The sequence below is a fragment of the Staurois parvus genome, unplaced genomic scaffold (genome assembly GCF_062004578.1).
Source record: "Staurois parvus isolate SC_StPar_1 unplaced genomic scaffold, SC_StPar_1.0 ptg000988l, whole genome shotgun sequence".
Taxonomy (NCBI): Eukaryota; Metazoa; Chordata; class Amphibia; order Anura; family Ranidae; genus Staurois; species Staurois parvus.
Genome location: NW_028318784.1, coordinates 7606165 through 7894522, shown reverse-complemented (window position 1 = coordinate 7894522; position 288358 = coordinate 7606165). Strand labels below are relative to the sequence as shown.

The 288358-nt window shown below is 42.2% G+C and overlaps 1 protein-coding gene across 3 annotated transcripts; it reads right to left on the bottom strand.

The window, feature by feature from the left end:
- Positions 1-114165: 114165 nt before the first annotated feature.
- On the bottom strand, positions 114166-224357 carry NRIP1 (nuclear receptor interacting protein 1). 3 transcript variants are annotated; one of them, XM_089657389.1, is made up of 2 exons: positions 224176-224357; positions 114166-124907 (listed from the first exon to the last, which is right to left on the bottom strand). In XM_089657389.1, exon 2 carries the CDS (start codon positions 124615-124617, stop codon positions 121192-121194), a length of 3426 nt encoding a protein of 1141 aa, XP_089513515.1. In that variant the 5' UTR covers positions 124618-124907; positions 224176-224357; the 3' UTR covers positions 114166-121191. The 3 variants fall into 3 exon arrangements, with proteins under 3 accessions (XP_089513515.1, XP_089513516.1, XP_089513517.1); XM_089657390.1 differs by lacking the exon at positions 224176-224357 and adding an exon at positions 222419-222782; XM_089657391.1 differs by lacking the exon at positions 224176-224357 and adding an exon at positions 221276-221420.
- Positions 224358-288358: the final 64001 nt, after the last annotated feature.

Genomic DNA, 288358 nt, shown 5'->3' with positions numbered 1-288358 from the left:
GTCACTAGAGATTTGGGTTCCCCTATAGTCCTGCACAGCCAGGCAACATGCATTCCTCACAGACTTGTATCCACAAAACAGTGATCAGTCCTTGAGCTTGTTTTTTTTTGTGATTTTATTAAGGGGTTTAGAACTTGGATGGGGTAAGGGGTGTATGGGGTGCCCAAGGGAACTGCAGCTGAGGATAACTTCCTGGAACTATGTACAAGTTTTTAGACAAAAAAAAATCCTCTTCTTGGAGAGTTAGCCAGCCTCTCCTGGTGTACCACTCCAGACCCCAGACAATCCTCCTCCATCCAGCTGTCTGAGGGAATCCCTGGGCAAGGGATCCAGTACCTGCCACTTCAATGTGAAACAGTCCTAGGTAAAAAAAAAGTCCCCCCCTTAACTTAGCCAGGGGGTGTAGGCCTATTTACTTTCCACTGGGCCGCTCCTTCTCTGCTGCACAAGTAGTCTTCACTCTGGGGGCCGATGAGGTCCAGAGCTTTCTTCCCTTTCCAGTGCCACTGCCTGGAGGTGAGCCCCTTCCCAACTGGGCCCCCTCCCAGGCTCCTGCACCTTAGCCTTCTCACTCCATCTTTCACCTGAACTCTCCTGCTGCTGAGCAGGCTCCACCACATTTAAAGGCTGCCCTGGCCCCATGCCAAGCCTCCTTCTTGGGGATAGACCAAGATCCTGTGAGTGTGGAGGCCAGCCCCACCCCACTGCTTCTAGATTCTAGAGCAGGGGGCGATGTCAAGGAACTGACCTGCAGAGCCTCTCAGCCCTGACCTGAATTAACCCCTTCTAACTCAGCCAAGGCTGCTATTCAGCCTTTATAGCTGAAACCCTAATTTAGCTCCACCTAGCAATCTAGGAGGGTGCTACAGTTTATGTATTTGTGTTCCATACCTGTGGAATCCCTGTGGAAGCTGAAAATCACTGTAGAAGGCACTGCTACTACATTAATTGCCAGGTCCTGTGCTGAGCGGTTGCCCTGCTGTCTACTGAACAAAAGAGACTGCTCACTTAGCATAGATGCCATTCAGAGAGCACTTAGCATTTTTCGATGAATGCAAGGTGTTCTCTGATTGGAAGAGGTGGAGATCGTGACATCACACCCCACGTCTCCACCTCATTCTGTTAACGGTGGTAGTGTCAAGTAAGCAACCTTCTATGGTCAATGTGCAGAAAGCCACTCAGCACAGGACCTGGAAGATCGTGGCTATCACTTTAGTAGCGCCAACTACTACAGTGATTGACAGCTTCCCAAGCCATCCTTCAGGTATGAAAAATGCATACTTATGTTGATCCAAGCTGTAATACAGATCATACCTGAAGTGCAGCTTTAAATCTGAAGAATCAGCTATTGGTACCCATTGAAATCTCAGGAACACTGCACAGTACACGAGGGCACCCTTCTTTATGCTTACAGTCCAGGACACTGCTGAGGATGGGGTATGGTCAGTATCTAAGACCCTATAAGAGCTGTCTCAGTCCAAGCTACCTCTGGCATTTATATCCCAAAAGCACATAGTCACCAGGAATCAGTACAGGGTCATTACCCACATATCCTCAAGACAGCTGCCACCTTCCAGCTTCCTCCAAACACCACCCAGTGATGGAGACTGTTAGGAATGGACTTGCCAGTAATGGTGGGACTCACCTGCCTTGTGGGCTGCAGTACCAGGACTGGCCAGCGGGTGCTCCCAGCAATCAGAGACTCAACCCTGCAGCCAGCCAAACACCTGAAACTGCTTATGCAGGTGTATTTAAGTGATGGCCAGACCTGCAGCCATTGCCTTGGTGTGTGGTTTTCCTGGGCCCTGTATCTTGTTCCTGCATCCCTGTTCCTGTTCCTGTCTCTGTCTGATTCGTTGCTGACCCTGCCCGATCCGGACCTCTGCTGACTTCTCCTGTTTTATCCCTGGCTTGTGACCCCGACAATTCTCTGCCTGACCCCCCTGTACCTACCTGCCCGATTGTTATTGACCCGGCCTGCCTGACGATGCTTGCATTGTATGTATTATCTGTGAGTGGTTTGGTTTGGTTCGTTTGCACTGTGTTATGTTTTAGTATTGCACTGCGTTTATGTTTGTATTGTTAGTCTTTAATAAATTATATTGTTTATAACTTATCTGAAGCCTGCGTTTCCCTGCGTCAGTCACATACCTCTGGTCATACCCTGGAGCCCTGACAGAGACAATCCTTTATCCAGACCAGATCCCTTTGGAAAAGTCCTGTAGTCAGTCACAGATCACACCCGGGTCCCAGCTCTGCCATTGAGACCTCACAAAACAGTAACACAGTCCACAGGCTGCCTTAGAAGCAAGAGGCTTGGAACTCTCCTCCCTGGGAAAGACAATCTCCCCAGAGCTTCAGACTCTTTATTAGCTTCCCAGCCACCATCTGGGCACACTTCCCCAGGTTGATTATTTGAATTCTCACTCCCTAAGTTTTGAAACTGCTTCTAGAGGTAGAGGGACGCAATCAAACTCTCAGCCTGTGAAACCCTGAAAAGACCAGACCTAACAATCACTGCTCCCTTGATTACAGAAGGAGACAAAAACTAAATTTACCTGGCATCCTATGCTAGAAGTGAGCTACCTCTGTTATCACCACCAGAAATGCTGCTCAGAAAAACACAATACAGCCATCACAGGAGCACATGCATGCAGGCAGGGAGTGGCCGCAAATTGACCGCAGGAGATAGGAAACACAGAGATGCAACAAAGGATAAAAATACACAAAGTTAAGTATTTTATTTTTAAAAATGTAAGTTATTTATGGTTTACTGTGATTGACACTGAATGCCATTCATTAGGGTTTCAATCTACTTTACTCTTAACTTGCCTAGTGTTTAACCACTTCCCGTCCGGCCTATGGTCAAATGACGGCCGGGGGCGAACCTCTTTTCTCTCCGAGAGGGCGTCATATGACGTCCTTCCCGGATCGCTCTTTGCATGTGCCCGCATTGCAGCGCTGTGGCGAGATCTGTCACCAGCTGTAACAGATCTGTGTACAGGCCCTGTTGCCAGTACCATGTGACCTGCTGTGACCAATCACAGTAGGTCACATGACAGTTGTATACAATGGATGGCTTCCTTTCATGCCATCCATTGTATACAAGTGTGTCTAGCTGTGAATGGTCATAGTGATCACATGCACAGGCTGGGCCAATCACAGCTCATCTGTGTCATGTGATTAGCTGTGGCCAATCACAGCTAATCACAACAAAAAAACCTGAATGAATCGAGTTCATTCAGTTAAATGCTTGCTTATAGTAAAGAAATTCTTTGCTATAAGCAAATTGTGTAATAAAAAAAAAATACTGATCACTTCCCCAAAGTAGTACAATGTTACTATGGTAACATTATACTACTTTGGTCATAGTGTAGTATGAAAAAAAAACTGAAAAAAAATGTAATAAAAAATAAAAAAATAATAAAAAAAATTGAAAAAAAATGATACTTTTTTTTCCGTACTGTCACCAGTCAGTGTCCCTGATCACCACCATACAAGTTATATGATGACACTGTACTGCACTGGTGACAGTAAGTAAAAATAAATTGTGAAAATATTTTATTTAATTTCTTAATTTTCCATAAAATTATGACAAAAAAATTACAACTTCAAAAAAACTCGCCATGCCTCTTATGAAATACGACGGACTGTCTACTTTGCAAAAAGGGGTCATTTGGGGGATATCTGTACTGTTCTGACATTTTTGGGCCTCATGAAATTAGATTGGCTGTCAGTACTTCAGGATTGATCAATTTTCAGATATATCCCATAGTTTGTGAACTCTATAACTTTCCTACAGACTAAATAATAAATACTGATTTGGGTTATTTTCACCAAAGAAATGTAGCAGAATACATCTTGGCCTAAATTTATGAAGAATAATTATTTATTTGCAAACTTTTATAACAGAAACAAAGAAACGTGTTTTTTTTTCAACTTTATTGGTCTTTTTTTGTTAATTTAGCAAAAAATAAAAAACCCAGAGGTGATTAAATACCACCAAAAGAAAGCTATAGTTGTGTGAACAAAATGATACAATTTTAGTTTGGGTACAGTGTTGCATGACCGTGCAATTGTCATTCAAAGTGTGATTACGCTGAAACCTGAAAATTGGCCTGGGCAGGAAGGGGGTAAAAGTGCTCGGTATTGAAGTGGTTAAACATTTCCTGTGTAGTTCAAACTTAAAAGTCCAGCTTCCAATACTATCCATCTCCCCTATATTGAATTCACTTGACATTCAGTGTCAAGGAAGCTTTATGATTAGATCATGAAGATGTCTGCGTGAAGCTGGTGACCGGTACAATGCCCCCACATGTTCCATACCTTCAGGGGTCCGTCATTTCCACATTTTGCTCTGTAGTCACTGCAAGTTCATATGTGATTACTTGGACTGTGTGACATTCAGAGTTTAAAAGGATATTGCCTGCAGCTTGATATGTTTTAGATGACACAGAAAAGGACGTGACACAATCTGCTAAACCAAAGATATAGAGATGCAAGTTGAAGCAACAACTAAAATACAAGATGTGCAACAGTAAAGCAAGATGATCACAACTCTGAAATTTGACCCAGTTAGGCTTCGATAATACAGGTGGCTGAGAGATGGTAAAATTACAAGGATGAGCCACAATTTTACTGCCTTTTCCGCTCCTTGACCCGCCCAGTTGCAAGTTAACAAGGCTACTGGCAATATTAGTGCACACTGCCACAGGTCGTATTTGGCAGGCCCTCATCAAACGCAACCTATTCAAACGAATGGGGCCAAGTCACAACTGCCCTACAACCTTGTGTAATGCACATGGTCTGCCGTGTGGTGCCGAGGCCTGTCAAGGGTTGACACAGTCATCCTGGAGTTGACTTGTCACCTTCTGTCAAATGCTTCTGAAAAGTAATCCACTTTGAATCAATGTTCAGTTTTCCCAATATACATTTTAAGATAGTGTGGGGGAAGGTTTAGATTAAGCTTTGTCAGGTTTTCATTGCTGTCTGATGCCTCAATAGGATGGACTTCCCTCATTTTCTCTTTTGGGCACAATGCTATCATGATACAGGGAGTTGGGGAAAGTCCACAAACAAAAACATAAAGCCAACAAGGTTCCTAGACTTCACAACCTATAAATTGTTTCGATAGTTGTCTGTGGAGATTTGAATCCTGTGTAATCCTATGCAGAATAAGCAAACCATGGGAGAAGTAATACAAGCACATCCCTTTGGGAATTGGGGGTCCATGTGTACAGGTGTCATCCAAGAAAAGGGACATCCCTGAAACACCATATCCACAGACTTCTGCCCCTCCTACCCATTTGTTGGGTAAAGTAGTTGTAAAGGCTATTTTTTAATAAAATAAAAAAATAAATTAGAGTTATGTAGCCACCCTGCCTGCCTTTGCTTTGCTTTGCTTCAAAAATTATACTACATGCTGATTTCGTGGTACTTCAAAGCATCTTCAAAGCCTCCATAGAAGTTTATGACAAATCTCACTTACAGCACCTGCAGATTTTTAGAGGCTTCTATTCAACTTTCATTCTGCGTTGTTTTGGAGATATTGCAGGTATGGGATGCACTCAGAGACCAACAAGCAAACCACAAAGATATCATCAGCAGTCACTTTTGATTAATGTTTATATGTTCTGGAATAAATCTGATGCAAATATCATATCTGGTGTGCAGCGAGGAGCAGCAGGAAAGTGAACGGGGTCCGGATGGGAGCGAAGCAACTATCAGACGGCACACATGGTGTGCAACATAGGAATGCTACAGCCAAAGGTTAGCGGGGCAGCAAGAGAGAGGAACTGAGCAGCGAAGGATCATCAGAACTGGAGGTTCGGAGCAGGAGAAACCAGCAATGTCACATGTGGTGCGCGGCATGGGAGCAATATAGTGGGCAATGAGCTGAGACTAGAGAGAAAGGAGGATCAGAAACCAGAGGATCAGCAGAGCTGGGGGTTTATACTGAGTGGTGGATCAGTAGAGCAGGGGGTTACTACTGAGTGGGGGATCAGCTAAGCTGGGGGGGTTCTAATGAGCGGGGGATTAGCAGAGCTGGGGCTTAATACTGAGTGGAGGAAAAGCAGAGCAAGGGGTTTGGAGCAGGCCCTCGTTGTTGCTTTCTTCTCTAGGCTGGGTGGGTGTACGGAGCATTGAACACTGGTGGGGTTTTTTGTTTGGATACACTTTTTAGTTAGCCTAGTAGTCCGTTATTTAATTTGGAATGCACGGTGTCAGGTCACCACCCAGAGTAAAATCCTTCCTGTTCAGATGGTGGTGTGTGACATTTTGCATGAGGTGGGGAAGATTTAGGTGCTTGAAAGAGACAAGTGGGGTCAAGGGACTTGGTTGAAGGCATGGAGGGGTTTCAGGCTTCCCTAACTGCCAGGATTCTCTTTCTGGGATGTGGCTGTCTGCTATCACCCTGGTTTTTCTTCTTGATGCCTAATTTCTGAAAAATGTCTGCATACATAGGTGATGGGTTGTATCTCTTAGGCCCTCTCTGTTGCTTTATGTAAATAGTTTTCTATAGTTTGAAAATATTGGTAGTAGACTACATTTATATTGTATATATTCTGAACATAGCTATGTATTCCTTTTGTTTTCTGTTGAAGTATGATTGTACTATGGTTTTGTTTTTTACTTATGTATACATTTTTTTGCTTGACTCTTTTCAATAAAAGATCAGCAGAGCTGGGGGTTACTACTGAGCTGGTGATCAGCAAAGCTGGGGGTACTACTGGGTGGGGCATCAACAGAGCTGAGGGTACTACTGAGTGAGTGGTGCATGCTGGGTAAGGGTATAATTATTTGGGGGAACTGCTGCAAGCTCTCTTCCCCCAGGGCTCTGACCTGGGGAGGGTGCACATGATGTAGGTGTGTGCTTCCGAGCTGGGTTGTGTGTGTGTCCATAGACACAGCACAGCTTGGCCATGTCCCCCACTCTCTCTTCACAGCTCCCAATGCTCAGAGGACTAAGTTTTTAGCCTGACTAGGGCAGGGTGCTACACATATTTTATTTATGGACTGTATGCGTGTACTGTGTAATATCTTACATTATACACAGAACATACACCAATCAGCCATAACATTATGACTGCTGACAGTTAACATGAATAACACTGATTATCTTGTTACAATGGTATCTGAAAGTGGGTGGGGTATATTAGTGTAGCTTTACCCTCTCAACAGTCACTGAGTTTTGCACAGCCAGGCAACACGCATTTTCCTCACTTTCATCCAAAGTCAGTAAAACAGTCGTTGAGCTTGTTTGGTTTTTATTGTTGTTTTGTTTTATAGGGGTTAACATTTTGGATGGGGCCCAATGGAACTGTACAACATTGGAGGACAAACTTTTTAGCAAAAAGGACAAAAATCAGCAGCACACAGTCTTTGCAAGGAGCACTTGGTCCCCTTAGTGAATCTCCTCAGACCCCAGATGAAAAAATTCTCATCCACCTGGCTGTTTTGAGAGTGCCCTGAGCAAGGGATTCCGAGATGTACAAATTACAGTAAGTATTCCCAGAGAGAGCTAGTTGGGTATTGCACCTGACCTTTGTGCTGTCCTAGGCAACACAAAAATCAGGTGCCCCCCCATGGAGAGAGCCTGACATTGACCAACAACACCCCTGCCCATGCCCCACCTGAGAGAGCCTTCCACTAACAACCCCCCCAGCGAGAGAGAGAGAGAGAGAGAGAGAGAGAGAGAGAGACACTCACCTTCACAGCTCCGGACATCCCTGGAAACAAGAGTTGGGCTCTCCATACACCATTAAGCAGCCCGCAACCTCTCTCAGATCCCACCTGGTCCCCGTGCCGCATGTGTCCCTTCTTCCATCCCTTCTTCCGGGGGGCGGTGCTGCCCTCCTAAAAAATGCCGCCCTAGGCAAATGCCTTGTTTGCCTTGTGGTAAATATGCCCCTGCCTGACCACCCTCTCAGCAGGAGGGTACACCTTAGGCCTCATGCACACCGCTGCTACTAAAATCTAATTTTTGGAGCTTTTGCCATTTTTCTGCCAAAGCCTCTGCACTCAACTCAGCAAAAGTCTATATGTCCATGCACATGTCACATTTAGGAGAGGAGTGTTTTAGCAGAAAAATGCCAAATGCAGCAAAAAATGTGTGTACACTGCTAAATAGGCATTAATGCTAGACACGTTTAGCTCTTGGTTATTTTTTCATTTCAATGGCCAGAATAAATTATTTATTCTGGCCAATAAAATGAATAAATGCTCAAGCACTTCATGTTGGTAAATGTGCTAAACACAATACACACTTTTACCAGCATCAAACTTTTTTTGCTGCCAGAAGAAAAACATCCAGGGCAGTTATCAGCATCCAGTCTGCATGTACCCGTAGTTTAGGCATACAGTAAATAACATCTACTTTAGGGATTGTCCACACCAGTTGCTGTGTTATACCCTGGTCACTGGTGTGCACTGTGAAGGGAGCAGTACCAATGTTGCACAGTGGTGTGAACTGAACTCATAGGACTCAAAGAAAATTGCCTTGTCTATGTGTTAGGAATATATTGGCCATGGCTGTCCAGTGCAGCCCAATGCCTCCTGGGTAGCTAGGGGGAGCTATATTCTAATTCTCAGTTAGAAGGGCTGAGTAGTCACCAAGGTGTAATAGTCAAGGTGTCAAATTTTGGTCAGGAGCTGAGAGGCTCTGCAGACTGGCTCTCTGAGGCCTCCCCCTGCACTAGAACTTTGAAGAAAGTTCTAGAAGCAGTGGGCAGAGGTAAGGAGTGGCTAGTCTGCACTCTCAAGGAATCGTGGCCAATCCCCAACAAGAGGCTTGGCAAGGGGCCAGTACACCCTCAAGAGTGACAGAGCCTTCTCAGCATCAGGAGACTTCGGGTGGAAGATGGAGAAGTGAGGAGCCTGGGAGGGGGCTCAGATGGAAAGGGGCTCACGTACAGATAGAGGAGCTGGAAAGGAGGAAAGATCAGGAACCCAAGAGCGAGGAACACCTACAGTATGTAACAGGAAAGGAGCAGCCCAGCAGAAGACCTGAGAGCAACCCCTGACCCAGCAGCTAATAGGAGGAGGACTGAGTGAGTACACCTGCACCCCCTGGGTCAGTAAGGGGTACTGGATTAGCTGCTACCTGGGACTGTCTAACCTTTAAAGTGACAGGCACTAAATCCCCTGCCCAGGGATTCATCCAGAACAGCTAGATAGATGAGTATCTGGGGTCTGGGATGGTACAACAGGAGATGCTGGCTAGCTCTCCAGAAGAGAATTTTGCGCTGTAAAGAGACTTGTATATAGTTCCAGGAAGTCTGTCCTCGGTTGCCAGTTCCCTTGGACATCCCATACACCCCCTTACCCCATCGAAGTTTGAATTCCCCTAATAAAAAAAAAAAAAAAAAAAAGACTGGTTACTGTCTCTTAGATCCAAGTCTGAATGGAAAATGTGTGTTACCTGGCTGTGCAGGACTATAGGTGGACCCAAATCTCGGCAACTCTTACAGGGGTAGTGCTACATTAAGTTCTAGATAGCCAAAGTGCATCTTTAGGGAAAACTTTTTTTTTCTTTAGTTTTGGATGGTGTGGGAACAATAGACACTAAGTCACGTTTCTACTGCTGTCTGAGAGTAGATTCACCCCTCTGTTTCAACTGTCTATTGTCTAGGATGTCCCCAGAGCAAGAAGTAAAGGGACAATTTTTAATGGGAACAAATGTTAAGGGGACAACTGCCTGAGGCAGGGTTTCTCAACTAGGGTTCCTTCGGAGGTTGCTTTCCTTGAGCAATTTCTGTCTCTCAGATAAGTTCCCACTGACACCATTAAACTTTTTAGCTATCTGTAAGGGGGTAATTCTTACCCCTGTCCACAAGTGCAAGGAGCATTCTTCCCACTGACCATTAGTATTGGGCCGAACACCCCCCTGTCCGGTTTGCTGTTGAACTTAACGAAAGTTTGACCGCAAATTTCGAACTTAATGCAAGTCTATGGGGATCGAAATGGTAAATTCAAAAGTGCCCATTTTGAAGGCGTATATGCACGTTATTGGCCATAAAAGGGGTATGGGGACTTGGGTACTGCCCTGAGGGACATGGATCAGTAAAAAACAAAAAATTTCAAAAAGTAACATTTGTAAAGGGGCAGTAATTTTTCATTGCTTAAAGTAAAAAAAAAAATCATGCCTGAGGGTCCCCTTAATCTACCAGCAAAGTTGCACATCTATACAATGTGTAGAACCTGCTGCAGCAGGACTGACATTTTTTTAGGTCTGGTAGGAAGGTTAGGAGAGACCCACAGTAAATCTTTTTTTTTAAAAATGCGTGGGGTTCCCCCTAAAAGCCCTACCAGGACCTTTAGGCCTGGTAGGACTTTGAAGGGGAACCCCACCCCTACAAGATGGGGGGGGAAAGCGTCGGGACCTCCCTAAATTCCTACCAGACCCTCGATCCGAAGCACAGGCCTGGCAGGCCAGAAAAGGTGGGGGAACTGGTGAGCACACTCCCCCTTCTGAATCATACCAGGCCAAATGCCCTCAACATGGGGGGATGCTTCAGAGTAGGGGGGCTCTCCTGCCCCAAAACACCTTGTCTCCCTGCTATTGGGTACAAGGGCCTCTTCCCCACAACCCTGGGCTGTGGTTGTGGGTGTCTGCAGGGGGTGATTTATCACCCTTATGAATGAGTATGAGTACATAGTACCCCTATCCATTCACCCAAAAAGTGTAAAATGTAAATAAAAACACAAGTTTTTGACAAATCATTTATTAACCGCGTCCCCACCGCCCTATAGCAGAAATACTGCTACAGGGCGGCAGGGGTGTGCAAAATCACGTATATAAACATGATTTTGTATTTCCGGGTAGGGGGCGTGCGCAAGCTGCGCACACGCCCTACCCGCACCTCCATTTCGCGGCCGCAGCTCAATCCACAATCACTGGGTCCCGGTGACCTCAATGACCTCAATCACCGGGTCCCGGCCGATGATTAACCACCGGCGCCTAGTGATTACCGAGGATCTCCAACGGTGAGGAGGGCTGCTTTGTTTACTAACAGTCCTCCTCCCTGTCGGCTCAGGCACACTGCTCTGGATTGCTGTGCACAGAGCAGCCATCCAGAGCAGTGTGCTTACAGTAAAGTACCAAAACACGGCCCCCCAGTAAAACACTCCCAGCACACAGTTAACCCTTTGATCACCCCTCATGTTAACCTCTTCCTGGCCAGTGCCATTAGTACAGTGTCAGTGCTTTTTTTTTAGCACTGATCACTGTATAGATGTCACTGGGGCTGTCAGTGACACCAAGTCAGTTCCCCCCAGTGTCAGAATGCCCACTATAAGTCGCTGATCGCTGCCATTACTAGTAGAAAAAAAAAATTCCAGTATTTATACCACCATTATGTAGAGGCTATAACTTTCATGTAAACCAGTTAATTTACAGGTATTGGGATTTTTTTTCTAGCAAAGACATGTAGCAGAATACATTTTGGCCTAAATTTATGACAAAATTAGATTTTTTTAATTTTCTTACTGAACATATTTAATAGAAAAAAAGTCCAAAATATTGTTTTTTTTCTCAAAATTGTTGTTTCTTTTTTTTTCATAGCGCAAAAAATAAAAACCGCACAGGCGATCAAATTCCACCAAAAGAAAGCTCAATTCATGGGTAAAAAGGATGTAAATTTAATTTGGGTGCAGCGTTGCATGACCGCACAATTGTCAGTTAAAGTAAAGCAGCACTGTACTGCAAAAAATGGTCTGGTCAGGAAGAGGGGTAAATCCTCAGGAGGGCAAGTGGTTAAAAAAAAAAGGCAAAAAATGGTTCCATCATGGTAATCCATTATCAATCACGGCATCCAGCGTTATCGTGACAACAGCGACTCGCCAATATTAATAAAAAACTAACACCCGCCGACCTGTCCGCACCAGCCAAGCACTCGCTGCTATCTGATATTTGCTGGTCCGATGTAAACAATTGGCTAGAGGTGATGTCACCGCTAGCTCTGCCTCATTGTAATGTGATTGGCCACAGCATTGCACCTGACCTGTGGTCAGGTGCATTGCTTTGGCCAATCACAATGCACTGTCAGAGCACTGCTGAATGCCCTTACCGTTCATGTGTTCACCGAACTTAAGTTCAACTCAAACATCAAGGACATCACTACTGACCAACACACTAACGTATCATGAGTTGAAAATATAGTGATTTATAGGGGGTTCCCTGAAACCGGAATGTTCATTCAAGGGTTTCTCTGTGTTGAAAAGGTTGAGAAAGACCGGCCTAAGGGCTCATTCCCACCAGAACGAGGTGCAGGAAACCCCCTTTCCATGCACATTTCCAGCACCATGTTAAAAAAGCTCTGGGTGTGCGATCTGTTGTGAGTGTTCTGTATTCCTAACAACACCCCAAATGCGGATCCCAAACAGTGCATTTGCCTGCACTGTATCGCATGGTACTACAGTACTACAGTACCATGCAATTCTGGTGCAGTGACTTTTTAAAAGTAGCGCATGCACTGCTATGGTGAGCTCCAGTGTGAAAATCGCACTGCACTGAATCACACGGAAACGCGGACTGCATTTCTGTGCAATTCAGGTATGAACTTTAGCAGATTTTATCTTCCTGTTGCATCTCTGGGACAGGAAATGAATGGAATGAATTTCCCCAATGGTAACAGACAGCAAAAGCTAATCTGGCTTGGGTTTTAACCCTTCCCTACTTTATCCAAAACCAAAAAAAACAGAAATATCTCTAAAATGAGGGGATTCCGCTTATTAAATAGCTGTCTCTGGAAGGTTTGTCCTCATTGCAAGAATTTCCCATTAGCTTATGTTTTTGGTGACAGTTGTAACATTTTGGATTTCTGAATACTTTCTTTCTCATGTTCTCTAGGACAAATAGAGGAATGAACCTTCCCAGCCAGGAAACAGACAGCAATAGAAATCCAATAGTACCCTACTATAGCCATTAAAAAAATAAAACATTTTAGCTTTAGGTACGCTGTAAAATGTAAACACACAACTGGCATTGCCCCTTTCACACAGGCCATCCAATCAGGTCCATCTGCCAGCTTTTCAGGTGGACCTGATTAGGAGGTCCATGCATTCCTACGGACAGGCGGTTATAAACAGACTTGTGTCCATTTACAGTGGGCACAGTGGGTAAATGGGCAGCACAGTGGCTAAATGGGCAGCACAGTAGCTAAATGGTTAACACTTCCGCCTGGCAGTACTAGCGCCATTGGTTCAAATCCCAACCACAGCACCACCTGCCTGGAGTTTGCATGTTCTCCCTGTACGTGCGTGGGTTTCCTCTTGGGTACTCCGGTTTCCTTCCACACTCCAAAGACATGCTGGTAGGTTAATTGACTCCTGTCTAAATTGGCCCTAGGATGTGTATGAATGAATGTGAGTTAGGGACCTTAGATTGTACGCCCCTTGAGGGTTAGGGACTGATGTGAATGTACTATATATATAAAAAGCGCTGCATAAATTGACGGCGCTATATAAGTAAAGTACCTGGAATAAATAATAAATAAATAAATTTACACCAGCCTACCTCCAGGTCCTATCTGATTAGCTACTTTCTGCAGAGTGTCATTCGCCTCCAATCAGCAGGGGTGCCTCTTACAGTAATTTCCAGCTTCCACAGGGATTCCACAGGTATGGCATATATGTACTTACATTGGATCAAAGTGGACCAATGCAACTAAAGTGATGCTAAACACACACTGTTTAATTTCCATTTTACCATCTCTTTCTGTATGTGTCTGATGCCACTGTAATTATTTTAATTTAAAAAAGCTCTTTCCCAGTCTGTCTGCAGGGAAACTTAAGCAGGAGGAGCTTTTAGTACTCTGCTGCTTGTCGCATATTCAAAATAAAAAAAAAACAAGCCTTTGGGAAAGTAAAAATAAATTATTCATATAAATACACTGTTTCAAATCATTATTCAAATATATATTTGAAATCAAATATTTATTATTTTCTGGCAATAACATGACATGGGCAGATTTCTGCCAGTCACAGGCTGTGTCACACCCCTCCAGCTTGTGTCTTAGAATAACAGGGAGGTAAAGCCTCCATCAATCAAGATGTAATATCCCACCTCCATTGTGTTTAGCTACTTAGTGGGCATGGAGGACGAAAGAGGGAGTGAGCAGTCATTTCCCATTGTGTATATGCCCACATGAGTGACTCTATAATCACATTAGATTCGATGTGACAGGGAGGAAATGCTCAGCATAGAATCTCACTGAAAACTGAGCATGTGCACTGGCTGCCAACACTGCTCTGCTAAATCTCCAACTGCATTGTTGACATGGACAGAAGGGGGGGGATAGAGAACAGCAGGATCAACCAGGTTTTTTGCAGAATACAAAAAACGAATCTTATAGTGAGTGAGTATGAACAACATGTAATACAGCATTTATTGATAGTTTTTTTTATGATGTGGGTTTAGTGACACTGTAAATAAGTATAGTCACAACTACATTTCAGCTTTATTTCTTTTTAACTGAACACCAATGCAAAGCTACATGTTTGCACTGAGCACCAATGCAGTGAGTTTTGCAATGAGTACCAATGTAAGTTCAGTGTTTTTTGTGACTTGGTCATTCAGATATTTAGTATGCAATCCTGTTATAGTTTATTACCGTTTGTTGTATCTATTTATTTATTGCTATATCTACAACTCACTGATCACACTAATGTACCGCGATCTGCATATGAGAACATTATTTCAGGGGCTCACCGAGCTCTGAAAATGTTTTCAAGGTTTCCTCAAGCGTTAAAAAAGCTGCCATAGTTTCTACTAATAAATTAAAAATAAAACCCTATAATAATTACAGAATGGATAAAAAAAAAACTATCATTTTAATCATTCTTATTTTTTTATTTAATAGAACATGCCTATTTTGTTGCATTGCTAATGTCCCACAAAAGAATTCCTAGTTACATTGTGACATGCCAAAAGTAGCTTTGCCAAAAGCTGGCAACAAACTGGTACTGTATAAGCAAACAGATCATAATCATCAATCTTAAGCAACTCATTAAAACTGTATTTTTAAATAGATTCTTCATGGAGAACAAATGCCTCATTAATCCAGAACATTTCAAACCGTGAGCACAAGTAAGGTCAGAGAGAATAATGACTGACAAGACAGGTCCGCCAGGCTAGGCATGTATCTTACCTTCAAGTCTTCCGCTATATAAAGGTCAACAGGTTTGTTAAGGAAAGAGAAAAATGAACAGTTATCTTACCGATTAGAGGCAAATCACTGAATTACCGGTTATTTAAAGGTGCTCTCTCATTCATAAGTGCCGAGTAATGGAAAAGCGAACACATGATGATGACAAGAATCATTTGTCATAAAGAATAATTGTACTGTAAAGTAAATCTGTGGCTATCACGTATCTGAAGCAGGAACATAACCCCTTAATGTTCATCATTTAGTGTAAAATTCTAGTTTTATTCGGAGTTATCTATAAACACTGCAGCAAATTTTGTATCTGCTCCTGTTCTGTAGATATCGAGAGAGGTTATTTCAGAGCTCTCGCTGAAGTCATTTCAAATAAGTGCAAAGCAGAAGATTCTACCTACAATAAAATTGCATGCAGGTTAAAAATCGCAGGCGGCTGCACCCTGCAGCAGTTGTCAATGCCTTTGTTCTGGTTGGGCAAAGCTTCAGCACCTCCTAGGAATGTCAAAGCTTGCCCACCCCCTTATACTTCACGCATTTCTATGGGCCAGTGGAGCTGCCAAACATAGTGTTAGGCCAATAGGAATATATGGGGGTCTGTAGGTAGTCGGAAAGCTCAGACACTACCAGGGGCGGACTGACAACTCATGGGGCCCCCGGGCAATAGGGGATCATGGGCTCCCTGTGTCCTTGCCCAAACTCAAAAAAGCCTATGATAAAGGTACCAGGGGCATCTCATGGGGCCCGCTACTGACCCCAGGCCCTCGGGCAGCGTCCGAGTTTCCAAATGGTCAGTCCGCCCCTGGACACTACCAGAAAGTGTTGGCACCTCTGTCAGTAGCTATTTTTCGTGTAACATTTCACTTTAAGATATGCAGCCTTTCTCCAGTTATGGTGCAGTAAAGGATATAACTATGGATGTCTCTAATATGACCTCCGACTTCTGGGAAAGATAGTGTGTCAAATACAGGAGCGGGGGGTGAGGACTGGGGGGAAACTGTCTAGCAATGTTTACAAGAAAAGATATTTGAACGTTTTGTCAATTTCTGAAAATCATGGCTGCATTTAGATTGAAGCTGAATGGTAATGCATTAAATGAGAGAGTGAAACATGAGCCATAACTTGGAAAAGATTAGAGAGTTTTAGATTCTCTGTCCTTCTCCATACCTCCCAACAGTCCTGGATTGTGCAGGACTGTCCCACATATTCAGCTATGTTTCCATGCACACAGGGACAGTGGGAACATGGCTACGCGTTTCAGAGAATGCCTGCTCCTTTCTCCAAGGGAAGGAGCAATTATGCTCCAAAATGCATAGCCAAGCGCCTGACTTGCGGTCCTCCCTGGTGCGACGTCACATCTGGTCCTACACCCTCTATGCACTCCAATGTGGTTCCAGCTCTGGTTTTGGTCTTTAGTGTCTATTAACCCTGCTGGCAGCTGCTACAGCATTCAGGCTGAACATTGGGGAATGAGATATACTGTATACCAGTGAGTTGCCAGTTGTCTTTTCAAATAAAGACTTTTTATACATACTGAACTTAGTTTGGTGCCCTCTGCTGTCTTTTTAAGTTACTATAAAGGCCAGTGCATCACTTTTAGAAGACAGTCAGCAATGTGAGCCCCCATTTGCAGGGATATTCTCACATTTAGGACCAAATGCCTCTGTTCCTCTTCTCTCCTCAGATGTCCATTTTTGGTCTGATATATAGATGGCTATTAAAAAAGTATGAATTTGTGTGCTCTTTTAGTGGTGAAAACAGCACTTGTGGTCTGAGCCAATGAGATTTGGCATCATAATTTCTCATTCTTTGAGAAACTGGGGGCCTGGCAGTGGTGTGTCCTTTGTCTGTTTATTTTGTACAAAAAAGGTATCCCTCATTCTAATTTCCGAATGCTGAAAGGCATGTCCAAATCGCTGCCCGAAGCATTACTGCAGTGTATATCCTTACTGTCTTGCTGATTGTTTTGCATCAATCTTGACATATATTTTATTGACCTCTAGGTGGCATCATTGCTGCTGTAATTAAAGCAAAAAATATACAACAAACACAGGAAATACAATCTATCAACACATCACAACCCAACTATGCAGGGTCCTATATTTCATTACTAACATCTCCGTCTTATCATATATAATAAAACATGTAAATCTGGGACCATACTCCTTTTACAACTCACATTTAGCAATTAGGGCTTAAAAACAAACTGACAACATCAAATTTCCTTTGGTACCACCTCCCCCTCCCTTTAGATTGTAAGCTCCACGAGCAAGGGCCTTCTATTCCTGTATTGTAATTGTACTGTCTCTTTTTATATTATATAAACTGTTGGCGCTATATAAATCCTGTGTTGTAATAAAATTACTGTAATATGAATTGCATATATTGTGATTTTGATACAGTAATCAATTAGTCATAAAAAAGGAACACTAGCTCTTATATAAAACAAACAGTACTTAATATCCTTGGAAATGATAACATAGTCATTGACAGCAAGGCAAATGACATACCAAACCTTTGAAAGCTTATACTGCACCATAAGAACTGACACTCCTATAACATGGTTCAGATCAGTTATGACAGAAGTGACCCTACACACAAGAACACATATCTACATTATTTCTGATAGGGGGGCCCCCGGTTGCTGAGAAGGTCATCATGCATGCAGACATCATGTTGCAACTACCAACACTCATTGGGATTATGTATGCTTTTTTAGTAAAAGAGTATATAGAGCTATACGGAGCTGTTGAGGTGAACCCTACAGCATCTAAATAGATTTCGGAAACGTGAAAGATGATTAATGATTGCATGCTATTTGATTTGCTGCAATCTGGACATTTTGCCTTATGGAATAACCTTGTATAAGCTTAGTATAAGTCAATAAATCTATTTTCTGTTATGGCTATAGTTAAAGATGAACTCCAGATACAAAAACTTTCATTTTAAGTGATATTAAAGGTTTGTTTGCGCTTGTTTTTCAAAAGAGCAGCCTCAGTTCTCTTCTTTGTTGGCTCCTCTCCATTGACTAATGCTCACAATAGCAAGCCACTTGCTATGGGGGCATTGGTGTGTGCTCAATCCCAAGCCCCACTCTATGTATCCATAAGACACATAGAGCCGTGGATCAGCCCTGCCCCCTGATCTCTCCTCATTGGCTCACTGGCTGTGATTGACAGCAGTGAGAGCCAATGAATCCCACTGCAGTGGTTCAGTTAATGAGGAGAGAGAGACCCAGGACAGCTGAGCCTCCCATGCACATCGCTGGATCGAGAGGGAGCTCAGCTGAGTATTAGCGGGGAGCTGCGGAAGAAGCAGCACACAGAAGATTTTTCATGCATAGAATGTGTCAGGGATCGCGGCGTCCTGTCGGCCGGCGCATGCGCGCTGGCGACGGCTCACGCCGGGACACAGGCACCAGGTCCCGGCGAGCCGCGGATGACAGGACGCCGCGCATGCGCAGTGGAAGCCGTGGGCGCGCCTCGGGCGGCCAATGCACTGTCAGTAATTGCCGCAAGGTCTATCTGTGATCCTGAGTTCCTGCACCCGTCTAGTGACCCTGTTTGACCCTGACTACGCTGCCTGCCCCTGTGATTGACCCGGATTGCCCTGACTACGCTGCCTGCTCCTGTGATTGACCCGGATTGCCCTGACTACTCTGCCTGCTCCTGTGATTGACCGGGATTGCCCTGACCATTCTACGGACTGACTTACCCTGCTGATCCTGCGTGTGACCCGACTACTCTTTGCCCGCCGATTCTGTACCCCGCTTACCCCCACGGGACCACGATCCGTTACTACCCTGCTGGGGCCGCTATCCTCTTCACATCTGGCTCTCCCGGTACCTGCATATGTCCCCGGAGGTCTCCTCAGCCACTGGTGGGCCTGCTCAGAGGTCGTGACCTGGCCCGGGACTGTTTCAAGTCCATCCCCACCATCAGGGGCCCTGGTGAAAGCACAGCCCGGGCTTAGACCCCACGCTCTGGGTAGGTCTGTCAGTTGGCAGCCTGAGGCACCACCTGGCGGATCATAACAGAATGCATGAAGGTAAATAGACCATTAGCCTTTACAACCACTTTAAATACATTACAGGTGAAACTCGAAAAATTAGAATATCGTGTAAAAGTTCATTTTTTTCAGTAATGCAACTTAAAAGGTGAAACTAATGTATGAGATAGACTCATTACATGCAAAGCAAGATAGTTCAAGCCATGATTTGTCATAATTGTGATGATTATGGCTTACAGCTCATGAAAACCCCAAATCCACAATCTCAGAAAATTAGAATATTGTGAAAAGCTGCAAAGGCTCAAAGGCTCAAAGTGTCCCACTCTAATCAGCTAATTAAGCCATAACACCTGCAAAGGGTTCCTGAGCCTTTAAATGGTCTCTCAGTCTGGTTCAGTAGGAATCACAATCATGGGAAAGACTGCTGACCTGACAGTTGTGCAGAAAACCATCATTGACACCCTCCATAAGGAGGAAAAGCCTCAAAAGGTAATTGCAAAAGAAGTTGGATGTTCCCAAAGTGCTGTATCAAAGCACATTAATAGAAAGTTATGTGGAAGGGAAAAGTGTGGAAGAAAAAGGTGCACAAGCAGCAGGGATGACCGCAGCCTGGAGAAGATTGTCAGGAAAAGGCCATTCAAAAGTGTTGGGGACTTTCACAAGGAGTGGACTGAGGCTGGAGTCAGTGCATCAAGAGCCACCACACACAGCCGGATCCTGGACATGGGCTTCAAATGTCGTATTCCTCTTGTCAAGCCGCTCCTGAACAACAAACAACGTCAGAAGCACCTTACCTGGGCTAAAGAAAAACAGACCTGGTCTGTTGCTCAGTGGTCCAAAGTCCTATTTTCTGATGAGAGCAACTTTTGCATCTCATTTGGAAACCAAGGACCCAGAGTATGGAGGAAGAATAGAGAGGCACACACTGCAAGATGCTTGAAGTCCTGTGTGAAGTTTCCACAGTCTGTGTTGATTTGGGGAGCCATGTCATCTGCTGGTGTTGGTCCACTGTGCTTCATTAAGTCCAGGGTCAACGCAGCCATCCACCAGGAGATTTTGGAGCACTTCATGCTTCCTTCCGCAGACGAGCTTAATGGGGATGCTGACTTCATTTTCCAGCAGGACTTGGCACCTGCCCACACTCTCAAAAGCACCAAAACCTGGCTCAATGACCGTGGGATTAGTGTGCTTGACTGGCCAGCAAACTCGCCTGATCTGAACCCCATAGAGAATCTATGGGGCGTTGCCAAGAGAAAGATGAGAGACATGAGACTGAACAATGCAGAAGAGCTGAAGGCCGTTATTGAAGCATCCTGGTCTTCCATAATACCTCAGCAGTGCCACAGGCTGATAGCTTCCATGCTACACCGCATTAAGGCAGTAATTGCTGCAAAAGGGGCCCAAACCAAGTACTGAGTACATATGCAAGCTTATACTTTTCAGAGGTGCGATATTGTTCTATGTACAATCCTTGTTTTATTGATTGCATGTAAAATTCTAATTTCCTGAGATTGTGGATTTGGGGTTTTCATGAGCTGTAAGCCATAATCATCACAATTATGACAAATCACGGCTTGAACTATCTTGCTTTGCATGTAATGAGTCTATCTCATATATTACTTTCACCTTTTAGGTTGCATTACTGAAATAAATGAACTTTTACACGATATTCTAATTTTTTGAGTTTCACCTGTATATTGCCAAAAGTATTGGGATGCCAGCCTTTACATGCACATAAACTTTAATGTCATCCCAGTGTTACTTCTTAGGGTTCAATATTGAGTTGGCCCACCCTTTGAAGCTATAAAAGCTTCAAATCTTCTGAGAAGACTGTTCACAAGGTTTAGGAGTGTGTCTATGGGAATGTTTGACCATTCTTCCAGAAGCGCATTTGTGAGGTCAGGCACTGATGTTGGATGAGAAGGCCTGGCTCGCAGTCTCCGCTCTAATTCATCCCAAAGGTGTTCTATCAGGTGCAGGCCAGTCAAGTTCCTTTTGGACCTTGCTTTGTGCACTGGTGCGCAGTCATGTTGGAACAGGAAGGGACCATCCCCAAACTGTTCCCACAAAGTTGGGAGCATTAAATTGTCCATAATGTATTGTTATGCTGACGCCTTAAGAGTTCCCTTCACTGGAACTATGGGGCTAAGCCCAACCCCTGAAAAACAACCCCACACCATAATCCCCCCTCTGCCAAACCTTAAACTTGGCACAATGCAGTCAGGCAAGTACTATTCTCCTGCCAACCGCCAAACCCAGACACATCATCCGGATTGCCAGACAGAGAAGCGTGATTCATCACACCAGAATACAAGTCTCCACTGCTCTAGAGTCCAGTGACAGCGTGCTTTCCACCACTGCATCCAACGCTTTGCTTTCCCCTTGGTGATATAAGGCTTGGATGCAGTTGCTCGCCCTTTTAAATCCATTTCATGAAGCTCTTTATACTCTGTTATTGTACTAATTTGAAGGCTACACAAAGTCTTTAGCTATTGACTGTGCAGACAGTTGGTGACTTGTCCAAATTAAAAGGTATGCGCTAATAACAAACTTATACAAAAGTGTATGTCATCATCCAAAAAACATTAGTGTTTTAAATAAATTAGAGTGTCCAAACATAAATTAGTGTCCAAAAAAATATATATATCTTCAGTGACTTGAACCAATTGTGAGAAATCCACCACCAAAGGAGATTAAATGAACTCACCAGAGCTAATGGCTGGTCAGATTATAAACCAGCAACAGCGCTTGTGCTCTGGGAGCAATGAACCCGATGTCCAAATAGATATGGTGATGTTTCAGATACTTCCAGATAATAATCACAGCGATTAGTGTGTATATTGCTTAATAACTACAGAGGATAAAAATGCACTACAAGACCTTTGCAAACCCAGATATCACCATATAAAAGTAGAAGTGAGATCATCACTGTGCTGTAAATTACCTGAGGAGGGACCCAACAGACCCCACTCACTAGAGGCTTCTTTCAGAAAACTACGGGGGGGGGGTTGGGTACAAGACCAGTCACCCTGCACAAGGAGGAGAGCAGCAGTAACCGGTCTCTATTACAGGAAGCTCCCGCACATACAGTAGATAATGTTTTTTTAAACGATTTGTGTAATAACACTTGGTTACTACACAAATCTTAAAGAAATACACAAAGCACACCAAGATTAAAGTAAGACTACACATGCCTCCTCTATTTAGACAATATTTGCTTATTCCAGAGTTCCAGTTTATGTGAAAACTTAGTCTACATGGGCTACAGCAGAGGCAACCTTTGAGAGGTAGAGATCTACCTAAACAACATGAAAGAGATCAAAAATCACCAGGGTTGTTTTTTTAAGAAATTACCACTTTATTTGCTACTTTAAGAACCAGCAAAGTCTCAAATAGTGAGAACAACATGAGGAAAACATAGAAAAATATAATAAAAGAAATGTCCCTGTAAAAATATAAACTTATCCTACCTAAAAGTTTGCTGTATTAAGAAACTCATTCACTTTCATTCACAATTGTTTCATATTTGGAGAGTAATCCTGATGGCAGAACAACTGGTCCTGCAGGCTGACTTGCTTGACTAATATCAGGCCTGACTTTAGAGCTTAGTAGTATGTAGGGCAATGTACAGAAGTCAGTAGTATGTAGGGCAATGTACAGAGGTCAGTAGTATGTAGGGCAATGTACAGAGGTCAGTAGTATGTAATGTAGTGTACAGAGGTCAGTAGTATGTAGAGCAGTGTACAGAGGTCAGTAGTATGTAGAGCAGTGTACAGAGGTCAGTAGTATGTAGAGCAGTGTACAGAGGTCAGTAATATGTAGCGTAGTGTACAGAGGTCAGTAGTATGTAGGGCAATGTATAGAAGTCAGTAGTATGTAGCATAGTGTACAGAGGTCAGTAGTATGTAAGGCAATGTACAGAGGTCAGTAGTATGTAGCGTAGTGTACAGAGGTCAGTAGTATGTAGCGTACTGTACAGAAGTCAGTAGTATGTAGAGCAGTGTACAGAGGTCAGTAGTATGCAGGGCAATGTACAGAGGTCAGTAGTATGTAGGGCAATGTACAGAGGTCAGCAGTATGTAGGACAATGTACAGAGGTCAGTAGTATGTAATGTAGTGTACAGAGGTCAGTAGTATGTAGAGCAGTGTACAGAGGTCAGTAGTATGTAGAGCAGTGTACAGAGGTCAGTAGTATGTAGCGTAGTGTACAGAGGTCAGTAGTATGTAGGGCAATGTATAGAAGTCAGTAGTATGTAGCATAGTGTACAGAGGTCAGTAGTATGTAAGGCAATGTACAGAGGTCAGTAGTATGTAGCGTAGTGTACAGAGCTCAGTAGTATGTAGCGTACTGTACAGAAGTCAGTAGTATGTAGTGTACTGTACAGAGGTCAGTAGTATATAGGGCAATGTACAGAAGTAAGTAGTATTTAGCACAATGTACAGAGGTCAGTAGTATGTAGCGTACTGTACAGAGGTCAGTAGTATATAGGGCAATGTACAGAGGTCAGTAGTATGTACACAATGTACAGAGGTCAGTAGTATGTAGCGTAGTGTACAGAGGTCAGTAGTATATAGGGCAATGTACAGAGGTCAGCAGTATGTAGGGCATTGTATAGAGGTCAGTAGTATGTAGCGTAGTGTACAGAGGTCAGTAGTATTTAGCGTACTGTACAGAGGTCAGTAGTATGTAGCGTACTGTAGAGAAGTCAGTAGTTTGTAGCGTACTGTACAGAGGTCAGTAGTATGTAGGGCGATGTACAGAGGTCAATAGTATGTAGCGTAGTGTACAGAGGTCAGTAGTATGTAGCGTAGTGTACAGAGGTCAGTAGTATGTAGTATGTAGCATAGTGTACAGAGGTCAGTAGTATGTAGCGTAGTGTACAGAGGTCAGTAGTATGGAGGGTAGTGTAAAGAGGTCAGTAGTATGTAGAGCAATGTATAGAGGTCACTAGTTTGGAGGGTATTGTACAGAAGTCAGTATTATAGAGGGTAGTGTACAGAGGTCAGTAGTATGGAGGGTGGTGGACAGAGGTCAGTAGTATGGAGTGTAGTGTACAGAGGTCAGTATTATAGAGGGTAGTGTACAGAGGTCAGTATTATAGAGGGTAGTATACAGAGGTCAGTAGTATGGAGGGTAGTGTACAGAGATCAGTAGTATGGAGGGTAATGTACAGAGGTCAGTAGGATGTATTGGTGTACAGAGGTCAATAGTAGGACTGAATACAGGAGTCAGCAGGTTATAGGGGTCAGTAGTGCAGTGGACAATGTCAGTAGAGCAGTGGGTGATGTCAGTAGGGCAGTAAACAGTGTCAGTAGAGCAGTGGACAGTGTCACTAAGACACTTGACTCATTGGGTAGGCAATGGCAGAGTGAAGTCATGTTTTCAATTGGCTTTGTGTAGGCAGGTGCCTACAAGGGGTTAAAGTTTTTGTACTGTGCTGACTTATTTTCTGCAGCTATCTGGGTTCACTGTACTGTTTCTCATCTGAATTGTTACAATGTAGATGTGTGGTGGATCTGAAGAAGTGATTTTCCCACCAATTTTCTAAAGATCCACATAAAAAGGTTCACTAAAATGCCCTAAGAGAACTGTCTGGGGAAATACTGTCAAAATATAGCTGTTCTCTGCCAGAGTGGTCACCCCCTTGGGTGGAGGGGTTCCCCAGTGGGGTCTGGAGCCTGGAGATCCTCATGGACTGGTAGCTGTCAATCGTAGATTTTGTTCCCTTTGTGAATTGTCACCAACTCCTGGACTCTGAGGGACCGTCACTGCCTTTGTGGATTTATTGCTTAAATAGACTCTTGACTAAAAAGGATTGCTGGGCACTTAGAGAACTCTGTACAGAAAAGCATGTGAGGATGCTGCTTGAAAACTGTCCCTGTGCTTTCCTTAAAGCAGAGCTCCACCCAAAAGGGGAAGTTCCTCTTTAAGGATTGGTTCCCCACTCAACATTAAGGATTGGCAGCTTTGGGGAGTGGGGGAGCAGGTACCCAAAATTGACAGGTACCCGCTCCCACTTCCTCTGCAATCACCTAGGTGATTGGAAGCGGAAGTTACCTCCCCCCCTCCCTCCACTGTAGTCTTCTGGGACATGGTCCCAGAAAATTATGGGACCATTCACAAAGCGCAGCGCTACTCGCACATGCACACTGAGCACCCGGCTGTGAAGCCGAAAGCTGTCACAGCCAGGTGCCCACACTGAAGGTGCCATCGCTGGGAACACAGGGCGGCCGGTGAAACCGGCTCGGGGGAGACACTGCGAGATCAAGGGACAGGTAAGTGTTCATTTTTTAAATGTCAGCAGCTACATTTTTTGTAGTTGCGGACTTTTAATTTTTTTTTTATTTTCACTGGAACTCTAACTACTTCAGCAAACCTTCCTTGTTGTTCATCTGAATTGCCTGGTCTGAAGTCTCTGTAAGTGGTGCACTGCTTGCTGTATCTAAAGAACAGGGCTTGTAACAAGGGTACTGTAGGTTAGAGGAAATACAGTACACTTTTGTCCAGCATGTAGTTTGCTGTCTATTGTAGACTATATTGCTGTTGCTAGGGACAACCGTACATGTATCATTGCTTAACGCAGTCAAGCAGCCAGGGAATGGGTGACTGGCAAAGGGTAATGGTTACTCTGGTAGTGAAGGGGTTTTATGCTTGACCCCTTCACTAGCAGCCAGCTCCCCACATACTGGGACCGGACCCGTGGTACAGCGTACCTAGGGACCTAGTCAGGAGGTCATGGAAGAGTTATGTTATGTAGAGGGCCCCTGAGAGAGCAAAAGCAAGCACATAGTTACAGAGTGAGGCTCTTTTCCTGTATCCATTAGTACCTGTGGACATGTCACTGGAACTGAGGTGACAAATATTGCTGGGTTGGTGGATGCCGGTACAGGCTCAGGCGGCACCTATTCCTAAATGCTGCAGACCTGGTAGTGTTCTCTAACTGTAGTGGTGTCTAGATTGCTTAGTGTTAACAGTACAACGAGCTAGCCACAGATTACTGGAGGGTTAACTGTGTTCATTGTAGCTCACTTCTAAGTGTGGAGTGCCTTAATGCTGATTTCACATGACTGCAAACTCCTGCTTAGAACCTAGGCAATTAGCAAGTGTAGTTCTTAGTGTCCCCCTCTAGGGTGCCTAAGCCCCACCAAGAACCACAAGGCACCATCTCCCTGACTTACAGTAAACGGTATGCATGGCTAATTTACTTGGAGTTCAACATACCAGTCATAGACTCTTTAACCAAGGGCATTGTATAGTGGAGATTGGTACTTTGAGTGTCCATCAGGAATGGAGGCACTTGCTGAGCTTGCAGAGTAGAGCAGGTAAATGCCAGCGACACACTACTCCTTGCTCTCGTGAAAAAAAATAAACCCTAGTAGGAGAAACTAATGGGGCTTTTAAGGTACCATACCATTATGGGTATAAAGATGCATAATCATAAACAATATTGGATAAAATAGAACATATTTTATTATGACATAATAAAATGTCACTCCTTGTTCTCCAGGCATGCTGATCCTGAGCCCTCCTCACTCGTCCATCCCATGTCACACACAAGCATCTGGAATAAACGTAAGAGAAGGGCCAGCCAGGATCAGCGCAGAATAATAGGTTGTTCCTTCCCTGCATCGCTCTGCATATGTGAGAGGAACAGTTTGGGGTTTGGCAAAGCAAGAGAAGGATCTAACTGTCACTTGCCCAAGATTGATGGGTAGATCGCTATCAACAGGATACCAACCACTAGGCTACACCAATTGGCACTGCATGATTAACAAAGCCTGCATTGCCTAGTGATAGGTTGTTCTGGCTGCCCATGCATTTGTCTCGGTTACCTGACAGCCAGTTACCAAACTTTGGACAATAGCACATTGACAAAGGTGCACAAGTGACGACTTTCACTTAGAGCAAGAGAAATCTAAAATAAGAGATGGGAAGCTTTAGTACTATATGCGGGTATGAAAATACTCCACCTTTATGAGCCAATTTACATTTGTACCATTGCACTTTCCATGCCGCTAGTGAATGTATAAATAGTGGGTGCAGTGAAAAAATACCCTGCCTGTAAAGGGGATAGGACATTGATAATTTGACATTGAGTTACATACTGTGAACTATTTAAAGCCATTCAGTGAAAAACCCGATACATATGAAGTTATTTCTTGCGTCATCACCTGCTATATTGGGATGTCCGAGTGGTTCAGTAATGAATTGGGCAGTGCTGTGTATGCATCTAGTCTGTGTCAAGTACATAAGGAACAGCAGTCAAGGTCATTCATTGGTAATGGAATAAGCACACGCAGGTGAACATTCTTCCAGGCTGTACAAGGAACAGCTTCACATTACTCTGCATTTCCAGCATCTTCAACATTCATAGAAGTCACCATTTAAAACAATTTCCAAGGACACTTTTCTGCTGACTATGTAATTTAAAGAAGAATTCCAGGTATGGATGTTTTTACATAGTTACAGCTTGGACCAATGTATCTTTGCATATATTATACCTGTGACTACTCCAGTAATATCCGCAAGCTTCCATGTCCCATGCTGAGTGGATGTTCTGCTGCATTTTGAACACAGGAGGTCAGCTGCTGGGCATGGGTGTTGTTCAGAGAAGACTTTGCATTTTCTCAATGAATGCAAATCATTTTCTAACTGAACAAGCTGGAGAGGTAGGGTGGTGATGTCATGCTCTCCACTGCATTCAATCAGAGGGTTCTTTGCATTCGTTGAGAAAATTTAAAGTGTTCCCTGAATGGCACCCATGCCCAGTGGCTGACCTTCTGTGTTCAAAATGCAGCAAAGCAGCCATTTGGCACAGGACATTGAAGAAAGTGGAGTGCACTGGAGCTGGGGAGCAGAGATGACCAGCTTTTAGAGAGATGCCCCATGTATGGTATATGCATAGTTATATTGTTCCAAGCTTTAGCTGTGTAAAAATATCCATAACTGGAATTTTGTTTTAAATCTGGCCCCTGTCCCACTTATACATATCTTTTCTGAGCTTCATGTTAGAGCTTGCACAAGGTTGATGATGTTATGCCCCCCTCACATTACAAGATTCAGATCTGGCAATTAACCACTGGGCCTGAGCTCTGCATTATGGGAAGAAGTCACTTCTTCCCCATACCCAAGTGTATTTTGTAGTGTCTCTAATGGCACAACCAAGCAGCAAGGGAGTGTGGAGACGGTGACTATGAATTGGTTGTTGGTTGGCTCCTAAAGAGTCTCTTTCATCACAGTAGTCACTGTACTGTATTGGAGGACGCTACATACCAATTTATGACTAGAGATGTGCATGGCGAAAAAACGTGCTTAGAGTTGGATTAAGTTGTTACGTAGATCATTTTGTTTTGTCATATTTGTTATGTTAGAATGATTTGTCTTTGGAATTTGTTCCATATATTTAGATTTGTTTTGTAGATCCATTGTTCTGAATCAACTCATATTTCAAGAAGTTATTTTGGAAGATTGGCTATAATCATTTTAACGTGTTAATTTATTATTTTGGTAGATTACTTATGAACTCTGAGCCATCCCTGCTAGCCCAACCCGCAAAGAGAAATACAGTTAGGTGCATATATATTTGGGCACAGGCACAATTTTAATTTTTTTTCAGGTATTTACCAAAACATATACAAGCTACAGTTATATAATAGATATGGGCTGAAAGTGCACACTCTCAGGTTTAATTTGAGGGTATGTACATCAAAATTGGACAATTGAATCGAAAGCCATTTCATGGCCAGTTGTGGGCTACTCTTTCATTATTTCTTCATCAATTAAGCAGGTAAAAGGTCTGGAGTTGATTCTAAGTGTGGTATTTGCATTTGGAATCTACTGCTGTGAACCTACATCATGCGTTCAAAGGAGCAGTCCATGCAAGTGAAACAGGCCATTGTAATGCTTCAAAAATGAAATAAATCCATCAGAGAGATAGCAGCAACATTAGGAGTGGCCAAATCAACAGTTTGGTACATTCTGAGGAAAGAAGAATGCACTGGTGAGCTCAGCAACATAAAAAGGCATGGACGTCCATGGAAGATAACAGTGATGGATGTTCGCAGGATCCTCTCTATGGTAAAGAAAACCCCATTCACAACATACAGACAAGTGAAGGACACTCTCCAGGATGTGGGTGTATGATTGACAGTCTACAATCAAGAGAAGACTTCACGAGAGCAAATACAGTGGGTTCACCACAAGGTGCAAACCATCAATAAGCCTGAAGAATAGAAAAGTCAGATTTGAATTTGCCCAAAAACATCTAAAAAAGCCAGACCAGTTCTGGCAAAGCATTCTTTGGATGGATGAAACTAAGATTAATCTGTACTAGAATGACGGGAAGAAAAAAGTGTGGAGAAGGCTTGGAACAGCTCATGATCCAAAGCACACAACATCATCTGTAAAACAGGGAGGAGGTAGTGTGATGGCATGGCCATGCATGGCTTCCAGTGGCACTGGATCATTGGTGTTTATTGATGATGTGAGAGAAGACAGAAGCAGCCGGATGAATTCTACAGTGTTTAGAGATCTACTGTCAGCCCAGATTCAGCCAAATGCAGCAAAGTTGATTGGATGGAGCTTCACAGACACATATGGACAAATCCAAAACACACTGCAAAAACAACCCAGGAGCTTTTGAAGGAAAAGAAGTGGAATATTCTGCAATGACCGAGTCAATCACCTGATCTCAACCCAATTGAGCATACATTTCACTTGCTGAAGGCAAAACTAAAGTCAGAAAAACCCACAAAGAACAACTGAAGACACATGCAGTTAGAGCCTGGCAAAGCATGAGAAAGGAGGAAACCCAGTCTTTGGTAATGTCCAGTAAAGGAATCTCAACAAAATATAAAAAAATAACATTTTATTTATGTTTATATTCATTTGTCCAATTACATTTGAGCCCCTGAAAATGGAGGGCCTTTGTATAAAAATGGTTGCTGTTCCTAAAATTTGTACTTGATATTTATATTCAACCCCTTGAATTATAGCTGAAAGTCTGCACTTCAAATTCATTTGGATTTTTTCTTTTCAATTTATTCTGGCGGCATACAGAGCCAAAAGTATGAAAATTGTGCCTGTGTCCAAATATATATGGACCAGGCCCGGACTGGCCATAGGGCACACCGGGCATTTGTTGCCGAGCTAAAGAAGAGCGGCCTGTTGATGACCAGACCGCACAGCAGGAGGTAAGCGGCGACCGCAGTCTGGGCAGAGCTAACACAGACTGCTGTTGCTGCTCACCTCCCGCTATTCGGGCTGACAGGAGGAGCAGCAGTGACGGCTCCAGTGACAGGCAGGAAGCGCCACCGAGGACACACAGACACCTCCTCAGCTGGCCGCTGCACACAGCTGCACTGAAGGGACAACTGCAGCCTCTCTCCTTCACCCGCCGCCACACTGTTACAGCTCGGTGGTGGATCGGGCTGTCTCTTTGCTGGGTGAGCTGTCTCTTTGCTGGATGGGCTGTCTCTTTGCTGGATGGGCTGTCTTTTTGCTGGATGGGATGTCTCTTTGCTGAACCGAGGACACACAGACACCTCCTCAGCCGGCCGCTGCACACAGCTGCACTGAAGGGACAAAGGCAGCCTCTCTCCTTCACCCGCCAGCACACTGTTACAGCTCAGTGGTGGATTGGGCTGTCTCTTTGCTGGGTGAGTTGTCTCTTTGCTGGATGGGCTGTCTCTTTGCTGGGCATGATGTCTCTTTGCTGGATGGGCTGTCTCTTTGCTGGATGAGATGTCTCTTTGCTGATTGGGCGGTCTCTTTGCTGAATGGGCTGTCTCTTTTCTGAGCAAGATATCTCTTTGCTGGGCAGGATGTCTCTTTGCTGGACAGGATGTTGCTTTGCTGGATGGGCTGTCTATTTGCTGTATGGGCTGTCTCCTTGCTGAATGGGCTGTCTCTTTGTTAAACGTGCTGTCTATTTGCTGGGCAGGATGTCTCTTTGCTGGGCAGGTTGTCGCTTTGCTGGATGGGCTGTCTCTTTGCTAGATGGGCTGTCTCTTTCCTGGTTGAGCTGCCTCTTTGCTGGGGAGGATGTCTTTTTGCTGGGCAGGATGTTGCTTTGCTGGATGGGCTGTCTATTTGCTGTATGGGCTGTCTCCTTGCTGAATGGGCTGTCTCTTTGTTAAACGCGCTGTCTATTTGCTGGGCAGGATGTCTTTTTGCTGGGCAGGATGTTGCTTTGCTGGACAGGCTGTCTCTTTGCTGAAGTGGCTGTCTCTTTGCTGACAGGCTGCCTCTTTGCTGGGTAGGATGTCTCTTTGTTGGATGGGCTGTCTCTTTGCTAAACGGACTGTCTTTTTGCTAAACTGGCTGTATCTTTCCTGGGCAGGATATCTCTTTGCTAGGCAGGAAGTTGCTTTGCTGGATGAGTTGTTTCTTTGCTGAATGGGCTGTCTCTTTGCTGGACAGGCTGTCTCCTTTCTAAATGGGCTGTCTCTTTGCTGGACGGGCTGTCTATTTACTGGTTGAGCTGTCTCTTTCTTGGATGGGATGTCTCTTTGCTGGACAAGCTGTGTCTTTGCTGTACAAGCTGTGTCTTTGCTGGGCAGGATGTCTCTTTGTTGGACAGGCTGTCTCTTTGCTGGGCAGGATGTCGCTTTGATAAATGGGCTGTCTCTTTGCTGGACGGGCTGTCTCTCTCCTGAACGGGATGTCTCTTTGCTAAACGGGATGTCTACTTGCTGGGCAGAATGTCGCTTTGCTGGATGGGCTGTCTCTTTGCTGGACAGGCTGTCTCTTTACTGGTTGAGCTGTCTCTTTGCTGGATGGGCTGTCTCTTTGCTGGACAAGCTGTGTCTTTGCTGTATAAGCTGTGTCTTTGCTGGGCAGGATGTCTCTTTCTGGATGGGCTGTCTCTTTGCTGGACGAGCTGTGTCTTTGCTGTATAAGCTGTGTCTTTGCTGGGCAGGATGTCTCTTTGCTGGATGGGCTGTCTCTTTGCTATATGAAGATGTTTGTTTGCTGGACTGAGCTGTCTCTTTGCTATATGGGGATGTCTCTTTGCTGAATTAGGCCATCTCTTTGAATATACAGGGGTCACTGTGATTAGATCTCTAGGGGCACTGTAATGTAAACGGGCACTATGATAAAAAGGGGACTGCATTGTAAAGGGGCACTGTAATCAATACAGTGCCCTTTTACAGTGTAGTCCCCTTTATATCACAGTGCTCCTTTACATTACAGTGCGGAGGACCGACTCTGTGAATATTCCATCACCAACTGCCCCGCGAACACCTCCCCCCCGGAACAATTAGCTGCTCAGTCTAACGTGCCTGGGCCTATTTTTTATCCCAATCCGGGCCTGATATGGACCTAACTGTAGAATGCGCTGATTGAATATCGAATGGAGACATGTGCATCCAAAAAAAGTAACAAATGGATGAATTTCAGATTGATTTGTTATGTTATGATTCGAAGATTCTGATGGATTCACCTCTGTTCAACCCAAACACAGTAAGTAGGAATCATCTTATTTCACTTTTATACCTTATAGTATTTATTGCAATATGTTTCTATTTAATATGTAATGCATTTTTTATAATAAAGAGAAAATGTTAATGCAAAATAAAAATGAAATGGATCTGAATCGATTCAGATAATTCTTTACATCTTTACATTATTTCAGATGCTTCAAACATTAACAAAAGTCCTTAACTATTGCATCATGCCATCCAAATGAAACAAATGATTTTGGTTGTTTTGTTATCATTTATTTTGGATTAGTTGAAATTCATTACTGTTATTATTCGGAGATTGTGGTACATCTGAATCTCTGAATAACTAAAATTTTGTCCAAATTTTGTTTGGTAATGAAACAAATCGCCAGGTCTTATTACAGAGAAAGTGGGAAAACAGTCCACACGCCCCCTTGTTGCTCTTCTCTATTCAGAACTGACAATTTGCTGACTAATAGTTACAAAGGTAATACTTCTGACAAAGCTGTTTGACTTTACTCAAAACAATGTAGCCATGTCTGAAAATTCCATTCTTTATCAATTCCGCTCAAACTGTGAAACCAATTAAAGTCTACCTCCAGCCAAAAATCATGTTTTGGCTCCATGGGGAAGTAATGTACACCTTTGATGCTTTGGAATATTTGAGCCAATACAGATATAGAGATATGGAATTTTTAAACTTTTTGGACATTCATTTATTGAATGCTTTTTCCAGGTCTGTGGCTCTAAAGTATCACAGCCAGACAACAGCAGAATATTAGCATTTTCAGAACAAAGCTAGCAATGCCATTGCTTGTCATTTACAATGAAAGATGGCTTTTAAAGAGAACCAGTCTGTTTAAAAAACTGCTGAGGGTATAAAGCACAGATACCTCCAAAGGTCTGGTGTCATGACCAAATGCCAAGCTCTTCAGCATCTTCTGATAATGCTGACGCCTACCCATTCCATCCTACTGCCTGCAAGACTGGACTGGGCCAATAGGTATGTGTGAGGGATGGGAGATAACTGCAAGCTCTAACTATGGAGCCTTGGCTGTCAGAACAGAACAGAATTTGAGCACACTTGAGCATATTTTGCCTGCGCTTAATATTTGCAGCAAAGGGGATACAAACAACAATAAAGACCTAACTAAATTGGGGTAAAATGTGACATAATGATAAAGAAAAATAGAGGATTGATTTGTGCCTCAGACCCGATAAATATATTAATTTTTTTAAGGATATCACAAATAATTTTTTGAACAGAAAATATATAGTTATTAAAAAAATTGAAAACCTTTATAAGCCTCATAGTAAAGACTATAGTCATCAAAATGTATACATTACATATATATCAAGCCACGCATACACTATATTGCCAAAAATATTGGGACACCCCTCCAAATCATTGGATTCAGGTGTTCCAGTCACCTCCATGGCCACAGATGTATAAAAATCAAGCACCTAGGCATGCAGACTGCTTCTACAAATATTTGTGAAAGAACGGGTCGTTCTCAGGAGCTCAGTGAATTCAAGGGTGGCATGTGATAGGTTGCCACCTGTGCAATAAGTCCATCCGTGACATTTCCTGGCTACTAAATATTCCACGGTCAACTGTTAGTGGTATTATAACAAAGTGTAAGCAACTTGGAACAACAGCAACTTATGGTGTGGGGTTGTTTTTCAGGGGTTGGGCTTGGCCCCTTAGTTCCAGTGAAGGGAACTCTTAAGGTGTCAGCATACCAAGACATTTTAGACAATTTCATGCTCTATACTTTGTGCAAATAGTTTGGGGATGGCCCCTTCCTGTTCCAACATGACTGCGCACCAGTACACAAAGCAAGATCCATAAAGACATGGATGAGTGAGTTTGGGGTGGAAGAACTTGAGAGGCCTGCACGAAATCCTGACCTCAACCCAATAGAACACCTTTGGGATGAATTAGAGCGGAGACAGCGAGCCAGGCCTTCTCGTCCGACATTAATGCCTGACCTCACAAATGCACTTCTGAAAGAATGGTCAAATATTCCCATAGACACACTCCTAAACCTTGTGGAAAGCCTTCCCAGAAGAGCTGAAGCTGTTATAGCTGCAAAGGGTGGGCCAACTCAATATTGAACCCTACAGAATAAGACTGGGATGGCATTAAAGTTCATGTACGTGTAAAGGCAGGTATCCCAATACTTTTGCCACTATAGTGTATATCTATGTATTTAAATGTAAATAGCTAATACAATGATGGCTGTATCTCTTCAAAACATATTATAGAGACATAAAGAAATACTTTAGTTTCTCAGCATATAGACAATGTTACCATCATGCCTGGTACCAGGCTATATAGATTCACCATGCTTCTTAAAGTACAAATAGACAATAATGGTAAATCAGTGCTCAAAGCACTTCCCCCAGTACCAACCTGGGAGGGGGGATGGGAGGTCACCAGCAAATTAGAGTCAAGCAATGAGGCCCACCGTGCAAGAGGCTTGGTTGAATTAAAGGTGTTGGGCAAACAGTCCCAAAAGGATCCCAACCATAACCAGGCAGCCTATAGTTCCATAAACACATCTATACTTCAAAGGTCCATCATCAACTCTAAAATAAAATCTATATTCTTTGCTGTAAAACATATGCAACATGGAAATTGTTTAGGCAAAAACAGAAGCAAAGTATGAGGTCACACAGTTCCAAGCAGAATGCAAATTTGCACAGTGAGCTGGTAGGCTATGATAGAGCAAAAGCTGGGCAAATTAAAGCTCATTGGTGTAATTAGCAGGCAGGTTCGTGCAATGATGGTTATATAGTATGAGAAGAAATTTGTATGTAAGCCAAGTTAGTAAGCATAGTTCCTGGCAGCCGAGGGTGTAGAAATGTAATGTAGATAAATCAGCTAGCGGTCATATGAAATATTCCATGCCAGTGCCAAGCCAAGTTATGCAGACATCCATGTTCTCATATGTTAGAATATAGGGCTCCTGTCAGTAAGCAGAGAGAGCACTGAGGTAAATAGGTGTCATCCAAAATTTCTAGTAAGGGATATGTTAGAATAGATATTGCCAAAGGTTGGTAGTATGGGTAACATCCACGCTGTTCAAGGAACACCGCAATCAACAACCAGTCAAACTCAAATGCCATATATACTTAGCTGAGTCTTCAAAAGCATTGGGGATCCTATGTCAGCATAGTGATGGTCAGCAGGTAAAGCACTCTGGATTAGTAGCCTGGAAGTCTGGAACCATTATAAAGTATCAGCCAGATATTAGTGCGGTGGGAGGGTGGTCATGTGGAAAGCAAAATCAGTGTGCCTCCGCCATGTTTTGCCAGCAAACGTATCCTCAGAGGGTCCCCAACATATCATTCTGTATAACATGCTGTCCATTCCTCATTCCGTTCCACCTCATTCCATATGTCATGCTCTGTGTTCCACAAGGCCTCATTCCGTATACCATGCTGTACTCTCCTATTCCCTTCCATCACCTCATTCTGCATACCATAATGTATGTTCTCCATTCCCACTGCTTCATTCTGTATATCCTGCTGTACATTTTCGATTCCTATTGCTTCATTCCATATGCCATACTATTTACTCTATTCCCTTTCTGAAAAGCCCCATTTCTTATATTAGGCTGTACACTTATTATTCCCATTACCTCATTCTATATATCATGCTGTACACTTCTAATTCACATTGCCTCATTCCATATACCATGCTGTACACTTCTTATTCCCATTGCCTCATTCTGTATACCATGCTGTATGCTTCTTATTTCCATTGCCTCATTCTTTATACAATGCTATTCGTTTCTTATTCCCATGGCCTCATTCTTTATACCATGCTGTACGCTTCTTATTTCCAATGCCTCATTCTTTATACCATGCTGTACATTATTATTATTATACAGTATTTATATAGCACTAAAAGGTTTGCTCAGCGCTGTACATTATAGTGGGGGACAGAACATGAGACAATACAGTAAAAAAACAAAACACACGGGATTTAAGGGCCCTGCTCTTTCGAGCTTACAATCTAGGAGGGAGGGGATAGTGGTATAAGAGGAAGTGGCTGTGGGGGATGGAGTGGTAGGAGGAGTGGAGGAGATCGTCTGTTAGGTGAGGGTGGGGTAGGCTTCCCTGAAGAGATGGGTTTTCAGGCTGCGCCTAAAGGTGAGGAGGGTAGGTGACAGTCTGATGGATTGGGGTAGTAAGTTCCAGAAGATGGGGGAAGTCCTGGAGAAGTCCTGCAGTCGGGCGTGGGAGGTGGAGACCAGGGAGCTAGAAAGTAGGAGGTCTTGTGAGGAGCGAAGATTACGGGTAGGGTGGTATTTGGGTATCAGGTCGGTGAGGTAGTTTGGGGCAGTATTATGAATGGCTTTGTATGTCTGTGTTAGTAGTTTGAATTTAATGCGCTGGGCAATCGGGAGCCAGTGGAGGGAATGACAGAGGGGGGTGGCAGAAGCGGAGCGGTTGGTAAGGTGGATGAGTCTGGCCGCTGAGTTCAGGATAGACTGAAGCGGGGATAGTCTGCGATGAGGTAGGCCGGTGAGAAGGGAGTTGCAGTAGTCCAGACGTGAGATAATAAGGGAATGAACGAGTTGTTTAGTAGTGTCTGGGGTTAGGAACAAACGTATTTTGGAGATGTTGCGGAGGTGGAGCCTGCATGAGTTTGCCAACGATTGGACATGGGGTTGGAAGGACAGGTTTGAGTCTAGAGTGACACCTAGGACTTTGGCTTGTGGGGTGGGACTGATGGTGGCGTTGTTGGTCTTGATGGAGAGGGTGGGGGGGGCATGGGCTGGGGGGGAAATCAGGAGCTCGGTTTTGGAAAGGTTCAATTTGAGGAAATGGAGCGACATCCAGTCTGATATGTCGTTCAGTAGGTGGGTGATATGGGCGGAGACTGAAGGGGTGAGGCGAGGGGTGGAGGGGTAAATTTGCGTGTCATCGGCGTAGAGGTGATAGTTGAAGCCGTGGGAGTGTATCAGTTTGCCGAGGGAGAAGGTGTAGATGGAGAAGAGAAGGGGACCAAGGACCGAGCCTTGGGGGACCCCAACAGAGAGGGGGAGAGAAGGGGAGGTGGTAGCGTTATAGGTAACGCTGAAGGAGCGTTGGGATAGATAGGAGGAGAGCCAGGAGAGAGCGGAGTCTCTGATGCCGAGGAAGTGTAGTTTGTTAAGGAGGAGGGGGTGGTCGACTGTGTCGAAGGCCGCGGAAAGGTCGAGGAGTAAGAGGACTGAGTAGTGGCCATTAGCTTTGGCGGTTAGCAGGTCATTAGTGATTTTGAGTAGGGCGGTTTCGGTGGAGTGTAGGGGACGGAAGCCAGACTGTAGTGGATCGAGGAGGTTGTTGTCAGTGAGGTGGGCGCTTAGGCGATTGTAGACTAAGCGCTCAAGGAGCTTGGAAGTAAATGGCAGCAGGGAGATGGGTCTAAGGTTGCTCAGGTCAGTGGGGTCCAGGGAGGGTTTTTTGAGTATGGGGGTGATGTGCGTGTGCTTTAGGGGGGAGGGGAATGCGCCATTAGAGAGGGAGAGATTGAAGAAAGAATTCCCATTGCCTCATTCTTTATACCATTCTGTACATTTCTTATTCCCATTGCCTCATTCTTTATACCATGCTGTACGTTTCTTATTCCCTTTGCTCCATTCTGTATACAATGCTGTACGCTTCTTATTTCCATTGCCTCATTCTTTATACCATGCTGTACGTTTCTTATTCCCATTGCCTCATTCTTTATACCATGGTGTACGCTTCTTCTTCCCATTGCCTCATTCTTTATACCATGCTGTACGTTTCTTATTCCCATCGCCTCAATCTGTATACCAAGCTGTATGCTTTTTATTCCCATAGTTTTGTTCTGTATTCCATGCTGTATGCTTCTTATTCCCATAGCCTTGTTCTATATACCATAATGTATGCTTTATATGCTCATCTAGTTGCTATGTGTACCATGCTGTACATTCCCTACTCCCATCGCCTTAGATCGTATACCATGCTGTACGTTCTCTGTTCCCACTGCCTCATTCTGTTTACCACGCTGCACCTTCCCTATTCTGCAATGCCTGGTTTCATACCATGCTGTACACTTCCTATTCCCAACTCATCATTTCGTATTCCATGCAGCAGGCTGTCTATTCCCATCACCTCATTCTGTAAACCATGCTGTGCATTCCCTATTCTACATCGCCTCATTCCATATGCCATGCTGTATGTTCTCAATTCTGCACTGCCTTATTTCGTATACCAGGCTGTACATTCCTTATTCCACACTGTCTCATTCCAAACATCATGTAGTAGGCTATAGTTCCCTATTTCCATTGCTACAGCCTATATACCATGCAGTAGGCTCTCTATTCCCATTGTCTTATTCGGTATACAATGTTGCACATTCTCCATTCCCACTGCTTCATTTTGTAAACCATGCTGTACATTCCCTATTCTGTACCGTTTGTTACATATGCCATATTGTAGTATCTCAGTTCTGCACTGCCCCATTTCGTATACCATCCATGCAAGAATCCTCTGTTGGCACCTTGATGGCAACCAAATCAATTGTATAAAATCTTCAATTTATTAAATATCAGTTTACAATTATCCAAATGTAAGAATAAAAAACCATGATATGTACTACATAACAAGCTCCAAAGTATAATAGCTGAATATACCCCCCCCACACACACACACACACACTCCTCAAATCAGATTTAGAACATATCACTACTCTCTTTGTCATCATTACAAGTCCTTATACTGGGTAATAAAATGTGTTTCTGATCTTTTTTCTTATTCTTCCTCAGGGTGAAGATGTACCATTCTGGAATTTAACAAAAATACTAATTCAAAATCTGATAACATACACGATATTGCCAAAAGTATTGGGATGCCTGCCTTTACATGCACATGAACTTTAATGGCATCCCAGTCTTGGTTTGTAGGGTTCAATACTGAGTCGGCCCACCTTTTGCAGCTATAACAGCTTCAACTCTTCTGGGAAGGCTGTCCACAAGGTTTAGGAATGTGTCTATGGGAATGTTTGACTATTCTTCCATAAGTGCATTTGTGAGGTCAGGCACTGATGTCAGACGAGAAGGCCTGGCTTGCAGTCTCTGTTCTAATTCATCCCAAAGGTGTTCTATCGGATCAAGGTCAGGACTTTGTGAAGGCTAGTCAAGTTCCTCCACCCCAAACTCACTCATCCATGTCTTTATGGACCTTTTTTTGTGCACTGGTGTACAATCATGTTGGAACAGGGAGGGGCCATCTCCAATTTGTTCCCACAAAGTTGGGAGTATGAAATTGTCCAAAAAGTCTTGGTATGCTGACACCTTAAGAGTTCCCTTCACTGGAACTAAGTTTCCGAGCCCAACCCCTGAAAAAAAAACCACACTATTATTCCCCTCCACCAAACTTTACACTTGGCACAATGCAGTCAGGCAAGTAATGTTCTCCTGGCAACCACTAAACCCAGACATGTCCATCAGATTGCCAGACAGAGAAGTATAATTCGCCACTCCATAGAACACATCCCCACTGCTCTAGAGTCCAGTGGCGGTATGCTTTACACCACTGCATCTGGCGCTTTGCATTGCACTTGATGATGTAAGGCTTGAATGCAGCTGCTCGGCCATGGAAACCCACTACCACCACTAGCAGTTGACATTGGAATATTTAGTAGCAAGGAAATTTGGAATGGACTTATCACACAAGTGGCAACTTATCACGGTACCACGCTTGAATTCACTAAGCTCCAGAGCAACCCATTCTTTCACAAATGTTTGTAGAAGCAGTCTGCATGCCTAGTTGCTTGATTTTATACACCATGGAGGTGATTGGAACACCTGAATCCAATGATTTGGAGGATTGTCCCAATACTTTGGGCAATATAGTGTGGCTTTCAATTGAACTCCAAAAATATTCCCTGTATAACACTTACATCCATACAGTTATGTCAGCCATGGTATAAATACCAAATGTCTTCTTTTTTCTCCACATAGGAGCATGTCTCTCTAGCAAGCCACTTTTTGGGCACACAAAGACCACGTGGACCAACACACTCCACTGGAAATAACACGATGTGATAATAATATGATAAAAAAAAAAAAAAAACCCATAATTACTATTACACCACTCCCACCAGGAGCTTATATAAATACCCAACAGTGACAATTATTGCTGGCCTGGGAATGTAATATTAGGAATTTTCCCATTGTTCCATCCAATGTCCCAGTAGTGGAAAGTTAGTTACCTCATTAACACAGTTGCATCCATTTTGGCCCTTTGTCACATGCCATGGCAATTAGGGTCTTGTACAACAGGGGCATGTATATGTGTGGCAACTGGTCAGTGAATACCTTGGCCGGTTATAATTGGCAGTGCACAGTAAGAGTTTCCTGGTGGGATATCTTAGGTGGGTTTGAACTAGGATCCAAACATTCCTGCTCCTAAAGAATATGCAGAAGGTAAAAAATATTTTTTTACAATATTACTTGGCATACTGTATGAATAGGAACACATAACAAACATATAATGGGGTTTTCTCAAATTTGACTGCAAAAGAGGAAATACACTAAAACCAAGTAACTTTATGTAGTTTTGGAGATGCTCAGTTGCACTGTTAAACCCAACATTCTAGAGAGCCTGCCTATCAGCAGTGAGCACATTTGGGCAAATTTTCTACTTCCAGTCTTAAAGTACAACGCCTCTGAAAATTCTTTTTTGTCATTAGAAGCTAAACTTCAGATGTGTATAAAACTAAACCATTTAATATATTTTTAATTATAAAAATCACTAAACGTATTTTTCAGTGAGATAACTTTAAAGAAGAACTAAAGACAAAATATTTTATTAATTTTGAAAAGAGTAAGGCAGTTTTTTTGTCTTTTTTTTTTTCTTTGACATCTGTGTCCCATTGGGGAGATTTCCCTTCACTTACTGTCTCATAGCCACAACAGGAAGTGAGGGAAAATCCTTCCAAAGTGAGGGAATCCCTGGCAGTCACCAGGTTCGTCAGAACTAGTGTCTCCAATGGAATATTTTCCCTCTATTACTGCTCTGGGAGATAACCCAAAATTTAGGATTTACATTCGTTTTTACTCTTGGTGATAATGCTAGATCCTAGATTGTAAGCTCAAAAGAGCAGGGCCCTCGAACCCCTCGTGTGTAGTGTATTGTTACTGTCTTGTCTCATGTTATGTCCCCCTTGCTACTGTACAGCGCTGAGCATACCCTTTGGCGCTATATAAATACTGCATAATAATATTAATAATAATGGTTAATAAGAAAAATAGAGGGTGAATTTCCCAAATGGGGGCACAGGCAGGAATAAAAACCTGAGAGAGGTTTTAATTGCTCTTCACTCTATCTAAATGTTAACCTATTCCCGCGGAGTGTACTTAAATATGCGGCCCCACTGGACTGGGCTTTTTTCCATGGTGCCGCATATTTGTGTATCTGTCTATGTGCTGGGAGCGCTCCTCATGGTGTATTCCCAGCACAGAGACAGGGTTCTCACTGAAAGCCCTGGGTCCCGTACTGACGATTGGAACCTGGAACTCCTGATTCTGGGTCACCTGATTGCTGTGGTAGCCTCTTATTGGCTATTACAGTGATCAATCACTGTGAAGCACGCCCCCGTGTTTTCTTTCTCTGAATGGAGGAGAAAGATACATTGTATTTCTCTCTCCATTCAGAGAGAAAAAAAAACAACAGTGTGTAAAATAATAAAAATAGTATTTATAATAATGTAGCACTACTTCCTTAGGGATTACTGATTAATTTGGGTCCCCCTATAGTCCTGCACAGCCAGTCACTCAGCATTTCCCAAACAAACTTTCATCCGGAGACAGAATCCAGTCTTTGAGCTTTAGTTTTGGTATTTATTGAGGGGATTAGTACTTGGATAGGGTTAAGGGGTGTATAGGATGCCCAAGGGAACCGATATCTGAGGACAACTTCCTGAACTATTCACAAGGTTCTCTTCTGCAGCAACACAGTCTCTAGTGGAGCGCTATCCAGCAGCTCCAAGTTGTACCACCCCAGACCCTGGATTAACTCCTCTTCACCTAGCAATCTGGAGACTTTCTTTCTAAGCAGGGGATCTGGCTCCTCTTCCTTTACATAAGGTGCACAGTAACTAGCATCCGCCCAAAGGGTGCAGGTGTACTCACTCAGATCCTCTGTACCACTTTCAGGATGGCTGCTGCTACCAGTCCTATCAACCGGACTTCTCCTTCCCTGCCATACTGGTGATCCTCTCTCAGGGGGCCAGTGAGTCCCAAGTTTTCCTCCTTTCCAGCTCCAGGCTTGCAGGCAGGCCCCATCTCACCAGGCCTCCTGGCAGACTTCTACTTCCAGCCCCACATCTTCCTGCTCTACACTCGTCTCCAACCACCACACTCCTGCTACTGGGCAGGCTCTTACACTTTAAGGGTGCCCCAGCCCCTTGCTAAGACTTCTGTTGGGGATTGGTTGAGGTCCCTCAAGAGTGCAACCAACCACTCCTCAGATCCACCCACTGCCTCCAAGGCCCTCCTCAAAAAGCCTCAGAACATGGGGAAATTCCAGAGGAGCTAGGCTGCAGAGTCTCTTAGCCCTGACCAAAATTTGAACCCTCTGGCTATCACACCTGAGCTGCGAACTAGCCCCTGACTAACCATTAGGGTCTAGTTCCCCCTAGCTGCACTAAAGGGGTGCTGCAATAATAAAAAACAAAACAAAAAAAACTTAGATCAAGGTTTGATCTAGGTCAGTGCCAGGGTTAGTGTTTAGGTGAAGGTCAGGGTCAAAGATCAGGGTCAGTATTTTGGGGGGGCAGGATTTAATTTTTTTTTTTTTTAATTAGTATCAGTGTCAGTTAGTGTCAGTGTGTTTTAGGTAGCATAAAAAAAGCAAAATGCACACTATTGTTTCTGGGCTGTACTACGGGTACAAACAACAACTAACATACACATATGTGGGAACATTATGATCGTCAAGAGCAGGAGAATTTTGTTTGGTTGTTCTTTGGTGGTAGGTTATCATAGTGGTAAGTAATATACAGCTAAATTTAAAAAAATTGTTTTTTTTACTATTTTGCGCCAGTTTTCCTTTGAAATTAAAATAAAAATCAGGAGATATTCATTACTATTTACCACCAAATGAAAGCCCAATTTGTCCTGAATAAAACGCGGTATAATCCACCTGGATGCACAAAGTAGTTGTGATGATATGTACGGTTTTACTAACACATGGCAAACTTGCAAAGTTGTGCTTAAGCATTAACATTTGTTTTACCCTTAGGCAGGAAGGGGTAAAAAAAAAGTTTTATCTATATACTTTAAATGCCTGTATGTGACTTTTTGCCCACCTCCTGTTAAGCTCTGTAAAGTTTAAAGTTTGAGAGAAGGAAAGGACAGATCTAAGGCTAGGCTCATACCTATGCAGGTTGTGTTTGAAGTGTTTCTGCATTGTGTTTTGCATTGCGTTTTCGCACTTGCGATTTTGACGCATTTTTATGCGTTTTGCAGGTTTTTTAAATTTTTTGTTAATTTTTCTTTTTGCTAGGCAGATTTTAAACACAAAACTCACCAAAAACACGGCAAAAACGCAATACATGCTTTACTGCAGCGTTCCCATTGAAGTCTGTAGAACCAAAAACTCAATGTAATGCGTTCCAAAAAGTCAATGACCCTTTCCAAAAAATGCACAGGGTGAAAATGTGAAGATGTGAGCCTGTCCCATAGGAAATCATGTAAATGAACTGAACTGTGTTTCTGCAAAACGCTGCAGAAAACGCTTAGGTGTGAACCTAGGGTAAGAGCCAATCAGGTGTGAGAGAGCATTTTGCATCAGTCAGCCGCTGCTCCTTCACTCTCTAATCACAAACTGGAATCAGAGCCAACCAATCTGTGTCTCAGTAGAGAAAAGCCTGGGTAGCAGCTTGACTGTGTAAATAATAGGACCGAATGTCCATAAATACAAATTCTTTGGCAGTTAAAAATGCCCCTTATGTATATTTAGCTGTTTGCCTGGAGTTCAGCTGTAAATACCAATTATGTATTTAATATATATATATATATTATAAAATTATAAATATTGATAGGCATTAAATAGTATGTTAGCAGGGTACAGTGTGCTGTGGTGGTGGGAGAAAGTACACAAGGATGGATTGTATAGAACAGGATATGTTGAAATGTTCCAACAAGCTACAACAAGTCTGGTGGGCGAGTACAGCTGTCTGGAAACGCATGCAAAACTCACGGCAGCAGTCCAGAGTGATGCTTCTGAGATCTACAAGGAGGAGTGGAAGTACAGCCTGGCTGGTCAACCCTAATTAGGAAACTGCTCCAGAAGAGAGATGTAGTCCCTGCACTTTACCTACTCCTCTGGAACCTTTCTTTACCGCTAAGTGCTGTCCCTAACAGACTGTCCCTACTCTAGCCACTCACAAAATGCATGCCAATTCAGGTGAACTGGAACTTAAATAAGCTCTGCCCTCACCCAAGATGTCCACAGGGGTCACCAGGGAACCAGCATCCCAACAGACAGTTGCCCCCAGGTAACCACAGGAAATCATAGAGAAAATAAGCTCCCCAAGACTTCCTTCATCTGCTGAATTGCCACTTTGGGCAAAATGCCATGTACAGTGGGGAGTACAGACTGCACCTGCCTTCAAGTACAGTACCTAAAAACAAAAATGTATTTAGCTTTCATAAGGGCACCCATTTTGTGCAGCTAGCTACATGTTCTACCTGAGCCTGGAATATTGCAGTCAGGGACGGACTGACAACTCATGGGGCCCCCGGGCAATAGGGGATCATGGGGCCCCTGTGTCCTTGCCCAAACTCAAAAAAGCCTATGAAAAGGTACCAGGGGCATCTCATGGGGCCCCCTACTGACCACTGGCCCTCGGGCAGTGCCTGAGTTTCCAAATGGTCAGTCTGCCCCTGATTGCAGTCCATGTGTTCCCTGGTTCTCAGCTCTGCCCTCTGTACATCTTAGGACATAATGCTGGACTGTTCAGAATTATGGAACAAGATGCTGTTGTCCACCCAAGAAGTACTGTGATAAGCCCGATGGACCCTCCATTCGATTCTATAACATTTAAAGTACAAATAAATGTTTTCTGCGAAGCCTTAAATATTTTAACAGATGCCTTTTATTGTTTCTTGAACATTTCAGGATTATTATTATTATTATAATACAGGATTTATATAGCGCCAACAGTTTGCTCAGCGCTTTACAATATAAAGGGAGACAATACAGCAACAATACAGTTCAATACAAGAGGGTTAGGAGGGCCCTGCTCCTTGGAGCTTACAGTTTAGGATCACAGCATTGTGGTCCCTTATAGGACTGGAAGACTTTCTTTTAGATTAGATGTCAGTTTTTTTGTCAAACAATTTTTTGCTTTTGTAATCTGGAAGATTTTTTTTTTGTGGGATAAAAAGTTTTTTCTTCTGGAAGTAGATTTAAACAGATTTATTTTTATATTATAGGTTTTACATTAAAACTAAACTCTGAACGCTGTGCCCAAAACAAAGGCAAGAAGATGGCAAAGGACCTAGTCACTGGTATTGCCTGTGGTCTCCCTGCAGCTGGTCTTTCCTCCATTAGTGACTGACCATGTCTTTTTCTACACTGCAGCTCTGTGTGGAGGTGGCCATTTTGGTAGAGGCAGGGCTTTACTTCCCCATGTCAGAGCCTTCAGCAAGGAGAACAGTGATCAGCACAGTAGTGACATCGCCAAATCTCACTCTGAATCTCCTGGAACTAGCAATCAGAGGCAGTCGTGCCATAGGTCTTACACTTCAGATAAACAGCTACAAGACTGCAGGAACAGGAGTGCCTAAACACACTCACATACCAGGAAGTGCACTGCTATTTAAAGTGTTACTAAACCCAGGACCCTGTGTTCACTATATCTGGTCTCCCACAGTACACAGATAGAAATGCAATTATTTTAGTAATTATAAACTGCTAAATACTTTTTCTCATCAGCAGTTAGAGCAGTCTTGTGACTTCTATCAGTGTCCAGCAGACCACTGGTTAAAGCTTGTAGGAGGAGTTTTCATTCTCCTCTGATTGTCCTATGAGGCTGCAGGATCCATGACCTTTTGTCTGGCTAGTGTTGATTGGCCCTATGCTGATTACATGCGTTCTCCCAGAAAAAAAAACTCTCCAGCAATACACCAAACTGAGAATTTGCACCTTGCCCCCCAAGGTTCTGTTCTATCAGCAGATGGACTGGGGACAGTGGAAGAAGGGAAGCATCAGAGAAGACAGGATTAAACCACATTTTTACACAATGCAGAGCATTAACCCCTTAGGTTCCACAATGAGTATAACAAGCATGCTTTACTGCATATACAGACTGATTTTACTGTTGTGGGTTTAGTAACACTTTCAGTAAAAGAATACATTTTTCAGAGTGCTGCTTAGGCATATTTAATGTTTCCTTATAACATAAGAAATCTTACTTTTTGAGCTCAGGTTCACTTTAAGAAAAGGCAAAAAAAAATAATTTCCTTTAATTTTTTCAAGATTTGTTTTTTGTAAAAAGTGCAAAACCAGATATTTACGCACAATGCACTCATCAGAGCTTAGTGACACTGATTCCGGTTGCATATTAATCTGAGAGTTTTACACTTTTTTTGCTCTCATCTTGGATCAGGTCAGGGGACCTTTGCAGCAACGTGTCACTTGCAATATTGGGGCTGTCATGCACAGTTCTATTAATGATCTAGAACATGAAGTTTGTCACATGTCATCCTCCACTTTTACACAAAAAAACTTTTTCCAGCTCCAGTCTTGCTGTACACTTGTAACCTTCAAATTATTTTGAACAATCTATATATATTCTTGTCTCTTTGCGGCATCTGCTTTCTTCAAGGTTACATTACCTAAATGGATGCCCCTAGCTGCTTCAGATTCATATCTATACATCGGAAATGATATATCTGTTCAGCAGCTCCTCGCACCGCTCTTATTTTATAGAATAATTACACCGCTGGCCTTTAAAGAGGTAAATCTGCTAAGACCAAAAATATTAAAGTGAGCTGTTGGCACGCTATTCGCCGTGTCACATATTGTGATCTGCTGATATAAGCTTTCTGTTTATCTAACTTTTACATGGCCAATATATAAGGCAGCGACTCGGCCGCGGTGAAAGCTTGCAATAGGCGTGTGTCATTTGCAGGATAGATTTTTGGGCAGTCTAGGGGAAAGAGGCACAATAAAAGTACAATTCATTTTTCAGCAACTATGTCATGTGTAAGAACAGACCGTTAGCTCAAGATGTGAAAGTTTCAGGGCAAAGTTTTTGTAACAAATTTCATATAACATACTGTATATTGTTTATATAAAAAAATAATAGTGTAAATTAGTATAAGATTTTGTATTAATGGTGGAAAAATCTATTGTTCAGGGTAAGAATACTGAAGGTAATATAGGTTATATGGTGACATCACTGTTAAGGACAACAAAGGTGAAGGTGATATAGGTTATATGGTAAAACCACTATTAAAGGTAAGAAAGGTGATATGCATTATATGGTGGTACCACTGTTAAGAAGAAAGGTGATATGGGTTATATGGTGGTACTTTTAAAGAAGTACAGCTAAAGCTCTTTCGGCTGCATTTTTCCTGGTTTTGCTGTCAGCTGATGTCACTCAGGCAGTGCAGGCTGGGGAAAGCAGATCCTCTCAGGGAGCTGCTGAGAGCCTGAGCCAGCAGCACCCTCCTTCTCCACAACTTAGAGCTCCAGTGAGCGCAGGGGGGAGTAGAGCAAAGAGCGGTGACTGACAGTCACCGCCAGGGGCGGACTGACAACTCATGGGGCCCCCGGGCAATAGGGGAACATGTGTCCTTGCCCAAACTCAAAAAAGCCTATGAAAAAGGTACCAGGGGCATCTCATGGGGCCCCCTACTGCAGTGCCCGGGTTTCCAAATGGTCAGTCCACCCCTGGTCACCGCTCTCTGCTCAGAGAGGCTGTGAGAACTCAGCAATCAGTGGTCATGTGATGGCCGAGTTCTCACACTTAGAGTTGGCGGGGAACAGATGCAGCATCGCACCGATGCTGCATCCAACTAGGTAAGTATAATTGGGGAAAAAAAGCCCATACTTCTCTTTTAAGGATAATAATGGTGAAGTTATTATATGGGTTATATGGTGATACCACTAATAAGAACAAAAGTGAAGGTGATATGCATTATATGGTGGTTAAAATGTTAAGGGTAGGAATGGTGAAGATGATATGGGTTATATGATGGTACAATTGTTAAGGGTAGGAATGGTGAAGATGATATGGGTTATATGGTGGTACCATTGTTAAGGGTAGGAATGGTGAAGATGATATGGGTTATATGGTGGTACCATTGTTAAGGGTAGAAATGGTGAAGATGATATGGGTTATATGGTGGTACCATTGTTAAGGGTAGGAATGGTGAAGGTGATATGGGTTATATGGTGGTACCATTGTTAAGGGTAGGAATGGTGAAGATGATATGGGTTATATGGTGGTACCATTGTTAAGGGTAGGAATGGTGAAGATGATATGGGTTTTATGGTGGTACGATTGTTAAGGGTAGGAATGGTGAAGATGATATGGGTTATATGGTGGAACGATTGTTAAGGGTAGGAATGGTGAAGATGATATGGGTTATATGGTGGTACGATTGTTAAGGGTAGGAATGGTGAAGATGATATGGGTTATATGGTGGTACGATTGTTAAGGGTAGGAATGGTGAAGTTGATATGGGTTATATGGTGGTACCATTGTTAAGGGTAGGAATGGTGAAGATGATATGGGTTATATGGTGGTACCATTGTTAAGGGTAGGAATGGTGAAGATGATATGGGTTATATGGTGGTACGATTGTTAAGGGTAGGAATGGTGAAGGTGATATGGGTTATATGGTGGTACCATTGTTAAGGGTAGGAATGGTGAAGATGATATGGGTTTTATGGTGGTACGATTGTTAAGGGTAGGAATGGTGAAGATGATATGGGTTATATGGTGGAACGATTGTTAAGGGTAGGAATGGTGAAGATGATATGGGTTATATGGTGGAACGATTGTTAAGGGTAGGAATGGTGAAGATGATATGGGTTATATGGTGGTACAATTGTTAAGGATAATAATGGTGAAGTTGATATGGGTTATATGGTGGTACAATTGTTAAGGGTAGGAATGGTGAAGATGATATGGGTTATATGGTGGTACCATTGTTAAGGGTAGGAATGGTAAAGATGATATGGGTTATATAGTGGTACGATTGTTAAGGGTAGGAATGGTGAAGATGATATGGGTTATATGGTGGTACCATTGTTAAGGGTAGGAATGGTGAAGATGATATGGGTTATATGGTGGTACCATTGTTAAGGGTAGGAATGGTGAAGATGATATGGGTTATATGGTGGTACGATTGTTAAGGGTAGGAATGGTGAAGGTGATATGGGTTATATGGTGGTACCATTGTTAAGGGTAGGAATGGTGAAGAAGATATGGGTTATATGGTGGTACAATTGTTAAGGGTAGGAATGGTGAAGATTATATGGGTTTTATGGTGGTACGATTGTTAAGGGTAGGAATGGTGAAGATGATATGGGTTATATGGTGGTACCATTGTTAAGGGTAGGAATGGTGAAGATGATAGGGGTATATGGTGGTACGATTGTTAAGGGTAGGAATGGTGAAGATGATATGGGTTATATGGTGGTACGATTGTTAAGGGTAGGAATGGTGAAGTTGATATGGGTTATATGGTGGTACCATTGTTAAGGGTAGGAATGGTGAAGATGATATGGGTTATATGGTGGTACGATTGTTAAGGGTAGGAATGGTGAAGGTGATATGGGTTATATGGTGGTACGATTGTTAAGGGTAGGAATGGTGAAGGTGATATGGGTTATATGGTGGTACGATTGTTAAGGGTAGGAATGGTGAAGATGATATGGGTTTTATGGTGGTACGATTGTTAAGGGTAGGAATGGTGAAGATGATATGGGTTATATGGTGGAACGATTGTTAAGGGTAGGAATGGTGAAGATGATATGGGTTATATGGTGGAACGATTGTTAAGGGTAGGAATGGTGAAGATGATATGGGTTATATGGTGGTACAATTGTTAAGGATAATAATGGTGAAGTTGATATGGGTTATATGGTGGTACCATTGTTAAGGGTAGGAATGGTGAAGATGATATGGGTTATATGGTGGTACAATTGTTAAGGGTAGGAATGGTGAAGATGATATGGGTTTTATGGTGGTATGATTGTTAAGGGTAGGAATGGTGAAGATGATATGGGTTATATGGTGGTACCATTGTTAAGGGTAGGAATGGTGAAGATGATATGGGTTTTATGGTGGTACGATTGTTAAGGGTAGGAATGGTGAAGATGATATGGGTTATATGGTGGTACCATTGTTAAGGGTAGGAATGGTGAAGATGATATGGGTTATATGGTGGTACCATTGTTAAGGGTAGGAATGGTGAAGATGATATGGGTTATATGGTGGTACCATTGTTAAGGGTAGGAATGGTGAAGATGATATGGGTTTTATGGTGGTACGATTGTTAAGGGTAGGAATGGTGAAGATGATATGGGTTATATGGTGGTATGATTGTTAAGGGTAGGAATGGTGAAGATGATATGGGTTCTATGGTGGTACCATTGTTAAGGGTAGGAATGGTGAAGATGATATGGGTTATATGGTGGTACCATTGTTAAAACTAAGAATGGTGAAAGTGATATGGGTTATAAGATGATACCATTGTTAAGGGTAAGAATAGCAACAGTGATATGGGTTATATGGTAATAACACTGGTAAGGGTAAGAATGGTAAAGATGATATAGGTTATATGGTATTAACACTGTTAAAGGTAAGAAAGGTGAAGGTGATATGGGTTGTATGGTGGTACATTGTTAAGGATAGCAATATCGAAGGTGATATGGGTTATATGGTGAAGCTGATATAGGTTATATAGTAATACCACTGGTAAAGCGGTTGTAAACTGCAAAAAAAGGGGCCCCCTGCAAGATAATGTCATAATGTAGTAGTATGCATACTAGCACATGGCAGACTTACCTTAAAACGAAGCCCTTAATGTCACAGCTGCCAGGGCTTCCATCTTCAACCGGTCTTCCTTTCGGGTTCATGGGCACTGGCCGTTTAAATGGCTGAGCCGCGATGATGACACTCCCACACATGCATGCAGGAGTCACAGCCACGACACAGCACTCTCAATGGATGGCATGCCGATACTACTGCTGCTACTGAAGTAAATATCTCCTAAACGGTGCATGTTTAGGAGATATTTATTGTACCTATAGGTAAGCCTTATTTTTACCTGTAGGTATAAAAAAAGGGGGCTTTACTACTGCTTTAATGGCAAGAATGGTGAAGGTGATATCGTTTTTATGGTGGTATCATTGTTAAGGGTAAGACTGGTGAAGGTGATATGAGTTGTATGGAGGTACCATTGGTAAGGGTAAAATTGGTGAAGGTGATATGGAATATATAGTGGTACCATTTTTAAGGGTAAGAACAGTGAAGGTTATGAGGGTTATATGGTCATAAGTTTGTTATGGGTAAGAATGGTAAAGGCAAGATGAGTTATATGATGCTACCATTGTCAAGGGTGGGGCGAGGGGGATAGTACCTGAAGAAGTCTCACAATGATAAGGCTAGGGGTGGTCTCCGGTTCTCAGTATGATGTATTTGTATTGCTCTATGAGTTAGTGTCGTGTATCAAGAACTCCCATGTGGTTGTAAAGTTTTCTTCCTTGTCACAAATTTCTTGACATCATGGACTTTGAATGGATGAAAATTTCAAGCTTTCACCTGTAATAACATCAGTATGATAAAACTGAGTTTGTTAATTTGATAATTTTTCTTTAGGATATTAGGGTTAGGGCCTAGGGGTAGGTCTACTTTATAGAAAAACTCCACTTTCTGTAAAAAAATTGTTTATTGTTTACAACATAAGGCCTCGTTCGCACGAGACTAGTCCATATGTCAGTTTCAAAAGAACAACAGAAGGTAAGGGTCTGTTGAGATGATTGCTAAAATATTTGCATCTTATAAAAATTAATCCAAGGAGGAAATGTTTACACAAAAAAATTCAGTTTCAGTTTTATGTTAATCTGTGATTTCCCATTCAGGGCAAAGCAAAGCTAAAGGTTTGTTTTTCCTCTGCCACACCCAGCAGCATGTACTTACAGTTCCTTTGTTCCACAGCTCCATTTTCCATCATTCCAGACACTCCAACAATTGTGGGTGTGGAGCATGTGATTTATTCATGTGACAGTACTGGGACAATCTGCTGAGCCAATCTTGCTGTATTGTCACTTTGTATAAAACTACAACTCTGGATACTCGCAGCTCACTCTATTTATTTGCATCTGAGAGGTTAACAGAGTGGACAAGGAGTGAAAAAAGGTAAGTATATATGCCTGTATTAAAGAGAACCTACTGCTTTCCCTGCATGAGCAGAGCACAAATTCACTTTAAGATACACTATTAGGGTTTATAGGTATCTTTTGGTTAACTTTTGGGATATGCATGGCTTGAAGAAATATTAAACATTTAGAATAAAATTGTTCTTTATATTAAGCTCCATGTAACTAGTAGTGAATACAAAAATGATTTGTGTTATTTTGCAACAAAGTCCTACTTTTTCTGTTCTGATGTTCTCTGTTTGCCTCTCTGTGACACTTCCCTGAACTTCTGGTCAGGAAGTGCACCTTATAAAAACTAATTATTTCCTAATAGTTCATATAGAATTGTAGCACTACCCTAGTAAGGGCCGTTGTATTTGGTCTGGGCCCCCTTTGCTCTGCAAAGCCTGGCAACACGCATTTTCCACACTTGTACCTTCAGAGTCAGTAAACAGTCCATGGATTTTTTTTTTTTATTTTGTATTATTAAGGGATTTAACTTGGACAGGGTAAAGGGGTTATGGGATGCCCAATTTGATAAAAAAAATAGCAGAATGAGGACGTTTCCTGCTCTAGCACACATAGTTACAAAGAACAACAGATACTTGACTGCGAACCATTACAGTCCTTAGTAAAGTAATACCCTTCTAGGAGATTGGTGTCCTCTGTGTGGATTTCTAGTAATGTATCAATGTATAGGAATTCTTGGTCCCCTTGGTGCCCAGAATACCAGCCCAACTGGCTACGGTATCTGATTCCAGGACAAAGGATTGGGTAAGCTATGAACTGTCCTCTGAAGACTTGCCAGAACTTGCATCCGGCAAACCTCTCCCTTGACCTGGCCACTACTGTCTTTAACAACTCGCTGTCAGCCGCTCTTGACTCCTTAGCACCCCTATCCACACAAAACATTAGACCCAGACCGCTTCAACCCTGGCAGAATGACCACACCAAAAACCTCAAGCGACGCAGTTGTGCGCTAGAGTGACTATGGCGCAAAACCAGATCCCAGCAAGCGTTCACCCGATACAAATCCACTTCCTCACCTACACTTCCTCCCTCCATGCTGCCAAGCAAGCCTACTTTGTAATCCTCATCAATACCCTCTCCTCCAGCCCTCGCCGGCTCTTCTCCACCTTCAATTCCCTGCTCTCTCCTCCCCCACCTCCACCCAGTACCTCACTCACCGCCCATGAGATTGCTAACCACTTCCAAAGCAAGATTGACGCAATTCGCAGGGACATCAACACTGCTCAGACTTCCGCCCCACCTAGCATCCCTCACACGAAAACCCCCTCAACACTCCTCTCCTTTGACCTCGCCACTGTCCAGACCTCCACCCCACTCAACATTCCTCACGCTAAAACCCCCTCAACACTCCTCTCCTTTGATCTCGCCACTGTCCAGACCTCCACCCCACTCAACATTCCTCACGCTAAAACCCCCTCAACACTCCACTCCTTCGACCCCGTTACGACTGAAGAGGTCACTAAGGTCTTCTCTGAAGCTCGCCTTGCCACCTGCCCCCTTGACCCTGCCCCCACACAACTCCTACGATCACCCTCCTCCTCCATCCTACGCTCCCTCACTCACATCTTTAATCTCTCACTCTCTACTGGCACATTCCCCTCCCCCCTGAAGCACGCGCACTTCACTCCCATACTTAAAAAAACCTCCCTGCATCCCACCGACCTAAACAACCTTAGATCCATCTCCCTGCTGCCATTTTCATCCAAACTCCTTGAGCGCTTAGCCTATAATCGCCTAAGCTCCCACCTCACCGACAACAACCTCCTTGATCCCCTACAATCTGGCTTCCGCCCCTACACTCCACCGAAACCGCCCTACTCAAACTCTCCAACGGCCTGCTAACCGCCAAAGCCAATGGCCACTACTCAGTGCTACTACTCCTCGACCTCTCTGTGGCTTTCGACGCAATCAACCACCCCCTCCTCCTCAAAAAACTATACTCTTTTGGCCTCAGAGACTCCGCTCTCTCCTGGCTCTCTTCCTCTCTATCTCTCCTGGCTCTCTTCCTATCTATCCCAACACTCCTTCAGTGCTACCTCCCCCTCACTCCCCCTCTCTGTTGGGGACCCCCAAGGGCTCTGTACCAGTACCAGAGTACTAGGTGTCATTCTATACTCCAATCTGTCTTTCCAGCCCCAGATCCAATCGCTGACAAATTCATGCAGACTCCACCTCCGCAACATCTCCAAAATACACACGTTCCTAACTCCAGAAACTACAAAGCAACTCATTCACTCACTCCCGACTTGACTATTGCAACTCCCTCCTTGCCGGCCTACCCCAACACAGGCTATCCCCGCTTCAGTCTATCCTGAATTCTGCAGCCAGACTCATCCACCACCAACCTCTCTGTATCCGCCACCCCCCTCTGCCAATCCCTCCACTGGCTTCCGATTGCCCAACGCATAAAATTCAAAATATTAACATTAACGTACAAAGCTGTTCATAACACTGCCCCAAACTACATCACCGACCTGATATCCATCTAGCACCCAAAACGCACTCTCCGCTCCTCACAAGACCTCCTTCTCTCCAGTTCCCTGGTCTCCTCCTCCCATGCCCGTCTCCAGGACTTCTCCAGGGCTTCCTTCATCCTCTGGAACCCACTACTCCAATCCATCAGACTGTCACCCTCCCTCCTCACCTTCAGGCGCACCCTGAAAATTCATCTCTCTAGAGAAGCCTACCCTGCCCTCACCTAATTTGCTGATCTCCTCCGCTCTTCCCATCACTCCATCCCCCACAGCTATTTCCTCCTGTACCACTCTCCCCTCCCTCCTAGATTGTAAGCTCCAAGGAGCAGGGCCCTCAAACCCCTCGTATATTGTATTGTATTGTTACTGTACTGTCTCGTGTACTGTCTCCCATTATAATGTTCAGCGCTGAGCAAACCGTTGGCGCTATATAAATACTGTATAATAATAATAATAGGCTTTGGGGTGTAGAGGTACTCACACTGTGCTTGTCCTGTAGCTGTGGATAGAACTACTTTCAGGCCTTCTAGCTGGGCTGGTTCATCTCCAAGCTTTGCAGGCTGTCTTCTTTTAAGGCAATTTTAGCTAATTTAGACTGCAAAAATGACTAAATAAATCAAAACAATTTACCAGCTTTTTCTAATAGGCACTGAATGAGAAAAGGTGAGAATGCAGCCTGGCAGTCACCAGTTTGTGGGTAGGTACAGCATGGTGCAGCAGAGTAATTACAGAGTCCAGTTGCAGGAACAGTAACTTGTATTAAAGGAAAGGCTCAGCTCAACAGGCAACCCAGCTGGAGAGCGCCACACCAGGCAAACACTCACATTTCCAATTGACTTCTGTACACAGCAGGTTCAGATGCACCTACAGCATCTGTCTCAAAGGGCGGAATGTGGTCCGACCCATCCAGTTAGGGTTGCCACCTTATCCCTTTAAAACTGAACACATATTAATTACACAGGTTCTGAGGCCAATTTAATGCAGATAAGGGAGTTTAATTGCCACATTAATCAACCACAGGAACACTGCCTCAGGGGACCAAGAAACCATAGAGGAACCAGGTTTCTAATGACTTCCTCTCTGGCTGCAGTACCGCTCTGGTTTGAGCGCCGCCTACAGTGGAGAAAGCAGACTGCGCCTGCAAGCAAGCTCTTGAGCTCACTGCAGCCTCATTCATAGACATTGCATCATGAGAAGCAAATTGCAGAACACAGAATCATATGATAAAGGCTTAATTTACACTTGCAGTTGGGAGGGTGAAAAAAACAATTGGCTGAGATGTGTTTTCACAGCCCCCGCCCCAATGGCCCCCAACTAAGATGCAAAGGCAGCAGTACAAGGGCATACACATGTCATCACTGTGATGATCTGCTTAGTAGCTTTGCAAAATTTATCTCCACTGTTGCATTTGATGGGCAATACCACCCACTGAACGAGACCCATTAAACTGAATGGTGCCAAGCCACAACTGCTTTGCACACTGGTGCGGGATTTTAGGGGTGAAAACAGGAGGTGACTGTGAAATGCCCTCTGAAGATTGATGCTCCATGGATCGCTCTTCAGAGGGCAAAGCTTGTGTAAACAAGCCCAAAGTGTTGTACCCTCATACAGAAGAACCATAAATAAAACTTAATGGATCTGATTGGTTTTGATTTAATAGAATTCATATTAGAATTACATTTTTGACTATGAAGGTAATTCCTAGACAGCATTATCGGTTCAGTGATAGGTACTGGTGTTATCTTTTAGAAGCTCAATCCTTCCAAACTGTTACCAGCCATCAGCTTTGATCTCTCCCTGAATAAAGCCGTATGTTTTCTACCTGGGTTCCTCCTCTATGAAGTCATTGTAAGGGGTGTTATTTTCTGTGCATTAAGACCTGGGTTTATCTGTGACCTGTGAAAACAATTATAATGCTAGTGCCTAGCAATAGTCTTTTTTGTGCAGACAGCCTTCGGTTCCATCACTGTATATGCACTACATTCAGTAGATGCTAGAGCTCAAGGATTCCCTCCTTGCGGTATCATTTTGTAAGGAGTCTCTACTGAAATCTCTTTAAACTGCTTTATTTGTTTGCTACTTGAACACTTTTTTCATGCAACACATATATCAGATATAATTTATGTATATCACCCCTACTATACCCCTTCATACCTTCATATCAGTAGCCAGTACACAAACATCCACTGTCAGCCTGATTTCAAATTTAGCTGGAATGCCATGGATGATAGAAATTTGAAAATTCTAGGCACTCATGCATGGTACTTTTTCCCATTACATTTTAATATGGTTTTCCTTTAATAAAACACATAAACCATCATCAGTTGTGAAATCCTTTACCGAGAAGTGCCTTTGTATATCCTGTACTGCTTGCTGTGTATCAGTGAGGTGCTGATGACAGTCTCTGATTGACTGTAAGCATCAGCTGTATTGATTTTATCACCTTCTTGTAAATCCTTGTGGGAGAACTGTCACCTTCTTGTCGTCTCATTAAGATAATGTACTGTGTTTGCAAAGCAAAGCTAAGTCTTTATGGCTCATTAACTTAAAAAGGTTGCAAATGGTCTGAGATCACCAATTCCCAAAGCCATGGTGTTTGTGTAATTTGTAAACCTTGCCCCTTGTTTCTAGAGCAGGCACAAACTAAAGCTATGGGGGCCACTTTGCTGTAGAGTTGGGTGTAAACTTTTTATGTAAAGTAGAAAATAGTTTACTGAACATAGAGCTCACTGATCACATTAGAAGATGGATTTAGTCAATGTATTTTGCTATCTTATACATTACAAACAAGCATTACACAAACTGGTTTGGTAACAGAGGTCATCCTACGGCACCATCAGTGAGACCATCTGAAAAGTTACTATTTGACATTCCTCCTAACAAAAGCATGCCTTTATATAGCGACAATTTGTGAGCTTTGTTTCACAATGTTTCACTGCAATGATCCCGATATCCATGTTAGGTCTCTGAGCTTAGATACAGTAAAATGGTAGTGCCCAACACTAGGCTGGAAAAATTTAGTTTTTCGATCTACTGTAGTCAGTTGAGCAGCAATTTATTTTCAGGTGTAATCAGGTCTATCCTTAAACCTGGTGGTTGATCGCTCCTGTTTACCTCAGAAAGAAGCTTCCAGAAAGAGAGTGAAAGGGTTAGCCACTAGGATATGAATGTATACCTAACCCTAGCCAATGCCTAGGACCCTGACCCAGACAGTGTGGCTGGAGAGAAGATAAATGTTTGGGAGGGCCCATTCAGAGATCTCTCCCCTTGGCTGCAGGCCTTGGAGGAACCTGGACTTAAAGGGGCTTACTGGTAAACATCACCACTGGAAGCTGGGCTGATGAGGGAACTCTTTCACTGAAGAATTTTGAAGGGAAGCTGGTTTGGAGCTGTGTCTGGACATTGTGAGTGGGACCTTTTGCCTAGAGCTCCAGGTGTGCTTGTGCTTTGAGTGCTAGACACCAAGGATGTTACAAGGACTGTGACTCCATTTACGGACTAGCTGGCTGTCCCCTCTTTCAGCAATACATAAGGCTTCTACTGAAGACTTTGCTTGAGAATCAGTCCTCTAATGCCTGCCAGTGATGGGCTGAACAACCCATGTGTTCGGTTCACGGTCGAACATTCAAACCTAATCCATACCAGACCCTTTAGGACTGGTAGGAAGGTTAGGAGGGACCCCACAGTAATAAAAAAAAAATTAAAAAGTGTGTGGGGTTCCCCCTAAAATCCATATCAGGCTCTTTAGGCCTGGTAGGACTTTTAAGGGGAACCTCACCTCCCCAAAATGGGGGAAAACAGTGCGTGGGGTTCCCCCTAAAAGCCATACCAGGCTCTTTAGACATGGTAGGACTTTTAAGGGGAACTCCACCCCCTAAAAATGGGTGAAAAAAATCATGGCCCCCCCCCTAAATTCCTCATTAGCACCAGGGTACTCCCTTATATAAGGGGGCACACTAATGCTGCCCCCCCCATTGTGAAAGAGCAAGGGGTACTTGTACAACGACCCATTCGCTAAACGGTTAAATTCAGTAAAACATAAAGATGTCAGACTTTTGAAAATTCCTTTATTGAACAAAAAACAAAACAACAGTTTTTGACAAGTCCTTGGTCTTGTGGTCAGGTGCATTGCTGTGGCCAATCATGGCTCTCACAATGCACTGTGAGAGCGCAATGCATTGTGGGGCATGGCAGGCGAACAGCCCACTGAATGCCATTACCGTTTGTGTGTTCGATGAACACATGAACGGCTGATGTTTAAGACCATCCCTAATGCCTGCATGTGCTTTTGGGTATCCTGCACCCTCTACCTGCCTATGTTGAAGTACTGCCATAAATCTTCAAAATGACACCCCTAGACCAGTGGTTCTCAACCTTTCTAATGCCAAGACCCTTTAATACAGTTCCTCATGTTGTGGTGACCCCCAACCATAAAATTATTTACCCAGTAATTATAATTCATGAAGTGTCGTTTTACCTCCAGTACTGCTGCTTTCAACACAGTAGCTGCTTTCTACACAGTAGCTGCTCTTTACACATCAGAAATATGTGTTTTCCGATGGTCTTAGGCGACCCCTGTGAAAGGGTTGTTCGGCCCCCAAAGGGGTCGCGACCCACAGGTTGAGAACCACTGACCTAGACTAAGCCTGAATTTTGTTGATATGCTCTGGAACTGGTACCTGGACCTGGGTTATTTCCAGCAGGGGATCGCTACAAGTGATTGTCATGATTGCTAAGCATGATATGGGTTCAAAGCTTTATATAAAATTTGTGCATGCAAAGGCTGCTTTTTTTTCTCTAAAAGTAACAAACGTGATACTTAAAGTGGTTGTGAATGCAGAAGGTTTTTTACCTTCATGAATTCTATGCAAGAAGGTAAAAAAACTTCTACATGCAGCATCCCCCATCTCCCATGCAGCATCCCCCCATCCACCTCCCAATACTTACCTGAGCTCGATCTTCATCCAGCAATGTGCAGGAGAGCAATGGCTCTCTCCCTCCTCTATGGCTCAGACACAGCAGCTATTGGCTCCTGCTGCTGTCAATCGCAGTCAGTGAGGAGGGAGTAGAGATGTGGGCATGGCTCTGTGTGTCTTACATGCCCGCCAGAGTCTGCCGCCCTGCTGTGTGCCACTCGGACTTAAGCCATTGCCTGCCAGTCTGTCGCCCTGCTGTGTGCCACTCGGACTTAAGCCATTGCCTGCCAGTCTGCCGCCCTGTTTGTGCCACTTGGACTTAACCCATTGCCTGCCAGTCTGCTGCCCTGTTGTGTGCCACTCGAACTTAACCCATTGCCTGCCAGTCTGCTGCCCTGTTGTGTGCCTCTCTGACTTAACCCATTGCCTGCTAGTCTGCCGCCCTGTTGTTTGCCTACCGGACTTAACCCATTGCCTGCCAGTCTGCTGCCCTGTTGTGTGCCACTCGGACTTAACCCATTGCCTGCCAGTCTGCTGCCCTGTTGTGTACCATTCGGACTTAACCCATTGCCTGCCAGTCTGCTGCCTTGTTGTATGTCCCACCCTGTGGTACAGACTTAACTTTTGTTTTGCCAGAACTTTGCTATACTCATTGTGTGCCATTCAAATCACTCAAAAAAAAAAACCTTGTGTGTCCCACTGCTCTCTGTTTGTGATCTGTCCCACCTACATCTCCGTCACAATGGAGAGCAATAGCCCCCTGACGCTGGACCGAGCCCAGGGTAGTGAATACAGGAACTGGACCGTGGCAAGTTTGCAGGAGAGGGCCCAAGAACTAGGCCTCACTGGAGGGGCCTATTCAAGGAGGAGATGGTCACCCCCATCAAGGAAGCCAGTCTTTGAGGGGCTGACAGCTTGGATGTCCCTCAACCAGAGACAGAACACCCTGCATCAAACAACCAAAGCCCCAGGAGCCCCTGGATCACCTGGTATGAGGAGGAGATGGCTATTTTGCACCCTGGAGCCACTTTGGATGACAGACTATCTGGAGGGTCCATGAGAGGGAAACCCTGGGAGGCCTCAGAGGACGAGATTCCCTCCCCACCCCAAGAGCCCTTGGGCCTGACCCTCCAACAGTGACTTGTAAAGATTTTAAGCCCTTTAGTGAAGCTGCAGGAGATGTGGAGGGATTCTTCCAGGACTTTGAACATTTATGCCAACTGCTGGAGGTACCCTATGCAGACCGGGCGCGGCACCTGGTCGAGGGTGCAGCTGCTGCATACTGGACAATGGACTCCAAGTGGAATCGAGACTACACGAGGGTCAAACAGACTGTGCTGCAACACTACGCTGTAACCCCCGGAAACCCACCAGATCCACTTTCGGGACCTTTCATCCTGTGTAAAGTCACATTAAATATGTGAGTTTTTCAGCTTTTTTTTAGCATTTCTGCATTAGGGTTGAGCAGCATTTTCCTGTGTTTTTTCTCATTTGCGTTTTTTAACGGGTTTTTTTAACAAAAAAATAAATTTTTTTCTGGTCAAAAAAAGTCCAAAAACACCGATTTGCGGCGTTTTGCCGCATTTTTCAGCATTAGAGCATTTTTGCAGCTAAAAAACCTCCTCCAGAAACCCACTAGTCCTGGGTTTTTTTTCCAGAAAAAAACCGTCCCAGCCAAAAAACATTGATTACAGTCTATGTGTGCATGGACACATAGGATAACATGCTGGGGGGTTTACTGGCTGTAGAAAAAAATGCCAAAAGCCAAAAACAGCAGCTGTAAAAACATCCAGTGTGCATATGGACTCCTCCAAAATGTATGCACACAAGATGTCACGGTCCTGCAAGCGCTATCTGGAAGGGGAACAGGCCCTCACCCTTGAACATGTTATCCAGGCCTTTCTGAAGGAGCAGTTCTATACCCAATGCCCTGCAGAGGTGCACGAGTGGGTGAAGGACAGAAACCCTGCCACCCTTGATTGGGCTGCTGCGCTGGCAGACAAGGTTCTCACCATCAAGCCACATTGAAAAAAATGGGTGACCAAACCGCCTAAAGCCCAGAGCTCTGCCCAACAGCTCCTTAGCCTCCCATGCCACCCTTCCAGCGGCCCATTGTGCCAGCTTCAGGGCCCTCTCTAATGCCTTCCTACCGCCCCTGACCATCAGGGCCACCCCTGGACCATTAGTGTTATGTGTGCAACCAGACCAGGCACCTCCAGGCCAGCTGTCCCAGAAACCGCCGCCCCACCCATCCAGTCAACTACATTGAACTATCACTGGGGAAGGAGCCGTTTACCCCACCAACCAGCAAATGGGTGACCTCCACAAAGGCCATTGCACCCCGGGCAGTCTACAGTGTTCACCCACTTGTCCCTGCCTACCCAGAGCAGAGGCAGCACCACTTGCAAGCAGTCCTGATCAATGGACAAAGTACCACAGGATTCCGAGACACCAGGGCCTTCCTCACCATTGCTGACCCCCGTGTGTTAAAACCAGAGCCCATCAAACCAGGCCCTGGGTTTTCCATAAAACTAGCAGGTGGCGCCAGGCAGCACATTCCAAGGGCTTCAGTCCATCTCGACTATGGATTTGGGGAAAGGCACTGCCAGATTGGAGTTATGAGCAGGCTCCCCACAGATGTCTTACTTGGAAATTATTTAGGGGAATTGAGGTGCTATTACGTTGGGGCTGTGACCAGGAGCCAAGCCAATCGAGGTGTGCCAGCTGAGGAAGCCCAACTGGAACCCCCTCCTGCCCTGGAACCGGTGAGTGCTCCCAACCCTAAATACCACTCTAACCTGTGACCAGGAAAAATTTGAAGGGGAACAACCCCACACTAAGCAGATTTAGGACCCAAGCGGATGCCGGACCATTTGGGGAGTGCGGGGAGAAATTCCTTTGGGAGCAAGGACTATTGTACCGCCTGACAGACTCAAGCCACCCAGGCCAGCCTCAGACACCAACTAAACAGCTGATAGTTCTCCAACTGTTTAGGTTCCCACTGCTCCAAATCACCCACGACATTCCCTTAGCTGGACACCTGGAGAAAAGGAGAACAGAAAAAAGACTGACCCAAGCATTTTACTGGACGGGCATCTCCCGGTCCGTTGCTAACTTCTGCCGGACCTGTGATATGTGTCAAAGGAAAGGGCACCCGGGGGACGACCCAAGGGCTCCGCTCTGCCCCCCCACCCATCATTGAGGAGCTCTTTCAGAGGATGGCGGTAGATATCATTGGCCCTCTGGCATGCCCCAGTAAGTCGGGAAAACTATATATCCTTACTATAGTGGACTACGCGACCCGCTACCCAGAGGTTGTAACCCTGTCCAGCATTTTGGCACCAAAGGTAGCAGAAATCCTTGTCACTGTTTTTTCCCACGTAGGATTCCCCAGTGAGATCCTAACTGATCAAGGCACCCAGTTTGTGTCAGATGTAATAGAATCCCTGTGGCACACCTGTGGGGTAAGGGCCATCCAGACCACCTCATACCACATCCAGGCCAATGGCCTCTGTGAACGCTTTAACAGGACCCTAAAAAGCGTGCTGAAATCCTTTGTAGACAGTGAGACAGACTGGGAAAAACTCCTTCCCCATCTTCTGTTTGCATACCAGGAAGTGCCACAGGAATCTACAGGGTTCTCCCCCTTTGAAATCCTATACAGACAGAAAATCCTAGAACACTGGGAAGGGAAGGTTGAATATACTGGCACTCCAGTCATATCTTATGTACTGGAACTGCGAGAGCAGCTAACCCGACTTGCTGCCGTAGGCCACAGCAACCTCAAAGTGGCTCAGACACGGCAGAAGATGTGGTACTACCGTAGGGCCTGCAGATGGGAGTTCACTGAGGGCCAACAAGTTCTTTTGATAGTCCCCCACCCCCAGAACAAATTACAGCACACCTGGGAAGGACCCTATAAGATCTGCCGCAAAATTGACGAGACTAGTTATGTGATTAGGCTGGACGATCATGACTGACGGCAGCGCACAGTCCATGTAAACATGCTTAAAGAGTACCACGACAGGACCCTGCCCATACTGGCCATCTACCCTACACCCACAGGTGAGGCTGATAAAGAAACCCTGTCCAACCACCTGCAAGCCACCAAAGCCGCCTACTCCCCTGATCAAATTCCCACTGGGGCCCACCTAAGCTCCCAGCAAACAAGTCAGATGCGGGCTGTATTAGAGGGCCGGGCTGTCAACTTCAAATGACCTAGCCCTTCACCATGTAGAGACCCACGAACAAAAACCTATCCAACAGGCCCTCTACCGAGTCCCCCATTCCGTAAAAACGGCCATCTGAGCAGAGCTCACAGAGATGCTCCAGCTGGGTATTATCAGGCCCTCGCACAGCCCCTGGGCTTCCCCAGTGGTGCTAGTGCCTAAAAAGAATGGGAGCACCTGATTCTGCATAGACTACAGGCGATTAAATGACTACACTGTTAGCAACGCCTACCACATGCTGCGCATGGATAAACTACTAGACCGGGTGTCGGCAACCCGCGGCTCCAGAGCCGCATGCGGCTCTTTTTCATCTTTGCTGCGGCTCCGGAGCACACTGCCCACCAGGTGGTCGGCAAGCCGCAGATCGCGAGCCACATGCGGCTCTTCTGTGTGCCGGGCGCCCGCTCCCCTCCCTCCTCAAAAATCCGGCCCGCGGAGCGTGGAACATTGGCTGTCAGGATGTAGGTGGGGCAGCCAGGATGTAGGCGGGGCAGAGTGACGAACTCCTCTCTCAGTCCGCCCTGAAGACCAGAACGGCGCGGGAACACAGCGAGAGGAACGCGCGGAGCAAAGGTAAGTGAATTGAGACAATATGGGGGATGAATTACTATGTGGGGGATGAATTACTGTGTGGGGGATGAATTACTATGTGGGGGATGAATTACTATGTGGGGGATGAATTACTATGGGGGATGAATTACTATGGGGAATGAATTACTATGTGGGGGATGAATTACTATGGGGGAAGAATTACTATATGGGGGATGAATTACTATGGGGGAAGAATTACTATATGGGGGAAGAATTACTATATGGGGGATGAATTACTATATGGGGGATGAATTACTATGGGGGATGAATTACTATGGGGGATGAATTACTATGTGGGGGATGAATTACTATGGGGGATGAATTACTATATGGGGGATGAATTACTATATGGGGGATGAATTACTATGGGGGATGAATTACTATATGGGGGATGAATTACTATGGGGGAAGAATTACTATATGGGGGATGAATTACTATATGGGGGATGAATTACTATGGGGGAAGAATTACTATATGGGGGATGAATTACTATATGGGGGATGAATTACTATGGGGGATGAATTACTATGTGGGGGATGAATTACTATGGGGGATGAATTACTATATGGGGGATGAATTACTATATGGGGGATGAATTACTATATGGGGGATGAATTACTATGGGGGATGAATTACTATATGGGGGATGAATTACTATGGGGGATGAATTACTATATGGGGGATGTATTTTCAGTTTTAAAAATGTGGCTGTCAAAATAAATTTCAATCGTGGTTTTGGCGAGATTTGGCTCAGTTGAAAAAAAAGGTTGCCCACCACCGACCTAAGGCTATGATTGTGATTATGAAGATACACTGTGGCCCTGATTAACCCATTTGCTTACTGGGCCCTTAAACCCCCTTCATGACCAGAGTGCTTTTTGCAATATATGCAGTGTCGGATTTGTTATAAATGTTGCAATGGTTTTGCGGCTCCCAGTCTTTTTTTTCCCTTCGGAAACGGGTCCAAGTGGCTCTTTATGTCTTAAAGGTTGCAGACCCCTGTACTAGACCAACTGGCCGGAGCCCAATAAGCCAGCACCCTGGACCGCATTAAGGGCTACCGGAAAATTGCCATTACGGGGGTGTGCATAGAATGCTCTGCCTTCATTACCCCTTTTGGACTGTTTGAATTCCTGGTGATGCCTTTCTCGATGAAAAATGCACCCGCCACCTTTCAGGGAGTTGTAGACGAGCTGTTGGAGGGATGCCAGGGATTCGCTTGCACCTACTAGCCATCTTTAGTGACACCTGGGAGGAACACCTTCTGCAGGTGGGAACCATTTTGGACAGCATATGCGGGGCAGGGTTGACAGTAATACCAGGCAAATGTCAGCTAGGAATGGCTGTGGTGCAGTACCCAGGCTGCCGAGTAGGGGGAGGGAAACTGAAATCGGAGCCCGCAAAAGTCCAAGCCATACATGACTGTCACCAGAACAGGTCTCCCTATATATTTTCACAACTGGGTACTGACAGGGGTTTCCGCCCTTCCCCTGCAAAAAAGGGTTGGCTCCAAATAAACATATTGTTTTTTTGGCATGAGAAATAGCAATAATTCAAAACGGGTGCTAGCTGAAAGTACAAAATTCTTTCCCTTTAACCTTCTATAAACTACAAAGAATATTTATTCTAGCGAAAAGAAATTGAAAGAACTTGGATCTGTTATCATAAATTAAAGTATGTGGAAAGGCTACATATAACAAATGGCTCAATAGCACCTCTAACAATGATATTTCAGTCTTTTGAGTCAATATATAAAAAACCCCTTTAGATTTTATACCTTATACCAGGGGTCGGCAACCCCTCGATCACGGGCAGGTGAAGGGTAGATCGTGTCCCTTCATTGCTGACCCCTGAATTGCTCCTCCCACATATGCAGAGCAGTGCAAGGAAGGAATAAACTGGTATTCTGTACTTAAAAAATTAAAATAAATTGATGTAGCGCAATATAATGTGCAATAAATTAAGTCTATAAGTCCATGATATAAAGTGCTTCCACTGCTAATGTGTAGTAATGTGCACTGATCTTCTAAAATCCACTTAGTGTAGCTCAAAAGTGTACTCCCTTCCCATGTCGGTAACAGACTCCAACCTAATAATAGGTTATACAAACACAGCTTTGTTTGCCCCTTCTTGTGATTATACTGTGTCATCAGCAATTCCTCTGGAAGCTCCTTTTTCTCCTCTTTTGGCACCAATCTCCAACAGAGATCAAATGCAGGGGCGAACTGGGCCAGGGGACAGGGTGGCAATTGTTGACACTGTGGGAGGGCTGGGGCAAGAGGCCGGAATATGGCTCCCCAGAGGGTGCAGGGCTCTGAGCTAAGCTCTCACAGCCCAGAGACAGCACTGGCAGTTGCTAACCCCTGCAGGGATGGGAGAGGAGAGAGAGAGCTGGTTCTGTTCCTCCTGCCCTCTCCTCCTGTGTCTGCCCTGTCCACACTCCTAGGTAGTGTTTTACCTCAGAGAAGGAAATGTGTGGGCGGGAAGTTTGAAGTCCAGCAGCCAGAAAAGGAGAGGTGCAGCCTGCCGATCCATCCATCCGCTGTGAGTAAAGTCTCCCCCTTCCTTCTCTCTCCTGCCTCCAAGTGAGTTTTCAATGTAAGAAGGACTCTGATGTAAGGGGGGGGGGGGTCTTTCTTCTTCTGATGGTTCATAAGAAATTGGACAAATTGCAATCCATCTATGGGCAGGCTGGTTGTACTGAAGTTGATCAACAGCCCATCGGGTTTTTCGGTGCAATCACTGTCTGTGACTATAGCTGCCAGTAGTGATCATTGTATTCTGACAGTGGAGAAACCTCCCACTGCCAGAATACAATAGCACAGTGGGAGGGATTTCCCCATTAACATTGACTATGATGATGGGGGAATCGAGTGATTTTCTTCCCTTCTGTTTGTGATGGAAGAAAAGAAAATGGTATGGCTGCTTATGAGTTTGTGTGTGCATACACACACACACTAAATTGCCAAAAGTACTGTAACTCCTGCCTTTACACGTACATGAACTTTATTGGTATTCCAGTCTTACACCCCGGTCAAATCGGGTGCAACTTGGCATGCAATTTGCATGCCGCGCGACTTGAAAATCGTATGCCAAGTCACACCGTATTGTCCGCTATTAGAGCAGTCATATCGGTGCGGTTTCGACTTGGTCGGAGCCGCAAAGATTTCTAAAGTAGTGCATGCACTACTTTTGTTGTGATTTGCAAAGACATCTGTGTCAGATGTCTTGCAAATCGCAACTGAAATTAGCAGGTCACCCATTTTGAAATCGTTCGACTTCACTGTAAGTTGCACAATTTCAAAATCGGCTTTGATGTGACCAGGGGCTTAGTCCATAGGGTTCAATATTGAATTGTCCCACCCTTTGCAGCTAAAAAAGCTTCAACTCCTCTGGGAAGTCTTTCCACAAAGTTTAGGAGTGTGTCTATGGGAATGTTTGACCATTCTTCCAGAAGTGCATTTGTGAGGTCAGGCACTGATGTCGGACGAGAAGGCCTGGATCACAGTGTTCTATTGGGTTGAGGTCAGGACTCTGTGCAGGCCAGTCAAGTTCCTCCACCCTAAACTTGCTCATCCATATCTTTGTGGACCTTGCTTTGTGCACTGGTGTGCAGTCACGTTGGAACAGAAAGGGGCCATCCCCAAACTGTTCCCAAAAAGTTGGGAGCATGAAATTGTCCAAAATGTCTTGGTATACTGACGCCTTAAGAATTCCCTTCACTGGAACTAAGGGGCCAAGACCAACCCCTATAAAACAACCTCACAATGCAGTCAGGCAAGTACTGTTCTGCCGGTAAATGCCAAACCCAGACAGTTCCATCAGATTGCCAGACAGAGAAGTGTGATCTTTCACTCCAGAAAACACATATCGACTGCTATAGAGTCCAGTGGTGGAGTGCTTTACACCACTGCATCTGACACTTTGCATTGCACTTAGTGATGTAAGGCTTGGATGCAGTATCTTGTACATGAAAACCCATTCCGTGAAGCTCTCTACACACTGTTGTTGTGCTAATCTGAAGGCGACATAATGTTTGGAGGTCTCTAGATATTGACTCTGCAGACAGTTGGTGACTTCTGCACATTGTGCGCTTCAGCATGCACTGACCCCGCTCTGTCATTTTACATGGCATTTTGCTGTTGTTCCCAGCTGCTTCCATTTTGTTATAACACCAGTAACAGTTGACTGTGGAATATTTAGCAGCAAGGAAATGTCACGGATGGACTTATTGCACAGGTGGCAACCTATCACGGTACCACGCTTGAATTCACTGAGCTCCTGAGAGCCACCCACTCTTTCATAAATGTTTTTGGAAGCAGTCTGCATACCTAGGTGCTGGATTTTATCTACCTGTGGCCATGGAGGTGATTGTGCCGCCTGAGTTCGATGATTTGGAGGGGTGTCCCATTACTTTTGACAATATAGTGTATATACACTACATACACACACGTGTGTTTGAGCTTTGGGCTGCACACCCTAATGCAATAGACAGTGCACATTATACCTAAAGGATACCTAATGAAGAAGAGTAAAAAGTCCTTGCTGCAGCCCCTGGAAAGTTCGGGAACTCAGAGCCTGTGTTGTGGCAGGCGCAGCACCCTTTGGTGCTTAGTGCGCTGTGGCATTAGAAAAATTATGCAATTGCTGTTTCTTTGTTTGATTAGACTGACTTTACTCTGTAATTCCTCCAATGCCGCTCTATGGATGCAGTAGGTTTAAAGAGCACACCGAATACTTTAGTTAACTTCTTTAATAACTTCAATCTTCTTCATATAACACTGTTTACAATGGCTTGTTTCTTTCATATTACAATGGTTTAACTTGTATTACATTGGGTTGATTCGATAGCTTATCTCGATAGATTCGTTAGATTCGATTGGATTATGATTACTCTACAGTGACTTGATTCGTAAGTTTGTAAATTTGATAAGTTCGTAAGTTCGATAAGTTCGTAAATTCGGTGGAACTACAAGTAAACACACATACAACAGTTTTTACATACAGATCTACCTGCATTACTAAACAACAGAGGAACACACAAGTGCATTAAATACCTATTTGGCCTTCTCTGCTTCCATGAAGCTTTTCTGATTGGAACTGTCTGTTTCCTCTTCTGTCTGGTGAGCATGTGTCTCTAGAAAATCCTAGCAGGGAGTTTTACACAGGCACAAATGTGAAACTGGCTGGGATTGGTTAAGGCTCTGTGCAGTGTGAGGCTGTCTGTGATTGGCTCACCTTATACTAACTCTTAAAGGCATATTTTCCTTTTCTGCTTCTGCTAACACAATTAATATAAAAATGTCATATAACAATCAAAAACATAAATCACAGCAATGATTCTGCTTTTGGCTTTAACATATGCACATATATACTATACTGAGGTTATTGGCAGGTTTGGTATACACATATATGTGAACCATATTAGCAACCTAGGACTGGTCTTAGCTGGCCAGCTACACTCCCACCAAAATTACCTATAATTCTATGTTCTCAGCAATAGGATTCGAACATGAATTTGAGGAATTTTCCATCAGTTTCTCAACTCTCAAGTGTCTTTGTTACTCTCAAGCAGAACAACTAACTTTTGTATTGGACGTTCCAACTTGAGTGGAGTTGTGAGACGTTTTCCCTTTTTGTCCAGTTTTGAGTCTCCCATTTGTAACAATACTCTTCTTACTAGTCCTTCTTCGTCCTTTTGAGCTTCTAGGACTTTGGCCAATTTCCATTGACTTCTAGGTAAGTCGTCTTCCTTTACTAACACTATGTCATCAACATGAACATTTCTTCTAGGCGTTTGCCATTTACTTCTTAGTATGAGATGAGCCAAGTACTCCTTGCTCCATCTATTCCAAAACTGCTCTGATAGATATTGAACTCTTCGCCATCTTTTCCTTGCGTGTAAATCCTCTTTGGTGAAGTTGCCGGGCGGTGGCTGTATGTAATCAGCTTTAAGGTGAAGTAGATGGTTGGGCATTAAAGGTTCCAAGCTTGTTGGGTCGTTGATCTTGTTGACTGTAAGTGGACGACTGTTAACAATAGACATTACTTCATAGAATAGTGTCCTAAGTGAAGCATCATCTAATCTTCCGGCACTCTTTTTCAAAACTGAACTTAGTACGTTTCTTACAGTTCTGATTTGCCTCTCCCAGACTCCGCCTGTATGGCTTGCATGTGGAGCATTCATGTGAAAATCACACTGTTTCTCTAACAAGTACTCAGTTACTTTTTCTTTATCAATCTCTTTTAGAGCCTTGTTCAATTCGTTCTTTGCTCCAACAAAATTAGATCCTTGGTCAGATCTAAGTTCTCTGACAGTACCTCTAATGGCTATGAAACATCTTAAGGCATTGATAAAGGCGTCGGTTGACATATCTTCCAACATTTCCAGGTGAATTGCTCTGGAGCTTAGACACGTAAATATCAGTCCGTATCTCTTGCACTCCTTGCGGTTTTGTTTGGTGATAAATGGGCCGAAGCAATCCATTCCGCTATAAAGAAATGGTGGTGATGGGTTTACACGATCAGCTGGTAGATCAGCCATTCTTTGTTCTTCTGTAGGTCTACGTGTCTTCCTACAGATTACACATTTACTTATGTACTTCGCTATAACTTTGCTTCCTTTCACTATCCAGTAACCACCTTCTCTCAAACAGCTTTGAGTAAAGCTTCTTCCTTGATGCAAGGATTTGTTGTGGTAGTGATTGATAATCAATCTTGTGAAGGTAGAATTTTTGGGTAGAATTGCTGGATGCTTAACTCTGTTAGGTAGTGACGCATTTTCCAGCCTCCCTCCCACCTTCAGTATACCCTCCTGCAGAATAAGATTAAGCTTGTACAATGGGTGGTTGTTTGGAAGTCTCTTAGGTTCTTGACTAAGTCTCTTCAATTCTTCACTGTAGAATCTTTGATGAATGAGTCTTATAACCGTTTCTTCAGCTTTCACTCTTTCCTCTACATTCAACGATTCTTTCTTTCTGATTCCTTTTGCTAAGCGTTGAATTCGAGCTACTATGTTTATGACTGTATTCCACTTTGAACATCTGGCTAGTCGTTCAAGTATGTCATCTTGACACTTGGCGGCAGTGCTCAATGTTTGAACTACCTTTACTTCTGGATCACCCATAGACAGTTCTGTATAACCTTCACTGGGTATGATTTCCTTTTCCCAAAGGAACTCTGGACCGGTGAACCAGTTTGAATTCTTCAGTTCTGTTACATTTAGGCCCCTTGAAGCATGATCTGCCGGGTTTTGCTTTGTGTCAACATAGTGCCAATGTTCTGGATTCGTTGCTTTTCAAATTTTTTTAACTCTGTTAGCGACAAAGGTGTGGAATCTTCGAGCTTCATTGTTTATGTAATCTAGGACAACTTGTGAGTCTGTCCAAAAATGCTCTTCATCTATTTTCAATTCCAATTCTTCTTTCAGAAACTGACTTACTGATGCTGAAACGACGGCTGCCGTTAGTTCGAGTCTTGGTATTGTCTGAATATTGTTGGGTGCTACTCTGGCCTTTCCCATAACTAGGGCACAGTGTATCTTTCCTTCTCCTACTGCTCTGATGTAGGAGCACTGACCATAACCATGACTACTGGCATCCGAAAAGTGATGAAGTTCTATTTTCTTGTACTTTCCGAAATCAGGAGGTACAAAACATCTGGGTATCCGAATTTCTTTCAAATTTTGCAAGTCTCTTATCCAACTCTCCCACCTTGGCCTCAAGCCTGCAGGTATGGGTTCGTCCCATCCCAACTTCTGTCTGCATAATTCTTGCAGTATTTCTTTTGCTCTGAGGATTACTGGTGCCAAGAATCCCAACGGATCATATATTGAGGCTACTGTGGAAAGAATGATATGTCTAGTTGGAACTTTCTCTTCCATGGATATTTCAAAGAAAAAATTGTCGTTTTCTACATTCCATCCCAATCCGAGTACATTCTGAACTGGAAGAGGATCATAGTTAAGATCCACATTCTTTATTGTTGATGCACGTTCGGAGTCACTGATGGATTCTAGTACCTCTCTGTCGTTTGAGATGAATTTGTGAAGACGCAGGTTTCCCTTTGCGCATAACTCTTGGCTCTCTCTCACCAATTGAATTGCCAATTCTGAGGATTCTAGGCTTATAAGACCATCATCTACATAAAAGTTTTTCTTCAAAAAATTTGCTGCTGATGGACAATCCTTTTCATTTTGATTGGCCAGATACTTCATACCATAATTGGCTCAACCTGGGGATGATGCTGCTCCAAACAAGTGTACTTTCATCCTGTATTCTGCTGGCTCTGTATCTGTATCTCCGTCTTCCCACCATAGGAACCTCAGGAAGTCTCTATCTTCTTCCTTCACATGAAATTGGTGGAACATCTTTTCAACGTTGCACATGACTGCTATGGGATACTTTCTGAATCTACAGAGTACTCCAGGTACAGTGTTTGTAAGATCTGGTCCCTTTAGTAGATGATCGTTCAATGCAACATCATTGTACCTTGCTGAGCAATCAAAAACTACTCTGATCTTATCTGGTTTCTTTGGGTGATAGACACCTTGATGTGGGATGTACCACACTTCTCCATTTTTAGGCTGACCATCAACTTTCTCTGCATGCCCTTCTTTGAGGATTTCTTTCATGAATTTCAAATAATCGTCTTTGAGTTTGGGATCTCTTCCCATCCCTTTCTTTAAGCTTTTCAATCTTGCCAGGGCAAGATCTCTGTTATTTGGCAGATGAGGTCGTTCTCTAAAAGGTAGGGGCATTTCAAGATGACCTTGTTGATTTTGCTGAATATTATCTTCTAGAACTTGTACAAACTTTATGTCCTCTTGGGATACACTCTTTTCATTACAACTTACGTCTGCAAAGTCGGATTCTAGGATTTTGAGTACTTTTGCTGGACTTACAGTTGGTAACTCTTGGACAGATATTCTATGGCACAATCCTGTCACCTGTCCTGAATCTGTAATCTGTCGTTTTCCTCCAACAACACCCCATCCTAGATCAGTCTGGACTGCGTAGGGTTCACCCTTTCCTCCTGCGATTATCTTTCGTGGCACCAACGCCTCTGGACAGTCATAGCCTATCAACAGTCCAACACCAAATTCCTTCAGCGGGGACATTTCATGAGATATGACAGATAGGTGTTCCCATTTGTTGGCTGTTTCACAGGTAGGTATGCGATCTCGATCCAGAGGTATGTCGTCTTTTGTATAAGCTGGAGGTAGATCTAATATGCAGTTTGAGTGGAATCCTCTAACGCTCAGTCCTTTGACTCTTTGACTGTTCACCAATGTGTCTCTTCCTGTCATTGTGGTGAGTTTGAGTTTCACTGGTTCTGTAGCCACTTGTAATTTCTTGCAGATTTCTTGATCAATGAAGGTGACGTCACTCTGGGCATCCAGTAGCGCATAGGCGTATACCTTCTTGTTCTTCCTTTTAGGATTTGAAACACACACTGGTACAACCATTGACGTGCCATTGATTTCTCTTTCTCTCACTCTGCAAGAGAATACTGTTGCTTTATTTTCTTCCTCAGTGTCCTTGGGCATTAAGGGTTTCTCTTTCTTTGGACGTTCTTCATGTAGTGGTGTAGGATGACGTCCTTTACAAACGCTGCAAGTGACCTTTTTCTTACATTCTTTAGTAATATGGCCTTTTCTTAAACATCCAAAACACAGCTGATTATCAAACACAAACTTCTTCTTTTCGTCTGGAGACCTTTCCTTCAATCGTTGGCACTTATGTATTGAGTGATTCTCTTCACAGAACATACACTTGAAGGTAGTCAGAAGACTTGTCGGTACAAACTCTTTACTGATCCCAGTAATGACGTTGAACTTGCTCTCATGGGCATCTGGACCTTTAGTAGCTGTGTTGGTTGCAAAGCTAGTTGCTCTTGCGCGTCTTATCTCTCTTGTAGGCCTTTCTTCTAAGGGTTTTAAGACATGAGATGCTGTTACTGGATTACACGCTATTCGTGCTTCCTCATTGACAAATTCAGAGAACTCTTTGAAACTTGGGAAGTTTTTGCCTTAATCTAACTGTTTAGTCACATAGCGATTCCATCCAGAAGCCACTTGTTCTGGTAGCTTGGCAAGCATCCTGTGGTTTTCTAGATAGTCGTTCAATACTTCTAGTCCTTGAACATGTGGGATAGCATTGCTGCATGCTTGCAGGAAGTCGCCATACTCTTGGAGCTTGAAGTGTTCTTTAGGACCTATTTTGGGCCAGTTTATCAACTTCTCTCTGAAAGCTCTTTGCACTAAGAAAGGATGACCATATCTTGCATTTAATTTTTCCCAAGCTTGCTTGTAGGCTTCTTCATCTTTCCTATAGAAGTTACCTTCAAGAACCTTTTTTGCTTCTCCGCCAGTATACCGCTGGAGGTAAAATAACTTGTCCACTGGACGGGAGCAATGATGTTCAATGATCATTTCAAAACTTGCCTTCCACTCTATAAACTTCAGTACGTCTCCGGAGAATACAGTATGTTCCGGAACAGGAAGTCTAGTGAGAAATATTCTCTGAGGTTTCGTCGGGTCAACAGTTGTAAGATCCTCGTGACCACTGCCATGACATATGGGAGTTGAATTATCTGGTTCTCTTTTTCCACTTTGTTCTGAATCAGGTGAGTCTCTCTTCTTTTCTCTCTGAGCAGGGATGAAAGGACTATGACTTATTTCTTCACTACATGCTGGAGATTTCCTTCCATTTTCCTGGACGTAAGGAAGAACGTAGGAGTCAGCTTCTCCACTTAGCACTGATTTGGATCTATGACTACCCTGATTCGTATCCTCTTTGTGCACTCTGAGTCTGGCTTCTATAATCTTAACTTCCTTCTGCCTTTCCAGACTTTCCATTTTATGGCGCTGAGCTTCCAGTTCGGCTTCCATTTTATGACTCTGAGCTTCCATTTTATGTCGCTGAGCTTCCATTTCGGCTTCCATTTTATGGCTCTGAGCTTCCATTTCGGCTTCCATTTTATGGCGCTGAACCTCCATTTCAGCCATCCGTAGACGCTGAGCCTCAATGGCAGATTCCATCTCAACTTCTGCTCTTTTGGCAGCGAGTTGTTCAGCTAATTCCTTTCTTTTGGCTGACGTACTTGAGAACTCTGTTATGTGGCTGGCACTTCTGCTAGTGATGGAAGTCACACTTGAGATTGTGGTTCCTCCTAAGGACCTAGCATAGTCTTTCATGAAGAGCTCATTCATTCCCTTTCATGCCTTTACTTCATCATACTTTGCTGCAGATGATAGTTCTCTCATAAGCTTCACTAAATCCCTAGTGACTGCGGTACATGTATCCATGTTTCTTACAGTATCCTGGGAGGGTGTCAAGGACGACTGCAAGTTGACATATGCTGTCATAAGCTCTGACTCAGAATCTTCTACTGTCTCTATCATTTCACTCAAATTCTCCTTTATGCTTTCTTGTTTTAGCTTTCTGCGAATGTCTATGGTGTATACTTTCCACCTCTCATACATTTGGATGAACTTTTTTCCTTTCAGTGCTGCCTCTTGCTCCAAATTTTCTAGCACCTTTTGGGTCGGTTTTCTGTCCCGTGATGAACATCTTAGTTCACCTGTTTCAGCTATATTTGTTTGGGGCGAGACTACCGTTTCATTGCACCTTTCAGATTCAGACACAGTTCTGTTGCTCTTCACCTTCTACCATATCTATCATTGCATCTGCTAACAGTGGGGTGGCAATGCTAGGCTCAGCCATTTCTCAATGCTATAACAATTAATATGAAAAATAAGGACCTGTCACTTTAAATGCAATACTAACAAATGCAAGAATAAATGACTTTCACTTTACATGTAATAGCACCAAAACACAGGCAATAAATGACTTTCACTTTAAATACTTCAGAGTCATATACTATAACTCTCTCTCTTTTATGAAAAGCCTATATTCTCTTGAGCACAAAAATGTCTCTTGCAGAAACCTATGTGCATAAGTGGATAATAAAGGAAAGCTCTGACCTTAATTGAAAAGCAGGATACCGTGATATGAAGGTTGCAGAAACAAACGTCAATCTTAAAGGAGACTTTTCTTGATGCAGTGACTTTGCGATGCTCTGCGGTGACTTTGCGATGCTCTGCAGTGACTTTGCGATGCTCTGCGGTGACTTGCGATGCTCTGCGGTGACTTTGCAATGCTCTGCGGTGACTATACAATGCTCTGCGGTGACTTGCGATGCTCTGCGGTGACTTGAGATGCTCTGCGTGAACTCTCTGAATGCAACACGTGGTCTCTTGATGGATAGCGGTGCGGGCACTCTAGCTCTGGACTCTGGCCCTCCCCCCATGCATCTCTTTCTCTCTCTAGGAATGCAGGAGGTTTGGCGCTCTTTCTCTGACTGTCTTGCCTTTGCCGTTATACCACTTTAAGAGTCAGCTGCAGTCTGACTAATGCCCACGTGCTATGGCCTGTACTGTTGTTCCGCTGAGGTGTCTCCGCGTGGCAGTATATGCTGGCACTCTGTTTCTCTAGTGTACTCTTTACTGTGCAAGTTGAGGAGCGCTGTTGCTTGACCTCTGAGGGTAATAGTTCCACTGTGGCAGGCGCAGCACCCTTTGGTGCTTAGTGCGCTGTGGCATTAGAAAAATTATGCAATTGCTGTTTCTTTGTTTGATTAGACTGACTTTACTCTGTATTTCCTCCAATGCCGCTCTATGGATGCAGTAGGTTTAAAGAGCACACCGAATACTTTAGTTAACTTCTTTAATAACTTCAATCTTCTTCATATAACACTGTTTACAATGGCTTGTTTCTTTCATATTACAATGGTTTAATTCGTATTACATTGGGTTGATTCGATAGCTTATCTCGATAGATTCGTTAGATTCGATTGGATTATGATTACTCTACAGTGACTTGATTCATAAGTTCGTAAATTCGATAAGTTTGTAAGTTCGCTAAGTTTGTAAATTCGGTGGAACTACAAGTAAACACACATACAACAGTTTTTACATACAGATCTACCTGCATTACTAAACAACAGAGGAGCACACAAGTGCATTAAATACCTATTTGGCCTTCTCTGCCTCCATAAAGCTTTTCTGATTGGAACTTTGTCTGTTTCCTCCTCTGTCTGGTGAGCATGTGTCTCTAGAAAATCCTAGCAGGGAGTTTTACACAGGCACAAATGTGAAACTGGCTGGGATTGGTTAAGGCCCTGTGCAGTGTGAGGCTGTCTGTGATTGGCTCACCTTATACTAACTCTTAAAGGCATATTTTCCTTTTCTGCTTCTGCTAACACAATTAATATAAAAATGTCATATAACATTCAAAGACATAAATCACAGCAATGATTCTGCTTTTGGCTTTAACATATGCACATATATACTATACTGAGGTTATTGGCAGGTTTGGTATACACATATATGTGAACCATATTAGCAACCTAGGACTGGTCTTAGCTGACCAGCTACATGTGTAGCAGGCACTGTCCAGCTTGACCCGCCAGATGAGCAGAGAGTATCTGGAGCAGAGCTTCAGCCTGGGAAGGGGATTGGGAGAAGGCAAGGAAGAGGGTGAGTGGGAGGGGGGACAAGTCGCTGCACCATGTGCCTCTTGGTTGTACTTGCCCCGTGGGCCAAAAGTTGCCAGTCAGGCCCAGATCACATGCAAAACATAAAGGGACTAATAGTGCACTCGGTATATAGATCGCTATGTAAACCCTCAAATTCAATCTATTCACATCAAATTAACACCCCAAGTGCTATGATACAAGCGTAAACAGGATCACAAAAGTGTATCCACCACCTGTGTGTTGAAGTTTGCACAGATTTCCTTCAATCTACTCCGTGCCACTCCTTTTCCTCCTCTACTGGCACCCCATTTAGATGAAGATATCATGCAAAACCAAATGAAACTAAGAGTGCTCTCCGTATACAAACCACTTTATTAAAACCCATAAAATGCACTCATAAATAAGGGCAAATATTGCTACGAAACAAGCATAGATAGGGATATGGCTACATCAAGCTGCTGCTAATCCTTTCTACAACACATAGACTCACCTGACCAAAAGATGGCCTTGCTTCCAATGTAACCAGTGTGACTCCACCCCTTTATGCATTACGCCCACACACTGGGCTTCTTCAGTATTCTGCACTGATCCCGACTGGCCCTTCTCTCACTTCCATTCCAGGTCCTTGTGTGCGACATCACATAAGATGGACAAGAGAGGAGGGACGGCTGGGATCACCGCACCAGGAGAACAAAGAGTAGTATGTTGCTGGTGTTTCTGTGCTCTACTCTGCAAGCTCAGCCTTCATTCCTGCTGGACACTGTTCAGTCAAAGCACCCTCCACCACTATACTGTAAAATGTCCTTGGTTCAGGAGTATTAAGCTCCGAAGTCCTGAGTAGGTTAGCAGTGCATACTTTTTACTGTCAGTCAAGGCTATTGTGCCTTGCAGAGCTCACTGAAAGCATGATTTCACTTTGCCATTGCCGAGCCAATGAGTTTGCTGTCTTACTGACCCTGTCCACTGCTCTACTGACACTAGTCACTGTTGTACTGACTGAAACCGTCCACTGCTCTACTGACACCATTCTCTGCTCTCCTGATACTGTCCACTGCTTTACTGACATCATCCACTGCCCTACTGCCACCATCCACTGCCCTACTGACACCATTCTCTGCTCTACTGAATATGCCCACTGTTCTACTGACACCATCCACTGCTTTTCTGACACCTTCCAATGCCCTACTAGCACCATTCTCTGCTCTACTGACTGTCCAGTGCCCTATGGACACCATCCACTGCTCTACTGACTCCATGTGCTGCGCTGCTGACCCTGTCCTCTGTCCTGCTGACCCCTAGATTCTGCTCTACAAACTACTGACTCTTGTACATTGCCCTACAGTTGGGCCTGAAAATAGTCGAGCAAGTCAGCCTGCAGTACCAGTTGTTCTGCCATCATGATGGACTCCTGTATCAGACCCGTGGGAGTGACCAATCACTCTCCAAATATGAACAAATATGTGAATGAAAGTGAATGAGTTTATCACTGAAGCTAACTTTTAAAGTAGGCAAAGTTTATATTTTAACAATGACATTTGTTTTATTATTTTTTTCCACATGTTGCTAATTTGTTTTCTCGGGTTTTTCTCATGTCATTCTTACTATTTAGTGAGACTTTGCTAGATAGATTCTATAAAAAATGGCGCTGAACCATGGTGATCTTCAATTTCATTCATGTTGTTCAGGTAGATCTCCACCTCCTATCTTTACATTAAATTTTTTGTGGTCTCATGATCACTAATCCTCCTTTCTCCCCAGCTAGTAGGCATGGCTTTTCAGGGGCTCACACCATGGCAGCAATAGACCTACTGCATGAACAGCAGTGCAATAGACTTATAGCCCTCTGCTGCTCCCAAATTCTAGTGGGCCTGAGATGTTAGTATGGGCCTTCACTGTTGGGGCTTGTTGACCTGTGCAGCAGCACAATGGACAGCACCACAGCAGAGGGCTGGCAATGCTCACAATTTCAGTAATAGAGGGAAACTTCAATGCCAGCCAGTGTTGGTTCTTCACCAGAAGAATAATACACAACTAGAAACTGGCAGAAGGACAAGTAATTGCAAAGAGATGACAGGAGATAAGACATGGCCATAGTATGAACATTCAGTAGATATAATATACTATATACATTTTTATTTTTTGGCTGGAGAAACACTTTAAAGTTACTCCAAGTATTAGGCCAAACCAAGGAAGGACATGGTCACTGTCAATTAACTGATCTGCATCACTAAGATTTTCGCAGGGAATTGGAAAATGAAAAAAAATGCAAGTTGCCATTAAGTTCTCATTTACGGATACTGCACATGCGTTAACTCTAATCGACTGTAATTAATTGTTGATTAATTGCAACAGCCAATGACATTGACCCCAATTTAGCGATAACAAAAAGCAATTAAAGTGCAATTTAAAACAACCGCATAACAAGTACAAAAATAAAACAACTCTGAACAGTTGCGTTTATACCATCCATGATCAACTTAATAAAATGTAATCAAGACTGAAGGTAAAGTGAGAAAAAAGTCATCCGGTGGAGAGGAATAGACTGTCACCCTACACAGATCCATGCAGTATAATGGATATGAACCACCATTAAAAACTGTTACGCAGTATATAACACAGAGACTTCTTCACAGGTCATGGCTTATGCTTATTCATACCTTATTCATAAATGACTCACCAGCATCTTTGAACATTAGACAAATGCAATCTATTCATTGCGATATGAGCCTTTTTCAAATGGCCATGATCATCCAAATAAGGAAAATATGTAATATACTGTATATCACACACAATATAAAATGTATGTGTGTGTAAAACTGTTGTGACATTGGGGGTTATTTACTAAAACTGGAGAGTGTAAAACCTGGTGCAGCTCTGCATATAAACCAATCAGCTTTCAGGTTTGATTGTCAAAGCTTAATTGAACAAGCTGAAGTTAGAAGCTGATTGGCTACCATGCACAGCTGCACCAGATTGTGAGTGCTTCAGTTTTAGTAAATCCCCTTTACATATATTATAAATACACTTTACAATATACTGCATGCAAACCCAAAATCTATTTTTAAGTACAGTTGTGACCAAAATTATTCAACCCCCACTGAAATTGAGTGTTTTGGCCAGTTTGACATTGCTTTTGATCATTCAGTCATCTTGCTTACATTTACATTAAAGAGGCACTTGTAGGTCAGACAAATATAACATAACAGTTATAATGAAATAACCACAAATGTCTTTTCTGTGCTCACAGCATTATCAGTTTTATTCAACCCCCAAGTGACATTCAATCTTAGTACTTAGTACAGCATCCTTTTACAGTTATAACAGCTTTTAAACGTGAAGCATAGCTTGACACAAGTGTCTTGCAGCGATCTACGGGTATCTTCGCCCATTCTTCATGGGCAAAGGCCTCCAGTTCAGTCACATTCTTAGGCTTGCGCACTGCAACTGCTTTCTTTAAGTCCCACCAGAGGTTCTCAATCGGATTTAAGTCTGGTGACTGCGATGGCCACTCCAAAATGTTCCAGCCTTTCCTCTGCAACCATGCTCTAGTGGACTTGGAGGTATGCTTGGGATCATTGTCCTGTTGAAAGGTCCAACGTCTCCCAAGCCTCAGGTGTGTGACGGACTGCATCACGTTTCCATCCAATATCTCCTGGTACTGAAGAGAATTCATGGTACCTTGCACACGCTGAAGCTTCCCTGTACCTGCAGAAGCAAAACAGCCCCAAAGCATGATTGACCCTCCACCATGCTTCACAGTAGGCAAGGTGTTCTTTTCATCATAGGCCTTGTTCTTCCTCCTCCAAACATAGCGTTGATCCATGGGCCCAAACAGTTCTAATTTTGTTTCATCAGTCCACAGAACACTATCCCACAACTTTTGTGGTTTGTCCACATGGCTTTTGGCATACTGCAGTCGACTCTTCTTATTCTTTGGAGACAGCAAGGGGGTACGCCTGGGAGTTCTGGCACGGAGGCCTTCATTACGCAGTGTGCGTCTTATTGTCTGGGCTGAAACTTCTGTACCCACATCTGACAAATCTTTTCTCAGTTCCTCAGCAGTCACACGGGGACTTCTCTCCACTCTACGCTTCAGGTAGCGCACAGCAGTCGAAGTCAGCATCTTCTTTCTGCCACGACCAGGTAGCGTTTCAACAGTGCCCTTTGCCTTGAATTTGCGAATGATGCTTCCTAAGGTGTCTCTTGGTATGTTTAACATCTTTGCAATCTTCTTATAGCCATTGCCCTTCCTGTGAAGAGAAATCACCTCTTCTCTTGTCTTCCTGGACCATTCTCTTGCCTTCACCATGTTTGTAACCACACCAGTAAATGTCTAGAAGGAGCTGAGTATCACAGTCATTTTAAAGCTGCCTAATTGGTGCTTATTATGCTTGATTGCTGCTCGGTGACATCCACAGGTGTTTTCAATACCTGATGGAAAGCACCTGTATGAACCTCTGTTCTTCAGAGTGGTAGTCTTTAAGGGGTTGAATAATTGTGGCAATGAAGAAACCACATAAGAACCATTTACTACTGTATTACATAAACAATTGATGTCATTTTAGTTGCATTTGGGTAGTTACAACGTCCTTGTAGGATTTGATTCTGAATACAATTCCAAATGTACACTATAGTCCCTAAACCCCTTTACAGCATTGGGGGTTGAATAATTTTGGTCACAACTGTATGTTTGCCATCATGCCTAACCTGTTTGTAAACATATTTTTTTTGTGACTATGTTGCAAAGTTTCTTATCTGGAGATCCTGCAAATAACTTGACCGACCTCCTCCACTCTTCCTACCACTCCATCCCCCACAGCTATCTCCTCCTATGCCACCATCCCCTCCCTCCTAGATTGTAAACTTGAAAGAGCAGGGCCCTCAATCCTCTCATGTTTTGCATTGTATTGGTATTGTTCTGTCACATATTCTGTCCCCCTTTGTAATGTACAGCGCTGAGCGAACTATTGGCGCTTTATAAATACTGTATAATAATAATAATAATAATAATAATAACAGCATTTCCTGTTGTGGCTGACAACCCTAAACAGGAACCATGTAATTAGCAACAACATTGTCAACTTAGAAAACAACCTTATAACCTGTGCTTAGCTATAAAATTATTCTGTGAATAAGTGCACCAAACTATATTTGTATACCTCAATAAGTGACTCAAAAATAGACCAAGTGAACATCAAAAAAATTGAATGAATGAATAAATAAATAAATCAAAAGAAGGCTGCTGCTACTACATAGGGTACTGAACCTCGGAAAAGTTAAACAATGATGGAAGTTAAGCGCTGCCTAATCATAATTTCACAAACATATACATAGTGTCTTAATATGCAATAACTCTTCTCAATGACCATGCAATCTTTTAAATTGTGTCTGTGCTATATTCTTCTTAAAAGTGCTAAGAAACACACTGTGCTCCCCACTGGTGATCCCTCTTACTCATTAACTTGAGTGGACTCTCACCCTAGGTTCACATCTGTGCAGGTGGTGCCATTGTGGATCCGCACGAAAATCCGTGCAGCTGCACCACCTGCAAAGAGAAATGCGGACCCGTGGGTGGGTGCCATTAATTCTAATGGCACGCCGCCCGCACTGGGAAACACAACCGTACTGGGAACCAAGGTTCCCGTGCGGGCTGCATTTTCCAAAGAAGTGCAGGGACTTCTTCCATGCGTGTCACAGGCATGGGAGTCCATTCAAATGAACCAAGGTTCCCGCACGGCCGCATATATATGAACCAGGGGTCAGGTTTAGATAAGAGTCTGATGCGCTTAGTGGAAGGATCCTGCTATAGCTGGTACTTGTAGTCCTCATCAATGTGGATATGCTCCTTATTCGCGGAGATGATCGAATTCAGCGGTCATAAAATAAGCTGTCAAACTGGAAGCGGCGCACCAGCATTCTCTTCACCCATAACCTTGCACGGTTATGCACAGTGTATGAACTTACTAAGACACTATGTATATGTTTGTGAAATTATGATTAGGCAGCGCTTAACAACCATCATTGTTTAACACTGTCAACCTGCCATGTTCACTCCTCAAGTTGGCCACTTGCCTACCTATCAGGACTTAGCAAACCAGATAGGCAGCCCAGTGGACAACTGAAGGATCACATTGAAGGCTGACAAGGCTGCTGCTAATTGTAAATCAAATGCTTAGTGCTGTCATCTTGAATAAGTGCTGTTACTCTAATGATCTTACAGTAACAAACCTTTCAACAAATTTACAAATAAAGTTTACTTTAGGCGGAATGGAACATGGAAAGAGAAATTTAAATAATGCTCCTGGGAGCTAGAATGCACAGCATATTATCACATTATGGCAGACTTACCTCCACAAATGCAGTGTCAGCACTTTTGGCTGTCATGGGCACTTCCATCTTCCATCTTGGGGCACTTCCATCTTCTCTAGGTCTTCCTTTCAGGTCAAGACTCTTCGGCTATTTGACTGGCTAGGCTGTAATGGCATCACTTTCATGCATGCACATGGGAGGCACATTATCATGGCACAGAGCAGTGTTGTAAATATACACTGAGCTCTGCATGCATGGCTCATTGTACATTAACACTGACAGGCAGTGAGAAGCATTTATGATAGAAGAAACCAATAGGGTCTCATCGGTCAAAAAAATCCCACCTGTCTGTATAGGTGTACAGACTACTATGAAAGAGAGAGAGATGAGTTCAAGTTTCCTGGACTATTATTATTTTTATACAGGATTTATACAGTTTGCTCAGCACTTTACAATATAAAGGGAGACAATACAGCAACGATACAGTTCAATACAAGAGGGTTAGGAGGGTCCTGCTCCTTGGAGCTTGCAATCTAAGAGGGAGGGCACAAAGAGCCTTCTGACTATCCTCAGCATCAATGTGTAAGCAAGTGGAACTTAGCCTGGGCTCCTCCATTCTATGGAGGACTTCTGGGAGTCCCTTTATAGATGAGTGGGGCTGGGTCTCTGGCTCTTGCTGACCAGGAGAGCTGAGGACAAGGAAGGCCTGTTGGAGGTTGTATTTCTCTTCCCTATTTGGGGGAGGGACTGTGGAGGGTTCCCCACACTGAACTTTTATTGAAGATAGTGATCCTCACCTGGAAATAGATCAGAGCTCAAATAGGAATGGTGGTCAGAAGCTGGTGTTTCCCTTTCAGGGAGAGATGAATGGTGAAACTACTGGTCGGACGGTGGAAAATAAGAAGACCAAGCTTAAATTTTCACTAGAGGTAGAAGCACCTTCAATTGTGAAACCACCTAATTTCTCATCCAAAATGTGGACAGTTTCATTCTATGCCAATATATGGATTGTTTTATGTCAACTACTGCATTGAAACAGTAAAGGAAGTTTGATGCCAGATTTGGCCTTTGTGTAAATATTTAGGAGAGTGGTGCCTATCATTACAGCAAATGCCTAGAGGGTAAGACGAGAGGATTGAGTATTGATGCAAACCTGGCTGCAGAGTTCTGGAAGCTGGTGCTTCAACTTAATGTGTAGTATCTCTGGGAGAGAGGAGGTTACCCATACATGGTCAGGAAACCAAAAATCCATGCACGGGACAGTGACAGGTTGGGCAGAGAAGCATGGGAAGGCATGGAACCTGTGCGGAAAGTGATGACTGCTTGCGATGGCCACACGTGAGGCAGCCTGGGTACCACCCACAAATGGCACCAACACTTTCGCTATAGTTCTCTTGCTGAATTTAGCCACAAATTCCGGGAGGTGGCCAGAAGTGTGCAATAAAATAATGAAAAGGTTATCATGGTTTGTATATTTTGAGGCTTGGTGCTACCCCCTACATGCATGCTGCCCTAGGCGTTGGCCCATAATATCACTATGGTAAAATTAATTTTGCACACAACTGCAAATTTAAAAATAAAGAGAATGTGTGCTTTGCCCATGCAGAGAAAAGCAACAGGCTTATTAAATTCAGACTTCCCCTGCATTCTTGCCATTCTTTTGATCTCCCATCATGTGTTTAACCTATGGGAATGATGGGAAAGATCCTGTGTAAGTCGCTGAAGTCATATCTTACAAAGGGATATTGGCTCCCAATGTGACAATACTGACTGATTTAATGCTATCACATAGAATGATTGAAAGCTGAACTATGGACTGCAACAAAATTCCCTGCAGTGGGGGCCCCACACTGCAATGGTTAAATGCTTGGTAAGTCTAGGGGTACAAGATTAAGGAGAAATACTTACCATATTCTTAGCTCCAATAGACTTCCTCCTCCATGTAACCAGTCTTGCACTGCCGCCTCTATAGGGTGTTCTCACTTGTGGTCACATGCTTCCCTCCTCCATGTACAGTGCAGAGTTGATAGCCCTGCATTGTGTGTAATGATGCCGAGTGACTACTCACAGTTCAGGGTGCCAGGGAGAAGAGGACAGCTCTGAAGCCAGCCATTTAATAAAGCCTCTTCTGATAACCCTACTAATAAGGAGTATTTCACCACTGTATGTTTTTTTTTTTGACAATACCAGAATTCATCTTTAATGTTGGGTATTTTCTTTGGCTCCTGGAGCTGAACTTAGTACCAAAGGAGTGAAGGAAAGGTAAGTAGGGGCTCATCACTGGCTGGGGCTAGTAAATGATTAAATACCAAAACCCCATCTCTGCCATGTTTTACCCATCGGGGAAGGTGTACAGTGTGTTTACATAGCACAAAACAAGTTTTGAAGAGGCAGGGCAGAGACCACAAAGAGAAATAATTATAGGCTGGACAGTGTTGTAATAACTTTCAGCCAAGGACTATTTTCACAGTGAGTTAAAAGATTTTACAAGAAATCTAGCCATTATAAGCACCAGAAAAGATTTCCTTTTCTGGACTGGATTCCCTTTTTGGCAAATTCACTGTAATCTATCATTTCTATTTTTACATTTTATAAAACCAAGCAGCTCTCTCCACTTACAACCACCATAAAAGTATGCTGTGTGTCTCAGCTTGTTAGCGGTTTCATCTCCCCAGTTTGTGGCGGGAGAGTAAATTTGGGTGCCCCAGTTTATTACTACAAAGGCATGTCAACAAACGAGACACAAGAACTAGTCGTATGGTCGGAGAAAACAAGTCATGACCTACTTCTACTTCCTGACCCAAGGCAAATGACTAACACCAAGACAGACTGTGACCTGCTTAGACTGGTTTAGTGTGTCAACTGCCACCTGGTTTTATGTCATTGAACATTTAATGAAGCTGTCTAAATCAGGCAGTTAACCTAGAAAAAATGCTCTAGTCTTAAGTTGTATTTTTAGGTTAAATCCTGTTAAATACATTAAGCGGCATCTTAAGCACACTGTTTTGAAACTTTCTTAAATCCTTCAAGTGCCTTTGCTGGTGGTAGAGAAATTGGTTCTCCTGTAACTGCACAGATTCTTGTAGGACTTCATGGCACACTGACTTCAGATGTTCAGGAATTTTATTTACGCATTAAATTGAGTTCACAGAATGTAACAAACACACTGAATCAAGGATAAAGAGAACCAGTCACCAGTGGGGAAATTGTAATCTGAATATATACTCTTTAACAGTTGTAATAGTGTAACAGTGTCTGCTTTTTGCTTAGTTTCTTATATTTTCTCATTGTCAGGGCAGGAGCCTTAGGCTGTCCTGGGTTACATGAACAAATGCTTTAATTGTCAGTTTTATCCTCCCCTTGATGCCCAGAAAGAGAGTCAATTATCAGTTGTGTGCTCAGGCAAAAGGAAAATTAGCCTTATAGTCTAAAGCCCCGCTCACATGAGCCGAATATTGGGTGGTAACAGCTGGTTCAATAGAAATTGGCTGACATTTAGCCCATGTGTACGGCAGCTTGTTGAAGGGACATGACCAAAAAAGGTCTGCTGATCGGTATCTGATCAGTGCTCTCAGCCAATGACCGCTGTGTCCTGTTGGAGGGGCCATCCTCCTGTCAGAACACAGTAACTTAGCGGGGCGATCGCCATACTAAGAGTAATATACTATATAGTAATTGTCACGTACCTGGTTGGGGAGCCTGATGTGAGAAGGCGTCCTCTTTCGACTCCCGCTCGGGGCCCCTGATAGTGGGAACAGAGGGCGCAGAGCCAGGAGTGGCACGAGTGCCGGGTAGATCTGCAGCTGGCGGCAGGTAGCTGAAGACCCAGGAGATCCGGATGCAAGCCATGTGCAGATGCAGGAACGTAGGTGCAGCAGCAGGCAGGTATGGCGGCAATCAGGATGCAGACTGGGACTGGTCACAGGAGCGTGGATGCGACAGCAGGCAGGTATGGCAGTGACCAGGATGCAGGCCGGGTACAGGACCGTGGGTGCAGCAGCAGGTAAGTATGGTGGTGACCCAGATGCAGGCCAGGTGCAGGACCTTGGGTGCAGCAGCAGGTAAGTATGGCAGCCATCAGGGTGCAAGCCATGTGCAGGTACAGGTAAGTAGATGCAGCAGTGTCAGACAAGCCGGATTAGTATTAAATGAGCAGATCAAGTACAAGGGAGCAGGCAAGCGGATGGTCAGGGATAGCCGAGGTCGGTGCAGGTGGAGTTCTTTCTTAGTCAGGTCAGATCAGGATACAGGCAACAGAATCAGGTAATAAGTGCAGGGACGTTGTAGACCAGAAGGCATTGATTGTACTGTATTGCAGGTTTAAATAGCCCGCCTAGCGGTGATGTGTACGCTACTGCACATGCACGCACTTCAGCGCTTCTGCGCATGCGCTCCCGCGTATGAGCACTTGCACCGCCATAGCCCAAGGGGATCTGCGCCGGCACACGGCTGCACGGCGCAGGGTCCCTGACAGTAATATACTATATTAAGAGTAAATATGCAGATTATTATAAATGACGAATACTGACTGACTGTCTTTAAAGCACACCTGTCAGATGTTGAAGCCACACCCGAAACCCATCTCTCTGCCCCCCCAGTATACCTACTTCCTTGAAGGTCCCCTTGCCATGGTCAACTGACCAAAAGGGACAAAAAGAGATTGCACAGGATTGTGGCCAGAAATAGGAAAACAGCTGCTGCAAAAGAGACTGCAGAGCTCAATCTCAGTCTTCACAGAACATGAGGAAAAGAAGCAGTGGCACTCCAACAGACAAACAGCAGACTTCTTTATTATTCAATCCATGAAGATAAAAAGACAGCAATACACGGCTCTGGGACCATCAGTAGATGCGTTTCACACTCCTTAAGTGCTTATTCATTAATATGAATAAACACTAAAGGAGTGTGAACCGCGTCTGTTGATTTTCCCAGAACAATGTATTGCTGTCTTTTCATCTTCATGGATTGAATAATAAAGAAGTCTGCTGTTTGTATATTGGCGTGCCCTTACTTCTTTCCTCATGTTCACTGAGAGTGGTTGTGGACCAAGCAGGCACACAGACACATCCAGCAGCATGTGATCTCTGGAAAGTTAGCCTTGAACAGCGAGTACCCTGTATGCTGTTTCTTCAGTCTTCACGGGACTCAATCTGCATGGGACTGAGACTGAGCTCTGCAGTCACTTATGCAACAGTTGTTTTCCTATTCCAGGTCACTTCCTACGCAATGTCCTTTTGTCTCTTTTGGTCAGTTGACCATGTCAACAGCGCTTATGCTTATCAGGTGACATTTTCCCAGAAACTATACAGGTGAGACTCAAAAAATTAGAATATCGTGCAAAAGTTCATTTATTTCAGTAATGCAACTTAAAAGGTGAAACTAATATATGAGATAGACTCATTACATGCAAAGCAAGATAGTTCAAGCCGTGATTTGTCATAATTGTGATGATTATGGCTTACAGCTCATGAAAACCCCAAATCCACAATCTCAGAAATTTAGAATATTACATGCAATCAATATAACAAGGATTGTACATAGAACAATATCGGACCTCTGAAAAGTATAAGCATGCATATGTACTCAGTACTTGGTTTGAGACCCTTTTGCAGCAATTACTGCCTCAATGCGGCATGGCATGGAAGCTATCAGCCTGTGGCACTGCTGAGGTGTTATGGAAGACCAGAATGCTTCAATAGCGGCCTTCAGCTCTTCTGTATTGTTCAGTCTCATGTCTCTCATCTTTCTCTTGGCAATGCCCCATAGATTCTCTATGGGGTTCAGGTCAGGCGAGTTTGCTGGCCAATCAAGCACACTAATTCCACGGTCACTGAACCAGGTTTTGGTGCTTTTGGCAGTGTGGGCAGGTGCCAAGTCCTGCTGGAAAATGAAGTCAGCATCCCCATAAAGCTCGTCTGCGGAAGGAAGCATGAAGAGCTCCAAAATCTCCTGGTAGACGGCTGCATTGACCCTGGACTTAATGAAGCACAGTGGACCAACACCAGCAGATGACATGGCTCCCCAAATCAACACAGACTGTAGAAACTTCACACTGGACTTCAAGCATCTTGCAGTGTGTGCCTCTCCATTCTTCCTCCATACTCTGGGTCCTTGGTTTCCAAATGAGATGCAAAAGTTGCTCTCATCAGAAAAGAGGACTTTGGACCACTGAGCAACAGACCAGGTCTGTTTTTCTTTTGTTCAGGAGCGGCTTGACAAGAGGAATACGACATTTGAAGCCCATGTCCAGGATCCGTCTGTGTGTGGTGGCTCTTGATGCACTGACTCCAGCCTCAGTCCACTCCTTGTGAAAGTCCTCAACACTTTTGAATGGCCTTTTCCTGACAATCCTCTCCAGGCTGCGGTCATCCCTGCTGCTTGTGCACCTTTTTCTTCCACACTTTTCACTTCCACATAACTTTCTATTAATGTGCTTTGATACAGCACTTTGAGAACATCCAACTTCTTTTGCAATTACCTTTTGAGGCTTTCCCTCCTTATGGAGGGTGTCAATGATGGTTTTCTGCACAACCGTCAGGTCAGCAGTCTTTCCCATGATTGTGATTCCTACTGAACCAGACTGAGAGACCATTTAAAGGCTCAGGAACCCTTTGCAGGTGTTATGGCTTAATTAGCTGATTAGAGTGGGACACTTTGAGCCTAGAATATTGCACCTTTTCACAATATTCTAATTTTCTGAGATTGTGGATTTGGGGTTTTCATGAGCTGTAAGCCATAACCATCACAATTATGACAAATCACGGTTTGAACTATCTTTCTTTGCATGTAGTGAGTCTATCTCATATATTAGTTTCACCTTTTAAGTTGCATTACTGAAATAAATGAACTTTTGCACGATATTCTAATTTTTTGAGTTTTACCTGTATATGCCATCAAAACCTTTAATGCTGTAGGCACAGCAAAAAATGTGGCAACTTCAGTCATAAAGGCACCAGCTAAGCAGGCACCAACAATTTGCCCTCTGTGAAGCTCAGTAAGCTCTGACATGACTCCATATTACTACCAGCACAGGTAGTTAATGACAAAAGTGAGGCTTTCCAAATGTTAACTAGGTGTCTCATCACACAGTGTAAGCAAAAGAATGTTACATTACTTCTGCTTTTAACACAAAACATATTGCCACTTTCACACCTGCAAATCATGTAGTGTTTCCATTTTTTGTCTAACCCCTGTATGTATGTATATGTGTATATATATATATATATATATATATATATATATATATATATATACACACATACACAGACATAATGTATCTATCTCTAAAACATTTTATCTAGCAATGCCTCTTTCTTCTCTAGAGGACACCGCGTCAATGGCTCTTAACTATATGTCATAAAACCTGCGTTCCTAACCAAACCATTGACTTAATCTCTATAGAAATCTCTTTGAAAGGGGGGCTGGGTAAAAAGTTAATGAGCTGCATCTGAATCTAATTAAGATACTTACTCTGCAGTTCAAGGCAATGATAGAGCGCCTAAGGAAAGGAGAAAGAGAGGTGTCCCCACTTTTCCATGCTCAGTGTTATAGGCTTCAGAGACGTGAAGGATCACTTGGAAGGCATGTGAACACTGCTCTGGTTTCTGAACTACATTGCCCAAGGGCTTACAGGCCCTACCACTGAGCAAAACCAAGCTGACAATATTTCTTAATTAACATATGGAAGACGGAAGTTAAAATGGTGAAATATTGACTTCCAAAGCATGAAAAAAGTCCTTCAGTCACCCACCATGAATGATAACATAGAGGAACCGCACACTGTAATAATTGTACTTCAACTGGAAATGTAATGAATGATTGTCTGTCCTAGCAAAAAAAGATGACTTTGAGCTGGTGATTACTAGGCACATCAATCAAAGCATGGTCCAACCAGTAAACTCACTATAGTAGCAGTAACCAGTGGACATCAGTCTTCTGATCATTTAGATCTTTAGATGTAAAACAACCACTCAATACAAAATGCAGATACAAACTTTTACCAGCCACCATTTCCCATACTGCACAGTTACTTTGGGTAGTAAGAAAAATAGGATGCAATTGGCTGGTACATATGGATTTGTAAAGGGGTGATTGTGGGAAACTCTACTAGTCTCATGTACCATGTCCACTCTCTCTGTCTAGTGATCTCAATATGTTCCAAGTGATTTCTTCTAATCTCTGTAGTCACTAACAAATCCAATCTCTGACCATGACTCCTGTATCAGATCCAATGTATCCATCCATAATACAATACATACATTATAGGCAAACCATTGATGATGCCAGTGGTCCCCTATACCTCATAAATTGACAACCACAAGTCTAGATTATTTGAAGAGTGCCATATCCACCTGGTTCCTCTGTGCTGTGAGAAACCTAGATGGTGTCAAGGCTTGTTGTCTGGCTATCCTGCAGATCAGTTGTCTTCTGCTCTTTGAGTACCTGAACATGCAGGCCAAAAAGAAAAAGATATATACACAATACACATGAGAAAGATCTGAGTGTCAGTCAGAAAAGTGGAAGAGACCTGACCTTGTTTGCTGCTATAACAGTGTTCACTAGAAGGGCTAACAGCCATAGGAGGTACTATTGTTGGGATAACCTGCTTTGGTAGAGTGGACATATACTTTTTATGGAACCAGCCAAGTGTTATTTCTCTTTGTTGCCTGTGGCAGTATTGGTTGTTATAGGGAACACCAACAGTACTGATTATCTGCAAAAATAAATCACTTTATTCTTAGTTGGATGTCAAAATGCACATTACCCCCTGAGAGGGACCACAGGCAACTATGAGAAAGGCCTTTGTAGGCTGAAATTAGTCAGTGTTGGCCCTTATTTGGTACCTTTGTACTCCTTTTAATGAAATAAAGAGTGATTTTAGATATGCTCACCTGGTTGCTGACTTCACCTTACGTTGGAGGACTTTTCTGTTGCGGCCTGGAGCCGCCTTGTCAGTGCACGTGGACATCTCTAGCCTGTTTTAATATGTAATTTGGTTGTACCGCCACAACTTGTGATGCTTGATCAAGTTTATTGAGCCATTCTAGAGATAACCATCAATACTAACGCATAGTGTGACATTGAGAGAAGTATAATATTTTGGCTGCTAAGTTCATAAAACTAAAGCAGAAAGATATGCTGCACTATTTAACCACTTGAAGACCACCCTATAGCAGTTTTACTGCTATAGGGAGGCCCGCCTGTGCAAAATCACATATGTACAGTATATACTCATGGGGGCGCACGAGCAGCCGGCAGATTGCTTCTGCTGTGAACTATCAGATGTTCACTGGCACCCACAGATCGTTGGGCAGGTAGGAACAACAGCTCTGTCTATGTTTACATAGGTAGAGCTCTGTTCTGACAGGGGGGAGTGATCAATCCTGTGTTAGAACAGAGCTAGGAATGCGATCCATCACTTTATCGTGTACCAGCACCACCTAGTGTACACCAAGCACATAGCTAGGCACACGTTTAACCCTTTGATCACCCTAGATGTTAACCCCTTCCCAACCAGTGTCATTAGTACAGTGATCAATATATAGTTTTAGCACTGATCTCTGTATTAGTGTCACTGATTCCCACAAACTGTCAGTTAGTGTAAAAATGTCCACTGCAATATCGCTGCCATTACTAGTATAGAAAAAAAATAATTAAAAAAATTCCAGTATATGTCCCATAGTTTGTAGAAGCTATAACTTTTGCTCAAACTAATCAATTTACTCTTATTGGGATTTTTGTAACCAAAAAATATGTAGAAGAATACATTTTGGCATAAATTTATGAAGAAATTTGAGTTGTTTATTTTTTTCATTGGATATGTTTTATAGTAGAAAAATATTGTTTTTTAAAAAAATTGCTGGCCTTTTTTTGTTTATGACGCAAAAAGTAAAAACAGCAAGCTTTGAGAAAGCATTTGCAGAGCATTCACAAAGCTTTGTTGATTTTTTTAAAGCACTATTCAATTCCATTTTTATAAATTTTTAACACAAATCCTAATGGGAGTGTTGATTGCTACTTTAAGCAAGCTGCTATCAGGCTTCAGCACTTCTTGAAGCTTGTTAAAAGTCTGCTGAAGCCAGATAGCAGCTTGTTTAAAGTGGTAATCAACACTCCCATTAGGATCTGTGTTCAACATTTACAAACTGGAATTGAATAGTACTTTAAAAGCATCAACAAACCTTCCTAAAAGCTCTGCAAATGCTTTGTCAAAGCTTTCTGTTCACACTGCTCTTATACAAACTGAAGCCCATGTGAAACAGGTCTGAAACTGTTGCACACAGAATCTGGTGCAGCTGTTCAAAGTAACCAATCAGCTTCTAATTTCAGGTTGTTCAAATGCTTTGACAATAAAATCTGGAAACTGATTTGTTGCTATGTACAGCTGCACCAGATAATGTGTGTTCAAGTTTTAGTTAATCACCCCCCCATTGTGTCTACAGGACAGGTAGTGAAGGGAAATCAAAAGGAGTGGATCCCTGTGGTAAGTGCCAGATGTGTCCATTTGTGGAGAGGACAAATGTATTTTTGGATTCACAAAAAGAAAAACAGTTCTTGATCAAAGATCTCATTAATTGCTCCACTACAAATTTCTCACCTGCCCATGTGATAAAATATCTATCAGTAAGACATTGAGACAGTTAAGAATTCAGGTGCTAGAGCATATGAGAGAGATTTAGGAAAAGAACCCTGAGAAACCGCTGGCTAAACAGTTCTATGAAGTCCAAGGATGCAACTTGAAAGGAATGAAAATAAGGGGCATTTATGTTCTTAAGTTGTCACCTAGGAGAGGTAACTTCACTACAGTCCTTTTGAGGAAGGAAATATGGTGGATTTATCAGTTGAAGTCACTAGTTCCACAGGGCCTAAACATCAAAATAAACCTACAGATATTTTTGGAAGGAAAATGAGAACCCCTCTCGATTTATGCCTGCCAAATTATTCGATTTTTTTATGTTAGAGTTAGACCACTTTTGAAATTGTAAGCGGCATTCTTGTCCGTGTATTACTAAATTAATGTGCCGCAGTCTTCCACTTGGTTAATAGGCATCATGCCCCTTTAATTTAGGCTTGGTTGTCTTTAAATATAGTGGTAGATGGTGGTAAATGGGGATTTACCACAAATATTGAAGGATGGTACAATGTCACTCCTCGTCCAGATGAAGCTACGCTTTGATGTCAGTGAAGCACGTTGACGTCACCCAGGCATCATGTTATGTCAAGTAGTTACGCCGTTCATACAACCCCGGCAGCATCGGGACATTTGAAGGTACAATAAGCATAGGAGGGCAGTCTCAAAAGCACAGTGACTCCATAAGACGGACAGTCATCTCATTGTACTCCATCGGAAGGAAGTGAAAGTCTTTGAGGTGCAGTAAGTCCATCCATGATATTTCCTTGCTACTAAATATTCCAAAGTCAGCTGTTAGTGGTATTATAACAAAGTGGAAGCAACTGGGAACAACAGCAATTCAGCCACGAAGTGGTAGGCCACGTAAAATGACAGAGTGGGGGTCAATGCATGCTGAAGCACACAGTTCGCAGAAGTCGCCAACTACCTGCAGAGTCAATAGCTAAAGACCTCCAAACTTTGTGCAGCCTTCAGGTTAGCACAACAGCAGTGCGTCGAGAGCTTCATGGAATGGGTTTCCATGGCGGAACTGCATCCAAGCCTTACATCAACAAGTGCAATGCAAAGCGTCAGATGCAGTGGTGTAAAACACGCCACCACTAGACTCTAGAGCAGTGGAGATGTGTTCTCTGGAGTGATGAATCGTGCTTCTCTGTCTGGTAATCCTATGGACATGTCTGGGTTTGGCGGTTGCCAGGAGAATGGTACTTTCCTGACTGCATTGTGCAAGTGTAAAGTTTGGTGGAGGGGGGATTGTTTTTCAGGAGTTGGGCTTGGCCCCTTAGGGTACTCTTATGGCGTCAGCATACCAAAACATTCTGGACAATTTCATGCTCCCAACTTTGTGGGAACAGTTTGAGGATGGCCCCTTCTTGTTCCAGCACAACTGTACACCAATGCACAAAGCAAGGTCCATAAAGACATGGATGAGCGAGTTTGGAGTGGAGAAACTTGGCTGGCCTGAACAGAGTCCTGACCACAACCCGATAGAACACCTTTGGGATGAATTAGAGCAGAGATTGTGAGCCAGGCCTTCGCGTCCGACATCAGTGCCAGACCTCCCAAGTGCACTTCTGGAAGAATGGTCGAACATTCCCATAGACACACTCCTAAACCTTGTGGACAGCCTTCCAAGAAGAGTTGAAGCTGTTATAGTTGCAAAGGGTGGGCCAACTCAATATTGAACCCTACAGACTAAGACTGGGATGCCATTAAAGTTCATGTGTGTAAAGGCAGGCGTCCCAGTACTTTTGGTAATATAGTGTAAATGCGGACTGTGGCTATGAAGGAAGGAATGGCCACACTAATCTGCTCCCCATAAAAGCTTGCTGTAAGGTAGAGTAGAGCTTGGGTAATGGATAAATTGAGCATCTTATAATTTACGTGCGTATCCTCAGTTATAACCTCACCTGTTGAACTCCGTTGAAGACCTTTATCATGCTTGGCTATCTGCATTTCAAATCCTAGTCCCGTGCTTATTAAATGCCTTTTCCCATGTCAAGGACTTTGTGTGATCTTACCTGGTAATCTTAATGAATGATGGCTGGAATGTGAACTTGACCAGCGAAAAAGCCATCCACCTGGAAGGTGGATCACACCACTGCTGATACTCTTCAATACTTTTCCTGACTGCCTGCTGCTGTGCTTCTGTGATGCTATGCTATTAACATGCAATTTTTCAAATTTGTGAAGGCTACATGCATCAAGAAATAAGTCTTTAAATGGACTTCAGTCAGCATACCACCTGAATATGAAACTTTGTTGAAAAGTGACACTCTTAAGTTATAGAACCTATTGACTGCATTGGCCAGCTCCTGCTGATTGGACTTATGCCCATAACTTCTCAATGCCACAACACGTGCACTTTGGAAGATATCCTCTGTTCTAGCTAATATTCCATCTGTATGCAATAATCCAATTAAGGATTCTGTAGCCCTATAGTCTTGGCAGGGGCAGGCAATCCATGTGTATATTCCCCAGGGCCAATATGTAACACAGTTTTATAGCTAGCAAATTATAGTTACCTAAGGGAAAGCAGCGTTTGCTCGCGCTATAATTTTGTGTTACATAGTTTTTAATTTGACGTCCGGACGTCATAACAGTGTACATTGATTTTATGTGTAATTTTTCTGCACTTTGGCATGGTTGAGGTGAACCTAGCACTGTGTGTTTATAATTTAGATATCATTCAAGATTTGTTATCTCTTTTTGATACATTGGAATAAATTTTTTTTTTTATTATTCTTTAATCCATGTAAGCTCCTTGCCATTAATAAGCTCTTTGTGTCACCCTACCCTGGGGCTTTACCCCATGGATTGAGGTGAAGTTTTCTTTTTTACTTTAGTGAAGGGAAGTCTCCCTAAAGGGACACAAATGGCCACTTTATTAGGTACACCTTACTAGTGCCAAGAAAATATCCCCCTACACCATTACACCACCACCAGCAGCCTGAACACTAGTGACAATATGTAAAAAAAAAAATTGTGATTTTTTTTTTGTCTTCATTTTCCAAAATATTTTGACAAAAACGTACAACTTCAAAAACTTACCATGCCTCTTATTAAATACCCTGGACTATCTATTTTCCAAAAATGGGTCTTTTGGGGGGTATTTGTACTATCCTGGTGTTTTTTGGGCCTCAAGAAATGAGATTGGCTGTCAGTACATCAGGATTGATTGATTGTCAGATATATTCCATGGTTTGTGGACTCTATAACTTTCCTACAGACTAAATAATATACACTAATTTTGGGTGTTTTCACCAAAGAAATGTAGCAGAATACATTGTGAGCTAAATTTATGAAGAAAGGTTATTTATTTGCAAAATTTTATAACAGAAGCTAAGAAAAACACATTTTTTTTGTTTTTTTATTTAGCAACAAAAAAACTCAGTGGTGATTAATTACCACCAAAAGAAAGCTCTATTTGTGTGAAAAAAATTGCCAAGTTTTTTTTATGAGCACAGTGTTGCATGACTGCGCAATTGTCATTCAAAGTGCGACAACACTAAAAACTGAAATTTTGCCTGGGCAGGAAGGGGGTAAAAGTGCCCAGTATTAATGTGGTCAAATCCCCTTTCTTCCCCATTCTGATGCTCGGTTTGAACTTCAGCAAGTTGTCTTCACCACGGCTAGTTACCAAAATGCATTGAGTTGCTGCCATTTGATTGGTTGATTAGCAATTTGTGTTACCAAGCAATCAAACAGGCGTACCTAATAAAGTGGCTGGAGAGTGTACATTAAAGTAGTTGTAAACCTTTACATATACCCAGTAAAGTGACTGGCCTCAGGTGATACACAGAGATTAAACAAATCCTCCTACATAAGATGTTAAACTTGGACGAATGCCCAGAATGCAAGAAGTCTGCTTTCTGGGCAACCGTCCCTGGGCACATGCTGAACTAAACATTAGAACCACTTAGTGTACCATCAGGCTGCAGCAACTTTCAGCTTCTAATAGTGTTTTACATGTTGCTTCAGGTGGCCTGGATGGTACTCTCATGCTGACTACCTGCACAAAAACACCAGAATCTCATGCACAATGGGTATAGGGCAGCCAGGACAATATAAATCCTCAATGCAATGTTTGCAATGTTGTGTTGAGATTTGAGCTGTATTGTAATTTGTACAGATTTCCAAAGGAAGAACCGATGTAATGATGGATGATTTTCCCCCAATTTCCTTCCTTGTTTCTGTTATCTTCTAAATAAAATGCAGAAGTAAAATCAAGGCAGAAGAAGAAGGTTAGAGTTAGAGCAGTCTTTGTAAACCTTTATACCATAGAGCAATGGTCTCCAAACTGTGGCCCTTTGCGTGCCTTTGTTTGGCCCCTGAGGCATAATTCCTGCCACTGACGTAAACAATGTGGCACTATTCCTCCCATTGAAGCCAATTATGGGGCACTATTCCTACCACTGACACCAATTATAGGGCCCTATTCCTTCCACTGACACCAACAATGGGGCCCTTTTCTTTCCACTGACACCATCGATGGGGCACTATGCCCTTCCCAATACCAAAGATGGGGCATTGTTTACTCCCACTATACACAGTCCGGTTTCCCTAAAGTCAAAAGAACAGTAAACTGGCCCTTTATTTAGAAAGTTTGCAGACCCCTGCCATAGAGGAACGACTTCTTGGTTTCATGTCTCAGAGAACACCTTCTACAAATTTTACACATGGTATCTAAAGTGGACAGTACAATAGCATGATTATTACTACGCGCTGTGGCAACAATGCAAGGTACATATGGCACTATGTATGATTTGTTGGGATACCATGCATTAAGATGGCACCTTAATGCACAGTGGCCTCACTAGGTTGGTGTCACCTGGTGCGGTATAAAATGGTCTACCCCCCCCTCCCCTAATAAGGGTGAAAGAGATTTGGTGAGGGGGGTGGGAGGTGAGAGAGAGGGGGTAAGAGAGGGGGTGAGAGAGAGGGTGGGGGGGGGAGAAGGAGGGGGAATGAGAGAGAGGGGGTAAGAGAGAGACAAGGGTCAGAAGGATAGGGGGCTGAGAAAGAGGGGTGAGAGAGAGAGAGGGGGAGTGGAGAGAGAGAGACTTCTCTCACAAACTGTGATCATTCTCTATAAATGCATACTGTCCAGCCTGAGCATCTCCTTTTATCCGTATCCTTGCAACTCTCCTTTCAGATTCACTTTCCTTTACTTCTGCCAACCGCCGTTTTCTTCACTGGCCATTATAGGGAGGAGTCTAGAGGATGCTTCCCCGACTCAATTTAACCTCTCTGACAGACAGAAAGAGATGGTGTGGGTGCCACAGATTGCAACATAGCATTACCTGGATGCCAGACAGTGCCCAAATGGTCAGTCCACCCTAGTGTTGCCACTTCATCCCTTTAAACCCAAACATATATTAATTAAACAGGTTCTGAGGCTAATTTAATGCAGATTAGGCACTAAAGTGAGTTTAATTACCACCTTCATCAGCCACAGAACCAGTGTAGTTAATATGTGTTTGGTTTTAAAGGGATGAGGTAGCAACCCTAGTCCACCCCTAGTGTCACCCCTCTGGCAGGTGTCACCCCTGCAGTCCGCACCCCCTGCACCTCCATAGCAAAACCACTGTTAATGCATAACTACAGTAGGTGCCACCCCACCGAAGCTGTGGCACATTACATCATAATGCATATTCTGTGCATTGTGGTGCACTGTGAAAAAACTATTCTGGGACTTTTTATGTCCATTGCCATGCACTAGCAGCCGCCGGGTCATCTTCCATCCACTTTATGGAAAACGATGGCTCCTAACATTCAAGAGGCTGCTGAAACTGGACTGTTGTCAATTTCGCGTTGGTGGGACTGGAGCCATGGGGCTGGGAGGAACATAAATAAAAAGGAAACAAATTAAAAACATGTGTTAGCTTCATATTTAAGGAAGGAGGAAGGTTGAAATGCAACAAAGTACTTTTTGCTGTGAAGGTCCGCTTTAAGATTATGGTTTTCTGGGTATCAATTGAGAAAACTGGTAGCATAAAGGAAGTGGGCATTATTGTTCATCAATCATTCATTACCACATTTTCCCAATCCATGACATAGTATGATGTGTTTGTGTAACAGGAATAAACAGAACTATTTTTCTGGTAGCAGGCCAAATTGTATCTGCCACTTGTTGTTGCAATTACCTCTATATATTCCGGTTTGATCTCCCTGCTTATAAAATTACATGACCTGGAATAAACTAAGTCATATGACTGTAAGCTCTGTGTGTTGCCAAGAATCAGTTCTAACCTTGACAAGGTCATGGAGCTTGACCTCACAATGCCCAAGTTAGTGAACAGAACAGAGCGAATGCTGTTTAGGTGTGAGGAGGATGAGTTTGTATAAGAGGGTGGCTGGCTGGAGGGTAAAAATGTTATAAGCCTTTCAAAAGTCCTTAAAAAGATTTTGTTAGACTTTTGCCTGATACAATAGTTTCAAGCAGTGGCTTTCAGGATCTATTGGATCTCAGATACATAGAGACTCATGCTGACTAGATGGAGAAATTGTTAGTGAAATACACTCACCGACCATGTTTTTAGGTACACCTGTTCAATTGCTTGGTAACACAAAATGCTAATCAGCCAATCACATGGCAGCAACTCAGTGCATTTAGGCATCTAGATGTGGTGACGACAACTTGCTGAAGTTCAAACTGAGCACCAGAATGGAGAAGAAAGGGGATTTAACTGACTTTGAATGTGGCATGGTTGTTGGTGCCAAACAGGCTGGTTTGAGTACTTCAAAAACTGCTAATCTACTGTGATTTTCACACACAACCATCTCTAGGATTTACAGAGAATGGTCCAAAAAAGAGAAAATATTCAGTGATCAGCAGTTGTGTGGACAAAAATGCTTTGTTTATGTCAGAGGAGAATGGACAGACTAATTCAGCTGCGACATTCAGATGGTAGGGTCAGAATTTGGCATAAATAACATGAAAGCATGGATCCATCCTGCTTTGTATTAACAGTTCAGGCAGGTGGTGATGGTGTAATGGTGTGGGGGATAGTTTCTTGGCACTAGTAAGGTGTACCTAATAAAGTGGCTGGTGAGTGTATATACTCCACTTTACTCAACTCTGTACACTGTACAGTACAATATGTACTCTACACTGCTGAACTCTATACATCGTTCTGTAGGTTTTATTTACCATATTGCTCCACTTAGTACATTATATTTTCCAAACATGGTATGATAGAGTAAATACTCCACACCACTCTGTTAAGTACGCTATGCTCCACTATGTATACTGTGCTGCACTCTATACTGAGCACTGCTTCCCACTGTGTTACTGGAAGGCTTGTGGGGAGGTGCAACGTGGTGTGGGCAGAAAATACAGAGTCCATTTGGAATTTGTATTAAACAGAATGCCAACATTACAAACAACCTGGTGGGAGAGAACTGCCAGGGAACTAACTCACAGTTCAATGTAGTCGGATGTAGAGAAGGAGAGGTGCTGACAGCGTCTGTTTCAGAGGTTGAAGCACAGCCTAGCTGGTCTGGTCCTAAGAGTGAAGCTCCTTTCCAGGATAGTGAGTCCCTAATCTTTCCCTCTCCTCAGAAATCTTTCCCTACCGCTAGTTACTTTCCCTAACAAGTGGGGTCTCTCTCCCTACATTAGCCACATGCCAGAAGTGCACTTAAATCGGGAAGGGGGGGCAGGAACTTAAATAGACCCTGCTGACCCAAGATAGCCACAAAGAGTCACATTGGTGCAGTATAGCCAACCGAAATGCTGCTCCATTGACCCAAGAAACCATAGAGAAATGTTTTTCTTAGACTTCCCCTCCATGCTGAGATGTCACTCGATTTGAGCTGTGTGTATGCTATTGCATTAAAGTGTTACTAAACCCAGGACCTGCATTCACTATATCTGATCTCCCACAGTACACACAACATGGAAATGCAATTATTTTAGTAAATATGAACTGCGAAATGGCTTTTCTCATCATCAGTTTGAGCAGTCTTGTGACTTCTATCAGTGTTCAGTAGAGAACTGGTTAAAGCTTGTAGGAGGAGTTTACATTCTCTCCTGCTTGTCCTATGAGGCTGCATGACCCCGACCCTTTGCCTGGACAGCGCTGATTGGCCCTGGGCTGATCACGTGCATTCTCCTAAGAACAAAAAAACAACTCTTTAGCAATACACACCAAAGTGAGCATGTGCAGCATGCCCTCAAGCCTCTGTTCTATCAGCAGATGAAGTGGGGACAGTACAACCTTTTTACACAATGCAGAGGATTAACCCCTTAGGTTCCACAGTGAGTATAACAAGCATACTTTACTGCATATACAGACTAATTTTACTGTTGTAGGTTTAGTAACACTTTAATAGTGCACCTCACTGGAAACACCTAAAATTTATTTGGCCATACTGCTTTGAAGCAGTATTAATGTATAAAATGGTTAACAGGTTCATTTTACATCTCTTCAAGATTGTTATTACTATATTCCACCCAAAAGGCCAATCGTAAGAGTGATGTGAGTAAAGACAGACAGAAGAGCAGATGGAGCCCCAGACTTTGCCTTCGCCCACTACTGGTGCATACAGCCAAAGAGAGAGAAAATGGCATGATGCTTCCCAAGGTGCTGCATGAAAAATTGCTATCCTTTATTGCATTTATCTTGAAACCTGTAATTTTTTGTACCTCTGTCCGCTATGTGAGTCTGATCTAGATATGTGAATTCTACGTTGTGCCTATGCCTATGTACACCAATCAGCGATAACATTAAAGGATAAGTTCATCTTTGGGAACATGTTACATATTGTACCCCTTTTTTCGGGTGGAACATGTAACATGTTCCTATTCTTGCAGCTACTGCCCGATCCACTGCCTCTAGTGACAGCACTCAGGGGATCCTCTCCCCCCGCTCACTGTCCCACTTTACAAAAAAAAAAAACGGGCAGGGCTCTGCCCACCTGGCTGCATCATTTATTCCCAGAGTTCTGTGAATGGGAAACTACAAGTACTGAACTGCCTTTGCAGCTGTCAGCTTGTAGTTCTCAATGGACTTCCATGGTGTCGTTCAGCGCTCTGGTAGTTCATTGTCTCTTCCTGTCACTGTGTATCTGCCTGCCTGTACCAGGTACGAGCAGACAGACTGACAAGTCTGTAGGAGTCTTGCATGGAACCTGTAAACTGCTGATTGCGGGTGCAATGCTTTAGCAGGGGTCTCCAAACTATGGCCCTCCAGGTTTTGAGGAACTGGAAATCCCATGAGGCCTTGCAAGACTCTTGACAGCCACAGGCAAGAACTCCCAGAAGCAGAGGCATGACGGGACTTGTAGTACTTCAACAGCTGGAGGGCCATAGTTTGGAGACCCCTGCTTTACAGGCTTCAAGTAAACAATGCACTTTTTGTTACCTGGAAAAAGAGGTGCATTTATAATTTTTTTTCAAAAGGTGAACTTATCCTTTAGGATCACTGACAGGTAAAGTGAATAACATTGATTATTTCATTACAATGGTACCTGAATGTCAATGGTATATATTAGGCAGCAGATAAACATATTGTCCCTTAAGTTGATGATTTGAAAGCAGAAAAGATTGGCTTCGCAGTTTCTTGAGTATGGGGCTGTGTAGCTGCAGACCAGTCAGAGTGCCCATACTGACCCATGTACACAGCCGAAAGTACCTACAATGAGCACATAAGCATCAGATCTGGACCATGGAGCAATGGAAGAAGGTGGCCTGGTCTGATGAGTCATGTTTTCTCTTACATCATGTGGCTGGCTGTCACGTACGTGGTGTAGAGATGGCCCCAGGATGCAGTATGGGAAGAAGGCAAGCTGGTGAAGGCAGTGATGTTTTGGGCAATGTTCTGCTTGGAAACCATGGGTCCTGCCATTCATGTGGATGTTACTTTGACATGTTCCATCTACCTTAACATTGTTGCTGACCAAGTACACCCCTTCATGGAAACAGTGTTTCCTGATGGCAGTGACCTCTGATGAGCCTTGCCACACTGTAAAAATGGTTCAAGAATGGTTTGAGTGTTGACTTGTCCTCCAAATTCTCCAGAACACAATCCATTGAGCATCTGTAGGATGTGCTGGAAAAACAAGTCCAATCCATGGAGGTCCAACCTTTGCAACTTACAGGACTTAAAGAATTTACTACTGTCAGCTTGGTGCCAGATACTACAGCATACCTTAAATAGTCTAGTGGCGTCTATGCCGTGATGGTCATCAGAACAGGGGGGAACTTCTTAATATTAGGTGAGTCATCAAAATGTTATGGCTGATTGGTGTAAATACAACTCTATATGGCTGGAAATACCAACTGTACTGGCATCCCTCAGGATGACTGCATTGTTTAGTCCAGGAGGCCTGATACCTACAGTTGTGTTCAAAATAATAACAGTCAGACATCACTAACCTGATCAATCACTGTTTTTGGTAGAAATGATATTTCTACATGGCAAACAATTTACTAGCAGGTGTAGTAGAGTAATAGAAATCCAACAGACCCAACAGTCATGACATGCATGCTGCTGATTCTGTGTAATTGAATGGGGCACGTTCAAAATAATAGCAGTGTGGAGTTCTATTAGTGAGGGCATTCATTCTTTGAAAAACAGGTGGCAATTATTGCCCTTATTTAAGGAAGGAAGGCAGCAAATGTTGTACATGCTGGTTACAGTGCATTTCTGAAATTCTGAGGACAATGGGTCGTTCCAGACAATGTTCAGAAGATCAGTGTACCTTGATTAAAAAGTTGATTGGAGAGGGGAAAACATATAAAGAAGTGCAGAAGAAAATGATAGGCTGCTCAGTTAAATGATCGCAAATACTTTAAAATGGCAACCAAAACCTGAAAGACGTGGAAGAAAGCAAAAAACTACCATTCGAATGGATAGAAGAATAGCCAAAATGGCAAGGATTCAGCCAAAATCAGCTCCAGGAAGATCAAAGAAGGTCTAAAGTTACCTGTGAGTACTGTTACAATTAGAAGACGCCTATGTGAAGCCAAGCTATCTGCAAGAAGCCCCCGCAAAGTCCCACTGTTGAAAAAAAGACATGTGCTGAAGAGATTACAATTTGCCAAAGAACACATTGACTGGCCTAAAGAGAAATGGCGCAACATTTTGTGGGCTGATGAAAGTAAGATTGTTCTTTTTGGGTCTAGTGGTCGGAGACAGTTTGTCAGAGGACCCCCAAACACTGAATTCAAGCCACAGTACACTGTGAAGACAGTGAAGCATGGTTGCGCAAGCATCATGATATGGGGATGTTTCTCATACTACGGTGTTGGGCCTATTTATCGCATACCAGGTATCATGGATCAGTTTGAATACATCAGAATACTTGAAGAGGTCATGCTGCCTTATGCTGAAGAGGAAATGCCCTTGAAATGGGTGTTCCAACAAGACAACGAGCCCAAACACACCAGTAAACGTGCAACATCTTGGTTCCAGACCAACAAGATTGACGTTATGGAGTGGCCAGCCCAATCCCCGGATCTTAATCCAATAGAAAACTTGTGGGGTGACATCAAAAATGCTGTTTCTGAGGCAAAAACTGTGGAATGTAGTCCAGTCATCCTGGGCTGGAATACCTGTTCACAGGTGCCAGAAGTTGGTTGACTCCATGCAACACAGATGTACAGCAGTTCTCAGAAACAGTGCTTATACAACGAAATATTCATTAAGTGATTCAAAGGATAGCAAAATCTTCAAACATTTTTCAGTTTATATAGTGAATGTTTGAGTTTGTAAAGAAGAATACAAACACTGCTATTTTTTTGAACAGTCTAATATTCACTTTTCTTCATTTTTTTTTAGAGGAACAACACAAATTTGATATATTTTTCTTCATGTTTTGATTTGGAATAGAATGTGTCGTGTTCCCAATGCATTTGTGTGTATGGAAATAAAAGCTATTAGAAGGATTTTGAGTTTTATTCACTTTTTTCAACACACTGCTATTATTCTGAACACAACTGTATGCATAAATGTGTGCCAAAAAACTTTGCCTTCTGCCAGTGCTTTGGACTACCTTTGTTCTTTGTAATGCATCACCTTTTTTGTCTACTGTTTGACTGACTTTGGAAATGTTATTCCTTTTTCTTTAAAAATAAAATCCAATAAAAAATTCCCAGTAAACTGTAATTTCTTGTAAATATCTAACATCTTTCCTAGCATCTTGTCCCGCAATATCACAGTTGATAGGACATCATGTACAGATGTAGTTAGAATCAGTCTGTACTATCTTTTTTGTTTTACATACAATGAGGGAGTCACTTTATACATGTATACAGAATGATGCAATACTAGCCCTTAGATCATGCAGCTGTGAACGGGTCACAATAGATCTGAAACCTTAGGCTCCATGCACACTAGTGTTTTTTTTAAGCTCCTAGAAGCTGTTATTAGCATTTTTTTCTGCTCCTAGAAGCTGAATAGTGTTACGCTACTTGTGCTATTAGTGTTTTTTAAGCTTTAGTGTCTAGGAGCAGAAAAAAAATAGTTTTTTGTAGAATTTTTTGGAGCAATTTTAAGGCTCCATGTACACTGCAGCTAATAAACTCACGTTTAGGAGCTTTTCTGCGTTTTTTTCAGCAGCCTCTGAACTCTCCCTAATGTTTTCCTATGTGTCCATAGGACACATTGTCGTTTACAGGCAATTGAGTTTACAGTTGTTTTTTTTTAACACACCAAACTTGCGTTCAGGAGTACATTTTATCAGCATTTAAAACACCAAACGCTTGTAAACGTGTGTAACTTCAGCTAAACGCGTTTATAAGCATTTGGAAAAAATGTTTAACTCTTCCATTTCCAGATGCTGTCCAGAGCCTTTTTTCATCATGAAGAATGCATGCAAAGTGTTTTCCCGGTACTCAAATAGACCTGGTACACCATACTTTGAGGTTTCGCATGAAAGAAAATATGTTAGACACTGCTGCAATAATTTCTGCACAGAAATGAGCTGGAACACATCCAAACACCACAAAAAAAAAGACAGCTAATCTCAACAAATACTGCTCTCTCTGCTTCTGCTCTCTCTATTTCTCATCAAATGTCTGAAATAGTTAATTTTTTTACTGTTTTTCAGTGCATTCTGGGCATTTTGGAAGCTCTCCTGAGGTTATCTTTAAATAAACGCTTCTAAATGCAAACGCTCATAAACGCTATGCAAACACGGGCTAAACAGACCTTTTTTTAACCTACGTCTCCATCATTCAGAAGTGTTTTCCAAACGTCCCGTGTTCATGGAGCATAAAGCAGAAAAAACACTTAATGCAGGCCACAGATGGATCGAAATCTGAATGAATTTTCTTTAGAAAATCAGAAATTGTGTGCCTTTTGTATTCAGCTTGTGCCACCATTGATATTGAAATTCGACCAACCAAGCCTTTCGTTTCACCTGGTTGCTACAGAAAAGAATTTTCGTGGCCAAGAATTTTCTTTTCTTTCCAGGTTATAGCTCATGCTCATTTCTTTTTCGATTACATTTCTCGTTCTACCATCGATTCAAACCTTCGTTCGTTTTAAAAAAAAATTTTAACATGCCAATCTCTCAAATTCGATGGTCACTCGAAAATCGGCCATTGCTGTGGTCCACTAATGGTGCGAAATTAGAAAAGATTTTCAAAAGAAAGTTCTTTCGGAATTTGACCCGTATATGGCTGACTTAACTCTCCTAAATGCTGCTAAAATGCTAACAGATTTTTTCTACATGTAATGTAAAAATGCTAATAAAATGCTAAAGCTCCTAAATGCTACTAATGCAGGCCATACATGGGTCAAATTCCGAACAAATTTTCTTTAGAAAATCGCAAATTTTGTGCATTTTGAAATCTGATGATGCCACCATTGATTTCGAAATTCAACCAACCAAGCCTTTAATTTCACCTTGTGTTGCAAAAGAAAAGAATTTTCGTGGCCAAGAATGTTCTTTTCTTTCCAGCTCACAGCTCAGGCTCGTTTCTTCTTCAATTACATTTCTCGCAGGATCCTCCCATCATTGATTTGTTCGTTTTTTAAAAAAAATTCCGATCACTCAGATTCAATGATCGCTCGAAAATCAACCATTGCTGTTGCCCACTAATGGTGTGAAATTGAATGAAAAATCTTAGAAAAGATTTTCTAAATAAATTTTTCAGAATTCGACCCATGTATGGCCAGCTTAAAGCACTACAAAAAAACGCTATTACCAGTGGTTTTTATCCAGCATTTTTTGAGCTTAAAAAAAAAAATGCTAGTGTGCATGGAGCCTAACATTTACTCTCATTCTGAGTGATTCCTGTGGAAGCTCCACCTTGCTGTATATTGCTCTATTATAATACAATGTTAAACTAGTTCCTACTGTAAGAACTCCTCTGTAAAAAGATCCACTAGCAGGTTTTTATTGCATGTGTCCCGCTGCGGACATTCACCCCAACTATTTGTTTTGGGGACTGTTGTCACCTGGAGAAAAAAGTGTGATGAAATTCTATAATTTACAGTTGTAACCAGAACAGAAACACAGGGGTTACCTACCAAAAGGGGACACTTGTTTCAGTACAAGCTGTCAGATGTGAGATTTTGCCTCATTTTGGGGTTATTACACTTACCTCCTGTTGTGTCTCTCAGAGCAGGAAATCTATCCAATGGGGACACAGACAGCAAAAAAAAGCCTCCAGTTTTAGTTCTTCAAACTTAATGCACATTAGAAAAATGTATCAGCTGGAGTTACACTTTAAAGCAGAGCTTGTATGAAAATGTTGAGACCACCCAACCCCCTAAATACAAACCTATTAAAAGCTGGAACAAATAATGAAAAAAAACTGCTGCTGCTGACCTCTGCTTTTAAAAATGCAAATTGTGCAGCAGTCATACTAATCCAATGGCTTCAATACATTCTGAATCATTGATCAGAAGTACTCAAATCAGGAATTCTAATTCCACTTTGACTTTTTAGGGTACTTGCACACAGTACTGATGTATGGATATCAGCAGACATTCTGGGCACAAAACACGTGAGGATGGGCTGTATAGCACTTGAGCATAATTTTGGGTATTTGGGTATAGCTTACATGCAAAAAAATACTGACTGGAGATGTAGATTTTTGTTTTTTGATCTAATTGTAGTGCATGTTTACTTGAAAACAATGGTCTGCATTTACATCAGTAAAAAAAAAAGGCATGTATGCCTACAAACACGTTTTTAAGCAGCAGTGTGCAAGAGGTCTAAATCTGCAAGTTTGCTCCATGTAGGCAACTCAGGAAATTTTGGCAGTAGTCTTAGAACTAGGTTAGCAGCAATAATCCTTGTATTTCCTTCAGTACAGATTTTCTTTAAAATAAACCAATATTTAATTTAAAATGTAATCACAGATGAAAAGCAGGCATAGATGTCCCTGAATAAATAATGGTAGTATAAGGACTTCACTTTCTGCATGAGCAGCAACACATTTCCAAAAGCACATTGCTCTTTCACATTTTGAAGCTGGTATGTAAAAGGTCAAATCCTGGGTATTATATCTGAAAGCTTGGTTCTTTCCATGTCTGCACCTTACTACTTGTCCAGTGAAGGAGCCCATTAGGGATAAGGGAAAATGAGATATTTTAGCAAAATTCTACTCTGGATGCATAAGGATATCTGTCAGGATGTAGATCACCCGCTGGAGGCACTGTGGTTCTCTGGATGGAGGCTTGTAGTTTGTGTTTACCAGGGGGTGTCTCCCAGCAGCCAGCAGTTTCCAGTAATCAGCTTCATCTGATGCTGGCTACTGGGGGGGGGTTTAGTCTCTCCTCTGCTATTATACTTCAGCTAGCCAGATACTGTGGGCCATTTATCCTGCCCGATCCTTACTCTTGCCCTGCATCCTTTACCTTGTACCATGCTACTTATCTCTGCTCTCCTTGTTCCCGATCCCAGTCCTAGTTCCCCCCTCTCCTCCCTTCATCTCTTAGGTACATGAAAGCTGTAGGTTACATCCACTTTGTTCAGGTCACAAGTCTTCCATTCCATTTTGTCAGAAGAGAGAAATAGCCACAGTGACCTTTTCCTCTCTCCCCCTCCCTCCTTCTTTCAGCTCATACAATCTACAACATCTTAGCTGCTGGCAGACACCCCTTATAAGCCTGGTAATATGAATAGCAGGATCTAACCCCCAATATACAGCACCAGGCCACGCCACTTCAGCAACTAGAAAGTTACCAGACACTGGGTCATAAATACCTTTGTTGGAATTCGGGAGAATACACATCCCTGATGGACTGGTTATCAGCCAAGACTCTAAACCCACCTTGAAGAAAATATATTTGAAATATATTTTAAAAATATTCTTCCCAAATATATTACCATATATTTGAAATGCTACAATTTTGGCCACATTCAATATAATTCAATAAATATATATATACTGCATGTTGAAATGCGTTTTATTACAAAATATGAAAAATATTTTTGAAAATACATTTCAAATATACTGTATGCCTTTAAAAATACATATCTACATTTCTTGAATGCATTTACAAATATATGTAAAAATATATGTTAAAAATGACTTTTTTATATGTTAAAAAAAATTTGAATATATTTAAAAGAAATATTTTTTTAAAAATATAATTTTTTAAAATATATTCTTCAGATTGTAATAAAAACGCATTTCAACATGCAGTTATATATATATATATATATATATATATATATATATATATATATAATTTATTGAATATGGCCAAAATTGTAGCATTTCAAATATATGGCAATATATTTTGGAAGAATATTTTTAAAATATATTTAAAATATATTTTTCTTCCATAAGGGAAACTTCCTCATATTTCATAAAATAATGACATCAGTTATTGGGTAGCATTTTGAACCCAAACACCCCTATGCAGAAGTTACCAGAGTGCATTAGGCTTACCCATTTATACCCATTTTGAAGCTAATTTCATGTTGGACAATAATCTGCATGTTAACAGACTTTAAACAGTAGGTATTCAGAAATATGAATACTTGAAAGTGTGTTTGGGACTTGGTCATAAACGTGGAACCTTCCAGCCACCACCCCTTAAACCAGACGATCGGTCAGATGGTCTCTGTCAACACCCCTTTGATACCACAGAAAAAGGCAATGTCAAAACCTTATTGGACTTGATCGAGCCACTGTACCATTTTTGCTTGATCAGTTGGACTTTGCTAAAGCCAAGGCATTCTTCATTTTCAACTACTGTTATTTCTCTGTTACTTTATTGCCTCTTTCTTGTAACACCCTTTTTTTCTGTAAATATTCTAATTTGCACCATTTTGACCTTTTTCATTAATACACCCCATTTGGAAGAGTGTTGAAATTGTCTCGAAAGCTTTTAATGCAAACTAAAGAATCCCTGTCTCTTGAAGAGTGCTACTGTAGTATAAATCCTCTGAACATACCTGTCTGTGGTGACAGTGCGTGTTACAGACATTTAGTCTAAAATCATAGTTGAGTTTTCTCTAAGATTGTGAGTTTTCTCACTAAAAAGGTGGTGGTAGCTTAGAGTTAATTGCTTAACTTAACCCAGTGACAATCGCTCTCATCCTGCTAGATTGTGGTCCCGCAGCTGGAAAATCTTTGTGCAGGCTGCAGCTGAGAGTTGTATTGTTATGTAAGTGACAACGCTCTGTGAGATTGACTAGTCCTTCATCACGAGTTGGTGAGAAAGGCAGGGGTCGAGCACCACATTCTTCACACCTTGTTCCTCATTTTGTATATATTGTACATAGTTAGTTTGTTCTTTACTCCGTTAGTTTGCTTCTTAAGTATTTTGTTCTATGGTTATTGTTCACTTGTAGCTTCACGTTTGCTATGTTCCCATTTGCTGGTGTTTGGATGTCTTTTGTTTTACTTTTAATAAATTTGCTTTACTATACACAGCCTGGTCCCAGTTCCTAAGTGTAGCCATGCAGATCTGGCCATCCCTGCTGCTGATTCATGACAATATCGTTTTCTGACCCTTTAAGGTTACAGAAGCCACTTTAATCTATTATGGACCTGTTATGCTAAAAAATGACCCCTCATTATTTTACTATTTTTTTTCACAGAAAAAAAAAATACATACAGTGTAAAAAATACACTCAAAAAATATTTTTTTTTCCAAGCAAAATTCTGCTGAATGAGAAAAAAAATGAGAATTTCCACACATCCCCAGTGCCCAGTGGGACAGCTGTGTGCTTTCAATGCATGGTAAAGCAACCATACTTTTAACAATCGCAGGACACAAAGGGGTTACTTTACTAAAACTGGAAAGTGCAAAATCTGGTGCAGCTCTGCATAGAAACCAATCAGCTTTGAGGATTTTTTGTCAAAGCTTAATTGAGCAAGCTGAAGTTAGAAGCTGATTGGCTACCATGCACAGCTGCACCAGATTTTCCACTCATCGTTTTTAGTAAACCAACCCCAAAGTGTCTGAATTACCAGAACATTTTTTCTAAAACAATAAATAACAAGCATATTACTATTTATTTCTTTATTCAAATCCTTACCAGGAAATGAACGTTACATTGTTAAAAAAATAATAAAAGAATCACACTGCTTTATATACAAGGCTCGTGACATCACAGAAAAACAAAAACTCCATCTGAACACAAACATTTTCTATAAACTTCAGAATTCCGAAATGATGGAAACCAGATTTCACTGAGTAGCGCCTGATTACTTAATTTACTTTGTTTTAATTTTTATATAAAAATTAAAATATAGAAATGCTTAACATTACAGATTTGGGCTTTCAATTGAAACAGAGACTCTTGTTCAAATCAAATCCTGCTAATGGTTTATTTGACTAAACAGAAAAAAGTACAAAAAACACAATACTGTCATTTGAATTAGCGTCTGACCTGGCTGTTTAAAGTCACTATGCACAGGACATTTTCCCATGCATTGACCATGCAGAAGTAATCACAATTTTAAATAAAATTTAATTTCTGTACATTTCACCCCAAAGTTACAATTTGAAGGTACAATAATATGCAAGCATGCAAAACAAAAAAAAAAAAAAGGGAAAAATATATATACATATATTCACAGACTTTATATAACCCCCAAAGAAGATTTTCTTTAAAACAATACAAAAAATTTTTCTGACTTTTATGGAAAACATTATGTACAGCAATCTTTAAAAAAAACATCTGAACATACCAATGCATTAAATGACTGACACGTTATATTTACAGATTCAGTCACACGTCTGTACATCTTTTCAAGAAAGGCAATTGCCTAAGACATATTGTTTTGTTTGTACATGTTCAAAAAAATACATTTTATTTTGCAAATGTTAAGCTCAACTGAATATTTTTTTTTCACAGCTTAAAAAAAATAAAAAATATTGTTTTCTGAATGGAAAATTACAATAATGATGATGAGCTTATGATTAGCAGGTACTTGGTGATCCTAAAGCAACTGGTAAAGAAAGAAGAATTAGGAAGTTACTTTGCCACATAAAAAATAAAGTTTGCGCTTACAGAATTGCACATGGCCTAATGTATCAAAAACACTGTTGTTTGTAGCAGCCAAGTAGAATATGACTATTTTTTTTAGAGCAACCTACAAAATGTAAGGAAGAAGCTGACTGGCTGCCACTGGGAACAAAAACCTCACCCTCAAAACCATCTGTAAAACAAACATTATAGAGCTTTTTTTATTAGTGAAAAGAAAAACATGTAAATAAAAAATGTGTCATATTAATTGGTTCTCTATACAATAAGTGGCATATAAAGAGGCACTGTCACTTCACTGCCCATTTACAGGCTTCTTTGCCGCCTTCCCATTGCAGAAGTCCACCATTTGTAAATTTTGGTGTCATGATTTTTTCACTGGTGGATGTCAGCCAGGGGCAATGTTTGGGCCTGGCAATTGGCTGCTTAACCAAAAACAATGCCACATGGGAAAGGTCACATACACTTCAATATCTGGTGTCCACTATCCAATACACTCACTTAGCAGAGGCTCTGAAGGAGCAGGTAGGTGGCAAAGGAGCCCAGATCTTCATTTATGCCCTTCTACAGTAGTGGGCTAACTGGAGGCACTGAATGGGCAGATTGATGGCATATCTTTAACACCAGCTTATGACCACACTGCTGTCATCTGCTAAAAATATACTGTACAGACAACAATATACCATGTTTGCAAAAATAGCAATATAGAAATGGAAAATCCTAACTGCATCATATGAAAGTTATTGTCCATTTTTTTATTTATTTGCTTTTATTTCACCTTTAACTCAAAATGCTTTCATTTACACAAAAATATATATTTTAGGCACACAACAAGTGAGAACATAGAGCATTATTGGTATCTTCAGTGTTTTTCTAATAGTAAACCTTCTCTCTAGCTGCCTATTTGATAGAATATTTTCAGTGTATTGTATAAATCATTTTATTTTTTCCCCCTTAAACTTTAGAACCAAAATTGTTCTGCTCAGTATCCACATTGGCCATGTTTGATGAGGAGTGCAGTAGAATGATACATCTGTCTTATTAGAGGCGGCTTCTTTTTTATTTTGAAATGGACAGCAAGCTAAACTTCAGGGGATTTGAATTTGTCTAACTCCAGACAATACTTCCTTAGTTTTGGATGAAGCGGGGAAGGATTAGAATCTGCATCAGGGCTTTAAATTCCTCCTGTGTTTCATTTTACACTTTTTATTGGTATAGGAAGAAATATGAACTCTCCCCAAGTATATTTGTAGCCATGTATTAAGAGTTAGACCTTTTTAATGCTGCCTGTGCCTTTCTGTCCTGGTAACAACCGCACTCTCTATTTCATGTACAGGCGTCACAGGGACAGGAAGTATGGGAAAATCTCCCTAACAGAAATATTAACCGGACACCCTTCCACCCTTTATCCAAACCTAAAATTGTGAATTGAGTTAGACTTTCCTGAACCTGGAGTTGCAGAGCAAATAATTTGATCATCACAACTGGGTGACTATTGAAGCATGTACAAATAAGGTTGTTAATATTTGTGCAGATACTAGCAGATCTATATGTGGCCATCTGGTGATCAATCCCTGCTATATGGAGAGAAGGGAACCTACATCCTAAGTTTGCAGCACATACATGCATCACAAAATCAGAAAGACCTGTGTCCTGGTGACACAAGGGAGGAGTGCGTGTCATTGGATAGCCTTCCAGGAATATCACACTAGCTAACATTTGTGGCAGCTACAGATTTCCCCAATTTATAACTGGCTACAGAGCAGATATACCCAGCTTCAATACTTCTATAGGCAGCTACAAAACTCTGGTGTGCATCAGTCAACAGTAAATGCATTGGGTATCCCGAGAAGCTACCAAAGCTGGTGATTCTTTAGCCAGCTGCAAAAAGGTCAATCCCGAGGTTGGATTCATACCTTTGCGGCTTTTTTCTGCTCCATTTTCCATCAAATTCTTTAATGCAAGTCAACGCACATTGATGTGCAATGTAAAGTGCCTTGCAATGTGCAACGACATGTGCGTCCAATGATATTAGTGGAAAACGCATCAGGCAAAAGAATTTAACAAAAGGCAAAAGGTGTGACTGAGCTACAAATCACTGGAATTGCTGCAATACTTACCTTTCATTGAGTGTAGTTCATTTATTCCTAAAACAGAAAATGGAGCTGTATTTTGTTTGCCATGGCCCTAAATTCCTTTAGCCTAAATGGAGTCTAGTTCAGTATTATGCCTAATGTACACTGGTGGTTTTGAAAACTCTCCTAGATGCTTTTGGTGTTTTGGCAGAAAAAATGCTTGAAATTTGTAAAGGCGTGTAATGCGTTTAGGTGCGTCAAGCTCTTTGGCATTAATTTCATTAGTCAGAATATTAATTTATTATGGCCTTTTAAATGAACACTGCAGAGCTAAATGCACCGAACATTAATGCGCATTTACAGGAGTCAAGCGGTTTTTCTGCCATTACACTGCTGCTCCTGGGCATGCCGGCAGTGGTTTTTTTTCTTTTTTTCTGCCTCTAAACGCCCCTGTCTCTATCACATAGGCTAACATGAAGAGGCATTTAGAGGCAGTAAAAAAAAAAAAAAATAAAAAACCCTATATGCCCCTAGGAGCAACATTAAAAAGTCCAGTGAGGCCTAAAACTGCATAAACAAGATTTAGCGCCTTTTCTGTTCTGGTTTTGGCATTTTATACATATAGGTTTGAATGTTATTATGTTTTTAGCATTTTTTTAACTAAGGATTTTACTATCAAATCTACAAAAGAAAAAAAAAAAATCACAGATGTCAAATGACTAAAGCTGCTCTTAATGGATTTGTTGTCACGGGTAAAGAAAGGAAAGTGTAAATACAAGCTGCGATATTGTTAGCGCAGGAACTGACACTCCTTATTTCATATACCACTAGGTTACACCACGGTGACCTTGTGGTAACTAGCCATGGCTCACTGTGCCGGCTGCATTGATTTTACATTAAAGAACAGCTGCCAGGAACATAAAACTATCCAAAACTAAACTATAATTATTGCAGTAAGAATTACATACTGGAGGAGGGGAGGTGCCACTTGCCTTATAGTCACTTGGGTGCTTAAAAATAAATGTCGCTATTATCTGAGTCAGCTGCTTGAGTTAATTATGTTAATAAAAGTCCATGTATACAGTTCAATGAAGAATACAAGATGGACAAATACTATTCAGAATCTATAAACTGCAACTTATCTGTATTTTATTTTGGTTGCGTTGTCTGGCAGAAAAACTAAAGATTCATATCAGATACTGTAACCCAACTTCTTAGCATACTCAGGACAATGATAGCTAGGTGCCAACACTATCTGATCAACACATTTGGGGCTTATTCACATTTATGTGCTTAAAAACATTTGTGCATTTTCCATTTTCTTGTTCAAAGCTGCAGGCATGAACACACATGCAACAAATTTGCCATAAGGAAGTTGAGGATTGTACTACTAAAAGCAATGGAAAAGCAGTCCACGTGTGCTTTAGATGCTTATTAGGGTGCATTAAAGCATGTCTACAGTGCAGAACTGAGGGTTTGGATTCACACCTTTGGAATTGCAATAATGCGCATATTAACCCACATTTAAAAGTACATTACCACAATGCAAGGTAATGTGCTGTATATGTGTGCTCCAGCACATTGCCATTCAATCTTAATGACACCCCAACATTGTGCAATGAGGGACCATTCAAAGTGAATGGGCTACCTTATTGCATGAAAATGCACTCAAAGGTGTGAATAGGCCCTTATAAAGCGCACTGTGCGAACTGAGCCAAAGCAGGCTTGCTTAAATCAATGATGGTAATTAGAAGAGCAACTGTGAGAGAGAGTCTAATGCCCCGTACACAAAATGAGAATATCGGACGAATGATCGTCTGTTTTTTGCCTGCAGTCTCATATCAAAAGTGAAGAGGTTACTAAAGATACGAAAATTCTCATACGACAGAAAGATGATTCAGAAATGATGTATTGTATATTTGAATGAAAACTGTACTGATTAATTGAAAATTGTATGATATGGTTTTGTGTGAGAAAAATTTTCGTGCTTGTCCCTTCCAATAATTTCGGATGAAAGCTGTGTACTAACGATCAGATTATCATACGAATGCTTCAAAAGCGGTATTTTTCGTACGATTTTCTGATCATGTGTACTTGGCTTTAGGTTCTGTTCACACAGATGCGTTACTGCAAAATGCCCTAACGCACTCTACATGCACTGGTGAACTGCCATTCATGTTGAATGGCACTTTAATGAATATATTTTCTCCTGTTCTATAAAAGTACAGAAGTATCTGTGCAAATTTTATAAAATGCCCCCAAACCCCATCACCCCCCACCTTATGAAGTCTCACATAGTAGGTGCTCTGCCATTCCCTGGCCAGAAAATAAATCTTACAGCACTGGCCTAGACTAAGGGAAGGTTCCAGCTCACTAAATCACACTTCCCAGCAAAAAAACAGAGATTAGAAATTACAGAAATTAAAGCCCCAACTACTCAAACCCAATTTACAACCAATTTACTGAAAAAAACTCCTATCTTAGGGGTTGGAAAATTGCAATACTCCCACCAAATTGTGACATTTAAGCACATAAAATACTGGTTGATAATCAATAGTTTGTATTCCAATATCCAGCTAACCAGAACATTAAAACATTTAGGACTCATTCACCTAGCCTCCGTGAAATCATGCCTACCTCTTTGAAAGAACATTTATCATTTCACAGCAAGACACAAAATTGAAAAAATTTCCTTTATACAATGCGTGTGCAGGTCCTTAAAGTTTATTGTCCTCTTTTCTGTGCCTAAGTGGACTTTCAAGTTTCCAAGGCAGAATGAATCAAAAAATGTAAACAGAATATTTAATGAGTAATATTTTTTAGCGACGATAATGTAAGCAACAGTAGGGCTTATGCACAACGCTGCTTTTCCTTGGTTTGAATTTTGCTCTAGAACCGGAAGAGAGAAGAGAAAACAGCACTCCCATGGAGAAAATTATTGTCTATTTAAAACAGGTCCAGTCCTCTTTAAGGCACATTGGGCCTTGAGTTAAAGTAAGAACCTTGTCTATTGCATTCTCTTAAAATAAGTGTAGGCTTTGCCCACTCAAGGCAAAACAAAAAATTTGCTCTAATGCCAGACTGGCAGCTGCTTATGCTCAACTTCCCTTTGCCCCCACACCCCTCTGTGCACCTGCAGAAGAATTCTCATGTCTTCTCCAGGCCGCAATCAGGAGTGTATACTGGACTGAGGACTTCCTTCGCTGCCCCGTGTGGCAGGCCTAGCCAACCTGAGTGGCAATTACCATGCACTACTGTCATCAGTCGGGAAAAGGAGTTCCTCCTATGCTCTTCTATACCTGGAAGCACTTGGTATGTCACTTTTCTTTGCTGAGTGAACCGATCCGTGAGACAGCAAAGAAAAGTTCAAGCAACTGAGGGGGCTGGGCATTAAAATGACCCTGCAGTTCTGCTCTTCATGGTCAAAGCATGGGTTTGCCTTCAGTATGCCATCTGAGACCAGATCTTCAGTCAACCTTGCCTGTAGTATGAACAGCATTATGTTTAAATGGCAAACATGGGTAGACACACATTGCTCTACCGAGTTCAGCACAACAATGTACATTTAACCATTTCACTTGCATGCTCTAATTAATTTAGAGATACTAACTTACAAAAACTAAAGAAAAATAGGTATGTTATCTAGCAATTAGGTTGAAGGTTACCATGAAGTGGAATGCAGTAACCATAATATAGAAAGCTTTAGACAAAAACTTAGTGCGTTTGCAGCCAAAAATTGCTGACATTATCCTCGATAGAAAATGTGAAATTCAGATCTGCAGCTGCTAAATTATACAAGAGGCAAGGAGAAAATTATGTACATATAGAAATAGGCTACCGTCACAAGCAAAATCATCAACTTAGGTAGATGAAATGAAACCATGTCTGTAAAATCATGCTTTACTCTCGTAGTCATGCATGTCAACTTTGAAACATTGAAAGTAAAAGGGCATTTTTTTTTTCAATAAATTATTCAGGTTCCTTTTTTATTGAAAGCATATCAAAGAGCCCATACTTGCTGCCATTGGAATTGTGTAAAGTTTTATTTACATTGTGATTGGAAGGCTTATTAAAACCAAGCATATTGGTTCCTGGGGAGTGGAGGGATTCTCTTTTTAAAGTCATCTCTGCTGCTTGTCCCAAAAAAGATTCCGTCCAGCTGGTCTGATCCCGGAAATTATGACCAGCCGCCGAATGAGCCCCTTTTTGCAACATATAATACAATATGGGGTTAGTTTTTGTCAGCCTTGGAGAATCTTTCCCACGATCATTTTTGTCATTGTCTGCAATAACCCATTTGATGGGTCCTTTGTCACTAGGATTTGGGTACATATTTATATGTCCAGGCTCAGTCCGTGGTGAGCTATTTCTGAGAATGTCTGGGGAAGAACGAGGAGCATGACTTAAAGGAGATGGATACTGAAATGCCATTTGACCAAAACTATTTTGTTGAGAAGGCTTTCCCATAAACATATTCAATGACGGAAGAATAAGTTCAGAATTGCCTGCTAAGTTGCTTTGGTTTCCCCTCATCAACTCTTCAACTGCAACATTATTCCTATGTTGAGAATCTCGGACACAGTTTTCTGAAAGCAAAAGCTGTTTCAGCACGTTAAAACCTTTACTCTCTCTTGACCAGCCAACATTTTTATTTTCACTAAAGACATTCTGAATTGTAAGATTTTTATGGTCATGATCCATCAGTGTGCCATTTACTTCCTCCCGAAGGAAAGATGACTCACTTGAACAGGGTGTATAACAAAACTGCTTGTTTCCAGTGTCTGGAGAATTAGGTTTTGCTAGTTTGACATGGCTTTCTGCAGGATTATTCGGATGCATTTTTCTCTTTTTGGGCACTATGCAAGACATCTTTGATTCGGCTTGCTTGCATTCTGGGTGCTGGATATTTAAACCCAGATCACAAGAGTCAAATACGTCATTGGTCTGACGCAATAAGCGACTCAAAAGACCATTTTTTGACACTGAGAAATCATGTGGGGTAGGGTGCAGAGCTTTTATGTCCTCAGGAGGAGGTCTAGGTGCTTTCTGAAGAAATATACCTGTGTTTGGGGTATTTGCATCTCTTGTTTGATGGGAATTTGATTCTTCTTCTGGCTCTGTTTTGATTTTGACAGCTACAATCTGTTCATCTGCCAAGTTTTCAGTCCTATCTGGGATTATTTCATTTTTTACAATGGGTTTCTGCATTGTTTCACTTCTGCATTTGTTAGGTGCAGCTAGAAGTAGCTGAAGTACTGTGCGTCGTTCTAAAAGGTTCTCAATTTCAGATCCAGGAAACCCAGAATCTAATGGAGTAGATGGACTGCTAAATCCCCTACCTTCTTCAAATGGATGTGACTGATTTGTGATTAGAGGACTGCTTATTCTATCAATTAACCCTATAGCATTGGAATTTATTGCACCCATTGGTTTCTGTGGCCTTTGTTCCTCAGGAGTAGTGCTCTGCTTTCCACATTGAGCTAAATTTTGTAGCAGCTTGCTAGCGCTAAAAGCAGCATTGGTTTGTGCATTGTCATTTGGTACTGGGACAGCAGTTTGAAGTGTTTTGCTTCTTGTAAGCTCCATCAAATGCTTTGAAGCTGGATTAACGATTCTTTCTGGCTGAACACTGCTTACATAGGAAGGGAAGTTGGGCTTAACTGGAAATGGCTGATGAGTTAAATTTAAAGGAGAGGCAGATGCTGTGGACCTATGCAAAGATAGTGTGTTTAATGGAGAAGAATTATGAATGCTAGGACTTTCCGAAAGATGGACAGGTGGAGTCAAATTAAACTTCGACAAGTCAGCTGTCTTTTGTTGTGTTCGTGGTTCATCTATTATTTGTGTGTCATCCAATATTGCAGGGCTGTCATCCATTTTATGGCCAAGAAGCAACTGTAATAACGTTACTTTCTGATATGGTTTTAGTGTTGAATCCATGGAGGAGTCTTTGTTTTCCTTACCATTTTCAAGTCCATTAACTTTTGGGTCCCAGGTTTTAAGCAAAGTTTCTGTTAAATTATCTATAGAGGCTGCTGAGTGCAATGATTGAGGCCTATCTGCCCGATTTTTGCAGGACAAATCTATAGGAGCACAGTTAGAATGAGTACTTTCATCATCACTGCTCTCCTCTTCTGTAAAACTAGGATTGTTATCAGAGTAGTCATCTGTAGTTGTTGGTGTAGCACTTTCTTCAAAAAGAGAATATTTTTCACTATGTATGTGGCTTTTTCCAACACTTGAACCATTGTGGCTTTTGAGCAGATGCAAAAGCAAACTGTTGTTGGGTGAAGGCTTTGGATGGTTTTTATCTATATGATGCTTATAACCAACTGATTTGAGGGGAGAACTTGGAACTCCAAGCTGACCTGGAAAAGGAGACATATTGCCTGGATCACTTAGACCATTAGTTATTGTCCGAGTTTGACTGTTCAGGCTATTTGCAACATTTGCTGTCAACTGGAACCGGTTAAGATCTTTTTCAGAGGTCTCCTTCAGTCTTGCCATGGCAGCCAGTCTTTCACTGGCTAACTGACTTGCACTCTGTGCTTTTAAGGCATGTTCCCTAGAGTACTGCTGCAGGTGTGCTTCACTAGAGAGCAGCAGAGCTAACTGACTGCAGGCAACGCTCGGTTTAGGTGAAACAGTAGGACTTGACCTTTTCTCCACCATGTTTGCAACAGCTTGAAGTCTTGCAGCACACGAAATTTGCTCACTTGTGCTTTTGGCAGCACTCTGGACAGAATGAGGAGGTTCAATGTGCTTCTCTGGTAGAGCATTTTTACCTAAAACAGTCAGATTGTTCTCAACTATTTTATCTTTTGATCTGGTTTTGTTTAATAGTGACCTTAGATGATTGGAGGCCATACCATAACACTGGTCATCTTTTTCTTCATGAACAGTATCTTGGTTGATGGAAAATCCTTGGTCTTTCAGACTCTGTTTTATCTGTTGAGACAGAGCAACACTCTGCAGCCTGGAACTAAATGACTGAAGTAAAGAGGCAAGCAAAGTGCTATCCTGCTTTCCTTTGGGAACATTCTCCCCTACTCCAGTTAAAAGAGACTCGTCCTTGCCATTCACAGTGAGCGAATCAGATAAGCGTCTCCTCTTTGCAGCGTTCCAATCTTCTGAAGATTGCAAGAGCCTGGCCTTCTTGAGATGTAGCATGCCAGACCCTTGACCGTCACTGTGAACCGTAGCATTATTCTTACAGTTATTGAAAACACTACCAGAAATGTTAAAGTTGTCTTCAACTTTTACACGGCCAACAGAGTGTTTGTCAACCACCGTCCCAGAACCTCCAGCTGCTTGATGCATTAGTAATCCTTCTAGGTAGGTTAAAACAATAGAATCCTGTTGTTTTTCAGAGCTAAGCTCTTCTCCATGAGTCATGTTCAACAAACGTATACGGAGAAGCTCTGTCTTTATCGACTTTAGGCGAAACAAAAGATTTGGAGCAAATTTTCAAAAGTGGATGCCTGCTATTTTAAAATGGCATTTGATGAGGAATTCCAAACAGATGTCCTCTGAAAAACCATTGCCAAGATATTGAAAGTCCCATCTGAAGTTAATGTTGATACAGCATGTTGAAATGCATCTATTCCTTGAAATATCTTTCACATATACAGGTTGTCACAGATTTTCCACTGAAACGGCACTTCCATCCTTCTCCAAGAATTTACCTGTGAAACAAAAAACAAAAGACAACCATAAGAACGATTGTTATTATTAGCCAACATCATTCACATTTAAGGTAATGTTACACAGATAAGACCATTATTATTATTATTATACAGTATTTATAAATTATAGACATTAAAGTTATTTTCTAGTTTAAAACAAGGGTCACACTAAGATAGAGTACTAGAGTATTTTAATTCCTATAAGTTAGGATTCTCCTACTGTGTATTAAGGTGCTTATAATCTATTCAGTCAGAGTAGGAAATGGTTAAAACCCTTGTTGATTTTTTTTCTTCTTGCCATTTGTTTCTTGTTCAAGAGATTCACTTCTTCTCCTGTAGATACAACATGAAATGAGAGGAAATATTTCCAGAGCACAGTAATTTCTTTTAGACAATTGTCACCAGAACAAGTGTTTCCATTGAAAGATTTCCCCTATTTCTGTTCTGGTAAAAAAATCAACATTTTGGGTTTCCAACCATTTTCAGCCCCAGTGATAATAGCCATCAGGAAGAGAGGGTATTGGTGGCACAAGCAACAAAAAAAACTTGATATTGTTCCCCACTCTATCCAAAATTGCAAAAAAAATGTTTTTTCTCTTTAAATACATTACTGCAACCACTTTAGGATTGCTCGCCCGCATTATTCTGCAGATGGGTGGCTCCTACAGGCACAGCGACATACCTGTATGTCACTCTCTTTCCGGGTTCAGGGTGTGCTCACCCTGTGATTCATGGCTGAGACCTGATGATCAGCTATGTCCAATCACAGCCCAGAACCCTGTGTTGGCAAACAACATGGGGCACTGTCCAGAGGAAACTATCTCTTTGTTTCTTCAGGAACAAATAGATTTTTAGTAAAAAGCAGCACATTAACACTTATGAGGCGCACATTTAACCCCTTGATTGCCTCGAGATGTTAACCCCTTCCCAGCCAGTGCCATTAGTACAGTGAGAGTGTATAGTATTATCAATAACTATTGTATTAGTGTCACTGGTGATGTCAGTGTCAGTCAGCCCCCAACCAGTGTCAGTTAGTGTTAGACTGCCCATTGCATTATCACAGCCCCACTATAAGTTGCTGATCACCGCCATTAATAGTATTAAAAAACAAAACAAAAAAACAATTCCAGTATTATTATTATACAGTATTTATATAGCGCCAACGGTTTGCTCAGCGCTGTACAGTGTGTGTGTGTGTATATATATATATATATATATATATATACACACACACACAAATACATACACACACGATAGTTTGTAGACGCTATAACTTTCACACAAACCAATCAATATACATTTATTGGGTTTCTTTTTGTTTACCAAAGACATGTAGCAGAATACATTTCATTTAAGAAGAAATTTGATTTTTTTCCGGATATGTTTTATAGCAGACAGTAAAAAAAAAGTTTTTTTAATTACCAGCCTTTTTTATAATAAAAAACCCAGTGGTAATCAAATACCACCAAAAGAAAGTTTTTTTTGTATGAAAGAAATTATATAAATTTAATTTGGGTACAATGTTGCATGGCCACAAAACATTCAGTTAAAGTAGCGCAGTGCTGAATGGCAAAAAATGGCTTGTCATGAAGGGGAAAAACCTTCCAGAGCTCAAGTAGACAATAAAGCCATCTACAAATAATCGATTTTTGTTGTTTCCAGTTAAGGCTACTGTTAATGTTCAAGCACACAAAGACAATATAGACACAGCTGTGCATTTCCAACCTTGAGGCAACCAGTTTGGGGAAGGCCCTTTTCTGTTCCAGCATGACTATGCACAAAGTCAGGTATATAAAATCATGCTTTGATGTGTCTGGTCTGGAGGAACTTTGGGCCTTCTCATCCAACATCAGTGCTCAACCTCACAAATGCACAAATTCTCACAGACAAACTCCATAATTGTGATGGGGCAACTCCATATTACTGCTTATGTTTTTGGAATTGGATGTTTGTCTGGCCATATGGTGTGGATACATAGCATAAAAGATGATGCCTACGCCTTTCACAGTCTGCATTTCTGCAGATTTTCTTCAACTGCTCTGCTGACACTAACCCTGGCCGCTTTGCTTTTCCTGTAGTCAGTAAGTGCCTAAACCCAACAAAGCAAGCCTGATTTCAGCTTTCAGTTGTGTGTCTTCCTACATGTATTTTAGGTAATCACACAAGCTATTTGATTTCATGACTTCTGAAAAAAACCACATTAGTGAACTAAAAGGTCTTCTGAGATATATGCTTGGACCATTCCTTTAAGGTCAACAAAAAGACCCTTTATACTATTTCAGAGTGATTTTTTTCTTTTTTTTTATTGGCTGCTCAACAGCTCGAGATTCATGACAGAAACTCAAACATGGGAAAGTCAACTTGTACCACTCTTAAAATAGATTTAATACAGGGTAAGTCCACAATTGCAATGTCAAGGTCATAGAGTAGAATGTAAGATTACAGACAGGACTGATGTAACAGCTGGCATTTGATCCAAGCTCGTGGGGTTTAGACTACACTTACCATACACGCTTAATTTACACATACTGTACATTGTGTCACAAGCATTTATCACGCTTAGGAACAAACAAGTATTTGGCCCTGTGTGATATCCAGTGGGAAAATGTTTAGATAGCCTTACTGATACTGCTTACAGCACGCTAAGTTTGCAAGTAAACAATTTTCTGTTTTTATTTGCAATGTTTCAGGCTCTTCTTTTATGAAAACCTGTTATACAGAAATTTCAGATTAAATACATATGGGCACAGGGCACCACGGCGAATAATAAAATTACATTATTTTTTATTTAGTCAAATATGCCAGCTGTAGCTCAAATTAAAACATTGTGAAATAGTGCAAAAAAAAAAATAAATCTGCTACAGTCCATTCACCTTACAGAGCCCAAAGTGATAGTGCAGTCATTGTTGGACTGTATGAGAGCTTACACAGGGCTAAAGACCTTACACCTCCAACCCCACGTGACCCTGCCCATACCTAGCTACTGGCTGCTCTGGTACTAAGCACTGCAAAGGATTCGAGGGCCACATGCTGCCGCACACCTGGAAGTAGAAGGTATTTTGATGGGCTCCAGCAGGCAAAGGGATGGAGCTGAAGGTAACTGAAGCAGGAAATAATGATCTATACAACTACACACCCTTCCAAATTAATATATAGCACTTTTAATCCACACAGATTGGCACAAAAGGCAAGATTTTGAGGGGATGGCTACTCATAGGTGAAGCCTTGAATAAATGGACCTGGACTTGCCCAAGAAAGTATGGTTAAACTGATGACTAGCCCTAAACAGCTTCCAAATTTTGATTTAAATGTTAGGACAACACAAGAACCTGGAGTTATTAAAGGACACTTGTGATAAGAAGTATGGAGGCTTCCATTGCTGACCAATCTTCCTCATAACGTTCGGTCCTTGGTTATCATGCTTATCCAGTCGGCTCAATATTTTGAATCTTGCCTCAAAACAAATTTGCAAATAAGAAGTTCTGACTTCCCTCTGACTTGATCTGCATACTTGTTGAGGGTCACTGTCTCACAAAGTGTTCAAGCTGGAGACAGCCAATTAACAGCAATGGCAGTCCATGTATTTGTCTTGCTATGAATCTTACTTTAAAGTGTAACTCTTTGAGCACGTAACCAGTAGACCAGAGGAGGGTGAGGGTAGTGTGTAAACTAGATTCAACTTTCATAAATGTAACAAATCCTGTGAAATCTTTTGGCTCACGCCTGTTTTGGAACTCATTAGCCCAACCTCCCAAGTGTCCTGGATTACCGCTATTTTATTAATTACAGGTACTTATATAGCGCCATCAATTTACGCAGCACTTTACATAGATATTGTACATTCATATCCGCTATATATTTTTACATAGTGATGCAGGGTGGAAAGAGATGGAGGTATAGACAGCTGGGTCCGAAAAGTACCCTGTGCAGGAGTGGTAGCCTTGGGACTATGATCAATGGTGCAAAAGTGCGCGATTTACAAAATGCACTCAAGTAGATCTTCTCCATTAATTGAGAGTCTGAAGTCTAGTAGACACAATGAGACAATCGGACAAAAAATATACACTGCTTTTAGAGCGTTCGTCCAATAATTTGATCGTTATTACACAGCTTTCGAGAGTCGATCACTACAGTTCATGCAAAGTTATCTGAAGGGAAAAGCACAACATTTTTTCTTTTAAGCTAACAGAAAGAACGTTCTTCCATTAATCAGTACAGTATTCCTCTATAAAAAAAAAATCGACTGACCAAGACTGCACATGCTCGAAAACAAAAGAATACATTACCATGCAATATATCACATCCCCGCGGGAGTTGTATTCTGTTTTATGAGAATTTTCTTAACTCTAGTTACCTATTAATTTTCGATATGAGACTATCATGCAAGAAAAAATGGACAATCATTTTGTTTGTGGCCAATCGCTAGGCTTGGGCACTGGCACATGTTGGAGACAGTGACGTCACCTCTCTCTCTAGTCTCTGACAATAATCAATGCAGGGTATTTTGGTGATAATTACTATGGAGGAGGAAGTAGTGGAAATTGCTGAAAAAGTTAGTATCAGTTTGTGATAGCAAGCCTCTTTGACAGACACTGCCATTATGTCCTAAATGGTGAAAGTGACAGTGTCTCTTTAAACATTTAAATATTGAGTAAAAAAAAATTGAGAATTCTATTAGGCCTTTGGGTGAAAACTCCAACCCCGTGGGACAAATCTTCTAACCCTTAATAAAAGATGACTATCTTTTTATCATATAAGAAAGTAGAACAATGATCCTTTTTTTTTTTCATAAAAATAGAATACTTTTCCTTTAAATTAGTCTCTTGGCTTACTGGACATTCATCTATTGACTGACAGCAGAATTAACTTAGTGGTTGCTCTCCGTGTACAGTAATTGATATTTCACTTAAGATTCCTGGAAGAAACAGCTCAGCTTTTCTTGCTAATCTTCAATCCCTGAATTGTTCCTGTAATAATTTAAACAGCACCGCATCTGTAGCCAACAAGTGTTAAACTTTTCCAGCAGTTTCACAGATGCATAAAACAGCAGCTAACTGTAAAGCTTAATTAGTATAAAAGCATTATCGTAGGTGTGCAACACTAAGGCTACTGTATGACAATTAGTTGTGTCTTCAAACTGAACATCCAGTTTAACAAAACCCCATACATATATTCCAAATAAAAATATAATAAAAAAGCTCATTACTGAACCTCCTTACAAAAACGAAAGCCGACTGTACATACCACTGGTGCCAAGAATACCCCCAGTGCTCTGAAATACACCTGAGGCAATGTGTCAGACGCCTGGCCATTCCATTTTTAAAGCCTTACTTTTGGCCTATGACAGTGATTGGTGAACTCACTAGCTATTGGTGTGTATAGGCCAGTTTCAGAGCTAGAAAGGGGTGGTGTCAAGCTCTTGACCCAGTGAAAAAAAAGAGTAAGATTATTTCAAAGTACCCGGAGCCTAGTGCTCATACTGTGGAACAGTGGTCTCCAAACTGCAGCTCTTTGCTTACTTTTACCCAGCCCTTGGGGCACTATTGCTTCCACTGACACCAACAATGGGGCATTATTCCTACCACTGACACAGATGGTGCACTGTTCCTCCCATTAACACCAACAATGGGGCACTGTTCCTCCCACTGACATCAACAATGGGACACTCATCTTCTAACTGACATCATTGATGGGATACTATTCCTCCCACTGACACCAATGATGGGGCACTATTCCTCCCACTGACACCAATGATGGGGCACTATTCCTCCCACTGACACCAATGATGGGGCACTATTCCTCCCACTGACACCAATGATGGGGCACTATTCCTCCCACTGACAACAATGATGGGGCACTATTCCTCCCACTGACACCAATGATGGGGCACTATTCCTCCCACTGACACCAATGATGGGGCACTATTCCTCCCACTGACACCAATGATGGGGCACTATTCCTCCCACTGACACCAATGATGGGGCACTATTCCTCCCACTGACACCAATGATGGGGCACTATTCCTCCCACTGACACCAATGATGGGGCACTATTCCTCCCACTGATACCAATGATTGGGCTTAATTCCTCCCACTGACATTGGGACATTTTCTACTCTGGCCATAGTCCAGATCCCCTGAGGTTTGAAAGACAATAAACTGGCCATTTGTTTAGAAATTTTGACCCCTGCTCTGGAAGGACCTGATGTGCAGAAAGCAAGTGAATGGCTGCATGTTGCCATAGTTAGGTAAATGGCAATGCATTTTTGCACATGCGTATATTGTATTCCATTTTCAGAGAATATCTAATACTTGCATGTGTGTGTATATGCTGATACACAAAAACCATCGGTGCTTACCCGAATAGGGCCACATACCGGCATTGCTTTGTGCATCGGCATTTACAGGCACATCATGTATTTCCCCAATGTGGAAGTTGTGCATCCAGAGAACACATATACATACAAATTGGTGCATACACACAAAAACATCAGTGTTTATTCTACTACATTTACTACTATGGCCAGTTGTATGCTCCACCTGCATCTCCCAGGGCATGAAACAAAGCAGATTTTGACGATAGAACATATTAGAGCATCAAACCATCTATGTGCACAAGCCTTCTAATTTCAAGTATGTTAGAGTTCAGGTTTCCTGCAGGATGGAACTTTTCAGACTTCACCGTCTGCATGCTCCAGGTTAGTACAGAGATTCATGCTCTCGGATTGTCCTTTTCACCAATATCACCAGGAATGAAAGGCAGGGTACATCCAAAATCCAAAGGGGGAAGTCTTCCAATGGAGACACTTGTTCTTGTGACAACAAAGAGGGGATATGCCTGACATTGGAAAGCTATCCACTTGCCACCTTCTGAGTCTACAGGACACATGTATATACTGTATTTTATATATATATATATATATATAATACACACACACTGTAAGATGTGCTTATTGATATTTAAAAGGGAAATGATGGTTATTTAAAGAAGGAATAAAAAATGAAATCATATATATATATATATATATATACATATACGTACACACACACCATATACACACTGTATACATACACACATACACTGTATACATATACACACACACAAATATTCTCTTCTTCTTTAAACAACCATCATTTCTCTTTAAATATCAAAAAGCACATCTCTTACGCTTTATCTTTGAACTTCTATTTGCATAATCTTGACATGTTGTCTTAATGCAGAACAAAGCATACATTTATTTCTACTCCATGTGACCTCATGCTAAACCCCCAGGCTGTCAGCTAATTTGGCACAAAGACATTCAGTGCAATGCTGTACCTACTTACAGCCACAAAATGACCCCATAGATGAACTCTGAGCTACAAACAATGCTCTCACTGTACTGCCCATGTCACTAAATCAACAACTTGTTTTGCCTTTTGTGATCTGTACAAAGTTCCCTTTATCTCCTAATGGTCAATGGCTAACATAGTTACATTTCCTTTATTGGCTAACTTAAGTTATTAAAGATGCAATCATTCAGGCTCCCATCTTGCCCAAAAGCTTGTGTGTTTAATAATGTAAATTGGACAATAAAGGGTATAACAAACTCCAAAGTGTTTTCAAATAAAGTCCAGCCAAGATCTAACAAAACTTAAAACAGCTCCCACCCCTTCTAACTCCTACACACAGTGCAGGGTTCAGAAGTGCATTACGCTCAGGGTACAGGGTAAGGGAGAGCGTGACATGCACAAGGAGCAGGATTGTATTACATGCAAATCGCAGAGTGAAGGGTTCAGAAGTATATCACATGCAGGTTTCAGGACTGTGTTACACACTGGGTTCAGAGTTCATGAGTGTTTTACCTACTGGGTTCAGGGGTGCATATATATATATATATATACACACACACACACACACAGGGTGCAGGGTTCAGGAATGTGCTATGCACTAAGTGCAGGGTTTAGGAGTGTGCTACATGAGAAGTGCAGGGTTTAGGAGTGTGCTACATGAGAAGTGCAGGGTTTAGGAGTGTGCTACATGAGAAGTGCAGGGTTTAGGAATGTGCTACATGAGAAGTGCAGGGTTTAGGAATGTGCTACATGAGAAGTGCAGGGTTTAGGAATGTGCTATGTACTAAGTGCAGGGTTTAGGAGTGTGCTACATGAGAAGTGCAGGGTTTAGGAATGTGCTATGTACTAAGTGCAGGGTTTAGGAGTGTGCTACATGAGAAGTGCAGGGTTTAGGAATGTGCTACATGAGAAGTGCAGGGTTTAGGAATGTGCTACATGAGAAGTGCAGGGTTTAGGAATGTGCTATGTACTAAGTGCAGGGTTTAGGAGTGTGCTACGCGGGAAGTGCAGGGTTCAGGAGTACGGTACACAAGAAGTGCATGCTCCAGATTCAGGAGTGTGATCCAAACAGAGCACAGGGTTCAGGAGTGCATTATGCACAGGGTTCAGAGTTCAGGACCGTGTTACGTGCAAAGCTCAAGAGCACATTACGTACAGAGTGCAAAGACCAGAAATACGCTGCAGCAGGTGTTAGCCCTCTTCCACAGCTGCTTACCACTGCATTCCTCATCCACAACTCACTTCTGCACCCTTCCTCAGTTCTGACTTGTGCACAACTACCCTCATCAATTACCTATGCGTACATACCCTCTCATCTTTGCCCCTCCCTTCGAAGCCTCACCAACATGCCAACCTTTCACCTCTCTGTAGCCCACCTGGCTATAGTAACACACACAGTGCACACTCAGTTTTGGCTCTGCCCCTCCCTACCAGGCAAGAGATCAGGGTGCAGCTCAGTACTTGACACTCTGTTCATCATGAACACACTACGGGCAAGATTTACTAAAACTGGTGCGCACAGAATCTGGTGTAGCTGTGCATTGTAACCAATCAGCTTCTAGCTTGTTCAATTAAGCTTTGATAACAAAACCTAGAAGCTGATTGGTTACTATGCACAGCTGCACCAGATTCTGTGAGCACCAGTACATTAGGGCTTGATCAGTAAGTTGTAGAACATTTTATATAAAGGAAAATGGCAGAACTAGAGTATTTGACACCCACAGCAGATTATTTTACAATACTCCCCTGCTTTATACAGCAATGAAATTAAATAAAAAATATTAATGTCCAGAAAAGACACACAAATTGTGAAACTTGCAGCGTTGCACTGGTGCTCGTGTTGCAGGGACCCCTATTTTTGGATGTCAGTGGGAACTGTCCCCTTACATTGGTGGTCATAGTAGGTGGGAGACCAGTCTGCCACCGCTCAGTAAACCTTGGGCACCCTCTGGAGACACCCAGGTTTGGAAAGTCTGCTATAGTTTAATTCGATCAATAATGATTCACTGAACACATTGCAATCTATGGGTGGCTTGCTCTGTAATTGATTGTATGGCAGCAAGGACACTTGCTGCACTGTATGGTATACAGACAACCATCAGAGAGGGAGTCTACGAATCTTTGTATGAAATACAACCTTTAGAATTTGAAGCAGCAAGCAAGGAAAGTCACATCAAAAATAATTCTAAAGCAATAACTCAAAATCCATGCTTGGTGAAAATACACTATAGCTCCAATTTTACAGACTATGCCTGCAAAATGTGATTGCAGCTCTGCAAATATTTTTGCCGAAAAAAAAGAAAAAATATATATATATTAATTATATTCATACGCTGATAGTATGAGTAAAGGAAAGAATACTCTTGGTGATTATGAAGGAATCAGCAAGCAGAAAATTGGTGAACAATCTGTCATGACCGCCGAAAGGGACCTCAGAAGACCTTTTTCAATGTTACCTTCTCCTGTCACGTTATACCATAAGCCTCCATCCAGATTTAAAACTTGTGTCAGTCTGCCACCTGCCCAGCAATGTGAATGGCATGGCGTGTTGGAGGAAAGTGGATGTAACGCTCGGGGGCGGCCGACCTGTAAGATCAACAATGCATTGCTCAACCAGCTGCACAAAGCTCATCTCACCCACAGAAAGGAAGACGTGCCGTGGGTAGTGGACAATGTAACCCAGAGCAACCAATCAGCATTCATCTGACTACACAAAACTGTCTGCCATCTGTAACAACGCTTTGCAAATCACCTACTGTTCCATGGATATCTTTTACTGAATAGGCTGGTAAGAGTACTACAGACAGGACATATATTTCAAAGTACTGGACAAATATCTGCTAAAAGCCATAAAATGAAAATGGAGCAGAATTATAACACTGTACTAATGAAAGGTCAGTACAGTGGCTTAGTGGTTAGCACTTGCAGCACTGCGATCCTCGGTCTGAATCTCAGACAGGACACTATCTGCATGGAGTTTGGCAGTTTGCATGTTCTTCCTGTGTTTGTGTGGGTTACCTCCAGGTATTCCATTTTCCTCCACTCCAAAGACATGCTGGTAGGTTAAAGGATAGGTTCACCTTTGGGAACATGTTCCACCCATTTTTAGGATGGAATATGTAACATGTTCCTATAGCTACGGCCGTGCCCGCCGCCAACCTCCCTCTGACATAGTACGGGGAGAAGTTTCCCCGTACTGTCAGATTTGAAAACAGCGCTGCCATGCGGGGCTCCACCCACACGGCTGCGTCACTCATTTACAGAGTTCTGTGAATGAATGCCTACAAGTCCCAAAAGCCTAAGGCTGGCTATACACTATACAATTTTCTTACAGTTTTCTGACCAATTTCCTTTAGATTTACCTTCCACTAAGTAGTGCAAGGGCCTGCCTAATTAGATACAATTCAAAAAGTGTTGTTTAGGTATGACCTCATATCATATGGTTTTTGGTAAATCTAAAGCAAAAATCTCAGGAAAATACTGTAATGTATGGCCAGCCTTAGCGGCTGTTGGCTTGTAGTTTTCAATGAACTACCATGGCATTCCATAGCATTGTGGTAGTTCATTGAAGCGTCCTCTCAGTATATCTGCTTGCTGGTACATCCCGTATGGCAAGTAGATATTCTGACAGGTCTGCAGGATATCTAAATGTATTTATTTTATTTATTACAGGTACTTGTATAGCGCCGTCAATTTACGCAGCGCTTCAGTGGCATCAGTGATCTACTGATCACTGGTGCAATGATTTCCAGGCTCCTTTGGACAAAAAAAAAAATGCACTTTTTTTACCTGCAAAAAAAAAGTGCATTTATTATTTTTGTCCAAAAGGTGAATTTATCCTTTAATTGGCTGCTGTCTAAATTAGCCCCTGTACAATACACTTTATCCAACATTCACATGTAAAAGACTCCCTTCCGGGGGTCTTTATTAGCTATAAAGTGGTGACAGTAAAAACACTTACGCGTTTCGACAAATGGCCTTAGTCATAGCTTGATACAAACTGGACTCTCCTACCAATTTATACACACCCTCTCACAGGTGTTGGTAATTAAAAGCAGATTAGAACGAAGGATGTGTCCATCTGAGCAGCAGCAATAATGGTAATACAAACACGTCAGGTCACATATCAGATAAATATGCAGTGCAAAAACTTTACACAGATGTATCAAAATACACAAAATTTATACAAAAAATATGCACAAAATCTATTTGCCAAAATGAGTAAGCTGTTTTAATGGGCACCACTTTGTAGCTAATAAAGACTTGAATACAGATGTTCGAGTTGCTGGCTTTCATACCTATTTGTTATCCATTATACAGCATGCTGGTCCAAGCCCGTACAATTGAGGAGGGTTGTGGAAAGACCTGGAAATCTACCTCGTTAAAAAATTGGCAAGAAAAGTCTATGGTGAAAGGTTCTCAAGCAGAGTGCTGGCCCATAGAATTGTCAAGAGTCAGATATGATCACACATACTGTAGATTAAGTTTTTTTGTATAGCTTTAGAGAGTGTGATGAAAGGGTAGAACCCTTGCCAGGTTTTTATTGCAGGGTGTATCTCAGTTATGGAGTTTACTTGTCTTGGTAGCCATTGTCAGTGGGACTGAAAGTTAATGTAGATTTTTCCAGTGCCAAACATGTAGAAACCTTTTAAAGTGCCAACCATAGATGGATCGAAATTCAGCTGGTTCAGCAGGAAATGGCTGAATTTCGATCCATCTATGGGCAGGCTGGTTGTATTGAAGTCGATCCATCGATTGACTTACGTACAACCAGCCTGTTGTGGTTTTTTTTTTGCCAGATCACTGCCAACAGCTATCACTGTATCTTGCTGGTGGGACATGCTCCCCACCAGGGCAGAACACAATAGCACTGCGGGAGGGATTCTTCCATCAAAACAGACTGTGTTGATGGGAGAATCAAGCAATTTGCTTTTTTTTCAAGCTGTATTTGAAAGAATGTAAATTGCATATTGTATGGCCTGCCTAGGACAGCAATGTCTACAGGACAGAAGGAAAGGGAAGGCTAGTCAATGGGACACACACACGTAAAAAAAAATGACATGGGTTTTAGCAATTTTATATTCAGTCCAAAAAACATTTAGGCTCTAACTTGACAAAGCTGGCCAAACATGGTATCGCCAACTACACCAATACAAAAATACACAGATGTATAAAAACAAATGGACTTTTATATAAAAAACAATGTTTTTTTATTAAATACTTTTATTTTTTGTATGAATAAAAGTCAATGTGTTTTTACACATGTGTATTTTTGTATTGGTGTTATTAAAGTCTTGTTTATCCATTTGCACCCTTTATATTATCTATTGGGATGTTTGGTCCCACCTTATATTCTGTGTAAGCGTGCCAACTACAGTTCAGCTAAAGACCATATACCAGTCAGCAATCTGAACAATCTCCTTCACATCTATGTAGTTCAAAGATCTACCCACCTGGATACTAAATAAATGGGTTAAATAGACTCTCACATAACAATGTTTTGGTAAATCTAAAGGAACAGTGGGCCCCATCTCTACAGCCATCCATAAATGGCTCTATTTCAGCCAAATCCTGTAAATTCGCCAAAATGTGAGCCATGGGTGGGCCTGCCAACACCAAACCAGCTTGACAAAATTCAATTAAGAAATTAAGATTTAAGAAAGGAGGAAAACAGTTGGCTGAACGGTGACTGCATTCAATCAGCTGCAATCACTGATCAGGTACTCTGGCAGCTGCAGGTGCTGGCTGCCGTAATACAACAGCATCATATTCATCCATCCCTGCTGAATTTCTATTTGTAGGGCAAGTTTGGGAAAGACTGTTTGAGGCAAGACCTGTACAACTCACAGCAGCCGATCAGATGCACAAAACAGGACCTGCTCACAAGCATAGAACTAATGAATAACAATGGAACAAAAAGGCGCAAAAACCTAGTGTATTACCTATGGCACTTTATTAAAAGGTGAAAGATCAAAATATACTCACAAACCCATATAAAACATAGCCTGTCACAAACTCAGACCCAGATGCCAGCCCTTGAACCCCATAGATGGATGATGTCAGCAGACAAGTTTCGGGGTCAGGCCCCCTTCCTCAGAGCTATGTGCCATAGATGATTGTATGCTCTAAAGAGCAGGGCCCTCTGATCTCTCCTGTATGAATTTGTATTGTAAGTGTACTGTCTGCTCTTATGTTGTAAAGCGCTGTATAAACTGTTGGAGCTATATAAATCCTGTATAATAATAATATATAATGCACTAGGAGTTTGCCCCCTTTGTTCCTTTACTGTTTACCCAGTTAAAGGTTCCCTGATCCGAAGAGTGGAAACACTGCCAACATTCAATCCCGGTTGCACAGTAGCCAGTCCAGTAACACAGAGAACTTTATGGCCAGTTTCTCTTTGGTCTTTCAGCGCCAAGCTATCAAGTGTTTTTCATTTCCAGTATAGAAATAATGAAGGCTGAGAAATGGTGAAGCAGCTCCCCCACAACTGTCACAAACATGTGGTTCAGTGCCGAAACCTCTTTAACAATTTGGTTCAAAACAAGTTTTCAAAATACGAGCTGGAGCGAAAAAAAAGTTTGATTCTGATTGGTTGATGTGAGTTGATTGAACAGTGTTTTTTTTAAAAATATAAATAAAAGCATATTTAAAAAAAAGCACAAGTCTAAAAACAGCATACTGGGCAGATGTCCACTCCCAATGCTTTTTTATTTGCTGCTTTTATAAAAAAACAAAAACAAAAAACATAGGTTTCCTTTAGAATTTTGTAAATAAAGCCATTAAAAAAAAAAAAAAAGACACAGCATGCTGGCAGATTTAAATGCCCAACGCTCTTTTGCTCCTTAAAAAAAAACACCCACAGCATAAGTTTATTTTAGACTTTTATAAAGAATAAAGCCATAAAAAAAACACGTGCAAAAACTCACAGCATGCTGGCAGATTTCCACAACCAATGCTTTTTGTTTGCTCCATTTTATTTGAAAAAAAATAAAAATAAAAAATCACTCATAGCATAAGTTGCTAAAAAAACATTTGGACTGTCATTTCTAGGAGCAACATAGACACTTCCACGCAGAATTATAAATGCTCCCCAGTAATTCGAACATTTTGCCTTCCTTTTTATGTCTCCTAACTGTCATCATTAGTTCATTCTTCCTAAAGTCTAAAAAGAAAAATAACAATGCATCCTGGAAGCACTAGAATTTGTGATACACTAACAGATTACAAGCCTACCTCTCTCTCTCCCGTCTCTCCCAGCATAGTGCCCAGCGCAGGTAGAGCTTGGCAATCAATTTGTTCTGCAGACAGAAAGGCTTCCTTAGAATACTAATGTAAAAACATCCTTCTTTCTCCTACGACTTGACTCCCCAATGCCCGGGTCCTGACCAGCTCGGCGGAGGAGACAATATCCTCTAAGACACCTACTGGTACTAATCAACAATATGCGTGTCACAGTATTGGATTAAGCCTCCACTATGCTTGAACCACTCAGCACGGCTAAGCGTATGCACAAGCAAGGTCAGTGGTTAACACGTCATGCCCACCCAATCCACCGGCAACTGGACTTCGGTGAACGTATCCATCACTTCTGTGCCATTGACTGACTTTTACCTCCAGGGACTCCAATTACATCTTTGAGCACCGATCAAGCCAGACGTGGGGAAAAAAAAAAAAAAAAAAAAGGAGCACCAGACGCTTTGTGTTTTCCCAGAAAACGCCACTTTGATGCACTCCCGTTCAAATAATATTTCCTGTATTTTATTACCGTTACAAAGAGGTCTATTTTTATTGTGTTTCGGTGACATGCACCTTGACAGAGGTCACTTTGGTAAAGGAGAAAAAGAATAAAAAAAATGTTCATTTTCATTTGATTTGTGCCACTACACCTGAGTGACAATTGAATTGTCTGTGCATGGCTTGCTTTGCCCGCTACGGCATCAAACAGCAGGTAACCTCTTTGTCCACAGACGTCTGGGGGCAGACGAGGGGAGAAAAAAAAAAAAAGCTGGAAAGCGATTCCCCTTGACTGAACATCTACTTAAAAATCAGCACTGGATAAAAAAAAAAAAAAAAAGTAGGAGGGGGCAGTCAACCGTGCAACATCTTATTAACCTTTCAAATGAAGGCGGAGGGGAAAGAGTTAAGAGCTAATGTAGAACGGTGAAAGACAATGAACGCTAAGCTGTACGTTTCATTCCCCATACGTCTGACAGCGCCATTGTGTGTTCCCGCATCTGACAACATTTCAAAGTAATTTTCAGGGACACTTTGCTCACGCGGTATTTCTAAGCTTGCTGTCTAGGAAGGACCACAGAGAGGATTTTAGATTTTAAACCACGGATTTTAATAAATCGCCTGGAAGGGAAATGAAGGTGGACGGAAGCCCTAAGGGCCCATTCACACCAGCCGCTGTATAACACATGCCCGCCAGTGTGTGTTGTGTACGGGTGGTACAATGCGTTCTCACAACATGTCACACTATTCGTGGCTTTTTTTTTCTCCTAAAGCATTTCTAAACCCAAAAAGCAAAAATTGTATACATTACACCTTACTAAACACAGTGGCTAAATGTTTAGTACTTCCACCTGGCAGCACTAGGGTCATTGGTTCGAATCCCAACCACGGCACCACCTGCCTGGAGTTTGCATGTTCTCCCTGTGCCTGCATGGGTTTCCTCCAGGTACTCCAGTTTATTCCCACATTCCAAAGACATGCTGGTAGGTTAATTGGTTCCTGTCTACATTGACCCTACTATGTGTGAATGTAAGTTAGGGACCTTAGATTGTACACTCCTTGAGGGTTAGGGACTGATGTGAATGTACAATATGTATGTAAATTGACGGTGTTATATAAGTACCTGTAATAAATAAATAAATAATAACGTTGGTGGCTGCATTTGTTCTCTTTTTTCCTTTATTTTCACATGGTTATCTTGCCAGTAAGTTGGTTATTTTTCAGCTTCCTTTAACAGACCAAGCTGTCCAGGAAAAATGGCAGTTAGAAGGCTGAGACAATCCATTTAACACTGAAAAAGTGTCAGTTAGAAGATTGAGCTAAAACATTTAACACTAAAAAAATGGAATTTAGAAGGTCGAAGCACTTTGTATCTTATATAGTCACCATTTTTAAAAATAAAATGCTTGTTTTCACTTTTGTTTGGAAAAAGAACTGGCAGTTAGAAGGTTGAGACAAACCATTCAACACGAACAGGGGTGCTTAGAGTTGTCAGTGTTTATTCATTTAGTTAAAACCTTTATCACAAAAAAGGTTTCTGTAACTGCTTACAAAATGTTAGCTGGAGTTCAGTTTTAGCAACTTATGCAATGTCCATTTAACATTACCCTCACCAGACAATGCTGCTGCCAAATGGGGTCTCCTTTGCCCCTCTATAGAGGAGACACCCTAAAACAGAAAGAGCGTTACTGTTTGAATCAGCAGGTAAAAATAAAGGGGAGGAGCCTAAAAACAGAAAACGAATGAATGGGTCAAGTCGCACTGCACTGAATCGCATTTGAATTGAACAGGAACATGCACCACGTTCCTGTGCAATTCATAATGTGAACTGGAGCTGAGATACAGCAGATTGTAGAAGGACTGATCAGCATGGAGGAAGAACTCAGCTGAATGAAATCTGCACCATTAATGTGGATCAGTGCCGCAGTTCCCTTTCATATTAGCAGAAAGCTTGAAGCTGTAGACGTTTTCTATACACCAGCATCAGGAATTGCTCAAGTACAATTAAAAAATAGTCCCCATTTCTGCATAAGAATAGTAAGGGTAAAAAAATGTCAGTTGAAAAAAAAAATACATTTGGGAAATATACACACAGGACAGTCTATAGGTTAAAGCTGAAGTTTATTCCGCTTATTTTTTGCCTTTTCGGATTCCTCCCCCCAACATGCTAATGAATTTAAAAAACCTTTCCATTTCCATTATAGACTTTATTTTAAACCCAATGATAGCATCACTGGGTCTCTATGCTTTTCTATGCAATGAAGGCATATCATGAAGTGGCCAGCAGGGGGCTATACATAGCTTCCTGAAAAGATCACAGCACCCTGCCTCCGTGCTGTTTTCAAAGAGTAATCAGCCATGATACAAGGAGTAGGCTGACTCTTGGGAGGAGTTATACACATATTAAAATGGCTTGATGGGTGGATTTTAGTCTGTAGTGGGAGTTGCTAAGCAGACTGTATTTGCATGCAAGACAAAAATAGAAAGGAAACAGAGGGCGCACCAGCCAAGTACACTGTCCTCAAGGATTCTCTTTGTTGATAAAAACCGTGGTAATTATCATACTCACAAACCAACAGATGTATCTCAGCTTATCACATAATCCGTAAGATCCAGCTCACGGGACATGACAACCGGTGGTAGAGAAGCGAAGAACTTACTGGCTGACGCGTTTTGAGGCCTTGCCTCTTCCTCAGAGCCACTTTGCTCCTTCATCGAGAGTGGGGGCACTCTAATACAGGAGGTGTTTTGCTGGCCAGATCACCAGGTGAAAACAAGCCTAAAAAAACAAACTTCACATCTGATTGGTAGGCTGCAATATACTACATTTTTGGTTTTTGGTTTAATACTGCTTTAAGACATTAAAAAAGTAGTTTCTTTAAATCCAATTGTGTGGCGATGCATTTCATGCGAGTGATCATACTATAGATTCATCGAATAATTTTTCTTTCATCGTGGATGGTATGATTCATTTTGTTACAGAAATCGCATTAAGGGCTAATTCACACCAGTGCGTTGATCTGCGGTGTAGCGCACTTGTAAAACGCAGACTGATTCATAGACAAAGTGGTTGTAAACCTCAGACAGGAAATATGAACAAAGCATATTCTCTATAGTGATTACTTGTCTCAATCCAGATCACTAATGCAGGCCATAGACGGTTCGTCAATCGGCCGATTTTTCATCCGAAAAACGAAACATCGATCGTTCTGTTGCCACCAATGATTGCGAAAATCAGCCATTTTTTGCAAATTTTCCAGCATGACCGATAAAAGAAATGAGGAGGAACCATGAAAATCAGCCAATGCTAATGCCCCACTAACAGTGCGAAAATTGGCAGATTATTCTTTCGGACGAAAAATCTAGTCTATGGCCTGCATAAGTGTCACTTTTGGCTGCTGCCTAGTTCCTCTGCTATCAGCATGAGTCACTTCAGACACGTTTTACTGACACCAAGAGAAAATTGGTGCCAGGGGAGGGATCTCCAGCAGATTGACAGTCTCAGCTTTGTTCCTGTGTGTTGTGTGAAGAGGGGTGTGTCCCTTCCCTCCAATCAGCTCTCAGACCTCTCCTCATTGATGTAACTTGACCTCCCTGCCCCTGCTTTTCAGAACTGAGAGATCCTGTGTAAATTCTGCACTTTGAACGGCTGTAGGGGAAAGATGGCTATAGATAAACAGATACAACTTGTGTAGGAGGATTTGTTTAATCTCCGTGTTTCACCTGAGGCCAGTCAATTCACTAGGTATATGGAAGGGTTTGCAACCACTTTAATAATTTTTTTCTGGTAACAAAAGAGCTTTATTGAGGTATCAAATGCAAACATAGAAAAAAAAATGTTTTCTATGTGTCCTATTCACACTACAATGCTGCATTGACCTGTATTGAATTAAGATGCAACATGTATGCATTTTAACACAACACATATAATTGCGCATAATGCATGTCAACGCAAGAAAAAAAAATTGCGTTTCATTTTGTACCTAACCCACAAACAGGAACAGGATGTGGTGTGGGCAGCACAGTGGCTAAATGGTTAGCATTTCCGCCTGGCAGTGCTAGGGTCGTTGGTTCGAATCCCAACCACAGCACCACCTGCTTGGAGTTTGCATGTTCTCCCTGTGCTTGTGTGGGTTTCCTCTGGGTACTCCGGTTTCCTCTCACACTCCAAAGACATGCTGGTAAGTTAATTGGCTCCTGTCTAAACTGGCCCTCGTATGTGTATGTATGAATGTGAGTTAGGGACCTTAGATTGTACGCCCCTTGAGGGTCAAGGACTGATGTGAATGTATAATATATATGTACAGCGCTGTGTAAATTGACAGCACTATATAAGTACCTGAAATAAATGTCACAGGAAAAAAGCGAAATGCATAGCATTTTAACGTACATCAACGCTGGTCAAACCGCACATAATATGGATGGAAACGTACATCCATTTTCCCTGCATTTTACTACATGTCCGTGTGAATTCACCCTAAAAATCACAACGTATGCGGGCGACGACATCCTAAAAATGAACAAACAAATAAACCTGACAATGCCATCTGACCTGAATTGTGAGCTGTGTGGGCAGAATAGAGGTTAGGGCTGGCCCTATACTATCAGCTCCGTACGCGAGATCCGCCGCAGTCCGCCGTGTGACAGTAACGCACGTTTCCACTAATTCCAGTGACAAGGATGTAGATCAATGATCCGGGCTCTCATTATTATAATTTCCGTTCTCCATGGCTCGCCTGGCGCAGCGTACTTGAAACACTGACATCCAATATATAAGCAGCCACAACGAGACATGATGAAAAGGACGATAATCAATAATGTAGCAATCGCCCTTGACACGGTGACATTGCCTAGTGGTCATGTGACAGCCAGTCGTTTCCCCCACCTGGCTTGTGACCTTGTCCTCCAGATGACCCGAAAGCCTCCCGCATGATGCTGGAGACTCCTCCCTGCTGTCTCAGCAAGGTCGAACGGGTCAGCGTGTCCCCATCTATAATCCAGCACCATTTGTCAGCGGGGAGGCTTGAAGGAGGCATGCTTGCTACAAGGAGAGAATGCCCAATTAGGCAGCTGTCACACAAAGCACTGGATGCAAAATTATCCCTTGTCAAAAGAAAGAGCAGCTGCTGGTGCCAATTACAACAACCTTTCCGCCCTTTATGCGCTGGAAACGACGCAGACGAGGTCTACTGGAAATTTGTCACCGTTTTCATGCAGCCGGCTAGAACAGTTGTGTTAAATAGCCGGGGTTATGGCCCCGGGGTCACTTGAACGTTTCCACAATGACGTTCTTGAACTTGTGTCCTGGTTTGTGAAACACAAAGCCCAAACGGGGTTAATCGTGGCTCCCGTTGCCATAAATGACATGCCGTTTCCATACCTGTGCGGGACATGAATCACCGGTCTGGCTGCCGCTTTGTCACTGGCCAACGTGGGAACGTTTTCACCTGCCCTATTACTGGCATCTGACTAATAATCCGATATAGAGCCGTGACCTCATCATTAACTTCATTGCATTCCACAGAACAATAAGATCAAAAGAGGACACTGTGTACTAAAGGGGAAGCCTGGAAGAAAAAAAAGGAAACATGCTGAAAGCGTCCTGTTGCAAAGAACGCAGTTATGGAGAAGTCGCCCACACGTGTTACAGGACATTCAAAGCAAATGTGTCACAAATCAAAAAGTGCAAAACGTTCACAAGCAAATGAAGGGTTGATAGGGTGCAAGGATGTACTTAACATTCTATTTTGGCATCAGTAGCTTGCCTTGAACCCCCCAACCCACCCCCAAAAATTTAAATTCCAATTTTCTGAAAATAGCTTACACAGACCTTGAATCCCACAAAAGTCGAAATGCAGATCCAGGTTGGTTCACTTGGATCTGCCACTTCAAAAAAGATAAGAACTGGCCCAGCTTAAGAATGAATGCACCTGGTGAAGGAAATATGGACAGTTGTACTACTAAAACCTCTGTTTATTGAAAAAATCCATAAAAACAGCAGAACATGCACATCGAAGGGGGTAGAGACAGGCTAATGCATTTCACTAGCACTTATCATGGCATTCATCTGTTGTTTTTACGGATTTAAGAAAAACAAGGTGGTTTTAGTAGTGTGGCTGTCCATATTTTCTTTACCAAATTCCATGTTGCAATGGTGCTTCTCCAAAGCCATGCGATTTTCTTTCCTGCAACCATGGGTTACTCGATTCCCCCATCAACTCAGTCCGCGGGGAATCCCTACCGTGGAACTATTGTGTTCTCCAAGTGGGGGAGTTATCCCTGCCAGGACAACACAGTGATTATTGCTTGCAGCTATAGCCACTGGCAGTAATCCAACATGCTGGTTGAACCCAAGTCAATTAATGGATCAACTTGGGTATATATGGATAAAAGGATGGACATGGGCCAATATATGGATCGAATCTGGGCCAGTCCCCACTGAACTGGCTAAGATTCAAACCATCTATGGCTGGCTTAAGAAGCACCAACATAAATCTGGCCATAGATGGCTCGACTTTCAGCCAACTCCTGTTTACCTGGACGAAAATTGAGCAGCAGGTGACCCTGCAAGTACCACCTTGCTTGATAAAAGTCGACTGAGCCATAGGGAAAATATACTGGCTGAACAGTGACTATATTGCATCAGTAACAGTTGGTGTATTCAGGCAGCCGCAGGTGTCAAAGCTATTGAATACAATAGCTGGCAGTGGAAATTCCAACATCCACACTGTTGGCATGGATGTAGGAATCAATGGAAGGAATTGATGAGGAAATCAATTGATTTTCTCTCTCATTCAGCCTGAATCTTGCACTGCCAGGCTAAGACTCCAGCTTTTTTAGCACCAACTTTCAAAAATCCTACAAGGGGAGCTCTTGGGATAATTTTGGAGAAAAACAAATATGCAGCTATGGTTCCCACTTGAATGTGAGCCTTTACAACCAAAAACTTTCAGGTGTGTTAGATGCCTGTATCCCCGCCACGTTGTGTGGTTCCTCCCACCAACCTCTATGGGTTTTGGCAGGAGGATCCATTAAGCACAGCTAGGGGGGACCAGAAGATTGGTCATCCAGTTTCAGTGGATGATTTGTTCTTCATTACAGGTGCGTTTGGTGGCATAGGCGGTGAGTAAGGCATTCCCTTTCTCCTTGCAAGGAAACCTTTAATTTTCACTTAGATTTTAGCGATAGGGTAATTTTAACCGCAGTGGCATGAATTTTACATGAGGTTTCCCATGCATTTAACTGCACTACAAATGCAGAAGTCTGAAAGGAGCCTATTGCCTTAAAGAATAAGCACACCCTTCAAATAAATTAATCCAACTATTTTCCTTTGCTAACCTTGTTATGAAACCACACACAGAGAGCCCTCTGCAAACAACGTTAACGGTTAGTTCATACGTTCAAACACGATTGTATGGAAAGTCTGAAAAAATTATTCATCAGAAATTCTCTCTTTCCATCAAGTCAAATAATTTTATTTGAATGACTTTAAAATTTTATCCAGACCTGTTATTTGAATGGAATCCCAGAGGCATTAAATAGGTTTTATTACAATATGTACACTTTTTCCTGAACATAAAACACATTCACAATCAGAATTGTGTTCATTCAAGAAAAACTTTCCATCTGACTCTTTCGAATTTTCCCATTATAATGGTTCAAAAATGAAATTTAATGTGACCCACCTAACCATTAGAAAATTAAACATTCCAAAAACAAAAATTTCTGAACAAAATTCTACTGGTGTATGGCCTTCTTTAAACAGTGACCATATCTTTAGTATTCCAGGGGCAGACATCACATGACAGAGCTTCTGGTTGGTCCAAGTAGAGCCTATCCTCTCCTGTCTTAGGTAAGGGAAGAAATACTTTCCTCTGACTACTAGTATGAGGAGGTTCTTCTCCAACTAACTACCAGTGTAAGGGCGTGCATTTTTCACCAGCCACCAGTTTAAGGGAGTGCATTTTTCACCAACCACCAGTGTAAGGGGTGCCATCTTCCACCATCCACCAGTGTAAGGGAGTCCATCTCCCACCATCCACCAGTGTAAGGGAGTCCATCTCCCACCAACCACCAGTGTAAAGTTGTCCTTCTCCCACCATCCACCAGTGTAAGGTGGTCCTTCTCCCACCAACCACCAGTGTAAGGTGGTCCTTCTCCCACCAAACACCAGTGTAAGGTGGTCCTTCTCCCACCAACCAACAGTGTAAGGTGGTCCTTCTCCCACCAACCAACAGTGTAAGGTGGTCCTTCTCCCACCAACCAACAGTGTAAGGTGGTCCTTCTCCCACCAACGTAAGGTGGTCCTTCTCCCACCAACAAGTGTATGGGGGTCCTTCTTCCACCAACCACCAGTGTAAGGGGATCCAGTTTCCACTGACCACTAATCTAAGGCGGCACTTATCCAACTCACTGTAATTCGCTGATCAGAAAATGTCCACTGCACGGACCATTAATAAAGGGGGCACTTTTCTAATAACCAGCCCACCTTCTTTATTCTTTTATTAATCATATATCCACAACTTACTGATCATAATACTGCATTGTAAGCTGCAGATATAAACATTTTGAGCACAGTTTCCCCAAGACCTGGAAATTGATTCAAGGGTTCCTTCACGGTAAAAAAAAAGTTGAGGAAGGTTGAGAAAGGCTGAGATACGGTGTAGTCAATGTATTCCCTTTTGAGATACCATTTCCTAGCATGTGCTATAGATTTTTGAATGACACTGAACGATCACATGCAAGTTGATAACACAGCTACTAGCATTTTGCAAACACATTACAATTCTGCATGTATTCATCAAGTATTAAAGGGTGTGTTTCAATGTTTAGTGTCACATGAGAGACCTATGAGATGGTCTGCATGAATAAACAATGGTGTACGGCTTCTCCAGAAATTTTCACAAAAGGTTCCTCTAAAAAGCCCAGACTTCTCCCAACTGCAACATCATCAACATTCAGCAGCAGTCTCCGTACTTTCAAAACTCTTCAGGCTATTCCAGCATAAAAATTAACCTGGTAAGAGGCTAACCGTTCTCTATATGCCTGTTACCTGAAAGACGAGGTGTTCAATAACAAATCCATTTCATTACCGTGGAGTTTTCTTTCTGGGCTTATCGACACTTAGGGGTCAGTGCAACCACTATGGATCTAATGTCCTCATTCAGTGACCATTTCCTAAACAGGGTGTAGTTCGCTTTTCTTGTGGTCAAGAACACAGACCACACCATGACTATGTACAAGCCTATTTTTTATGTAGTCTGAGTTGCCTACTGTGGGGTCATGTCCTGATCATACAGATGCAGATGAACAAGGACATGCCAGACTGACGGCAGTATTGCAGAAGTATCATTTATCTAATGAAATAGGTTTTTCAATGCCAGCAGAAAGTTTGCGAAAATTCTTACTGTACATGGACTTGAAAATAGTTTTTGGCAGTAAAGTGTGCTGTTTTTCAGGGCCAAGAACTCATTGGAGAAGCGTGTGCATTTAGGATCAGACAAGTTCAACATAGATCAAAGTAACTATTTAAAGAGTCCAAAAACAATCAAAGCAGCTAAGATCTTTTGCAAGGAGGATCATAAGGTCTGTACTAGGCATGCACTGATATATCGGCTGCCAAAAGTTATCAGCCGAAAATAGGGTTTTCGGTGTTTTGCCGATAGGAAAAAAAAGAAAAAATTGCAGATAATGGCATGCTGAGTCCTGTAGACTTCAATGCAAAGTCGCGTCCCATAGCCTTCAATGAAGAATCGCGTCCCATAGACTTCAATGCAAAGTCGCATCCCACAGACTTCAATGAAGAGTCGCATCCTGTAGACTTCAATGCAGAGTCACGTCCCGTAGACATTAATGCAGAGTCGCGTCCCGTAGACATTAATGCAGAGTCGCGTCCCGTAGACATTAATGCAGAGTCGCGTCCCGTAGACATTAATGCAGAGTCGCGTCCCGTAGACATTAATGCAGAGTCGCCTCTCGTAGACTTAACTGCAGAGTCGCATCCCGTAGACCTTAATGCAGAGTCACGTCCCATAGACTTTAATGCAACGTCGCGTCCCGTGGACTTTAATGCAGAGTCGTGTCCCGTAGACTTTAATGCAGTACCAAAATGTTTATTTTGGTGCACCAGTAGTATGTTCTCTAACCTTTTCAGTATTCCCCACTGGATTGCTGGAGTTTTGAGCAGGTCTGAGCCCCTCCCTGGCCCCCATGTGATTATATGTGGGTCTGGCAATCGGCCATTTAGGCATCCAGTGTTGTACAGTGGCATTTTATGGGGCGTAGAAAAGTACCCGCAGGCTAAAAAAAGAGAAATCGGTCGACTCTTTTATCCATACTTAACAGTATTGATCGAGCAATCTGCAATACTGGCCATTACATTCAGACAGCCATAGCACCCACGGCTGTGTAAATACCCAAAACATTGACTTCATCTGATCCAATAATCTTATTCAATAATTTTCAACCCAGCTCAGCTGCTGTTTAAATTGAATTTTTTAAAGCGCAGTTGTCTCAAATGAGTTACCCATGGCTTGAATTCCGCTTTGCTCACCTCATCCCCTTTTTTCACAGCTGAGTTAAAGCAGACCTTCCCTGAAAATTGAATGTTCTACTCATTCAACTCCCCTCCCCTGCCCCCAACACTTCTGACATTTATATATATATATTTTTTTTTTTTTTACAGGGATCAAGCACCCTTTTTAAACAGTTATCCACCCCCACTTTCCCAATTTTCCCCTATGCAAGATGATGTGCACTTAGGCATGTCCCTGCCTGAAGCCTCCTGAGATACATCACTTGTCACAGGAGCAGGGGTGGACTGACCATCTGGAAACTCAGACACTGTCCGAGGGCCCAGGGTCAGTATCAGTAGGCTTTTTTGAGTGTGGGCAAGGACACAGGGGCCCCATGATCCCCTATTGCCCGGGAGCCCCATGAGTTGTCAGTCCGCCCCTGCCCAGGAGGCTTCTGAACAAGTTCCACAGTGCAGTGCAATCTTGTGCATGAGCAGTAGAGAGCTGAAGTGATTCCTCAGGAAGTCACAGTCAGCTCCCATATTCAAAATGGCAGCACTGGAGACCCACAGCGGTAAGAAAAGTGGCTGCAAGAAGGCAGCGCTGGACCCTAGGCACTGCTAAATACCTTATTTTTAAAAGTCAACAGCTAAAGTATCTGTAGATGCTGAGTTTTAGTTTTTTTTTTTTTTTCTAAAAAAAAGGAGTGAAGTTCCTCTTTAATTTTAAGAGAAGTATTTATTTAAAGGAAAAGGTTTTGCACAAAAATAAGAAAATGCATAAAAACACACCTCAGAAGTAGACCACTTAGACCACACTACTTCATTTCTCATTGTTGCCAAGCAGCCGATGTTACAAGACTGATGTTATTAAAAGGGGATACGGTTATTTTGCGTGCACATTGAAATAAATTTGTCTTGGCTTACACCGAGATTACCTAAATCCGTAGTCTGTGTTCCCTAAATGCTCTTCTGTGTAACACGGAGATGAATAAAAGCATGGTAAACAAGAATGAGGGAGGTCACACTGCCGTAATCGCAGCAACGTCACCGTCTCGGTAAATAGGTCACTGGATTTACATCCATTAGTTGTCAGTTAAATGAGCAATGTATCTGACACCCTGGCTGGCAAGTAGCACAGAAAGAAGGCGGCAAAGAGGAGAACTGGCGTTAAGGGCAATGCCTTCTCATTAAGCCCAGAAGCTCCTGGAAGGCTGCTGACAGCACCGTGGCCTCATCCAGAAAACACAAGCTATTATTTCCACTTGCAGCCAGACAAGATGCATTTTCATGCAGCAACCTTGGACTGATGTGAACTGGAAGAGATCCCGTGTACTAGCTCTTCTTTTAAACCTTGATTTACCATCTAAAAAGAAAGAAGTGCAAAAAACTAAAGCAACGCTGAAAAGCAAAACGGCTTGGCTAAGAGCACTTATACATGGGCACCGATTGTTGTATAATCCTGTTTTAATGCTTCAAGTAATTGCATATTCAATTGCATATGGGAGCAACCAAGGGCAGCACACCAGTGCTGACTCTCAGCATGCCAGGCAGCTAGGCTGGAAAATCAATTACAATCCCTATTGTTATCCACTCATTCATAATTTCCAATATGGTACCATGCCTACTACTCTGTGGAGACTTTTTTTTATACTATTCAGTGAATCAAAACATTAGGTGGAAAAGATCACTTAGGACATAATTAATCTATGTAAAATCTGATTGTACAGTTTAGTTTAGATTTACCGAAATAAAAAATCATGACAGTCTATCAAACCAACCCAATTGTTCTGCACCTCATAATGTAGGCCACTGCACTACATAGTTTTGGCAGATCTAAAGTATATTGTACAGACTGTAATGGTGTATGGTGAGCTTAATGTTAACTAGAGACAAAAACCAGAAACAAATGACTTCTGCATGATCCTTCCATGCAAAACAATGCCAATAACATTCATGCCTACATTGGCTGACAATGTGTTCGCCGAAAATCAATTTACACAGTTTGGGTTCAACTCACTGCCATGCAATTTTGGCCTAATTGCACGTATGGGTTAATGCTAAATCATAACATAACAAAGTCAGTCCAGTTCAAAGTGAATCCATAGCCAGGCTATAGACAATCAAGTAATTACATATTCTTAATAAGAATTAAAGGGTTACTGAACCCAGCAGCCTGCATTCGCTATATCCGGTCTCCCACAGTAGAACACAGAACATGGAAATACAATTATTTTAGTAAATATAAACTGCTATCTTTTCTCATCAGCAGTTAGAGCAGTCGTGTGTCTTCTATCAGTGTTCAGCAAAGCACTGGTTAAAGCTTGTAGGAGGAGTTTTCTTTTTGCTCTAGGAGGATGCAGAACCCCTGACCTCTGTCTGGACAGTGCTGATCACATGCACTCTCCCAAGAAAAAAAAAAACCTCTCTAGCAATACACACCAACCTGAGCATGTGTAGAGTGACTTCATACAATATGGCTTATCAGGAGATAAGGAGACACTGGAAGAAAGGGAGGATCAAAGAGGTCAGGATCAAACAGCATTTTTAAACAATGAGGATTAACCCCCTAGGTTCCACAGTGAGTATAACAAGCATGCTTTACTGCATATACAGACTGATTTTACTGTTGTGGGTTTAGTAATACTTTAACCTGGCCAAAAATATACCTGTACAGCAGTCACACAGCATGATCTATCGACTGAATAGGAAAACTGGTCAGAAAGGTCCACCCAAGTACTGAGCAAAGGGCACTCATGCAAGAACAACTGGTCAGGAGGTGCAGCAACTGTTGGCCAGATGGGGAGACAGTGATCTACAGTCTGAAGGTCCTTTTGTCCAGATTGGGAGACAGTGATCTGAAATCTAAAGGTCCTGCTGGCCAGATTGGGAAACTGTGATCTAAATATGAAGGTACTTAAGGCCAGATTTGGAGACAATGATCTGAAATCAGAAGGTCCTGTTGGCCAGATTGGGAAACAGTAACGTGACATTTGAAGGTCCCGACGGCCAAATTGGAAGGTTTTGATCCAAAGTCTGAAGGCCTTTAACCACACTGAATTTCTGAAAATGGAAATGTTATTGGTTACTCTAGTGTTATTTCTACAGGCTTTTGTGTAGGCCTCATCCGTGGATGAAAAACATTAAAACCCAAGCAGGTAAACTGATCTCCCTATATGCAATTCAAGGTTTGGTTTTCAATTTGTGACCAGCTCTTACCTTAATAATCTAAAGGCTTTAAATGATCTTGCTATAGATTTGCTAGTAAAATGTCACAGAATTGATGCCAAAGATGAATACGTGCAAGCTGAAGGGTGAAGGTATTTAGAATTCTGAATCTGTCCTTCCATGGGAGACTATCCCTTTAAATAATTGAAATCCTCTCTATCAACTACAAAGCTGTTTTGAAGCACTATAGCTTTGTTCTGTACATGTGTTTTAATTAAGTAAGAAATGACCTTGTCATCACGCACAGTAGAAATCCTGGATTATGTCTTACAGCACAGGAAAAGGGAAAAAAAAAGAAAAGGAAAAAGAAATAATGTAAGCACCTCATTCACTGATGAGCGGAGAAGTTTTGGTTGGCTGGATGCTGAAGCAGTTTCACTGCATAATTTTGTGTGCGCTGAATGTCACGGGGCGGGTTGGATTGACCTTGAGTTGCATCAGCAACACAGCAAGGGTCGAGATGCCTGCAGGCGTCCTTGTACTGGATTTACAAGACAAAAACCTTCAAACTGGCTGAAGGACATCTTAAATCTCTTCAAAGGTTTTCTGAACTAATCTGGGCTGCTCTTAGCCGGATCTGTGCCAGTATGAAAGGCAAAATGAAAAACAAGGTCTTTGACAGGGATGTGGTCTCTGGTTAACCCTTTCTGAGCAGAGGAGATGTGCCAAAAACATTCACCAGGCACTCAAATAAACACAGGTACATAAATGCTTTGGCAGTCAGACGTATGTAAATGTGAACAGGCAGTGTGCGTGTAACACATCTGATAATCTACAAGAGCGTTAATTCTACCATGACTCAACAACTTTTTGAGGCTTAGATTGTAATATAATACCATATATATAGATACAGCTGGCTAGATGAACAGATATCTCCAGTAAGATGTCACCACCACAACTTGTAGATATCTTCTTGTCTCCCTATCCTTGCATGTTTTTTCAAACACTCAGACCTGCCGCAATACTTGCCAATATTGATATTAGTAAGCATGTGATACTTCTAATCCTCCATTCCTCTGCATCAGAACTCTCCAAACTGTGGTCCGCAGGCTGGGTTTGTGTCCCTTTATCTGGCCCTTGGGGCACTATTCCTTCCGTTGATACAAGGCACTATTCCTTCTGCTGACACCAAAGACAGGGCACTAATCCTCCCACTGACCCAAACAATGTGGTACTATTCCTCCCACTGACAGTAGAGATGGGGAACTATTTCTCCCATTGACACCAATGATGAGCCACTAATCCTCACTCTGATGCCAAGATGTATTTTGTTTACTCCCTCTGACCACCAAGCTTATGGCAAGGTTTACTCCCACCAGGGACTTTTTTTTACTCCCACTGGTCACAGCCTGGCCCTCCTAGGGTTTGAAGGACAGTAAACTTGCCAGAAAATTTTCCAGCATCTCTAGGAGTGATAATCATCATCTCCTAATGTCCAAGATATTGTTAGCACTCTTATGTAGAGTAGGAATATTCCTATAATCGCAAGCAAAGCTCAAAGTGAATATCATGTCTTTAATGATTGCTTTATGAGCATTCTGGGCTAAAAAGGAACCATTCACAAAGCAACAGGTTCACTTTAATGCTGGCCCACACAGTTGCTTATACTTACCTTCACTTCGTTACCCCACCAATATGTTTACAAAGGGAAAGTGTTGTTACATACCCTAGGCTTCCACATATGGGGAGCATATGACATTGCTGGTGCTTGGCCAATCAAGCACACAACGTTGCCCTAAGGGGGTGGTTAGAAAATCTTCAGCCCTGTTTAAGCTTGGTGCATAAATAGGGCATCCTCTCTTCACTCCCATGGCATTGTGTCCTCACTCCCAAGGGTGACTAGAGAGACAGTAAATCAAAAGTATAAATAGATGGGAGTATAAACAGCTGCAAAGGTTGGAATTAAAGGGAATGTGTTGCCAGAATGGGCAAACCACAGCCATACAATAGCTACTTATTGGCTAAATTATACATAACTAAACAACTGGGTCAACAGGCTTTGTTTGCTTCAGAAAAGCTTCTCTCCCCATACAAATTCACGAGAATGCAAAAGCAGCTTGAAGCAGGTCAGATGCACTTGCAATGAATTCTGAATGCTCTCAGTGTCCCAAACTGATGGCAAAACCATGCTGCATTTGCACATCACAATCCGTTTACACTGGCCCTATCGCCAAAACAGTCTTTAGGCTACCAAAAGTTGGTTCCAGTATGGAAAGCGCACATATTTACATCTGAACTTTAGCTCACCAGGATCAAAAATTTGCCTGCACAATGACCACGTCTCACAATGTAGGAAGTTGGTGTGATTCTTTGTTTACTGCCTACCCAGGATCTGGAAATTTGGCAAGAGTGCCAAACCAATGGTGGACCCATCATTATGCTAATTTTGTCTTTTATGATACATCTTCCATTTCTCTATCCCCACTCTAGATGTACCATAAATGGTGCTACCAGCACTGCTAACATTACCTGCTGCGATATAATGAGCAAAGCTGGTTAATAGTGATGTCACACACACCATTTCCATGTGCATCTGTCCTTTTAATTAATTTTGCCTGTATACAGAGTGTGCATGAAAAGCTGTAGAAACAAGACCACAACACTTAAAAAATGATGCTGTCCTCCATTGTTAAAAAGTTCCCATGTTCCTTACCCCCGGCATTTGGGCTTCTTCTGTGTGGTATCATCTTTTAGACAGTAGGCCCATCCCTGTGCCAAGCAAGCATTCATATAGATTTCAAAATACACACGAGTCGTAGGAGATACGAGCCTATCTAGCCAATCCACGTTGGTTTGAAAGCATGTTCTCAATCTTGAGGTACTTAAACATACCCATTAAATGTCTGTCACCTTAAACTTGCCAGTCAGCAGAATCAATTTGGCTAGGTAAGATACTTTTAGCCAATTGAGCTTTCTACTCTATTATTCCTGAAACCTAAGAATAGACACTGCAGGCCTCCAAATTAAAATATAGTTAATATGGCTTCTGGTCACTATGGAACCTTTAAGGGCCCTTTCACACCGAACGCAGTTGGCTGCATTTTGAACTGCACTCCAACTGCATAGACAATCCAAACTCCAGGCAATCCTATGGGCACAGTTCACACCATTGCAGAACAGTTCAGCGCAGTGCAGAAAAGTACAGCATGCTGCATGTTTCCGTACCGCAAACGCGCAAAAACGCATCACAACGCACATAGAAGCCCAAGGAAAGAAGGGAGTGGCCTCATAAGTCAAATGCAGTTAGAAAAGCGCACATCAACTGTATGTAAAATGAACAACTGCATGCATAGGTACAAGATAAAGCAGTTACATGCAGTTTCTGGTGTAAATGGGCCATAAGTAGTATAGGAAAAAGGTCATCTGTAACAAACTGAAGGGCTATGCGATCTACTGTGGTTCATCACAAAAATAGCCACCTTTAGGGTGCACAGCTAATACTTATCGGTCTCCTGTTGCGTATTTAGGTGCTTAAAATGCTCTTTAAACATTTTGCAAATAGAGTGACTTGAGTCACCAGCTCATTGACTGTCATCCAGACATTTACCTTCTGCATTTGCCAAGTAGCTAAATACCAGTCGTTTGCAGTTTCTTCAACTTCCGAAGGGTTCTTAATCTTAACCAGTGAAAATAAAGTCCAGAGCAGGGATTCTCAACCAGAATTCTATGGAACCCTAGTGTTCCTCCAGACGTTGCTAGGGGCTTCTTGAGCAAAGAGCAATTTCTGCATCTCACACCATTGATCTTTTTAGAGATCTGTAAGGGGGGCAATTCTGTCCAAGTACCATAGTGTAAGGAGCATTCTTTCCACAGACCATCAAACTATGATATCATGAGCTGTAGATATAGTAAATTTTAGCAGGGGTTCCTTGAGACTGGAAAGTTATTTCAAGGGTTCCTCTGTGTTGAAAAGGTTGAGAAAGCCTGGTCCAGAGTGTTCTACAGTTCCAGTGTTGCTGTCTCTAAGCCCAAAAATACTGGAGCAGGACAACACCGTCTAGAGAAATGCCTGGGAAGCACCAAAAGGCACCTCTAGAATTTGGCTTCAAGCATTCTATGAAATACAGAGAAAATGTGAACGTCCAGACTTTAACGCAGCTGTAACGTTTCCTGAATAGCATTCACACTTCTACAACTAATTTCAGTTTATTTTGCCTGGAACAGCTCTTTAAAGTATACAAACACAGTGAACCTGCCCATGGGAAATTAAATTAAGTGAAATGAAGAGCAGCAATTTGCCAACAAATTTTATTCTGACCTTATGAGATTCACCTTTAAATCTTTAGCCTTACTAATATTGACTTAGATTGTATCAAAAGCAGATGAAAATGACTGACCCGAGCGAATATATATAAAGCAAATAAGAGCACAGCCGCAGTAGTGAGCTGATCGTATCTCTTATGCCTAGCATCAGCACAGCGGTTACATTCAGTTCCAGCAGGAGAAATGTAGCTGGTTAAGCTCAGTATGACAATGCCTTCAAGCATCTTTAGCGTATAGGTCACAGATGTCCTTGGGGGAAGACAGGAGAGGTGAAAGAGAGACCAATAATACATGTGGAGGGTGATCGGATTCATTCGCTATGCATCATACAATCTATTTTAATCACCTCTGCATGGTTAAAATAAGGTAACAGCCAGTAGAGATGGGAAGATAAATGATACAAATCATACTGCTTCTGAAATTTTAATTATTTGTATATAACACACACACATTATATATATATATAGATTTATTTTATACATACATATACACATAAACTAACAGCTTGACTTAGAATTCTTGACTTGACACTAGCTTGACTTATAATTCCTATACGTCACATTGCGCAGAAGACTATAGTATACAAAAAAACACTGAAATACTCTACAGTATACAAAGAAAAGATGTGGAGTATATGTTGCACAGCACAGTGTAAAGTGGTGCGCAGCATCTTTTGTCCACAGCTCCATACAAAATTGAGAAGTATATGTCATGCAGCACATTATTATACAGAGTAGTATACAGTGTGAAGTGTATTTCATTAAGCACTATACACAGTCGAGTATATGTTGCACAGCAAAGTGTGAAGCAGTGTGCAGAATATTTTATGTATACCAAGTGTAGTAGAGTATATGTCATACAGCACAATGCATGGAGTATATTTCATGTAACTGTGTATACAAAGTGGAGTGGAGTATATGTCATACAGTGTAGAGAATACAGTATTTTTCATACAACTAAGTATACAAAAGCAGAATGGAGTATACTGTATGTCATACAGCACTGTGTAGAGTATGGAATACATTTCATACAGCTGTAAACAAAGTGGGATATATGTCGCATAGCACAATGTACAGAGTGGAATATATTTCATACAACTCTGTATACAAAATGGAGTGGAGTATACGTTACACACCACAATGTACAGAGTGGAATATACTTCATACAGCTGTATATAAAGAGGAGTAGAGTATATGTTGCATAGCACAATGTACAGAGTGGAATATATTTCATACAACTGTATATAAAGTGGAGCAGAGTATATGTCGCATAGCACAATGTACATAGTGGAATATATTTCATACAACTCTGTATACAAAATGGAGTGGAGTATACGTTACACACCACAATGTACAGAGTGGAATATACTTCATACAGCTGTATATAAAGTGGAGCAGAGTATATGTTGCATAGCACAATGTACAGAGTGGAATATATTTCATACAACTGTATATAAAGTGGAGCAGAGTATATGTCGCATAGCACAATGTACAGAGTGGAATATATCTCATACAACTCTGTATACAAAATGGAGTGGAGTATACGTTACACACCACAATGTACAGAGTGGAATATACTTCACACAACTGTATATAAAGTGGAGGAGAGTATATGTTGCATAGCACAATGTACAGAGTGAAATATATTTCAAACAACTGTAACAAAGTAGAATGGGACAATTGTCATATGGCACAGTGTATATTATGGAATATATTTTATACAACTGTATACATAATGCAGTGGAGTATATGTTGCATTGCACAACGTACAAAATGGAGTGATGTGAAGCATGCCAGACAGTACGCTGTAGAAAGTGAAGTAATGAGTATACATTGTATAACACAATCCACACAGTGGAATGCAGTATATAACAGTAGCACCCCCTAGTGTGCTACTAGAATAGTGTAGGCAAATTATTGTGTAGGACTCATGGTAACTGTGCGAGTCTGTGTCGGGTTACTGCAGCTCAAGCTGGATGTCTTAACAGGTTGGGACTATCACCTCCACCTGGTTCTGGAGGACCATGGGAACCTTCCAGAAGCCAGTGGGCAGAAGAGGTGGAGACCTAGTCCATAAATATGGGATAGTCAGGCCGGATAGGGAGTCAAGTGGAAATTGGGAGTGCTGAGGAGACTGTCAGTGGAGGAGATTCTAGGAGACAGGCAGGAGAGCTGCACAGGGCTGCAGAAGGTCCTTAACCCATCAGCAAGACCAGTATCTGCTCCTTTGTGCAAGGAGGAACAGGATGAACACTACCAGAGCCCTATAAAAGGAGCTCCAGCAGGCCACTGGTGTGAATGTCTCTGACCAAACAATCAGAAACAGACTTCATGTGGGTGGTCTGAGGGCCCGACGTCCTTTAGTGGGCCCTGTGCTCACTGCCCGGCACCACAGAGCTCGATTGCATTTGCCATTAAACACCAGAATTGGCAGGTCCACCACTGGCACCCTGTGCTTTTCACAGATGAGAGCCGGTTCACCCTGAGCACATGTGGCAGACATGAAAGGGTCTGGAGAAGCCGTGGAGAACATTATGGTGCCTGTAACATCGTTCAGCATGACCGTTTTGGTGGTGGGTCAGTGATGGTCTGGGGTGGCATCAGGGGTGGACTGGCAACTCATGGGGACCCCGGGCAATAGGGGATCATGGGGCCCCTGTGTCCTTGCCCAAACTCAAAAAAGCCTATGAAAAAGATACCAGGGGCATCTCATGGGGCCTCCTACTGACCCCGGGTCCTCGGGCAGTGCCCGAGTTTCCAAATGGTCAGTCCGCCCCTGTTTGGCATATACATGAAGGGACGCACAGACCTCTACAGGCTAGACAATGAAACCCTGACTGACATTAGGTATCGGGATGAAATCCTTGGACCCATTGTCAGACCCTACGCTGGTGCAGTGGGTCCTGGATTCCTCCTGGTGCACGACAATGCCTGGCCTCATGTGGGGAGAGTATACAGGCAGTTCCTGGAGGACACATTCTTTGACAAATCATTGTAGAAGCAGTCTGCATGCCTAGGTGCTTGATTTTATACACCTGTGGCCATGGAGGTGATTGGAACACCTGAATCCAATGATTTGGAGGGGTGTCCCAATAATTTTGGCAATATAGTGTGTGTGTGTGTGTATATGTATATATATATATATATATATATATATATATATATATATATATATATATACACATACACACACAAACATACATATACATACACACTGTATACTGTATAAACATACATGACCATGCATACACAACAATAAAAAATGTACTCATATGCAGTCATAAAGTACTGCTAGGAAAGGTCATCATGAAAATGGTCCACACACAGTCCTTCAGATGGGACTCGTCATTCCGAAGCGGACACACTCGCCCGTCAGCTCTTCCCCCCCATCTACAGACAATAATGACTCTGATGACAAGCGGCTTCCTTTAGGATAATAGATGTGAACAGCCTCTGTTAAAAGTTTCCCAGCTAACAACATTGTTAAAATGTTTTCAGTGTCTAAGATGACAGCTACCTTGTGCTGTACACAGAGCCGGCATTCCAGGGGCCCAGGAAACTCCCACACAAGTCACCAGGGGAGGCAGGGAAATAATGAACAGAGACTCCCGGGACTCCTGGAAACTCATTGTTATCATTTCAGCCGGGTTGTAAAATTAAAGTGAGAGGATGTGATGCAGAACAGACATGCACGCCGGATCCCTGGGATATACATTACATATATGTTTCATTTTACACTCAGTCCATGCAGAGCCAGGAACTCAGCTCTGGGTAGACACTGGAATGCTCAATCACCTGCTGTATTCTTTAGGCTCCATGTACACTGCAGCTGATAAACTCACGTTTAGGAGTTTTTCTGCGTTTTTTTCATCAGCCCCTGAACTAATGTTCTCCTATGTGTCCATGTACACATCGTCGTTTACAGGCAGTTGAGTTTACAGTTGTTTTTTTTAATGCACCAAACTTTGCCGCATGACAGACTTCCTCAGCTCTATTTCACCCTGCTACAGAGTCTCACTTCTCCCACTGCAATGTTTGGATCTTCAGAACAGACATACCCAGCTCTATGTCACCCTGCTACATTCTCATTTCTCCTGCTGCATTCTTTGGATCATCAGAACAGACTTTCCCAGCTCTATTTCACCTTGCTACAGTCTCACTTCCACTGCTGCATTCTTTGGATCTTCAGAACAGACTTTCCCAGCTCTATTTTACCCCGCTACAGTCTCACTTCCACTGCTGCATTCTTTGGATCTTCAGAACAGACATACCCAGCTCTATGTCACCCTGCTACATTCTCATTTCTCCTGCTGCATTCTTTGGATCTTCAGAATAAACGTTCTCAGCTCTATTTCGAATTCGCTTTTCCACATGCTGTTTTTGTGCATTAGGACTGTTTCTGCTTGTTGCGCACAGGGAAGCCCATTCAAGTGATCTGCCCTTGTGTTGTAAAGCGCTGCAAATTGTTGGAGCTATATAAATCTTGAATAATAATAATGCATGACAAATGCCCCAAAAAGCTCCAAAACTACTATTTGTAGTGGAGCGTGGCACGTTTTTTCACTGCACATTTTGCCGCATTTATAGCATGTTTTGCCGCATGACAAAACACGTTTCTGCTACCGACGCTTGGGGTGCCAGTAGCAATTGCATTTTTCTGTGGCTTTTTTTTTGCGCGTTCCAGAAATGCCCAGGTGTGAACACTGCGCTCACTTCCTATATCTCTATGTATAATTACTCCTTTACAATTGTTGGGGAAACAAGGGAAGAAATATTTTCTTTCATGTGAAGACAAAGTTCATCTGACGTCACTTTCCGTTGTATTTACATTTTATCCTCCTGAGATTCTTTATTGTCAGAACACTAAAACACGAGCGCCAGTATTGGAGGTTTCCTATGAAGTCAAGGTTGTGCAGCCTGCGGGAGGTTTACATACAGAGCTCATCAACTCTTCTTGCAGCATAATGCAGAGTTATTTAAAGAGTTACTAAACCCAAATCATAAAAATAATATTACACATACAAATAAAATCACATACCGGTGAGCTTGTTTGTACCCCACCTTCTTTGCGCTCTCTCCTGTTCAGCACAGGACTGATTTATTTTTACTGTTAACTCGACTTCTGCTCTGCAGTGGCTCCTATTGCTAGTGCTGTGTCTATGGAGCCACCACTGTATAAGCGCTAACCCCAGGATAAAAGCGCTGTGCATTTTCTTTTTTTTTGCTTGAATTGGAACTTCAGCCTAACCCTCCAACCTTCCACTGTATGTGACCTCTGTCTTAACCCTTTCACCTCGAATTAAAAAAAAAATAAAAATCTTCCTACATGGTAATGTCATAATGTGCTAGCATGCATTGCATACTACCACATTATGAAAGACTTACCCAAGAACGAAGCCCTCCAGGAACGCGCTGTCATCACTGACAGGTCTTCCATCTTCACCCGTCTTCTTTCTCTGTTCATGGGCTCTGGCCACTTGATTGCCTGAGCCGCAATGACGTCACTCCTTTGCATGCGTGCTAGAGTCTCCGCCACAGAACAGAGCTCTGAAGAAATGGCATAGGTATACCTACAGCTGCTGTTAGAAACCACGGCGCCCCATACAGCCAACCTGACAGGCCTCCCCTCCAAAACACAGTTTACTTGGTTCAGTTATGCATGAACACAGTGAGCGATTGGTATCAATCACTCGTTGTGTTCATTCCGGAAAGGAAGGGCTGTTAAATGTGACAAATTTACCAGACTCTTCCCCCACTCTCCATCCTGTAGTATATTATTGTGTTCTTGCAGCTGCTGGTGGGAAGGAGAGGAGGGAAGCCGGGATGGGGGCACACAGGGGGGCCTAGGTAGCAGAGAGAACCGTATGGTGCACAGGGGGGGATGAGGAGCTTGTTGGGGGGGCAATTACTGCAACTGATCCCCTGTATGGCTCACTCTGCAGCAACTGAAAGCCTGCAGGAGGGAGGGGAGAAGAAGCTCACTTTCAGCTGCTGCAAAGAGAGCTATACAGGTATACAGTTCCAGTAATTGCCCCCCCCCCCACCAATCACCCCCCTGCCCACATCCAATTCAGCCAGCTGCCAGGGCCCCCCTGCTAGCCCGGGCCCTAAACAAGAGGACTGGTAGTACTCCCTTATCCATGGCCCTGGGTATGCCATACCTTCAGAGCGCATATCCCTCTATGGTGTATACTTGTCAATAATGCCCATTGAGCTGGCTAATTTTGCTTGAAAATTGTCTATTTTTATTCAAAGTGGTTATAAACCTCAGACATGAAATATGATGCATATCCCTCTATAGTGTGTACTTGTCTCAATTAAAGGGGTAGTAAAGTAGTTTTTTTCACTTGTACCTAAAGGTAAACCTATAATGAGACTTACCTATAGGTACTGCAAATATCTCCTAATCATGCATCTTTTAGTAGATATTTACTTGTAAAGGAGCACCGGCTCATGCACGCTGAAGGAAAGGCATGCCGTAGAAAGTGTGCTGTAAAAGTGACTACCGGGAGTGACGTCATCGCGGCTAGGACATTCATGCCGCCGAAGCCCACAAACCTGGAAGAAGGACCAGGTGAAGATGGAAGCCCTGACAGCGGTGACACCGCGCTGCTGGAGAGCTTAGTTTTAAGGTAAGTTTCACATAATGTGCTAGTATGTGGTGCATACTAGCATATTATACCATTGTCTTGCAGGGTTTTTTTTTTAAAAACCTTAAAAAGGTTGAAGTTTACTATCGCTTTAAGAGCACCAAGTGTCATTTCTGTCTGCTGCCTTGTTCCTCTGCTATCAGCATGAATCACTTCTGACAAGTTTGTGTATCACTTGGGGCATTTAGGGGGGAAAATGGTGGCTGCAGAGGGTGGAGGGTGTTTGTTCACCTCTTCATTTTTTCCTGAAAAAGTGAACTAACCCTTTAAATTGTGCCTAGTATTTCTATGAATGCATGTGAGGGATTCAGATTTTAAGCTTGAAGGCAGGGACTGATGTGAATGTACAATATTATTATTATTATACAAGACGTATACAGTGCCAACAGTTTGCACAGCACTTTACAAAATGAAGGTAGACATTACAGTTACAATACAATTTGGTACAGGAGGAAACAGAGGGCCCTGCTACTTATAGCTGTCAGCTAATGTCATAGAGCCAGTCCAGGCTCTGCAGGGATCCCAACAATAATGTCGGGATCCACCCATATACTGGCCCAGCAGCTGGTTAAGCCTCCCAGTATGCCACTGCCAACCACTCTCGGCTCCTCCACAGCCCAGGGCTCCTGTGAGCGCTGAAGAAGTAGACAGCCGGTGACTGACAGTCGCCACTCTCTGCTCAGTGAATATGGAGAACTGAGTGATCAGTGGTCTTTGATTGTTCAGTTCTCGGTCTTAGAGGCGTCAGGGCACAGATACATCATTGGATCGATGCTGCATCCACCTAGCTGAGAATGTACATTTATTTTTTAAAATTGCAAACTTCTCTTGTAAATTGTTGGTGTTATATAAATGCATGGCATGAATAACTCTTGCTTTGCAGAGCCACTTTAAAATATCCCCAACATCTATGGTTTTAGCTGGCAAATGGAGCAATAGAGTTTAAATTCAATCTTCGAGTTTTCATTAGATGAACACTCAGAACTCTTCGATTTGAATCTGTCAGACTTTCTGTGATCCTGGCGTTGTGTCATTGGGTAAAAAGTCAAAAGGCGACCTTTTGTACCCAGAGCAATCCAAGTGACCACTGGTCATCGTAGACAAACAATCGCAGGAAGCAGCGCTGTGAGAATGACCTACTGTACATTGACTTCCATCTGTTTCATCACCAGCAAAGAGGAAAATTCAGAATGAAAAAGCAGCTCAGGCCTGGCGTCATACTGTACAGAGACCTCTATACATACATCCACCATTCTGAGAGATGGTAAACAGGAAAGTGACTACTAAAAACAGCCAGCTTAGGGAGAGACTCATTATATAGTAGGTGTTAAAGGGCAACGCCATCCAAACTGTACACATATAGAAAAAGATTTACTTGGCAAAGGATTTGAACTGTAACACACAAAAGGCTCAACTCATAAAGCTTCAAGGGCCCGTTGACATCACAAAAACATACTCCGGATGCATTCCTGCATGTGCGTTTTTTTCTGCGTTTTCAATGCTATCCAGTGCATTTTTTCCCCTCTTGTTCATTCTTTTTTTCGAAAGGTTTCCGTTTTTTCTTTTTATGTGATGCGTTCTGGTGCATTTTTGATGCGTTTAGATGCATTCCTGTGTGTTTTGCTGCATTCCAGTTCAGTTCTGTTCTGTACAGAAAAAATGCTGCATGTTCTACTTTTTTCTGCACTGGAACACACTGCACTGCTGTGAACTATGCCACTGCAATCTACTGTTCATGTGATTTTGGTGCAGAAAAAAAAACCGCACTGGACTGCATCTGGTGTGAACTGGCCCTTAGGGCTGGTTCACACCAGGCCCGCACATGAACCGCACAGGAGCACGATGTGCGTTCCTGTGCAATTTCACACCGCATGCAGAATGCACTTTATTTGCGATCTGCAGCAGGTATCAATGTAAAAGGTAATGAGACCTCAAATTCAGGTAGTAAACGCAGTGCATTTGCCCGCATTGGATCAAACTGTACTTTTGTTACACCAGTTACAGTGCATTTTATAAACTAGTACATACACTACTTTTGGTGTGATGCGTTTTTAGCCTATTCAAAATGACTGGGCTGAAACTGCACTGCACAAAACCGCACATGAATAGACAGCGTGCATACTGCTGCATTCAGATCCATAGAAATTAATTCTGTACCCAGCAAATTGTACATCTGTGTGCAGGAGTCCTTAATAAAGTGGTTGTAAAAGCAGAATGTTTTTACTTTCATATCATAGCCAATGAGAAGGGAATAGGGATGGGGGCTAAGTCTTACTCAGTGTGTCTATTAGACACACAGACCTGGCTCGGGAGTGAGCATGCATGAATGCCCCCAGAGCAAGCAGGGGGAGGAACCAGGAGAGACAGCGGGGGACCCCAGAAGATGCGGATCAGAGCTGCTCTGTGCAAAACAGTTGCACAGAGCAGGTAAGTATGGAAAGTATGACATTTATTATTTTCTTAAATTAAAAAATGTACCTTTGCACTCACTTTAAACTGAACAAAGTTAAATTTTCTCCAGAAAAGATACATTGTCCGTCTGCAGTGTATAAAAGCTTCCACATCAACAGCAATCATACAGGATGATGGGAAAATCATTCCTGGGAGAGAGCGGTCTGCATTTATTGAATGGTACACCCAGGGGCGGACTGACCATTTGGAAACTCGGGCACTGCCCGAGGGCTCGGGGTCAGTAGGGTGCTCCATGAGATGCCCCTGGTACCTTTTTCATAACTTTTTTGAGTTTGGGCAAGGACACAGGGGCCCCATGATCCCCTATTGCCCAGGGGCCCCATGAGTTGTCAGTCCCCCCGGGTACACCTGAGAACCAGTTGACACCAAAACATGGTGGTTAATGACACCCCAAAAGCTGGTTGCCAATGCAGTTTGCCTACACTTGTCCAGAAGTACCATGCGATCCGGTTGCAGTGAGCTTCCAAAAGTAGTGCATGTACTAATTTTGGTGCTGTGTGATTGCAGCCCATTCAAAATGAACTGGCTGATACTGCACTGCATAGAACTGCATGTGAATTGCACAGGAATGCACAGAGCTTTTCTCTGCGATTCCCAGTGTGATCCAGCCCTAAAGCTGACCATACAGTATTTTGCTGAAAATTTTTCATTTTCAGAAGATATATTCGATTTTTCTAATCGTTAGTGGGGTCAAATCAACAAACCATTTTTAACCACAGTGATGTGAACATTTGAAGAAGCAAAATTGTTCTCAAACAGAATTTTAACTCTGAATGTGGTTTTCATTCAGAAAAATTGTACATACTGTGTTCTAAGAACAAAAGGAAAAAAAAACTGTTTTACTGTTTAAAATCTTAGGCCCGGTTCATATTGATGCAAATTCTGATGCGATTTCGATCCAATGTGAAGGCATAGATTTGCATGTCATCTGAAATAATTTTCTTTTCTATGAAGGCCGTTTACATCAATGTTATGCGATTCTGATGCAGCAAAAAAGGGTCATGTTCAAGTTTGATCCGCTGTGGTGCAAATTCAACTCCATAGATTTCAATGGGACCAGATTTAATTTGCAAGCCTGTGTTCACTAATGCAAAGCCAGCTTCCCCCCCCCCTAGATTTTTACAGACATAAAATCACAACTGTGACCAATCCCCTCACAAATTTACATTTAGAATGGTACATGATAACAAAAAAAAAAATAATAATCGCACTGTAAAAAAAAAAAAAAAAAATTGAGCTGCAATCACACTAAAAACGGATGTAATTTGCACTGCAGTATTGTGAACTGAGCCTTAATAGATTTCAAACTTAAAGTGGTTGTAAAGACTCAAGGTTTTTTACCTTTATGCATTCTATGCATGAAGGTAAAAAATCTTTTGTGTGCAGCTGTGCCCCCCTAGCCCCCCCAGTACTCATCTAAGCCCCCTCTCAATCCAGTGATGTGCACTGGAGTCTCGGCTATCCCAGAACTCCCTCTGCTCATTGGCCACCGGCTCCCACTGCTGTCAATCACAGAGAGTGAGCCAATGAGAAGTGCACACAGAAGTGAATGGACACACGGAGCAGCAGGTGCACCCATAGCAAGGAGAGAAGAGCCAGGAGAGCCAGGAGACCCGAAAAGAGGAGGATCCTGGCTGCTCCGTGCAAAACTACTGCACACAGCAGGTAAGTATAGACATGTTTGTTATTAAAAAAAAAAAAAAAAAGCCTTTAGAATCATTTTAATTCATGTCAACAATGGCAACATTGAATATTTGACAAATGTTTAGAATTTCCATATGAACGGTCCAAAAATATTCTACCAGTGTATGGCCAAGCTTAAGATTTTAGCCCACAATACATACAAATGAAAAAAACAAACAACAACAAAAAAAAGACAGGATATTTATTATTGGTTATTCAAATATTTTTTAAAAATAAAACGAACGCTGCAATATTTAGTACATCTGATAAACATTAAACAAAAAAATTGCCTGAGAGACACACCAACGCACATGTTTAAGTTAAAAAAACAAAACAAAGTAAAGAAAAATGAGAAATGATCTGGTTGTTTTGTATAAACAAGAGTCTGCGAAGAATGGAAAGCAGCAAGATAAGCAGGTCAGCCCGACCAGTCATTCTGTTCTTCAAACAAAAACACATAATAAAATGAGTTATTATGAAAGTAGATCCCAGTCCATGGACTTCTACATGTCTTACCAGGATCCTGCTGCATCCCTTCCTCATGTATCTTACCGCCTGGCGACTTAGTTAATTGCCGCTAAGCAGGGTTATATAGTGAGCGCAGTTTAAAGAGAGCAAACAGCAATTAAAGCGCACCTGCCGAGGCTACACTGATGTAACTATTTTTTTGCCCGAAAGCTACATTTGTGAGAATTTATGAGCTCATTATGAACTTTCAATGCCAATGCACTTTAAAGAGTATGTCTTGGCAAAACAAAACAAAAAAAATCTTTGGAATGCATGCCAATTTCCCCATGTTTTACTCCCTTTAAAAACACACTACAAGTACAGAAAAAAAATTGTGCCAGAAATAAAGTGTGCACCTGCCTTCCTCTTTGACATGACAACACAGTTCTGAATTGCTAAGCATATGGTGTCAGCCCTGACATTTCTGATGAATTACAAGGGTTTTCAACCACTTTAATTGGCCCCGTGTTTAATACAGAATTAGGCATGCTGCATTTCCAGGTATTACCAGCAGGCGGTGTTGTACAAAGTCTTTCATGGAAAAAGTGGGGGTGAAAGACAGTACCCTGACAGTTTCATCTAGTGCCCAGGGCAAGGATGTGGAACTGTGCCCCCTCCCCACTGTTAATGCATGCCGTAAAATGAGTTTACTGCCCTTTTTCTATTCTCTGCCCCCTTGCTCTGCAGTGCCCAGGGCAGCTTCTTCTCCTGCCCACCCCTTGTCCTGACACGAAATGAAAATACATAAGAAAATAGTGGTCACATTGTGGTTATCCAGTGAAGGTTTTCTGCTAAAATATATACAATTATTAGATCACAGAATACCAGAAACAGCAATGAGTGTCTTGTCCTCCTTATTCATAGTAGTTCATCTTCCTAATAATTGGGGGGTAAGTAGGATATCTACCCCTTACCTGGATTGTTTAATCTGGAATTGTAATCCCGAAATGCTTGATAAAGCAGAGGGAAGCAGACCACCATCCCAGCTGGAAGGACGGGGACATTGATTGCTGTCACACAAACTGTACGCCCCCTCCTTGGGAAGACCCAGCAGACACCTTGGAGAAGAAATGCCTTCATTCCATTTATTTACATGACTCAGAACATTGTTCAGACCTGGAGTCAGTGACTGGAAGGTCATAGCGAGGGAAAGGAATGGTGGAAAGGCTCGCTGGCAATACCCCAAGGGCCCAGACACTGACATTTCCAGGAAATACCATACACACACACATATACAACACACACATTTCCTTGTAACCTATAGATCGGCCTGGACTAGTGGAGAAAATAAATCGAGGTAGGAAACTCCGGGTTACAAATATTTTTCAAGAATTAAAGTGAAAGGAAAGGCTACACAACAATATAACTTTAAATTTGGATCTCCATGGCTTTGGTATTCCCCGCGCACACTTTCTACGTGGTCACATGACCCCAAATTTCTGGCTAATCCATGAATCTCTACTAGCTAGTTGAATCCCATAGTGTGGTGACATCGCACTCTTGTACCAGTAGGGGAGCATTTGTCCCAATGGTGGGTCCATTCTAGAGAAGAGGACAGGACGGACCTGGGAGAATGTCAGAAGTCTTCGCGGCAGACTTCATTCGCTGCACAAATGGTCTACAGGTATGGCAGGAGTACAAGTGCATATGTTTAAAATCAAATTAGTTTAGAGTTGAGCAATAGCATTCATAGACTGCATAAAAAATGCCTTGCATTCAGAACAACTAAAAAAGAAACAACAACAAAAAAGAGAACGTCTTGTATCCAATTGGATCAAATGACATTGTATGTTCCTCCTCTCCATCTTGTCCAATCAAAGAACACCTTGTATTCATTAAAAAAAAATATACAATATGATCTCTAAAAGGCACAGGTGTCGATGTTGAGCCCTGTGTTCAGTATACAGAAGGCAAGCGGGTGTATACAGAAGGCAAGCAGTATATAGATGGCAAGTCATTATGGGCTCTTTCATACTAGTGGTAGACTGTGGCCCTCTGAAGATCAATTCATGTTCGGACTGCTTTTCAGAGGGCCTTTGGCAGACAGTGATGGCACACTACCCTGCTGAAACTGCATGCATTGCACATGGTTGTGAAACAGCCCCATTGAACTCAATGGGTGAATTTGACAGGCGGTACCACCTGTCAAATCATGTTAAAAATGCCAAGGCTGCAGAGCAAAGCATCGCAGCTATGGCATGTGTACAGCTCTGTCCAGCTGTATTTTGATAATTCAGGTGGTAGGTCAGAGGGCGGTAAAGCCTTGGCTCACCTGCCCTTTTCTACCACCCATCTAAGAGTTTTGGCTTGACATACACAGTAAAAAAGCCAGACAGCTAGCATTTTCAGAAGGAGGTCAAAGGCAGAAATTTTCATTATCAGATAACAGATTAGCTTTAAAGTGGTTGTAAACCCTTACATATACCCAGTGAAGTGACTGACCTCAGGTGATACACAGAGATTAAACAAATCCTCCTGGATGAGTTGTACCTGTGTATCTGTCGCTATCTCCCCTTTGCATCTGTTCAAAGTTCATAATTTACACAGGATCTCTCAGCTCTGAAAAGCAGGGGGCAGAGAGCTGAAGTTACATCAATGAGAAAAGCTCTGAGAGCTGATTGGAGGGAAGAGACACACCCCCTTCACACAGCTCACAGGAAGAGGATGTCAATCTACTGGAGGTCCCTCCCCTGTCACCATTTTTCTCTTGGTGTCATGAAAACTCTTCAGAAATGATTCATGCTGATAGCAAAGAAATGAGGCAGCGGACAGAAATGACACTTCGTGATCTGGACTGAGACAAGTACACACTATAGAGGGATATGCTTTGTTCATTTTTCATGTCTGATGTTTACAACCACTTGCATGCTTGTCTGGGCAACAAACCCTCTTACATGGTGAATTTAAATGTCATGATACTCACCAAAACCATTCTCTTTCAAGCAACAAACCGCGTTCTATGAGCATGACGGGGTTAACACAATCCAGTGCACACTTCCTCTTATGTGACTTCAACTCATCTAAAAGCACCTTTAAAGTGTATGATAATAAATGGGGGAATAAAACTCCGGCGTCATTTTTACTGGCTGCCACCTTATTGCCTGTAACAGAAGGGTCAGACGCGCTAGAAGTAATTTATTAACAGGTTCCACAGAAAGAATAGAAAGGAAAGGCTTGAAATAATTCCATCTCCAGCAGATCAACCGCTTTTACGGAATAGCTAATGACCGGGCTTCCTTCTCGAGTAATTGAGTTTCATTATTCATTTATCAGCAGGACGACTCTTGCAGCATCCTTTCTTCTCAGCCGAGACACAAAATGTTCTGCAGCGATCACAAGTCAACGCTCTCTATCCCATGACGTGCCAACGCTGGGAATGAAGAATGGATGTGCTGCTCACCCGAAACCAATTACATTCCAGATTTTAATAGCCTGCGCTCAGAAAAATGAGAAGTCGGATCTGATTGGCTGGCAGTAAATCCTTTCTCACAGCACGTCTGCATAATTGCAGGATTGTGTTAGACAGCCCACAGCTACCAGACTCTCCCTTTCCTTCTCCCAGTGCAGTCTGGGTGAGTGAAAAATAGGATCTAATGGACAGGGAAGCAAAGACTGGCCAATTCTTCCCTCAGACAGGATAATAAATGACGCCCGATTTCCTGGACACTAAAGCTGGCCATACACTGTACAACTCATTGTGCAATCTCCTTTTATCATCAACTATGTAATATAGTGCAAAGGCCAGCCTGACTGGACCAGGGAACTATCAGGTTCAGAACGTTTTGGGTGTATGAAACGTTAAGCCCCTGGTCACATCGAGTGCGATTTGCATGCCAGGTGACTTGCAAATCGTATGCCAAGTTGCACCCTATTCTCTGTTATTAGAGTGGTCATATCGGTGCAATTCTGACTTGGTCGGAGCCACGCCTATTTCTAAAGTAGTACTTTTGTTGCGATTTGCATAGACACCTGTGTCAAATGTCTTGGAAATCGAAATGAAATTGGCAGGTCACCCGATCTTGAAATCGTGCGACTTCACTGTAAGTCACGCGATTTCAAAATCGGCTTTGATGTGACTGGGGTGTAAGGCTCCATGCACACTAGCGGTTTTTTTTAAGATGTAAAAAACGCTGGTAATAGCGTTTTTTTTAGTAACGGTTTAGGAGCATTCAGGAGCGTTTTATCAGCATTTTTACAGTACACGTGAAAAAAAAAAAACAAGAAAAAAGCTGTTAGGAGAGTTTTAGAAGCATTTAGCATCTCTTTCTCCAGGAAAAACACTCCAAAAACAATTTTTTTTCTGCCCCTAGATGCTGAAGTTCATAAAACACTAATAGTGTCCAGCAGAGCACTGGTTAAAGTTTGTAGGGGTGAGTTTTCATTGTGCTCTAGGAGGATGCAGTACCCCTGACCTCTGGACAGTGCTGATTGGCCCTGTGCTGATCACATGCACTCTCCCAAAAAACAAAACAAAACCTCTCTAGCAATACACACTAAACTGAGCATGTGCATGCCTATGGCTCAGTCTGTAGAGAGGAAGTCATTTGAAAAAGGGGAGGAACAGAGAAGAAAGGATCAAACAGCCTTTTTGCACAATGCCGAGGATTAATCTCTTAGGTTCCACAGTGAGTATAACAAGCATGCTTTATTGCATATATAGGCTGATTTTACTGTTGTGGGTTTAGTAACACTTAAAAAAAAAAAAAAAAAAAAAAAAAAAAAAACTGTGCATGGAGCCTGAAGCAGACGAATGAACAAAAATGTTTACAATTGAAGTATCTTTATTTCAGTGCTGTAATATGCTTCGCTTTAGCCTTGGTTCAGATTGTTTCGACTTCGGCATCGTCGTGCAACTTGCTTGTGACTTTCATGCAACTTGTGAGTCTATGGGACTCAAGGCACATCAAAGTTGTGCAGGAACCTTTTTAAAAGTCACTCTAACTTGAGTTGCATTGATTGGAACTGCCGCCATTGAAATGAATGTTTCTTTGCTTGTCATGCAACTATGTGTCGCAAGTTGCATGCCATATTGCACCAGTGTGAACAGGGGCTCAGGGCTAGGTTCACGCTTGTGCAGGTCCTGCTTGCCGTGTTTGTGTGGGCATATGGGCTGCTTTACCTGAAGAAAATGCAGGGAAAAAGACCCAAACCTTTTTTTCAAAACGCGCCTCCACAGAATTGCATGGTGCCGCATTTTGACGCACAGTGTTTCTGGATACGGGGGGGGGGGGGGGGTGCCATGAACAACTAATGCCACCCTGCATGTCTGCTAAAACGTGACGCGTTATTCCTGCGGGTTGAGGAACGTTCTCCAACCTGAATATGTGTGAACCTAGCCTAAAGCTGAACTACGGGAATAAGCTTTTTTACAATTTACATTAATCCAGTTTGGTTACATGTCATCCTTCATATCTCTCATCCTGCTCCCTGGGGATGCAGAAATTTGCTGCTGATGCCTGTGCCGTTCTCTTCTGGGTGCTCAAGCCACTCGCCAGCTGTATACAGAATAAAAGGGGGTCGCTCTCTCTGAACCGCCGCCATTCTCAGAAAGTTGTGTTCTCTTCCAGTTGGATGATATGGCCTCATCCATCCCACCCCTCTCGCTTTCTGCAATCAGAGATCACTTTGTATTCATTAAAAAAACAAAAAAAAATACAAGACGCAATTTGGGACTTGAAATCGGACCTTAAATTGCATCTAATGAATGTGAATGTCAGTGTCTTAACATTTGCGATTTGCTGCAGCGTGATTTCTAACGTAGTCATTGCATTACATTTTCTGCAGTTCTGTGGTGATTTTACATACATAGAATATCGTTGAAAATCTTCACAAGCAGCAATAAAGTCTTCAGAAATCGCACCTGAAATCACGCTAAAATAGCATACAAATTGTCAGCGGTGCGACCGGTGACTAAATACTGGAAGTGCCAAGCCAGCAACCACCTGTGTTCAGTATATAGAAGGTGAGCAAGGGGCCTCCTGTGTTCAGTATACAGAGGGTGAGCAAGGGACTCCCTGTGTTCAGTATACAGAAGGTGAGCAAGGGACCCCCTGTGTTCAGTACACAGAAGGCGAGCAAGGGACCCCCTGTGTTCAGTACACAGAAGGCGAGCAAGGGACCCCCTGTGATCAGTACACAGAAGGCGAGCAAGGGACCCCATGTTCAGTACACAGAAAGCGAGCAAGAGACCCCCTGTGTTCAGTACACAGAAGGTGAGCAAGGGACTCCATGTTCAGTACACAGAAGGCGAGCAAGGGACCCCCTGTGTTCAGTATACAGAAGGTGAGCAAGGGACCCCCTGTGTTCAGTATACAGAAGGTGAGCAAGGGACCCCCTGTGTTCAGTACACAGAAGGTGAGCAAGGGACCCCGTGTTCAGTACACAGAAGGCGAGCAAGGGACCCCCTGTGTTCAGTATACAGAAGGCGAGCAAAGGACCCCCTGTGTTCAGTATACAGAAGGTGAGCAAGGGACCCCCTGTGTTCAGTATACAGAAGGTGAGCAAGGGATCCCCTGTGTTCAGCATACAGAAGGTGAGCAAGGGATCCCCTGTGTTCAGCATACAGAAGGTGAGCAAGAGATCCCCTGTGTTCAGCATACAGAAGGTGAGCAAGGAACCCCTGTGTTCAGTATACAGAAGGTGAGCAAGGGACCCCCTGTGTTCAGTATACAGACGGTGAGCAAGGGACCCCCTGTGTTCAGTATACAGAAGACAAGTCACTCAAGCAGCTGGGAAGAGACCAACACTGATTGTACGTAGAACAGGCTACTACAGTGAATTTCTGCATCCCCAATGGCCCTTCAGATGTAAGATATGAATTCCCAGAGTTCAGCGATAAAACAGAAGAAAAGTCAACATTACAACTTGTCCTTCGCTGCGTACAGATTATACATATTCCTTGCTCATCCAATCAATATCCTCCATATTATTTGCATCTCTTGAGATATAGATGTTCTGCTCAGTTCACAACACATTCACGCCATCCTGGCCAAAATCTGAAGTGCGTCCTGTCAGGATGATGTCATCATCTATGTCCAGCATGGGCACTTTCTCTCGCAAGTCTCCTTTTACTTGGTAATCCTTTAGTATTGGTCTGCACATGTATGGGATTTGTTTAGGATATGCATGGAGGGGGGGAAGAGAAATGAGAGGTAAATGCAGAGACGCACACAAGATGGCGTTGGCTTCAGCAAGAGTGGGGGGAGCGCGGCCAACACCAGAAAGATGAGTAGGGGCACAAATATAGGGGTTTGCATTGGCTAAACTGTGGAAATGAGATTATAATTTTTTGCTACAAAAGGAGTGCAGACTTTACTTCCACTAAAAAAGGCTCATTCACACCCGGTACAGTGATCAGCTAGATCATTGGGCTTCAAACTGTGGCCCGTGGGCCAGATGCAACCCTTTGCCTGCTTTTATCCATCCCTTAAGCTTTTTTTCCCCCACCACCAGCAACAATGGGGCATAGTTCCTGCCATTGACCCCAACAATGAGGCACTATCCCTTCCACTGAAATCAATGATTGGGCACTATTCCTCCCACTGACACCAACGATGGGGCATTATTCCTGCAAATGACACCAATGATGGGGCACTTTTTCTCCCACTGACACCAACAATGGGGCACTTTTTCTCCCACTGACACCAATGATGGGGCGGTATCCCTCCCCCTGACAGCAAGGATGGGGCGCTATCCTTCCCCCTGACAGCAAGGATGGGGTGCTATCCTTCCCTCTGACACCAAGGATGGGGAGCTATCCATCACCCTGACAACAACAATGGGTGCTCTATCCCTCTCCCTGACAACAATGGGGCACTATTACTCCCCTTAACATCAACGATGGGGAACATTTTCTACTCCCACTGGCCAGAGTCCAGACCTCCTAACGTTTGAAGGACAGTAAACTGGCCCTTTCTTTATAAAGTTTGGAGACCCCTAAAGTAGACAAAAGCAGGCTAAATGCAAAGACACATAGAAGTCAATTGGTCCCCTGTTCACAATATACAAGTGCATTGATGTGCACGGCATAAAATACAGCATCAATAATTAACAATTTGAATTTTCCGCGCTATATATGATTAAATACCACACAATATAAAATTGAAGCAGCCAGCACAGTATCGCAGGTATCATTACATAAAGCTAATAAAACAAAAAAGTGCAGTGCTATACATTCAAAAGTACTACTAAAGATAAGTAATGCATAAAAAATTAAAAACTTAAATAAACAAGTCTTTAGTGATTAATAAAAGTTCAAATAATTTCAGGGAAAATTGTGATTCCAAAAAAAAATATGCAAAAAAATTATATATCAAAAAAATACAAATAAAAGTTCTTGGGGATCCACCATCACCAGCACCTCAAAAAATACTGCCTCTTACCAGACATGTGACCCCACAATTAAGTGACGGTCAACAAAAGCATAGTACGGATACCAAATTAGGATGACAAATCCGTTATGTTCCCCATTAAAATAGTTATGCTATTTTAATGGGGAACATATAACAAATGTAAAGTAGGTGTTCTCAGGTAACGTGGAAACACACTATGGACTAATGGAAATGTATCCCCACTATTGAATAGAGGATATTTTACTCCACCTAGACAAGAGAAGTGCAAGACCCTGATACAGTACAAGAAAAAGAAGAAAAGGAGCCATTGAATAAGGTAGTGAAAGATTTCCATTTTTCTCCCCAGTTGTATTTGATTGTATGAAAAAACAAAATGAAAAGCTTCATTCTTGTCATTTGCCACCATTCATACTATCCCTTTGTAAGCACATGCTTTATACAGTTAGACTCTAACTACTGACCCCCGTTGCACACTACACCTCATTACATAATATACAGACAGGCCCTTAACTACTAGCCCCTTGGTGCTCACTACACCTTATTTCACAGTATGAAAAACAGACCCCTAACTACTGACCACCTGGTGCTCACTGCACCATATTTCATAGTATGAAGACAGACCCCTAACTACTGACCACGTGGTGCTCACTGCACCTTATTTCACAATATACAGACAGACCCTTAACTATTGATCCATTGGTGCCTACTACTACTTATTTCATAGTATGAAAACAGGCCCTTAACTATTGACCCCTTGGTGCTCACTACACCTTATTTTTCATAGTATGAAGACAGACCCGTAACTACTGACCCCTTGGTGCTCACTACACCTTATTTCATAGTATGAAAACAGATCCTTAACTACTGACCACCTGGTGCTCACTGGGCCTTATTTCACAATATACAGACAGACCCTTAACTATTGATCCATTGGTGCTTACTACTATTTATTTCATAGTATGAAGACAGGCCCTTAACTACTGACCACTTGTTGCTCACTGCAGTTCATTTCACAATATAAAGACAGACCCTTAACTACTGACCCCCTGGTGCTTACTACATTGTATACAGACAGACCCTTAATTACTGCCCTCCTGGTGCATCCTACACCTCATTTCATTGTATACAGACAGACTCTTAACTACTGATCCCCTGGTGCACCCTACACCCCATATCATAGTATGAAGACAGACCCCTAACTACTGACTGCTGGTGCTCACTACACATCATTTCATAGTAAAGAGACCCTTAACTACTGACCCCCTGGTGCACACTACACCTCATCTCATTAGCCGTGCCCTCTGTTCCCAGGCTGAGAAGGTTGCCTCCATGCTCTTGGAGGTGAAGAAAGACTCCACCTACAGCTACACAGCACAATTACATAAGAGCTCGCTATCATTAAAGAAATATTGTTTCATATGCTGGAAAGCACTCTTCCCACGCAGTACATAATGGTTTTCCATTAATCTAAATGGAGCAAACACCTCCCAGCGCAAACAGAACAAAAAGGAGACAGATAAACTCAAAAGAATGTTTCCAAAAGTGAGAGAAAAAGGTGTAATCATTACAATGGTAACCCTAAAATTAAATCGAAGTGCTTGACCTTTCATAAAAACGCAAAGGCTTGCAATATAGAAGACTTGAATTATAAAAGGAAATTCTAAGCAAAGTAGACAATTCTGTAATAAACATTTTCGATTTCCGATTAACTATTACAACTTTATACAGGCATATTCTGTATTCACTGGATAAACTAATGTCTCCATCAGATCGTAATTCCTTGGGTGCAATAAGGAGTACTTATAGGGCCCATACTATATGTGATGGGCAATCCCAGCGCATAGACTAAGGTCGTATTTTTTCAGCGTTTCTGCGTTGATGAGCACTGACAAAATGGAGGAAAGGTTGCATTTTTATGCAACATATTGTGAAACACTACACCGCAGTGTATGCAAGGTCCTTGTTCAGGTACTTCCTATGGTCTCCCTATTGTACCCCTGCATTGTCACCATCACACTTGCCAATGGTGGAGACTGCCTGTGCCCACACCCAGCGCACAATGGCAGACAGGGCTCACCGTTGTTTGTGAGGATGCCAGTCCACAGCAATGATGTGCAGCGGATGCTGTAGACATGTAGACAGAAAGCAAAAAGGTAAACCCAGTATTTTAAGGAGAAAATAAAATGGCTAAATAATACATTGTGCATTAACAAATGAAAGGTATTCCCATTAGCATTTGATCTACTTTAAGGTACACCTGTGCCAAAACTATGCACACAGGCTCACTTTAACTGTAAAATCTGTGGCTCCTTCCCTATACCAAGGAAGATTGACATTATGCAAATGTGACATTGGATAAAGAAGAGTTCTCTAACACTTAACCGAATCTGAACAGTCAAAGCCAATCAGGAATCAACGCAGATAGGTGGTAAATTGATACTGCACCAGACCGAGGTCTAGAGCAGTGTTTCTCAACCTTTTTTCAGTCAAGGCACCCTTTAAAATTATGGATAATCTCAAGGCACCCTTTAAAATTCTGCACAAAATTCTTAAGACACCCCATTCTAAAATGTAACAAACTATTCTACACACATCCAGTACACCCAATGTTAGAGGCGATTTATTCCTCCAAAGCAAATACACCTTTGCACACTGGTACCGACTAGTATTCCAATGTGTTGCTCTGTTTCTCTCTCTCACTCAGCTAATGTGACTCCAGTGGCGATGGAGAGGGCCAAACAAGGATGATGTGCACTCCACATCCTCCTTATCAACTGATGATGTCATTGGTTGTTAGGATGCTGGCAGCAAGAAGGTCGTAAAAGTTCACAATGAAAACCTGTGGCTTTTTGTACTAAAAGGCAGGGTTGATCCACCTGCTGACTTGTATACAATTTTTGGGCATTTTGCCAAGGTACCCCTGAAGAAGCCTGAAGGAACCCAAGGGTTCCTGGGCACCCTGGTTGAGAAAGGCTGGTCTAGAGAATAAGGCTACTCTCACTTCAGCTCTCTCTGGGCTTTCTGGTACTCCAGAACAAAAGTTTACTGAAATGTATCCCTACGGATGTGTGTTGGCCTTTATCTGCCTACATCCAGGTCCATTCAGTTTCATCAGATGGAGTGCAATAAGTTTTGTGTCCAAGTCTGTTTTTACTGACCTGACCAGATGTGGGTGGATATAGGTGGATGAGTATCCGGCCACCCATAGGGATTTACCCAATGGACATGGCTGTCAAATGTGAAAGGAACCTTAGGATTCTCTGTACCAATACATGACCTGACCTTGCTCCTCCATTTCTTGCCTATTCCAATGTTATGCTAGTTAAATCTAAAATAAACTATACAGCCAAAGTACACAGTCAGCCCAACTTATATTACAGGAGACAGGTGTACCTTATAAGCAATGGTTATCAGTAATTTTTGCAAAAACCATATTTACACAAGTCTCAGTTAATCCAATCGGTGCAGTCCTTCCGTCACCGATCTTACAGTAAATTGCTGCTTATTGCCATGATACTATGTAAGGAAAAGATGGCATTTTCAAATTGCTGCTCCGTTTTCTGCCCAACTCAGTCGATGAATGGAACCAGTCCACTAATGAGGAAAGGTTCCTTCGCTCTTCTCCATAGAACACTGGCAAGTCTCTGTATGCGATAACAAGCACTTCCAAGGGTCAGCATTGCTCATTATCTCAACCAAGCTGACGCTCTATGCAGCCCAGTCATCGGATGCGATGTCTGAATTTGCTGTATCTCTAGATTTAAGCTGTCTATGGCCCACCTGTAAACAAGGGTTACATAAATGCAAAGAAGGGAGACTTCGGGAGTACTATGCAAGTGTCAGAATAGTTCTGATGTAGCAATGCATTTGTGGCCTGTGCCCTCAATCATGTATCTACATCCTGGACTCAAAATTTTAGAGGGTTTTATCAGTGCATTTTTAAAATATTCTGTGAAAGAATGTGTTTTTTTCAAGAGCAACCCATCCAAGTCCTTTACGGTACATGTTTCTTCTATACAACGTGTCACCACAGATAGAGACAGCTTGACAAATAAACAATTAAAATTTCAAAATAAGGCAATGGAAGCCAGCATCTTAAGATCAACGGCTTTTGTTTGTAAGGCACGGAAACTCTGCAACAATACGCTTCTGGCAAGGTTGATAAAATATATCCAAAGCTATAGCTGAAAACGTTACTTGGCAAGGAGAACAACAGAGATTTCAAGGTCTTGCTAAAGCTTTTTCAAAATGTAAAACTGCCTGCCTCCATAGACTGAGACCGATCTTAACACTGACCTTCACATACCAGCACCTACGTCCTTCATACAGATACCATTTAAAGTGATAGCCAAAAAAGAAAACTATACCCAAGCAATGTACTCACCTATGAAATATGTTAAATGGTACAAATTTTTGGATATTTGAAAACCACTGTTCTAAAGAAATTTCTTTCTAACTGAGACTGCAGACTCTTGCCACATAATGCTGCAACCTCCCTCTTAAGACACAAGGAGCCTTAAATGGGAGGAGTCAGGAACAGTTGATGAGCACCCTCACATAGCACAGCAATTGGTGTTCTCAGAACAACAGCTTATTATCAACAAAAAGAATTTGTGCAGCCCATCTCTGGATGACAAAAAACCCCTCAGCAGATAGTCTTCCACCCTTGCACACATTGCATTGTTTAGTTTTCTGTTTGACGGGAGTGTACCTTTAATGGGAGGTTTTCAGTTTTGTCTGACAGATACAAGTTAGGCAAGTTCTTGGAAACTCTAAATAAAATGACTGACCTGGCTTATGACGTGATCAAGACATTGATGCTGCGATGTATTCTTAACCCTGCCTGATACCAAAACTCTTCTGCTGCTTCTTTGGTTACAAGATACTTCATAAACACACTTCCCAGCCATGGAGAAGGCCCCTTTATGGACTGACGTATCTCACGTTTGGTATGGGTCACATGTTTGTGCCAGCAGCAATAATTACTGGGTCATGTAACCGAGGTCAGGTTACTCCCTTATCACGCATTCTCCCATGACCTCAAGAACTGGAAAATATTAGAGGTGGAAACCTAACCTCTATTAACCTCCAGTAACCTCTGCAATCTGGAAGGGCAGTCGGGTAGAAGTAAACAATCCGTCAGCTCAACCAATACTGTTCGACGTTTTTAAATTAACAAAAAAAAAAAGTTGGCCATGTTCCATATTAAACAATAATACAATAGCAGACTGTGACTCTACCGTCTGTATAAGCCTGTAATACCCCTTGCTGGTTTAACCTCTACTGCACTCTCAATTGTTTCATCGCAGCTCTCTGCAATCAGCTGGTAATATCAGTTTTCAAGCCTGAGATCTGGAGAGGCGAGGAGGTCTGGATCTGCAGAGATGCCATAAGATGACCCGACCTAAGGGGGCCAAAAGGTAGCACAGAAGGCTAGTTGCCTGTAGGTTCACCATCATTGCGCATGCCATTCTTACACATGTTATACCCAACAAATCTTAAGAAATAGTAAACTGAAATTTAAACTACAGACATAAAATACACAAATTAATGCAGTTCAATATTTGTTAACCTCCTGTGGATCACTTAACGTGAAGGGTGGGTGGGCCTTAACGCCTACATACCGCACATACTGTATGTGTACATGGGGACCAAGGTTTCTGTACTGACAGCACGCTCCCAGCACAGTGACCATGTTGTCAAAGACCGCTTCCAATCTCCGATCATGATCAGGAGATGGCGGGACAGGCCAACACTAAAAAGGCTGATGTACCTGGCTGAAACTCAGATTAAAGCCTGGTACACACAGTATTTTGTTTTTTCTTTCGTTCAGCCCATAGGGCTGAAAGACAAAAGACTGAGGCGCTCATGAGGAGGTCTCTGTACCAACGATGCAATGTTAGTACAGCAATACCCCCACTGTGGGACTGCCTGAACCCCCCGCCAGAACACACCATTGGCTGACAGCGTTAATCGGCTGCCAATTTTCCAGAAAGCTCGTTCAACAGAAGCCAGCCATAGGATCGGCTTCTGTTAAACAAGGACCTGTTCACACAGACCGGATGTCAGCCTGTATCTACTGTATTAGCGGAATTTGGCAGATATTCGGCCCTTGTGTACTTGGGCTTAAAGCCCAAATTTCAAAAAAACTTTAATGGGTTTTGGATAGCGGGGGAAAGTTTACAGATGCCATCAGGTTTTTATTTTGGTCTTTGTGCCTGTTGGGAAGATTTCCTCTAACTTCCTGTCAGAGCAGGAAGTGATGATAAATCTTTCAAACGGGTCAAAGACAAAACAAAAACATAAAATCGAAGAAGAGTAGAACAAAAGAAAAAAAAAAATAGAACATCGGACAACGTTTTTACTGCTGTCTGTCTTTCACCCCTGATTCCCACCATTTTTTATGGGCGTCACAGGAACAGGAAGTGACAGAAAGATCTTTCCAATGGATTCAGACTCAGAAATAAAAACATATGTGAAACTCTTTCCCACTCCATGTAGAACTAAAAGCTCTAGGGGGATTTAAAGTTAGGCTGAGTAGACTTTCAGCAGCTAAAAGCAACCAATCAGAAACCGTTGAAACCATACTACCATAGTTAAAACAAATTCTGAAAGTGGTAAGTTACACCAAGGATAGACATGTCCCAGGGTGGGCACACAATGTCATTTTCAGTGTCACGTAGCATGGAGGGCAGGCTCAGGCTGGCTCACTGGATGACCCTCCGAGGGGTCTCTGCTCACAACACATTCAGCACCGCTGCCATAGACTGTGATAGACAGGTCACTCAGCTGTCAATTATGAAAGCCTGGCCTGCCCGTCTGAGTCCACAGCCCACCTATTTCAGTGAAACCCACCTGATATTTAGGTGCGGCCCTCCTCCCAGCACAATGTCAGCCCACCTGCAGACTTTGCTGCGTTTAGAGGACTGCCTGCCTACTCTCTGTTAGTGAAGCAGGTATGAATGTAAAAACACAGCATTTCTTGATTGTGCAGAATTTGGGGCTATTTGGAGTTCTTTGGGCTTATTGTTAACTGGTATGCTGGTTATCCAATGCTTGTAAATTATGGTACAAAAAATTGCTGATCTCTCAGTTAAGCAGGCCATACATTATGCAATTTTTTTTCCTTTTTATCCGGGTGACACTGACTGTGTTGATGGGGGAATGCCTCCCACGGCACTATTGTGTTCTGCCTGCAGGGAGCCTTCCATGCTGACAGAACACAATGATCAGTGTTGATGATTACCGTCGGCAGCACTAATTGTTCAGGAAAAACCCACCAGGCTGGCTATACACAAGTCGATCAATGGTTTGACTTGTGTACAACCAGCCTGCCCATACATGAATCAAAATTCAGCTAGTCCCCGCTGACCTGGCCAGATTTCGATCCATGCATGGCAAGCTATACCCGGTTTCAATTGTACAAACTTAAAAAAAAAAAAAATTTCAATGGCATCCAATCAAATGTTTCCAAACCATCTGAGAAAATGGCAGAATACAGCAGAAGGTCCATTCATAGCAGATGCATTGGCATGAATTGGAAAAAAAAAAAACTGCCAATGCAAAAACCTGTTCTAGAAAGTGAGGAGAAAGACCATGTTAAAAACGCAACGCAAATGTAAATATTAGTCACAGTCCATATGCATTTGCCACTTTTTTCAGCACATGCCAAACTCAAGGACCTATAGAAAAAGGAGGCATGTGAATGGAAACAGTTCACACTGGTGCTTCGTACTGATATGTGCTAGCCTGCCAGGAGTTTTAAAATAATGTAGAATAAGACCTACTTTTTTCAGCTCAATGCAACACAATGCATAATAGAGCGTATCAGTGCAGTGCAACTTGCATCAGCGCACCGATAGATCAGCATGCAAGTACAAGGCAGCACAGTGGCTAAATGTTTAGCATTTCTGCCTAGCAGTACTAGGGTCGTTGGTTCAAATCCCATCCAGAGCACCGCCTGTCTGGAGTTTGCATGTTCTCCCTGTGCCTGCGTGGGTTTCCTCCAGGTACTCCTGTTTCCTCCCACACTCCAAAGACATGCTGGTAGGTTAATATGCTCCTGTCTAATTTGGTCCTAGTATGTGTATGTATGAGTGCAAGTTAGGGACCTTCGATTGTACACCACTTGAGGGTTCGGGACTGATGTGAATGTACAATATATATGTAAAGCGCTACGTGAATTGACGGCGCTGTAGAAGTAACTGTAATAAATACATAAGCTGGGCTCCTCTGTCATGTCGTAAACCCCCGGTGTGGTCCAAAAGCCATGTGCGGCCCTTTGGTGTTTGCAGTGTGGCCCTCAGGCCCAGCAGTCAGCAGTGGAAGTTTTGATTTGTAATGGGCCTGTAACAGCTGTGATCGCTAGCAGTTTTATAGAACATGTCCCCCATACTCTGACAGCTTGACTCCAGGCTCCAACAACCCCTGTAGCACAGTCTATGACCATCTCCTCTTGTAAGTCTTCAGTTTTTGACAGTCTTTTGTAGCAAAACATACAATTAATATGGGGATATCATGGGACACATTTGAGGCCCCATATACCTTGTAAGTTGACAATCACTGCCATAGACACTATGCAAGTTCCACGAAATTGGGAGAAAAGTGCATGTTAAAACGCCACACACTGCAACACAACATGCAAGTGCGTTTGCTTGCATTCAATGCGCATGTTGCAGTGTGAATGGGCCCTTCATCTGGTTATACTGGGTCTTTCATCCTCTAACATCCAGGTAAACACGTTAACCTGAGAAACTCATAAAAGGCTCTTCACACACGAGCTGATGTTGGGTAACAGATGCTAGCGCTGTTTTAACATGAACTATACGCCTAACACGCCCCGCAGTTAACAATAAGTACAGGGCGCGCGGTGCGGGGAAAGTCCAATGTCCTGTGTTCAGAAGGGGTGTGACAACCCAGATCCAGAAGAGGGAAACAGACAACAAAGCGGCATTCTGACATTCAGAAGTACAGGTCCCTTTTCTGCCTGACAGCCAAGTCAATCACACGTCCTTGAGACTGCGTTAATATTAGACAATGCGGCCTGACCTCCAGCTGACATTAAACCAGAGAACAACCTTGAACTGTAAATGAACTACAAACCTTATCCCCCGGCAGCTTTTTCTCTCATCAACATTTTATTAATAGGATCCAATTGCCAGAGATATCTCAATTCTAACTTTCCAATGTCACGCTGCTGAGAAAACCCGGTCCATATAGAGCTCAAAACGACACATAAAAGCTGAGCTGCAGTGTTACACCTGATACTGATCATCTAAAGGTAGCAAATATTGTAGGCAAAATAACTAAAGGCCCATTTATACCTCTACGGTCATTTAAATAGACTGCCTAACACACCATAAACACACACAAAAGATGCATGTACAATTTTTAACAACGCAGCGCACCACAATGCATGATAGTGCGTTACTGCGCGTTGTGCTGCAATGCAGGTTCATGGGGGTGTCATTCGGAATGAATCTGCATGCAGAGCATAAAATTCATATAACATGAGTTACGGCAACAGTGTGAATCTGGCCTAGCAGACCCTAAATATGACCTTTCTTTATACAGATGCTACCTGACATACATTTTCAGTGTTTTTTCCACAACCTGTAACTTACAGTAACTTAGTAAGTCATTTGGGACATCATAAAATGCTTTTATTACAGTGGTCTCCAAACTGCGGCCCGAGGGCCAGATGCGGTCCTTTGATTCACTTTATCCGGCCATTGGAGCATTATTCATTCCTCCCACTGATATCAATGATGGGACCCAATTCCTCCCACTGACGCCAATGATGGGACTCTATTCCTCCCACTAACGCCAATGACGGGACCCTATTCCTCCCACTCACACCGATGATGGGACCCTATTCCTCCCATTGATACCAACGAAGGGATCCTATTCCTCCAACTGACACCAACGATGGGACCCTATTCCTCCCACTGACATCAATGATGGGGTCCTGTTCCTCCCACTAAAATCAATGATGGGACCCTATTCCTCCCACTGACACCAATGACGGGACCCTATTCCTCCCACTGACACCAATGATGGGGTACTATTCACCCTACTGAAACCAATGTTCCTCTCATGAATACCAAAGATGGGACTCTATTCCTCTCATGGATATCAGTGATGGTGCACTGTTCCTCTCATGGATACCAATGATGGGGCACTTTTCCTCTCATGGATACCAGTGATGGGGCACTGTTCCTCTCATGGACACCAGTGATGGGGCACTGTTCCTCTCATGGACACCAGTGATGGGGCACTGTTCCTCTCATGGACACCAGTGATGGGGCACTGTTCCTCTCATGGACACCAGTGATGGGGCACTGTTCCTCTCATGGACACCAGTGATGGGGCACTGTTCCTCTCATGGACACCAGTGATGGGGCACTGTTCCTCTCATGGACACCAGTGATGGGGCACTGTTCCTCTCATGGATACCAATGATGGGGCACTATTCCCCTCATGGATACCAATGATGGGGCACTGTTCCTCTCATGGACACCAGTGATGGGACACTATTCCTCTCATGGATACCAATGATGGGGCACTATTCATCTAATGGATACCAATGATGGGGGACTATTCCTCTCATGGATAACAATGATGGTGCACTGTTCCTCTCATGTACACCAATGATGGGACACTATTCCTCCTACTGACACCAATGATGGGGCGATATTCCTGTCACTGACACCAATGATGAGGCATTGTAACCGATGACAGAACATTTTCTACTCCTACTGGTCACAGTCCGGCCCCTCTAAAGTCTAAAGGATAATAAACTGGCCCTTTGTTTACAAAGTTTGGAGACCCCTGTTCTATAACAAAGGTTTTAGCCCTGATTCACACAGTGAATGCGGCTTTGAAATTTCACTTGAAGTAGCCCGATTTCAAAGCCACTGATCAGGGCAATTTAATGTGCGGCTTGCCCGACATCTGTGCAACTTCATGTACAGATGCCTATGCAAGTCGCACTGAATACAACAGCCTGCAGTGGAGTTTCCTCCATGCACACTGTTAACATGGATAGGAGAGCCAAATTCGATTGTTAAGCCAGTAGGCCAGTATGGCAGCCTTTAGGCATTAAGCAAAAGGTAGAATTAGCACTTGTCTATATGGGTGTACTAGTGCATACATCATAAAATTTTGGCACCTGGGAGGCACAGATGTTGTGTACAGACCCCAATATAAATGAATTACAGGACACGGCTAAAGAGGTAAAGATATGGCTTCAGCCTAAACTCCTCCTGGAGTTTAGGAAGATTTCAGGCTGAAGCTGTATATATACTCACCTCTCTATATAGTGGCTAGGTTCTGGTGTCCAACATTTCTACCTTTTGTCTTCTGACCTTTTCAGCTACCTTGGATGAGCTTCTTTGAATGTTGGCACCAGACCTGTGCTTTGGACTGCAGGAAGGGGGGGTGTTTTGTAGTGCTTTGAGCGGCACTCTAGGTTTTTGTGTATGGGTCTTTTGTATATGGGTCACGGATTACATGGTAGTTTGGTAACATGCAATTCAGTTGGGTTGCTATCTGCGTTTGGGGCATTGTCAACTTTCCACTGCAATCTGTTGCAGATCGCAGACACAGCGCGTTTTGAACATGGTATGTGAAGCACACACAGAACGTGGGTTTCCCGCACCATGTTACAGTGTGAACCAGCATTAAGGTCATAAAAAAACTGAACCCCAAGAAGATATTAGAAAAGTACAAATTAATGCAATTCCATATTTATTATTACACCATAAATAAATTTATATATATATATATATATATTTTTTTTTTTTTTAAATGTGAGTATTGTAAGTCTGTAAATTTGATCACAACACAGAATGATATGACAAGCCATGAAGCTAAATTTCATGATGTGAAATTGTGCAGACTGGGGCAGCAATGGATTATACCTTAGATTGTAAGCTCCTTGAGGGCAGGGACTGATATGGATGTACAATATATGTAAACACTGTGTAAATTGACGGTGCTATATAAGTACATGTAATAAATAAATATAAATCTCGGAAATATTTCAGATTTTCAGCATAGGCCAACCTTTCAGAACATTTATTAAACGAAATTAAAAGACAACAAAATCTCATGCAAAAAATCCTGCCCATCCGTTACTCACACATCATATTCCGCTTCAACCACCACTACACGGAAAAAGGCGTCTTCTGATTTATAAAACCGACAAAGAATGCTTAACATGTCACAAAGGTGGATTCCACTACCCTTTACGCCAAGGCAGTCATTGAGCGTGAAAAATGGCAGCGGGGCAGGAGGAGTGTGGGAAATCCACTTAATTGTCACATCTCCACTCCTGCAATGGCCTAATTAACGCACTGTCTTCACATCGTGACCTTTTGTTCCAACCTATTATCGCTACCAAGCAGAAGTTCAAACACTTAAGAAACAAACTTAATTGGGCAAAATTCACAAAGAGGTATCAGGACAAAAAAAAAATGGTGCGCATCTTGTTTTATATTCAATTTTTTAGGTTACTGCAGCAACTGAAAATGTACCGTCAATGGCAGCTTTAAGTACATAAATAAAGTACGTATGCACACCTAAAATCTGTTTTTCTAAATGCTTGGCATCTCGTTTCTCTGTATACGGGTTTCATAAGCAACTTATTTTGCGAATCTATTGTAAAGTTTCTTACCTGGAGATCATTCCTGTAACAGCACTTCCCATTTCCATCTGACAAAGCTAAGCTGCTACCTTGCCTTCCAATTGGGCCTCATTGATGTATTGATCTGTACACCTGCATGGGATACACAGGTCTACCATGCAGCCGACTGCATTCTGATTCAATCATCCACCTGCACGGATATACACTCCGGTATGTGATTGGGGGTCCATGCAGTCGGCCACTGGTCATTGATTTCAACAGGCTGCTGCATGCGGCAGTAAGGAACATGGGTGAAGGTGAGGATGGTCCTGGCATAGGTGTACAGATCAATACTCCCATGTAAATAAAACCTTTGTAGCAGCATTGTCAGCCAGCTATGTACACTCAGTTTGCCCCTGGGATACCTATCAGATAAGCAGCTCAACAGCCATCTGAAGGAGCTTGCACGGCAGGCTGACAACACTGCTGCTAATTGTGAGGCAGGTAATAGCGTTGTCAGCCTCAAACAGGAAGTGCTGTTACTGGCAGGATCTCTAGGTAAGAAACTTTGAAAAAGATCCACCCAAAAAATTTTATAGTGGACCTTCGCCCTCTTTAGTCATTTTCTAAAAGGTTTCTCCTTCTCCTTTTAAACAACTGGACATTTATTAATTTTGTTTTATTTATTTTTCTATCTCACCCGGTTTTCTTAACCACTTGTCCCCCCCCCTTCCTGACCAGGCCATTTTTTTGCAATACAGCGCTGCATTACTTTAACTGCCAATTGTGCGGTCATGCAACGCTGCACCAAAAATTAAATTGACATCCTTTTTTCCCCAGAAATAGAGCTTGCTTTCGGTGGTATTTGAGCACCTCCGCGTTTTTTATTTTTTGCGCAATAAACAAAAAAAGACTGACGATTTTGAGAAAAATAATATTTTTGACTTTTTACTATTAAACATGTCCAGTAAAAAAATGTAAAAAAAAAAATCAAATTTCATCATAAATTCAGGCCAAAATGTATTCTGCTACATATCTTTGCTAGCAAAAAAAAATACCATTACGTGTAAATTAATTGGTTTATGTAAAAGTTATAGCGTTTACAAATCGCGCTATAGAAACTGGGATTTTTTTTTTTTCACTAGTAATGGCGGCGATCAGTGATTTATAGCAGGACTGCGGCAGGTATTCTGACACTGGGGGGAACTGACTTGGTGTCACGGACATCCCTAGTGACACCAAAATAGTGATCAGTGCTAACAAAAAGCACTGGCACTATACTAATGGCACTGGACAGGAAGGGGTTAACATGTGGTGCGATCAAATGGTTAACTGTGTGCCATTTTACTATGGGGGCTGTGTGTGTGTTATACTGTAAGCACACTGCTTTCTATGGCTCTGCTATGCAGAGCCATAGAAAGCAGTGTGCAGGAGCTGACAGGGGAGAGATCTGTATTGTTTATACACAGGTCTCTCCCCCCATCGGAGATACTCGGCGATCACCATGTGCCAGCGAGTAATCACCAGCTGGGACCCAATGATTGACAGCCAAGGCTATGAATGGCGGCTCGAGTAGGGTGCACGCCTCCTACACAGAAAGGCAAAATCACATATATATATTATATATACAGTCATGGCCGAAATTGTTGGCACCCTTGATATTTTTCCTGAAAATCAAGTATTTCACACAAAAAAGGTATTGCATTAACACATGTTTTGCTATACACATGTTTATTCCCTTTGTATGTATTGGAACAAATATAAAACAGAGGCAGAAAAGCAAATATGACATAATGTCACACAAAACCCCAAAAATGGGCTGGACAAAAGTATTGGCACCCTTAACTTAATATTTGGTTGCACACCCTTTGGAAAACATAACTGAAATCAGTCGCTTCCTATAACCATCAATAAGCTTCTGACACCTCTCACCCGGAATTTTGGACCACTCTTCCTTTGCAAACAGCTCCAGGTCTCTCTTATTGGAAGGACACCTTTTCCCAACAGCAATTTTAAGATCTCTCCACAGGTGTTCAATGGGATTTAGATCTGGGCTCATTGCTGGCCACTTCAGAACTCTCCAGCGCTTCTTTGCCATCCATTTCTGAGTGCTTTTTGACGTATGTTTGGGGTCATTGTCCTGCTGGAAGACCCAGGATCTTGGACGCAAACCCAGCTTTCTGACACTGGGCCCTACAGTGCGACCCAAAATCCTTTGGTAATCCTCAGATTTCATGATGCCTTGCACACAGTCAAGGCACCCAGTGCCAGAGGCAGCAAAACAACCCCAAAACATCATTGAACCTCCACCATATTTTACCGTAGGTACTGTGTTTTGTTCTTTGTAGGCCTCATTCCGTTTTCGGTAAACAGTAGAATGATGTGCTTTACCGAAAAGCTCTATCTTGGTCTCATCTGTCCACAAGACGTTTTCCCAGAAGGCTTTTGGCTTACTCAAGTACATTTTGGCAAACTGTAGTCTTGCTTTTTTATGTCTCTGTGTCAGCAGTGGGGTCCTCCTGGGTCTCCTGCCATAGCGTTTCATTTCATTTAAATGTCGACGGATAGTTCGCGCTGACACTGATGCTCCCTGAGCCTGCAGGACAGCTTGAATGTCTTTGGAACATGTTTGGGGCTGCTTATCCACCATCCGGACTATTCTGCGTTGCAATCTTTCATCAATTTTCCTCATCCGTCCACGACCAGGGAGATTAGCTACAGTGCCATGGGTTGCAAACTTCTTGATAATGTTGCGCACTGTGGACAAAGGCAAATCTAGTTCTCTGGAGATGGACTTGTAACCTTGAGATTGTTGATATTTTGCCACAATTTTGGTTCTCAGGTCCTCAGACAGTTCTCGTCTCCTCTTTCTGTTGTCCATGCTTAGTGTGGCACAGACAGACACACAATGCAAAGGTTAAGTGAACGTCTCTCCTTTTTATCTGCTTTCAGGTGTGATTTCTATATTGCCCACACCTGTTACTTGCCCCAGGTGAGTTTACAGGAGCATCACATGCTTGTAACATTCTTATTTATCCGCAGTTGTGAAAGGGTGCCAATACTTTTGTCCAGCCCATTTTTGGAGGTTTGTGTGACATTATGTCGAATTTGCTTTCTTTCCTCCCTTTTTTTGTTTTGTCCCAATACACACAAAGGGAATAAACATGTGTATAGCAAAACATGTGTTAATGCAATACGTTTCGTGAGAAATACATGATTTCCTGGAGAAATATCAAGGGTGCCAACAATTTCGGCCATGACTGTATATATATATATATATATATATATATATATATATATATGATTTTGCACAATCATGAAACCCTGTAGCAGTATTTCTGCTATAGGGTGGCGAGGAAGCGGTTAAAGAATATATCCACCCAATATTTCATATTCTTGATATGTTCCTGCTGTACCATGTACTTGAATAAAAATGTATCCTGTTCTCTTTGTATTGCTTCCTTTGTGTGAAATCCCTGGTGTTCCTGCCAGTCCCTCTGCTTTCCTATTAAAAACTGACCACACTAGGCATGGGAGCATAGTGTGGTCAGTTCTCTAGCGGTGCTGGGAACTCTGGGAGCCTGCTCTCCTCCAATGATTAGACCTGTGTTGACATGCTCCCCCTTGCACAGCCTTTAACTGGGAAGATCAGTGTGCTGCTGTTTCATCTCCCGCAGCTCTTAGGCAGCTGAGAACAGCGGATATATGATCACTTATAGAAAAGGGTGTATATAATGGGGGGGGGGGTTATATCTATGCACAAATGTGTGAATGAGTTGAGGGTTTACACATACTTTAGGCCGATAGGATGCCTGTGTTATGACACCTTTACTACAGTGTGGAAATCATTACATGCCCTTTGCCCTGTTTTAGTGAATAAGGCCAAGATAAGGAGAGCCAAAAGATTAAACTGGGAATGTACAGGAACTGTGCATTTTCATGCATTCTGAACAATTTATCAGATTGTCGTTTCTCTTTTATGGATTAAACGGAACCTGTCAGAAATATGGCAGCTGCCACTGGTGACTTGTTTGAAAGATACAAGTTCTGGAGATTGCCAACCTCATCTATTTTACCTACTTAAGCTGGACATACACTAATAGATTTGTAACTGAACACTTGCACATTGCTCAAAAGTATTTCAAAATTGTGTTTGCTTTTCACATTTAATTTTGAACTGAATGGACTTTTCCAGAACAAAAACCACATACAAGGTTAGAAATTAATTAAAAAAAAAAAATTCTATCCTGCTCCTTCAAGTTTTCTCATCACTGCGGTAGAAAATGATCGTCTATTTGACCCCACTAACAATTAAACATAGAAAGAAGGTTGGCCAGCTTTTTTGTTTTTACTCTTTACTATCAGTATGATAGGATTTAGAAGAAGAAAAAAAAAACGTTATCAAAACAAAGAAAGAATTTATAAATAAACATTAACCCATCAGAGTGCCCTCTTACAGCAGAATTCCTATCAAAGTCCCCCTTACAGTCGTTTGCCCATTTAAATCAGAGTCATTGCCAGAGTCCCCTCTTACGTAGATTGGACACCACTGGTCTGGATTGTGAAGTAAGAAGAAAGATGATGGACCCAAAACACACCTCTTCAATGTAGATATCCATATTTAATTTATTTCCCCCTTACCTACTCCCCATCCCCTCCCCATAAGAAAAAAAATTTTTTCAATCTTTGCTTATCATTTTTGTGCTCCAGCGCTGGTTCTGTGAGGCTCCAAGACATTGCTATTGTAACCATGATGTGAATGCTAAATAAAACTTTGGACCCATCCTGGAGATCCTTGATGTGCTGGTGACATACTTCTTGCTTTGAATCTCTTTGGTTTCTTGCTGGTTGGTCATTGTAGCACCCATTCACATTTACAGCCAACTTCAGGAATGTTGTAATAAAAGTGCAGTGCTCATAAATAACAAATATTAATCACTTCCCGATCACCCTATAGCAGATATACTGCTACAGGGCAGCACGGGTGAGCAAAATCACATACATATACATGATTTTTGCATTTCCGGGTAGGAGGCGCACGTGCACCCTACCCGCTCCATTTGCAGCTGCGGCTGTCAATCACCGAGTCATGGCCAGTGATTAGAAGTGATCAAATACCACCAAAAGAAAGTTCAATTTGTGGGGGAAAAAAAGGACGTAAATTTAATCTGGGTGCAGCATTGCATGACCGCGCAATTGTCAGTTAAAGTAACGCAGTGCCGTAACACAAAAAATGGCCTGATCAGGAAGGGGGGTAAATCCTCAGGAGGGCAAGTGGTGAAATAGTGCAAACTGATATACAGATATAATGTAAACAAAAAATTCCCATAGAATGTCCACCATCTCTTAGATCCAAGGGGCAGGGCCCTCCTATCCCTCTTGTATTGAACTGTATTGTTGCTGTATTGTCTCCCGTTATATTGTAAAGTGCTGAGCAAACTGTTGGCGCTATATAAATCCTGTATTATAATAATAATAATATAAAGTGCAAATCCAGTGCTGTTCTCACAGGAAAAAGATGGAGTGAGCTCCTCCAAATTAGTGCGAATCAAACGAAAAATGAACAGGACGCTTCAAACCATCCACCACTATGCATGTGAATACACCCTTACCAGACAATAAGACCACCGGTTAGAGTATGGTCATACAAGCTTCAAAGAAATCCACACTTGGGATATCAATCTTGAACAACAGGGTTCCTCCCGACGTGGTATCTCAAGGGTATTAATGAAAGTAAGTGGAGACAACAAGGACTCTCATAGTGTAGTAGGTAAAAGAACTTCACAATTTATTACATTGAAAATACTCACAAAAGTGAATAGAAGCCAAGCAGTAATCATACTATCTCCACAATGTTTTTCTTCCTCCGCTCTGTGCACTGTGATATTACCATAAGACCAGAAATATATGACCTCTCAACGCAAAACTTCAGGAATGTGTGCGTTGGGAATATTGTACTTGGACCAGTGCTGGTTCTGACGCCTTCTTTGGTCCAGCCCTGGTGGTCCTCTTCAGAACAACACTCTCTGTGAAACCAGCCTGTCGTACAAGCCCTCCTAGGTGAGACGTCATCACGCAGGCTACAGTAGTCCAGGACTGAATGGTGCTCACGTCATGAGCGCCCCCAGTCCTAGATGAATGCTCACTCCTGTCAAATGAAGAAGAGCCTCCTGTGATGATACTGAACCAGCCCATCAAATGTATAAGGTTAAACAAAAAGTACTGGGGGGGGGGGGGTGTAACATGGGGCGGATTACACACCTTGTTTACTATTACAAAAACATGCACTTATTCTTGCTGCCCTCCACTGTCACTACCCAAAGACTGCCGATCGTCTCAGGCTCTCTGATCTGCCCCCTACAGTGCTCACTGGAGCATCGGACTGTGGAGGGGGCAGGAGCAGCCTGCTGAGAGGCTGAGTCAGCTGCCGGTCCAGGATTCTGAGTGGATCCCTACCATATGGTCAATGGTTAGATCTTTTCAGAGCCTGGACCAGCTTTGTGAAGTCAGCTGACACACACATTTACCTAAAGTCCGCTGTCTTATACCTGAGATCCCTCACTACCATGTTCATGCCCCACATCCCTCCACAGCGCCCTTTACGGTTCTGGACTTCAGTCGTTTTGATGTGCAAGATGACGTCACCCCCGCAAATCTCGGTACAATGGCAGTTTGCCATAATGTAAACTATGCTGCGCATGCACGGCTCAATGTACATTTCACAGAGGATTGTGAAAAGGCAGGAAAGTGTGCTTTGTTGCAAAAGAGACATATCATGCCTCATCTGCAATAACCCCCCCCCCCCCCCCATTCACCGTTTTGATTTTTATACTTTGTTCAGCTCAAAGTTGAGTTCCAGCTGAAAAAAAACAAAGACAAAAACTGTAGCTGCTGACTTTTAAAATACAGCCACTTACCTGTCCTTCGGTCCAGCGGTGTCCTCACCATGGCTGGTTTCACCGTCCGTCTTCTCTCCCTGGCATCTTCAGTGTGGGCACCTGACTGTGACAGCTTGCGGCTACACAGCTGGGTGCCCACTGCACATATGCGAGAAGCGCTGCGCTTTGTGAATGGCCCCATAGTCTTCTGAGACCTGTCACTTGTCCCAGAAGACTACGGAGAGAGAGGGGGGAAAGACAACTTTTGCATCTGATAGCCTTGGCGATTGCAGCAGAAGTGGGAGCGGGTACTTGTCAAATTCGGGTACCTGCTCCCCAAAGGTGCCAATTGTTAATGGGATGAGGGAGACAAAGGCTTAAAATGGAAATTCCCCTTTTGGGTGGAGCTCCGCTTTAAAACTCATATGGACAAAATTGGGTGTACATCCGTTTGAGTTCATATGTAGTACTGACCACTTTGCAGCAAGATCCTACATACATGTAATACTGTGCATGAGGCCCAATATACACTCACTGGCCACTTTATTAGGTACACCTTGCTAGTGCCAAGAAAATATCCCCCACATCATTCCACCACCAACAGCCTGAACCGTTGATAAAAGGGAGGACAGATCCGTGCTTTCATGTTGTTTACACCAAATTCGGACCCTACAATCTGAATATCACAGCACCCAGTCTGCCTATTCTCCATGCCCAAGACATGTTCATCCACACAACTCACTGGATATTTTCTCCTTTTCAGACCATTCTCTGTAAACCTTAGAGATGGTTGAGCGTGAAAATCTCAGCAGATCAGCAGTTTTTGAAATACTCAGACCAGCCTGTCTGGCACCAACAACCAGTCCATGTTCAAAGTCGCTTATTCTTCCCCATTCTGATGATCGGTTTGAACTCCAGCCAGTCGTCTTCACCACGTCTATATGCCTAAATGCATTGAGTTGCTGCCATGTGATTGGCTGATTAGCAATTTGTGTACCCAAACAATTGAACAGGTGTACCTAATAAAATGGCCAGTGAGTGTTGTATAAACATGATAACAAAGGGGCTTATTTATAAAGCAATGAATGTGATATTCACCAAACATTCACTGTAAATTTAAAACACAAGCCCCCGGAAGATTCATATGTAATGAATATTTGAAGAACGCCACATTGACTGCTTTACAAATATACCCCAAATTGTTAATTCACCGTTGGTACCAGTGTGGTCAAAACAGCCGGGATAGACATACACACAACACCATGCTCGCTCTTCTATTGCCGGTATAAACACGGTGTCAGGGATTCTGATTAAGCATGTTATTGTGTCAAACTGGAAGCCGATGTTTGGCTCAGGCTGGCTCTAGGTCATAACTCCATGGGATTATATATAGAAAATGGTGTCATTTTAAGATGAAGGACAAGTTCCACTAATCGTCATGATGTCATCCTGAGCTCATTACAGGTCCAAGGTCATTTATGAGTCATTTATCTGGAGCCGCTAAGCATAATGCTAACACTGAAGTAACACAGACACTGGACATAATGAACAAAACCTTCAAGGGGTGGAGGCTATTTTTCACAAAATACACAATCAGAACTCTAATGGAGTAAATCAGGTACCCCAGCTGGGACACTTCATACACTACGCAGCTAAAAGTTGTATTCCAGCCTTTACAGACAGGTCCAACAGCAATCGGATATCCAGAGACTGTCACGCCTACGGGGAAGTCCGCTATGCACATATTAGATCTATGATGGCCAAAAGACACAAAACGATTTTAGAAAATTTGCAAAAAAAAAACACATGGTGTCCATTCGTAACGTGTGTTATAAATGCATAAAGCTTCATTTTAACTTTGAGGATTTGTCATGCATCGTAGCGTGCTTGTCATGTGCAGACACGAAGCCAAGCCATAGATGAATCAATTTTCTTCCTTTCCATCATGAGTGGAAGAAAAGAAAATTGCTCGATTGCCCCATCAATACAGTCAGTGCTGATGGTGGAATGCCTCCTGCAGCGCTTTTGTATTCTGCCGGCAGGGGGGAACACGGGAAGCTTTCCCAGACGGCAAAATACAATTACTGCCAGCAGCTTTTATCTACAGACTCTGGCTAATCAATACGTTTACCAGGTTTCTGCCTTCCAGGCACATAAGCTGGCCATACACCAGTAGACTTGTTTGATCTTCCAATGGATCCTTTTTGACTGTAGTGCTGGCCAAGGAGAGTCAGGCTAGGGAGGAAAGAGCGAAATGACGCTGGATGTCCTTCAGCAAGACGTAAGGTGGGCTCTGTCTGACTTGTTGCAGCTTCTAATGTACACTGTGAAAAGCTCAAAGTGTGCAATGAAATCAGAGTAAGCAATTTCAGTACAGGAGAGGAGCCTATACAACTGAAGGCAAGGCCAGAATTCTACTTTAACCCCTTCCATTCCAGGCCCATTACAGCCTTCAATCTGAACCTTCAGAATAAGATACCAGACATTTGTGGATTACTTTCTATAGTCTCCAGATATCTTTTTAACTGGTAGAAAAGCAACCCATAAACACGGTCAGTACAATACAGTAATCAATCATGTCATTAGAAAATGATGACAGCCAAGGATCCTGGAAACAGGAGTATAACCCCCCATTGTTCCTCAGCTCCTCCAAGGCTTGTGTGATCAGCAGAGCATGCTGGGAGTTGGAGTAGAACATCTGCTGAACCCCAGGTTGTCGGCTTTCTATGGGGCTCTATGGAGCTTGCACACAAGCCAAGCTTAGTTCAGCAGTTCAAGGTCAACGGCGGGATTCGGCTTTTTGTATTCCCCCTATAAATCATGCAGACGAGCAGCGAGTGCTGGAAAAAAAGGGGAAATGTGAAAAGAAGGAACATTACAGAAAGTTTAATGTACAGTAATAACAGACTGAATCATGCAGGGGAAGGAAGATTAAAGGAAAGCTGAAGTCAATTTTCTGAAGGCGCTCACATTATGACTTTTACATTTTTTACTTTGTATGAAATTCCATTATGGAAATGTGACATATTCACAGATGGGTGGTTATCCATACGTTATCCAGTGCAATCAGCATTCTTGATGGGCAACTGCTGAAAAGCAAATCATATGAGAAGTCACCTATAGATAGCATTATGGTTATGGCAGTGAAACATCACAAATATGTGCTGACCCCACCAGCGGTGACCTATAGAGAAGAAGGAAGAGTTCTGTAAATAGCAAATATGGCTAATCATCTATAAAAATACAAATTACTTACACCCCTTCTGTGCTCGGGCAGGAAGTCAGGAGAAATCTACCCAACGGGGACAAGGAACTATTAAATACAGCCACTGGTTTTTAAGCTGGCTAGTAGATTCTTGAATGAATGTTCGTATGAAGATTCATCAGTATATTCAATGCTTTGACATACTGTATGTTGTTCAAAACTAGTTCAAAGTTTCATTTGCTTTTAAATTCGATTTTACAGTCAATGGACCCTGCTTGCAGGAAGAATTCCGCCTGTCGCGTTTGGCAGGTGTAGCACCCACCGAATGCCACCTAAGTGAATGGGGCCACTCTGCATGTACATTGCACGCAGTTGCAGTTTGCTAGTGTGGAGGAGATAGACCACCACCTCCTTACCACCTTTCAAATGCTCTCTGAAGAACAATCTGAAATGAGGATCACTCTTCAGAGACCAACTCTAGTGTGAACAAGCCCTAAAAAAAAAAAAAAAAAAAAAAAAAATCAGATTAAAGTGTTACTAAACCCACAACAGTAAAATCAGCCTGTATATGCAGTAAAGCATGTTTGTTATACTCACTGTGAAACCTAAGGGGTTCATCCTCTGCATTGTATAAAAAGGCTGTTTGATCCTGAATTCTCTGATCCTCCCCTTCTTTCAGTGCCTCCCTCTTATCTCCTGATAAGACATATCGTGTGGAGCCACTCTGCACATGCTCAGTTTGGTGTGTAGTGCTAGAGGGGCTTTTTTTTTCTTGGGAGAGTGCATGTGATCAGCACAGGGCCAATTAACACTGTGCCCAGGGGTTCTGCATCCTCCTGCAGCAGAAAGAAAACTCTGCTGGACACTAACAGAAGTCCCACGACTGCTCTAACTGCTGATGAGAAAAGGTATTTCTATGTTCTGTGTACTGTGAGAGACCAGATATAGTGATTGCAGGATCCTGGGTTTAGTAACACTTTAACTTCTGCTAATATATGGTGAGCTCTGCCCTTTCTTTCTCGAATTTAAAAATATATACATAAATGTATACAATATTTTTTTTTCTTTTACTATTTGTGTCCTGATTGGAGAGAAATCTTCCAAAGAAGAACACAAAAAATAATACAAAAGGTTCAAATGTTTCTAGACTGCTAATAAAAAACAGACTGACTTGGCTGTAGTTGGGGTTTGAGAAAGGTCTGACACCAACCACAGGGGACTACAAGACAACTGGACTCCGGACAAACAGCTAAAGTACGCACATGAAATACATACGGGAACCATTCTGCCTGCCAAATGATTTCTATTTCTGCTCATTCATTCCTGAGATTCACACAGCTCCGTGACACCACACAGCCAGGCAGATGACGCCACGGTCTCTGTTATAGTTTTTGACTGCAGAAGGAGTATAGTGGTATCCTCCTCCACCTTCAGCCTGATGACTGGACAAAGAAGGAGCAGCGGAAGAGCGATGAGGTGATTTGTCTTCTCACTCAGCTTTTCTTCTATCAGCATGTTCCTTCACAGCACAACTGATTGGCTACCTTGCCTTCTCCCAATCTAAATCATGCTAAATAGGAGAGTGCAAGAGGCTAATACCGAGTCAAATTCAGTTGCATTTAAATATATATATATTACATTATTTCTTAATAAATACATAGCTGCATTAGTTTGTGTATTTTTTATTTGTTCGGCATTCATCTATAAAATAGATCAGTGTGATACAGTGGAAAGACAACAATGGCGTCAAATCTTTTAGGCCCCGTTCATACTGTTGCATTGTGGGAGCAGACAAGTTCCTGCGTCACTGCAATGGCTGGCACCAAATGCTATTGTGATGGTGCAAGATAGTACCATTCATTTTGACTGGTACCCCAATATAGCTTGCCAATGGAGGTTTGCCAAATCACAAAGCACTATGGTGCAGGGTTGTGCACTGTCACAAGATGATGCAGGTCCAATTTTTGGACCTCTGAGTTGCATGACAACCTATTCATTTTGAACGGGCTGCATAACATAGTGCATGTTGACATGCAAAGAAGCACGTGTGCCTTTAATATACTGCACGTCAATGGTAATGTGTGAATCTAGCCTTCGAGAGGAACTTCACCTACTTATCAAAATTATCAGCCACACCAAGTTTCCATCCTGGTAGGATATAATAAAACACATACATTGTGTCCATGCAGTCCCAGCACCGCCTTCTTTGCACCTCAAGCTTCTACACTTATTCCTTTTTTCTGCACTGCCATCATTGATTTTGGAGCCAGCTGTCACTTCCAGGATGCAACTGTTGGATCCCAAATCCAAGATGGCAGCGCTATCCATCCCTGTAGACTGTTCTGACACCTCTTGGGATGTGTGACCCAGCCCCATGAAGACTGGCTGTCGCATGCAAGCTCTGACTGGAGACAGTCCAGGTGCCTTCTGAGATGTGAAGCTTCACTATGCAGGAGGCTATGGGCATCTGGGAGTCAAGTCATCCTGGTCTATGTGAGAATTACGAAATTGGAGGGATGGCAACTTCAAAAAACGTATTTATTACAAAACCCCATGAAAATCTATATGCCAGTATGACAGATGAAAGGGTAAAGACTAAGCTGGAATTTCGGTTGAAATGTTTCCTTTTAAGAATGTTAATTGGATTTGCTAACGCTCAGTGTGGTCAAATTAACATTCATTTTTCGACCGTAGTGATGAGAAAATTTGAAGGATCAGGATGGAATTTTTTTTTTTTTGAACAAACGCATTTCCAAGTGTGAATGTGGTTATATTTGGGAAATAAAATATATTTCAAAATTGAATGTTAAAGCAAAACGGAATGTAGAAGTACTTTTAAAACAATATTCTTCAAGTCATCAAATGCAGTGAGAATTTTCATAAGAATGTTTGTACGAAAGTTAGTTCTAAATCTTATGCTGGCCAGTAGATTTTTGGAAAGCTGAGAAAGGAGGCGAAGGTTTGCTTTAACATGTGCAATGAATCATTACCATATGTTATTTACTGACTTTAACCTGAGCCTGTTGCCTTGTCCTGTATGGGTAAAGGACAGGCTCATGTTAAATCGAATGACAACCGAGAGAGAGAAGTTCATTGGCGTTCACCCACTCTACGTTGCCTGGAGCACAGCATAAACTTTAACAGGTGCTGTGTGGAAAACAATGATAATGAGCAGATAGAGACTTCTGAGAAGTGAAAGCAGAGGATGACGACAATGCTCCGAGCAGCTTTCTGCATTGTGTAGAATCTGATGCCTTGATCACACATTCCCTGCCACACATAGGAGAGCTAGAAGACAGCAGATTTCACCATTTACAGCACTGGGTAGTAGGCATTTCCAGCATTTTTGGTTCAGAAGTTCTCTTTAAGAATAAGGATATGTGCACCATCAAGGTACACATTGGGGGAAAATAAACGAGCCACCCTCCCCATGACAATGCTTGCCTTGCAACTATGCTGGGGGGGCCTCAGAGGTTTGTCTACATCCTGATGCAAATTCTATGTGCACAGACTACATCAGCTTCCCAAGGGGTTCGATGGGGCTATCTGCTGGGGTATGTATACACCCACATAAAAAACAAATAGCCAAAGTGTTCTTAAAAAAAAAAACAAAAAAACCCCCAAAAAGCAAAAAGTGTACCTAAAAAAAGAGCACGCACAAGAAAATAAAAGACAACATGTACCTAAAGAAGCCATAAAGTATAAACTAAGAAAAAGAAAAAAAAAAAGCCAAAGTGTACCTAAAAAAAAAAGGTCAAAGTTTAACTAAAAAGAAAAAAATATATTAGGCTTTTGGATAGACCGGAGGAAGATTAGAACATCCATCAGTTTTTTATAGCTACTGTGTAACCATTAGGGAGATTAACTCTCTTTCTATCCTAGTGGCCATTGTCAGCTGAACTGAAAGTGAGGGAAAATCTAAAAATGTCAAGTTTTCACCAGTCCAGGGATAGAGGAGAAAGTTTCCATGGGGAATGGGGACACACGTTCCAGCAACAACAGTCTAAGATGGGATATACATGCCATTTTCATATGTGGGAAGAAGTGCCGTACGTGCCTGTGCTATGCAGAAGCCACCAGCGTTTGCACAAGCGAGGCCACATACAGCCATTCACTTTTATTGGCCGCTGTACGTGGCATGCTAAGTGTCCACGTGCAGGAGGCTTGATCTGCAAATTGTAACATTTTTATAAAGTCTATGTACATTCTTGGATTTAATCAGAACTGAAGGGGGCTGTTTTTGTCGGGAGTAACAAATTGTAGACAGCAGAAAATAATCCCAGGGCCTATGGCGAACTTAATTAAAATGGTTGCTAGATTCAGCAGTGGCTTGCATGTAGCTTTTTAGCAAAGGTAAATTTAATGATATGTTTCCCAAATTCTGTACCTAGAAAAAGAACCTTTAGACACCAATGTGATATATATATATATATATTTCTTTTTTTTTTTTTTGCATAAACATAAATTGTAAGTTTTGGTTAGCGGTCCTTTAATTTGGAGTCAGGATGTTGCCCAGTGTCCTTGGCCTCCTTTAAGTCAGCGTTGTTTCTGTGTGAGTGATAATACCATGTAGAAGGTAGTAAGCCGTTACTCATCAGTCATCACGTACGAGTCGTCTGTATTCAGCACTGCAGCTCATTTTCAGGCAAGGGCAAAATGCTTAGGCCTGCAAATATGTACCAATCATTTTATGACTCACAAACCATAAAGATAATAAGTGACTGTGGTGCAGGTTAACTGAATTACAGCTTTTATACAGCTAAATAAAACAAACCCAATCCTTCCCTAATGTGAGGAGAGACTGCTGATGGGTACTTTGAAGCATTCTGTCCTTATTGTAGCTAGGTAACATCTGCTAAGCAATCTGGAAATAAAGAGCCATTTAAAGGACTACTCCAAACTAAAACTTCCTACCACCCCCCTCTAACCTGTCCCAATCTTTTTCCCACCTTTACTTGGTGAAAGCAGAGATACCCAAGTCTCTGGTCAATTTTTCTCACTTCCACCAGATCAGGTGCAGGGTCCACTGATCCAGCTTTGAGATGGTGCCCCGAGACCACCTATTGTAGCTAGGTGACATCTGCTAACCTATCTGGAAATAGCCACTTTAAAAGGACCACTGTAGACAAAAACCTTTCTTCCAACCCTCTATAACCATCCCAATCATTTCACTACCCTACCTCACATGGTGAAGGCAGAGATACCCAAGTCCTCAGTCAAGTTGCCTTACTGCTGCTAGTTCAGGTACAAAGAAATAATGATCCAGCTCTGAGCTGACACCCTGAGACCACTGATCACCTGCCATCCCCCCTTTTGGTGACAATGCCCTCTTCTCTTTCCTGTGAGGACCCCCCAGTGTCCAACAAATAGGATAGTGACACCCATAAGAAGGACCCCTCCAGGAAGCACACAGAAGAGTAGAAGACTTGTCCAGGGGCGTCACATGATTTGGGTGCCAAGTAAGCTAAAATGGGCATTAGCTATTTTTATACTAAAGTGATCAGTTAGAGGAAAGTAGAAGGGAGGGTTCAGAGGGTAGGGTTATCCTGGAGGGGGGCTTTAAGTCTGTCCATAGGCAGTTCAAATGTCTCATGATTCCTGTGAAACCAACTGATAAAGGAGCAGTTGGTGGCCCTTCCAACACCACTCATCTTGACAAATGTAAAACAAGGAATCAAAGGCGTTGAGCAGGAAAAAAGTCAGCTGAACAGTGACTGCGGCCAATTAGTTGCAATTGTAGTTAGGGTATTCGGACAGCCTCGGTTTCCAGCTGTCAGAATACAATAGCCAACGGTGCGAGAATCAATTATTCACGCTGTTTAGTGTGGGTGGAAGAATCTCTGGGTTCCATCTGATTTATATGTATGCCAGCATAATGCTGGCCTTAGGCAGCTTGAATTTCATCTGATTCCTGCTGAATTGGCTGAAATTCAAACAATGGATGGTTCTGCACCTAGCTGTTGGGTGAAAAAATTAATCGACCAAACAACAAGTACATCCAATTGGGTGAAGTCATGTAAAGGCAGCGGTGGGTGCTGCGGCTGCCAAATACAATGTTCACAAATGGAGATCCTCCATTCTGTTGAGTATGGATGGGGGAATCAGTTGGTTTTCTCACATTCAGCCTGTGGGGCTGTACATGAGAAATCGAGACATTTATCATTAGCTAAACACCAGTTAAAACTCACTGACAAGGCTTGTGTTTTACAAACATTTTCCCATGATCATGTTCAGCCAGCGAAGCAAGGGTTTTGGGAGCATGCTGGGCATACCAACTTTCCTGGCCATCATTCTATCCTTTCCATGTTCCCTCAATACATTACATCCCTACACCCAAAATGGACCTAGCATCACATATTTTTTTCTCACTATAAAAGTGCATGCATGCTAGGTAAGTAGTGCAATAATTATAGGTACTTATTACCTCTCATTTATTTGAACAACGATGGTACCATCCTGGAAAGAAAAGCAGACATCATTGATGGTCAGCATCTACTTCCAAGACTGAGATACTGGCTCATAGATAATACATATGTAAATTCTGGTGCCTGCGCAGTTCTTGAGTTTTCACAGATGTCTTACACAAATCAGCCCCTGCTGCAGCTTTTCACTTTGTGATTTCCTGCAGAGTTACAACGTTGCAGTCTGATCACTAGGGGAGAGCAGATGTAGGAAATGCTTCTTCCTGCCTGCAACATACAGTACCCGTGACATTATATCAGCCTAGGCAAAGTCACTGGACTGGAGCTTGTGGACCATTTTTTTAATGATGAAGTTGGAACTTTTTTGAAAAATAAAACTGTTGTTGTATATTGTGACTTGTTGGGAAATTATTAGGCAGACTTCTAAAGTTACCTAAAGTTCCACTTTAAAGTGACATTAAAGCTTTGTTCTTTCAAAATAACAATCATGTCATATTTACCTACTCTGTGCAGCCTTGATCTTCTTTTCAGGTCCCCCGTCAGCGCTCCTCCCCCTCGAGCAGTGCCCCCAGAGGAAGCCACTTGCCCTGAGGGCACCGCTGTGGTCTAGCTCCTGAGCTGCTACTCTATGCATCCATAAGACACAAAGAGCCACGGCCCCGCCCCATCCCCCAATCTCTCATTGGCTCACTGGCTGTGATTGCCAGCAGACAGCTCCTGTCTCAGCCAATGAGGAGGGAGAGTCCCCATACAGCTGCGGCTATTGTGAATATCAATGGATCAGAGGGGGCTCAGGTAAGTATTGAGGGGGGGCTGGGGAGCCGCTACACACAAAGTTTTTTTTACCTTCATGCATAGAATGCATGAAGGTAATAATTCTTGAGCCTTTAGGACCACTTTAAAGTAGATATAAACTCTAGCTAGATGACATTTATTTTGCCAATTCCCAGTGTGTAAGCATATGCCATGGTTTTTTTTTTTTTTGCATCTCATTGGAGACAATCACCTACAGCCACTCTGACACTTCCTATCTACATTCACTCCCTCCAGCATTGATTGCACATCATTGCTCTAGACTGGCTTTCTTATAGTCACAATGGAGGACCATGCCTGCACAATGTGTGACTGAGCCGGCACCGCGGGCCCCACAACTGTAAGCAACATTTGTGTTTGGTAGCCTACTGTGTGTAGAAGGTCCCTTAAAATGAGGTCCATTTACTTTAGGCAGACAGTTCACTTTGCAAGGGAATTGTCCCTTAGCTTAGTGAATATGGTGAAAATTCACTTTGCAAACAATGCCCAATTACATGCTTGGAAAATAAAAATAGTTAGGTTGTACATGATTGGATAATGGAAATCAGCAAAACTCCCCCCTCATTTACTAAACAAAGGGAAGTTTCCCTTGCAAAGTGATCAGCCTAGTTGCCTTTAGTACATCAACCCCAAAATGTTAAACTATACTTGGCGAGATATAGCAAAAAGAAAGCAAAAACATTTAATATATACTGCTTACCTCAAACAACTACAGGTACATTAATCATACATTTGTGTTGTATCAGCTAATACACAAGTGCATACAATCACACTTCAATGTATTTTGTTATAAACATTGTTCCTAAATATAGGACTTTGTACATATGTGCTACGTCCATTTTGATGCATAGGCAAGAGGCTCACATGCTCGCACTGAGGGAACTGTTCCACTTTTTATGATAGCTATGCTTAGCTAAACAGCATTTGACAGAAACCCAATCATGTCAAAGGCTGACTAATGATGTGTACAGTCAAAGCTGGATCTTCAGGTCAACGTATTGTAGAGAAGCAGCCTTCCTCAGCACTGCACTTTATGGCTTGTTATATGCTTGTGTCAGCTCTGTGTGCGTCACTTTGCAGCAATCCTGGGTGCTTAAATGAAAAGAAGAAAATATAGATCATTGATCCCAATGGGACAGGTCACATTGGAGAATTACCATGCACCTGAAACATATACTTGTTCTACAAACTCAGATACATAATAGAAGATGCCTACATAATCCCATAACTATGCTGGTCAAGACAGAAGATTGTAGTGGGACATGGGAGCAAGATCCAACAGCAGACCAACTCTGTGTTTTATATAAATGATGTCTAGCTATAATGCCCTCACACATTACTTAAAGGAAACTTTTAAGAATGGACAGAAAAACCAGAAAGGGAAGACCAAATTTCCCAACCAGGAGGGTCCCTTTGCCCGGCACAGGTGAAGGAAAAGGGACACATTGCCCGGCACAGGTGAAGGAAAAGGGACACATTGCCCGGCACAGGTGAAGGAAAAGGGACACATTGCCCGGCACAGGTGAAGGAAAAGGGACACATTGCCCGGCACAGGTGAAGGAAAAGGGACACATTGCCCGGCACAGGTGAAGGAAAAGGGACACATTGCCCGGCACAGGTGAAGGAAAAGGGACACATTGCCCGGCACAGGTGAAGGAAAAGGGACACATTGCCCGGCACAGGTGAAGGAAAAAGGACACATTGCCCGGCACAGGTGAAGGAAAGGGACACATTGCCCGGCACAGGTGAAGGAAAGGGACACATTGCCCGGCACAGGTGAAGGAAAGGGACACATTGCCCGGCACAGGTGAAGGAAAGGGACACATTGCCCGGCACAGGTGAAGGAAAGGGACACATTGCCCGGCACAGGTGAAGGAAAGGGACACATTGCCCGGCACAGCTGAAGGAAAGGGACACATTGCCCGGCACAGCTGAAGGAAAGGGACACATTGCCCGACACGGCTAAAGGAAAGGGACACATTGCCCGGCATGGCTAAAGGAAAGGGACACTTTGCCCGGCATGGCTAAAGGAAACGGTCACTTTGCCCGGCATGGCTAAAGGAAAGGGTCACTTTGCCCGGCATGGCTAAAGGAAAGGGTCACTTTGCCCGGCGCTGGTGAAGAAAAGGTTGACTTTATTAATCTATGAGCATCATTCTTCCCATGCTTAAAGGGGCTTTCCACTTTCAACGCAATAGTGGTGAAAAAAATGTTCCCCTGTCACAACCTCAACAATGAGTTCTTACAATGATTGAAAGAAGCAAATACAAGGCCTCCAGAGAAGCTTTTTCTTGTATGATGCAGCTCAGGCCTCAGGAACCCATTCACTCAATGGTGCTGTTGTGGACTACACAATTAATTTCCATTTTTTTTCCTACAGAAATCTTTCCAAGGTGGGCCATTTCTTTTATCATGAGCACAAAAGGACCCAGTGTAGTTCAGACTGACATATAAATGAAAACGTATAACCTCTAGACAACATAATTCATCCTGAGCCTTTACCATTCTACAGGAGCTGAGCAGAAATTGAACGGCTGGATCTCATCAGTTAGTGCAAGCACTTCATAATCAAGGAGCATGCAGACCCCCTAATCAGCTAAATAAAAAGAACCAAGAATTAAATTTTTTTTATGAGCAATGTTTTTTCTGAACATCAGATCAAAATAACCAAAATGTTCCATTACAGTAAAATGTTTGTAAGTAAATAGAGATTTTCCTTGCCGCAAACGGACTGTTAGCTAGCTATCGACAGCAGGTTGATATCTGAAGCATCACTTGCAAGGAGAACAGTAGATGGCCAATATAAACACACCCAGATAAAGACAATCTGCAGAATCACTCCAGAGCAAATTACTGGCATGCTGGAAAGCTCTCATGTGAAAGGCACTTTAACATGGACTTACAGTGTCAAATTAACATACCATTACTGTAATCTTCAGCCTGCATCCTATCTTGAAATGATAAGCAGTCCATAAGCATATCCTTTTCATGTAGAAAATCAATGCTCCCCCACTCGGCATTCTGTCATGACTAATACCAAGTCATGGGGCTTTTTTTTTCTCATATTTGTCCACTGGCCACCAATGTAAAGGGGGACTATACCGACCACCAATATAAAGGGGGACTATACTGACTACCAATGCAAAGGGGGCAATTTTCCACTGACCACCAATAGGAAGGGATGCTGCAAGGGAACATTTTTCTACTAATCATCAATATGAGGGGATTCTCCACTCACCACCAATTTTTTTTTCTTCCACAAATTGACTACCTACTGCATGTCAAAGGGCATTTTGCCACTGATGACCAATGGAACATCATATGTAAAAGTACACTAAAAAATATCTATAAACAGCATTTTTGCTTGCACATGATTGGATGATGGAAATCAGCATATGAAGAATTACCCTTATTACAAGAAAATTATTTTTGGATGCTTTCATTACAATTTCATGATGGCATGTAATATCCCAGCCCAGGTTTTTTTTTTTTTTTGCTGTGTATAGCTGGGGAGATGTTTTTTCAATTCCTGTTCTAGAGATGAAAAAGGAAGTTACAGTATCTCCTGCAGAAACTGCCTACAGCTCTCTACCCATACCTCTGTACGAGCAGAAAACCACTGAGGTGCAGATCAGCACACTAATAATCGATTGAGAACTACAAGTGCTGTGGTGGCAGTCAGGACTTGTAGTTCATTTATTCACAGTTTGCTGTTAATGAATGATGCAACACAGACAAAGATGATTTTAAATATGACATCAACTGCAGGGAGAGGAATCCCTGTTCGCTGTCAGAGGACAGTGGTGGCAGGGCTCAGGGGTGATGGAGAGGATGTTGGTACCTGTTGAATACAATTATTATATATTTTCTGTAATACGTTTTTCTATACATACATATCAAAGTGTAACTTTACTCTCTCAATCAACAGTAATTATTTGTAATGCTTAGGCTACTAGCTTTAGTAAAATAGTAGGAAGGTATATTATATTTACTTGTCCTAAACTTTTTTTTTACATTCCTTCAGTTGCTTCCTGGTTTTGGCCTTGGCCAAAATACATCCTAGGAAACATTATAGGCATTTTTTCATCTGGAGGAGGTGCTTTCTCAGCTAAGCACATCCTCCTGCCTGCATGCCTGACATAAGGGAAGATGGATTCCAGAAAGTAAATGTTACATAAATCACTTGCCCTTACGCAAGATGGCTGCAGATAGAAATGCTGGGGGAGGGCATTTTTTTAAAAAACGGAGACATGGATGGAAGGGTGAGTTTGTCCTGAATATTAAAAATGAATTAAATATCCTTTTTGGCTTGTGGTGTTTAGATACAATTAAGTTCCCCTTTAAGTTTATTTACTTTTTATATTTATACAACACTGACAAAATATGCTGCGCTTTCCAGAGCATTCAGCATACGCTCATCTAAACTTAACTCCATAAAAGCTTATGTACACATAGGCTTTTAGCAGAGTTTAGGAGCTGCGGGATTTACGGGAGATTAAACCTCCCTCTCCTGAATGTGGAAGTATCATGTTCAGGATAGGAACATTTTGACCACTGATCACGGGAAAATGTAAAACTGTGGTTGCCGCATTTTGCTGTGGTTTTGCCGCTATTTGAGTTTTCCCGCGGCCAGCGGTCAGGGTAGGCTCGTGCACATGGAGCCCAACAGTATTTTTGGACTGAGTACGAAAACTATACTACCCAAAAGAAGCAATGCAAGCATTTGTTGAGTACATACACACACCATGCAGATATTGTTATGGATCAAATTCAAACACAAGGCAAGAGTGTCAATCACTATGTTGGAAGAAGTGCCATACAAGAAAGCCCCCCCCCCCCCTCCAAAAAAATAAAGAAAAAAAAAACAACAAAAGGAAACAAAAAAAAAAAACAAAGGAGCGTAGATCTCCCGTCCAGCCAACCTAGTGTAGACTTGAAAACGGCCTTAGCCCATGAGTTTCCACCAAAGCGACACCAGGGAGAGGGGTTGTGGTTTTGGCAGGAACTCATGGGCTGAGGTCGTTTTCAAGACTACACTAGGTTGGATGGACGGGAGTGCGGTGCGTCTTTCATTTTATACATGCATCGCTTTGGATAAGCACCTTTGGCAGCCTGCACCTTTTCCCCTGGTGACTGCGGGAGTTTGGCTTCCCCAGCTTGAGCGGCATTCATAATCTAGCACTAAGGTCACAAAAGGAAACCGCAGTTTTATTTGCTAAACAATTTTTACTTCTCTCCATTGAAGTGAAATAAAGAATCAACACTTTTATTATTATACAGAATTTATATAGCGCCAATAGTTTGCTCAGCGCTTTACATTACAATGGGAGACAGTACAGTAACAATACGATTCAATACATGAGGGGTTTGAGGATCTTCAATGAAGTAGGTTTATTCAGCTGTCTGGGAACAAGCAATTCAGGCAAGTTCAAAGTATATAGGCTCACAGGCCTTCTGAACAATAAAACTATGTTTTAACTTTGAATTATCTCCAAAGATCAGATAATAATGCCACCCAGTACTTGTATCTTGACCTTACCAAGAACAGTAGATGGTTCATCTTGTCTTAATAAGACTCCTTCATATCAAGGTTGGAAAAACAGCTTTCTTGTGGCTTTGGACTTATTGTTCCTTCATACAAGGTCAGACTTTATGTCATTGAATCCTTGTTACCTCGACCTACAAAGCTAAATGTCCTACATACTAGCTATTCACGCAACTCATCATATATGTATTACAAGTGTATATAAAACTTTAAGTGTTCATGAACATGGGGCATCTTAGATGCCTGGTGTACTTTCCCAACATCTTCCCAAACCCGGGATGGCACACCCACTGCATACTGCCTGCCATACAACTCAATGGTTCTATGTGACCGTGCTCTTGTGAATGGCAATGCTTTTCTACACTGGCAATTACCCACGCATGCATGTCTGACATATATTCCAAGTATAAAACTTTTTTCATCCCACCACCCTTGGTGTAACCAAGCACTAAAACGTGTCCTAAAAGTTGTGCAAAACTATGTAGCTACCCAAGAACATTGCAGTGTTTATGGAGCTCATGTTCTCTGTGAAGGACACTCCGTGAAGAACAATGAAAAAAACAGACCAATGCTTTCCTCTGTCTATGAATATCTGGCTTAATACGAAAGGGTAGTTCAAATATTGAATTCTCATTTCTATATAGAAAGATACACCGTTGCATAGATAGTCTGGCTGAAAAAAGACAAAAGTCCATACTCTGCAGGCTTCTAAAATTAATGTAGATGTGAACCCTCACTTTGTAAAACAACCCATTCAGTTTAAAATAGAAATGAAAAGCAAAATATTTGTGCAGAGCAGTGTTTCTGAACCTTTTTTCAGTCAAGGAACCCTTTAAAATCCTGCACAATCTCAGGTCACCCATTACAAAAAGTAAAAAAAAAACAACTAATAGTTTTGCAGAACGCAGCAAAATCTGCACATGTGGGACACCCAACATTAGAGGTGATTTATTCATCAGAACCAAAAATACAACCTTGCACACTGGCACTGACTAGTATTCCATTGAAGTGCATCCTGAAATTATGGTTTCAGTTTTTGCATCAAAACTTTAATTTTGGTGCACCACTAGTAAAGAATGTCAATATCTCACTATAACATATAGTCATGAATTCTACACATTGCCACACAGCACAATCTTGTCAAACAGGGCAGGTGACCTGATTTTTCTCTGTTCTAGTTTCATTTTAACTTACAGGTCCTCTCCCCACCATGACTGTACAGTGAAAAAGAGAAACAGCACACTAATGAGCTCCTCTCTCCACTTATCAGCATGCCCCTCGTACCTCCACTTGATTAGCTACTTGTACTGCTTCTCCCTCCCTGTCTGAGCTCTGCTGCAGAAACTTTACTGTAGACTGGTGCCAAGTTATATTCTGGTACTTACCCTGCTTGTATTTAACCAGATACATTTAATGTGTTAAGGAATACAGAACTGCATTAAATTGTGCCTTTTATATATACATGAAGTTCCACTTTATGTCCACGTTTCAGCTTTATGTCACATTTTATTTTTGTTTATGGAACCAGTACAAAATTTGCAAACTTTCCCTAAATAAGTAAATATGGTGAATGTGAGCTGCTACATTTGAAAGACATCAAGATTGTTTTTTTTTTTTACACCAAAAATTAATATTTTCTTTCCAGAATAGACACAAAGCATCCTTCTTGCACTAAAGCTACTGTCATTCCTAAAGTGTTTGCAGTCTTTTTAAGACTACAGTGATGATTTGTGACATTTTACTAAAATCGAAGGCAGATGTTTGGTACCAGACAAATGGCCACTTTTCACGCAATCATCATAAATCTAATTAATCAGTTAGCTAAAAAAAAAAAAAAAATAGCAAACGTTGTAGCAAGCATTTTAGTAAAAATATTTTGATTGGCAGACCACCATGTCTACTTCAAAAACGACCTCTGTAACCTCCGTCATCAAAGTGCTTCCACCCCAAATGGAGTAGCAACAGTTTAAACTAGGGCATGCAAAATAGCATTAGGGAGTTAATGCACCGTGACTTTAAAATAAACATTAGCCCATCACTTGTAATCTCCTTTCACAAAACCCTCCCATTGCGAAGTGGATCACTGACAACACCACTGGTATATTTATTTCCATTCTGTATGATAAAATCATGATTTGCCAGAGACACCGGAGACAGAGGAACAGGACAAAACGCCGGACAACATTAACATGACTTGCCGAGCAGACAACAAACACAAATCAGACTGCCCGTCAGTTTGTTGGCTGCTATTTTGAAGTTGACAAACATTGACTAATACTTGATGACGATTCAGTGATGGGATCATGTTCTTCACGAGGGCAAAATACTACTTAAGAAGGCTGCAGAGAACTGGTTATATATATAGCATGAATAGGCCTGAACTGGTAGCCAACAGCAGAGTTTAAAAAAAACACCAGTATAAAACACCGAGAAGACAGAGAACGCATTAACAACTATTAAGCAGATTTTATAGAGAGGAAATAGGCACAACCCTCTAAAACAGGGGCTGGCAACTGATCCATCGCAGCCAAGAAGCAGGTAGATCCCAACCCAGACATACTATCAGATGCTGACCCCGCACCGCCTGTCAACCCTCAGATCAGAATGGTAATATGAATGTAGAGCCAATGGAAGACCTTTGCTTATCCTCAGAGATGACATGTTCTATTACACAGTTGAGGTGAAAACTGCGAGGTATCGGAGATCTGCTGCACCAAATTCATGAGGGGGTGTGGTTGTGCTATAGTACTGAACTCTGCATTACTGACCCCTGCACACTGATTAACATAACCCCCCCCCCTTTTACTTACTACTGACCTCTGAACTGTGCATCACCTACTATTGACCCTTGCACTCTGCATTACTTACTCCTAGCCCCTGCCACTTTGCTTTACTTGCCCCTGGCCCCTGCCACTTTGCTTTACTTGCCCCTGGCCCCTGCCACTTTGCTTTACTTGCCCCTGGCCCCTGCCACTTTGCTTTACTTGCCCCTGGCCCCTGCCACTTTGCTTTACTTGCCCCTGGCCCCTGCCACTCTGCTTTACTTGCCCCTGGCCCCTGCCACTCTGCATTACTTACTCCTGGCCCCTGCACTTTGCTTTTCTTACTCCTGGCCTCTGCCGTTGCTTTACTTACTCCTGCATTTCACTTTATTTTCTCCTGGCCCCCATATTCTGCATTACTTACTCGTGACCCCTGCACTCTACATTACTTACTCGTGACCCCTGCACTCTACATTACTTACTCGTGACCCCTGCACTCTACATTACTTACTCGTGACCCCTGCACTCTACATTACTTACTCGTGACCCCTGCACTCTACATTACTTACTCGTGACCCCTGCACTCTACATTACTTACTCGTGACCCCTGCACTCTACATTACTTACTCGTGACCCCTGCACTCTGCATTACTTACTCGTGACCTCTGCAATCTGTGTTACATACTACTGACACCTAAACATTACTTTTTAATGGGGCCTTGCTAGATTATCTCCTTAAAAAATTGAGTCAAATCCTGGTGATCCTTGATCTCTTCAAAGTTAGTTAAGTAGATCTCCATCTCTTCAGAGTTGCCCATCTCTGTTTTAGGTCAGCAATTGCAGCTCCCATAGACACAACAGGGCAAGTTCTTTTTAAATGCATTCTACAACTGAAAAATGTGGAATACAGTATAGAAGCTGCATCAGAGCTTTCTTTAAGTACACTGACATATAGACTTGGGGGATGATTTACTAAAACTGGAGAATGCTAAACTTGAATTATGGAGAGCTCTTACTAAATTCTATGGTGCCCCAAAACAGCTCATATACTTACTGAATATCAAATTCAGGCAACGGAATGTTCATCTATGAACAGGCCCACTAAGAATAATGGGAGTCTTCATCTTCAGGAATGTCGCGCTACAGGAATCGCATCAGGTGTGAATAGGGCTAATTAACTGGTGAATTTCTGCATATCCAAGTGCCCGTTTTTGTTTGTGACAACCTCTCATTAAAATTCTAATTCCAAAAGGGACCTTATCTGTAGGCATTCCAGTTCCACCTGTCACATTTGCCAACTGCACTTGATTTTACAAGTCAGTCCCTGATTTTAGAAAGTGTTTATGTTTTTTAATGATTACTGTGTTCCATGAACTAAGACCTGATTCACATTTTAATATGTTTTGCAGAAATGCCCTACAGTCCATTTAACATGGTTTCTTAAGGGACACGTTCTCACTTATGCGTTTTCAGCTGCTGCATTTTTGGAAAGGGTCAGGGACTTTTTTTTCTCCGCAGCAGACTGCATTTTTGGTGCAATAGACTTCAATGGAATTGCACCAAAAAAGTATGTATTGTGTTTTTGATGAGTATTGCATTTTTTTTTGGCCAATAGGAAAGTGTGACTTTGATGCAACTTCCATGTGACTTTACACTCTCTAACACTCAAGTCACATCAAAGTAATGCTGGAACATTTTCAAAGTCACAGCAACCTTGAGTGCAAGAGTGTAAAATCGCATCAAAGATGCACTTAGTACTTTCCTATGGGCAAATAAAACACAAAATGCATCAAAAACACATGTTCAAAAATGCACAGGTGTGAACCAGGGCTAAGTTAACATTTTAGGGATTCCGGTGATCTAAGCTGGTAATAGAATTTTATTCTAAATTTTCCTATCACTATCGGGGTAAAGACAAATTCAATTTCAACTGCAGTGATGAGAAAATTGAAAAAGGAGCAGGATGGAACATTTTTCTTATAAAAACTTCTAATAGTGTATGAGGCTTTCATTTGATAAAGTCCATTCGTTCTTTATCAAATGTTGAATGATATTCATCAAACCACTGAATGTCCTGATAATTTTTGCACGACTGGTTGGACAAAAATATACTATGTATGGCCAGCTTTAACAATTTGGGAAGCATCATATAATCGAGGATTGAGAGTTTATGGGTACCCTAAAAGCCATATTGAGGGGTAATAGCCTATACTCGCTAGCTCAGAAGCAAGGTGCAGCTGAAAATGAATTTTAAAACAGCGACATCTATGACACACCTTCGGAGGGCCTTTCTAGCCACAATCTGTAGTGAGCCAGATTGGATCCCACGATATCTTGTTGGGGGACTAACTACTGGAAGTCACATTATAGATTATACACAAGGAACAAATGAAAACGGACTACAGATGGATGAATACAGTAGTAAGCAAGACAATTTACAGGGCTCAACATCTCATTCACTATTGGATAACCCATGAGGCACTAATGATCCCAGCATGTCGGCCTGCTGTAGACATTGTCTTTTCTAACATATGCCATTAAAAAATGACAAGGATCCATTCACTGTATAGTCTATTGTAGCATAAAAACTGCAAACACATTTTTAACAGGCAAACCTGTTAAAAAAATGACATAACATACTGTACATAGTGTAGAATGTAACATAGCAAAGAGGATGTAAAATAATACATGCCACAACCTGATATTATACTGAATATTACAATAAAAGGTAGATCCACTGAAAATATGTGTTTTTGGTAGATACTGGAAAGTAAAAGCACCTGACGGTTCCTTATCTTCTCCCGGGGAGCCTACAGGTGAGATCTTTGTGCTCAAGCTCCCGGCTTTGCACACCAACTGGGGCCATTATCAAGGGTTCCAACTAGCTCTATGGATTTTTTTCTTATTTATTTTTTCTTATGGATAATAGAAGCTGGTAATAGAATTGTATTCTACATTTTTCAATTTTCCTATCATCACTGGGGTAAAGACAAATTCAATTTCAACCACAGTGATGAGGAAATTCAAAAAGGGAGCAGGATGGAACCTTTTTTCTTAAACTCTTCTAATAGTGTACGTGGTTTTCATTTGGTAAAGTCCATTCATTCATAATCAAATGTTCATAAAGCAAATTCAATTTTGAAGCACTTTGGAATGATATTCATCAAACCATTGAGAGGACTGATATTTGAACACCCGAGGCAGGTTAGGATGCGCAAAACCCCCAGGTCGAAATAAGCACAGTAGTAATACTGGTAAGGAACTCTCACTATTGGGGTTTCCAAGATATAAAAGAAGCCAGGAGCTGAATCAGCCCATCAGACTCCACCTATAATCAATGCACTGCTTTTCGGCAGACCGGCCCTTTCAGTAGGAGCATATTCAAGATGAACACAGTTTCTACCATGATTTCGTTAGACTCTGGCACAGCCTATGTATCTACAACTACAAACCGGTCATCTAGAGCAGGGGTCTCCAAACTATGGCCCTCCAGCTGTTGAAGTACTACAAGTCCCATCATGACTCTGGGAGTCTTGCCTGTTGCTATCAAAGTCTTGCAAGGTCTCATGGGACTTGCAGTTCCTCAACACCTGGAGGGCCATAATTTGGAGAATCCTGAATTCTAGAGTACTATATTTCGCAAAGGGATTAGATTGGACGAGTAACTTGTGAACACCAACCGACACGCTTAAACCAGAAATGCATGAGCCACAGCACCTATGCCAACAGATACATAAAATTATTTTTTTTATTTACAAATGCAATTAAATAACTGGGAATTATTAATGTTAATCTAAATGCACGCAGTCACTCTCCGCTTTTTAATTGCTCAGAGTTGAAACAAAACATCAAAGGCTCCTGACACCACAAACTGGCTTTTTTATTATGGGAAAAGGCAGCCACCCACAGCAACCAATCAGCTGTCATCTTTCATTGTCCTGGCTGTAAACTGATGAAAGGAGAAATCAGGCTGGGTAATATGGATTATTACAGTTGACATTCCATTGCTGCTCTTTGCATACTCTAATTACATAAACCCCTATTATAAAAGAATAAGCCATCTGCCTTGCACAAGTCAAAAAATTTATTTTTTTAAGTGTATTTTCTGGTACAATATAGCAAATATTTAGGGTTTTTTGTGATCACTACTCCCGTGTTTTTTTCCCCCTTACATTATTTACAAATCAATTTCATCAACACAAAAATAAGAGCAAAACACACACAGAGCAACAAATACTAAGATTATTAAAAGAAAAAAAAAATTATGCAGAATGTTAACCATTATTTCTTAAATAAATCAAGCAGATTAAATTCATTTTTTTTTTTTTTACAACAAAGACTGCAATTTGCTGCCAGTCAATAAGCACCAATCTGCCTCTTCCATTTGCATTACATGAAATGTGACATCTTAAATTGCGATATAAAGTCAGAACAATGCAGGGGAAGCCAGCTGTGGTTAAAGTAAACCACACTTGCGAGATGATTACAACCATGACTTGGGAGTCCTGCCAGTTATTGGCCAGTCAGTGTGAGTCACTGGAACAATCATTTTCCCGGCTCTGCTACATACTCTAATCATGAGCTTTTTTTTTTTTTTTTCCTTTTGAGCAATATAACCTCCATCACCCATCTGAAAAATCGGTGAATTCTTCCCAACAGATGTAATTTTATTATGAGCAGACCATCAGTCCCTACGTGTATTCGGTCTCCATCGATATTATTTAACATGGCCAACAGCAATTCCCAATGTGGAGCAGCCTATAGCAACCAACAGGTATCATATCAAATTATCCTGACTGCACTGGGAAAAAATAAAATGAGAATTCTTTTCAGCCCTCAGTTTGGACCAGCAGATAACAAGCTTGTTATAGGTCTTATGCACCATATTACAGATCTGTCAGTTGCCCCAACACAAATTCATTCAGGAAAAAGTGACCACGTGCAGTCCTAAGCGTTCCCTGCGCATATATGTTGTCATTATGACTATCACATCCTAGAAGGGCTTGTCTGCCATTTCCACCCTCCAGCTAAGCACAAAATACTGTAAAATACTTCCAGCCAATAACAGTACAATAGGTGTTGCAACATACTGCATCTACACACTCAGACCAAAGCATGGCCCCCATGCCTTAAAGCAAAACCACAGCTAAAGAAATAAAAACGACACTGCTGACCTCTCCTTCTGAGTATGCAAGTTTCCGGGCGGGCTCCAGCCCCAGAGTTTTGGACTCACTGACCCCTGAACCAGCATGCAGCTAGTGAGGTCAGGAAAGTCTCAAAGTGACACTAAACAGTCCCATTATTCTCAAAAAACAATCTATACACATCTGATACTTTTGTCTATTTTTATCTATTAATCTATATTTCATTAAATCATTTCTTACTGTGAGCTCCTGAACATCTCCTTTTCCCTCTCACTTCTGTTTCTTTGGAAGGAGCAGTGCATGTTAGTTGCAGTCATGTGCACTTCTCTATGCACACTATGTCCATAGTCTCCAGTCCATCTTGGAAGCCAGCAAGAAGAGAGGGTGGCTAGTCATACAGTGGGGACATGGAAAACGAACGTAGCCACACTCTAACAGGAAGTCAGAATACGATATTGAAAAAAAAAAAAAACTGAAGGAAGTGAAGAGCAACAAAAGGTATTTTTTGAGTTAGGAGTACATACTTGAATAGATTTTGTTTTAGTAAACAGAGTTTAGTGTCACTTTAACACTTGTTCCAGGTCAATGGCTTTGCAACAGCCAGGCAAACAGCATTTTCAAAGCATAAGGATCAGCAATCAGCCTATACACGATGTCTTTTAATGTCTAGCTGCCCCAACTAAAAACAGTTAAAAAAAAAAAAGTGATGCAAAAATACTTAAGTCTAAAACAAGCCCCACCAAGCACAACAAATGAATAGAAGGTTTTACTTGTAGCTCATAATATGATCTCTTAGCCCAAAGAGCTAGCACTTCATCACTGCATTCTATGCATAATAATAAAGCGAGCAGAAGTCACAATATGTCCTCAGTCATATTTTAATATTAAAATAATAGTAATACTTATAGGCAAAGCATAAGCCTGCTGAAGGAATCAGTCACCAGACATGCCACCATGCAAAACTCACAAATGCTGACATTCTACTCTGAGCAAAACAGGTCACTGGCTCAAAGAGTCATCTCTATACCATGCTGAGCGTTCCATGATCTGCACGTCTGTCCAGTAGAAATCGTGTCATGTAACAATATTAGTGTCGTGTAACAAAATCGCTACAAGTTCATATCCTGTGCATGCTACATACAGCTAACCTCAATCTGACAGCCCCCTGCCCTGATGAGTCAAATCTTGCAGTGTGACACCCAAGATGTGTGTGCAACATCCGTGCCCCCTCCTCAGGTTAATGATTACTGGCCTTTTTCCTGTAAGTAACTAGTCTGGACTTCTGTGACCTGCTCTCCATCCTGGGGAGGTGGGGGTTGGGCCCCTGGGTGGCAGTCCTCCCCTGAAATGTCACTGTGCCAGATTCCCAAGGTGCAGCATTACCTCATTTCCATGAGCCCCTGAGCCAGAGGTCTGATCACAAAGCCACACTTCCTGCTCACACAAGGGGGCACCCAAGCTGGTAAGTGTGCCCAGCCTGTCATTTCTGGGTGCCCAGCCTGCCCTGCTCCCAGCACCCTGGCATCCCAGCATCTCTGTTCCCAGCACCCTACCATCTCTGCTCCCAGCACCCTACCATCTCTGCTCCCAGCACCCTGGCATCCCAGCACCCTACCATTTCTGCTCCCAGCACCCTGGCATCACAGCACCCTACAATCTCTGTTCCCAGCATCCTACAATCTCTGTTCCCAGCACCCTGGCATCCCAGCACCCTACCATCTCTGTTCCCAGCACCCTACCATCTCTGTTCCCAGCACCCTGACATCCCAGCACCCTACCATCTCTGCTCCCAGCACCCTGGCAGCCCAGCACCCTACCATCTCTGCTCCCAGCACCCTACAATCTCTGCTCCCAGCACCCTGGCATCCCAGCACCCTACCATCTCTGCTCCCAGCACCCTACCATCTCTGCTCCCAGCACCCTACAATCTCTGCTCCCAGCACCCTGGCATCCCAGCACCCTACCATCTCTGCTCCCAGCACCCTGGAATCCCTGTGCCCTGCTCTCAGCACCCTGGTATCTGTGCAACCTGCCACCTTCGCTTCCAGCACCCTGGAATCTCTGCACCCTGTTGTCAGCACCCTGGCTTCCAAGCACCCCTAATCGCAGAACCCTGCCATAACAGCACTCTGCCCCTTGAGCCCAGCAGCCTGACACCCCTGAGCCCAGCATCCTGACACCCCTGAGCCCAGCATCCTGACACCCCTGAGCCCAGCATCCTGACACCCCTGAGCCCAGCATCCTGACACCCCTGAGCCCAGCAGCCTGACACCCCTGAGCCCAGCATCCTGACACCCCTGAGCCCAGCATCCTGACACCCCTGAGCCCAGCAGCCTGACACATCCTGTTTCAAGTACCCTGCCACCCCTGATCTCAGCACCCTGCCACATCCAGCTCCAGCACCCTGCCACCCCTGATCTCAGCACCCTGCCACATCCAGCTCCAGCACCCTGCCACCCCTGATCCCAGCAATCCCTGCTCCTACCACCCCTGATCCCAGCAATCCCTGCTCCTACCACCCTGCCACCCCTGATCCCAGCAATCCCTGCTCCTACCACCCTGACATCCCTGATCCCAGCACCCTGTCACCCCTGATCCCAGCAATCCCTGCTCTCACCACCCTGCCATCCCTGATCCCTGCACCCAGCAATTCCTGCTCCCACCACCCTGCTACAACAGCACTCTGCCACCCCTGATCCTACCACCTCTCAGTCCAGTACCCTGCCACATCCTGTTTTTCAGCACCCTGCCATCCCACCAACCTGCCACCCCTGAGCCCAGCACCCTGCCACATCCAGTTCCAGCACCCTGCCATCCCTGCTCTCACCACAGCAGAACCCTGCCACCCCTAATCCCAGCACCCTGCCATCCTAGCACTCGGCAATCCTTGCTCCCACAACAACACCCCTGATCTCAACACCCTGCCACCCCTGAGCCCAGAAAACTTTGGTGAGGGTGTAGAGGGGTGGGGGTCCCCGACCCTGCATAGAGCAGATCAGGCGGTGTACATTCATCCCCCCGATCCCCCCTCTCCAGCCTCCCTCCACCTCCTCCCAGGCTGGCGGAGTCAGACACAAGGCTGATCCGAAGATACAATGTAACCACCATCTCCCCGAACAATGCCGGCCGGCCGCACTCACCCCCGGAGCTCCTCTCCTCCGTCCTCTCCGCCCCGAACACAAAGACTCCACATTGTCCCTCCAAATCCAGCGATCTCCGGGCGGCCCGTCCTCCTTCCTCGTCTCTGCAGTAATGTCTGAGTGTCCCAGCCTCCCTCCCCGCACTACTAATCCTCCTCCACCTCACCCGGCACTGCACACAGCCCTCCCTCCCACCGGCCTCACCGCCCGCACCGCCCGCCTGCCTGCCATCCACAGCCCTGCTTAACCCTTCCCTCCTTCCACCCACACACTGCTGTCACTGGACGAGCCTCTGTACTCCGCCACTGCTGCCGGGGGCGCCATCACTGCGCACTCTAATTACAGGGCAAGCATTTGCTGCTCTTGCTTTAGTGTTTCTATTCCTCCTGCTATTTATTAAAAGACTAGTAGGAGAAATGGCATCTGATGGGCTATATACGGTATAATAATAATAATAGATTCTGCTTACTCCCACTACTATTTTAGTTGGAAACAAGGTAGAATAAATGCCACTAAATGGGCTGAGAGAGGCTGTATAATAACAACAATAATCATAATAATTATTATATTCATCATTTTTAGTCCTACAAGTTGGATTCCAAGTAGAATAAAAACCAACAAACAAGTTGGGGAAGCACCATAATAATAGTAATAATAATAATAATTAGTAGTAGTAGTTTACACCTGCTACTTTTCTAGCTGAAAACCACATAGAAAAAATATGGAATGGGCTACGGTATAGAAAAAATGCTAATAATAAATCATTTGTTTACTGATAATACTATTTTAGTTAGAAACCAAGTAAAACAAATGCCATCTAATGGGCTTAATGAGACTATATCCTGAATAATAATAATCATAATAATAATAATAAATACTATTTTACTGCTATTTTAGTTAGAAATCAAAGAGCATAAATGCCATCTAATAAATTAGAGGAGGCTATATGCTGTATAACAATACTACTACTACTACTACTAATATTATTTAAAAAAAAATTATTATTATTATTATTATTTGTATACAGGATTTAAATAGCACCAACAGGCTGCACACTGCTTTACAAAATGATAGCAGACAGTACAGTTACAATACAATTCAATACAAGAAAAATCTTAGGGTATTATTATTTTATTCATACTACTATTCTTGTTAGAAGCTCTGCCATCTAAAAAGTTAAAGGAGACTATATAAATAAAAATATATTTTTGAATAAGAATACCTGTTTAATCATTTTCTAAATGGAATGCCACAAGGTGGTTACAATATATATATATATAGTAGATAGATAGATATAGACATACACTATAATACAAAAAGTATTGGGACACCCCTCCAAATCATTGAATTCAGGTGTTCCAATCACCTCCATGGCCACAGGTCTATAAAATCAAGCACCTAGGCATGCAGACTGCTTCTACAAATATTTGTGAAAGAATGGGTCGCTCTCAGGAGCTCAGTGAATTCAAGCATGGTACCGTGATAGGTTGCCACCTGTGCAATAAGTCCATTCATGAAATTTCCTTGTTACTAAATATTCAACTGTTAGTGATATTATAATGAAGTGGAAGCAACTGGGAACAACAGCAACTCAGCCACAAAGTGGTAGGCCATGTAAAATGACAGAGCGGGGTCAGAGCATGCTGAAGCACACAGTGCACAGAAGTCGCCAACTGTCTGCAGAGTCAATAGCTAAAGACCTCCAAACTTTGTGTGGCCTTCAGATTAGCACAACAACAGTGTGTAGAGAGCTTCATGGAATGGGTAATGGGCAAAACAAAGCGTCAGATGCAGTGGTGTAAAGCACGTCGCCACTGGACTCTAGAGCAGTGGAGATGTGTTCTCTAGAGTGACGAATTACACTTCTCTGACAATTCCAATGGACGTGTCTGGGTTTGGTGGTTGCCAGGAGAACAATACTTGCCTGACTGCCTTGTGCTAAGTGTAAAGTTTGGTGGAGGGGACATTATGTTGTGGGGTTGTCTTTCTGGGGTTGGGCTTGGCCCCCTAGTTCCAGTGAAGGAAAGTCTTAAGGCGTCAGCATACCAAGACATTTTGGACAATTTCATGCTCCCAACTTTGTGGAAACAGCTTGGGGATGGCCCCTTCCTGTTCCAACATGACTGTGCATCAGTGCACAAAGCAAGGTCCATAAAGACATGGATGAGTGAGTTTGGGGTGGAGGAACTTGACTGGCCTGCACAGAGTCCTGACCTCAACCTGATTGAACACCTTTGGGGTGAATTAGAGCGGAGACTGCGAGCCAGGCCTTCTCGTCTGACATCACTGCCTGACCTCACAAATGCGCTTCTGGAAGAATGGCTGTTATAGCTGCAAAGGGTGGGCCAACTCAATATTGAACCCTATGGACTATGGCTGAGATGCCATTATAGTTCATGAACGTGTAAAGGCAGACATCCCAATACTTTTGGCAAATAAAGTACATATATATATATCGTTTTTTGTATTTTTAATTGCACATTTCCTAATTTCTTGTAATTCTATGTATGCTTGACCAGTAGAAGGATACAATTTTGTCTTTTTTTATTTGCACTGAAATTTCGTTTAGAGACTGTGCTTAGCAGAGGTTCTGGATATATCATTTAGCAAATAATGTACCTACTGTTTCATTGTATTAAAAACCTAAGCCGCTTCCTGTAAATTATATGTAAATGACTATTATTTGAATAAAAACCTGCCTACCAACACAGCTGTAAGCCCACCTGCAGTTTAAAAGTAGCACATTCAAGTATATAATATATATGTAAACCCAGTCACTGAAATCCCCTATAAGCTTTACTATGTTGTAACTATAAAAGCAATGTTCAAGATTTTAAAACCTACATCTTCCTTTAAAATTATATCTGGTGATCCTGGCTTAAAGGTCCTTGTTTAAGCACTTCCTGTTTTAAGGTGATAATTAAGGTGGCCATTCCATACACATACACAGAAATGCATGTTTACCGAAAAAAGCAGGTGAGCTGCAGTGGATCAGCAGCAATGAGACTGCAACAGAGAATGAAAAAAACTAAATTGCTGAAAATAATTATTTTTATATTTATTAAGAATAAAATACTTTATGATACATAGTGCTGTAACAAATTAGATTATTTAAAGTTAGGGTTTACAACTACTTGAATCATCATTTTCTTAAAATCTGTGTGGTTTTTTTTGAGCATTCGAGTTTCAGCACCACAAATTTCAGCACACAAATGCTCATCAGCAATAATATGTACGTGGATGTCTTTTCTTAGGCCATATATATTTGGCATCCAGGTTTGTAATGAATGTGATGATTCAGTGCAAATTTATCAGACCAGAAGGCTAATAATAAGTTACTGACCTTAACTAATGTAACTCCTAAACTAAACCCTTAACCTTAACTCAAGGAAACTTGAAGGAGGCTGCCAGTTGTGACCCGTCCTTCTAAAATTGCTAGCTGTATGGTTCTCATGCTGACCCAAGGTCTTCAACACTTTCTAAGTCATTGATCTGGCTTACAATAATACAGATCAGGAGTCCTATGCCATTGACTGCACGAACATTCTAGATCACGGTCCCAGAAAGTACAGGGCTCAGAAACAGCCCAAAAAGTCATACTTTTTCAGAAGAGTTTTAGTATGGGCAGCACCCAGATTTCATTCAGCACAGGTTTCCTTTTTACCTTGACCGATATGTAAATGTCAAGATTCATCATAAGCCTAGCCTGCTAATTAAAGCTGAACTCCAATCAAGCCCAGAGGTGGCCATTGGTCTTTCATTGTACATGATGACGTTGGCAAGGACATGGTCACCAGACCAAGAGAAGAAGATCAACTTCATGGAACTGGTCATCCAGTCCAGAACCGGAGAGAAAGAAGCCAGCAAGAGCAAGGACAAAGTATCTATTTGTCTGCATATATGTGACCTAAGTTCAGCTAAAAGGGATCATTCAAATGGGCACATGCCCTTTCCCAACCCTCAGAAAAGCAAACTACCACAGAGGTAGGTGTGGGGAGAAGTGGTTAGGAGGCAAAATGTCGTCTACTCACCACCTATTTTAATTCCGAGAATAAGACCCAACGTGCCACAAAAAGATGTATTGAATGGGCCGTGTGCATTAAATGGGTTACATTCTGTCCACCAAATGTGACATGTCATTTAATTTTTGCCTCAGCTATGGCATCTGTAAAGTCGTGAGTGGCTGAACGCCCTAGTGTTCACAAACTGAGATTACAACGAGTCCTTGTGTACTGGGCATTAAAAACTGAGGCTGGCTACAACAATCAAGAAGGCTTGCTCAAAGGAACTTACAATCTAAAGGAAAACGGCAGTAGAAAATGGTATGCACCTTGTCCAGTAGTGGATGATGTAGTACACTCTGTGCTAGCATTTCCTATCCAATGGTTCAAGAGTTTATAGGAACATACTACTAATTTTGGGCTTGTACAACTTACAGGTGGATTTACTAAAGGCAAATAGACTGTGCATTTTGCAAGTGCATTTTCACCAGAGTTTAGTAAATAAGGGGAAGTTCTTTCATCATCCAATCATGTTCAATCAAAAATAATGTTTTTTTTTTTGCTTTGTACATGAGTAGGTATTCTTTGCAAAGTGAAGCTCAATCTCATTTACTATGCTTTATTATTATTATTATACAGGATTTATACAGCACCAACAGTTTGCACAGAGCTTTACAAAATGAAGGCAGACATTACAGTTACAATACAATTTGGTACAAGAGGAAACAGAGGGCCCTGCTCGTTAGAGCTTACACTCTAGGAATTAGAGCAGGGGTCTCCAAACTGCATGTCAGGAGCTGGATGTGGCCCTCTGGCCCTTGGGGCACTATTGCTCCCAATGATATGAGGCACTCTTCCTCCCACTGACACCAACAATGGAGCACTATTCCTTCCACTGAGACCAATGACAATGTGCTATACCTCCCACTGATACCAATGATGGGGCACTATTCCTCCCACTGATACCAATGTTGGGAACTATTCCTCCCACTGATACTAATGATGGGGCACTATACCTCCCACTGATACCAATGATGGGACACTATTCCTCCTACTAATACCAATGATGGGGCACTATTCCTCCCACTGATACCAATGATGGGACACTATTCCTCCCACTGACACCAACAATGGAGCACTATTCCTTCCACTGAGACCAATGACAATGTGCTATACCTCCCACTGACACCAATGATGGGGCACTATTCCTCCCACTGATACCAATGATGGGGCACTATTTCTCCCACTGATACCAATGATGGGACACTATTCCTCCCACTGACACCAACAATGGAGCACTATTCCTTCCACCGAGACCAATGACAATGTGCTATACCTCCCACTGATACCAATGATGGGGCACTATTCCTCCCACTGATACCAATGATGGGGCACTATTCCTCCCACTGATACTAATGATGGGGCACTATTCCTCCCACTGATACCAATGATGGGACACTATTCCTCCCACTGACACCAACAATGGAGCACTATTCCTTCCACTGAGACCAATGACAATGTGCTATACCTCCCACTGAAACCAATGATGGGGCACTATTCCTCCCACTGATACCAATGATGGGGCACTATTTCTCCCACTGATACCAATGATGGGACACTATTCCTCCCACTGACACCAACAATGGAGCACTATTCCTTCCACCGAGACCAATGACAATGTGCTATACCTCCCACTGATACCAATGATGGGGCACTATTTCTCTCACTGATACCAATGATGGGACACTATTCCTCCCACTGACACCAACAATGGAGCACTATTCCTTCCACCGAGACCAATGACAATGTGCTATACCTCCCACTGATACCAATGATGGGGCACTATTCCTCCCACTGATACCAATGATGGGGCACTATTCCTCCCACTGATACTAATGATGGGGCACTATTCCTCCCACTGATACCAATGATGGGGCACTATTCCTCCCACTGATACCAATGATGGGACACTATTCCTCCCACTGATACCAATGATGGGACACTATTCCTCCCACTGATACCAATAATGGGGCACTATTCCTCCCACTGATACCAATGATGAGGCACTATTTCTCCCACTGATACCAATGATGGGTCACTATTAATCATTAATCTTCCTCCTACTGACCACTAACCCTGAGGCCATTTGTATTCTCACTGATGCTGGTCCCGGGACATTTTCTTCACCAGCTGGCCACAATCTGAAAGTCTAAAGGAAAATACACTAGCCCATTGTTTGAAAAGTTTGGAAACCCTGCTTTAGAGCAACTGCACTTGCAAAGTGCACAGTCTATTTGCCTTTAGCAAATCAACCCCTTGGACATTTGAGATGCACGCAAGATGCATTTACTATACGTATGCCACATATGACGTAAAGAAAACCCACAAACGTTCTGTATGATCTTCAGCTGCATTATATGATTCTGAGCAAGAAATCAACTCTGAAGCGGAGCAGAGGTTATTTGCTTTGATTTAACCTGTAAAATTTTGAAATGAAATATCTAACTGTCATACACAAACAATTTTATAATTTGGTGTTAACACCTTTCTGGTTTAATATATTGCTAGCTATGAAATTCTACAATAATGTATTCAAACATGGTTTCCTGAAATGCATCCCTGAAAATTGTTATTTCCTAGTCATATGATTGGCCCACTATTGCTCTCAGATGCTGCAGTTGTAGGAAGTGAGTGGATTTCGTGTGTAAGGTTCTATAAAACTGGCAGCAGATAAGAAAATTGCCAAGGTTAATTGCTGCCTGAGGTGGCCATTTTTGCTGACCCCCTTCCCCTTTCAGATGCAATGATGCTGTGGCCTACCCACCAGCATCCTAGTGACAAGTGACGCCATGGGGCTGTGCATCATTGGTTGCTAGGACGCTGGTGACTGGACTACACAGAGTCACTGGTTGCTGGGATGCAGGCAGCTGGGCTGCACAGCATCATTATTTGTTATAGTGCAGGCAGCACCAGAATGCTAGCAACCAGCTCAGTAATGCCGCCCTTGTAAACAGATAAACTCTTAACATACATATAGTATATGTGAACTGTTTTACCTGCAGAGGTTCTGTATTTCTGTCCATCCAGTCCTGAGATTTACAAAGTCTGACAAATAGCACAGCCAGATTGGTGGCTTGGCTTTCTCTTCTGCAGTTACGCAGTGTAGTGGATTGTGATAGACAGTCCACGTTCTACAGCTTCATCACCTCCTTGCCCCAGCTTGTGATTGGCCAGTGAGGGAGTATCAGTAGTCTGATGGGGTCATCTCCCTCCTCCCTATCAGCACGTTCTATGTTTGCAAGTGTTCATATAGCAGCACATCTGATTGGTTCCTTCTGCTGTCCCTCCCTCTCCCAATCTGATTTCCACGCAGAGGGGTTGGTATGAGGCTGACATGAAGACAGATTCTGGTAATTAGTTTAATTTAAAAATACTTTTAATTACTTTAATGAATATACAATTGCACTATTTTTTTTACATATCTGCCAGAAGTTCAGCTTTAATAATCATCACCACTATGATAATTAGGTTATTAATAGTACTTTTGTTGTTTGAGTCTTTCAGAATGAAAACTTCATTTATTTTATTTTTATAATAAGCATTTATAACAATCCCAAGAACAAAGATTATATTTTAATCACTTAAGAACGAAGTGCAACAAACGTAATACCAGTAATACTTATATGTTATAACCCTTCTTGTCTTGAATTCCATTGTAACCGTACTGAGTATTAAAAAGCACTGCACAAGCTGTTGGCGCTATATAAATCCTGTATAGTAATATAAATAACAACAACACATGCTCAATATATCAGTTTAGTACTAGTAAGGCCTCATGCACACTGGATGTTTTTACAGCTGTTTCTTCAGGCGTCTGCGTTTTTTTTCCCCTGCCTCTGAACTCCCCTGCATGTTAGCCTATGTGTCCATGCACACTTAGCCCTCATGCACACTTGACGTTATTACAGCTGCTGTTTTTGGCTTTTGCCGTTTTTTTCTACAGCTAGTAAACCCCCCAGCATGTTATCCTAGATGTCCATGCGCACATAGACTGTAATCAACATTTTTTGTTGGGATGTTTTTTGGCTGTAAAAAAACCCCAGGACTAGTGGGTTTTTTTAGCTATAAAAACGATCTAATGCTTAAAATCACGTCAAAACACAGTAAAACGCCTCAAACCAGTGTTTCTGGATGTTTTTTTACCAAAATAAAATTGGGGGGGGGGTAAAAAAAGCTAAAAACTGCCAACAAAATGCAAATGTGGAAAAATGCAGGAAAACACTGCTAATCACGGCAAAATGCCGCTAAATGGTAATGCAAAACCGCTAAAAAAAGCTGAAAAACCTCACGTTTTTAATGTGACTTCGACAGCTAACGTTACCAGCGTTATCAAAATGCCAGAGATGTTTAGAGGCAGGAAAAAAACATTGTCAGTGCATCCAGGAGCAGCAGAGGTTTGGAAGTTTTTAAACGCGTCTAAATGCGCATTAACCCTAGGCGCAATTAGAGACTTGCATTAATTAATTTAAATGGCCAGAAAAAAGGATTTATTCTGGCCAATAAATGAATTAAAGACTAAACCCTTGTTGTGGCTAAAAGCGCTTAAACGCATTACACGCTTTTACGAGGCATTTTTTTCTGCCAAAACTCTGCTGCCAAGAGTGAAAGGCTTCTAGGAGAGTTAGAAAATGTCCTCTATGCATAAGGCCTAATAGTGGCGATAACAATTCCAAAAACAATAATAAGATGGTATGAAGCATATGTCGCTTCTAAATAGAGTAGTAGGTGGCACAGGTGTGTAAAATCACGTGTGTATATATATATGTGTTTTTGCATTCCCTGATAGGGGGCATGCACAAGCCGCGCGCTTGCCATTTGTGGCTGCGGCTGTCAATCACCGGGTCCCGACCGGTAATTACTCACCGGCGCGTGGGGATTTCCCAAGATCTCCGATGGGGAGGAGGACTGTTTTGTTTGCACAGCCATCCAGAGCAGTGTCATTACAGTGAAGCACACTGACAAGGCCCCCTAGTAAAACACTCCCTGCACACAGTTAACCCTTTGATCGCCCTCATTGTTAACCCCTTCCTGCCCAATGCCATTAGTACAGTGTCAGTGCTTTTTATTACCACTGATCACTGTATTGGTGTCACTGGGGATGTCAGTGACACCAAATCAGTTCCACCCAGTGTTGGAATGTTCGCCATAGTCCCGCTATTATTCGCTGATCACATCCATTACTAGGAAAAATTAAAAATTTTAAAAATTCCAGTATCTATACCTCCATTTGTAAATGCTATAACTTTCACGTAAACCAATTAATTTACACGTATTGGGATTTTTTTTTTAGCAAAGACATGTAGCAGAATACATTTTAGTCTAAATTTATGTCGAAACTTGATTTTTAAAATTTTGTTACTGGACATGTTTAATAGCAAAATGTCAAAAATATAGTTTTTTTCTCAAAATTGTCAGACTTATTTTTTAATAGCACAAAAACAAAAAACCACACAGGCGATCAAATACCACCGAAAGAAAGCTCAATTCGTGGGAAAAAAAGGGCGTAAATTTCATGTGGGCACAGCGTTGCATGACCGCTCAATTGTCAGTCAAAATAATGCAGTGCCGTAACGCAAAAAATGGCCTGGTCAGGAAGTGGGGTAAATCCTTAGGCGGGCAAGTGGTTAATAACAATAATAATAATAACAATATTGGCATTTGTCTTACTGAGCTTCTAATTAGAACAATATTGGAAATAATATGATAAAATGATGATAATAAAAATAATAATAATTAAAGTGTTACTAAACCCAGGACCCTGCATTCACTATATCTGGTCTCCCACAGAACATGGAAGTGCAATTATTTTAGTAACTATAAACTGCTAAATACCTTTTCTCATCAGCAGTTAGAGCAGTCTTGTGACTTCAGATGAGCACTGGGTAAAGCTTGTAGGAGGAGTTTTCTTTCTGTTCCAGGAGGATGCAGGACCCTTAACCCTCTGTCTGGACAGTGCTGATTGGCCCTTTGCTGATCACATGCACTCTCTCAAGAAAAAAAAAAACCTCTAGCAATACACACTAAACAGAACTCTGTGTGCAAGCCTCATGACAGTGTCTACATTGCAGCTTTGTATATATATGTATACACATATATATATATATATATATATATATATATACCATCTATTCCAATCCAGTACTGTCTGCACTACAAGTCCTCTTCCCCCCTTCCCCCCCCCCTCCTCTTACCACTGAAGCTGCACTATTCATTTTATTTATTTTGTACTTCCACTACTACCATATACAATCATATGCCCCACCTCCCGTTTTTATTTTTTGTTTTAAAACTGGACTATTTTTATATCGCCTAAGACTTTCTGAGTGAACTCTATACCCACCACAACCTCTCTTGCGCCAATTACATTTTCGTTTTGTCTCCGACACACTAAACTGAGCATGTGCAGAAGAGCTACGGGTTCAGTCTGTCTTATCAGTGTGGATATTTGACCAAGAGTATGGGCAGAGAAGTCAGGATCAAACAACCTTTTTATACATTGCAGAGGATTAACCCCTGAGGTTCCACAGTGAGTATAACAACATGCTTTACTGCATATACAGACTGATTTTACTGTTGTGGGTTTAGTAACACTTTAAATACTGCAATCTAATCGTTATGCCAAAATATAAGGTTTCTACTTCAATGCGAGAGAAAAATCCACAGAAATTCCCTGGGCTATTCTGAACCCACTGGGCCATGGAATACTTCTTATCAATTATTGACATCTTCTTCCAGTTTGGTGATGCCAACCCACTGATGTTGTTACATGACATTAGGCATCCCTTGCATCCCCCCAAGACACACATTTGTCCAAATTCTATATCAATAAATTATTTTCAAATTCTTAACAAAGTAGCTGCCCTCAAGCTTTATTATTAATGCATTTAATTTAAGGAAACTGAAAAAAGTCTTTAGTTCGCTAATATTTATATTTTAAATGTATTTATTTATTACGGGTACTTATATAGTGCTGTCAATACAATTGTGTCTAAATGTGACAAGGACAAGAACAGGCTGTTCACACAGTAAGGGGCCATCATAGTTTGTTTGAGAAAAGATGTTTCTTTTGTTTTAACTACTCACAACATTTTGATTCTTTCTGTTAGATTATTCATTCCAGAGCGCAAACCGCAGAGACAGTTGCACTGGAGGGAGTCAGGGGATGCAGTGTTTTATGAAGGATTGTTTCCTGTGAATCTATGGAAGTCCGGTGACATCAATCCCCCAAGAGGCACTTGGAAGACAGCAAGCTGGCTAGGAGCCTTTTGTGTTTTGTGACCAGGATTGCTTGGGGAAAATGGTATTCATGTTTTTATTATTATTATTATCACAGTTCGATATTTTTTTGTTGCATGATGGCTGTGCCGTGGAGTCACCCATGGGATTGTTCATTTAGACCTTGAATGCACTTTAAACAAAGATCCTTGGTTGTCAGAAAGGGGAAATACAATCCGGGGTTGCTCTCTGGACATAGTTGCAAACCACTCAGAGAAGCACTAGTCTGCAGATTACAAAAATAGTATCTAAGAGGAAGTATACAACTGCACCATAAAACAGTTAAGAGTGAAATTTACACAAGTAAGATGTTTAGCGGAGCACCAATCCTTAGGCTCCATGTACACTGAAGCTGACACTCACATTCAGGAGCTTTTCTGCGTTTTCTTCAGCAGCCCCTGAACTCTCCCTAATGTTTTCCTATGTGTCCATGTACACTATGTTGTTTACAGTCGTTTCCAGGCAGTTGAGTTTACAGTTATTTTTTTGAACGCAACAAACTTGCATTCAGGAGTAGATTTAGCAGTGTTTCAAACAACAAATGCTTGTAAACATGTGTAAATGTGGCTAACTGCGTTTATAAGCGTTTGGAAAACTCTTTTAAACTCTTCCATTTCCATATGCTGTTGAGAGCCTTTTTTCATCATGAAAAATGCATGCAAATTGTTTTTCTGATACTCAAATGGACCTGGTACACCATACTTTGAAGTTTCAAATTAAAGAAAATATGTTAGACACTGCTGCAATAATTTCTGCACAGAAGTGAGCTAAAAAAAACACATCCAAACTCCACAAAAAAAAAAAAGACAGCTAATCTCAACAAATACTGCTCTCTCTGTTCTGCTCTCTCTATTTCTCTCAAAATGTCTGGAATAGTTAATTTTTTACTGTTTTTCAGTGCATTCTGGGCATTTTGGTCTCCTGAGGTTATCTTTAAAAAATGCTTCTAAATGCAAACGCTCATAAATGCGCATAAACGCGGTATGCAAATGCAGCTAAACAGACATTTTTTAACCTACGTTTTCCTGCAGTCAGTTTCCATCATTCAGAAGTGTCCTGTGTACATGGGGCCTTAAAATGTCTTTTTTCGGCACATCAGGTGCTTTGTATGCTCAGACCCAGGGGCGGACTGACCATTCGAGCACTCGGGCACTGCCCGAGGGCCCGGGGTCAGTAGGGGGCCCCATGAAATGCCCCTGGTACCTTTCATTGGCTTTTTTATAGGCTTTTTTGGGTGTGGGCGATGACACAGGAGCCCCATGATCCCCTAATGCCCGGGGGCCCCATGAGTTGTCAGTCCGCCCCTGTTCAGACCCTTGCAGCTGTTGGCTATCCATCAGAGACAATGGTGCTCATGACAATATGTGTCAGTGTACACCTGGCTAAGAGGCACTATGTGGGGCACTGACCTTTCTCTATTTAATCAGATAAAACAGTTGGAACTGCATTTTTCTGCAGCCACTTTCTATCTGTACACAGTTAGATTGTCCCTTTGTTCTGGAATCATTTGAAACCTCAAAGATGGCCACTTCTGAAATGACTGTTTGGCTAAATGTGTCGTCACTGTCTAACGACATGGACAATTTACATTCACAATAGGAACTGTCCATCAGAGCGGTCCTCAAAGGGCCCTAAAGACTTTAAAGTGGTTATAAACCTCAGACATGAAATATGAACAAAACATATTCCTCTATAGTGTGTACTTTTGTCAATTAAGAACATTACATGTCATTTCTGTCTGCTACTTTGTTCATCTATTATCAGCATAAGTTACTTTTGACAAGTTTTCCTGACACCAAGAGAAAAATGGTGACAACGGTGGGACCTCCAGTAGATTGACAGCCTCAGCTCTGCCTCAGCTCTGCTCATGTGTGCTGTGTGGAGGAGGGTGTGTCTCTTCTCTCCAATCTGATCTCAGAACTCTCCTCACTGAGCTCTGCAGAGTATCATTTCAGTTCTCTGACCCCTATTTTCTGAACTCCCAGACAAGCTTTATAAATTCAGCACTTTAAATGGCTGTAGAAAAGAGAAGACTGCAGATAGGCAGGTACAACATATGTAGGAGGATTTGTTTCACCTGAGGTCTTTAAGTTCACTGGGTATATGTAAGGATTTACAACCACTTTAATTTCATATTACCCATTAACACCAATCCATTTGCCAAAATTTTGCAAAATTTCAATGACATTTCTTAACTTTTGTGAAATAAATGCTTACATTTCACTCATTCTTATTCCTTAATCTAACGGGGGGGAAAAAATTGTCAGGAGAAATCTCCTAAAGCACGGGTGTCAAACTGGTGGCCCTCCAGCTGTTGCCAAACTACAAGTCCCATGAGGCATTGCAAGATTGACAGTTACAAGCATGACTCTCAAAGGCAGAGGCATAATGGGACTTGTAGTTTTGCAACAGCTGGAGGGCCGCCAGTTTGACACCCCTGTCCTAAAGGGACATGTTCTACTGATATCGCCAATCTCTCTTCACCATAGGCTTGACAAAACTACACTTTTGATTAGCTTCATTTGTATTTCTCTGCTCGCAATAATTGTGCCTTTACTTTTTTTTTTAACTTGTTACTTCTTTTGCTCACTTTTTCCTTCACTTCTGAGTTGCAGTTGTTTTTAAACTAAGTACAGGATATGGTTTGACAGCAAGCTTGAGAGTAATGTGTGTCCTCTCGCCAGGTCTGGGAATAGGGAGCAGAGGCTACAGAGACATGCTGTTGGGTTTCTCAAGCAGAAACACACTTGTTCACAGTGGCTGACAAGGCACCAGAGACTTTTCAGTAAGCAGAAAGCATATAAATCTTTGACCTGTTTTAAGGGATAGGGCACAGGCTGCAGACGGCATTGTGGGTCAGCATCAATCTCCTCTTTATCAGCTGGGAAAGGAAATGGATGTGGCTAATAGAAATGGCTTCATGTGTGGACATGAGTAGAATGTGCCCTCAGTCAAGATGGTTGCAGGCAAGTTTCAAATGTCAGTTCTGGGGAGGTTTTCAGAACATCTTCCATATTATTATTATTATATAGGATTTATATAGCGCCAACAGTTTGTACACCTCTTTTCAACATAAGGGCAGACAATACCGTTACAATGCAGTTAGAAGCTGGAAAATCAACCTTTGGATATCAGTGATATATTTTTAAAATGATGTCAATGTTTATTTTAATTGTATAATGTATATTGTATGTATATTTAAATATTTTCAATTACAATTCAAATGTTGCCTTACAGAGGAACTCCAGGCAAACCTCTAACTAAACAGATGAAGAACATAAGGAGAAACTTTTACTACCAAAGTACTGTATTTGTGTTTCTGTTCACCCAGTCCTAAGAACTACACAGCTCTGCCACACACCACAGCCAGAAGGATGACACCACTTTCTCTGTTATAGTGGCTATGCACATAGCAATCTGAATGATTCTTTGCTGAATTGAACAATATGGTCATTCTCTTGAATTATTGAAACAACACATTGGGGTTGATTTACTCTAACTGGAGAATGCAAAATCTGGTGCAGCTGTGCACACAGGGCCGAGGAAAGGGGTGGGCGCGAGGGGTGGCTGCCCTGGTGCAATGTTTAGTGTATGGATGTGGATGCCTGACAGGAGTAGTGACAGTGGCTGTGATTTTGACAAGTGAGTGATTGCTATGGGTAGGGTCCCCTAAGCTTGCACATCATGAATGAATCTGGGGGGGGGGGGGGCAAAGAACAGTTTGGCATCTTGGGACCTGGATAATCTTGTCCCAGCACTGTGTGCATGGAAGCTATTCAGTTTCCAGGTTTTTTTTGTCACAGTTTAATTGTACAAGTTGAAGTTAGAAGCCCACCAGATTCTGAACTCTCCAGTTTTAGTAAATCAACCCCCCCCTGCTCCGTGTCATTGCTTGATTTCAATATAAGTGATTTATTCACAATGATTGTGATCTGCCTGGATGGAAAATCCGACTGTAGGAAAGAAGGAAGATCAATATGAGCATTAAAAGAGAAATAGGGGAATTTTATTATTTTTTTTATTTTTTAAATATTAATATTATTTTACCCTTATCATAAAAATTAAATCAAATCACCTTTAGAAATGTTTAGAAACGTGGCAATCTACAAAGAGTTAATTGCAGGCTTTTCTTCTACTCCCCATTCTTCTCATGGTGGCCATTTCATTAAGGGAAGATGAATCTATTTCCTTTGCTTCCTGATTGCATGTAATGATTCTTATAGCCAGTAAGTTCAGCGGCAATATGATTGTATATAAAATCTCTCTGTGTATGGCCGCCATGACAGTTATACACTGTTGAAGGGATACATTTTTGTTCTTTCTTCTTTGCCAGCCTGCTGATTGGATAGTGAAAGTGCAGCCACAGACTGATGAGGTAATCTCTCTGTTCAGAATACTGAAAGGATGAACCTCCTGCGCTAGGAATGGGGCCCTATCCTACAAGCCGCTGACACTAAACCACCTACCAAGATGAGTGAATAACAATAAATAATATAAAGTGCCACGCTAAACCTACAATCCCATAAATAATAGTGAATATATATGAAAGTGCTAAAAATCTTTGCAAAATATATATCTGTGCAATAGATAATATACAATACAGCATTAAACTCAAAATCCTCAATATAATTATAAATATAAACTAAAAAGTGTAAATAAATAGAAAAAGTGCAACGCGTGTAATACCACCGGGAATATTAAAAGTGTTCAAAGTGATGACAATAAATAATATAAAATCACTGCAAATATATATTCAAAATAAGTCTATATGAGAAATAGTGTCCAAACAAACAAACAAAGAAACTCTCAATCTTCATGCATGTGATCAGAAGTGTCCACACTGTGTGAATCCAAACAGTGGCTACAGTGCTCATATACTCTCTCAGCAGCCTCCTCCTCGATTCATATATAGATAAAAACTCACATAGTGTAAAACTGTATTTATTCCATATACTGTATATATAATGAAATTGCCCGCTCACATTTAAATCTTCAATTACAGGCTTCTATACCTCATGCTATGAATGTCCTGCATGGGAATTTCATATAGGGGTTTCGAAATATGGCCGCCACGCCGGAAATGACGTCACCGCGCTCCCAGAATCCTCCTCGCGTACTGACGCGTTGCATCACGATAAACACGTGACTTCCTCAGGGTTCACCTGCTCTCTGTTCTCTGTGTCTCTCTGTTCACCCTGCTTTCTTCTTTTATTAGCATGCTCCTTGTCAGAACATTTGCTCCATGTCTGGATCCTTCCTCTCCTATTCTGTACAAGAAGCTGATAATAACTGCATGTTAAAAATAAATAAATAAATATATATCTATATATCTATATATATCTATATCTATATATATCTATATCTATATATATATATATATATATATATATATATATATATATTTGTTGCTTTTCAGCCTAAAATAAAAACAGACAGTTCTTGTTTTATCCAGCTGTATTTACTCAGTGCAACATCCAAGTGAAAGATATATAACACCAACATCTCAAAATTTTTTTTCAAAAATTCAAAAACAGAATCACGTTGGAGAGTTGGAAAAAGGATCACCTGCTTGTGGCAGTATTTTGTTGAACCACCTTTTGCTTTAATTGCAGCCTTAAAGCGGAGCTCCACTCAAAAGGAGAAGTTCCGCTTTAAAGACTGGTCGCCTACTCCCCGTTAAGGAATTAACCGTTTCAATACCGTGCAATTTTACACCTTCCTGCCCAGGCTATTTTTCAGGTTTCAGCGCTCTCACGCTGGGGTTTTTATTTTTTGCTAAATTAACAAAAAAAGACCAAAAATTTTGAAAAAAAAACACATTTTTCTTTGTTTCTGTTATAAAAGTTTACAAATAAATAATTGTTCTTCATAAATTTAGGCCGAGATGTATTCTGCTACATGTCTTTGGTGAAAATAACCTAAATTAGGATGTATTTTTTAGTTTGTAGGAAAGTTATAGAGTTCACAAACTATGGTATAGATCTGAATATTGATCAATCCTGAAGTACTGACAGCCAATCTAATATCTTGAGGTCCAAGAATGTCAGAATAGTACAGATATCCCACAAATGACCCCTTTTTGCAGAGTAGACAGTCCGACGTACTTCATAAGAGGCATGGCGAGTTTTTTGAAGTTGTATTTTTATGTCATAATTTTTCGGAAAATTAAAAAATTAAAAAAATTATTTTCACTATTTTTTTTTTTACATACTGTCACCAGTGCAGTACAGCGTCATCATATAACTGGCATGGCGGTTAACAGGGACACTGACTGGTGACAGTATGAAAAAAAAAATTTATATATTTTTTTTTATTTTTTTTTATTTTTTTATTATATTTAATTTTTTATTACATTTCTTTTTATTTTTTTAAGATTTTTTTTTCATATTTTACTATGACCAAAGTAGTACAATGTTACCATAGTAACACTGTACTACTTTGGGGAAGTGATCAGTATTTTTTTTTTTTTTTTTACACAATTTGCTTATAGCAAAGAATTACTTTGCTATAAGCAAGCATTTACCTGAATGAAATCGATTCATTCAGCTTTTTTTTTTTTTTTTGTGCTTAGCTGTGATTTGGTCACAGCTAATCACATGACATGTGCATGTGATTAGCTGTGACCATTCACAGCTAGGCACTAGTATACAATGGATGGCATCATGAATGAAGCCATCCATTGTATACAACTGTCATGTGACCTGCTGTGATTGGTCACAGCAGGTCACATGGTACCAGCAACGGGAGCCGGTACTCGGATCTGTCATCGGCCGTGTCCGAGGTGCACGGCCCGTGACAGATCCCACTGCTGCACCGCTCTGCATTACCGCAAACGGCGCATGTGCGGGAGCACGCCAAATGGCGTGCACCCGGAATGAAGAGGCACATCTGAAGCCGCCAAACGGCCATTGGCCGGGCGGCTAATGGATAAGGATTGGCTTCTTTGGGGAGTGGGTACCCGAAATTGACAGGTACTCACTCCCACTTCCCCTGCGATCGCCTAAGCGATCGAAAGCTGAAGTTGTCCTCCCTCCCCATAGTCTTCTGGGACTACAGGGCCATTGAGCAAGTGCAGCACAGCGCAGCACTTCTCACGCATGCGCAATGGACACCACAGCTGGTGAAACGGGCTGCAGGGAGGACACCGCGGGATCGTTGCGACAGGTGAGTGGCAGTTTTTGTAGCTGCTGACGTTTATTTTTTCAGTGCAACTGGACCTCCACTTTAAGTCTGTTGGGATATGTCTCTACTAACTTTGCACATCTAGACTAATATTTGCCCACTCTTCTTTGCAGAAATACAAAGTTCAGTTAAATGTGATGGTGACCATTTGTGGACAGCAGTCTTCAAGCCATTCCACAGATTTTCAGTGGTGTTTAAGTCTGGGCTCTGACTAGGCCATGCAAGGATATTCACATTTTTCTCATTCATCCACTATAAACTGTGTGCTTTGAGTTATTATTAACCTTCTTCCTATTGACAACTTTCTGGCAGAGGAAAGCAGATTTTCCTCAAGAATTTGATGGTATTTTGACAAGTGCTCCAGTCCTTGCTGCGAAGAACCCCCCCATAACAGGATTTTACCACCTCCATGCTTTACTGTGGGAATCGTGTTGTTTAAATGGTGAGCTGTATTGGATTGCCTCCAGACATATCGTTTAATATTGAGGCAAAATAATTCAACTTTAGGCTCATCTGACCATAACACCTTTTTTCATGTGGCCTCAAAATCTTAAAGGTGTGTTTTAGCAAAGATCAGTCATGACTGCATATGGCCTTTCTTGAGGAGTGGCTTTTACCTGCAATTCTCCCATACAAGCCATATTTGTGGAGAATGAGTGATCTTGTTGTCACATGCACCAATGACCACTCTTTGTCGTAAATTCCTGCAACTGCTTCGGAGTTGGCGGAGACCTCTTGGTAGCCCACTCTGACCAGTTTCCTCCTGATTCTTTCATCCAGTTTGGACGTTTCAAAGTCCTGATCCAGGGAGGGTCTGTGTTGTATCCATCTCCTGCCTTGTGCCTGTCCACAACTTTATCCCGGAGATCTTTTGACAGTGACTTGCCACCCATAGTTGATTGTTTGCTTCAGTTGCATTATCAGGGAATGAAATGCTCCAGGAAAGCTCTTTTCATGCTGAGCTAATGAAAATGACCACAGCTGATCACAATTGAAAGTCAGATGGGCTTCTGTGCCATTGAGAAGGTGATTAGCTATACCTGATTGAGTTTACAAGTCATTTTTAGGAGGGGGTGATCCTTTTTCCAACTCAGTGATTCTGTTTTTGAATTTTTAATATTTATTGGCATGTTGGTGTTATATCTTTTCACTTGGATGTTATAAGTTGCACTGAGTAAATAAAGCAGCTGGATAAAACAAAAATGGTGTCTGTCTTCATTTCTGGCTGCAACGCCACAAAGCATGATTATTTTAAAGGGGGAGATTATTTTCTTTACCCACTGTATATATATATATATATATATATATATATATACACACACACATATATAAATATATATACAATATATAAATAGAAACAAAAATATGTCATAGTTAAGGGAAAGCTATAATTACTATAGAAAATTCATCAGTATGTAGTGAAATAACTGATTAACCATCTCCTTATTTTATATTTTCATGCTCTAATAATTCACATCACATTTTGGCCTATTAGAACCCTACAGGCCTGCTCCCAATACAAAGGTTACTCTGTAATGTTCAGAGCCTAGTTAGCCAAAATACACTGTATGATCTGTGTGTCAAATGTAGAGAACATAAAGGAATGAAAAGATCAATTATACAAGATGGCACTATCACAAATTAAGTATAATGAATAGAACATTCCTAATAAAAAAAACCTCAAAGAAACATCTTTATTATAAAACACATTTTGTATGTATCATTGTTTGGATTGTTTTAAACCAGCCAAGAAGCTAAATACACTGTTGAAATACAAATTTGGAAAATTGTCTTACTACATCTTTTCAGTTGTATGATCCAGGCACCCCTCACAGACTGCATAGCTAGGTCCCTGATCTCCTTTTTAAAGTTCAGCAATGAAGTTTGGTCAAGAACCCACCCCCAGCATACTTAATGGCCAATAAAGAAACAGCTGTGCAGTAACATGACTTGTACTGTATATGCAGTGCTGCTACGACTGTCCATTGCACAATATGGGGGTTTGGCCTATTGGCAGATTTCTTATATTTCTCAGATCTGGCCATTGATGGTGGTGGCCAAATTTAAGAGGAGAATAGGGGGCATTTAAGTGAGAAGGTTCCTTATTTTTGCATGCATGTCACTTTTAACTGGAACAAAACAAGGTGCTGTGTGCATTATTTTATAAAATGGCTGAACAAGACCATTGAGGCTATGAGACACCCCTGTTGACATTTTGTACAAGGGCCTTACCTTTTACTAACATCTGGGTCCTGACTGGCAGTCTACTCCTCAACAGTAAAAAATAAATGATTCAGTGAACAGAGTTGCCAGTTCTGCCTGATTAAGTTGCTCCCGGTCATAACGTTTAATGCGTTGGTAGTTAATTGCTGCTCAAACTGTTGGCTCTATATAAATCCTTTATAATAATAATTAGAAAAGCTACAATTTCTGGGGAAATTGTGTGAAGTGTTCTTGCCTCCACCAGTAGTCTGTGAGAATCACAAGACCCAGACCTACATTTTGATGCATAGTATGTCTCTGAAATATTAAAAATGAAGGCACAGTCGCAGTTTAGAAATTGCCCTTCAAATTTGAGGTGGCTAGAGTTGAGTTTCAATGAATGTCAATCGGCGGCGTGAGTTGCAAACAAATGGTCATATTGTGAAAACTATCAGGACTATGGCTTAGCCATGGACATTTGTAGTGGCAGCGGGGATAGCTGAACGTTTTGATATAAGATTTGTGTAGGTGGGCTTGAAAATGAGGGAGTGATGGCAGTTTAGAAATCATGTCCTGATTTTTCAGCTCACACTCTAGCTTTTGTCAGCTCCCACTCTAGTTTTGAACATTCCGCCATTCATTCCTATGGGGCCAATTTCACCACAAAAACGCCGATATTTTGTGAACCATTCGTTCCACAAAGTAATAGCACACCAATCGGGAACAATCCGCACGTTTCGGTATATTACTGTCTATGTAGTGTAAAAACTGTGGGAGGAGTTAGGGTGGTAAATTTGGCTATAATAATAAGAATATATATGTGAGATAACAGTAAGTGGTCTTGCCATGCAAGAACACTTAATAATAGTAATAATCTCTTTTAGATTTTTTAGGTCTATCATAGTTGAGTACTGTCAGTGAAACATTTTTTGGACAAGCTTTTGAGGCATACCCCCTTCTTCTAAGGTCCAAGCAGTATTGATTCTTTTTCTTCTTAAATGAAAAATGAAAAGGTGAAATTACTCCAAATATCCTGAACTCCCTTCTTGACCACACTGCTTCTAGTGGCAGTGAAGCCCTGTGCTGCCAGTGTAGCAGTCACTACACCACAATACAGAGCCCCAAAGTGTGTATCCATCATAATGTTCGCAATGCCAACCACTCATTGATCAGGGCAGCCATGTGACTATGCTGGCCAATGATAAGCACATGTGAGGCTTCTTCCTCCAGTAAGGTGTCCCAGAAGTGCTTCTCATTGCCCAGGGCTTGCTATGGTGAGCACTATGATAAATCCTCACTTCTGTGTTCTGTGGTGTACGGTGTATGAACTGCTGTATGTCCGGGATGAATGCACCCTTTGATAATAGAATGAAGATTTTCTATGCATAGTGAAGGTTTATTTAACACATATGGGAGAACAATGAAAGCAAGTTATTGTTCTGATTCTATTGCAGCTATACACTGCTTTTATACACTGATTACAACCCAAACTACGTAACATATTACAGAGCCAATGAGATGTACTGTACATATGTAACATATTTTTTCCTCTAAGTTCAAAACCCCTGTTGTCTTCCAGCTGAAGGCCACATATAACAACTGTGATGACTGACTAATAGATAGGACAAGTTGAAGGCCAGATTAGGCAGGTGTTCTAATTAAACAGTGTCAAAGGCAGTACTCATCTGTGTTGTTGGAAGAGTGCACTAATACGACTACAACCACTAATAAGCCTTGTTCATGTGGATGTACTACAGTGTACACCCATACAAGGGTTGTGTGTGCCTGCACGAGGATGCACTAAGGTTCCTTTTGTAGCACCCTCCTAGTTAGGTTGCTGGTGAGGTTAGGGTAATTTTAGTTTTTTGGGCTCTTCTGTAGCCAGTGGAACAGAATGTGATTACATTTGGCTGTTCTGGGTCTTGCTGGTTGCAGCCTCAACAACTTCCTCCTGCCTTCTAGTGGGTTCTAGAATGTAGTGGGCTGGAAGAGGCAGACCTTGGAGCTGCATGTTCCATACAGCCATAACCAATCCCAGGGGGAGGGAATGACCAATAGGGAGCTGAGTGGTGTATAAATAGGCTGGGGCCTGCTACAACAGGGTTCTTGTCAAGGAGGAGAAGACCCAGCCCTTCTGGGCAGTTTAGCCGAAGTATGCAGGAATTAAATGTGGGCCCAGCTCAGGGAGAGCTGGGGGGCCTGTCCTCTCAAAGGAGTACAACGAGGTTCCAGCTCAGGGTGAGCTGTGGAGCCTGTTCTCTTAAGGGAGTTCAACGAGGTCCCAGCTCAGGGGGAACTGGGGGGGGGGGGGGGGGCTGTCTCTGGAGTTGGTGAAGTCAGTGTGGAGGGAGTCCACTGAGGATCAAGTCTGGAGGCTCACAGTACAGGTGTCTGGCTGGTATTAGAAGGAGGATCCTAATACACATGGACACCGTGAGTAACGGCCTGAATGAGATAGCTCTTAGTGACTATTGTTGCTTAGTTTTTGAATGCCTGCTCCAGAGTTGTTGGTTTAGGATTGCTCTTGCAATTGGAGTCCCTTGAGTTGTATATCCACTTACTGCTAGTCCAAAGGTGGCCCACCCTAAGGAGTCTAATTAGAACCAGAAAGAGTGTCCTCTGTTACTCTGTGCACTGAATTTGAAGCATCCCAAGGCTCACCCTATACGCCAAGCAAGTTCAACAAGCATTAAACTTCAAAAAGACACTCACTGCCTAATTATTGTGTTGTGGGACTGTGGGGTTGCTGTGAAGTTAATAGGGCATAGAACCTGGGACAAAACTGCAAGGCCAGTCTGGGACTTGTGCTACACCTACATTCCTGTTACATTCCTGGGACACAGTAGCTTCACGGATAGAGCTGCTGCTCCCCATTTGACAACTGTGCCACGACTGCATTTGGGATCTCAGTTTAGAAGCAGTGGCTGTGTCCCTGCAGCCACTGCGTCCCAATTTATATGAATGGGACTGCTTGTATCAGGAAGCACACAACACTTGTGCTTCCAAACGCACTCCCATAGCTGTAGTAGTATGCCCATGTGAATGAAGCCTTAGGTCTATTGTATTTATTTTTCTACTGCCCCCCGATGTGGCTGGAAGTCATAGAAAACTTGCACTGCCACCCAGGCACCTGCAGGTACAACACAATAGAGATCAGTCGGGTTATATCCACTGCAGCATTTGATTGTGAAAGCAAAGCTCAGATTCCAGATATCCTATAGACAATACCATATCTCACTGTCTGCTGCTGAATGCTAACAACACAGAAGGAAAGAGGGGCTAACTGGCCTGGGTTAAAAGATCAGTGACAGACAACAAATGCTCTGTTGCCTCTAGCAGGTTTAGGGTTCTCAGAGGATTCAGAGCTGTAAAGCAATAAAACAGGGTAGTATGTCACATTTCTATGTATGGATGAGTACACAGTGTGCTGCCAGAGGGTTTGGGAAAGATGCTGAACAGCAAAACTGGAGCAGAAAGGTGACGTTGTAATTTGTATACAAGCTCTCCCTGCTCAGGTACAATACTCTTGGCTGTGTACAGGCATTGCCGTCTGCCTCTGAGCTGTAGGGAATCAGACTGTCCTGAGATTTTCCAGGTCTCTGCCAAGTCTCCACAATCTGTGCTGGTCCCTCACTGAGGTCACTGCTTCTTATTTACTGGAAAAACAGTGTTTATTTTCCCTTAAGTGAACAGTAAAACATATGGAAATATTTTATATGGGCGCTATTCTGAGGCCTGCTTTTTATAAAGTAGTTAAAAAAATTGAGCAGTATAACATGGTAAGTGGAATGATGCCTTCAAATCACTTGAAGGGACAGTCCATCCCTAGCTGATTTTTCAGTTCCATGTAGATGCAGTGGCTTAAATATTAGATTGTTCATGGGCTAAAGGTTTGAGATTTTTGGTGCTACGTCTCTTGGCCTTCTCACCTACTATGGCTGGGATGTGGTAAGCTCACTGTCTCCAATCAATGTTTTGCTTGTATACCATTATAAAGATTGGAGCAAGACAACTGAGGATCCATGGTGAGGGTGTCAGAATCAGATGCTCCAAATTTACTACTGCTGCTATCAACATTCGTCAGTGAACAAGATTTAAACATTAGCACAACGTTAGTTGGATTTTCTAATAGTTAGGATGTGGACTGGGTCAATTCATCCTTCACATGGGGGTACCTTTCCCGTGCATGTGCTCATTAATGCCGGGAACCAGATGGGGCCATGTTCATGTGAATTCAACATTAACGCTGCACTCCATACTTAGAATTTAGCTTTACACCTTGTGCAGCTGTTTAGCAAGCTTGAGGATTCCTACTGTGAACTACTCCGACTCATGTCCCTGCACATATTGTTGAATGCAGCATTTAGAGGGGGACACCACTCAGTCTGCATCCCACTCCACCAGTCCAGCTCTCCTCTGCTACATCACTCCCAGTGACAGAATAGGGTCCTGCTGTGCACTAAGCTCGGATCTCCATGCGCACACTCAACTTCTTCAGCTGTTTCGTACCTGTGGCTAGGTTTGTAGGGTTTTTGTGACATGCTCTCAGTCCTGATTGCAATAAGGGCACTGACCGCTAGGGAGGGAGTCAGAGCACCCCCTTACAAACAGAGGTACCCATGCTCGGTACCACTTGCCACTGTCCGGCTGCTATTACACTCTCACCAGTTCATGGTTAACCATAGCAACTACACAACTTCCCACCAACTCATCTGTTGAGTTAAATCCTTGTGATGGCCTTCCTGCCCTCTCTTTCCACCCTTGTGTGTACTTTCAGGCCCCTTTTTTTGGATACAATATGCACCTTCATGCACCCCTTTGAATAACTTCAAACCAGGCATAAAACGAGTAACAACTTTTACTGAAGTTCAACAGTTCAGTACGGCAGCAATGGACAACAGAACAATCCTTCCCTACTAACTAACATGGCTGCCCAGTTCATACCTTACCAGGTAAGTGTCCTTTGGAGGCAAAGTCTTGATCCTAGATGTAGCATCCCTTACGGGTGACCCAGAGTCAGGAGTCACCATTCACAACTTGGCAGCAGTCTTCTCTCCAGTCCCATAGGGTTAGCCCTCTAGCCAGCCTCCAGCCTTTGGTATTTATTGGTTCCTGGCCATGGGCAGGCCTCAGAAAAAGCCATGGAAAAAAGACTAAAGCAGACTTAACTTTTGCCTCACCTTGACAGACACTAGCTATACACTAATATAGTGCAATACATCCTCCCCTTAATCAGAAGCACCTGCTTACAAGGGGGGGTCAAGTCAATTTTCATTTTTGACCATAGTGAGGGTAAAACTAAAAGGAGCAGGATGAAAATGTTTCTTGAATTAATAAATCATCAATGGTTTTAAAAGCAAATTACATTTTGAAGTACTTCCAAACAACATATGTCAAGCCTCTGTTGGCATTATCGAATGTACTGATTTTTCTTTTTTTGAAATTTTTTTGTGGGGGTGGAACTCAAGGTCCAACTCAAGGTGTAAGGAGGAAATCCAACTCAAGCCAAACTTTTTTTTTTGCTTTTGATAGAATGGTGAAAAGTTGAACCCACTGTTAGTGTTACAGCTGTTTCATAGTTCACTTATATTCACCAGCCACTTCCTGTATAAGAAATAACCGCAATGGGCATCATTGGGATGGGAGGACACAGACAAAGGTAAAAACCTCACAGATATTCTAACATGTCTTCTGCTTACTAAAAAGGGATTTTTATTGTTGAGCTATTGAAAAGATTTACCCTAACTTCAATACGACACCCTATCGCCAGCAGAGGAAGAGTAAATCTCTCCAATCTCACCAAAGATAACACAGGTTGCAAGAAAAACCTAATAGCTGTAGAAGTTCTAACCCTTTTCTATTGTGTGCAAAACTAAAAAAATGTACTTAGGCTGGAGATGGCATTGCCAGGGCATTTTAGTATATAGCTTCAGACCTTTAACTACATTCAGTATAATTGACACAAATTAAAAGTAACAAGGAGGGAAACAATCTCTTATAATTGTCACAGTTATGTAGATCATAATGTCAGGAATCCTTAAGAGCTATAAAAAGATACTAACTAATTCAACATGCTAGTACCTAAAAATAAAACATCCACTTTGTTGAGAAGGCCCTTTATTTGCATAAAATGAACCAATAAGTATTGAGTGTTCATTATTGTTAGAGCAGTAATGAAACCATCAGACATTTCCAGCAAGCGTGAAAGCCTCTGACCTTTGGTTTAGGGGTCATCACAAATGATCTTGGATGGATGGTGAGCCTGATGACATGTTTAGAAAATGATAGCTATGAGAGGGGCTTGCTACTTCACACTAAGGGCTTTTTCTTCTTCAAAAACATAACATTCATTAAGCAGGAAATGGACATTTTGACGTTTTTCATTTCTGTATCCGGCTCATCAGGGTAAAAACAACTTTGCAAAATTAATTTTTATTATTAACTTTGGGGTGAAGATGGGGTCCCCTGCTTGTCATATTGCTACTCTTGGCTACCAGATACTCAGTATCGTGCACCCACATTTATCTCAACTATGGCATCCCTGTATAGAGGACTAGACTTAATATCATCAACCTGGAAGATGACAGGGCCTCTCACCTCCCTACCCCTGTTCTAGCACTTGGTGCCTCTTGTCTTTGGCATCCCTAAACAGGTACTTGACTTAGAAAGTATTGTCTGTTTATCTTAGAAACCATAGTTTCTTACTTTGCAGGCACCATCAGGTCTAGCTAAACATTCTGCCAAAGGAGGCCTATATTGCTATTGGCTTTTGGCCTTGCCAAATCAATAAATACAACAGCTGTTTGAGACCTCTCCAAAAAACTTTTGTATATTGACTACACTCACTGTGAGCCCCTTTATTTCTGTTTCCCCACCTTCCTGATTGGCTAGAAGAAGATGCATGCTAAAGTATCCTCCCAGACACTCTTAATCAATCGGGGACATGTAAGACTTTTTAGAGCAATGCAGAAACACTTCTTGTAGAACTATAAGGGCAGCTTCTCCAAGTATCCTATTAAAAACTCTCACCACCAAAACATCTGCTAATAACTGTAATATAAATATACATATAGTATATGTATATATATTTTTTATTTATTCAATTATTTATCAGAAAGCAAACATAAATTTGTTGTAAACATGTAGTGTTGGAACCTGCTAATAAATTGATCTAATTCCTATGTTCTGTTGCTGATCTACTCTAAAAAGTCCAGATTATTGAGGAGGGAAAGAATCTACATATTTTTCCAAATCACTTGAAAATAATAGCTGAAAATGCTTGTTTGTTCTTGTATGCAAACGCTTTAGCTCGGTGCAACCAACTGCTATAGTTGAATAGAATTCACATGTGCACAAATAAAGTCATTCGTAATTTCAAAAATATACCTGTTAACTGGAAGACCACAGATTTTGGCAGAGAACATGTCTAAACAAAAAAACATCATGAAAAGTACAGTAAGAAACTTTCCAAAAACGTTTGGTATGAAGTTTGGAGAAGCACCCGGGTTGGGTCATACACAACTTGCTCAACTTCTAATTCTACCTCTACCCTTTATCATTGAAGAGTAGCCCTGGAACTCCAGTTAGGTAATTTTGCCTAGTCTAAGATTACACTATCAGTCTGCTGCAGGTAGGACAAAGCATTTCCTCAGTCTCCTCTTCCACAGTGATCAGACTGTAACTTTGTATCGAGTCACAAGGTGAGAGGCTGCAGAAATGACTGATCTCTGTCAGACACTTGTTAACACAGCCCAAAACTGTGTAGGCACCGGGATTTATATATTTATATGTCTGTGTCTTATATGAGCCAAAATCTCAATCTAAGAAGTAGAAGATTTCTGAACAAAGATGGTATTATCATTGTGGAATGAAAAGTAGGCATTATCAGGGCACTAAGTGAAAAAAAAGGAAAGGAAACAATCCTCCTGCGCTGCCAAATAACTGTAATTACAGCCAAGTGGCCGCAGACACCTAGATATACTCCAAATAGTGAAAAAAATGAATATATAATGGATTGGTGCTGTGCTACTCAGTGCATAAATGAATATTAAATAGACATATAAATGAATATATAAAAAAATATGTAAATAGATAAACCCACACCCAAGTGTAGAGATAAAAAACCGCTGAAAAGCAGGTGCAAGATTGTGGCCAAAACAAATCGATAATAATATTAATAAAAAGCATCCACATAACACAGAGTATAATTAAATGGCCAGTGATAAACAAGTGTGTAAGTGACCAAAAATATAAATAATATATAATGAGCTAAATGATAGCAAAACGTACACAACATATAAATGTCTTAAACTGAATATGGTGTAAAGTCCCAAACAAAGAGCACAGTGAATCTTCAGCACAAGCCGTGAACTGTCCCGTGATCACTGCAATCAATCAATCCTCCAGCAGCTATTATTTATATTTTTGGTCATTTACACACTTATTTATCACTGGTTATTTAATTACACTCTATGTTATGTGGATGCTTTATATTAATATTATTTGTCGATTTGTTTTGGTCACGATCTTGCACCTGTTTTTCAGCAGTTTTTTATCTCTACATTTGGGAGTGGGTTTATCTACTTATATTTTTTTTTATATATTAATTTATATGTCTATTTAATATTCATTTATGCACAGAGTAGTGCAGCACCAATCTATTATATATTCATTGTCAGGGCACTGTAATCGCTGTAAGGGGCAATAAATACCTGAAAGTGTTACACTTAAGCATTACTTATCATGTATATGATAAAAATGAAAAAAAAAAAAGTAATTGAAAAGTCCACTTTAGCTTTAAAGTGGTTGTAAACCTAAGTCATGAAATATAAACAAAGCAAAACCCTTTATAGTGTGTACTTGTCTCAATCCAGAGTGTTAAGTGTCATTTCTGTTCACTGCCTCATTCCTCTGCTATAAGCATGAGTCACTTCTGACACATTTTCCTGACACCAAGAGAAAAATGGTGGTAGAGGAGGGACCTCCAGCTGATGGACAGCCTCATCTCTGTTCCTGTGAACTGTATGAAGGGGGGGGGGTCAATTTCCTCCAATCAGCTCTTAGAGCTCTCCTCACTGATGTAACTTCATCTCCCCGTCCCCTGCTTTTCAGAGCTGAGAGATCCTGTGTATTTTCTGTATTTTGAATGGATGTAGGGGAAAGACGGCTATAGATAATCAGGTATAACTTATGTAGGGGTATTTGTTTCATCTCTGTGTATCACCTGAGGCCAGTCACTTCACTGAGTATATGAGAGAGTCTACAACCACTTTAATGTCACAAGAAAAATATTCTGAACCTTCAAAGTACTAGGCGCTGTATGCTGTGAAAAACAAATGGTAAAAATCCAAATTCACTTATTGAAAATTGTAGGATATCACACTACAAAATGTAGAAAAAGGAGTGAATACTATTCCAAAATGTACTGATACATACTTATCATAAATTATTTGCCCCCATCTTTTTTTGCATTGGTATACTTGGTTTCCTATTGCATTTGCTGTACATTTTTGTATGTGATTGTGTATGGATATTGGGTCTTTCGAGAGTTTTGGTAGGAATTAACTATGGACTCCAATCTTAAATGGCAGATATACACTAGGTTTAACTATATAATTATGTCTCTAGATGTTCCATCACATTATGTGTGAAAAGAGCTATTTGGACATTGAAAAGAGCTTTTTAGTCTGTTGTGCTGGCCTTTCCCAATGCACAATACTTTCTAATGCCTTTGTGCAATGGTATGCCAATGCTTTGTGTGCATTATGTGCAGAGTTTTATATCTCAAATGCTTTTATTACAGTTTTAGGTGCACATTGTCGAACAGAAAGGACATATATGCTTGTCTCCTATTCGGTTACTGTGTTCTTCCACTGACACTTGTCATTGCCAGTAGTTAGAAGATGCAGAGAACAAAGCAATGGAATGGATAACCGGTCTCTCGTGAACTATTGAAGTGATCCCGCTGTTATTCAAAACTTACACAGCAAAGCTACCTGTCAAAGAAGACCGTAAATATTTACCTTTCCTAAGGCCCATGCCGCCAAACGCTGCTCTGATGCTGTAAGATCGCCACTGAAGCCTGGTGGGAACCTCCTGGGAGTGTTGATCTCCAGGGTTCCACTGGTTCCTCCTCCTGAGTAGCATGTCTTTTTTTCACAGGTATATTTTTGCTGGGTAACATGTTAATTAAAGTTCTCATTTATACAGGTCATGGTATAGCTAGTAGTAGTTAGCCATATTCAACAGGAATTGATTTTACTGTAATGTTGAAGATGGTTCAGATTCAGATTCAGAATACTTTATTAATCCCAAAGGGAAGTTATTTAGGTACAGTTACATTTAACCAAGACAACACACAATCACACTAACGAACGGAAACTAGACACCATAACAACAATAAAATTACCAATAACAGCAACTAATACCAAATAGAACTAAAAGATTACTATAATAAACCATACCATCTCATTCAAATGCTACATAGAATAAATAACACACATTGAAAATAAAAGAAAATCAAACTACCAAAATTCAAATATTTCACCACATTCTCTAGCATTACCCAAAAATCATTGTTAACCTCCCTAGCGGTATGATTATTTCAGATTTTTGGTGCTGAAAGCGGTACCATTATTTTGCATGGAAATATGTAGTTTTTTTTATTGTAGGCTGTAATATTTAGGAATAACTCACTGAAATCTGTCCGAACAAGAGTCTATTAAACATCCCGGGTATGATAAAATTTGAAACACAAAATCATAAATTATAATTTAATAAATAATCATAAAAAATAATAATATTACATTTAATTCAATAATATAATCAAACCAAAAACACTGAAATTTGAAATATGGCGCCAAGTTCGCACATTGCTGAGCAAAGTCGCAAAATTGTTTTCAGTGTGAATTTCTCCACGAATTATCACTCAATTCTGCAAGTGGTTCTGATTTACTATCGCTGTTCTCTAGCTGATCTAAACCCGCTTTTGACCAAAAGGGACGCTTTTTGGATGCCATGGACTTTTCTAAGTTTCCAGGCAGAAAGAACAGTCAAAATGCAGACGGGACAGGACAAAACACTAGGGACAAAATGTATGTGAAATGGGCTGAAACAGCAATGTTTTACTATGTAAAATCGTTTTGAAAAAAATGACATTTTTTTTGAATTTTCAAATCTCCCGCCGCTGGCGGCGCCCGTACGTCACAGGGACCGGAACACAGGAGCCGGATGCCGGCATCAGCCAGAGGAGATGGCCGGGGACGCTGCAGGGGACACATCGCGGGAGCGCAGGACAAGGTAAGTGCTGCAGGGACTCCCTATGCAGCGCCGCATGGTAAGCCCGAGTGTAGCTCAGGGTTACCGCTTTTGGTATAGAAATTTTACCCCGAGCTACACTCGGGAATACCGTTAGGGAGGTTAATATAATACCCACATAATATAAAAACTACATAAAAAATCTGGATCACAGACCAGATTAAATCTTCACATCGAGCACTTACAGAGAAGACGCTAATACAAGCCACTTCTTCAGTTCAGCTGAGTGTCAGGAAGATACCCCAGCTTTATATTTACACTTTAAAGTTATATTAAAGGTTCAGATGGTTTTGCACAGAGCAACCTCAATCTTCCTCTTTTCAAGGCCCTCAACAGCATTCCTGGCCTCTCCCCCCTTCTGAGTGCCCTCTTAGCAAGCTGCTTGCTCTGGGGGTACTCATGCATGCTTGCTCCAGAGCCTCCTCTGTGTGTCTACAAGACACACAGAGCATGGCTCATCCCCGCTCAAGCTCCCTCCTCACTGGCTATGATTAATAGCAGCAGCCCATGGCTCCCACTGGTGTGTCTCAACCAATGATGAGGGAGAGACCCAGGAGAGCCTCTGCTCTCATGCACATCTCTGGATCAAGATCGGGCCCAGGTAAGTATTAAGGGGGGCTGCGGGGGAGCCACACATTGAAGGTTTTTTTAACCTTCATGCATAGAATGCATGAAGGTAAATAACCTTCGACCTTTAGAACCACTTTAAGACAACTTAATCCAATCACCATGGAATGTGGAGATGTTGTTTGTCCAAGAACAGGATTGGTGGTGTGAAAGTTGTGGAACCATCCTATTCTGGTTACATAATCCATTGTTGATGTCAGGAAACCTGCATAGGGCAGAGATGTTAAAACAGCATTATACGTGGAAAAGAGATGGTATCAAAAGCCCCACTCCTCTTTTGGGACGGTTGTCCCAGTTTGACGTAGAAGGCCTCTTTCATGCCTCTTGAAACATTTGTCCTGTCCGTCCACAAAAAAATGTCCCTTTTCCTTAAGGCAGTGTTTCTCAACTTTTTTTCAGTCAAGGCACCCTTTAAAATTTTGTAAATTCTTGAGGCACCCCATTCTAAAATGTAAAAAATGAATAGATTTGCATAATGCAGCAACATCCACACATGTGGGCCACCCAACGTTAGAGTTGATTTGTTCTTTAAAAGCACACTAGTACTAACTAGTATTCCAGTGTTTGCCTTCTCCTTCAGTTTTTCTCCCTCGCTCTGCTAATGTGATCCCAGTGCTGACAGATAGGGTAGAGAAGGGGTAAACAAGAATGCTGTGCAGGCATCCGTTGGTTGTTATGACACCAGCAGTTAGAAGGCTGTAATGATGCACAATATAATTCTGTGGCTATGTGTAACTAAAAGGCAGACTTGATCCACCCTCTGGCTTGTGTACAATTTTTGGGCAATTTTTGGGGCATTTTGCCAAGGCACCACTGAATAAAACTGAAGATGGTGCCTGGGCATTATGGTTGAATCAAAATTTAGCTGGTTCAGCAGGGACCAGCTGAATTTCTATCCATGTATAGACACCCTGGGTGTATCAATCAACTTGTGTACAACCAACCTGTCGGGTTTTTCCCAAATGATTAGGCAACACTAATGATTGTGTTCTGCTGGCATGGAAGGTTCCCTGCTGGCAGAACATGATAGCACTGCAGGAGGGATTCCCCCATCAACAAACCACCACCCATGGTAGAAGGAAAGAAAATTGCATAATCTATGGCCTGCCTTAAGGTGTGGGTTGAATGATGAATCTTTGTCTGTAGAAGTTGCTTGGTAATCTTTCTATAGCTCAGGGTTCTTTTAAAGTAAACCTGCAAAAATTGAGCACAAAGCAGAGAAAAGTTGAAGATGGACACCCTAAAGTGCCACAAATTACCTTAACCTCCCTAGCGGTCTGATTATGTCAGTATTTCTGAGCTCAAAGTTTTTTTATTGTAGGCCTGTAATTTTTAGGAATAACTCACTGAAATCTGTCCGAACAAGAGTCTAGTAAGCATCCCGGGTATGATAAAATTTGAAACACGAAATCATAAATTATAATTTAATAAATAATCATAAAAATAATAATATAATAATAATACATTTAATTCCATAATATAATCAAACCAAAAACACTTGCATTTGAAATATAGCGCCAAGTTCGCACATCACTGAGCAAAGTCGCAAAATCGTTTTCAGTGTCTGATGACGAATTTTCCCACAAATCATTGTGACGGCGCGGCGTCAGACCCCCAGCCCTTCTCACCAACTTGTGACCGAAGGACTAGATCTAAAACCACGCTGTCACGTGTGTAACAATGCCACGCTCAGCTGCACACTGCACAAAGATTTTCCAGCAAAGGGACCACAATCTATGTACCGCAGCCTGAGAGCGATTGTTACTGCGTCAGGTTAATTACGCAATTAACCCTTCACACTGCCACCACCACCTTTTTGTACAGAGTAGGAGGAAACTTGTCAATCTTAGCAGTAACACTATGATATTTGAATAAGCGTCTGTATACACACTGTCACAGCAGGCAGATGACTCCTGCTGCTGGTTTGGCTGATCAGGGCACAGATCCATTGTGCCCAGAGGTTCACCTTGGTTTGATCTGGTACAACTGCACTGCAGGAGAACCAGGTTCCTTCTGAGAAGGGTGCTGTTCTCCCCAGCAACACTGTTGTGCCAACCAAGTGAGTTGTCAGGGGTTTGCACCAGTCTGCTGTGACTACCTGGATACCGCGGCAACTGCCGTGGTGCCCACCTTTTCACAAAACACTTCTGTTCAGGGGTGTCATATGCTAACATATTGAGATGTAGCTTTTTGTCAAGGTAGGGAATGATATTTCCCTCTCCAATCTCCTTCCTCAGGCCCAGGACTACATCTGACCCGAAGGTAGTGGCGCCTGTGTGCACTGGAACCGGACAGGCGAATTCTGGAACTCGCCTTCCAGATGTGTCTACAGGTACCTTCGTCCAAGATGAACAGTCCTCTTTACCTGCTAGCATCCAAGACATCATTTCCATCAGTTTCCTGTCTGCTAGGTCAGTCACAGGTTCAGCTGAGCCATGATAGTTGCATCCAGGCGTCTTACCTTAGCCAGCTGTATCCAAGACTGACGTAACTGCCTCAGTCTCCCCATTTCCAGACCTCTGGGGGTCTCTTTCTACCGGTGGTTCCCAGTGCTGAACCACTGACATGCCCCTCTGACAGTTACCATTTTTGACTGTCAGACTAGGCACGGGCAGTTTGTTCCTGACTAGTGACAGGGGTCCAAGTTGCTCTTCCTAGACAGGGCCGAACACTGCAAGGCCCCTAAAGTGGGCAACTGCACACAGTTCCACTCCACATTGTAGGTCATTCCTGACCCCTGGGGAGGTGGTTAGTGCGTTCTCAACAACAACTAGCTTTCCCGTGAATTCAGGCAAGCCACATGGGGTGGTGAAGGCTGACTCGTCCTGAGCCTTCTGGGTTAGAGATGGTGGCCCATACCCTCTGTTCAGGCCCATGTTAGTTAGACAGCGGGCACCTGCGGGATGCTTCATTACCTCATGGCTCCTGGGCATGGGGTAGGCCACACCCACAGGGCTGGCGCTCAGTTTTCCAAGGTCCTCACAAACCCTGATCATCTGATCCTGTTTGGGGACCGAGACTACCGGTGATGCCCAGACCCTGCGGGACCTCTGGATCCCTGACTGCGATATTCCCTCTGTCTCTTTGGCCCATTCAGTCTGCACCTCCTGTGAGATGAGGTGGGCCGAAGGCATGAGGGAAGGATACACTCTGCCTTCCAACTCATGAACAGCACGGTGATCTCTCCCAGGGTTTCCCTGAACCCAGACAGCATCTACCATAGGCCTTGCCAGCAGCTTCTGTACCTGAATGGAAAGGAAAGGTGATTAGAGCTGAAGGCCGAAGCTCCTTCTCTGAGGACCGGCTATCAACTCCAATAGGGCCCCTCGCACTTCAATCCAGGTGTGCTGTCACTGCATATGACATACGTTGGTCTGCCTGGTTTTTGGGGAGTGAATCTAAGCCAGAAATAGTTGGAGGTGTCTTCCTCCCTGGCTCCAGATATTCCCCATACACTTTGACAGACTAGATCAGGTGACATTCTTTCAGTCCCCAAGCCCCCTGCTGGTAGACCATTAATTTCACTGTCCCAGTCAAGCTGTTGTTTACCTTTCTCAGCAGGGAAGCTCACAGCTAGCTTGCTGATGATCTCAACATTTTGGTCACTCCTCAGTGCTGCCTTGGCTGTGGGACTACAAGTCCCAACCAGCTGTTGTTTACCTTTCTCAGCAGGGAAGCTCACAGCTAGCTTGCCTCTGGATTCACTATTTTTGTCACTCCCCAGTGCTGTCTTGCCCGTGGGACTACAAGTCCCAACCAGCTGTCCAGTACCATACAAATACAACTGCTGGGAGGTTATCAAGGTAGAATCCTCTGCCCACTTCACAGCACTGGGGATGACCCCCAACAATGAAATGCATCATCATTATCATCATTATTATCATCATTATCGTCATCATCATCGTTATCATCCTCATCATTATCATCAACATTATCAGTATCATCATCATCGTCATCATTACCATCATCATTATCAACATTTACATTTGTACCATCAATGACACAGGAGTTCATTACCTCTCCATGCAAGGGGATCTCCTCTCCTTCTCCAGGCGATGGAGAATTCTTTAACCCCACTGTATTCCCAGCCCCCTCTCTCTGTCCATCCACAGGTTGCCCAGACATTACCTGTGCACACAGTACCTTGGCATGTCCAGAGAGTGCCAGGGGGGCCTCCAGGGTGTTCTTGGCAGGGGCATAATAGGACACAAGAGTACCCAAATCAGCACCCAACAGAACAGGTGTGGGAATTTCATCTGAGACCCCTACCTCCCTCGTCCCCCTTCCCGCACCCCAATCAATGAATACCTTTGCACAGGGTATGCGTGAACGGGTATCCCCAACTCCAGTGAAGGTAAGGAACTTTCCTGGGATGAGGTTCCTTCGCTCAATCACCTCTGGCCGGATCAAGCTGACTTCTGCCCTGGTGTCACGGAAACCAGTTACAGTCCGGTTGCCCACAGTGACTGGCTGCAAGTTGGCGGGGGTTACCCAAGTCTTCCTGCAGACAAACAGCACTGAAGAAGAGTTGCTGGCTGGCCGGCCAGGTGATGTCATCTGCTTCTGCTCAGGACACTGTCCTGAGATGTCCGGGTTTCCCACAGGTGTAACATCTGCGGTTGTCAGGCAGGGATGGCTTGACCCAAAGTACTGCACGTGTTGGGTGAGGGGAAGCTTGACTCACCGCGTAGGAGGGGTTGCTATGGGTGATTTCCCACCTTTCCAGTCATTCGGAGGAGCCTTGAGAGGGTCAGCCACCCACGTGTGGACATAGGTATCTGCCAGATCTGTTGCAGCTTTGGCAGATGTGGGTTCTCTCTCCAATACAAAACTGTCTGACGTCTGCCGGGCAAATATGCAGTAGCTGATCTCGTATCATGAGATCCTTCAGGGACTCATAGGAGTCAGCTTTCAGTCCCCTGGTCCACTGCCAGAATGTGGTGCGTAAGCGACTTACCACATCCGTGTAAGAGTCCTCAGGTACCTTCTGCAAGGACTTAAACCGCTTGCTTCCGGGGTCATCTGGTACTTGCGGACGATGGCTTCTTTTAGAGCTTCATAATTGTCATCATGCCCCTCTGGCAATTCAACAAATGCATCCAGGGCCTTGTCTCCTAGCCCTAGTGTCAGGTACCGAGCCCATTGTGCTTGGGGCAGATGGTACTGATGGCAAGTTTTTTTCAAATGACAGTAAATACATGTCAATGTCACTATCTTTTTCCATCACTGGAAACTTGGCTGCTGTGCCCACAGCCGGAGAGGCGTCCCTGTGCTCTAGGAACCCAAGGTTCTGAGCCTGTCGCTGCTGCTGGAGCCTAGCCAACTCCAGTTTGTGCCGACGGTCAGCTTCCCTCTGCACCGCCTCTCTTTCAGCCTGGCGTTCCGCATCTTCTCTGTCAGCCGTTGCCTGGCGTTCCACAGCTTCTCTGTCAGCTGTTCTCTCAGCCTGGCGTTCAAGGAACTGCAAGTATGTCATAGGATCTGCCTCCATGATGCGTTTCAGGGCTTTCTGCATCTGAGGAGAGTTTCTGCTGATTGCAGGCACTCCGGTAACATTCGGTGATACTCCAGTGTCAGTCTCTGTATGCCCATCCTGCGATGCCGTCTCTGAGCTGGGATCCGAGGTGGCGGGAACCCCTTCATATCTGCCCGGCTATCATACTCATGTAAGTCATAAATGAGATTTTCACGAGTTTTGCCACCGACATCAATTCCTTGTGATGCACATTCAGTACTTAAATCTCTTTTGCTCATTTTTCTGTGTTCTGTTAAACCAGGCATAATTGCAAGCAAAGGTTGAATAGAAAGCAGAAAAAGGAAGGAGCTGTTGCTATATGTCTCTGTCTATATAAAGATATATATATAAAAAATATGCACCGCTTGTTTTTAAGGACTGTTTCCACAAAGGTTACAATCCTTCAGTGCAGAGCTAATTCCTAACACTGTAATGAATGCTCTACTGCAAACTGTCCCACGTACGCTGCCAGCCAATATGTGATGGACGCGGTGTCAGACCCCCAGCCCTTCTCACCATCTCGTGACCGAAGGATTAGCCAATCTAAAACTGCACTGTCACGTGCTTAACAATGCCACCCTCAGCTGCACCCTGCACAAAGATTTTCCAGCTAATGGACCACAATCTATGTACCGCAGCCTGAGAGCGATTGTTACTGGGTCAGGTTAATTACGCAATTAACCCTTCACACTGCCACCACCACCTTTTTGTACAGAGTAGGAGGAAACTCTCCAATCTTAGCAGGAACACTATAATGTTTGAATAAGCGTCTGTATACACACTTTCACCACAGGCAGATGTATCCAGAGATTTAAAACACACAGTAGTGCTCTTCAGAGACAGGGATTCTTAGTTTGAATTAAAGAGCTTTAGAAACAGTTCAACATTTTTCAGAAAATAAGATTTATTACTAAAAAGGTCAAAATGGTGCAATAAAAATATTTACAGAAAAAGATGTAACAAATAAATATATATAAATAGAGAGAGCAATAATATAACAGAGAGATAACAGAAAGAAGTTTAGAGAGGTAGAATACTTGCCATCAGCCTTGGTTTAAGCAGATCAAGGTCCTGAACAAAAGGGTCCCATTCTCCCAAGTTGGTTCCTGATGTTAAAAAGGGAGAATTCTTCAACTTAACTTTCTCAGGCCTGACAGCCAATTTTCTAGCTCACCAGCAGGGTGTCTTCTTAAAGAAGAGAACCAATCGCCTCATTTGGGCAGGGTGTTTAGGCGGGGAACTCTGACATGACCAAATCCCTCACACGTTTATACCATGGTCAATAATCTTCCATAGGTACATGGAGCATCATATCCACAGGATAATATGCAGAATCATCTGCTGAACGTCTAGATATCAGATATGACATATCTACCTGATGGTTAAAGAGATATCGCTTTCTGCTCTTGGGTAGATGTAATCTAGGGGTGTAAGATATCAGGCGACTTATATTAAACTGAGCTATTCGAATATATGCTTTGTTCGATTGTATGTATTCCCTATTTTAAGTTATGAAAAGTGGTTTTTAAATGGGATGTATGTTTTACGGCTATTCTGGGATGTCTTTCATGTCCAGTGAAATTTATAGCTTTACGATCATCTCCAAGCAAGAGTCTCACAGACATACTGGGCCCAGGCTAATTGGGGTTTATAACCATGAAGCTTTCCAGCTGTGCCTGATGCCTTGTGAACTCAGCATACACACATACCACATTCCTGAGAGAGGGAGATTGGAGGGAGAGAGAATGATACAAGATGGGGAATCTTGAGGAAGATGGATGACTGCATCCATATCTGTGTGCACAATTGCTACAATCATTATCACTTAATTCTGCAAGTGGTCCTAATTTACTATCGCTGTTCTCTAGCTGGTCTAAAACTGCTTTTGACCTAAAGTAACGCTTTTTGGACACCATGGACATTTCTCAGTTTCAAGGCAGAAAGAACAGTAAAAATGCAGGCAGGGCACAGGACAAAGCACTAAGAACAAAATGTATGTGAAATGCTTTGATACAGTAATGTTTTTCTATGTGATTTTAGTGTATTTAGTGAATGTCACTTTTTGACATTTTTAAATTTCCCTCCAGTTCCGTCCCTGTACGTTCTGATGTCGCAGGGAACGGAACCCGGAAGACAGATGCCGGCATAGGCCGGAGAACTTTGCCGGGGACACTGCAGGGGGGACATTGCCGGAGCGCAGGACAAGGTAAGTGAAGAAGAGATCCCAGAGCAACGCTGCAGGGCATTCCCGAGTGTAGCTCGGGGTTACCGCTTGTGGTGCTGAAACTTTACCCCGAGCTACACTCGGGAATACCTCCAGGGAGGTTAACGGTGCCACCAGTGTGCAGCTGTAGCCCTTGAAAACAGTAAACTGTAAATAGAGGCTTTCTGAAAGTTGGCATTTTTTAGGTTTACAAGGCATTCTATGAATGGACATGGGAAGAGGAGGGGCAGATAAATAACACGATCACCTCCCTGTTTGAGAGCACCAGCTCTCATAGTCCCAGCATTGTTGGAAGTACAGCACTAGCTGTGGTATACAATATATACAAATGTACAAATTTCCCTGTAAATAGACGTGATCTGCACAGTTACTGAAAAATACATATCCCTAACTAAAAAAAAAAACCAAAAAGCTGATGGGGTTTTGAAGGCACCATACCACAACTGTAGAGGACTGGTAGCATTGTTATCACCAGATGAAGGATAGTCCTTCTTTGATTGGTGCCAGAGGGATCCTGTATGCTTGGAGATTTTTGGACAAGTACCCTGTTTGTTGTGCTTCCTATTGTGGATTGGTAATTCTATCTATTTGGCGAACTTCTACATTTTTGATTGAGGGACTTCTTCCATTTTTGTGTGGACCTAATGGTCATGTTTTCCATTGGCCTCCTACAAAGTCATTGATGTTACTAATGGAAGTATATACTTTGTCTCCCTGAAGCAGCAGGCTGTGTCCTTTGAAACGCCTTGGAGAAATAAACAAAGTATCAACTTGGAATGATTATGCCAACCATGATATCCATGCCATCAAAGGCAATATTTTGTAATGTTGTTTGTTAATTGTGTTTGTTAGAAGCAATATATGCTTTTTAAGAGGAATGTGTTTAAGTGCCAATTTTCATCACCACAACTGTGGTCTGAATTTTACTAATAAAGTGGTAATTGTTACATTTTTGATCATTTTTGGTACCTTCAAAACCCCATCAGTTTTTATTTTTTTTAGTTAGTTAGGGATATGTATTTTCAGTGTCTTATTAGTAAGGGGCATGGCACCAATAAATCCCATTAGCAAGGGAGGCGACCTTGTTGTGGGTCTCCATCTCCCATTCTCATTTTTCCCATTAATAATCTGCACAGTTAACACACCTGCCCAGAGGTAACTTTTTTTTATAATTAAGAATTTATAAAGATGGAGTTCTGCTTTAAATTTTTCTTTGAACAGTTGAAAACACTTGCAGCATTTTCCTGTTTTCAGAAGTTGCTTTTAGCTTTGCTTTGTAAAAACACACCAACCATAATTGTGTGAAAAAGCCTCTATACTCAAGTGTATTTACCAGCTTCTAGGAAACAACAAAACACATCTATCTATTTAAATGTAGATGGAAAGTCATGTAGATATAGATGACAGAGATAGATCGATAGATAGATAGATAGATAGATAGATAGATAGATAGATAGATAGATAGATAGATAGATAAAAGTTTCAATATAGAACATGTGAGCGATGAAGTGAAGTGGATGGCATGGTGAACAGGAAGTGGAGAAAGAGGTCAGGAGGCAAGTTCTGAGCATTACAAAAGGAAGTCCTTGATAAATGGAGATGAATGGAGAGCGTTAGGAGGAAATGGAGGGTGTTAGGAGATAAGGATGAAAGAATAGGGGGCTATGGGAATTTATAATGAAGTACACTCTTACAGCTGTTCATTAAATACAGTAGTCTAAAAATGTAACATGTATTGTAGCTCTTGGCTTGTTCAAGGTTATTACTTCTGATGTCAGGTAGGATAACAAATAAAATGTCAGTGTTTGCTATTCACATCACATATCATATTTAACCACTTGCCCTCCAGAGGATTTACCCCCCTTCCTGACCAGGCCATTTTTTGTGTTACGATACTGCACTATTCAACTTGTATTTGGCCGGTCATGCAACACTGTACTCTAACGAAATTTATATCCTTTTTTCATACAAATAAAGCTTTCTATTGGTGGTATTTGATCACCACTGGGTTTTTTTAATTTTTTGCTCTGTAAACAAAAAAATGGCAAATATTTTGAAATAAAGACTAACATTTTCTCATTTCTGTTATAAAAAATATCTTACTGTATAAACTCAAATTTCACCATAAATTTAGGCCAAATGTATTTTGCTATATGTCTTTGGTAAAAAAAATCCCAATAAGGGTATATTAATTGGTTTGTGTGAAAGGTATAGAGTCTACAAACTATGGTATAGATACTGGAATTTACATCATTATTGCTATACAGCACTGCACTAGTTTAACTTACATAAAATAAATTTATGTCCTTTTTTAACACAAATAAAGCTTTCTTTTTTTTTGTTCCAAAAACTTGTGGCAACAAACGTGATCTGTAAAATACTCACCATGCTTCTTATCAAATTCCTTGAGGTGTCTACTTTCCAAAAAGGGGTTATTTGGAGGGGTTTCATACTATTCTATACTATCTGTGCTAAAAAATATTATAAAATATATATGCCGAAACAAAGGGGCCATCCACCCACTGGCCACTGCATGGCCCCCATGCTTGGGCATATATGCTCTTTTTTACCTGCAGATGAAAAATCTCATCCAACAGCATTACCAACACTTACTTATGTATATTCTGAAAGCAAGACCCTGTTGCTGTCAGAATAAACAGATCAGTGCTGCAGATTAATGGTATTCCTACAAAGAAATCATCAACGGTTAACAATAAAACAGTAGCAATAAAATAGAAAATCAATAAAACAACTTTTTTATTGAAATATGTACCAAAAAATATTACAAAATATATATGCTGAAGCATAGGGGCCATCCACCCACCCACTGGCTACCCCAGACCCCCATGCTTGGGCATATATGCTCTTTTTTAAATGCGGATGAAAAATCTCATCCGACAGCGCTGCACACACTTATGTATATTCTGAAAGTAAGACCCTGTTGCTGCCAGAATAAACAGATCGGTGCTGCAGCTGAATGGAATTCCTGCAAAGAAAACAGCAATGGTTACCAATAAAGCAGTAACAATAAAACTGTAACAGTAAAACCGTAAAAGTAATACAGTAACTCGACAACAATGAAATGAAAACTATTTTTTTTGTTGTTCTTATTTTTCTTTACATATTTTTGTTTTTTTTTTTACTTTTTTTAAACAGATGGTAGGGTCTCTCAAAATGCGATAGCCAGTTTCCTGATTACCTAACATCTTTCAAGACCCTGTGCATATAGGTGCCCTAGACTGTGCCATGCTGTACCCTATACCTATAGTCCACTAGTGTATGGTAGCGATGGAAGCAGTCCTTGAGGCAGAGACCAGGTTGACCAGGACAGGAGGGACAAAAAAGAGGGTGTCACGCCAGACACAACATCTTTTTTGGGGTGCCTTTTGGGTTAGGGTACCAGTAATGGCATCGGAAAAATTCCTATCATGCAGCTGGCCCACTGCATCTGGTTTGGGCCACAGCACCTTCTGGATACAAAAGGGCTGTGATGATCTTTTCCTGGAATTTTAGGAAGGATCCACTTCGTCCAGTTGCTTTGTAAAGCACAAAAGCGTTATATAGAGCCAAATGAAATAAATAAACAGACACCTTTTTGTACCAGCCTCTAGCTTTTCAGGAAGGTAAGTACAGCTTCACCATTTGGATGTTGAAGCCCACCCCTCCAATGTTAAGGTTATAGTCTTGGACACAGAGGGGCTTCTCAACAACACCAGCTGCCGTGGAATTTTGGATGGTCGTGTCTGCTGAATGGAAGACAGGATGAAAACATCCCGTGTGTCCTTCCACTTCACTGAGAACAATTTATCATTTTTCAAGCAGGCTTTTTCCTTCTTTCTAAGATGGGTGTTTACAAGCCATTGGAGGAAGCCCTGGCGATTAGGTCTCATGGTGCCACATTCGCCAATTCCAAAACTGTATAAATGTCTAAATAGTGGCACGCTTGAATAAAAATTGTCCACGTATAAGTGGTACCCCATATGGAAAAAGGGTGACACTAAGTCCCAAACTATCTTGCCACTGCTCCCCATGTAGTCTGGGCATCTGGGAGGCTCCACATGACTATCTTTTCCCTCCTAAATTCGAAAATTACATGTATAGCCTATTGCCCTCTCACAGGTCTTATATATTTTGACCCCATATCTGACACGCTTGCTGGGGAGAAATTGTCTGAATGCGAGACGGCCAGAAAAACTAATGAGGGACTCATCAACACAGATGTTTTGCCTGGGAGTATACACATCTGCAAATTTGTAGTTAAGATGATTAACGAAGGGGCAAATTTTGTGGAGCTGGTCAAGTTCTGGGTCACCCCAAGGACAACAGAGTGTATTGTCACTGAAATACATAAATTGCATTATATTCTCATATCTATGCCTGGCCATGGCAGCAGAGAACACGAGTATATGATAAATCATGTCTGTGGACCAATACAACAACCATTAATTTTTTTTAGTAATGCCCATGTTGAGGGTTAGGCCCAAAAAAACTTTAAATTCGGAAACCGTAATAGGTTTCCATACAAATGGTCTGGCAAGGTTTGAATCTGGGTTGGCGGTGATAAATTGTTGTGCATATAAATTGCTTTTATCCACAATCAATGCATAGGGAGTAGTTAAATTTGGTGTTTCCACCTGAATTCCGGATTGGGCAGTGAATGGGGGAAGTACAGGTGCTGCAGAATTTTATTGGCTGCCAATCAGGATTTGCAAGCACATCCGGAAGGACATTATGGGCTCTGTGTTCGAATTCTTGGTCGCTGCGGGACACTACTTGTGCTAGCCAACGCACCAGCTTGTACTGCACTTATGGGACTGCAGTGCTGGTATGCATAAGACCAGGATGTACTAGGCCACTGGTGCTTGCCAGTTCACCAAAAGGTTGAGCAGCACTAGTACTGGTACTCTGCTGTATATGAGAATCATCATGCAATTGTACCACCGCAGCAACCTGGAAAAGGGGTCGGGTATGCTTGACCTTAGCAGGGACCTTTGTTCCATTGTCTGAGCTGTCTGTCAGGGTGCTGATGCTGTCTACAGGTTCATACTCTGAGCCTGATTCTGTCAGTGAGGCTTCCCCTTCACTTTCACCTGACATGGTCAGAATCCTGTAGGCCTCTTCACTAGAGTACCTTTTGTTGGACATTTTGGCCACTAAATTTATAGGTATCACGGGAAAAAGAGCACCTGACTGTCAGGGACTGCTTGAACCGCTACAAAAAAAAAATTACCTGCAAGTGCTAGCAGAGATCAGGCTGAACACTGATTCTGCTAACATTGCGGTTTTGTGTGCAATGTATCAAGTGACAGTGATCTACTGACACTGTACTTGCTGGGGGAGAAGGTGGGGTAAGCGTAGGAGCTAAGCGCAGGTGCTGGCAGGTGCCTGGGCTGATCCTGCTAACGCTGCATTTTTGGGGGCACTATACTATTGTGAACGTGAGTATAGTTCTGATCTGATGAAAGATATTGATCCATTCAGATACTATACTAGCAATGGAGGTTTATTGTGTATGTGAGCATGTTCCTGGCAATCAAAGGGTTAAATGTGATGACTGATGTGGTGATGGGCAATCTAACACTATCTGGGAGGAACACTAACTGATGCTAACGCTATCTGAAGTCGCCGGTGACGCTAATACAGTGATCAGTGAAAAAATCTGTACACTGTATTAATGACAGTGGTAACAGGGCAGTGAAGGGGTTAAATGGGGAGCGTTTTCCTGTACCTGTGTAAATGTAAACACAGGTACATGAAGATCTGTGATAGGGCAGAGATCAATCAGCAGATCCAGGGCAAAGATCATTGGCCTGAATCTGCTGATTGATCGGTTGGGCACCGAATCACAGCACCGCCGGGTTGGCGGAAGCACGCTTGCATGCCCCCAGTTCGCAATTACGGCAGGAGCACGAATCACACACACATATATATAAATACAGTAAGGTATAAAAGTTAAATAAGATGATGATTCCTACGTAGGTTGCTTTACTGAATGTAAAATAATAGAATAGAACTGAAAATAAAAGAACAGAATAGAAATAAAATATAATATAACCAAAAAGAAAAGAATATAATAGAACAAAGATAGCTGTCTTCTGAAAATTTCTTTCTAGTTTATTCTATTCTAATCTATTCTATTTATTTCTATTCTATTCTACTCTATTCCATACTAGTCTATTCTTTTCTGTTCTGTTTTATTCTATTCTTTTCTATTGTATAGTTACATAGTTGGTAAGGTTGAATAAAGACACAAGTTCATCCAGTTCAACTTGTGTGGGTGTGTGTGCTCATATCAAAAACTAATTTCCCATATCCCTGTATATTGTGTTCACTAACATGCCCATCCAAGAGTTTTTTTGAAACTATTGATACTTCCTGCTAACACCACCAATGAGTTCCACATCCTTACAGCCCTGACAGTGAAAAAACCCTTATGTAGTTTAAGGCTAGACCGCTTCTCCTCCAATTTAATTGAGTAGCCCCGTGTCTTCTTATACTTCCTGAGACAGAATAGTTTATTCCTTATGCTAAAAGCACCACTGAGGTATTTGTACATCAATATCATATCTCCTCTCAAGCATCTCTTCTCCAGGGAGAATAAGTTTAATGTTTGTAGTTGTTCCTCGTAACTGAGGTCCCCCAGGCTCCTTATTACCTTTGTTGCCCTTCTCTGGACTCTCTCCAGTTCTAGCACATCCTTTCTGAGGACAGGTGACCAGAACTGGACTGCATGCTCCAGAGTTTTGTGAAGTGGCAGGATCATTGTTTTATCTATTGAGTAAATACCCTTTTTATGCATGCTAACATTCAACCAGCTTTGCTTGCTGACATTGCATGCCACTGCTGAGTCTGACATCCGCTAGGATCCCCAGATCTTTCAGCATCCTGGATTCTCCCAGAGGTTCTCCCCTAGTGAGTAACTTGCATTAGTATTTTTAGCCCCCAATACTAATGGGGGCTAAAAATACTAAAAATTGCTCTACATTTTTCAATATATTTGCCTACTCCTTTAGTTTATTGAGATCTTCTTGTAAAGTTTTTATATTCTGCTGTGAAGTCATTGCCCTACTTAACGTTGTATCATCAGCAAAAACTGGGATTGAGCTATTTATACCAACCTCTATATCATTTATGAATAAGTTAAATAGAATTGGTCCCAGGACGGAGCCCTGGGGCACCCCACTTACCATTCCAGACCAGTTTGAATGCATGCTATTTATCACCACCCTTTGGACGTGCCCCTGTAACCAGTTTTCTGTCAATGAACAAACCCTATGGTCCATGCCTACAGTCCTCAGTTTGTAAAAGAAGCATTTATGGGGAAACATATCCAATGCTTTAGCAAAATCAAGGTACACCATGTCCACAGGCCTTCCTTTATCTAGATGGCAGCTCACATCCTCATAGAATGTTAACAGATTGGTTTGGCAAGAACGACCTTTTGTAAAGCCATGCCGATTACTACTAATGATACTTTTTTCATCACCAAAATCTTGGATATAGTCCCTTATCATCCCCTCCGATAGTTCACATACTATCGATATTAGACTGACTGGCCCATAGTTTCCAGGAATACTGTATATCCCTGCCCTTTTTTAGTTACAAGCTGACCTTTCGCCAATCAGCTGGTAGTATTCCTATCAGTATGTTATATCCTTTAAAATTAGGAATAGCGGTCTGGCTATACCCAGACTGAGTTCTTTGAGGACTCTCAGGTGTAAGCCATCTGGTTCTGGAGATTTATTTGTGTTAAGCTTTTAAAGTCTTTTTTGGACATCGGCTTCTGTAAGTCACAATGGCATACTCTGTGATGCGCTACTAATGATACAGTCATGATTACTATATCCCTCCTTTTCCTTAGTAAAAACTGAAGAGAATAATTTTTTTAGTACAGTTGCCTTCTCCTTGTCATTTGTAACCAACTTCCCTTCAGCAGCTTTTATGGGGCCAATATGTTCTGACCTTACTTTTAATATATTTAATATATACTATTAATATGTTTTGGTGGAATTTTTTTACTCTCCTCTGCTATGTGTCTCTTGTGGTCTGTCTTAGCTGTCCTGATTGCATTTTTACACTTCTTATTGCCTTCCTTGTAATATTGGAATACTGACAATTACCCCCTCTGCCTTATATTTCTTAAAGGTCACTTTTTCTCTTTAATATATGTCTTTTTACATTAAAGTTTAGCCACCCAGGTTTAACCTTCACTGTTTTATACGTGTTACCCATTGGAATACACCGGATGATACCTCTATTTAATATGTTCATAAAGTACTCCCATATTTTTCTCAGTGTTCAATGTTTTTAGGATTTGGTCCCATTTAATATCTTGTAGTACTGAGTGCAGTTTAGAAAAGTTGGTTCTTTTGAAATTAAGTGTTCTTGTACTACCCATGTGTCTCCTCTTCCTATTATTAATGCTGAATTTAATTATCCTGTGATCACTGATTGCCAAGTTGTCCTGTATTTCCACATTTGTGATCAGATCTGAGCTATTTGTAGTTAATAGGTCTAACAATGCATTCTTTCTAGTTGGAGCATCCACAAATTGACAAATGAAGTTGTCCTGTAAGACATTTAAAAAATGATGACCATTAAGTGAGTGGGCTTTTCCTTCTGCCCAACCAATATCTGGATAGTTGAAGCTCCCCATTATGATGACCTTGCCCTGATCCAACTCCTCTTCATCTTTCAGATTAGGAGGCCTTTAACATACCCCCACTATTAATTTCCCAGTTGTTTCTTCTTATTGAAGTTCCACCCACAGGGACTCCACATCCCCTTGCTCCATTTGTAATGTCGTCCCTCACATTCACTAGCAAATCATTCTTTATATACAGGCATACCCCCTCCTCCTCTTTTATCCTCCATGTCCCCCCAGACACAAGGCGTGCTCCTGGATAGTTGCTAGCTAGTCACAAGAGCTGTAAAACCAAGTTTCTGATATTCCCACAAAGTCAAAATGCTCCTCATGCATCAGCAGCTCAAGTTCTTCCATTTTTGTTAGCTAGGCTCCTAGCATTTGTGTACATGCCTCTCAGTTTGTATGGGTGTATATTATTTCCTCCTTAGTTGTTCTGTGGCTGTAGTTTTTTGCCAACTTTCCCAGGTTTTAGGTACTTTGGTTATAGCATCCTCTGACCTTCTCTTATTGCTGGCTATTGCTTCCTCTTATCCCTGTTACCTAGTTTAAAAGCTCCTCTACCTTTTTGGCCATCCTCTCCCCCATAGTTGCACCCTCCCCATTAAGGTGCAGTCCTTCCCTAATATTGAGCCAATATCCGACTGAGAAGTCAGCCCAGTTCTCTAGGAATCTGAAACCCTCTTTCCTGCACCAATTCCTCAGCCAATTATTAAGTTCTCTTAGCTCCTGCTGACTCTCTGGTGTGGCTCGAGGTACAGGTAGTATCTTTGAGAATACCACCTTGAAGGTCCTTCTCTTCAATATAGCCCCTAAGTCCCTGAAATAATTTTTAAGTACACTCCACCTTCCTCTAACTTTGTCATTGGTCCCAATGTGGACCATGACAGCTGGGTCCTTCCCAGCCTCACCCAACAATCTGTCCATCCGATCCACGAAATGCCGAACCCGAGCGCCCAGTAAACAACATACTGTTTGGCAATCATGGTCTTTGTGACAGATTTACTGTCTGTTCTCCTAATAATTGAGTCCCCTACCACCAGTATCTGCCTTATCTTGCCTGTATCCTTGCCCTCCTTCTTACTGGAGCAGTCATTCCCCTAGCAGCTAGGGGAGTGAGACTATTCCAGCCGTGCCACCCCTGAGCTGATATCCCCAACATCAATGAAACTTGGCAAATTTGTTGGGATGTTCCAAATCAGGACTAGCCTCTCTAAGGCTCTTTCCTCTACCCTTCCTTCTAACTGTCAACCCATTCTATTCTATTATATTCCATTTTATTCTATTCTATTATTTTATTTTCAATTCTGTTCTATTCTATTAAGCAGCCTAAGTCAGGACCATCATCTTATTTCACTTTTATACCTTGCTGTATTTATTTCCACAGGTTTCCATTCAAATACATTCAAATTCATTTTTAGAAATGCATTCTGCAAACATATCATTCTAACATCACAAATATGACAAAATTTAATTATTAACATAACATAGATAGTGCAGCGCTAAAAAATATGACTGCACCAGTGTTTGTAAGGTGGTGCAAAGTTCCTTAGATCTTATCAAATAGTATAGGCCACATGCGATGTGTATGACCTTCCCAACAAAGATGAAGTAATGGCGTATACCCCACACGCCTTCACTTCACCATATAAAAGCACAATATAAATGCACAATAAAAAGATAGTCCAATGAAAGTTTGGTGATCAAAAAGCCACAGATGGGTTGAGAAAGGTTTGATAAGATCCCTGTGACAAATATAGTCCGGCATTATGCAGAAAAATGAGTAAATTGCGCACTCACCGGAAGCACAATTTAATTGCGCATTTGTGTCTCATACACCAAAGGTCACTCCAGCCTTTCTCAACCCATCTGTGGCTTTTTGATCACCAAACTTTCATTGGACTATCTTTTTATTGTGCATTTATATTGTGCGTTTATATGGTGAAGTGAAGGCGTGTGGGGTATACGCCATTACTTCATCTTTGTTGGGAAGGTCATACACATCGCATGTGGCCTATACTATTTGATAGTTCTAAGGAACTTTGCACCACCTTACAAACACTGGTGCAGTCATATTTTTTAGCGCTGCACTATCTATGTTATGTTGTCAGTTTTAAGGTTTTATGGTTTTTCCTTTTTAGTGTATCAGCTGCTGTATTAGTTAGCGCTCACTGAATTTAAAATTTAATTATTAACTTAATGAACGATTCCCAAATGAAACCAATTTTTCCATCGTGCACATCTCTAATACACTGCTCAAAAAAATTAAAGGAACACTCTGAAAACACATCAGATCTCAATGGGGAAAATATCGTGCTGGATATCTATACTGATATGGACTGGGTAATGTGTTAGGAATGCAAGGATGCCCCATCGTTTGATGGAAATGAAAATTATCAACCCACAGAGGACTGAATTCAAAAACAACCTGAAAATCAAAGTGAAAAAAATTATGCAGCAGGCTAATCCATTTGCTGAAATTTCATTGCAGCAACTCAAAGTGTACTCAGTCGTTTGTATGGCCCCCACGTGCTTAAATGCATGCCTGACAATGTCGGGGCATGCTTCTAATGAGATGACAGATCGTGTCCTGGGGTATTTCCTCCCAGATCTGGACCAGGGCATCACTGAGCTCCTGGATAGTCTGAGGTGCAATCTGGCGGCATCGGATAGACCGAAACACGATATCCCAGAGGTGTTCTATTGGATTTAGGTCAGGCAAGCATGGGGGCCATTCAATGGTATCAATTCCTTCATCCTCCAGGAACTGCCTACATACTCTCGCCACATGAGGCTGGGTATTGTCGTGCACCAGGAGGAACCAGGACCCACTGCATCACCGTAGGGTTGGACAATGGGTCCAAGGATTTCTCTCGATACCTAATGACAGTCAACGTGCCATTGTCTAGTCTGTAGAGGTCTGTGCATCCCTCCATGGATATGCCTCCCCAGATCATCACTGTCCCACCAACAAAATGGTCATTCTGATCGATGTTTCAGGCAGCATAACATTCTTCACGGCTTTTCCAGACCCTTTCACGTCTGTCACATGTGCTCAGGGTGAACCTGCTCTCATCTGTGGAAAGCACAGGGCGCCAATGGCGGACCTGCCAATTCTGGTGTTCAATGGCAAATGCAAATCAAGCTCTATGGTGCTGGGCAGTGAGCACAGGGCCCACTAGAGGACGTCGGGCCCTCAGGCCACCCTCATGAAGTCTGTTTCTGATTGTTTGGTCACAGACATTCACACCAGTGGCCTGCTGGAGGTCATTTTGTAGGGCTCTAACAGAGCTCATGCTATTTCTCCTTGCACAAAGGAGCAGCTACCGGTTCTGCTGATGGGTTAAGGACCTTCTACTGCCCTGTCCAGCTCTCCTAGAGTAACTGCCTGTCTCTTGCAATCTCCTCGATGCTCTTGAGACTGTGCTGGGAGACACAGCAAACCTTCTGGCAATGGCACATATTGATGTGCCATCCTGGAGGAAATGGACTGCCTGTGCAACCTCTGTAGGGTCCAGGTATCGCCTCATGCTACCAGTAGTGACACTGACCCTAGCCAAATGCAAAACTAGTGAAAAACAGTCAGAAAAAGATGAGTAGGGAAAAAATGTCAGTGGCCTCCACCTGTAAAACCATTCCTGTTTTGGGGTTCATCTCATTTTAGCCCATCTAGTGCACCTGTTGTTAATTTCATTAACACCAAAGCAGCTGAAACTGATTAACAACCCCCTCTGCTACTTAACTGACCAGATCAATATCCCAGGAGTTTAAATGACTTTGTTATACTCTGATTAAAAAGTGTTCCTTTCATTTTTTGAGCAATGTACAATATATGCAGCCCCACTCAACTAAATGGGTCCAGCACTAAAGAGACTGGAAACACGAGAGAAGCCAGCTTAGATTAGCTGGTGTGGGAGGGTAACATTAGCAATAGCTGTTATAAGTTCCTTTAAAGCTCAACTGTTGCCAAATCATTCTTTTCTATTCTGATATTTTGGACAGAGCTGGAAAAGGTAATATCAGAGATTCTCAAACTGTTCAGCTCATTGACCCCCGCGTGAAGTTTGAGATTCTCCATCAATCTTCCAACAGTGATTTTATGAAAATAATTTTGTAATACTACTTTAGGGGTCGGTTCACAGTGGGATCACACAAGAACATATGCCGTGCATCCCCTTGCGTTCCCATGTGGTGCAATTTTGCAGCCCATTTATCTGAATTGGCTGCAAATCACACCGGAACAAAGAAAAAGTAGTGCACCAAATCACATGGTGCTGTGGTACATTATGATTTGGTGCTTGCAAATCCACTACATTTGGGATTTGCATTTTCCTGTGCTATTAACAATATATCATGCAGATTGCAAGGGCACTGCGATTAAACCGCAATGAGGGAAATGCACACAGAAAGCGCCTTTCTGGCACTGTGTTCTGATGTGAACTGGCCCTCAATAATAGTTCTATAAATAATAATAATAGCAATAAAAAATATAATTGTGAATACTGTTGATACCTCTTCTTGGTATCAGCAGCTACCATTGGGGAGGTAACAGTGCAGAATGTTTAGTAATTGCACAGCAACCAATTTTTTGCATCATTTCTGTAACTATGAGTCTTCAACAGAGTTTGAGGTGGGTGTCACTTGCATAGCCAGTGTAGTGTCCTAAGAACTAATCAGGACATTGGAAACATGCTGTGTACTTGGATGCAAGATGACATTGAGCAGTGAAGTGAGGGGCTGCGTTTTGTCCAACTTATGAAGCAGTCTCAAAAGTAGATACCTCTCAGCAATAAAATGCCCCCCAGCAACAATGGATCCCCCACTAGCAACAATACACCTCCCCAGCAACAACAGACACCCCCCCAAAAAAAAATAGATCCCCCAGCGACAATAAATCCCTCAGCAGACAGCAACAATAGACCCTTCAGAATACCCCACCACCCTTTGCATACAGTACATTCAGTGCTTGAGGTGCCAGAATTGCGTTCCTACATGTTCCCACTGAAAGAAAGCCCTGGCTATTGCGGCACGCATAATCAATAGACCCTAGAAATAAATCATCCAATGTCCATCCATGGAGAAATGTTCCGGTGAATTTTAGGAGTGGAATTCCCCTCATTTTTGGAGATGTCCTCTTATTTCCTGTTGTGGTCTTTAGGACAGGTTGAGGTACGTTACAGCCTTTATATTTCAAATAGGCTGCGTAAAGCAATGCAACTGTAGTCCAGTGCATTGTAATGGGAACCAGCCCTTAGTGTTATATTTAGTTTTTTTCAATTAGCCAAGGTGTAAATACATATTTGTTACTCATTTATAGGAACTTTTGTCCGGAGATTTGTAAATTAATTACTTAGTTAGGTATGAATAAATAAAATACATTGGTCCATTGTGTTAAAAAATGTTTCAATCGTGTGTACTAGGCATTACTCCAAGCTTACACCCTTCTATAAATACCTCCCTACCCACAAATTTGCAGTGTAGGCACTCCCACCTTAACCCCAATTTCAGCTGAAAATTGTTTGTCATCTCCATATCTATAAAATATTTGGATAATTACACGAGCTGAACTGAACAGTGATTTCATGGCTGGAAGAGAACTAAAGCTTGTTTTATATATTTTCCTAAAATTCTTTTTAGAGGAGGTCAGAGATAAAAGGTAGATTGGAGAAAAAGCAGTGCAGCTCATGAATGGAAGTCTTCACTCTCTCATTCTCTTGCCCTATGTGTAGGTAAGGACAAGGTGGAGCAAAAAATGAGAATCAATTTTTAAAATAAGGGAGCCACACATTCCTCACCTCATTTCCCCTTCAGGAATACGGAGCTGGCCCGGCATCACCTCGACTTCTGGCTCTACAATGATGACATATCACATAGCCAGAGGGGATGGTGGATACAGGCCAACACCAGAGAAATAAAGGGCAACTGAGGTGAGGGAATCATCACTTCCCCCTACATAAACAAATAAGGAGATCCTCAAAAAACCCCTCCACCCTGCAGAGTAAAGTCATCCTTAGACGGGGAGACGTGAGAGGATTCAGACAGGGGAAGGTTAAGAGCCAGCTTAAGGGAGTGACGGATATTTAGGGACTAAGTACTATAACCGATGTGCAACATCGTAGATGTATATATAGTGGTCTCATTATTATCTTGACATGATCCGCTGACTAAGGAGGTGATCCACTCAGGAAAAAGCAGAGTTGTGAGCTTGGGGAAATCACAAATTATGGCTTTTCAAAAGCTATTTTTAAACATTTACTTTTTATGACTCTTAGTGTAAACCTCTGATGTTTCTAAATTTCTAGCACGGGGAAAAGCTGAACCATAGAATTAACTACGTGTGGTCTCTGCTATTTATTGGAGTGTCCCGAGAGTCCTAAAATGGACAAGGTCATTTATACTACGAATAGATGGAACTGCAACACTTAGGGGTGTATTTAATAAAAGGTCTAAGTATGAGTATTTAGTGCCCGTTGATTTGAGCAGTTAGTAAGTGTGGGTGGGTTGAAAGGGGAAGAAAGTTATTAATAGTGAGGCAGACGATTGTTGACAAGGCACTTCACAAGTTTAGTGGTAAACAGGAGCAAGGAAATTGGTCTTGAAGTTGTGTGAACACCTAATCTAGTGCCCATAGTACAGTATTTTCCTGATTCATGCTGTTCTTATGAATGAAAAGCATTTGACCTGGAGAGAAAATAGCTTACTAACATTCGATTTTTCTGGGTTTCACAGAGAGCAAATGTACATGGACTTTCACAGAACTTATAGCTCTGCAATTTGTTTTCTATGCAATGCTAGTGCACATGGTAAAACACACATTACCATTGTGCATTTCCTTGTTGCTGTAACATGCATGTTATCACAGTACTTGGTAACACAAATAAAACGTTTTGCTACAGTGCCTTTAATTTTAAAAATCACCCCAACAAACTAAAGCAACGCACCTGTGCCACATTGCATGACAATGCGCATAAGTGTAATGTGGTGCATTAAAACAGGGTCCTGTGCAATTTTAAGCATGTTAGGGTGTGTTGGCAGACCATGAATTTTGAATGGGCTGTCTTAATGCAATTCACATTAACATGTGACGTGTTAACGCCCTGCAAACATATAGATGAGCCCTTAAGTTTTGCTAAAGTTACCATTAAAGTGATATAAAGGTTCGTTTTTTTCTTTTTTTGAAAATAACAAACATGTTATACTTACCTGCTCTGTGCAATGGTTTTGCAAAGAGCAGCCCAATCCTTCTCTTCTTGGGTCTTTGGCTGGTGGTCCAGGTCCCACTTGCTATGTGGGCACCCGCACTCCTGAGCTGCTGCGTTGTGTTTCTATTCAAACACGGAGCACTACTTGGCCCCACCCCCTCTCTATACACATTGGCTCACTGGCTTTGATTGACAGTAGCGGGAGCCAATGGATTCTGCTGCTGTCTCAGAAAATGAGGAGGGAGAGACCCGGACAAGCCGAGGCTCTCATGCACATCGCTGGATAGAGATGGGGTCAGGTATTAGGGGAGCAGGGGGCACTGCTGTAAAAAACCTTGAGCCCATACCGACTTTATAAATACTGCGGCCTTTTCAAGCCAAATGTATGCAAAAGTGTGTGTCTTTACTTTTAGTTCATTTTATATGCTGGTTTAGAAAATCGTTTGACTTTCTTGTACCATTTTATGACTCACCCCCACTGCCCCACTCTTTTAAAAAAAACAATATATATATATATATATTAGTATATACTGTATATATAGTGAGAACGTATAGTAGTAATTTATGTCACTGGAGTTAACTGACCTTACAAAAAAAAAAAATGTACTTGACAACACAGAAAAAAATCACTCTCAAATGCAACCAAAGATTACAATTGAATATAAAAAAAAGTAAAGTACACAATTGATGTGTAAGTGGGTACATCATGTTCATATTTGTTTGATATGATACTAAGAATTGTGACTACAAACAGCTAAATATACACTTTAATGGCTCATACACACGATAAGAAAAAAGTAGAAACATGTCTGTACGAGGAAAGATCAGTCGATAATCTGAGCGTTAGTATAGTGCTTTCGACAGCCGAGGCCAACTGTTCGGGCAACAAAAACTAAAGCTGCAAGCTAGAACATTTTTTGTACATGAACACGACATCCAATTTTCATTCAGTGGGGATGATTTACTAAAGGCAAATAGCCTGTGCACTTTGCAAAGTGCAATTGCTCCAGGGCTTAGGAAATAAGGTAAAGCTTCACTTTGCAAATGCATTTTTGCTTGCACATGATTGGATGATGGAAGCCAGCAGAGCTTCTGCTCAATTACTAAGCTCTGGAGCAACTGCTCTTTCAGAGGCCAACTGCACTTTTCAAAGTGCATAGTCTTTTATCTTTAGTAAATCAAACCTAATGCATACAGTAATCGTACGGAAATAAAAGAATAGAAAAACACATGTATGCTCAGAAGGAAACAACGACCCTATACGTCCTCTTCTACTAACCTGGTATGTAGCTACGTTTGCCTTTGTCAGGTGCGAATTTTCATACAAGTTAATACCATTGTTGGTTACATCATGATACACACCTTCATGAAAAAGCGGACAATTGTTTATCTGATTTTCTCATACTGCTTACCACTGCTTACTTTGCCATGTTTTTTTTTATAGAATACTGTTTCACCTTCTTTATCCATTTTTTATTTCAGTGCTGCTGGTCTCCTCTTCCATCCCTTCCATCCATTTCTATTTGCACATTATTGGACCATGCCTGCACAATGAATGATGGCATGCCAGCTGTTAGTCTCAACCAGGGGTGCATGTGACATGGTGACAACGCAGGAGTACAGTTGAGAGATAATTGTAACCCCATAACATGAAGTGTGTGAATAAAGACCTTCATGACAAGATCACCTGGCATGCCCACACTAGGCACACCTGGATTGGTGGCCACCCTCTGTTGCTTAGCAACAGCGATGCCGAACCCCGCTAGCGATCCCTGGTCGGGCACATCTGGCTAGTGTGCCCGATCTACAACCTACATTAGAACCACAACTGCTGAACTTGGCCATAGGCCTTTTTTGCACATGGAGGTTTATGCACACAGCACTGAAACTCCTTATAATGGTATTTTGTATATTGTGACGTCATGAGGCGTCAGAGGATGGGGATGGTGATATTTTCTTGGTTTTGATTGGTGGTTTAGACATATATATTCTGTATAGTCACTATTGCACCCTTATCACATGTCTGACAAAGGGGTCCTGTGCAGCTTCAAAATGTTGCACTTTCTTCTCTGATGTGATCTTTTTGCAATAAAAACCTTTTTGGATCATATTTGGAGATCCATGGTGTGCTGGCGAATATGTACATTTGATGTTTCCAGTTCCAGCTGGTAGTCGTTACAGCACGTGCTATTGATGAGCCATATTTCAAGGAATGTGTGCGATGGTAATATAGACAGGATCACTAGGAACACTTTTAACCACTTGCCTACTGGGCACTTATACCCCCTTCCTGCCCAGCCCAATTTTCAGCTTTCAGTGCTGTCACACTTTGAATGACAATTGCAACACTGTACCCATATGACATTTTTATCATTTTTTTTCACACAAATAGAGCTTTCTTTTGGTGGTATTTAATCGCTGCTGGGTGTTTTATTTTTTGCGCTATAAACAAAAAAAGAGCAAAAATATGAAAAAAAGTTTTTCTTTGTTTCTATTATAAAATTTTTCAAACATGTAATTTTTCTCCTTCTCTGATGTGCATTGATGGGCTGCACTGATAGGCAGCACTGATGAGCACTGATAGGCACTGATGAGGTGGCACGGATAGGCAGCACTGATGGGCACTGATAGGAGGCACTGATAGGAGGCACTGATAGGCAGCAATGATAGGCGGCACTGTTGGGTGGCACTGATAGGCGGCATTGATAGGCGGCACTGATGAGCTGGTACTGCTGGGCAGCACAGGTGGGTGGCCCTGCTAGACACAGGTGGGTGGCACAGGTGGGTGGTACTGCAAGGCACAGGTGGGTGGCACTGATGGGTACAGGTGGGCGGCACTGATAGGTACAGGTGGGCAGCACTGCTGGGCACAGGTGGGTGGCACAGGTGGGCGGCACTGCTAGGCACTGATCATCAGGGCACTGATGATCAGTGCCCTGATGATCAGTGCCGATCACTTCTCTGACAATTGCCGGTTATCAGCAGTACGTTCCTCGCACTGTGACAGCGTGAGGAAAGTGCAGCCGATAACCGGCAACTGTATTTACCCGGTGATCTGCTGTATCATTGGACACAGCTGATCACATGGTAAAAGGCTGCCATGATTGGCCATTTACAGTATCACATGATCAGCTGTGTCCGTAGGACCCAGCAATCACCGGCGCGCCAGGTGCGCGCCACTGGGGGCGTGTTCTGTAATGACGTACATTGATGTCCTCCCAGAACCAGGCAACCGCACTGTAGCCGCCCTTCAGCTATAGCGTGGTAGGGAACTGGTAATTGAAAGCAGCATACTTGAATGAATTGAAATGACATTAACATGAAAATATATACTGTTTATGATGCTAGGTCCAGTCTACACTAAAATCCAGTTATCTAGTGAAATGTAGCACTACCCCCTTAGGAGTCACTGAGTTTTGTGTCCCCCTAAAGCTCTGCACAGCCAGTAAAGATGCATTTTCTTCCACACTTTGCACACTGGAGACAATAAACAGTCCTTGAGCTTGGTTTTTGTGATTTAATTAAGGGGTTCATAACTTGGATGAGGCTGAGGGGTGTATGAGATGCCCAATGAACTGCGAACTTGAGTACAAACTCCTTAGCAACTTTGTAGAGATGTGGACAAAAATAGTCTTTCCTTTGAGAGCCTTCCAGTTCTCTGATGTACCTCCTCAGACCCAAGATGAACCCTCCTCCTTACCCAGCTGTACTGAGGGTATTCCCTGGGCAAGGGAGCCCATAAACTGCCAATGTAGCACAGCAGCCCTGGATGAGAAGCTAGTTGGGTTTTCCACTTGACTGCCTCTCCCCTTATGCAGCCCAGGGGGTGTAAGAGTACTTATGCTGTCCTTCCTGATAGCTTAAAGGGGTTGGTGGCAGTCTTTGGGATTTTGCGGGGTTGGCTCCCTCCCTGCTGCTCAGAATATTCTCCCTTGAAGATGGTGGTACAGTGGAGATCCTCTTCTCTAGCAACTGCCTGTAGGTAGGCCCTTCCTTGGGCCCTCTCCCAGGCTCCAAACTCCAGCCTTTCACTCCATCTTCCACCCAGGCTATGGATTAGCGAAGGTCCCTTAAGCATGCAAATCTGAGTTTCCAAACCTCATCCATCCCTCCTCCTGAAAGCTCTCAGGTTTCTGGAGAGGTGGGAAGGCACCAGAAGCTCTGACCTTAGAACCTCCCTATCCTGTCCTGGGCTGAGCTTCTCCCTCACCCACAGGCTGCCTCATCCCAAGCTGCTACTCAGATTCTGCCTAGAAAAATAAAATGATAAACTATTTAGCTATGCTAGAGGGCATTACAAGTATAAAGAGACACTGCCAGTTTGTCCATTCAGGGACACCTGTGCTCCTCTACAGGGCTGCCTCAAGTAGCGAGAAAGGTGGCCTGCATTCATATGGCAGTGCTTGTATCTAGCAACCAAGCACTAGGCCTGACCTCTTTCACTAGGCACAGTGAGTCATGTAACCGCTCCCCTTAACCGCTTGCCACCCACGTAAAGCATATGTGTGACGGCAAAGAGACTGGGCTTTAACACCCACATGCCGCACATATGCATCCATGGATGGCCTAGATTTCTGTGCTGATAGCTTGCTCACTGTGTGCTCCCAGCACAGAGAACAAGCTATCACAGACTCTAGTTGTGACCAGGAGCCGGTGGGCTGGGCTTCGAATAATGTGACCACTGTGACAGGCAGTCATAGTGGTCATGTGATTGGAAAGTCTGTTCCACCTCCAGGCTTAAAAACTCATTTAAAGGGATGCCAGAGTTGGGTGGGAAGGGGCTAACATTCAACACCAGCAAACACTGAGTATCCTAATGCCACCTAGACCTACATTGCCACTTTACCCTGAATGGACAATAGGACAGCCCATGCAATTCATTAGGACAAAGAAATTGGTCTCCTGTCTGTACAACAAATGGAGCAACTTGTGACAGATATGTGTAACTGTCAGTAAGGTTTATATGGATCTGCAGCAATATTGCCTTTGTTTGTGACACAATCTCCTCCAACATGGAAGAGATCCTATTCACCTCCACTTTTCTTATAACTGATATGATGGTAATTCTTGATGAATTGGCCACAGCCACAGTGATGGAATGTAAAAGTGTTTCACAAAAGAACTAAATTTGTTGATTACGAAAAAAAAAGAGAAAACGGTCAACTGGTTTTCATGAATTTAGTACAAGACTTTCTAATAAAGCCATAACGCCAAAAAATTTGCAAATGCTTTACTGAATAGCCCCTAGGGTGTCTTTATTACAAAAACCTTTCACTGTTCTATTCAGTCCTTGGAGGGCTAATTAATCATAAAAATGGATAAATTTGAATCTTTTCATTCTGTATGAGATGCTCCAGTGGCATCAAACAGAATCAAAGTATTGCGAAGGAAAGAGAAATGCTGCCCTTTCACACCTATTCCTTGTGTAACACATTTGTATCACATGCATAGCTGCATGGGGGTTCCACATATGTCTCTGTGCAATTATGCATACTGTCATGCTTTCGTCATGTTTTAATATCCAAAGAAAACACTCAAGAATCCACATGTTCCATGGTGAAGATTCCTAAATCTGGTGAGGATCATAGAATTCATTTTACTGTGCCTGATAAGCACGGTGTCAACCAGCCATCCATAATAATAGTAGGGATTTTCACTATCTAGGAATTTATGTTTCTGATTGGATGAGGTGGAGATCATGACATTGCCACCCCACCCCATCCAATTAGAGAGGTATTCATGGAAAAAAATTACAAATTGTTCTGTTTATGGTGGCAGTGCTGAGCGATTGTCCTCTTGTAATTATTATGCAGAAGGGAAGCCACTTGCCACTGGACCTGGAAGACTAGTGTAGACTATGTAGTAGCATGCTGGCATGCCCTGGGGAACCACATGTTACCAGTTTAAATGAATTAAGTGTTAGCAATGATGAAATTGCTCTCTTATGTGAGTCAGAACCCTTTGAGGCTGGAGGATAAAGCTCAATTCCTGGCCCCACACCTGAAGGAGAACTATTTTTCACCTGCCAGTGACACCTGTCCTGGCACAGAATATAAAGTCATTTTAGGGGAATAGCAACAAACAATACATTTCCTCCACCAGTTCTTTAACACATGTTACATTTTACTCTTCAATCCGAAGGCATGGAAGGAAGCTGCTGTACACTTTGTGAGGCCTGGCATACCTGTGGGAGGGTTCTGCTATGCAATGGGCCCTAACTTACATTCCTTTCCTCTCAAAAAGGTAGACCACACAGCCACCAATCCACCCCTTTGACAGCATCTCTCTCTACAGCTATCACCACCTCCTCTCCTGTACTGGTTGCTTCTTCTTCCTTTTTTAACTTGTTACTCTCCATTATCTGTAAGCTAAACATGAAGGTGTACACTTCATTTCTCATTTTGTTTCACTGTAGGAGCACATTTTCACATTCTGCTCGCAATAAATCAGACCAGCCATTGTTACTAAATCAGAGTTCTCTTTACTTGAAGGCATTAGAGCAACAATTCCTTTCCACCTTCACAATACACTTTTTCCACAAAACACATGGCAATGAAATAGGTCATTAAAGTGAGCAGCATTCTCTCTTAAACATTAGCCTGGATTTGGGCTATGCTGTGGCCTCTTATACCTTTGGTTTGTAATAGTTCCCAACCAATGGTAACTCATCTCATTACAGCCTCATTTGGTTATGACAAGGGGTGACCCCACTTAGGTGCAGCTCTACATCTCCTCGTGTATGGTCCTTCTCACTCCCATAACCAGAAACAACCAACTAGCTCCTTCCTATCCTGCTTAGGTACGCTTACTAAAGGAAGCACCACAAGGCACACAGCAGACACACCAGGGTGTTACCAGGCGATAAACACACAAATGACAGTCACGAATAACATTTTAGACACCTACCTACAAGTAGCGACCACTACAGTACAGCGGGATGGGCCTGGTATGAGACATGCATACTTATGTTGGTCCAGGCTGTACCAATGTAACTATGCAATAAAAATCATACTTAGACTTCACCTTTAAATGCATGCATTCTGATGTGCAGAGGCTCTAAATGTTCCAGACAGAATTATCTGTTAGGTCAAGCAACATTAGATCAGCATTGAAAATAGTAAGTTGTAACTTGCTTTGACCTTAGTTTACCTCTCCTAAAGCTGTTCATGGATTTGCAAAAAGGTAAAGCAGAGCTCCTATTGGTAATATAAGAGGGCCATTGTTATAGGTCACATGTATAACAAACATATATGAAAGCATGATTATACCCTGCTCTGACTCTTGTTTGACAGACATAAAGGGCATTGGCTTGAATGAAGAAATGAATAATTCAATACTGCACAATTGTCCAATGCTCCTTTTGAGACCCTGTCTGATTTTATAGCACATTTCTGACTATGCCATCCCTCTTTTTCTGAATGCCAGTCTATGTCTGTGGAGTTCATATATGAAATGTGAAGCAGATAAAGCTGAACACAAAAATCCTCCATTGCAGTGGGTCTATCTCTCGCACTGCAAAGGTTAAAAGTTTGTTTATGTCTAGGGGACCAGAAAAAGCACTTACCCGATCTTCTGCCCCCCCCCCCCCCCAGGTTCCTTTGGGTTGTAAGACTGGCTCCCATAGCCTCTTCTCCCCTGTGCACCAGTGGTTGGATGCCCTTTAATGTCATTAAGACCAATGCAGAGCCCAGAGCTAATGAAAGATGACACCTGAATTGTTGTCATGGGTAAAAGCTCCAAGTTTGCACTAGTTTTAGTGTTCATGTACACCATCGCAAGAAGACCATATAGTGTACACTTATGCCGTATAACTATGACAACACAAGACTATTTTTTTCACTTGTTTCTTTGAATTCCTCTTTAAGGTTTCATACACATGGCCACAAGATGCACGTACTGCATGTACTGCATACAATTTGGTGTAATTCTCTGTCC

Coding starts and splice junctions, on each gene's coding strand:
- NRIP1 (XM_089657389.1), bottom strand. CDS start 124,617: ATGACTCATGGAGAAGAGCTTAGCTCTGAAAAACAACAGGATTCTATT.